Consider the following 243,793-nt stretch of genomic DNA (forward strand, 5'->3'; position numbering starts at 1 on the left):
TCGTAGATAGCGGCTTTACTCTTGATTGAAGTCAAAAGAAAGACCATACAAGTGGGGTGTATGAAATAAGAGGGCACACTCTTAGCCTGGCCGGCTCATTAGTTAAGTTCCAACTGACCATAAATGAAGAAAGTACCACCAGAATTCTAAATTTTCAATATGTATTAGGATTCTCCAGAGAAACAGAAAAATACATATATGTATGTATGTATATATATGTAAATATATATGATATGGCTCATATGATTATAGAATATAAGGAAACAATGGCCTATAAGGAAAAGTTAATATGCACCCACTGTAGATAATCCATATTCATTCACTCATGTAGTAACTTTATTCATTGAACACTTACCATACGCAAGACAAACATGGCAGTGAATAAGACAAGAGGATGCTGCACTCATCAAAATTCTATTAAAAAGCATATATTAAAAGTGCAATAGCTAGCATTCCTTTGCTACTGATTGTGTCAGAGCCTATGCTAAATGTTTTATTCACATGCATGTCTCATTTATTCCCCAAAATCTAAATTAAACTTCATATTTTAAAAGTTATACATGGGCTTCCCTGGTGGCGCAAGTGGTTGAGAGTCCGCCTGCCGATGCAGGGGACATGGGTTCGTGCCCCGGTCTGGGAGGATCCCACATGCCGCGGAGCGGCTGGGCCCGTGAGCCGTGGCCGCTGAGCCTGTGCGTCCGGAGCCTGTGCTCCGCAACGGGAGAGGCCACAACAGTGAGAGGCCCGCATACCACCAAAAAAAAAAAAAAAAAAAAAAAAAAAGTTATACATGAGGAAAATGTGGTAGGCTAAATAATAGCTTTCTAAATACGTCTATGTCCTAATTCAGAGAACCTGTGAATATGTTGATTTACATGATTTACGAGGGACCCTGATGACATGATTAAATTAAGGATTGTGGGTTCTGGATTCCAGGTGGGTGAACTTAATCATAAAGATCCTTATAAGAGAGAGGTAGGCAGATCAGAGTCATTAACAGATGTGAAGACAGAAGCAGAGGTTGGAGTGATTGAAGAAGGGGCCATCAGCCAAGAAATACAGGCCACTTTTAGAAGATGAAAAAGGCAAGGAAGGGTCTCAGGGGTTTTGCAGGCTGGTGTGGAGAAGTGCCCTTCCGTGGGGCTTTTCTGCCCCTCGACAGGCTTTTGGAGTTGGAGTCACAGGAGCCAATAACTCATCACGCCAGCACTTTGGAGGTTGCTGCTCTGCCGGGGACTCTGAGGAATGCTTCATCTCCCGAGCACTCAGAGTTGAGCAGGCCAATTTGGTTTTGATGCTGTGCCAGAAATCTTCTGACAATGAGCTATTGGAACTTGGAGAAAAGGAATTGTGTGCAGTACCACAGGCATTTTCTGGTAGACAACAGTCTGTTTCATGAGACTCAGTCAGGTTAATCAATCCAATTTAAGGGAAATCTGAGCATCTTCCCAGTCTGGGTGAATTCTGATCAGATAGCTTATTCCAGTTTCCTCTGAATAATTGGTTGTAGGCAGAGACAGATGACGGGGAAATCACTTGAGACAGAAGGGGAACATCTGAGGCTATCAGAGAAGGGTGAAACAGCTGGTCTGTAGCAGACAGGACAGAGTGAGACCTACACAGATGGTCCATGCCACAGCCGTGCACGCCCCAGACTGGGACGTGTGTGCCGGTGCACATGGGAGCTGAGAGCTGGAATGTGGGGATTGGAGAGCAAACCCGGGGGGAGGACTGCTGTTGGCTGCAAGGAGACAGCCTGAGGGGTTGAGAGGGAGGAAATCTGCAACCAGGAATGCTTGTGGAGGAAACCCATACTGCCACAGAAGCAAGGCACCACTGTTGAGTGATGTGCAGGGGGTGGAGCCACCATTGCAGCCTCTCTCCCCCCATGCACCGGCCCTTGTTTCACCAGGCACTAGGAAAAGCCCACAACAATACTGGCTTTCACACGCCTACCACCAGGCGCTAAAAAAAGCCCCCACCAAGGCTGGTCTTCTTGCACCCGCCTCCAGGCACTAGGAAAAGCTCCCACCAGGGCTGGATCTCTTGCATCTGTGGCCACCAGCTTTCCTGTGCACCTGTCGCCACCAGGGCCCCCATGACACAAGCAGCCATGCCACCTCTGTGCCTGTCCTCACAGGGGCACACCCGAGTGCTCCAGGGCAGCTTCAGGAGCAGACTCCTGTGGGTGGCCCACACTCAGAGGTGGGGCTAAAACCACAGCTGAGCTGCAGTGCAAGGTGACTAAGGAAGATGAACAAAAATCTTTCCATGCAGCTGCACAAACAACAGATTAAATTCCTACGATCATCTTGGTAAATCCTGCATTTATGGAATATCTAAATGGACAGCAAGTGTTCCCCAAAAGAAACTGGTCTAGCTCTAGCAGCTGTGGACTTTGGGGACTAGTACACGCAGGAGTTGGGCCAGGTCAGAGTCTGAGCTGCCCCCACAGAGGGACCAGAGACCTACCTAGAGGTTTTGGAGGGCCTTCTGGGGAGGCAGAGGTTGGCTGTGACTCATGGCGGGGGCAAGGACACTGACAGCTGAGACTCCAGGAAAATGTAATCATTACTATTTTTTAATGTTTTGTTTTATTCTGTTATTGTTTATTATCATTATTTGTTTTTATTTTTATTTAGTTTTTTCATTTTTAATATTTTTTATTTTTTTATATTTCTATTTCTACATTACTTTTTTGTTCTGTGTTTTTTCCTTGTTTTTTTTTCTTTGTTCTATTTTGTTTTTATCTTTTATCCTTTGTTCTATTTGTTCTTTTTTATCTTTTTAAATCATTTTGGTGGCTTTGTTTTGTTTTCTTTGCTTTTTTCCTTCAGTTTGCATTCTGCTTTAATTTTATTTTTTGTTTTTGTTAGTGTTGTTTTTAATTGTTTGATTTCATTTTAGGATTCTTTTCTTTGGTTGTTCTCTTGTTTTTTGTCTTCTCTGTTTTTGTTTTTGTTATTTTGTATGTGTGTGTTTTTGTTGTGGGTTTTTTTGGTTTCATTTGTTTGGTTTTGCTTTTAGCATTTGTCTGGGCTTTTGTATGTTCATTTGTTTTGTTTGCTTGTTTTTAATTGTTGCTGTTGCTGTCTGCTTGCTTTTGTCTTTGCCATTTCTCTTGGATTTTGTATGTCTGTCTGTTTTCATTTGTTTTCTTCCCGCCCTTTCCTTTTCTTTTTTCCCCCCCTTTTCTGCTGAGCTGTGTGGCTTGCAGTGTCTTGGTTCCTAGGCCGGGGATCAGGCCTGAGGCTCTGGGGTGGGAGAACTGAGTCCAGAACCTGGAACACCAGAGAATTCCTGGCCCCAGGGAATAATAATTGGGTGACAGCTCTCCCGGAGGTCTCCATCTCAACTCCAAGACCTGGCTCCACCCAACTACCTGCAGGCTCCAGTGCTAAACGTCCCATGCCAAACAATAAGCAAAACAGGAACACAAATCCACCTATCAGCAGACAGGCTGCCTAAAATCGTACTAAGCCCACAGACACCCCAAAACACTCCACCAGATGCAGCCCTGCCCATCAGAGGGAAAAGATCCAGCTCCACCCACAAGAACACAGGCACCAGTCCCTTCCACCAGGAAGCCTACACAACCCACTGAACCAACCTTACCACTGGGGGCAGACACAAAAACAACAGGAACTATGAACCTTCAGCCTGCAAAAAGGAGACCCCAAACACAGTAAGTTAAGCAAAATGAGAAGACAGAGAAACACACAGCAGATGAAGGAGCAAGGTAAAAACCCACCAGACCAAACAAATGAAGAGGAAATAGGCAGTGTACCTGAAAAAGAATTCAGAGTAATGATGGTAAGGATGATCGGGAATCTTAGAAACAGAATGGAGAAAATACAAGAAATGTTAACAAGGACCTAGAAGAACTAACGAGCAAACTATGATGAACAACCCAATAAATGAAATTAAAACTTCTCTAGAAGGAATCAATAGTAGAATAACTCAGGCAGAAACAGATAAGTGACCTGGAAGATAAAATAGTGGAAATAACTACTGCAGAGCAGAATAAAGAAAAAAGAATGAAAAGAATTGAGGACAGTCTCAGAGACTTCTGGGACAACATTAAATGCACCAACATTCAAATTATAGGGGTCCCAGAAGAAGAGGAGACAAAGAAAGGGACTGAGAAAATATTTGAAGAGATTATAGTTAAAAACTTCCCTAGTATGGGAAAGGAAATAGTCAATCAAGTCCAGGAAGTGCAGAGAGTCCCATACAGGATAAATCAAAGGAGAAACACACCAAGACACATATTAATCAAACTATCAAAAATTAAATACAAAGAAAAAATATTAAAAGCAGCAAGGGAAAAACAACAAATAATTAACAAGGGAATCCCCATAAGGTTAGCAGCTGATCTTTCAGCAGAAACTCTACAGGCCAGAAGGGAGTGGCAGGATATATAAAAAGTGATGAAAGGGAAAAACCTACAACCAAGATTACTCTACCCAGCAAGGATCTCACTCAGATTTGAAAGAGAAATCAAAATCTTTCTCAGACAAGCAAAAGCTAAGACAATTCAGCACCACCAGACCAACTTTGCAACAAATGCTAAAAGAACGTCTCTAGGCAGGAAACACAGAGAAGAAAAAGACCTACATAAACAAACCCAAAACAATTAATAAAATGGCAGTAGGAACATACATATTGATGTATGCTCAATTAAATGCTCATTAAATGCTCCAACTAAAAGACACAGACTGGCCGAATGGATACAAAAACAAGACCGGTATATATGTTGTCTACAAGAGACCCACTTCAGACCTAGGGACACATACAGACTGAAAGTGAGGGGATGGAAAAAGATTTTCCATGCAAATGAGGATCAAAAGAAAGCTAGAGTAGCAATTCTAAAAGTAGCAGACTTTAGAATAAAGACTGTCACAAGAGACAAGGAGGGACACTGCATAAGATCAAGAGATCAATGCAAGAAGAAGATATAACAATTGTAAATATTTATGCACCCAACATAGGAGCACCACAACACATAAAGCAAATGCTAACAGCCATAAAAGGGGAAATCAACAGTAACACAATAATGTTGGGGGACTTTAACCCTCCACTTACACCAAAGGATAGGTCATCCAGACAGAAAATTAATTAGGAAACACAAGCCTCAAATGACACATTAGACCAGATAGACTTAATTGATACTTATAGGACATTCCATCCAAAAACAACAGAATACACATTCTACTCAAGTGCTCATGGAACATCCTCCAGGATAGATCACATCTTGGGTCACAAATCAAGCCTCAGAAAATTTAAGAAAATTGAAATCATATCAAGCATTTTTTCTGACCACAACGGAATGAGATTAGAAATCAATTACAGGAAAAAATAACTGTAAGAAACACAAACACATGGAGGCTAAACAGTATGCTACTAAATAACCAAGAGATCACTGAAGAAATCAAAGGAGAAATAAAAAAATACCTAGAAACAAATGACACCAAAAACCTATGGAATGCAGCAAAAGCAGTTCTAAGAGGGAAGTTTACAGCAATACAATCCTACCTCAAGAAACAAGAAAAATCTAAAATAAACAACCTAACCTTACACCTAAAGCAACTAGAGAAAGAAGAACAAACAAAACCCAAAGTTGATAGAAGGAAAGAACTCATAAAGATCAGAGCCGAAATAAATGAAATAGAAAAAACAAACAAAAAACAATAGAAAAGATCAATAAGGCTAAAATCTGGTTCTTTGAGAAGATAAACAAAACTTATAAACCTTTAACCAGATTCATCAAGGAAAAAAGGGAGAGGAGAGGACTCAAATCAATAAAATTAGAAATGAAAAAGGAGAAGTTACAATTGACACCTCAAAAATACAAAGGATCCTAATAGACTACTACAAGCATCTGTATGCCAATGAAATGGACAACCTGGAAGAAATGGACCAATTCTTAGAAACATACAACCTTCCAGAACTGAACCAGGAAGAAATAGAAAGTATGAACAGACCAATCACAAGCAATGAAATTGCAACTGTGATTAAAAATCTTCCAGCGAACAAAAGTCCAAGACCAGATGGCTTCACAGGCGAATTCTATCAAATATTCAGAGAAGAGCTAACACCTATCCGTCTCAAACTCTTCCAAAAAATTGCAGAGGGAGGAACACTCCCAAACTCATTCTACAAGACCACTATCACCCTGATACCAAAATCAGAAAAAGGTATCAGAAAAACAGAAAATTATAGGCCAATATTACTGATAAACATAGATGTAAAAATCCTAAACAAAATACTAAAAACAGAATCCAACAGCATATCCAAAGGATCATACACCATGATCAAGTGGGGCTTATCCCAGGGATGCAAAGATTCTTCAATATCAATAAATCAATGTGATACACCGTGTAAACAAACTGAAGAATAAAAACCATATGATCATCTCAACTGATGCAGAAAAAGCTTTTGACAAAATTCAACACCCATTTATGATAAAAACTCTCCAGAAAGTGCACACAGAGGGAACCTACCTCAACATAATAATGGTCATATATGACAAGCCCACAGCAAACATTATTCTCAATGGTAAAAAACTGAAAACATTTCCTCTAAAATCAGGAATAAGACAATGGTGCCCATTCTTGCCTCTATTATTCAACATAGTATAGGAAGTCCTAGCTATGACAATCAGAGAAAAAAAAGAAATGAATCCAAATAAGAAAAGAAGAAGTAAAACTATCACTGTTTGCAGATGACATGATACTGTACATGGAGAATCATAAAGATGCCACCAGAAAACTACTAGAGCTAATCAATTAATTAGTAAACTCACAGGATAAAAAATTAATGCACAGAAATCTCTTGCATTCCTATACACACTAACAACAAATGATCAGAATAAGAAATTAAGGAAACAACCCCATTTACCACTGCAACAAAAAGAATAAAATATCTAGGAATAAACCTACCTAAGAAGGGAAAAGACCTGTACTTTGAAAACTATAAGATACTGATGAAAGAAATCAAAGACGACACAAACAGATGAAAAGATATACCATATTCTTGGATTGGAAGAATCAATATTGTGAAAATGACTCTAATACTCAAAGCAATCTACAGATTCAATGGAATCCCTATCAATTTACCAATGGTGTTTTTCATAGAACTAGAACAAAAAATGTTACAATCTGTATGGAAACACAAAAGACCTCAAATAGCAAAAGGAATGTTGAGAAAAAAAAAAAATGGAGCTGGAAGAATCAGACTCCCTGACTTCAGACTTTACTACTGGGCTACAGTAATCAAGACAGTATGGTACTTGCACAAACAGAGAAATATAGATCAATGGAACAGAATAGAAAGCCCAGAGATAAACCCACGCACCTATCGTCAACTAATCTATGACAAAGGAGGCAAGAATATGCAATGGGGAAAAGACAGCCTCTTCAATAAGTGGTGCTGGGAAAACTGGACAGCTACATGTAAAAGAATGAAATTAGAACACTCCCTAACACCATATGGAAAAATAAACTCAAAATGGATTAAAGGCCTAAATATAAGGCCAGACACTGTAAAACTCTTAGAGGAAAACACAGGCAGAACACTCTGCCATAAATCACAGCAAGACCTTTTTTGACCCACCTCCTAGAGTAATGATAATAAAAACAAAAATAAACAAATGGGACCTAATGAAACTTAAAAGCTTTTGCACAGCAAAGTAAATCGTAACAAGATGAAAAGACAACTCTCAGAATGGTGGAAATATTTATAAATGAAGCAACTAACAAAGGATTAATCTCCTAAATGTACAAACAGCTTGTGCAACTCAAAATCAAAAAAACAAACAACCCAATCAAAAAATGTGCAGAGGGCTTCCCTGGTGGCGCAGTGGTTGAGAGTCCGCCTGCCGATGCAGGGGACACGGGTTTGTGCCCCGGTCTGAGAGCATCCCACATGCCGCGGAGCGGCTGGGCCCATGGGCCATGGCCGCTGAGCCTGTGCGTCCGGAGCCTGTGCTCCACAGCGGAAGAGGCCACAACAGTGAGAGGCCCGCATACCGCAAAAAAAAAAAAAAAAAAAAATGTGCAGAAGACCTAAATAGACATTTCTCCAAAGAAGACATACAGATGGCCAACAAACACATGAAAAAAATGCTCAACATCACTAATTATTAGAGAAATGCAAATCAAAACTACAATGAGATACCACCTCACACTGGTCAGAATGGCCATCATCACAAAATCTACAAACAATGCTGGAGAGGGTGTGGAGAAAAGGGAACCCTCTTGCACTGTTGGTGGGAATGTAAATTGATACAGCCACTGTGGAGAAGAGTATGGAGGTTCCTTAAAAAAGTAAAAATAGAACTACCATATGACCCAGCAATCCCACTACTGGGCATATACCCAGAGAAAACCATAATTCAAAAAGATACATGCACCCCAATGTTCATTGCAGCACTATTTATAACAGCCAGGATATGGAAACAACCTAAATGTCTACCAGCAGAGGAATGGATAAAGAAGATGTGGTACATATATACAGTGGAATATTAATCAGCCATAAAAAGGAATGAAATTAGGTCATTTATAGAGACATGGGTGGACCTAGAGACTGTCATACAGAGTGAAGTAAGTCAGAAATAGAAAAACAAATATCATATGTTAACGCATATCTGAGGAATCTGAACAAATTGGTATAGATGATCTTATTTCCAAAGCAGAAATAGAGGCACAGACATAGAGAACAAACGTGTGGATACCAAGGGGGAAAGGTGGGGGTGGGATGAATTGGGAGATTTGAATTGACATATATACATTATTGATACTATGTATAAAATAAATAACTAATGAGAACCTACTGTATAGCACAGGGAACTCTACTCAGTGCTCTGTGGTGACCTAAATGAGAAGGAAATCCAAAAGAGAGGGACTATATCAATACGTATAGCAGATTCACTTTGCTGTACAGTGGAAACTAACACAACATTGTAAAGCAACTACACTCCAACAAAAAAGTAAAAAAAATAAATAAAAAGGCAAGGAAACAGATTCTTCCCTAGAGGCTCTAGAAGGAACACAGGCCTTCCAACACCTTTGACTTTAGCCCAGTGAAACTTATTTCAGACTCCTAATTTCCAGAACTGTAAGGTAATAAATTTCTGTTGTTCTAAGCCACTAAATTTGTGGCAATTTCTTATACCAGCAGTAAGAAGCTAATATAGAAAGACAGCATTTTCAGAAGGTGGGTGCAGTAAACCACTGGCTCTCAATTAGGGCTCTACCTTCCAGTGACTGATTTATGAAATCTGATATGGGAGCAGGCTATTTTTTTTAATGTTCCTCATGAGTCTCTAGTAGTAATAGTCAACTCACAGTTGGATGAAAGCTTTTGGTAGATAAATGAGAGACCAGAACTCTCTCTCTTAAAATTTCACACAGGAGGCAGAACTTGCAGGCAGAAACTACATTTCATTGCATCATGGTGATTAGTTATAATTTTTTTAAGTTGTTAAATCCCTCTGCCGTTTGAAGTTGAGTATTGTAACTAAATATGTTGTGTATGAGGTCAAAATCAAAAAAAGTATAATCTTGTACTCACAGAAATTTTACTCATAAAAGTACAATTTTGTGAAGAGCATTTTACCTCTTCAAATAATTACCCTCTTCATAAATTACAGATGGAAGCACTTTGCCAATGTTCTTTAAGACTTTTCAGCAATTTACCTTCATACATGCCTAAAACTGTCATTTAAACTTTTTGTATATTTTTTGTTTGATATTTAATTATGAAAAAACAAAACTCCTTTCTGCATAGGTCCCTCTACACTCTACCTCTATATATCTCAAATGTATTCATCCTTTCCTTTTTAGCTCACTTACTTATTGGTATTCACTCATCAAATAGAATTAAGTGGTTTTTTTGTTTTTGTTGTTGTTGTTGTTGTTTTGCGATACGCAGGCCTCTCACTGCTGTGGCCTCTCCCGTTGCGGAGCACAGGCTCCGGACGCGCAGGCTCAGCGGCCATGGCCCACGGGCCCAGCCGCTCCGCGGCATGTGGGATCTTCCCGGACCAGGGCACGAACCCATGTCCCCTGCATCGGCAGGCGGACTCTCAACCACTGCGCCACCAGGGAAGCCCTAGAATTAAGTGTTTAGCATGTGCAAGACTCCCCTATACATTCCTTGTACTTGTGGAGACACACAGACAAGTAAGTTGTAGTCCCCACCATCAAGAAACTATTTCCTCTACTTTATGAGAAATTTGTAAGTACCTTTATAGCTGTGCCTTTTACATAAGATTATGGTTGTTTATGTCTATGTCTCTCCCATGACAGTGTGTTCTTGTAAGCAGTGAGCAGGTCATGTTCACCTTTGTGTCTGTGGAATTCAATAAATGTGTATTTACACTTAAAGGAGAATAAAGTAAACACACAGAAAATTCACTCTACAAATCAAATTTTTAAAATGAGAATATGGAAAATCGCATTCCTTTGGGAGTGTTTTACCAGATGGAGATGGCAGATATGGCAGAGTCAGTGCTATATGATCACCAATTATTTCTTTTTCCTCCTGAGCACAAAGGAAAAACATATTTTCCAGCCTCCTCAATCTAGCCAAGAAAGGCCACCTGGGATCGTGTGACTAGTTATGACCCATGGAACATGGGTCAAAAGAATGTTGGCTACTTCCAGCCCTGACCTCTAAAGTCAGTCTCCCTTTAGACTTTCCCCTAAAGTCTTTAGACTTTCCTATCTTTTCTTCTTTTTTGACAACCCTAGAGGCCGCAAGTCAAGGATATGAGTGTTATAAAATAAAAAAGTCTGGCTACCTAAAAATCTGCATGTAGTCAACCCCCTCTCCCACTACCAATTGCAAGAAGTGTGATAAAAGCAAACAATGAACTTTTATTGTATGAAGTCCCTAAAATGTTAGGGTTGTTTATTACAGCACTTATGCCCTGGCTAATACAGAAGAGGATGGCTTTCCAGGCAAAGAGGGCCACATGAACAAAAGCAGAAAGTCAGGAAAACACATAGAATGGATGGAAAACATAAGGGAGACAAGAATCAGAAATCAACCCTGATGAAAAACTGAGAGCCAGATGCCAGGAAAGCCTTGATTGATGAACTAATCTGAAGGAAAATGAAGAGCAATAATTTTCTAAAAGTGACACAATCAAAATATTTTTGAATATTTTAGGAATTTAATTTTAGTATATTAGGAAGTATAGCTTGGCAGAAATGTGATCTGGACAAAAATTTAAGTTCTTTTAATGGGATGAAATCCCAACGTAAGTTAGGTTATTGAAAAAAGATTTTTTTATCACTGACTCACGTAACTAAAAAGTCAGGCGTAGTTGAATCCAGAGGTTCAACTCAGGACTCAGGACTCAGTCACTCTCTCAGTTACTCAGCTTTCCCCTGTAATGGTTTTATTATCAAGCCATGGTGATCCCAAGCAATTCTGATCTTGCTTTCCATTAGCATCAAGCCCAGCAGAAAGAGATTCTTTCCCAACTCTCAGAATTGAGTTGATTTTCATAGGACACGATTAACATGTGCAGCTCTGAAATAATCACTCTGCTCAGGTCCAGGTCACATGCTCTTGGATGCAAGAGAATAGTAAACCTATTGTATTCATTACCCATTGCTGTAACAAACAACCACAGAGCTTCAAGGGCCTATAATGATAAGCATTTATTGCTCACAGGCCTGGGGTCTGCAGGGAGTTGGCTAGGAAGTCTCTAGTCCCTCTCATGGCTTTCCATGGAATGCAAAAGAGGAAAGCTTCTTGAGGCCTTGATTCACTATCACACAATTCTATTGGCCAAGGAAATTACATCAGTCAGGGAAATAAATTCCAACTTTAAAAGAGAAACCCCAAAGGTACATACTAAAGCGTGTGATGCAGAGAGGGATGAAGAAATGGGACCATTGATGCAAACAATCTACCACACCCATCAAAACTCCATGCGCAGAGTGGGAGAGGGATGTTTCTTCAAAGAAAACATACATCCTGTTAATGGAAAAAATGATGAATAGATTCTGGTTGGCAAAGTCAACAGATTGCTACTTCTAACAGACACATTGCAGTGGAAAACAGAGTGTCTAAAAATAGATGCGATATTAGTTTCGTAGGGCTACTGTAACAAATTACTATAAACTGGTTGGCTTCAAACAACAGAAATTTATTCTCTTACCGTTTTAGAGGCCAGAAGTCTGAAATCAAGGTGTCAGCAGGGCAATGCTCTCTTCAAAGGCTCTGGGGAGAATCCATTCTTTGCCTCTTCCAGTTTCTGGTGGTTCCTGGCATTTCTTGGCTTGGGACTGCAGAACTCCAATGTATGCTTCCGTCTTCTCATGGCTTTCTCGTCTGTATATCTTCTTTTCTTATACAGTAAGCCCCCTACATATGAACCTTCAAGTTGCAAACTTTCAAAGATGCAAACATGTGTTCTCATGTCCAATCACGTGTTATTTCACGTGTCTGGCCTGCATTGTCACACGCATGCATCCTCTACAAGTGGTTGTGCTTTTGTGTACTTTACAGTACTGTATAGTGTACAGTAATACAGTAACTTTATTTCAAGCCCAGTATGTCCGGAAGCAAGTGTAAAAGCAGTGGTGATGTAGCTGGTACTGCTAAGAAGTGCCAAGTGATAACAGTGGAAACAAAAGTGAAAATAATTGAGAGGGTGGAGCAAGGCGAAAAGATAGTAGACATCACTCATTCTTGTAACATGAATCGTTCAACCATTGGCACAATTCTAAAGAACAAGGACAAGATCATGGAACGTGTGAAGTCTGCTGTGCTGATGATTGTGATAATAATATCAAAGAAGCATGGAAAAGTGATGGAGGAGATGGAGAAACTTCTCAGTGTGCGGATGCAGGATCAACATCAGCGCTGAGTCCTGCTCAGCTTAATGCTGATGCAAAAGAAAGCTAAAAGCCTTTATGAAGACTTGAAGAAGAACCATAGTGAAGAATCAGAGGGCATATCTTTTAATGCCAGCCATGGCTGGTTTCATCATTTCAAGGCTAGAGCCAACCTTCATAGCATAAAGGTAAGTGGCGAGGCAGCAGATATGGTAGCTGCCTGGGAATTTCCTGAAATTCTTCGAGAAATTATTGATGAAGGCGCATATTTACCCAAGCAGGTTTTTAATGTGGATGAGACTGTACTGGAAGAGGATGCCAGACCAAAGTTACATCAGTAAGGAGGAAAAGTTGATGCCAGGCTATAAAGCAGCAAAGGATAGGCTAACTCTGTTGTTTCGTGGCAATGCTTCCAGCGATATGAACCTGAAGCCTCTCTTAGTTTATCATTCAGAGAACCCAAGAGCCCTTAAAAACATAGCCAACGGCTCCCTTCTTGTTGTGTGGAAGAGTAACCCTGAGTTACACAGGCCATTTTCCAGGACTGGTTTTTCACCACGTTATCCCATAGGTAGAGAAATACTGCTTGGAGAAGGACATCCCATTCAACAATCTTTTGTTGGTCAACAATGCTCCGGGCCACCCCCATTCATGGATGACTTTCATCCCAACGTCAAAGTAGTGCATCTGCCACTGAAGACTACGTCGCTCATCCAACCTATGGACCAGGGAGTTATAGCCACTTTCAAGAAATATTATTTACGTCACACTTTTCATCAGGCAGTAAAGGCGAGTGACGAATCAGGAACAACCTTGTGACAATTTTGGAAGGACTATAACATCTACAAGACCATAAAAAACATTGACTTTGCTTGCCGTGAGGTTATGGCCGTCACCACGAATGGGGTTTGGAAGAACCTTTGCCCACAGTTTGTTCATGATTTTCGTGGATTTGAGAAGGTGGATGAGGAGTCCAAAGGGGTCTTCAGCAACCGCGAGAAGCTGGAGCTAGATACGCAAGAGGACGACTTCATTGAACTCTTTGCTGTGCAACACAAGGAGCTTACTAACAAAGACCTGATGGAATTGGAGGCTCAGAGAAAGGACAAAGAGAGACAAGAGGAGGAAGAAATAACTGAAGAACAAAAGAGATTCACGACGCGGGAAATGGCAAGGGGATTTTCTTTATTTGAGGAGGCACTGTTAGTTTTTGAGGCACAGGACCCAAACATAGAACAGTACACGAAGTTCGCAGCAGCTGTTCAGAATGCAATCCAGTGCTACTGTGTCATCTATGATGAGAAAAAAAGGGCTACTACCCAGACGTCACTGGATCATTTTTTAAAGAGGGTAGATAGAATTGAATCCAGCAAGGAACCAGAACCGGTGTCATCAACGTGAGGTGTGAGTGAAATTGCAGCTTGCCCTCCATCTCATTGCTGATGAACCTTCAACTCTACCATCTCCCACCTCGTCTCCCTATTCCAGTCAGTAACTCTTCTTGCCTGTTCTCTCGATGCCAGCCCCTATATGCCAGCTAGTGTACTGTACTACTGTACTTTTCAAGGTACTGTATTGTGAGATTAAAAATGTTTTCTATATTCTTTGTGTTTGTTTTTATGTATTATTTGTGTGAAAAGTATTACAAACCTATTACAGTACAGTACTATATAGCCAATTGTGTTAGTTGGGTACCTAGGCTAACTTTGTTGGACTTACAAACAAATTGGACTTACAGACGTGCTCTCAGAATGGAGCTCGTTTGTATGTAGGGGACTTACTGTACAGACACCTTTTTGAAAAACGAAAACAAAAACAATGCTTTAGAGCAGTTTTTAGGCTCACACAAAACTGAGAGAAAGGTACAAAGAAAAGTACATATACCCACTGCCCCCACACATGCATACCCTCCTGCATTATCAACAACCTGCACCAAAGCAGTACCTTTGACAAACGCACATTGACACATAATTACCCAAAGTCCATAGTTTACATTAGGGTTCACTCTTTTTTTAAAAATTTTATTGGATTATAGTTGATTTACAATGTTGCATTAGTTTCAGGTGTACAGCAAAGTGATTCAGTTATACATATACATATACTCATTCTTTTTCAGATTCTTTTCTCATATAGGTTATCACAGAATACTGAGTAGAGTTCCCTGTCCTTGTTGGTTATCTGTCTTATGTATAGTAGTGTGTGTATGTTAATCCCAAGCTCCTGATTTATAGCCCCCCATGTTACCCCTTTGGTAACCATAAGTTTGTTTTTGATATCTGTAAGTCTGTTTCATAAATAAGTTCATTTGTATCATTTTTTAAAAATTAGATTCCACATATGAGTGATATCATATAATATTTGTCCTTCTCTGTCTGACTTCACTTAGTATGATAATCTTTAGGTCCATCCATGTTGCTGCAAATGGCATTATTTCATTCTTTTTTATGGCTGAGTAATATTCCATTGATTGTATATATATGTACTACATCTTCTTTATCCATTCCTCTGTTGATAGGCATTTAGCTTGCTTCTATGTCTTGGCTATTGTAAATAGTGCTGCAATGAACATTGGGGTGCATGTTTCTTTTCAAATTATGGTTTTCTCCAGATGTATGCCCAGGAGTGGGATTGCTGGATCATATGGTAGTTTATTTTTAGTTTTTTAAGGAACCTCCATACTCTTCTCCATAGTAGTTATACCACTTTACACTCTCACCAACAGTGTAGGAGGGTTCCCTTTTCTCCACACCCTCTCCAGCATTTACTGTTTGTAGATTTTTTGATGATGACCATTCAGACCGGTGTGAGGTGATACCTCATTGTAGTTTTGATTTGCATTTCTCTAATAATTAGTGATGTTGAGCATCTTTTCATGTACTTTTTGGCCATCTGTATGTGTTCTTTGGAAAAATGTCTATTTAGATCTTCTGCCCATATTTTGATTACGTTGTATGTTTTTTTATGACGTAGAGCTACGTGACCTGTTTGTATATTTTGGAGATTAATCTCTTGTTGGTCACTTTGTTTGCAAATATTTTCTCCCATTCTGTGGCTTGTCTTTTTGCTTTGTTTATGGTTTCCTTTTCTATGCAGAAGATTTTAAGTTTAATTAGGTCCCATTTCTTTATTTTTGTTTTTATTTTCATTACTCTAGGAGGTGGATTAAAAAAGATATTGCTGCAATTTATGTCAAAGAGTGTTCTGCCTGTGTTTCTTTCTGAGTTTTACAGTGTCCAGCCTTACATTTACATATTTGATCCATTTTGAGTTCATTTTTGTGTATGGTGTGGGAGAATGTTCTAATTTCACTCTTTTACATGTAGCTGTCCAGCTTTCCCAGCACCACTTATTAAAGAGACTGTCTTTTCTCCATTGTGTATTATTGCCTCCTTTGTCACAGATTAATTGACCATAGGTGCATGGGTTTATTTCTGGGCTTTCTATCCTGTTCCATTGATCTCTATTTCTGTTTTTGTGCCAGTACCATACTGTTTTGATTACTGTAGCTTTGTAGTATAGTCTGAAGTCAGGGAGTCTAATTCCTCCAGCTCCATTTTTCTTTCTCAGGATTGCTTTGGCTAGCGTTCACTCTTTAAAAAAAATAAATAAATAAAATAAATTGTTTATTTATTTGTTTACTTGGCTGCACTGGGTCGTAGTTGTGACATGCAGGATCTTCATTGCTGCATGCAGGATCTTCGCTGTGGCATGCGGGGTCTTTTTTTTAGTTGCGGCATGCGGGATCTTTAGTTGAAGCAAGTGGAATCATAGTTGTGGCAAGTGGGATCTAGTTCCCTGACCAGGGATCAAACCTGGGCCCCCTGCATTGGGAGCATGGACTCTTAACCTCTGGACCACCAGGGAAGTCCCTAGGGTTTGCGCTTGATGTTAAACATTCCATGGGTTTGGACAAATGTATAATGACATGTTCATCATTACAATATCATACAGAATATTTTCACTGTCCTAAATATCCTCTGTGCTCCACCTATTCATCTCTACTTCCTACCAATAATTACTTTTCTTGAGATCATATACTAGAAGAAAATTTTTTAAGGATAACATGAGCCAAGGGGTTTACAGACATTACACTTAGCTTCACAACAATCCTCTGCAGCATCCCTATTTCCCAGTAGAGAAATATGAGATCTGAGATAAGCAACTTGCCCAGGGTAGTACAAATAGTATTTGGTAGAGTAGATGGAGCCTGTTCACTCTTCTATAGCAGCTCTTTACTTAACATACTTTCTGTCTCTTTCTCCCCAAGTTCCTGCCTCTGTCTTACCCTCCCTACCCCTGCTTATCTTCTTTTCAAGATCAAAATTCAAAATAATTGGAACAGTGGATAATTAGCTCATGAACAGACACATGACTTATCTTCACTGTACTATCAGCACCTGACTTATGTTTATTTATCCATTGTCTGCTTCCACAGACAAGCTCCACAGGGTCAAAAAACACATTTTGTTCATTTTTGTCTCCCCACCTGGAAAAGTGTCTGGCATGTAGGCAAGTATAAGGCTTCCCCAAAATATCTGCTGAATAAATGAATGAATGGATAAACAGATGAATGGAACAGAAAGTCTAGAAATAGGTCCAGATATATTGGGTTGGCCAAAAGGTTCGTTCAGTTTTTTCCATAAGATGGCTCTAGTAGCATTTAGTTGTCTTTAACTTTATTCGAAACAATAGACTGTGACAGATTTCATATCAGTGTGCATTTAAAAAAAGACATCAAAATTGGTGAATTTTTTGCAGCCATTTTAATATTGAAGACGGAAGAAAAAAAGCAACATTTTCGGCATATTATGCTTTATTACTTCATGAAAGGTAAAAACACAACTGAAACGCAAAAACAAAATATTTGTGCAGTGTATGGAGAAGGTGCTGTGACTGATCGAACATGTCAAAAGTGGTTTGCGAAGTTTCGTGCTGGAGATTTCTCACTGGACTATGCTCCATGGTTGGGTAGACCAGTTGAAGTTGATAGCGATCAAATGGAGACATTAACTGAGAATAATCAACGTTATGCCACTTGGGAGATAGCCGACATACTCAAAACATCCAAATCAAGCGTTGAAAATCATTTGCACCAGCTTGGTTATGGTAATTACTCTGATGTTTGGATTCCACATAAGTTAAATGAAAAAAACCTTTTTGATCATATTTCTGCTTGTGATTCTCCACTGAAACATAATGAAAACATTCCATTTTTAAAACAAATTATGACGGGCAATGAAAATGTATTATGCCATTTATATATTGTATTATACTGCACAATAATATAGAACATGAGATCATGGGGCCAGTGAAATGAACCACCACCAACCACACCAAGGCTGGTCTTCATCCAAAGAAGGTGATGTGTGTACGGTGGGATTGGAAAGGAGTCATCTATAATGAGCTCCTCCCAGAAAAACAAACGATTAATTCCAACAAGTACTGCTCCTAATTAGACCAGTTCGACAAAAAGCGTCTGGAATTAGTCAACAAAAAATACATAATCTTCCATCAGGATAACACAAGACCGCGTGTTTCTCTGATGACCAGGCAAAAACTGCCACAGCTTGGCTGGGAAGTTCTGATTCATCCGCCGTATTCACCAGACATTGCACCTTCGATTTCCATTTATTTAGGTCTTTACAAAATTCTCTTAATGGAAAAAAATTTCAATTCCCTGGAAGACTGTAAAAGGCACCTGGAACAGTTCTTTGTTCAAAAAGATAAAAAGTTTTGGGAAGGTGGAATTATGAAGTTGCCTGAAAAATGGCAGAAAGTAGTGGAACAAAAGGGGGAATACGTTGTTCCGTAAGGTTCCTGGCGAAAATGAAAAATGTGTCATTTATTTTTACTTAAAAACAGAAGGCACGTTTTGGCCAATCCAGTAATACATAGGGGAATGCAAATGATAGAAGTGGCATTTTAAATCAGTAGAATAAATGGATTATTCAGTAAAATGTTGCTGGGAAAAATGGTTAGTCATCTGGAAAAAAAGATGTATCACTATACCAAAATAAGTTTCAGAGAGATCAAAGATTTATATATAAAAGATCAAAGAGAGATCAAAAATTTATATATAAAAAAATGAACGGAAACAAGCATCTGGACAGGCTGACGAGCTCCAAGACCGAGTAAGTCCAACAGTGTGCACTGGGCAAACCTCCCTTTTGAGCATGAAGTGCTATTTGGGCATTTTGCCAATTGGTTCTGAGGTAGGAGATAGATGGGCCCCTGGGCCGGACAGCTGGTGTTTGTCAAGTGGAGTAAAATTGAAGCTTTGTTCCCACTCCAAGGGCAAAGATAGTGACAGAAGCTTAGCTCTACTGAAGTAAAGAGATAAAATACCCTCTCCTGAGGTCAAGGAAAACTTCCCTGTCTGCACTTGCGTAGGAAGGCTCCTTGGGGGTCAAAGAGGGAGGGGGTGCCACCCCATAATAAGTGCGGACATACACCCACAGGCCTGGGCGGTGGGATCCATCTTAGCAAAAATTACGCACGCATGTTGGGGAGGGTCCTAGGACCAGTCAGGTGTGAAAACAGAAACAAGATAATGGCCAAAGGTAAACAAAAAGCCGGAGGGACTATCCTATATAAGGGATTCAAATCACCTCTTTACTGCGCTCCTCCTTATTAGGGGGGATGCCCATACCCCTTCTCTCTGGGTTTGTATTTCTGCCTTGCTTCTGTTTTAAATAAACTGTTTCTCTGTGTGCTCTCCCGTGTGTTGTGCCTGTTTTTTTTTTTACAGTGTTTGTCTCCTTGAAACATTCTTGCTTTCAAATGGGGGAAGAGCCAGGGCCACTTTGCTTCTAGCCTCTAGCCCCTGGTGGTCTAGTGGCTAGGATTCCTGGCTTTCATCAGGCTACCCAAGTTCAATTCCTAGGTAGGGAACTAAGATCTCTCTTCAGGACCACTCAACGGCTGTCTCTCCGAGATCAGTTCTGATGTGTGTCTGCCAGTTGCCGGCATCCAAAATAAAGCAAATTTTCCTTACCACCGACCTTGCCTCTCTATTGGCTTTTGAGCAGTAAACAGCTAGACCCCACTTTCGGTTACAAGAGGACACATACACTTCTAATGAGCTGTATACAAAATAGATATAAAAGACACAGCAACCCTAGAATATAAGTTTTATAATCCTCTTTACATTTAAGTGAGGATTTATTTTTAAAAATGTGTACAACTAATATTTTTATTATGAGTATGGCCTAGAGGAAAGCAAGTTAGAAGTAGGTCAGGTTCAAAGCCAGGTTTAAACAAATCCATTTTTAATCCTGACAATTAGATTTTCTATAAAAATTATGTTCGTTAAAATACTTAAATTGCTTTTTTTTTAAGAAAAATGTTATGAAACATAAAACATCAACTAGTTTTGAAACTATTGTCCTCTGTAAGGAAAAAAAAAATCAGACAAATTTAGAAAAACAAATTCCAGATTAAGTTTTCTTAATGTGTCAAGATATTCTTCAAATCAAATAGCAAATAATAAAATAATAGTTCCCAATCACTCAGTTTTTGCACATTTATAAACAAATACCTAGTGACTACAGTTAGAGAAGCTGGCATTTTCATCAGTAAATAACATTTATTAACACGTATCAGAGGAGAAGCATAGCAGTCCCTATCTTCAAACATTTACCCTCTAATTAAGAGGCATGGCATACACAGACAACAGTTGTTAAACACACAAGGTAGTATATCTTTGTATAATATAAAATAAGTACTATAAGAGTCAGAGAGGGAGTGCGAAATATGGTTAGAGGCTGTTTATCCCTTCACATACTCCAATGTGTTACTCCAAGGGTATTTATATTTCAGTTGGGGAACTAGGAGTAATTTATTTTCTTCTTTGAACTTGAAGGTTTTTTTAAAATGTGTTTTTTAAAAGTTGCTCTTCCTTTTTTGTATGATAGGGATATTTCTGGGAGTTCCCTGGTGGTCCAGTGGTTAGGGCTCTGTACTTTCACTGCCAAGGGCGCAGGTTCAATCGCTGGTCGGGGAACTAAGATCCTACAAGCAGGATCTTTTGGCCACGGCGTGGCCAAAAAAAAAAAAAAAATGGTGTGTGTGGGGGGGGATATTTCTCAATGATAACAATAATAATTACTATTTATTGAGCGCTTATTATAATCTTGTCATTGCTCTAACCATTTGACCCCCATTATCTGAAAAAATGCTCACAACAACGCCATGATATGAAACTTCTTCATTTACAGGTGAATAAATGGAGGTTCAGAGAGCTTATGTTGTAGCTATGAAGTCTGTACCTCCTAGTAGCTGGCCTGTTCCAATCAGTCTGTTGTGTACAAAGGGACCTTCAGAATATTCAGACGAGCCAGAGTAGTTTCCCAACATTTGGCAGATTCCAGCTGAGCCCCGCCCTTGCCTCACCTTCCCTTTTCTTTGTCTTTTAATTATGAGATAAGCTCTTAACTTTAGCTCACTTCTTGGCTCTATTTTCCTTAACTTTCCAGCTGTCTGACATATGACCCTGTGACACTGCCCTATTCATCATCATAGCTAGATGAATGTTAAAGCTTCCAGAGTTGGACAACTCTGTCCCTTCACGGTCTGGAATCATGTGTTCTCCTTTGAAGAATGAGTGCTCTGCCCTCACAAAGGCAAAGAAAGCTTAAAGTCAAACATTCACAGAGATTGCCTATACTAGACCAGAACATTTAGCCAGAATTAATACTTAATTTTAGAACCTGGACAAATAAACTCTTTTGCACCTTAGCTTATATTGGTATTAGTTTAAAAAATCCCTAGTGTTGATTACAAACTCCTTGGAATGAAGGACAAGCAAGGGCAACATTTTCTTAAAAGATATTAATCAAGTGTCTTTGCTTTCTCTAAAATGGGAAGAACACGCTACTGAAAGAAATGAACAGAGAAGAGAGTTAAAGCTAACACTGGGGCTTCCCTGGTGGCGCGGTGGTTGAGAGTCCACCTGCCGATGTAGGGGACACGGGTTCGTGCCCCGGTCCGGGAGGATCCCACATGCCGCGGAGCGGTTAGTCCCGTGAGCCATGGCCGCTGAGCCTGCGTGTCCGGAGCCTGTGCTCCGCAACGGGAGAGGCCACAACTATGAGAGGCCCGCGTACCGCAAAAAAAAAAAAAAAAAAAAAAAAAAAGCTAACACTGGTAACCCTTCCTAACCCTGGGGGAAAACCACAACACAAGGATGATCTGACGTGTCCAATAAAGATATTGGCATAAATATTGGGACCTAGAATGAGCAACTGCTGCAAATCCGTTTTTGAATAAATGACAGCTAACTAAGTCTGTAGGATGGGTCAGGTTCTATCGGTTTTATTTGTTTCCCTGGCAATTCGGGAAGCATATGGCCTCTCCTAAGAATTAAGGTAAGGAAAAATATTGAATGGTAGTAATGATGTTACTATATACTGGGCTCCTGCTGCTGCCAGGCTGGATGCTTTACATATTTTGCCTTGTTTTAGCCTCACAATAACCCTGTGAGGTAGATCCTGTTAATATCTCCATTTTACAAATAAGGGAACAGAGACATGGAGAGATTTAGTAACTCAGAGAGAGGTTTCCAACCTTGGTCTTGGTCTGTGGAATTCTATAGCCCTGTTTTTTCCACTATTCCCTAAAAATAAAGTGGGAAAAAGAAGTAAATCAGGTTGGTCACCCGAAGTGTCACTTCCCTCCCTGGAGCTGCTCCTACGTTTCTCATACTCTGTCTTGTATTTTAAATCAACTCATACAAGTCTCATTTTCATAACTATATTTCAATCCCTTTGAAGGTAGGGATTTTATCTTGTATGACATTGTATCCTCAATTTTAGGAGGAACTCAATAGGTATTTAAGAGATAAGAGAATGAATGAATGAATGAATGAATGAATTTCACTCTCCTAGGCTTTAAGAACAAAAGAGTACTTTTATCTCTTACCATATCAAATCTAAATTCCCTGGTGTAATTTTTTTTTGCCACTCTGTGTGACTTGTGGGATCTTAGTTCCCTGACCAGGGACTGAACCCTGGGCCTTGGCAGTGAAAGCATGGAGTCCTAACCACTGGACCGCCACGGAATTCCCTCCCTGGTTTGATATTTAATAATAATAAAAATATTGGCCAATAATAACTGAATAGTTCCTCATTTTGTTTTACGCTCTTCTAGATCCAAGTTCAAGATATATATGCATCAACTAGATAGGGCCCTGACTATTCTGGCCCTAATTGACCTTTCAGTTAATAATAGCATGCCTTGTAGAACTCTCAGGTAAAAGATGTGACTTATTCCTGCCAGGGAGATATAAATGGCTCAAAGAATTTGTGAAATTCTGGGTAATTTGCCTGAATTATCTTGGTAGTTTGTTTAACCTTTCATTTTAGCCCAGATCATTCTACATTCAGAAGCATATTGTTCTTATTTCACAAAAGGAAACATAGTAACTTTACAACAGACAAATCTGGTGGACACCATCTTAATGAAATTAAGAAATTAAAACTAAGGTGGTTAAATTTACCTCACCAAGAACAGGATAATCTAGCATGAAGGGCAGTCTGATGCGATGTACTGAGAGGGACATCATGTTACTGAAGTACCAATTCTCCTGTGAGCAAACCTCACAAAACCCAAACTAAGTTATTCCTACAAAATACCTGGCTTTTACTCCAAACAATGTCAACGCTACGAATGATAAAGTCAGAAGGAACTGTGCCAGGTTAAAGTATACTAGAGAGACATGGGAACAAAAATCCTAGACTGGATTTGTCAAAAGTTCAGAAACAGCCAAAGTAAAACCAGTTAATCACCAAAGCAGTAGTTAGTAAAAGTTTATTGTGCACATACCAAAAAGACAGTTCTCGAACCAGGAGCATTCCAACCAAAATGGGGTGTGTTGTTATAAGGCATCTCATATGGTTGTTACGGAATGTAAGTTTGTGTGCAGAGAAAGGTTTATTGTCCTGCTCGGTTTCACCATTCCTGCCCGCAGAGGCACTGCCATCACCTCAACCCCTGGGCCCCAGAAGCCGCTGAGGATGACTGCTATACTACTGCCACATAGGTCAGAGGCTGCACTGAAATCCTGGGCAACTTCACCAAGGCCAGCTTTGATGTCACCTCCAAGATCTACAGTTATCTCACCTCACCACCTCTAGAAAGAGATCCTGTTCTCCAAGTCTCCCTATCAGGAATTCACTGATGTTCTAGCAAAGTGCAGAGGACCCAGAGGACCCAGGCTCCAGCTGTGGCCACCACAGAGTATTTTTATATGAGAAAAGTCAAGTGAATTAAGCCTAATTTAAAAAAAAAATCACTGGTGAGACATGTTAAGAATACAGGACCCTGGACCTCATCATCAGATATTCTGATGCAACAAGTGGTGCTGCTGTAGTGATACTCAGACCACACTGAGGCACACTGAAGCAGTGTTGTATTATTATCCTCACTTTTCAGAGGCTCAGCAAGACCATGCAGAAAAGGGTCTCATGGCTCCATACTAGCAGGTTACTTGAGCAGCTAATTATCATGTTGAAAAACAAGTTTGGTCCCATGAAGCAAGTAAATACCCTGCCACAGACTGCTAATGGTTGAGGTGGCTTAAGAAGGCTGGCAAGTCCAGAATTCTAACAAGTCTACATGGAGTCCTGTGCTTCCCCGGCCAACTAATAGTATTCACATGCTTCTGTATGGAATTAAAACTTTCTTTTTTTTAAACTTCTTGATGCTGCGTTCAGTTAGTTCTTGATTTCTAACACAAGTGTCTCTTTCACTTGTACCATTTCAGTCCCTTGATAACTGGCCTCGACTCTTAGAATGGCCTTAATGTTTTGCTTTACCTCCTTAGAAATCCACTCTGCAAACTCTTTAGAGTTCAAAAACTTTCACAGATTTCCTATTACCAAAAAACCAAATCCATAAATTTCAAAAGCTCAGACTTCATTAAATTGAAATGTAGATTATTAAACAGTATTTGATGACTTGAGGTAAAAGGAAATGGCAAGACATGAATTCAGATAAAATACTATTGGAGAACTGAACTAAAGGTTTTTATTTGCATACTGAATATATTTTAATTTTTTCCAGGAAGTGGCTACTAATTTTTGCAAGAAAAAAATGATAACGCCACACTTCTTTAAAAGTAGTATTTGCATAGTCATATATATGAAGTAAATCAATCTCCAGTGTTAGAAAATAAACTTCATGGAACAGTATGGAGGTTCCTTTAAAAACTAAAAGTAGAACTGCCATATGATCCAGCAATCCCACTCCTAGGCATATACCCGGAGAAAATCATAATTAGAAGAGATTCGTGCACCCCAACGTTCATTGCAGCACTGTTTACAATAGCCAAGACATGGAAGCAACCTAAATGTCCATCGACAGAAGAATGGATAAAGATGATACAGTACATATATACAATAGAATATTACTCAGCCATAAAAAAGAATGAAATAATGCCATTTGCAGCAATATGGATGGACCTAGAGATTATCATACTAAGTGAAGTCAAAGACAAACATCATATGATATCACATATATGTGGAATCTAAAAAAACGGTACAAATGAACTTATTTACGAAAGAGGAATAGAGTCACAGATGTAGAAAACAAACTTACTGGGGGGAAAGGGGAGAGGAAGGATAAATTGGGAGATTGGGATTGACATATACACACTACTATATATAAAATAGATAACTAAAGAGAACCTGCTGTATAGCACAGGGAACTCTACTCAATACTCTGTAATTACCTATACGGGAAATGAATCTAAAAAAAGAATGGACATATATAACTGATTCACTTTGCTATACAGCAGAAACTAACACAACATTGTAAGTCAACTATACTCCAATACAATTTTTTTTAATGGAGTACAAGCTATACAACTTTTGAATTGGTATGTTTTTCACCTGAAACTAATATTGTAAACCAACTATACTTCAATTTAAAAAAATAAAGAACTCCCCCCACAAAAAAAGGAAAAGAAAAGAAAAGAAACTTCATTTAAGTTTGTGCGTTTGTGTTTGGGTCCGTTTTTGAGGCTCCATAGCTTAAACTCGTTCCTCGAATTGGTTCAGAATTCTGAAAAGAGCAGAGTTACCAGACCCTTATCACTCTGTCATGCAACAACCATTGCAACATCTCTGAGCGTTCCCAAGCAGCATGCCTTGCTCCTTTTCCATACCATATACAGAAAGGTATTCATCCCACAGGAAACATGCAGATCCTACCCAATCAGCGGGTGACAGAAGTCCGTTTGCTCTCTGGCCATAAAAACAGACAAGCAGGGTATATGCCCAGTAGTGGGATTGCTGGCTCGGATCAGCTCGCTGCTTTGTGACCACCTAGAGGGGTGGGATAGGGAGGGTGGGAGGGAGACGCAAGAGGGAGGGGATATGGGGATATATGTATATGTATGGCTGATTCACTTTGTTATAAAGCAGAAACTAACACACCACTGTAAAGTAGTTATACTCCAATAAAGATGTTAAAACAAACCACACAAGCAACCCACGCTCAGGGTCGGCTTTCCCTGGCTACCAGGAAGTCGGCCAGCTGTTCTTGCAGCGACGCTTCTCTTTAATAAACTCTATCTTCCTCACAAAAAAAAAGAAAAACAGAAAAAAAAAAAAAAAAAGAACAGCTTAGATATACAAAAACGCCGCAGGGAAAAGTTGAATCGTTTTGCATTTAGAATCTTTCCATTGGTAAGATTCTAGAGAGGGGCGTGTCCCAACGCTCGGCGACACGCCACCCGCCGGACCACAGGGGATCGCGGCTCCGGGCTCCGGAAGGGCGCCCAGGGTGCATCTACCAGAGCGGCTGCGCGACGTTTTTCCGGCGGGACTGCACGGAGGAAGGTTCTGGGGACAGTCCGCTGGCCCGGCGCCTGGCCTTGCGCGCTCGGAGTCACCGAGAAGACGAGTCCGTCGCCCCTGCCGCCCCTCGCTGTCCCAGCCATGGCCACACGCCTCCTCCGCAGGGCCCTACGCTTGTGGGGCGGCCGCTGTGCGCCGAGCGTGCCGCCGGCATCGAGGTGAGTGCCCGCCCCGCTTCAGCTGCGCCGGCCGGGAGGCTGCAGGGCAGGGCTGCGACACGCACACCGCTCCTGGGGGCTGGGAACCAGACGGCGCGCGCTCAAGCGGCCGGCTGCATCGGCCCCCGGGACTTGGGCTGAGCTGTTGGGGCGAGAGAGGGTGGGAGAAGGGGCTGGGCCTCGCCCCTTGGCTCCCAGAACCTGGGTCGGACCCACTGGCGCGAGCGCGTGGGCGCCGGCCTAGCAGCTTCAACTTGGTGACAGCCGAAGTCGGGGGGAGGGGGGGCGGGCGTCCCTAAATTCTCCCTCTCTGGCCCCAATCCAACCCGTCTGGTTCTGAGGCCTGTGGTCGGCACCGTGAGTCTGCATTTCGAAGAGTTCCTGCGAGGCGAGGGCGGGGAGTCACCCCTTGGCCACAGTTGCACGAGTTGGAGCTACGACCTTTGGCCCAGTTAGATCTGTGGCAAAAAGGCACCGCCCTATAGTGAACTTGGGAGCTGGTATTCCACCGCCTCCCAGATCTTGAGAAAAGCACTTGCAGCGACACTGACCTAGAGAAGTGCCATGGAGAAGACATCCTGGAACAGGAAAGACCTGGCGACGGCCCGTTAGACGATGAAATTAACTTGAGATTTAACAAATCCTTTAATTAAGTAAATGCAGAGGAATTAATGGAGAGAGTTTCTAAGTGGCTCAGTGACTATTAAGGTAGTGTTTATAAGATCAAAAGCTTCCTGTACCGTCTGACACCTCAAATACAGTCATTGGATAAACAAGCTGGAAGCACCGAGGATTCCCTATTTAATGAGAGTGACAGGATGGATAAATTAGCTCATGGCGGCCTTATGGTAACTCTAAGATGCTATGGGAGCAGGAAACAAAACTGCTGCTCGTGAGGAGGGCTGGGAAGGCTTCACCGAGGAGTGACTTTACATTCGGATACACATACTTTTCTAAGCTCTTCCCCGAACTTCATAAGACAGTGATGCTCAAACTTTTTAGTATCAGGACTCCTTTGTGCTGTTAAAATTAGAGGACCTCCAAGATCTTTTGTTTATGTGAGTTTTATTTATGGACATTGATGTCAATAGATATCTACAAAACTGGGAAATTTTACAAATATTTAGTTTACATAAAAGTAACTCATTACATGTTAACATAAATAACATCTTTATGAAAAATAACTTTTCCAAAAAAAAGTGAGATGAGTGACATTGTTTTACATTTTTGTAGATCCCTTAATGTCTGGCTTAATATTAGACAGTCTGATTTTCATACCTGCTTCTGCATTGTCAATTGTGATGTTATTTTGGTTGAAGTATAGGAAGAATATTGGAAAAAGGAGGACCTGAGGGACCCTCTGGATAGGTCAGAGACTCTAGTTTTATTATAACAGACTTCTTAAACTTTAATGTGCATATGAATCACTTAGGAATGTTATTAAAATACAGTCGACCCTCGAACAGCATGTATTTGAATCGCGAGGGTCCACTTACATGGGAATTTTTTTCCATCGTAAATACTACAGTACTACACAATCCATGGTTGGTTGAATCTGAGGATGCAGAACCGTGCTTTGGAGGAAGCACAAATATGGAGGGCTGACGGTGGGGTATCATGGATTTTCAACTGCATGGAGGTTGGGCGTCCCTAACCCCTGTGTGTTTCAAGTGTCAAATGTACAGACTGATTCATTTGGCCTGGGATGAGGCCCCAAATTGTGTATTTATAACCAGCTCCCTACCTGAAGGTGCTGGCAGAGACTGTCTCCCTTTTATAATGTAAATGAGGTTTTAAAAATAATGATAATAATAATAAGTAGAGCCTAGCCTGTTAGATGAGTAGCAGTTTAATGCTTTAGGAAAACAATGGACAATTTATTCAGTACAGATTTCCTGGTTTTTATGGGGAGAAAAAGGGCTGATTTATTTTGTACGGGTTCCTTAGTCTTGGCAAAAAATGGATATTCCAACAAACTTACTGCCAAGTGTTTTGATTTTCTTCTCTCTACATGTTCTCTCTTGAACACTTTTGACTGATCTGAAAATCTCTGTTCTTTCTGGCACTTCTTTCACTTTCCTTTGTCTTGGTGTGTTTTACTTAGAAATGTTCCAAAGATTAATGTTACATGGGATATAAAATTTTAAGATCCAGGCAGACTTGGATATAAGTTCCACTCTATTATTTACTAATTATGTTGACAAATGATTCAGTGTCTTAGAGCTCCAGTTCCCTAGTCTCAGCACATTTTTTTCCTTGAGGAAAAATCCCAAGTATGGACCAATGTGTGCATTATAAAGAAATTGGAACGAGTCATTTCAATATAGGATGAAGTAGATTTTAGTCTCTTTTACTGTAACATTACAGTGGTGTGCAAGACCCTTGCTCACTGTTGTATCCCAAGTTACCCGAATGGTTCCTAGTACATATTAGGCACTCAGAAAGTATTTGTTGGCTAAATGAATAAATAAGCTATTAAAAATGATGATTTGGCTGACAGAGTAGCAAACCAGAAAAACGTGAAGATAAAAGGCAGACCAGGTATAAAAAATGTAATATTAAAAGTTCTCAGCTAAAGGTTACCACTTAAAAGACATTTCAGATTGTATTAACAAATAAAACTCAACTAAAAGTTGTATATAAAAGATAAGTCTAAAGCAAAATGACACAAAATACATATTAAGTGTATTAATCAGCTCAGGCTTCCATACCCAAATACTATAGACTGGATGGTTTAACAACAGAAATCTATTCCTCATAATTCTAGCGGCTGGATAGTCCAAGATCAAGGTGCTGGCCACTTCATTTGGTGGTGAGAGCTCTCTTCCTGGCTTATAGATGGCCCCCTTCTCCCTATGTCCTCACTAGGCCTTTCCTTGTTGTGTGCACACAGAGCTATATCTCTCTCTTCCCCTTCTTATAATGTAAGCCAAGCCTCTTGGTTTAGGACTCCACACTTATGACCTCATTTAACTGTAATTACCTCCTCAAAGCCATATCTCCAAATACCATTACATTGGGAGTTTGAACTTCAACATGAATTGGGTTGGAGGAGGAGGCAGGCACAATTCAGTCCATTGCATTAAGGAAAAATATATAAACTGGAAAAAAATAGTACATTTCAGGGGAAAAAAGATTGAAATAGCCTAATTGCCAATAAACAAGACTGGGTCTTTTCTGGACTAAGAAGAAGAAGAGGAAGAGAAAGAAAAGGGAAGGAAAGGACAGGATAGGATCAGATCAGGTCAGGGTCCAACTAAGGAAGAGAGAAACCCAAAACAATATGATGCAAAACAGAAAAACATCTTTTGGCGATATTTATATATATGATAAAAAGTTTTTTTATATGTGAGCTTAAAAATGTACAAAGTGGTACACAGAGTTTCAAAATCTTTTCAGGCGTACCCCCGGCCGGGGCGGGGGGCGATCTGAAGACCATTGAACAAAAGGAACTACAGAGCAGTCTCTTTTTAAGCTTAATATGGGGGGTGGGGGGGTGCGGGGAGAGGGAAGGTCAGTTTCCAAAGATTTTGAATAATTCTGGACTAATCCCTACAGAGACTGGTGGGTACTTTGATTTTGCTTTACACCCAGATTGTAATGTGGCAATAAAAGTCAACACAGTTTGCATCCTATACACCTGCCATTTGAAATTGTATGATTCTGGATAAACTATTAATGGGGGGGTTACATTATTTTAAAAATTGTACATTACATGAAAACTTATCAGTATTATTCTATTGTACTATTTGAATTTTACATTATTTAATCGGCATCACCATACAGTACTATGCTATATTCTACTTCAGCTCAAACATGTGATTAGTTCTAGGCATGACATCCTCTTTAGGGATTTGGAAGTAAAGACTGAGTTGAATAAGGGTAAACTACTTCTTAGTCTCATCCAATCGAGAGAGATCCTAAAGTGCTGCTGCTCAAATTTGAACCAGTTTGTCAAATTGCAGACTCTTTCCTTCATGTTGTTCAGTGACTTTTAATTTGGATGCGAAGAGTAACAATTCACTTAATTTTCTTAATGTATGTATATTTTTAAGATGTTCTCATTCTGGAGGGGAGGAACGTCTAGAAACTCCTTCTGCTAAAAAATTAACAGATATAGGAATTAGAAGAATCTTCTCTTCAGAACATGACATTTTCCGGGAAAGTGTAAGGAAGTTTTTTCAAGAAGAAGTGATTCCTCATCACGCAGAGTAAGTCGCACATTTTCTTTGAAAGTAATGCATGTTAGAAGTCCAAGAAGGACCATTTCCTAGAATGCTCTTCGTTGTTGTCTAGAAAAAGTACTGTGTTCAGGGCTTTATTAACATTTTTACCACTCTTCAGTATAATACTGTAAGATTACGGGATTCTTAAACTAGTTCAAAGCTTCTTAAATGAGTTTTAAAATATACAATTAAAAAATATGTTGACCTAATCGACTGCCAGTTTTTTCTCCTGCAAAAAATGGGTTTATGGTCCACAACCATGGTGATCTATTGCAAGTCGCTGCTCAGCAAGGGAAGGAGAGCACTTTCATAGAGAGGAAAAGGAAGTTGGGAGGGCTAGAGTAAACAAAGAGTCCAGGGCTTTTCAATGACTGAGTCTTTCCTGGGAAAGAGGAATCTTTCTTTTACTTGTTGGGCCCTGCTATTGTCACAGGGTGTGAGAGCACCCCCTTTTTAATTACCTTAAATTAAGGGACCATTCCTGAACAAAATCATTCATATATTCAAAATGTGGCCATTTAAATAATATGAAAAACATTTTTCTGATTTTAAAATGTTTATTACTTGCAGATGGGAGAAAGCTGGAGAAGTGAGTAGGGAGCTTTGGGAAAAAGCTGGAAAACAAGGACTGCTTGGTGTCAATATTGCAGAGCGTCATGGTGGCATTGGGGGGGACTTGTACTCGTCAGCTGTTGTTTGGGAGGAGCAGTAAGTATGGAAGCATTTGAAGTTGAGTCTTGTTTCGTCAGTTCACTTTTCTGAGTGATGATTTTAAACTGTTTTCTAATCTTCTTATAAGATTGAAAATCGTCTTTTAAGTTGTTAAAATAGGTGCTTCATTTCTAATTGACCCATGTGTCTGTTTCATACATGAGAACAAAGGAAGATTTCAGTTGATAAATGGGCAAAAGATTGGAACCAGCAATTCATCAAAAAAGAAATGAAAATAGGTTTTTTAGATGAAAAAAGTTTATCCTTACTACCAATCAGATGCAAATTAAATTAATCTGGAGGTATAATTTTGAGTACAAAATTTAGTGAAAATGAAAAATCATAATAACCAGTGCTGACAAGGTTGCAGTGAAAGTGACGCATTCATATACTCTTGGTGATGTTATATATTGGAACAATAAATGCCTTGGAGATTAAAAGCATGGATACATAAAAAATGAAAGTATTTCTGCTCTTAAATATTGGGTTGGCCAAAAAGTTTGTTTGGTTTTTTTCCATAAGATGGCTCTAGTAGCACTTAGTTGTCTTCAACTTCATTCAAAACAATTTTGTTAGATTATATTGTGACAGCTGTCATATTAGCGTGCATTTAAAAAAAGACATTAAAATTGGTGAATTTTTGTGTAGCCATTTTAATATTGAAGGTGGAAGAAAAGAAGCAACATTTTTGGCATATTATGCTTTATTATTTCATGAAAGGTAGAAATGCAACTGAAGCACAAAAAAAAAGATTTGTGCAGTATATGGAGAAGGTGTTGTGACTGATTGAATGTGTCAAAAGTGGTTTGCAAAGTTTCGTACTGGAGATTTCTTGCTGGACGATGCTCTCCGGTTGGATACACCAGTTGAAGTTGATAGTGATCAAATTGAGACATTAGTTGAGAACAATCAATGTTATACCACCTGGGAGATAGCCGACATACTCAAAACATCCAAATCAAGGGTTGAAAATCATTTGCACCAGATAGCCTCATCCACCAGAGGGCAGACAGCAGAAGCAAGAAGAACTACAATCCTGCAGCCTGTGGATCAAAAACCACATTCACAGAAAGATAGACAAAATGAAAACGCAGAGGGCTATGTACCAGATGAAGGAACAAGATAAAACCCCAGAAAAACAACTAAATGAAGTGGAGATAGGCAACCTTCCAGAAAAAGAATTCAGAATAATGATAGTGAAGATGACCCAGGACCTCGGAAAACCAATGGAGGCAAAGATCGAGGAGATGCAAGAAATGTTTAACAAACACCTAGAAGAATTAAAGAACAAACAAACAGAGATGAACAATACAATAACTGAAATGAAAAATACACTAGAAGGAATCAATAGCAGAATAACTGAGGCAGAAGAATGGAAAAGTGACCTGGAAGAAAAAATAGTGGAATTCACTGCTGTGGAACAGAATAAAGAAAAAAGAATGAAAAGAAATGAAGAGAGCCTAAGAGACCTCTGGGACAACATTAAATGCAACAACATTTGCTTTATAGGGGTCCCAGAAGGACAAGAGAGAGAGAAAGGACCCGAGAAAATATTTCAAGAGATTATAGTTGAAAACTTCCCTAACATGGGAAAAGAAATAGCCATCCAAGTCCAGGAAGCGCAGAGAGTCCCACACAGGATAAACCCAAGGAGAAACATGCCGAGACACATAGTAATCAAATTGGCAAAAATTAAAGACAAAGAAAAATTATTGAAAGCAGCAAACGAAAAATGACAAATAACATACAAGGGAACTCCCATAAGGTTAACAGCTGATTTCTCAGCAGAAACTCTACAAGCCAGAAGGGAGTGGCATGATGTACTTAAAGTGATGAAAGGGAAGAAGCTACAACCAAGATTACTCTACCCAAGGAGTAATCTCATTAAGATTCGATGGAGAAATCAAAAGCTTTACAGACCAGCAAAAGCTAAAATAATTCAGCACCACCAAACCATCTCTACAACAAATGCTAAAAGAACTTCTCTGAGTGGGAAACACAAGAGAGGAAATGGACCTACAAAAACAAACCCCAAACAATTAAGAAAATGGTAATAGGAACATATACATATTGATAATTACCTTAAATGTGAATGGGTTAAATGCTCCAACCAAAAGACACAGGCTTACTGAATGGATACAAAAACAAGACCCACTTCAGACCTAGGGACACATACAGACTAAAAGTGAGGGGATGGAAAAAGGTATTCCATGCAAATGGAAATCAAAAGAAAGCTGGAGTAGCTATACTCATATCAGATGAAATAGACTTTAAAATAAAGACTATTACAGGGGACAAAGAAGGACACTACATAATGATCAAGGGATCAATCCAAGAAGAAGATATAACAGTTGTAAATATTTATGCACCCAACATAGGAGCACCTCAATACATAAGGCAACTGCTAAGAGCTCTAAAAGAGGATATTGACAGTAACACAATAATAGTGGGGGACTTTAACACCTCACTTACACCAATGAACAGATCATCCAAACAGAAAATTAATAAGGAAACACAAGCTGTAAATGACACAATAGACCAGATAGATTTAATTGATATTTATAGGATATTCCATCCAAAAACAGCAGGATTACACTTTCTTCTCAAGTGCGCATGGAACATTCTCCAGGATAGATCACATAGTGGGTCACAAATCAAGCCTCAGTAAATTTAAGAAAATTGAAATCATATCAAGCATCTTTTCTGGCCAAAATGCTATGAGATTGGAAATCAATTACAGGGGAAAAAACTTAAAAAACACAAACACATGGAGGCTAAACAATATATTAGTAAATAACCAGGAGATCACTGAAGAAATCAAAGAGGAAATGAAAAAATACCTAGAGACAAATGACAATGAAAACATGATGATCCAAAACCTATGGGACGCAGCAAAAGCAGTTCTAAGAGGGAAGTTTGTAGCTATACAAGCCTACCTCAAGAAACAAGAAAAATCTCAAATAAACTATCTAACCTTACAGCTAAAGGAACTAGAGAAAGAAGAACAAACAAAACAAAGTTAGCAGAAGGAAAGAAATCATAAAGATCAGAGCAGAAATAAATGAAATAGAAACAAAGAAAACAATAGCAAAGATCAATAAAACTAAAAGCTGGTTCTTTGAGAAGGTAAACAAAATTGATAAACTATTAACCAGACTCATCAAGAAAAAGAGGGAGAGGACTCAAATCAATAAAATTAGAAATGAAAAAGGAGAAGTTACAACAGACACCACAGAAATACAAAGCATCCTAAGAGATGCTTTGGCAACTCTGTGCCAATAAAATCGACAACCTGGAAGACATGGAAAATTCTTAGAAAGGTATAACCTTCCAAGACTGAACCAGGAAGAAATAGAAAATATGAACAGACCAATCACAAGTAATGAAATTGAAACTGTGATTAAAAATCTTCCAACAAACAAAAGTCCAGGACCAGATGGCTTCACAGGTGAATTCTATCAAACGTTTAGAGAAGAGCTAAGACCCATCCTTCTCAAACTCTTCCAAAAAATTGTAGAGGAAGGAAAACTCCCAAACTCATTCTATGAGGCCACCATCACCCTGATACCAAAACCAGACAAAGATACTACAAAAAAAAGAAAATTACAGACCAATATCACTGATGAATATAGATGCAAAACTCCTCAACAAAATACTAGCAAACAGAATCCAACAATACATTAAAAGGATCATACACCATGATCGAGTGGGATTTATCCCAGGGATGCAAGTATTCTTCAGTATACGCAAATCAATCTATGTGGTACACCATATTAACAAATAGAAGAAGAAAAATCATAAGATCATCTCAATAGATGCAGAAAAAGCTTTTGACAAAGTTCATCACTCATTTATGATAAAAACTCTCCAGAAAGTGGGCATAGAGGGAACCTACCTCAACATAATAAAGGCCATATATGACAAACCCACAGCAAACATCATTCTCAATGGTGAAAAACTGAAGGCATTTGCTCTAAGATCAGGAACAAGACAAGGATGTCCAGTCTCGCCACTATTATTCAACATAGTTTTGGAAGTCCTAGCCATGACAATCAGAGAAGAAAAAGAAATAAAAAGAATCCAAGTTGGAAAAGAAGAAGTAAAACTGTCACTGTTTGCAGATGTCATGATTCTATTCATGGAGAATCCAAAAGAGGCTGCCAGAAAACTACTAGAGCTAATCACTGAATTTGGTAAAGTAGCAGGATACAAAATTAATGCACAGAAATCTCCTGCATTCCTATACACTAATGATGAAACATCTGAAAGAGAAATTAAGGAAACACTTCCATATACCTTTGCAACAAGAAGAATAAAATACCTAGGAATAAACCTAACTAGGCAGACAAAAGACCTGTATGCAGAAAACTATAAAACACTGATGAAAGAAATTAAAGATGATACCAACCGATGGAGAGATATACCATGTTCTTAGATTGGAAGAATCAATATTGTGAAAATGACTATACTACCCAAAGCAATCTACAGATTCAATGCAATCCCTATCAAATTACCAATGGCATTTTTTACAGAACTAGAACAAAATATCTTAAAATTTGTATGGAGACACAAAAGACCCCGAATAGCCAAAGCAGCCTTTAGGGAACAAAACGGAGCTGTAGGAATCAGACTCCCTGACTTCAGACGATACTACAAAGCTACAGTAATCAAGACAATATGGTAGTGGCACAAAAACAGAAACACAGATCAATGGAACAAGATAGAAAGCCCAGAGATAAACCCCTGCACCTGTGGTCAACTATTTATGACAAAGGAGGCAAGGATATGAAATGGAGAAAAGACAGTCTCTTCAATAAGTGGTGTTGGGAAAACTGGGAAGTTACATGTAAAAGAGTGGAATTAGAACACCACACACAAAAATAAACTCAAAATGGATTAGAGACCTGAATGTAAGACCGGGCACTATAAAACTCTTAGAGGAAAACATAGGAAGAACACTCTTTGACATAAATCACAGCAAGATCTTTTTTGATACACCTCCTAGACTAATGGAAATAAAAACACAAATAAACAAATGGGACCTAATGAAACTTCAAAGCTTTTGCATAGCAAAGGAAACCATAAACAAGACGAAAAGACAACCCTCAGAATGGGAGAAAATATTTTCAAATGAATCATCGGACAAAGGATTAATCTCCAAAATATATAAACAGCTCATGCAGCTCAGTATTAAGAAAACAAACAACCCAATCCAAAAAATGGGCAGAAGACCTAAATAGACATTTGTCCAAAGAAGATGTACAGATTGCCAAGAAGTACATGAAAAGCTGCTCAACATCACTAATTATTAGAAAAATGCAAATCAAAACTACAGTGAGGTATCACCTCACACCAGTTAGAATGGGCATCATCAGAAAATCTACAAACAACAAATTCTGGACAGGGTGTGGAGAAAAGGGAACCGTCTTGCACTATTGGTGGGAATGTCAATTGATACAGCCACTATGGAGAACAGTATGGAGGTTCCTTAAAGAAGTAAAAATAGAATTACCATATGACCCAGCAATCCCACTACTGGGTGGTGGGATGAATTGGGCGATTGGGATTGACATGTATACACTGATGTGTATAAAATGGATAACTAATAAGAAAAAAAAATACATTAAAGCCGAGTGGAAATGTAAAGAAAATTCCTAGAAAAAAGAAAAAGCATTTGCACCAGCTTGCGTATGTTAATCACTTTGATGTCTGGGTTCCACGTAAGTTAAGCAAAAAAAACCTTCTTGACCATATTTCTTCATGTGATTCTCTACCTAGACGTAATGAAAACATCCGTTTTCAAAACAAATTGTGACGGGCGATGATAAGTGGACACTGTACAATAATGTGGAATGGAAGTGATCATGGGGCAAGCGAAATGAACCACCACGAACCACACCAAAGGCCAGTCTTCATCCAAGGAAGGTGATGTTGTGTATATGGTTGGATTGGAAGGGAGTCATCTATTATGAGCTCCTCCTGGAAAACCGAACGATTAATTCCAACAAGTACTGCTCCCAATTAGACCAACTGAAAGCAGCACTTGACAAAAAGTGTCTGGAATTAGTTAAGAGAAAACGCATAATCTTCCATCAGGATAACACAAGACCGCGTGTTTCTTTGATGACCAGGCAGAAACTTTTACAGCTTGGCTGGGAAGTTCTGATTCCTCCGCCGTATTCACCAGACATTGCACCTTCGATTTCCATTTATTTAGGTCTTTACAAAATTCTCTTAATGGAAAAAAATTTCGATTCCTTGGAAGACTGTAAAAGGCACCTGGAACAGTTCTTTGCTCAAAAAGATAAAAAGTTTTGGGAAGATGGAATTATGAAGTTGCCTGAAAAATGGCAGAAGGTAATGGAACAAAAGGGTGAATACGTTGTTCAATAGAGTTCATGGTGAAAATGAAAAATTTATCTTTTATTTTTACTTAAAAACCAAAGGAACCTTTTGGCAACCCAATATAAAAAATAATATCTATGTACAAACATCATTGCCATGTTAGATCATAATCCCCCAGGTTTGGAAGCAATCTAAATGTCCAGCAGTAGGACAATGAAAAAGTATATTGTAGTACATAAGCAGTTTGTAATATTTTGCAGCTATTTATTGTGATAAATTTTGTAAGTACAAAATTTATACCATGACTGCAGTTATATTAGAATACGTATATCCTTATGGCAAAGGTCATTTGCTAAAATGAAAATAGTTACTATGTTAGGGTAATACAGTTATAGGTGGTACATTTTTTAAAATGTTTTATCTTTTATTTCATTACATACGTGATCATTGAGCTCTGCTAGAGCACTGTTACTATGTTAGAGCCAGAAATTAAAAGGTTAGTAAAAAAAAAAAAAAGAGAGAAAACCTTCAGAAACTTCATAGGTTTGCGAGGAGACAATCTATTACCACATAATGTGATAGGACCTTTAGTACTTCGTTGTTGTTTTCTAATTGAGAAATCAAAGAACTAAAAAGAGAACAAAATAACTATGTTGTGCCTTAAACTGTCTTCTCTTTTTTCTTTCTAAGAGCATATTCGAATTGCACAGGCCCAGGTTTTAGTCTTCATTCGGATATTGTCATGCCCTATATTGCAAACTATGGCTCAGAAGAACAGATTAAGCACTTCATCCCCCAGATGACTGCAGGGAAATGTATTGGTGCCATAGCAATGACAGAGCCTGGGGCTGGAAGGTAAATCAACATTTGGTTGATTTTGAAATGCTGGAAGCAATGCCTTAACAGCAAATGTTTTCTCAGTACCTGCTTTATACAACACTCTGAGTGATATGCTAAGACAGATACAAAGATGAACACATTGTCATTTCCAACCTTAGGTAACTTCAAATTCCAGTAGGAAAATAAGGCCTTATCATATACAAATAACAACACAGCAGATTGTATTTTATGTTGTATGTGAGATATTAACATAGTGTGATGTAAATAAAATGTTAGAATATGTGTTGAATTGGGGGCATGTTGAATTTTAGATGTGGTGTGACATTTCACATGGAAATGTCCAGCAGGCTATTAAAAATATGGATTTGGAAGTCTGGATACAGGCTGGGGGTGGCAGTAGGATTTAAAACCATTCATAGATAAGAAAGAATTGAAGCAATGGAAATGAATAAATCATTTAGTCATTTGATGGTTACTTAATAAGTGCCTTCCGTGTGCCAGGTATACAGTGGTAATCAAACCAGATGTGGTCTGTGTGCTTGTTGAGGAGAAAGACAAGAAACACGTAAACAAATATATTTAAATTATGATAAGTACTATGAAGGAAACAAGGTGCTGTGTTAGAGACTCATGGTGCATGTGTGTTTGGTGGGGAAGGGAAAAACTCATATTTAGATATGAATGCTAGGGAAGACCTATAAAAAGTGGTTATATTTAAACTGAGATCTGACCATTGAGAAATTTGCAAGAGCAGCCAGGTGGTGGGACCTGATCCTCAAGGGGTAAAGTGAAAGGATGAAAAGGAGACCAAGAAGGAAACCTTGGGCATTGCATTCCATTTGGAACTGTACAGAAGATGTAGTGACAGAGACAGAAGGATTGAGTTTGAAGGAAATCTAGACAACTGCTATTTCATGAGCTTGAGGGGAAGTGAGTTTGAAAAGGCAGTAGGAGAGGAGTGAGAAGTTAGTAATGTCAAGGCCACAGAGACGTTGAGAATTGAGAAAGAGTCATGGCAGCCAGTGGTGATCTTTTGATTGTGATTTCAGGAGAGAGGAGAGGCAGAAGTTACTTTCGAAGGGAGTGAGATGGGTATTGAGAAAACAGAGGCAGAAAAGACAGACTGATTTTTTTTTTCAGAGTTGTGTGTTATATGGCGAAAGAAAGTGGAGAGAGGGGACAGTAATTTGACAAGCCAGCATGGCCAGGGAAATGGCTTATGTTGAAGAGAGCAGTGACTAACAGGCCAATGGGAAACAGGCAGTGCAGAGGAAGAACTTACAGATGTGGCAGAAGCAGTAATTGAAAATTCAAGACTTGTTTCTGCAAGATCAGGCCCCGATATTTAAAAATTTTTGTCAGTGCTGTTTATTTATTTATTTATATGGCTGCGATGAGGCATGCAGGATCTTAGTTCCCCGACCAGGAATCGAACCTGCACCCCCTGCAGTGGAAGTGCAGAGTCTTAACCACTGGACGGCCAGGGAAGTCCCAGTGCTGCTTATTTTGAAATGTCTTAGTATGCCATAGTGTTACTTGGCAATTTGCTTAAATTGTACTTATCTTTCCCAGATATAAATCTATAACTGAAGGCCAATATAGAAATTTAATTTTGCCAAGATAAAAGGTTTTGTTGGGAATTCCCAGTGGTTAGGACTCCGTGCTCTCACTGCCAGCGGCCTGGGTTCAACCCCTGGTCAGGGAACTAAGATCTCACAAGCTGCACGGTGAGGCCAAAAAAAAAAAAGTTGTGTTTACTTTTTTGCCTAAAAATGTGACCTGAAAGAAGTAGGAGTTTAATCGTCTTCCTTTGCTTTTAAGATAACTCTCTAAGATAACTGGCCTAATGACCAATATTCTGATTGCATCTTATTAGCTCACGATCAGTATGTTTTAGTTCCAACCCACTGTATGTCAGCTCTCACCTAGAGGCAAAAGTATCAGTGAGAGATCTTGATTTATCCCCAACTTAAACACATACCCACAAAGGCTTGCTTGATTTGTGTTTTCTTGAAAATTCTCTGTGCTTCTGTAACAAATTACACAAACTGGGTGGCTTAAAACAACAGAACTTTATTCTCTCATGGTTCTGAAGGCCGGAAGCCCAAACTTGGTATCAGTGGTCCCAAATCAAGGTATCAGCAACCCCAAATCAAGGTATGAGCAAGGCCACAGTCCCTCCAGAGGTTCTAGGGGAGAATCCATTCTTTGATTCTTCCATCTCCTGGGGGCTGCCGACATTCCTTGCTTTGTGGCATCATGACTCCAATCTCTGCCTCTGTGGCCATGTTGTAATGTCCCTCTTTAGTCTGTGTAATCTCCCTCTGCCTCTCTCTCACAAGGACACTTGTGATTGCATTTAGGACCCATCTAGATAATCCAAAATTATCTTCCCATCTCAAAGTCCTAAATGAATCACATCTGCAAGACCCTTTTTCCATATAAGGTAACATTTAACAGGTTCCAGAGGTTAGGACCTGCTATCTCTAAGGGTCATTATTTAGCATGATACAGAGAGTGATAAAGTGCCATGGGATATATAATATAAAGTCCATGTACAAAAAGGAGAATCAGAAAATTTTCACAAAATAAGTGATGTGGACTATTTAATATATGATGCTCTTCATTGTAGGATATCTTTGAAAATTGGAAGTGGAAACTACCTAAGTCTTCAACAATAGCAGATTGCTTTAAAAGATTCGTGATGAATCCAATGCATTTGGTTTCAGGTCCCTTCCCTGATCTTTGGTCATGATTGAGTTTGTCAATGTCCCCCTTAATTTCTAGTTTTAGAAATCATACTTCATTACTTTATAGTGTATAAGAGAAGGATATCAGATATCTACCCCCTTGAGTTCTAAGTGGTTGTATCACCATGGCATGAGGTCTAGAAAGGCATGAGGCAGTAGTCACAAATGGGGCAGTTCATGGGACCTATGGAAGCCCTGGGACATGTTTAATTTGGTTAATCTATTTAATTTAAAAACAAACCTTGAATCAACTTTAAAAGCCAGAAAAATGTACATAAACATCCATATTCCTGGATTTTCTTGAAAATTTGGAACATCTGACAATACTATGTTTTTCTTATTTCTGATTCCTTATTCCTGTTGGCTGGGACATAGCCCTTTAGATGGGATATGAGTTCTCCAGTCTTTTAGATGCACCACCACTTCCAGTTGTCTCCCTGAAACCATCTATTTTTGAATCCTACCTGCTGGATTTCCTACTGTAAAAAAATCTCTCTTAAATCTCTCTTAAAAGATAAATGAAGAAGGCTGTCAATGTTTCCAAAAAGTGAGACGGAATACTTACTTGTGGAAATAAAGAATATTCTTGTGTGTTTAAAAATATATATCATAACAATAATTCATATGATGAAATTCTGTGCCACTAATAAAAGTTTTCTTATAGACAAACATTAGATATTATTAAAAGATCAGGATCATATGTATGGTTCCAATTTTATAAAAATACATATATGTGTGTATCTGTTTCCATAGAAAAATACTGGAAGGTTGTATTTTTTAAATGTTTATTACAGAAGGTAAAATTTTTTTTTAATTTTTTCATTTTTCTCCTTTGTCTTGAATATTGCCTGTATTTTTCATATTTAAATTATGAATATTTGTTTAGTTTATATCTAGAAAAATAACCTATTCTACTTGTAGAGCAGGCTTGGTAGAGGACGTGGCATTTGAGACATAGCTGCTCCGTGGCTTGTGGGATCTTAGTTCCCTGACTAGAGATTGAACCTGGGCCCTCAGCAGTGAAAGCATGAAGTCCTAACCACTGGACCACCAGGGAATTTCTGACATAGTCTTTTAAATAGCTAAGCTTTTGAACAGTAGAGATAGGGGAAGGAACCAAAGTGAACAAAGGCAGGAAAGGTACATGGGCAAATAATCTGAGGTATATAGTAGGCATTGAAATGTCTTCTGAGTCCAGTTTGAGGGTCTTGGATGCTAGTTGGGCCTTGTTATGCTCTATAAAATCTGGTTAGTCTATGTAATCTCAATAAAATATTCATTTGTATAAATAGTTCAGCATATGTCAGACATGACTTTTCAGTGCATTTGTGTGAACGTTCCTAATATTAGTTAAATGTCAATTTTTATAATGGTGTAACCAGTTTGAATTATCACAATAGATACATACTTACATAACATTTGCATAGTTCATTTATTACCAATTAATGAATTTTTTATCCTCTCAATTATAGTGATTTGCAAGGAGTGAGAACAAATGCCAGAAAGGATGGAAGTGACTGGATTCTCAATGGAAGCAAGGTGTGTAAAGATGGGCTTCCATAGCCCTCCTCCCCGGAGTCATGCTGTGGGTAACAAGGCCTCAAAAACTACTCATCATTGAGTCTCTCAGATCTAAGGACTCACACAGGAATTGAGTTTACTTGAGTTGGCACAGGAATTGAACTGCTTTGTTTTGGAGACAGTAAGAATTGTACAACATTTATGTTATGTGAGATCTATTCCTCTTCTATGTTCCTTTTGCATGCCCCCTCACTAACATGAAAAACGTTTTAGCTTCCAAACAGCCCTTATCAAACCAGAAAAGGAAAAGGTGAGGTTCACATTGTCCAAATAGGGGACAAACAGTTAATAGTTAATGAATTTGATGTTGATAAGAAGTGGAAGAAAAGACTTATAAATAAATATCAAGAAGAGTTTCAAAAGATTTTAGGAAAGATATTTCTGATGGAATTTGAGAGCCCTTCAACGCTTCTGAGCCTCACATCAACCCACTGATAAGATTGGAGAGCACCTCTGATTAAGGTTACAGACAGGCTCAGAAGTAAATATATCCTTCAGAATCTAATATCACTGATGGCAGAGGTTTTTGTTTACCTAAAACTGTGTCTGGTATACACTCAGTAACTATTTGTTGTTGACTGAATATTAAGTGAAGAAAAGATATTCATTGTCTACACTAAGGAAATCTTGCTAAAAATGTTTCAAAGCCTGGTGAAGAGCTAATTTTTGTTTTTTTTCTTCAACGTTTAAAAAATATTTCTTATTAGTTTTAGACTAATACCTTTGCATTTGCAAAATCACAAACTTGAATGTTGTGACACTTAAATTGCTATGAAATTTTCTAAACAGTCACTTTCCGTACTTACATTGTTAAGGACTAATAACAGTTTGTGGACTGACAAACTGTTCATCAGTCTGATGAATACGTTTTGAGTAGCCCAGTTCTAAAGACCATTCCATTATCTAGTTTCATAGTTATTATACAGAAAAACAATGTCTGTGATGTCAAATAAATTTGGAAAACATGCTCTACTTCTCACTTTCTGAGAGGCTGATACGCATCATGAACTTCTAAGAGTTGGATATAGTATGTCATTTGCCCTAGGAAATTCTCTTTTTATAGACTTATCTTGAGTTACTGTTGTTTTTCAAATATTCTTTATGAAATATTCATCTACATTATTCATACTAAGGATTATAATAAAGCACTAACTGTGATATGTAGTCAATTAACTCTTTGCACACAGAAGGCTTGTTTTGACAGAAGAATAGGGTATTTGGTCAAAAGTGAAATGGGAACTACACTCTTCTATGACTCCAGCTTTCTAAGCAGGCCCAGTCTGCTCAATTAGACTCTTCAGTGGGAACCACCCAGGAAAGTACCTCTGATTTTCAAAAATTCTGTTAGGAAAAACAAAAACTTTAGAGGAAGCAAAAGTAAAAGAATGAGTGAGTAAATATACTACATCAATAAGATGATCTAATATGCACCCATTAAAGCATCAACACAAAATTTTTAGTGGTATAGGAAAATAATTATATTAAGTGAAAAGATGATACTAACATTTAAGTGAAGTATGCATATAAAATGTAAATATAGAATAATTTCAACTATATTAAAAGAAAAAACGACCAGAAAGGAAGTTCACAATGATATTTATATGATGGACTCATGGAAGATTTTTTTTTCCCTTTTTCTTTATAACACTTTTTCTTTATGTACTATCTACACAACATCTACAAAGAGCGTATGGCATAGGCATTCAATACCAAAAAATAAAATAAAAATTAAAAAAAATTGACCTCACTAGGGTTAATCTCAGCCCTATTAAAAGTTTTGACTGTCATAATTAGGAAAGAAATCAAGAAAGCCCTTTCTTACAAAAAGAATTCTCTTATAATTTTATTAGGAAAGAGGATCAGTCATGGTAGAAATACTCACATTAGATATTAGTAACATAAAGGTACTAATTCCTGGGTGCTCTGTGATTAAAAACAAACAAAAAAGCACTATTTCAGCAATTCAACTGTGGCAACTACACAAATGGTCATTATTATCTTAGACAGGAAATTGGGAGACCTGAACGGTTTTTGAGGAAGAGAGTGGTGTAATGGAGAAACACTGTAGAAAAAATTTTTACCATGACTTTTTTTTTTTTTTTTGGCCCGCTGTGTGGCATGCGGGATCTTAGTTCCCTGATCAGGGATCACACCTGTGCCCCTGAAGTGGAAGAGCAGAGTCCTAACCACTGGACCGCCAGGGATTTCCCTAGAATTATTTTTGAGGAATATATTTTTCTCATTTATTCAGCAAACATCCTTGAAGGCCTCCTATATGCCAAATACTATACTAAGCACTGAGGATAGATATATGAATAGGAAATAGTCCCCGCCCTCAAGGACCTCCTAGTACAGAGAGATGTTGAGAGTCTTTTATTATTGTGTCACTTACAACCGTACCATCATCATTGCCTTCATTTGCTGTCATGTAGATAACACTAACATCACTGGCCCACTTCCCATTATTTGTAAGAATCAGTGCTCTGGATTTTAGAGCATAAATCTTATTATAAAGGACATGGATGGTAGGTGATGAGAGTAACCAACACCATTTTATACCTGTACTATTTCAAAGGGACAGAGACAAAATTAGATCATTTGAATATAGCTTGGAAGATGCTAAGATGATGGTAAATTCAGGATGCTATGGGAACACTTAACCCAGCTTGGGGAATTTGGAAAGACGTTTTGTTTTTGTTTTTTTCAGCCACGCTGCGTGGCTTGCAGGATCTTAGTTCCCTGACCAGGGATTAACCTGCGCCCTCAGCAGTGAAAGCGTGGAGTCCTAACCACTGGACCGCCAGGGAATTCCCTGGGAAGACTTTTTGGAAGAGGTGATGTCTGAACTTTGTCCAGGTTGAGTAGGATTCATTGTAGCAGAGTTGGGAAAGAGGCCCCCAAGTAGAGGAAACAAGATTTCCAAAGACCCATAGATGAGGAAGAACTTAGAATATGGGGGACAGCAAGTAATGCAGTAGAGTTAATCTACAGAAAACAAGTGAGGGGAAAATTGGATAAGAGATAAGGCAGGAATGTAAGCTAGTGCCAATTTGTGATGAGTTTTATATGCCCTGCTAAGATTTATAATTTATCCTGAAGCTATGATGAGGTATTCAAAAATTTTCAGATGTGAAAGTAGTATGATTAGATTGCATTTTTGAAAGATCCCTCTGACATCATGAGGGATAATAGAGTTGCACAGAGACCAGTTGTAGGAACTTAACCAGGAAATGATGAGGCCCAAAATAAGGTAATGGCAATAGAAGTGAAAGGAAGTGAATGGATTTAAAAAGTGTTGAAATGGGTTAGAGAGAACTAGATGTCAAATTGAATACGAAGCAGGATAATAATGTGATTTACCGTTCACTGACACAGGGAAAATAGATTGATACTCAAGATTAAGTAGGGGTAGGGGTGATTAAAGAGGAGTAGGGTATTCCTTGAGTCATCAGGTGGAACTATCCAGAAGCAGGTGTGTATACAGGTCTGGAACCTAGCAAGAAATTTGGCTTAGATAAAGATTTGGAGTCATCAGCATATGGATAGCAACTAAAGCCATGGAAAGTGGCTGAGAGGACCCAGGAAAGATACAGAGTGAAAAGATAATTATTCATATTTGCTCTGTGTATATTTGTTTTCTGAATAAATATTATCTGATAAACTAATATCTCTGTTATTTTATCCCTTCTTAATCAGCATCTTCCTTATTTAGGCCATTTGGAAAGAGGTAGGCCATCCATCATGAAATCGAAACTATGCCTTTTCAAAAACGGATAAATCTGAAAGTACAAATACTTTAATAGTATCGTGCCATTCAAAGGAAATTCTGTTTTCTCACCTGAAACTTCTTTCTAAAATATGGTTTATCATTTTTATAGGCAATTTTGTTTTAATTGGAAAAGAACATAATAATGTTAATTATTGTTATTATTTACAATACTAATAGTGGGAAGAAAATGAATAGAGTTCATTCTTTGAAGCATTGGATAATTTCCCCCTACTCTTTACTAACCTCATGTATGAATAATCAACACTGCAGATATTCAGAGAGAGTACAGAGAGAGGTATGAAGCGTGTTTTGTCCGGTTTAGTCTTATTGAGTATACTTTCCCCTGATCATGACTTACACATGGACCTGAGTTATTGTGGAGCATCACAGTATACTTGGGGTTTTTCAGGTATTCATCACTAATGGGTGGCTAAGTGACGTTGTGATCGTAGTGGCAGTCACAAATCGTGACGCTCGCTCTCCTGCCCATGGCATTAGCCTTTTTCTGGTGGAAAATGGAATGAAAGGATTTGTCAAGGGACGAAAGCTACATAAAATGGGACTAAAAGCCCAGGTAAGTCATAATGTAAATTTGTTTTCATAATATAAATCATTTATAAAGATAAGTCATATTTATTATTTATAAATAATTGAGTTTACTCAATTATGCTTTATATATGGAACTACATATAGCACAATCATACCTTCCTTCCTATGCTGGATTCTTAAAATATGCTTTTCAGAAATGATTATGGAAATTTATTCCACTGTTTATGCAACTGTGGTCAGCAATTGAAGTGAATCAGGGTAGTTTGAAAATCTGCTTTAGAAAATTAACTGCATGATAATACCCTCTATTTTTGAAATTGAAGAAAATTATGAAATAAGAACAGAAAATATTTTTTCTACTATTTGGTAATTATTTGGTAATTTTTCATTACCAAAAAGAAAAACATCTTTTACTTGATATGCATTAGAAATCCTTTGTCCTCAGTACCTGCAGAATTGGACAGTATTAGAGCTAGAATGACAGTGTATTGCAGTGGGAAAGCCACTTTTGGAATCAGATAGACCTGGGTTTGAATCCCTGGTTTACCACTTACCAGTTGTGATCATTAACCACTCCAACTTGGCTTCCAGTTTGTTTTGTTTTTGTTTTTTCAATGGAAATAATAATCACCTCATCAGGTTATTGGGAGATTTCAGTGAGATAATTCTGTATTCAATTGTATGATCTCTTAGGATACTGCAGAATTATTCTTTGAAGATGTACGTTTGCCAGCACGTGCCCTACTTGGAGAAGAGAATAAAGGCTTCTATTACCTCATGCAAGAGCTTCCACAGGTCAGAAGTATTAAAGAGTCCGTCTTTTGATTAGATAATGGACTGAAATAGAATAATACAGAGCTATATAAATCCATGCATACAAAACTTGTGATATAGCCAGTCATTTGAGTATAACTTGAAGTTGTAAAAAAACATATATGACTTTTTTAGGCTGGACATGTGAATAACTGAACTCAGGGATATCCAATCAAAGCTTATAAGTGAATCAGGAAAATAAGATTTTCAGTTCTATGATTCCTTCTTGGAATGATTTTAGTGTCTTAACTACAAATCAAGAATTTTTAGCTCTTTGTAATGAAATATCAGCCAAAATATGTACCAGGCTTTTTTTCTGGGGGGGGGGGGTTGTTCTTTTTTAATAATACCTGGGAATCAAAGGAAGCTGTTAAGTTCAGACTAAAAAGTTTTAGCCACATAGGGTCAGCCCTCACTTCCGTGTTTTTTGGAGTGTCAGCATAAGAGGATGCACGTCTGGTGACAATCTCAGCATGCACTAAACATGAAATGGGACAAGGACTAGGGTCACTGGCACAGGATAGAATATGAAGATCACCAGCAAGATGGAATTAAACTGACTCTGGATGCTTTGCACTAATTCAACCTATGCCCTTTAAAAATGTTGATTTCCTCAGGTGTATCAGATGTGTGGTATGCAGAGATCAATAAATAAAAATCGACAACTTTGGAATTTCTCTTCCCATAGATGAGTCAAGAGAAGAGGAAAATAAATTACTTATATACCTATATAAAGACAGTCATTCATAAAAATACAATTTTTTTTAGAGACATACATGTGTCAAAATAGTCTTAGAAATCTCAGGGGGAGTCTTTTCTTATAAAGAGTTAAGAAATAATCTTTAGGAGTTTTATAAAGATTATGCAATTTATTTTCATTGAAATCATGTGAAAATCACTTGTGTAATTAGAATAATGTTCAAGACCTAATTTTGGGGTTCTAGGAAAGGCTACTGATTGCTGAGTTGGGAGTTTCAGCCAGTGAATTCATGTTTGAAGAAACCAGGAACTATGTTAAACAAAGAAAAGCTTTTGGGAAAACAATTGCACATATACAGGTAAGCTTGTCATTAGTATTAGATAGTATCAATTTACTCATCTGAAATGGGTCTAGGCTAAACATGAATATGGAGTAATTTTCATACAGGTGGTATCGACTGAAAAAATATGCACAACTTAAAAGTTGAGAATTATGTTTTATTTGGTGCACAACACTAAGCATGTAAGCACGAAATACAGCCTCTCAGATAGCTCTGAGGGACAGTTCCAAAGAGGTAAGGGAGGAGCCAGGGTATATAGGAGTCTTGCAACAGAAACCCGGTGGTCGGAACATCAAAAGATCACTGTTAATTAAAGAAAACCAGGCTTCTCAAAGTAATGAATTTATCACTTTTCTATGTATGGGAAGATCCAAGAGTCTGTGCTCATTGAAATTACTCCTCTGATATGCACCTTAACTATCTAGGGCCAGTATCCTGCTTTTCTCCATCCTGACTCCCCTCAGGGTGCACATTTGGGGGCTGCTGCAGTGGCTGCTGGCTTGATGACTGCAACATCCATTGTTTATCTATGTGGCAGGCAACATTTTTCTCCACGGTGACAATAGAATCCATGGAAGTGGATGAGATCACTTAGGGAGAGAGTAGAGATTAAGACAAAAAAGATCCTAGGACAGAGTCCTGAGAAAAAAATTCCAAGATTTAAAGGTAGAATAGGAAACTAAGAGCCTACAAAGAAAACTGAGACAGCTAGAAAGGAGAAAGCAAATTGGGCAAGTATTGTAGAAGCCAAGAGAAAAGAGGATTTCAAGTGGATGGAAGCTACTTAGAGGGAAAATGAGATGAAGGTCAAAGAGTGCCCATTGGACATAATGATATGGAGGTTATTTCATAAGAGCCATTAATGGACTGGTGTGGTGCCACACCCCAGTGAGTAGAGCAGTCAATGGAAATGAGGAAGTCAAGATACTGATGAGTGGCAACTCTTTCCTGAGTTTGGCTGTGAAGTAGCTGAGAGAAAGGATGGTAACTAGAAGGCATGAAGAGGAGGGTGAGGAGGGAGGGAGGGAGATATCTGCAGATCAAGTGAAATATTTGGAGATTATTAATTTTTGTTATTATTATTAGGATGAGAATGCTAGAGCATATTTTAATACCTAGACAAAGGATTTAGTAAAGAGGGAAAGATTGTAGGTATGGAGAGCATAATTAACTGCATATGATCTTTGAGACAGTGTGAAGGTGTGGATGCCAAAGTTTCAATACATGGAAGGATAGGCCTTCCCATCCTGACAGGAGAGGAGTTTCCCCCACTGAAACAGGAAGGAAGGAGAAAAGGATGAGCAAGGGTTCAGCTCCGTTGGTAGAAAATTGCAAAAGCTCTCTTCCAGAGACTTCCGTATCTTTCCTTATCAATAGGGAAGAAAAAGATGTGAGTGAATGGGGCATGGAGGGAAGGAAGGTTTTCTTCAGAGTGAGAGACTGAACTAACTAGAGACACTTACAGTAAGCTTCCTGGCAGTATTGAGGACCCAAATCAGGTTAGTGACCATGCACTTATAGCGGAACCTCCTGCTTTTTTGTGTATTAGCTTTACTAAAAGGGTTTTGCTCCCCAGGTTCAAGCACAGAGAAGGTGGATGATTGTGTTTCAACTTCCTGGGTTTTGCCAAGAAGTTTAAGTTATTTGCAGAAGAACTCAGTATATGGTAGCCATAATCACTAAAATATCAATCAAATTTTAGACCCTCTAGTCTCTCCTTCAAATGAAGGAACAGCTTTTAGGTAATGCAGTCATCAAAAAAACTGGAGTTGGAAGTCTAATTGAAAGTTTCTAAGTGGAATGTCTTGGCTGAAAGGTGTTGTGAAGGGAAAGGGAAAGCTGAAATACTTTGGTAACTTTTTAGGACAGCATTATAGAAGTTAAGTTCAGGTGTGGTTTAAATCCTAGTACAGCTACTTAAGTCTCTGTGGCCTATGCAAGTTGTATTATCTCTCTCAGAAGTACTTTCTTATTGTTAAGATGTGAGTAATATGAGTAGCTACCTCATAGAGTTGTTATGAAGATTAGGTGAGATAATACGCTTCTAATAAAGTGCTTAGAATATTGCCTGGCAAAGCGAGCTTTCATTAAAGTTAGCTATTACAGTTGACCCTTAAACAACACAGGTTTGAACTGCACAGGTCCATTTACATGTGGATTTTTTTCAATAAATACATTGGAAAAACTTTTGGAGATTTGTGGCAACTTAAAATGTGCAGACGAACTGTATAGCCTAGAAATATCGAAAAAATTAAGAATAGAGGTATGGCACGAATGCATAAAATATGTGTAGATACTAGTCCATTTTACCATTTACTACCATAAAATATACAGAAATTTATTGTGAAAAGTTAAATTTATCAAAACTTATGCACACAAACACTTATAAATCATATGCAGTACAACTGATTACACTAGGCTACCATAAAGCAATCATATTTCTGTTTCTTTGTTATCGATGCATGAATCTTCTTACCGATAAATAAATTACATTTCTTTTTCATGTAATTTTTTCATTTTGAGAAATGTTGATATACAAGATTTGTTTCACTGAGCAAGTATGTATTGATTGCCTTCTGAAGGTTGTGTGTTCAAATGTAATTTGATAGGCATGACTCTGGAAATACACATTATAACCTCCTAGCAACACAAAGAGAGTGATACTACTTGGTATCACTCTGACTTTCCCAGCTGTATCCGAAGTGGAGTTAATGTCATTTGCTTCTCAAAATGTTTATTAAAATACTCATGCCTTTAGCCCTATTCTGGATACTATAAAAAGTGAACCAAACAGACATATTTTTCCATCCCCTTGGTAATCTACACTTCCTGCGTTTATGAACTTCATATAAAATCACAACAAAAATGACTATAATATTACCGAGATTGCCTGTATAGCTCAGAACATTAAATGTTATTTGACATTTAACCATGAAACAAAACTAGAAAATCGGTATAATATTTACACATAGGAGAAAAAGTTTCTTCCAAAATATTTATTTATTTAATAATATATATGTGTATATATGTATTTTGATAGCAAAAAGAAAAGAAATATTCTTAATCCTTTTCAAAGCAAGTGCCGTTTTATTGCTGCCTTCTTTCAAAGGTAGTTTACTAAAATTTCACTAGGTGGCAGTAGCATTCTGCTTCCACACGTATCTATAGCATTGGCGGGAGCCGAATTGTTTTCCAAGTAAATATGTGGTTCTGAGATTTCTGAGATATTTCTTCTAATCTTCTTGTTTATATAAATAAGTATCTTTGAATAATATTTTCATATTCAATCTAGATATGTATTCAGAGAAGATGAATAACCAATAAGTGCTTATACTTCCTGTTACAGAGTTGGATATACAATGATTCCAGTATTAAATTGAAATAGGAGACCTTTAAATGTTATATATTATATTTGGCCAAATCTCATTTTTATGACCATATAACGATTCAGTTTCCTTTCTCTTTGATATTCTTGAATTTTGAGACTTTCTGACCACTTGGATGCGTTTCACGAAATTTTTTTTTTTAATTTTTTTTAGTAGATCTTGAATTTTTAACTTAATTGTGATGCTATTTATTTATTTATTTATTTATTTGTGGCTGCATTGGGTCTTCATTGCTGTGCGTGGGCTTTCTCTAGTTGTAGCGAGCGGGGGCTACTCTTCATTGCGGTGTGCGGGCTTCTCATGGTGGTGGCTTCTCTTACTTCGGAGCACGGACTCTAGGCACGCGGGCTTCAGCAGTTGCGGCTGGTGGGCTCTAGAGCGCAAGCTCAGTAGTTGTGGTGCGTGGGCTCTAGATCACAGGCTCAGTAGCTGTGGGCCATGGGCTTAGTTGCTCCGCGGCATGTGGGGTCTTCCCGGACAGGGGATCAAACCTGTGTCCCCTGTATTGGGAGGCAGATTCTTAACCACTGCGCCACCAGGGAAATCCCTAAAATTTACTTTCTTTTTAGAACGGAGACCTACCATACTTAAGTTGCGATAGTTACAGGATTTTCATGTTGTCTCACCCATACTCTCCATAGCTGCTGTCAAGTCTCACGATTTTCTATGGAATGGGCAATACAATAGTAAAATTCAGGTATTAACTAATGATAATGTCTGTCATTAATTGATGTTCCCTATATGCCAGGCACTGTGCCACATGGATTGTCTTTTTTTCTTTACAACTCCATATAATAAATATTATATTTATCCTTATTTTACAGTAAGGATATTGAGGCATGAAGAGGTTAAATAACATGCACAAGATTAAAAAAGTATTTGAACTCTGGAACCTACACCCTTAATGCATTCACTAGTTTTACTACCCAGAAATCTAAGGTAGATAGACTTTTTCTGTTCTCACCTCTTTCACCCATGGACAATGAAGTAAAAGTTCAGTGTTCTTTTCTAACACAAGCTTTAGTTATTTCTTGTGTGGTATGTGCTCTTGATTCTAAGGGGACAAAGTATTAGGAAAAAAATAGGAGAGGCAACAAATAACATTTCTTCTTTACATTTCTCCAAAAAGGGAATATTTCGTTCTTAGACCTTGAGTGTGGGGTTAATTAACTATAAAATCAGGTAGCAAACCTAAGTTGTTGTAGTTTATACTTGAGTTGTAATATATTAGAGTACACCTGATGGTGATGTTTAAATGGAATACTGGGCTCAATAACTTCTCCAAGGGGTCTTCCAATTCCATAATTCTATGATTCTAAGAACTGTGTTATTCAGACCTCTTAAAGAGATGCCATCTGATCCACTTTGCAACTTTAGGGAAACTTTTTTAAATAAAATGCTAGCTGCGGTATTATCTATGAGTGACTATTAATGAATGTTAAAAAATATTGCTGTGAGCATGCTGATCGTTCACCAAAAGCACCTGCTAATAATGTGTGGTACAGTTATTACCTACCATTCATTAGAGAACAGTTTCTGAAAGCATGATGCAGTGTTTTCAGTGAAGAGCAAAGACTAAATCTGTTTGGTAACACCCAACTCAATGCCAAGAGTATGTAACTATTTTATCTCTTATCCCCCCGAGAGTAACTTATACACTCTTGCTGGCATTAATTCTGTCAAACCTGTTGACCTGAATGCAGTGAAGCAAGAATTTTCTAAATGAGCCCATTCTGGTCTGAAATTTAACTTCAGCTTCTAGAAGCTCCTAGCATTTCCATAGAAACACCTCTCTTATGAGATAATTGGGCTTAGAGATCTTGAATCTCTCATATTGTAAATAGTAATTTCTCAAATGTGCCATCGCAGGGTGGGGAGGCGGTGTGCAATAGTATCTTGAGACTTGTCAGATTCCCCCTTATGTTCCAAATGAAGTGTCATGGGCAGTGTCATTGACCTACACCAAGCGTAAGCTAAGACCTCAGTTTCAGGGATTTTCATGGACTATGTAGTCATCTGTGTTCAATATATGGAAGGGTATTCCCCCGCTTTTTCATTTCCTGTTACATCTTCAGATTCTTCTGTGAGTACACTTGGATGTGTGGGGTGGGGGTGGGAAAATCTGTGCTGATTAAAGGTTAGAGATTTGGCCTCATTAAATAGAAATGGATAGAAAGGGAGGTAGAAAAAGTAAGAGAAAGTATGCGAGAGGAAGAAAGTTTTGGTAAACGTGGCATGTTCTAAATTAGAGGCCAGGATACAAGAGGTGGAAAAGTGTGGTGCCAGCCTCCCCACTGCTTGGCTTTAGAATCATTAGATGCCAGTCACATTGTCTATTTCTAGAACAGGATGGAGTAAGCCCAAGGGAAAGGCAGTCAGTTTGGGTTTTCCATCAGCGTAGTAGTTATGTTGATACACATATGAGTAGTCTGTCCCTCAGAGCTCCTTCTCCAGCTGACAACACCCTGGTCTTGCCTGGTCCTGGGTCTTATTATACTCCTTTTCTACCCTTTTCCAGAAATGGTATGAACCCAGACTGTCTCCACTACAATGATGCTTTTAAGGGTTTGGTTTTGTGGTTTGAGATTGCTGTAACAAGTAGCAAAGGCAGGTCAACATCCTCTGAATATCTGGTCCAGGAAGCCTTCTTTTGAGAATGCAATCATGGCTTTGGACTTGCCATTGTGTACGTTGGGTGCATTCATAATTTCTAGTTTGAGTTTCACTGTGCCACCAAGTTAGTGCCACTGTCATTAACTTCCATGCCTTTTATTAGCCACAGTGAAGGTCTCACTCATAAATTCCAAGCAGAATGATCAAAACTCTGTTCCTATCTGAATTTCCACAAGGAAGATAGAGCCAGCTGACCATAGCTGAGCCTTGAACTTGAGATCAACTAGAACGGGGTGTATTTTTGGAGGTTACCCAAAGTGGAAAGCCAGTAGTATTTCAAATTCAAGCCAGTTTCCCGAAGGTGGTTCAAGAGTTGGTGCCAAAGAGACCACATGAAAACTCAGAGTTCAAGGTGTGAGAGCCAAGAGTCAGGAATGCAAGAAAATTTGATTGAAGTTAGAGCAATCAAGAACAATTGAGGATGGTCTAGATAGAATGATTTCCAAGAATGCTATTGGTTGTCTGTGGCCAGCAGGAGGAGGTATATGTATATGTTATCGCTGACAATTCCAGACCATTCAGTTCAAGTTAGAGACTGTGCAAGCTATTGAAAGAGATAAGAGGGAGGGCAGGGAAAGGTGGAAGAGGTTGGGGGGTACTGGACTTTGATGTCATGAGTGTTCTAATTCTGTTATTCTCCCATTGAATTCTACAGATCTAGATTAAATACTTTGCAATATAAAATAATAATGTCTAATAAATATTTTTGATATTGTCCCTCCAGCTTGTTATTTTATTACTTTACTCCCAGACAAAAAAGCAGAAAATGTGTATACTTAATTTCATTAATAGAGAAAAATTCTTCATGGATTTAGATTCTGGACAAAAATAGGTGTTTTCAACAGCTGTACCTAAAGGACTGTACCTCAAGATGGTGTTCACCCATTAAAGTCATGCTGTTTTTTGAAAAGTTCCCTAGATGGTCTAAATTTTTTAACCTAAAACATGAAATGTTATTTATCTATTTATCTACTTTTGCATCTTATCTTTTAGTACAAGTTTTCTCAGCAATGAAATATAGTGGGTTTTTAATTTGAGCAGTTTAGTTAACATATGCCTCTTTTTGGAGGAAAAAAACAGTAATTCCACTTTTGTTTTGCTCTAAAGATATTTTACTGTATAATTTTTGATATGCTAAGTGACTCAAAATATGCTCTTCTCCTATGCTCATCTTTTCCTTTCATTTCCTTTAAACTCAAGACAGTGCAGCATAAGCTAGCAGAATTAAAAACACACATTTGTGTAACCAGAGCTTTTGTGGACAGCTGTCTCCAGCTGCATGAAACGAAACGTCTGGACTCTGCCACTGCTTCCATGGCGAAATATTGGTATGCGTGCTATGGTAATTAAAATGTGGTGTTTGCACAGATTGTTATGGAATTCTTCCAACTTGACACTCAGCCTTGAGGGTCTTAAAGGAAGAAGGCTATGTAAATGAAAACTAGCAATAAGAACCACCTTTTTAAAAAATGCTGAAGGGCCCCATTAAACATATAAATTTATAATGTGCTAAAACTTACTCAAGTTGGTTTTTAACTTTTAGCTTGCCATTGAAACTAAAATATTAAGAGACTAAAATAGGATGACTGATTAGTTCATTCAAATAGTAGTTTAATCTCAAATTATCTGAAGAGTGTCAGTATAGTGAGATCACAAAATTACAGTAATACTTAGAGTCCTGAGATAGAGTCCCAATTCTTTCATTAAATAACTGCAATTAAATTAAATTATTTCTGGGCCAACATTTTGATATCTGTGAAATGAGTAGATTGGGCAGAATTTTTCTATTTAAGATGTTTTCCATATCTAAGAAAAATTTCTGAAGATTTTGACCAATCAAAAGTTGTACATGCTCTATTAAGCAAAAGGAAAAAAAAATGTAGTATAGAATGACTTTCATTTGTATTAAAGATGATTAGCAATGGTATTAAAGATGTGTTAAGGAAAAAAGACCCCTATAAGGCTTTTGTGTATTTTAGGATTTAAGAACATAGTTTAAATCAAATTCTGGAAATGGGTTTTGTTTCCTCTTTTAAAAACAAACATTCTCACATCTCATTAGCCCAAAAATAACCTGGAAAAAATTCCTGTCATTATTCATTAACTTGTGTTCAGTCAGAAGTAGAACGGGGAAATATGCAGAATAGTGGTTTATGTAATGATTCCAAAATAATAAAGTTGCCAGGTTGAAAAGTCATGTGGAATTACTAGAAACTTGCACTTTTGTGGGAGACATTTTGCGTTTACATTTAGAGCAAGTTTTTTGACTAGTGGGAAAAAGAGTAAAAATATTTTAGATATTTTTGGTAAAAGAGATATTTGGATATCTGTTGGCCTTTTTGTTTTTTGAAAACACCAGGTTTATAGACATACTGGTGTTTCATATTGGAGCAGAGGGAGCAAGTAGTTTTAACCCAGCAAATATTTTACTAAGATACTCGCCAAATACAAAAATGTATAGAATTCCAAATATCATTGCCCCCTGAATCTTGTCTGTTAATCATCATATTGTTACTGTATTTCTCAGGAACATCCTGACCTGTCCTATGGCTTGAGTTAAAAATTAGTTTTTATAGGAAAATGTGTCTATGCTTACCTTTTCCTTATATTTCCCACTGTTGAAAGTAAGTTGAAGAGATTTTGAACTAACTTGTATTTTATGTTAAGATGAATAAAGTTCCTACCAGCCATCTCATGGATTTTAACAATAGTTAAAATTGTTGTGATAAGATCAGAAAAGGGTATTTCTCAAGCACCTCATGTTAATATACATATACTTCAGGAATAATAATTCCCAAATAATCTTTAATAAGTTTCCTATATGATAGTAGGTAGTTTAATAGAGGTCTGCCCTCTTAGGTTTTCACTTTTACTTTCAGTTTATTTCTGAAAAAAATTTTTTTTCAGTTACTAAAATTCAGAATTGCAACCTTTAGGTAGGAAGTGACACATTTGAAGAAAAAAACACATATTACACAAGGCAAAAGAAAATAGATGACTGTATAATTATTCAGTTAACTTAGATCACATAGAGAATCTGCATAAATTAGACCAAATTCAAGTTTTTACTATATTCTTTTCAGGCTTAAGGTAGCCAACAGCTAATAAATAGTCTAAGCTTTCTACATTTTGTTTCTAGACTTAACAAAAACCCAGCCAGAAGTATAATTGATGAAGAAAGTGTTTGTTATATGAAAATTCTCTTGAGATTTATTTCACGTGGAATTTATATCAATCTTCTCTGGTTGGCTAATATGCCTAATTTTAATTGTTTGATAAATGTAAGCATTTAAACAATCATAAATAATTTGTTTCCTGATTGTAAAACATCTCATGAAAACTCATTTCAAATGTTCCTTTTCTGCTTTTTATTTTGGTCATCTAGGGCATCTGATTTACAGAACAGTGTAGCTTATGACTGCGTGCAGCTGCATGGAGGCTGGGGATACATGTGGGAGTACCCAATTGCAAAGTGAGTATGCCTGTTGTGTTACACTCTTCTGGGTGGTGTGAAGAGAAAGGAAAATTTCTTTAACTGTCCTTTGTCCATTGAGTACAAAGGGAAAGGAGGTGCAAAATCTTTGTATTTTTCAGCTGACTATGGAGTGTGTTCAAGTAGGTAGAAACAGCTTCATGTTATCAGCTCACCACTAGGATTTTGTCATATTTTTAAAAAGTGAAGATGTACTGCATTATACAATATACTAAATATAAATAAATATAAATATATAACATACTAAAGCTTTATTTGAATCATTATACAGAGGGATTAATATCCCTTTTTTATTGTTGAATAATATTTTATTATAATTGATTATGGTTAATTATTCAGGTTTTTTCTAGTTTTTTACTGTGACAATGCCGCAATAAACGCCTTCATACATTTATCTTAGATACATGTGTGTTTGATTACAACAGGACAAAGTCCCAAAAGTAGTACTGCTAGTTCAAAAGTATGCATATTTTAAATTTTAATGCATTTCCAGATCATTTCCTCCAGTTTGAAGCAACTCGTACTCAAATGAACAAAGTCTAAGGATGACTTCTCCTCCTAAGCTATGAATGTTATTGCCCTTTAAACTTTAAGTGAATCTAATGGATAAAAAATAGGTTACTATTCTTCCTTTAATTTACATTGACTATTAATCATTTTATTTTGTTTTATTTTATTTCATTTTACTGTAGTAAGAGCACTTAACATGAGATCTACCCTCTTCACAAAATTTTAAGTGTTCCATACAGTATTGTTAACTGTAGGCACAGTGCTGTACAGTAGGTCTCTAGAACTTATTCATCTTGCTTAACTGAAACCTTGTGCCCATTGATTAGTAACTCCCCATTTCCCCCTTCCCTTAACCCCTGGCAGCCACCATTCCTCTTTGAGTCTATGAACTTGACTATTTTCGATACCTAATATAGGTGGGATCATGTAGTATTTGTCTTTCTGTGACTGGCTTTATTTCACTTAGAAGAATGTCCTCAAGGTTCATCTAGGTGGTAACATGTTGCAGAATTTCCTTCCGTTTAAGGTTGAATAGTATTCCATTATATGTTATACTACAGTTTCTTTATCCATTCATCTGTCCATGGACATACAGGTTGTTTCCACATCTCGGCTGTTGTGAGTAATATTGCATTGAACATGTGAGCGCTAGCATCACTTGGAGGTCTTGATTTCAATTATTTCAAATAAATACCTAGAAGTGGGATTTCTGGATCATATGGTAGTTTTATTTCATTTTCTGATGAATTTCCATACTATTTTTCGTAGCAGCTGAGATGCACCACTTTGCATTCCCTCTAACAGTGCGCCAGTATTGCAGTTTCTCCATATCCTCGACAACACTTGTCTTTAGGCTTGTTTGTTAATAGCCATCCTGACAGGTGTGAGATGATATCTCATTGTAGTTTTGATTTGCATTTCCCTGGTGATTAGTGACATTGAGCATTTTTTCATATACCTTTTGGTCATTTGTATGTCTTCTTTCAAATTATCACTTTTTTAAAACTAAAAAAAAAAAAATAGACATTATAGAAAAATTAACCTGCATATAAAAAGGATCTAAGTTGTCATGTCTTAAAATTTTTATTGTCTATTTTGCTCTAAAAATAAATCAAAAGTATTATTTTTTCTAAGTAGAATTTGTACTTCCTTCAACTTTAAAATAAATTAAATATAGCCTTTTTATTGTATTATATATGAATATTCTTGTTATCTTTCGAAGCAGTACCAGTTTGTCAGTAGGCAGCATCCTCTTCCATATTTCTTCCTCCATCTCCATAATTTCTTCTTTCCCTCCTTCCTATAGTCTTTTGCCTCAGTAATCTCTCCATGGCATTTCTCCTCCTCATAGCAGAAGGTATATTTTTCCTCTTACTTGGAAATATTTTCAGTTTATAAAATTTTCTCAGGGAAGTTTTTGCTATATAGAGAGAACTCCAATTTAGTTTTGAATCTGAGAATGAGAATGCTATGAGCTTCCAAAAACTTCTTATAATTTTAATCTAAATACAGAGTATCTAAAAGAGAAAAATTATCAAACTAGTATTGAAACTTACTTTCAAATTTATCATTTTGGCAAGCATAATTGAAAACATTTGCTTATAGTCCTTAATGAGGAAAATAAACATTTATTCAAGTTACATTAAAAACAGAAGCTCCAGAAGCTCCAGCATAGAGCTTCTGTTAGGTATAATTTACTAATTTTCTGTAGCCACTGGGAAGCTCAGAAAGCTTTAATCACAGGGTGTATATAATTTATAACTTTTTATAAAAACTCAGCAACAAGTAGGGTTTTTCCTTCCTTCAGAATGTAGGCATGAAGTAGCTAAATGATTTCCTTTTCTTTATCAGTCCTTGGACTTGGATTTTGGTATATCCTTCCAGAACTACTTCAAACAGGCCTTAATCAAAAGCAGATTTATTTTTTTTATCTTTGTATAGTCATGAAATCAAAGTAAACACTGAGTTATGCCAGCACAAATTAAATCATCTCTGGAATTTTTCCTGTGTGTTTTCATGTTTTATTCATAATATTAATCCACCTTATTGACAATATTCAAAATGCTAAGAAAGTAAAATAATAATGGGTGTTTATATTTTTCTACTTAACTGTGCTATTATAACTGCTGCAGGGTATGTAGACATGTCATGGATCAGTGCTTGTCTAGTTTGGTTCGGTTCCTAAGAAAGGCATGTTAGGTGAAGAGGAGTCAACCATCTACATGGTCCAAGATTAGAGCGTAGCATAAGTCTTGGTCTCTGTTTTCTCGGAGGCAATTCCATCAGGTCAATAGCAAGCAAAAATTGTAACTTGATGGCTTATTTGAAATCCCTAGTTTCAGTTTGAGAGACTTGACATTTCCTTTCAGGAATAATAATGCCCTTGGCCAGCTTGTTGGTTTGAAGACTGTATGAATTTTTAAACTAGACTGCTATTTCTCTCCCCAAAGACATAGGGAAGGAACTTTTCATAAGATAACGAGAGAAAGTAGTAGGATAATATCAAAAAAGCTAATTAGATACATTAGGCAGTATGTGGATGAAGTGTACAGACTTTGATGAGATAGAAAAAAAAAAATCATTCTAATTGTGTTTTTTTATCCTAAGATTAAGCTATGTGTGTGTTGCTGAGTCTTGGTTTCACAGATCAAAGAGGTGCTTTTTGCTTTTTGGTTTTGTTTTATTTATTTGTTTTCTGTTTGTTTAAAAATAACCAGTCTTAAGCATGTGAGTTTACTTCAGTCTTACTCATTAGGCTTGGGCCTATGACAAGTGAGGCTTAAGTTTTGCCATTTCAAGACCTGTCTGCAGTGTTAGGAAGAGCAGCCTGAGATAGCTTCATCACTGTGGGGTTAAACATTCCTTCTGCTGCCATTCTCTGTTAATATTAGTTGATGACTGAATTTAATTAGTAACCTATAAAAGGGCTACTGATCTCTGTCCATTACCTACTCCATTGGAACTTCTTTAATGTGAAAAAAAATATGCCCAACCTGATCCAAAAATGTCTAAAAGCATTGAGATTGCTGAAGTAGGCTGAAATGCCAGGTAAGTCCTCTAAATGAAAGTGCTAGATTTTGTGGGCAACAATGGAATCTGTTCAAAAGAAAAAATATATTTGAAAACACATATGTCTCTAGATTTCAAGTTTCATAAGAAAGCAGCTATTGAGACTCTAAAATTCCTTTGTAATACAAGAAGTCAAATCAATAAATATTTACTGAGCGCTCACTGTTTGTAAGGTTCCGTGGTGAACGTGGACAAGGAAAAGTTCAGAATTGGTCATGTTCCTAGAGAGCTTGCACATTTAATTTGTCTCAAATTAAAGTAAAAAAAATTTAATACTTGAAAAAAATGCCTTTGAATTTGTCTACTAGAAAAGTCCAAAACTCAGTAACTAATCTTACATTTCTGGGCCAATGAAAATGTTGAGATGTAATAAAAAAGATACTTGCCAAAGTGGCAGGATACTTACCTTTTCATTCCAGGCTGCCAATGATCTGTTATGTGACCATTAAATAGCAACCATTAATTAGTATATGTATTAACTTTTCAGCATCTCAGTTCCTTTACCTGCAAAACAATAATAATATTTATCCTCCCTAATTCCAGAGCTGAGAGGATAAAATGACATGAGAAAAGGTAAAACCAACTATATAGTGTTATGGTTGCTGTCATCATTACCAAAAGTGAATTCCTTCTTGTTTTTTTATGGCAGTATACTCAGCCACTCAGTATTTCAACCTCATACATTACTGGAGTGACTGTTAATCATTTCCAAAAAATAAGTTACTTGTTAACTTTGTGAAGTAATATTTTCTGAAGCATCAGTTTATACTGCCGATGGCAGCAGTAGTGATGGGAATCTAAAGGATGTTAGAAAATATGTACTTTCTTTTCTCTTTTGCTTTTTATAAAACCAGTAGATTTCAGCTTTTGGGGGGAAACATTAAAGGTAGCAAGATATTAAGACATTCCATCCATTTCTAAATTTACAATTGCCCTTTTTGGAATGTTATTATATGTGCTGAATTTTACAAAATTAAATCAAAAGAAACATACTTAGAAATGTTATTTTGAATTTGTAATCTCTTCAAGCAGGCTAAAACAAAACTATACAAATGATCAATATCTTAATAGAATTTTATAATTATACCAATCTAGGGTGGATGCCATACAGAAAAAAAAGTAATTTACAAAGAACTTTTATTGTTTGGATTTCATTAAATGAACACTTTAAAGCAATTAATAGTTACCTGGTAAGACAAAATTTATAATTTCTAATATCTTTTGTTTATTCATTCAATCGTCTTCTTATTTATCCAGAGCTTATGTGGATGCCCGAGTTCAGCCAATCTATGGTGGTACCAATGAAATAATGAAGGAGCTAATTGCAAGAGAGATCGTCAGTGACAAGTAGACATCTGCCCACATCCTGGAATCCTATTACAACTAATCTGGTTTTAAATCTACTCAAGATAAAATACAACCTGGAAAGGGAGGGAACACTAAACCTGTTTTTATATGTTCTTTCTACAGAGAAAGAAATCAAATACAAATACAAGATTAACACAGTGGGAGGAGAAATCTTTGAATCCAAATATCCTAAAGTTTTCTATTATAAAGGTTGGTAGAATCCTAAACCTTTCCAATTAAAAGGTTTAACTTTTAATTTTTTATATAGCTAAAAGGCAAAGATTTTCTGATTCTAGAAGCCTTAATGTTTCATTTATCCTTAAAATTCTAAGAGCATAGTCACTTAGATCTTTAAAATTGAGGCAGAAATAATTTTGTTATTATACTATAAAAATGGGATTAATAATATTTACAGCACATTGACTTTAAAAAGGAAAAATAAATATAATTTACAATGCAAAATATGTTTAGCTATCTCTTAGTCCAAATTCCCCCAAACAGTGGTTTCTACCACCCTATCCTAAACCTCTGTTTTTAAGTAATGAAACACTTTCTTCAAGCCAAAGCTTATGCCGAGTCCTTGTGAAATCGTGTTGTGTGAAGAGCTGCTCTGGTTGAAGCAGGAAGCCTTCCTACCTTATAGCCTTAGAATCACTAGACTCAGCGAAGCAAATCCCCACTAGAGAATGCCACTGGTTGCCTCAACCACTGACCCCTGGGCTTTCAACAGATTTCCATCCCAGTTTAATTTCTAGGAGAACACAGAATAATCCATCATCCTTTAGTTTCAAGATATTGGTGTATTTATAGGTATCAAAACAGTGACTTTTATTTTGGAGCAGTGTAATTTTTTAATTAATTTAACAGATTTACACTTTGTGTCGTCTATAAGCCAGGCTGTTAAAAATATGATGAGAAATATGATTTAAAAAATTGGCAAGATTCCTGCTAATAAGTGAATAAATAAGTTGTAATAAATAAGGTAAGAAGCAAGTAAATAAACAAAATAATTTCAAATAATGATAAAGGCAGTAAAGGAAATAAAGTAAGCATTTAAAGTAGGAAAGTGAGGAAATGACGTTCGGTTTGAGACTATTATCAAAAAATAAGCCATTGATTTGTAAACTGCTAGCATCATTTTAGTACTTATTTTTCTTTGCATATATTGCTGAGACAGTGAATAAAGTAGTTTTTAAATGGAAATAAATAGGTGTATTCTTGTTTAATTTAAAGAACCTAAACATTTTATTTGGTGGTGTGGGTATTAAGCATTGTTTTGTTTTGTTTTTTTGCGGTACGCGGGCCTCTCACTGTTGTGGCCTCTCCCGTTGCGGAGCACAGGCTCTGGACGCGCAGGCTCAGGGGCCATGGCTCACGGGCCCAGCCGCTCCGCGGCATGTGGAATCTTCCCAGACCGGGGCACGAACCCATGTCCCCTGCATCAGCAGGCAGACTCTCAACCACTGCGCCACCGGGGAATCCCCTAAGCATTGTTTTTTAATGCAGTCTTTACAACTGGGTAGAGCAGAGAGTAGAGAAAATACTTTGATACCATTCTATCCTAGTCTTATATACCTTCAATTTGCTCTTGAGTTGAAGTTTGTATGATTGCCAACTTGAGTCCTTGCTCAGTAAATACCACGCAAAATTGGTTAAAATAAATTCTTATTAGATATTACTGTATTTGCCACTTTCACCTCACTCCTACTACCAGGAAACAATAGAGAATTAGACCAACCGCTCCAGCCCCAGCCCCAGCCCCTTTCCCAGGCTTACAGGAAACTAGATTTTAGGAATTAAACATCTGTAGGATAAACAGTAAAGTAACATAGTAGGAAATGCCTGCTACGTAGAGGTGGACAAACCTAGGTTTGAATGATGACTCTACCATTTAGCAGCCATTGGACCTTGGGCAAATTATTTAACTTCTCAGGATTCTTTCAGGTGCAAATGACAAAGAAACCCAATTCAGACCATCCTAGGCAAAAACTTTGAGTGTGCTAGCCAAAATGAATTGTAGAGCAGCTCATACAATCTAAAGAACTGTAGGAACTCATGTCTCAAGGGCCTCATTGAGGTTCAGGACTGTCAGCACTTAACACTATATCTGTTTATTTCTACTTTTCTTTGCAAATTGGCCTAATGCACACTGCAGAGAAATTTCATCATAGGGCCTGTAAAAATGACCTTGGGCTGCTCCAGACCTACATCCTTCAGCACAATATCATTATAAGGTGGGGAAAGGTGCACTATAATTGACAGTCTCATCAGGAGCACACAGACTGGGGGAAGCAGTTCCTGAAGCAGAGAGTGGTATTATCAAAAGAAAGAGAACACAAAGTCTGCTGGGCAGCCCTTAATCACACTCACACACACGCACAGTTATTACGGTCCACTAGAACTAGGAATAGGTTCTTGTAATTTTTCTATATCAGAAAGTGAAAGGATTTCTAAGGTAGGATATTTTCTTGGAATGATCCCTGAGATCTGTTTTCTATCTCTTCTAAGCTAGTTGTTTATCTTGCAAATTCAGTCTTCTTTTGCACCCCCAAAAGAAGCAAGTGTTGTAGCATGAGCTTACAGCAAAAAGCAAAACAGGGAACTCAGAATGTGTTCCTTAACCTTCTATTTAGTTTTCATTTCTTAAATAGCTTATCTTCGTGTTTTGCTTGTACGGCTTTGATAGTTGTCCCCTAGGGAAGGAATTTATCATCTGTATCTCATGCAGTGCTAAGTGCTCAAGAAATGATAAATAATAATAATGCTCAAAGGAACAGACTGGACCAACACAGCAAGAAAGCCACACTGTGTAAATAATTAATGAGAATCAAAAACCTGAGTAATTTTGGATTTTGGCTGAGATTTTTAGAATGATAATTATTGCCTTAAAATTATTTTTGCCCTTTATTTCTTTGATGTTGTCATTGAAAATGACAATATATAGAAGAAGCTGTTTTGAATTGCTGTTTTAAAAATCTAACTGCAAATCTTTACTAATCTAGTAACTTTAGTAGTTTATTGCTCAAGGTATAAGATTTCTAGGAGACTGGCTTTTTTCATATGTCAGTATTATTTTTGGCACACACAGCATTTATTTATTTGGAGTCATTGGAAAGATTTGACATTGAGATAGAAGCCAACTGTAGGCCTATCATGTCTACTGCTTTATAATAAATGTTGAAAGGGAGTTTTACGCTATTTTTGAAATCTCATTATCATGAGAAACTTTGTTTTTTTTTTTTTTTTAGATGTTGGGGCTAGGAGTTTATTAATTAATTTACTTATTTTTGCTGTGCTGGGTCTTCATTGCTGTGCGAGGGCTTTCTCTAGTTGTGGCAAGCGGGAGCCACTCTTCATCGCAGTGCGCGGGCCTCTCACTATCGCGGCCTCTCTTGTGGTGGAGCACAGGCTCCAGACGCGCAGGCTCAGTGGTTGTGGCTTACAGGCCTAGTTGCTCCACGGCATGTGGGATCCTCCCAGACCCGGGCTCAAACCCGTGTCCCTTGCATTAGCAGGCAGATTCTCAACCACTGCGCCACCAGGGAAGCCCCATGAGAAACTTTTTAAAAAATTACAGAAAAATTCAAACACACTCAAAAGTAATGAAGATAGTGTAATGAGCCTCTAGCTTCAACATTTGCCAGTGATCTCCCTCACGTTTTTTTCTCAATAATTTTTTTTTTTTTTTTTTTTTGTGGTACGCAGGCCTCTCACTGTTGTGGCCTCTCCCGTTGCGGAGCACAGGCTCCGGACGCACAGGTTCAGCGGCCATGGCTCACGGGCCCAGCTGCTCCGCGGCTTGTGGGATCTTCCCGGACCGGGGCATGAACCCGTGTCCCCTGCGTGGGCAGGCCGACTCTCAACCACTGCACCACCAGGGAAGCCCCTTTTCTCAATAATTTTGAAGCAAATCCCAAACATGGTCCTATTTCATATATATATTTCAGAATATGTATCTAACTGATATATCTAAATGATGAAGTTTTTTTTTGTAACCATAAGGCCATTATCATAATTTTAAAACTTAAATTTAAAATATAGTTCCAAATTAACAGTAAAGTTTTCTCAGTTGCGTCAAGAATGCCTTTTGTAGTTGGTTTGTTCAAATCAGGATCTAAGCAAGGTCCACAAATTGCATTCTTTGGTATTGTCTTTTATATCTTTTACAACAGTCTTCCCTTCTCTCTTTTTCCTTCTCCCTTTCTTTTAAATTTTATTTTTTTAATGAACATACAGCAAATTTGCTTGTTTTGGGTATATATACATATGATAAAATTGCCTTTTTTAGTACTCTGAATTTTAGCACATATATAGATTAGCGCAACCACCACAATCAGGATACAGAACAGTTTCATTAACCCCCAAAACTACCTCATGCCCTTTATAGTCACATTATTTCTGCTTCTGTAACCACCGGCAACTACTGATATGTTCTCTGTCATTATATTTTTATCATTTTGGAACTCATATAAATGGAATCATAGTTTGTAACCTTTTAAGAACAGCTTTCTCTTAGCAAAATGCATTTAAGATTCATTCATGTTGTGTGAATTAATAGCTCATTCCTTTTTCAGTGCTAAATAGAGTCCAGTGTATGGGTGTACCACAGTTTATTCATTCACCTGCTTAAGGACATTTTGATTGCTGAGATTAAATACCCAGGCAAGGAATTTTGCAGTCATAAAGGTAAATGTATGTTTAACTTTATAAGAAACAGTCAAGCTGTCTTTCCAGAATTCCTGTGCCATTTTGCCTTCCCACCAGCAATATGAGTTCCAACTGTTCTGCATCTTCTCTAGCACTTGTGTTTTTTTATTTTAGCCATTCTAATGGATATGTAGTGGTACCTCATTGCAGTTTTAATTTGCATTTCCCTAATGTCTAATGATATTGAACAGCTTCTCATGTGATTATTTGCCCTTCACATATCGTCTTTGGTGAATTATCTGTTCAGATCTTTTGCCTATTTTTAGGTGGGTTGCTTGTTTTCTTAATATTGAGTTTTGAGAGTTCTTTATATATTTCAAACTGTCGAGCACAAGGCGTATTCAGGCTGACAGATTCAGCCAGTAAAGAAACAATGAGGCCTTTATAAACTCAGTTTTTTGCTTACATAAGGAGTGCAAAGATGAGTAGCCAAAGGTGCCAGCCCTCTGTGGCCTTTGCACAGGATGACACAAACAAAAGAGGCCAGATGACTGCAACGAGAATGATGGGATACTCCTGCTGAGGATTCCATTCCATGATACTGCTAATCAGTTTTATAGCTGCAGATTTGCCTTAAGGATGGTGAGGCAGAAAGCCTCATACCCCACCAGAACCTGAAAACAATGGGAAACTGCCTAATGACAGCCCCCTGGGTAGATAGGGAAGCGAGTGAGAAATAGCATTGTAGCAGCACCTCGTGGGTCTCCCATGCTCTTCTGTTCCAGGAGGGTCACAAGGCATTCTGTCATTCTGTCAAGATTCAGCCGCTGTCCAAGCCTTGCCTATGTGGCCTGTGTGGAAATATGCAAGGTCGTCAGGCTCTGGCTGTTCCCCTAGAGATACAAGTCCTTTCTCAGATATGTGATTTGTAAATATTTCCTCCCTATCTGTAGCTAGTTCCTTCATTCTTGTAACAGTGGGTTTCACAGAGCAAAAGTTTTTAATTTTGATGAATTTTGATTTATCAATTTTTTCTTTTATGGAGTACATTTTTGGTATATCTAGGAACTCTTGGCTCAAACTCAAATCATAAAGTTTTTCTCCTGTTTTCTTTTAGGAATCTTATATTTTGTGTTGTTCACTTAGCTCTGTGTTCCATTTAGTAATTTTTTTAGGGGTGAGATTTATGTCAAGGTGCATTTTTTTCTATTTTGCATATAGATGTATAGATGTCTAATTCTTCTTATAGTATTTGTTGAAAAGAGTATCTTTTTGCATTGAATTGCCTTTGTACTTTTGTCAAAAATCAATTGACCATATTGTGTGGATCTACTTCTGGACTCATTTCTGTTTCATTGTGTATCTTCCTCTTTATCTTAGTGACAGTAGCTTTATAGAAAGTTTTAAAATCAGATAATGGGATTCCTCTAACTTTATTCTTTTTCAAAATTGTTTTGGCCATTCTGATTTCTTTAGCTTTCCATGCAAGTTTTAAAATCAACTTATCTATATCTACAAAAAGAAAAAAAAAATCCTGCTGGGTTTTGATTGGAATTGCAGTAAATCTATAAATTTGGAGAGAATTGCTATTTTTGCTATGCCGAGTCTTCCAATCCTGGAATGGGAATGTCTGTTTATTTAGATCTTTGGTTTATTTCTTCAGTATTTTGTAGTCTTCAACATAGAGATCCTATATGTGTTTTGTTATATTTATAATTAAGTGTTTCACTTTGGGGGGGGCAGCTACTGCAAATTGTATTAATGCTTAATTCTGGTTTACAATTGTTTATTGTCCATATAATTTACTGTTCTTTGTTGACCTCCTTGAGTCCTATTGCCTACTAAACTCACTTATAAATTCTAGGAGTTTTTTTGTAGATTCCTTGGGATTTTCTACATAGACAATAATGTCATCCATGAATGTCATCCCTTCCTTCCTTCCTTCCTTCCTTCCTTTCTTTCTTTCTTTCTTTCTTTCTTTCTTTCTTTCTTTCTCTTTCTTTCTTTCTTTCTTTCTTTCTTTCTCTTCCTTCCTTCCTTCCTTCCTCCCTTTCTTCCTTTCTTTCTTTCTATCTTTCTCTTTCTTTCTTTCTTTCTTTCTTCCTTCCTTCCTTCCTTCCTTCCTTCCTTCCTCTCTTTCTCTCTTTCTTTCTTTCTTTCTCTCTTATTGTACTTACTAGGACTTCCACTACAGTGTTGCATAGGAATGATAAGAATGGACATGCTTGTTTGTTTCTGATCTTAGAAGGAAAATATTCAGGCTTTCACATTAAAAATGATTTCTTTAAAGTAGATTTTTAGTAGAAGATTAGATTAGATTGAAGAGATTCCATTCTGTTCCTAATTTGATGAGAGTTTTTATCATTAATTGATATTGAATTCTGTCAAATATTTTCTACATCAATCAATATGATCATGTGGGTTTTTTCTTTGGATTATTAATTTAGTGAATTACATTGATTGCATTTTGAATATTGATCCAACCTTGCATTCCTGGGATAAACCCCACTTGGTCATCATGTGTCCTAATTTTTACATATTACTTGGTTCCATTTGATATAGTTTATTGGGAATTTTTGCATCTATCTTCATAAGAGATATTTGCCTGTAATTTTCTTTTCTTGCACTGTCTCTGCCTGGTTTTGTTATCCTGGTAATGCTGACCTCATAATATGAGTTGGGGATTATTACTTTCTTTTTCCTCCATGCCATTGATTTGTTGGAAAAAACCTGGTCATTTATTTTATAGAATGTCCAGCATTATTGATCTGACTGATTTCTCATGGTGATTTCTAATTTAATCCTCTATTCCCTATGTTACCTGTAAACTGATAGTTAATGCTAGAGGCTTGATTACACTCAGGCTCAATATTTTTTGCCCTGAAAACTTAATATGCAGTGCTGTGAATATTCTATTGCATCACACCATGAGACATAATATCTAGTTGTCTCACTTTTAGACACACTGAGATTGATTAGTAGATTCAGACAGTATTAGTCTTATATCTTTGTAAAATTCCCTATCAACATTTTACCTAATGGTTTTAACATCCATTGATAGTTATTTACAAGATCTATTATTTAATTAGGAGTTGTAAAGGATGACTTTCTAATTTTCTAACTCCTTTTTGCATTTATCAACTTTCATGAAAAAGAACAATCATCAACTTTTTGAATAACTGGGTACTCTGGGAATCAGAAGAAGACACAGAAGTGCAAGAGGTTTGTTGAGAGGTAACATCTATCAAAGATGGACAGGGAAGGAAGTCATATTGGGCAGAGATAAATAAAGGAGTCTTAGGCCATGAAGCAGATGTGACAAAATCTTGTCCAATCCAAGGAGGAGATCTGGAGTAAAGGCTGCCCATTAGAGGAGTCCCACATTTGGCAGAAATGGTTAGTCCCTGGTTCTGCGCTGCTCAGTCATTGTCCAAGGACTGCCTGGGGAGGGGATGGCCTTGGCTCAAAAGCTAATGTGAATCCTAAAGGTACTAACAGCTGGAGGCAAGTCGTTTCCTGAAGGGAGATCTGGGTGTTGCACCTACATGACTGCCACACGCTGACATAGAATTTATAAATAAAAGGCAGACTAAATTCTTGATTTTTTTTCCTTTTATCAATTTTTAGAGTAATGCATAGGTGCCCTAAGAACTTCTGATGGTAGTGATTTTTTAGTATAAATAAGAACTCATGGATTTTGGAGATGTTGATACATTTTAATTATTACAGTCATTATTCTTTTGGGTACATAGATAGTTTCATCTTAGGCCAATAAGAATCTCTTCAAGTTTTTATATTTTTTTCCTTTTTATTATGAAAAATGTCAAACATACACAAAAGTACAGAGAATTGTATAATGAACCACAACGTATACATCACCGAGCTTTGACGATAATCAATTCATGACTAATCTTTAGTCATCTATATCCCTATATACCCTCTACTCTCATGGATTATTGTAAAACAAATGCCAGACGTCATGTAATCCTGAATCATTTCAACATGATGCCTTTTTTTTATGATAGTGTCCTTGGTCTCTGGCACAACAAAAATTTCCATACCCATTGTATACAATTTCTGCCCTAGAGTTGAAATCAGCCATTTTCTCAAAGATCCCTAGTTTATTTTAGTTGGATTTTTCTAATTTCAAGCTATTACCAAATTTATTTGTTTATTTTACATTCTGTTTCATGAAATTCCTCTTGAAATTATTTTGATTACTAAAAACTGTATTTCTTATTCAGTCTTTTTCTTAAATTTAAACTCACCAGAAGTTTATATTACTATATCCCAAGAGAAGTTATGTTCCATTTTACAGTAGAAAAGTATATAGATAGAATGTTTTCTGGTGTAAGAAACAGAAAACCTAAATCAAATGTGGCTTTAAAAATTGATGAAAGGGCTCACAAAACTAGAAACTCAGAGATAGGGCAGACTCAAAGCTGGTTGACTGCACAGCTTAGCTTTTCACTAAAGACCCACTTTACCAGTTTATTTTCATCTTTGTGTTCTGTCATTTAGAGTGTAGGGCTAATTTTAAAACTGGGTTCTCTGACGGTGATGGGATGGACTTTCTTATTCATATCTAGAGTGACAGAATGCACTCCTGCCCGGTATTTTGGGCATAAGAGCTGAAATTCACTCTCATGGGGTTCGTTAGTTAGTCCCATGCCCATCTCTGAACGAATGATTGTGCGAAAGGAAATGGAATGCCTTAATTGGCTTAAGGCAACTGGGGTCCACTTTGGGACATGGAGATAGGATTAGATTCACTCAAAGCACATGAGCTGGGTGGAGAGCTGCATAACAGCATGAAAAACAGGAAAAATGTTAGGAAAGGGAAATTGTGGAATAGAAACTAAATTAGGCAACTAACAAATACCTACTATAACAACTACAAACTAGACCTGGTTGTTAGGATCGGTGCCTGAAGACTGTCACATCTTTTGACATGACTTTTGTAGTAGAGTTTTAATATTAGGCCATGCACAGATCTCCTTTCTGGGCACGTGAGAAGTTTATATTTCCTTGTTCCCTTGTAATTGTGTGACTAGTCCTTGCCAATGGATTGTGGGTGGAAGTGTTGTACCCTGTGGCAGGAATTGTTAGAGGTGTTATGGGGGTAACATATGATCAAAGTATAGAATGTAGAGTCATCTTATGGAAGACAAGCACTCTGGAAGGTTACCTGGACCTGCAACAGACTTTGTGTGAGAAAGAAAGTTTTTTTTGTGTTAATTCACTGTAATTTGGGGGATTTTTTGTTACTGCATCATAACTTGACCCATCATGACTGATAAAACTTCCATACGTTCTTTACATGGTAAGTAATTGAGGAAATAGAACCGGTGTTACAATACATATGTAACACCTTCAGCGACCTCAAGAAATTGCCCTGATATGCATACTTCATATGAAATGAATCAGAATATTAGGACAGTTTTTCAATTGTAGTGAGTTCTGACCAGTATTTCTGGATATGCTTGTTTAGGGTAAAGACCTATAGGAGTAGTGTCTGAAAACAACACTTTTATCGTTTTACTTCCTTAATGCAAAACTCTTCAATGCTTCCACTATTACCTACAGAATAAACTTTACATTCCTTACTTAAATTTCCATATTTTGGTCCTAATCTACCTTTGTAGACTGTGCACCATTATTCTTTTTAATTTCATCAGTATGTTCAGCAATCGTAACACCCATGGGCACAGCCATAGTTCAAGAATCACTTTTATGGGTCTTTTTGTTTGACGCCCTACCCCAATACTGGGCTCCCCACCCCAACCAGTGTGCTACATGTAGCTGACTCTGATTTTAGACATTTTGCTGTGGAAACTGAAGACCATTGCCTAACATCTGTTTTCCCCTCCTCAATAATAATAATTCCTATATAGCAGAGGTGACAAGCTGTTCAAGTTTAGCTGTATTTCCTAGTCTTCCTTGCAACTAGATGTATGCACATAATCAAGTTGTAGACTTGTTGAGAGGGACATCAGGAGAGGTACCTTAAAGGCCCTGTTTGCCTAGTATCCCTTTCTTGCCTGCTACTTGGGAAGTGGATATGATGGCTGGAGTTCCAGTAGCCCTGTGGCAACATGAAGTCACTTTGAGAATGGAAGCCAGGGCTGAGAATGGCAGAAGAGAATAATAGGAAGGAGCCTGCATTCCTGGTTACCTTGTGGACCTGATATATCAACTCTGGCCTGTCTCTCAGTTTTTTTTTTTTAAACCACATTTCATTAACTCTTAAGATGCACCATTATCTATATATTATTAAGAAAAAAAACCCACTGCCAATCAAACTGATACAATGCTTTCTTATTGCATCCACACTGAGGTCACTCTGATTTCAGAAATGTTAAACTGTGAAAAAATGTGTCTTAGAATCAATAAAATATGTTATAGCGGAGAGTATTAACCCCTGTGTCTTTAAGCCATCATTATTTAGGGCTTTCAAATGCATTTCACACAGACTGTGCATCGTAACTGATGCAGACTAGTTTTTAATTTTTCTGCCTGTCTTCATTTTGGACTTAAAACTCCTTGAGATTTCTGAGTCACAGCCTTCCTCAAGGAGCCCTTGTTTTAAACATCAACTTCATTGAAGTATAATTCTCATACAATAACATGTAGCTGTTTTAAGTGTACATTTTGATGAGTTTTGGCAAATGCACGTACCCATTTGACTTCCACCATGATCAAGATAGAGAGTATTTCCATTACCCCATATACCCTTCCCCCTTAATTCCCCGTACTCCAAGCCTAAGCAATTGCTGATCTCCTTTCTGTCATTATGCATTAAATTTGTCTTTTGTAGAGTTTTATATAAATGGAATCACAAAATATTTCTTTTGTGTCTGGCTTCTTTCACTCAGCATACTGTTTGAGACTCAACTATGTTGTCCTATGTACCAACAGTTTGTTTCTTTTTATTGCTGAGTAGCATTCCATTATATGGATGTACCACAATTGGTTTTTCACCATTTAATGGATCTTGGGTTGTTTCCAGTTTGGGGCTATTGTGGATAAAGGTGCTATGCATATTTGTATACACAGGGAGTCATCTTTTGGTCCCTCTAAAGTCATGGGCCTGTTCTGACTACTCTTGTATCCTGCCCTTGTTCTAAGAATCCTATAGCTCTTGCTGTGTATCCCTACCTTTTGTTTGCTTGTCTGTTGATCCTGGCTAGTTAAAGCTAAATCTTTCCTGAATAGGAATTATCACCTTTAGCCCTGCTACTTTACCTATTCCACTTTTTAAACATGATTATAAAAAGAAAGAATTAAATATACTAGAATATGACAGGGGAGGACAGTTGCCCTGGGTATGGAAATATAGAGGAATAATAGTTCAGGCTTCCAAACTAGGTTTCTATTCTATGAGAGGTAGTGGGGAAAGAACTCTGGCTTTGGAGCCAGACAGGTCTGTTTTTCAAATCCCAAATTTGGCCATTTTTTAGTGTGAGAATCGATATATATTACTGTATCTAACCTCATTGAGTATTTTTTTTTCCCACCTGGAAAATGAATATAACACTCACTTTGCAGAATGTGAGAATTAAATGCATATATTCATTTAACAAATATGTGTTGAAAACCTACATCTGCCAGGTTCTGTCCTGGGCTCTGGGGATACAGCAATAAGCAAAACAGCAAAAGTGCCTGACCTCATGGAGCTTACATTCTACTTAGAAAGGCAAGACAACAAAAACAAAAGAATGAAAATCTGTGTTACATTAGATGGTCGTAAATCCCATAGAGAAAAACAGAGCAGAGAAGGGGGATAGAAAAGGCTGTAATTGCAACCTCTTCTTGGCTGTGAGCTACTTAAGACTAGGTATGATCTTTCTTCTGTATCACTAGCATTTATCATAATGTCAGCTGTATATTAAGTGCTGCACACGTTTCCTGAGTGAAAGGAGTGACTGAATAAAAACCAGTGTTGAGGACAGAGATTATCTCATGAAATCACTATAATACTGCTTACCTGGACACTTTTAAATGCTTCCAGATAGGTAATAATTCTGTCAGCAAGAATGGTGCCCTTCCCTTCTCCTTGTTCTTGCTGGTTCTGGAAGTCTCCTAGCCAGTGTTATATTTTTTCTTGGAAATCAGAATGCTTTGAATGTACCTTCTGAATAACAATATATCCTTGATGTTTAAAAATTAACTACATGCATTTTTCAGACTTTTGCTGAATGAATAATATAGAAAACAATTTGACAAAGTTCAGTATGTCAATTTTTCTATTAAGGAGCTTTGGTATTCTACAGTCTCTGGAAAACTGGCATGCATCTGCTATAAATATTAAAGTCATGCTTTAGAATAATATTCACTGTCAAGGGACAATGTCCTTAATATGTGGTTAAATGGGGTAAAAAAAATAGAGTATGCAGTGTCATCTCTTACACCTCTACTCAAACTCAAAGATACTATCTTCTGAACTATTGATGCCTTCCTTCTTTCACTGCCTAAAGTCCTTTAAATTACCCAGACCAAATACAAAATCTTTCTGTGAACTATCATAACACTTGCTTGACTTCTCAGATTGTTCATTAAAAAAAATATTTTAGTGCCTTATTCATTTTTGTATTTCTGACTGCAGGGATACGACAGCCCTTCCTTTGAATATCCAATAAATATTTGTTGATTTAATTATTTTCACAACACATCATTCACTTACAATTTTTATTCCAATGATGGTAAATCGATTTCTGAAACACTTCCCTTACCCCATATGAAGGTGCGATTATTGTTTTGAGCGATTCTTAAAAAGTATTATCTCCTATAAATGCAGCTTGTCATAAAAATCATTGCAGTTATGTCACAGTCTACTAAAAAGACCAAAAACAAGCCGGTTATTTTCCAATTCCAGTAATTTGCGTCATGTCTTATGTTTTGCTAAAACTCCAGTTCCTTGTTTTCCACGCCCCCCCCCCCGATCTTATCCTATTAATAAGGTAGAAATAAGGGCATTTGTCTTTGTGGATCTAAAATTTTAGTGCGCTTCATTCCCTAAATGATTCCATGTGTAAATTAGTTGCTTAGTAAAGCCTGTAATCCGTCTACAGCCTAAGGAGCTATATTTAGTGCTCAGTTATTTAAACACACACACACAAATTGCGTGGCTGGGTAAATGCCTAGGTGTAGTTTCGTGGTGAGCGGAGTGCTGGGCCAGGTGCAAAACTCCCAGCGATGTTTTTCTGTGTCCCTGGCCAACTATCTCCGCGTAAAACTCCATCAATTTATTTGACTGCGCTACTGCAGAACGGAGTTAACTCCAACGCCACTCAAAGCAGCTTTATACAGATTTTTTAAATGTTTGAGCTGACCCTTACTGATTTTTTTTTTTTTACTATAAAACGACTCAGCTAGATCCAAGGCAGATTTGCCATCCTCTTTCAGGGCCCCTCGGGGGTGGTACAGAATTACGACTTTGGATTTGAGCGCAGAGCCCAAAGAAATGCAAACGCACAGACACGTAGAGACTTGGCAACAGCGACAGAGCTTTGTTAAAACTTGCCCCTCCGGCGGCGGGGCGGGATGGTTTGGCCGCCAAGGAGCCGGCGCGGGCGGCAGAGCGTAAGGCAACCTGACTTTCCTCTCGCTTTGTTTTTGCTGTCAGGGTGGTACAGAAATAGCAAAGCAGGGGCGGGAAGTCGCCCGGGTGTGTGTGTTTTTCCCCGCTGGCACAGGGACCGCAGAAGGAGGAAGCAGGAGCAGCGCGGAACCCGCCCGCCCCTATGCAGCAGCGTTCAGGCGCCGACCTCCAGCCGCTTCCAGAACGCTCAATGCCGCTTCTGCGGGCCCCGCCCCCTGCCGGGGTTTCCCCGCCACCCTAGCTCATTTGCATGGCGCTGCCCCTCCCCCGCTGCCATTGGCCGGCGCCGCGGCCCGCCCACTGCCCCTCCATCACGGCAGGGTTCCGTCCCCCGAGCCGCCCGGAGCTGCGGGCAGCTGGCGGACTGTTAAACCGCGGCGGCGGCGGCGGCCGGGGCGGGAGCGGGACGCGCTCTGGATACGAGTCAGCGGCGCCCCGGGTTGGGGGAGGCGGGCGGGCAGCTAGAGATCACCTCAGCAAACCCCACCACAGCCGGACCGAAGGTGCGGCGGCGGAGGGGAGCCAGGGCGCCCCAGCAGGCGAGTGGCCGGCGTCTTAGCGGCGGGCTGAGCGGGGTGGGTCTCCTCAGCCGGGGACTGCGGCAGCGCGGGAGGGGAGAGCGAAGGAGACCGCTGGGTGGACTTGCGGGCCAGGCGACCGGTCGGCAGCCCTTTCTCTCACCCCGAATCCTCTGAGCTGTTGGATTCTACGTCCCGGCACCGGATTGCGCTCTACAGCAGGGGTCGGACCGCAGCCAAATTTAAACGGCTAAACCTAACAGCTTTGGCAGAAGCCGAGGGGAGGGACGGGGTGGAGGGAGGGGCGGGGGCGGATCTAAGCGCGGTCACGTGGGGCAGGGGAGGGGCTTGGCAAGCCTCCCTTTTGTTTTGGCTGGCGCGTGCGCAGAGGGCAGGACACGTGGTCTTTTGGGCCCGCCCCTTGCCTCGCTGGCCGCGCCTTGCTGGCTGTGGTTGTGGTGTCGGCTGTTTTGGGGAGGCTTTGAGGCGGGGTTGTTTGCGTTAGATGGGACCTTTGTTTTAGTTAATTATCTTCACTTTATTTCAGGCAGACGTTGATTTGGCCTTTAGAATTACGTGGGATGGAGGAGAATCTAGAGAATTGTTGAGGAATGGTGTTGCCACGTTTGTGCCGTTTCTCTGCGTGCCGAAGGGATTGATGTTGCCGGAAAATTTGAGGATACGTGGTGTTTGGTAGCAAGAAATACAAGACTATGTTCTGGTTATTAAAGAAACTACTGGAAAGGAAGAGGCTAGCTTTCCAGCCGAGAGGGAAGGCACTGGCTGGATCTTGTAATGTTTTCTTACTCCGAGAGAATTAGTATTTGGTTCGTTCGCTGCCCGCTCTGCTCCGGGCAGGACCCACTTGTCCCTTCCCCTCGGATCAGCGGTCTGCGGGGATTGATTTTTTTTTCTTTCTTTCTTTTTGAACTGTGGGGAGCACGTTACTTTTTGATAACCTAAACTTTAGTCAGCTGGGGAGATTTAAGAGGATTACTTTCTTCGTCTTTCCTTAACCAGTTTGCTTAACTTCGTGCTGAGTTTGGGTCAGTAGGATGTTATTTTAAATTTCGACCAGATGGGGCAGGTTTATCAGCAATAAAAGCTAAGTGAGATATTTACCAGTACTGCAGGCAAAACCGACAGTGTTTTAGACTAGGAAAAAGTGGCTCAAAAAATAATTAAACATTAGCGAAAAACCTGGTGTTCTGGAATGCGGATTGCTTGAGAAAGGCTTTGCAGTGAGTGGTCTCGGCTGTTTCCAATTCTCACTAGCTGTTCTCTTGGGCAGGTTACAACCTCTCCGATCTCAATCTGTTTCCTCTTGTAAATAGTTTCATAATGCTGTCCTTGCCTTAAGAGGTTGTTATGAGAATCACATGTTTTGTGTTAGTAAAAGTGATTTATAATCTTTACCAGCACTACAAATACAGAAATTGACAGGTAATACGGTTTTATAACAAAAGTCAGTTGTTTTTTTAAGCCAGCATGCTGGAAGAATATAAACGATGAATGAATCATGAAATAGGATATATTTGAATATCTTCAAAATCTGTTGTAACTATTATGTTTGATTCTCTGTCATTTTCCACTTTCTTAATCAGATCAATGTCAAGTTTGCTACCATTTCCTCATAGTTTTAATCTAGATAGATTATCGTTACTTCTCTTACCCAGCCCTTCTGGGTTAATTTTTTACATGAAATTTTTCTTAATCTAGGCCGATTTTGTCACTGATTTTTTTTTTTTTACATTTACTGTGTGTGTGTGATATATGCCTTTTCAAATAATAATTATTATTTTTAAATCTTATAATTTGGAAAATGAAGATGGGTGCAAATAAGAAAAACAAATAATTTGTATTTTTAACTATTTTCCTATGCGTATTTGTGTATTTTTCCTAAAAGTGGTATCATTTTAACTTTACCTCATAAACAGTCCCATGTCCTTAGTCATTGAAAAAATTATTTTTGGCAACTCGATGTTATATCATGTAACTTTCATATTTAAAATTTTTCCTGTTGGTAGATGTTTGAGTTGTTTCTAATGTTTTGCTGATGTAAATTTCACTACAGAAAATAGCCTTTTACATAAATCTTTGGAAAATTTTCCCCTAGATTTGTAAAAGAGGAATTACTGGGGGAGTGGGGGTGGGGTGTGTGTGTGTGTTTGTGTTTTAAGGCTCTTGCAACATCGCCAAATTACCTCCCAGAGTATTATATTGTTTAACACTCATCTAATGTCTGAGCATGCCTCACATTACATCTTTATTCATCATCTGGGATTAGCAATAAGACAAAAAAACCTTGCTTTCGTTAGCGTAAAATTTTTTTTTCACGTGTGTATGATACATGTGTTTTATTGTCTTAGAAGCTGCTTGAGGAAGATAAATATGTTTCATATTTGATGTGCTGCAAATCACATAGTGGGTGCTCAATAAATACTTGCAACTTGACTATTAATATTTATCTTTTTGACCTCTGAAAGGTCAGGAAATTATATCTTGCTTTTTTGTCTTACTCAATTTAGGAGTACATTGTTGGCAGTATACTATTATTGTTTGATTCATTACTTTGAGTACTTTTCCGTTCAGGTGGGGCCTCACTGATCTTAGCACAGTTGTCTTCTCGTGACTTCCCATTGTCCAACTGCTGCATTATCCAAGAACTCCATCCAGTTTTGATGCCATTTATCATAATAACTCGGATGAGTGAATAAAGGAAATAGTCTACCTTGTGTGGAATTCACTTACAAATTTCACTTTAATTGTTCCATATTCACTTGTAGCCTTTTCTGTGTTTGAAGGAAAAAAAGCCTACTGTCTAAAGTTACTTTGTTTCATTATTCAGATTGTTCTTGATAGCACAACTATTAATTACCTTTAACATCTTTTACTGCCTTTAACCTTATTCGTCATATGTAATTTTTACTTGTTCAGTTATTTATCACTCTTCCTGTCCTTTTACATTTGTCTGTGCTGTATTAATAGTTGAAGGAGGCCGAAAGCTGTCTCTGTCAGGTTTAGAAGATTGTTTACTGATTGGGTTCCTCAAGTTATAAACAGCAAAGAATGAGACTGCTTGCACCTGCAGTGTCAGCTAATAGGAAATTAGCAACCCGTTTACTGACTTTGGGCATATTGTCTATTATACCTCTATCGTTAAAGTCCTTACTATATCACAGGACTATAATGGAATACTGTACATAATGATGACACTCAGTCATCAATACAATCCTACATTACTTTCAGTATGTTTGATTTAGAAAGGCAAGGAAGGTGTATTCATTTCCAAAAAATTTACCTTTTTTTCCCTTTTAAATGTTCTGAAGAGATTGCACTGAACTGAGACTTTTGTTACTCTGTGTGGGATAAATAAACCAGCAAGTGTTAATAAAAACGGTAATATCGTACTTGCCTGTAGACAGTCTGTAATGAAAATCTGAAAACGATTCATAATGAAAGTTTTTAATACTTGGTAATATTTTTACGTTTTCAGGAACATTTTATTTCTATATGGATGTGACGGTTCTCTTGCAGAATTGGGAGAAAATGCAATCTTTTGTAATATTAAGGCTTTGTTAATATCTCTAATGAATTTTTAATTGTTTATTTCTAATCCTATAAGATCAAGAATCTTCAAGCATGTTGTTTAAAGTAATTAAAAAACTTTTTTTTCTTGGCAGTAGATCATTAATCAGTGTTTAACCACGTGAAATTAAGTTGGAGCCAAAATGTATATAACGAGCAAATGTGATAGTGCTAAATCTAAACGTAAATTTCTGGATCTAAGTTGATGTACACAGAAAAAAGTGACTCATTTATATTCCTATGAGTCATGCATTTATAACTGAATAGTAATAATTCCGCTTGAAGTTTGAAGTATGATCTGTTTGATGTGTTATGTGGCCACCCAAGTGGCTTTATCTTTAATTAAATTCCTTTAGTCTTCAAAGAGAATTCCTTTTTAGGCATAGTTTTCAAAGTGGAAGGAGTTCTAGCTATAAACATTATTGAAATAGAAAGTACTGAGCTAACTGTACCTTGGTCATGCCAATTACTACAGTGTTTTCTGCTGTAAATTGAGAATGCCCATTTGTGGCATAAAGAGATCTTGAAAACACAACAGTGTATTTAGTATCTTCCAGTAATTCCTATATTTTTGAGGAATAAAATTATACCAGTGTAAACTCTTTCTCATTACTTTTATTGACTTAATTGACTTAATTTAACTTTATGAGTTACAAATTAGAAACTTTTAGTCCCCTTATATTTCAGTAATGTTTGGAAGAGCTGCTCAAATTTTGCTAAAAGAATTTTTTTCCTGCTCCTTCTCTTGTTTTATAATGGATCAGCTATCTGAAACACATTAAAGTTGTAAGTGCAGAAATAATTTAATATTTATCTCTGCTTCAGGGTTCTCCCCTCTCTCAAAATGCTGTTGGTAGTCTTTTCACTTTCTTTTAACTTAAGGATGAATCTGCCTTCTTTATGATACTTTTATTCCTAGTTTATGTTACCGCATTGAAGAGAATTGGGATTATCCAGATTTCAATTGAAAGAGTAAATTTAATGTTCAGAGGGTAGATATTGATTTGATATTCCCCATGGACTATATGGAATATACATGTGTGTGCTAGAATGTAAGTCAGTCAAATCTGAAGTAGTATTTTAGGGGGTGGAAAATCAGATTTGGTTTTTAATTTTTAATGTTCATTCTCAGGAGGAAGAGTGGTTCTTATTTATAATTGTCTAGATTCTTAGTTTCAGCTCTGAGGATAGACTAGATTAGCTAACTTTTGATTTTCTTTAGACCGTATGCCAAAAATTATTTGGTATATGTGACCTGAATAGTAATTGTAAAGACCTGGTTACTAGTGTTGGGATCAATCCAATAATTATTGTTATAATTACCTCACTGTACATGCAGCTTTTGAGGGATGACATGATGGTATTTACTATATCTCATGATGTCCAAGGGACCAGATTGCATTTAATTAATGCTAAATTCATAAATACATATGATTTATAAACCTTAAAGATTAAGTCACTAATGGAAGCATTTTGGAGACAACAGGGCAAGGCTCCTTATTTTTAGTAAGGTAATATCAGAGCAACTAATTTCTTCCTTAATTCACAATGAATGTTCTTTGGATTAAATTGTAGACCCCAAATTAGAATTTGTAGTATAGACTTGACTTTACAATTCCCCCATTTTTCTGAATTTGATTTATAATAATGAAATTTAATATAGCCAAAAAGAAAAAAACTGTTTTGATTCTTTGTAGTTTTTAAATGTTTGTAATTTAAATGAATAAACTTTGGCTTGTGTTACTGAAATTTTCTCTCTGGTTGGTAGTGTTTTAAGATACTTCTAAGAAAATGTATATATATTGAAATCTGGAATTTTGCTATAGGGTTGTTTACTTGGTGGATTATCTGTAATAGTTTTACAATGGATTGTTTTGGGTTTTGGTGGTTGTTTTTTTTTCGGTTTTCTTTTTTTTTGGCCACCCCTAAAATTTCTGGGCTGTGGATGTGCTAAGGAATTATTAATTTATTTTTACTTAAATTGGAATGCAGGTTGAAAACTCTGTTGTACAACATGAAAGTGAAGTTCGTGCCCAGGAAATATAATTGATTTTTGGATTATCTAGAACTATTGCCTCTTAACAGATAATCAGAATAATCTGTCTGGTTGCTTTCTTTGAAAGGGTGATATGATTTCTTGCAGTTTTGCTTCTTAAATCCTGTTAGCTTACTATTTTAGTTTCTGTATGTTGTGGTTAAGGAAGTTTAGTTGTTTTTTTCTCAGTTTTATTCTTTCCAGTTTCTTTAAAGTCCTATATCATGGACTGACTAAATTCTTTTTACAGAAAGGACCTATTTTCCTTGAGTATCTTGGGAAAGATGATAGTGGTGCCGAGAGTAAATAGAATACAGTGTTTTAGCAGCTAGAAAGAAATTTCTTAGATTTAGGTAAGATCCAAACACTTTTTTTCGACCCAATATGTGCATAATTAGAAACCGAATAATTAGAAACCAGAATAATTGGAAACTGAATATTCATAAGAAGAACAAGATGCTTAGAAAACTGTTTGAGGATTTGCTTTTTTCACATTCTTTTTGTATAACCTAAGCATAGGTGTCTAAAAATACTAAACAGTATTTGGCTAAGAACTTTGGGACTGAAATATTTTAGTTAATGGTTGATTCCTGTTTACTTTAGGGGTACAGTATACTTTATACTGTCCAGTAGAGTAATCCTTAACCACATATGACTATTGAGCACTTGAAATGCAACTAGTCCAAATTGACTGTGCTAAATGTAGAATAAACACTTTATTTATTTATTTATTATTTTTTTGTGTGTGTGGTACGTGGGCCTCTCACTATTGTGGCCTCTCCCATTGCGGAGCACAGGCTCCGGACGCGCAGGCTCAGTGGCCATGGCTTACGGGCCCAGCCGCTCCGCGGCATGTGGGATCTTCCCGGACCGGGGCACGAACCTGTGTCCCCTGCATCGGCAGGCGGACTCTCAACCACTGTGCCACCAGGGAAGCCCATAAACACTGTATTTTGAGACTTTAGCACACATAAAATAAACATATCTCATAAAGATATTTTTATCCAATATTTTTATTGGAGTCATATTTTCTATATAATGGGTACAATGAAATTCAAATTTCATATGTTTCTTTTTACTTTTTAAAATATGTCTAGTAGCAAATTTAAAATTACATATTTAGCTCACCTCATATTTCTATTGGACAGCAATGTTCTATACTAATATTTCCTAGCCTTAAGACTCCTTTCACAATAAAATATGAATCCTTTTCCTTGAAATTTTTAAATGATTTTATTATTTTGGATGGTATTTATTGAGGAAATATTTATTAAGGGCCTACTATGTGCCCAACAGTATTTTAGGATACAGCAGTGAATGAAAACATTCAGATCCTGCCTTCATGCAGCTTTCATTCTAATGGGAAAAATGTATGATAAATAACTTTTAGTAGAAAAAAATTTAATGAACTATTATTTGTTCTAAGCATACTATTGGCTATTATATATAATTTCACGTAATATAATTTTAATACAGTACTTAATTTATTGAATGACATGTGCTATTTCATTTGGCATTTATCTTGCTTTGTGTTCTCTGCATTTCCTGGATCTGTGGCTTGACGTCTGACATTAATTTGAAGGAATTCTCAATCATTATTTCTTCAAATATTTCTTCTCTCTTCACCTTCAGTATTTGCATTACATGTATGTTAACACCTTTTGTAGTTGACCCACAATTCTTGGATATTCTGTTCCTTTTTTGTTTTTTTTTTTTCAGTCTCTTTCCTCTTTGCTTTTCATTTTGGAAGTTTCTATTGACATATCCTCAAGCTCAGAGATTCTTTTCTCAGCCATGTCCAGTCTACTAATGAGCCTATCAAAGGCATTCTCATTTCAGTTATGGTGTTATTGGTCTCCAGCATTTCTTCTTGATTCTTTCTTAGAATTCCCATGTATTTCCATATCTTTGCTTACATTATGCGTCTGTTATTGCATGTTGTCTACTTTTTCCATTAGAGCCCTTAGAAAATCATAATTTGTTTAAGTTCTTTTAAAGTCACAGTCTGATAATTCCAACATTCCTCTCATATCTGAATCTGGTTCTGATGCTTGCTCTGTCTCTTCAAACTGTTTTTTGTCTTTTAGTATGCCTTGTAATTTCCTTTTGAAAGAGGGGACATGATATACCTAGTAAAAGGAACTTTAGTAAATAGGTCTTTAGTAAGATGTGAGGTATAGAGGAAGCATTCTATAGTCTGGTGATTAAGTCTGTCTTTTAGGGAGGCTGTGCCCCAACTTCACAAATGCTTCACAGATTTTTCCACCTCTTAGGTGGGATAGGATGGCTACATGGGGCTGAGGTTAGGTATTTCCCTTCCCCCACATGGAAGGCTAGTAAAAGCAGGAGTGGGGTATTTCTTTACTTTTAAGAAAAAGCAAGACTCTTCAACAGATTTCTTAGAAAGTAATATATCATCTGTCACTTCTTTATCTTCATTTTATTTGACCTCACTATGGCATTTGATAGAGCTGCCCATGTCTTTTTAACATACTTTTGAACACTTTGGAATCTCAATTACCTACACTCTGGAATTTCCTTTTCTCTCACTAACTAGACTTTCTTTTTTCTTTCTTTCTTTTCCTTTTTTTTTGGGGGGGGGGGGTGGGTTTTTTTTTAACGTTTTAATGAATGGGAGTGTGCATTTAAAAAAATTATTTACTTTTTGGCCACACCGTGCAGCATGCAGGATCTTAGTTCCCTGACCAGGGATCAAACCTGTGCCCCCTGCATTGGGAGCTCAGAGTCTTAACCACTGGACTGCCAGGGAAGTCCCACTAACTGGACTTTCTAAGTCTCCTCTTAGGGCTCTTCCTCCTTTGTAACACCTCTTCCTTTGTTCAGATAAATGTGAGTGAACCCCCTGGCTTGATCCTGAGCTCCTTTCTCTCTCTGGCTCATTATGTCTAGACAAGTTTGTAATTTTTGTTCCACAAACACCCCTAATTTATTCCTGCTTTACAGATTTCTATTAATTGTCTTTTTTCCTTGGAAAGCTCTTACCCCAAACCTTGGTTAGCTTGTTATTGTCATTTCAAGTCTCAGAGCAGATGTCGCCAACACAGAAGTCTTCCTTCATCTACAAATCTAAATTAGCTCCTACTGCAGTGTAGTTATGCTCTATTACTTTACTTTGTTTATTTTTATAAAAACACTGTGAGAACCCTATTTACTTCTGATCTTTTTGTTTTCTTGTTTGTATATTCTCTATCTACCATTTGCTAGCTAGAATGTAGGCTCTGTGAGAATAGAAACCTTATTTGTCATGCTGTCTACAATCTTTCTGGTACCTAGGTTAGTGTCTCTTACATACTTCTCAATAAATATGTGTTAACTGAACTGTTGAATGTTTGATCTTAGATCAAATATATATTAAGTGGAGGTTAAAATCCAGCTTCTACCAAAAATAGACAAAACTACATTTATGACTTAATGTTGGCCATTTCTTCATTTTCTGCTTTTAAAAAGTCAACTGGTTAATTTCCATATTTTTTGGAAAATTTTTATTTGTTTTGTTTTTAAAAGATGAAATAGGTTTACAGCTGTCATTCACAAGTACTTCTCTATAACTCATTGTGGTATGGATAGATTTATACCCAAATGAAAACCAGATGGTCTTACTTGTGGTTAGTTATTCTCACTGTCTTAAGTTGGCTTCTGAAATACTGGAGATACCTTTTAGATGCTATAAAATAATTTTGATCATTAGTTATGGAACTAATGGAGATATCTTCAGGTGAATTTGCAGAATTATTTTATGCTCTCAAATCAGTATTCCTTATGCATTCTTCCTCTCACCAGTTGTCTATTACGTGTAAAAATGAAATAATATACCATTGAAAATAATTACAGTTTAAAACTGTATAATGGTCAAAACCATTATTCAGAGTTAACCTGAATGGTAAATTCAGTGACTTTCAGGAGTTTGCACGTCTGATTTCCACTAATTCCAAGACATATTATCTTCTGTATGTTTATGTCAAAGGCTCCTCAGTTGTTATGTTTTAAATAGTTGTTAAATGTTTATTTTATTGTTTATTTTAATTTTGAGGAAGTGCAAGTTAATCAATTTTTTTCTCTTATGAATGTTTTTTGTGTCATAGCTAAAAAAAAATCTTTGCCCAACCCAGTTTCACAAAGATCTCCTATTTTTTTCTAGACATTTTATGGTTTTAAGTTTTACATTTAGGTCTATGATCCATTCTGATGCATGTGACTATTTTTGTATAAGGTATGAGGTGTGGGTTAAGGCTCAGGATTTTGCATATGGATGCCTTATTGTTCCAGAATCATTTGTTTTTTAAAAAACTAAGTCTTTCTGCATTGAATTGCCATTACATCTTTGCCAAAAATCAATTGACCATAGATGTGTGGGTCTATTTCAGAGCTCTCTATTTATCTGTCTAATTATCTGTCCATTCTTTTGCCAATCTATGTTTATTTTGACTACTGTAAGTAGGTAGTATGAGTCCTTCAGCTTTGTTCTTTTTCTTGTTTGGGCTATTGTAGTTGCTTTCCCTATCCATACAAATTTATGAATCAGCTTGTTGATATTAGCAAAAATTCTGCCAAGATTTTGATTGGGATTGTGTTGAATCTATAGATCAGTTTAAGGAGAATTAACATTGTAACAATATTGAATAATTAATCCATGAACACAATGTGTCAGTCCATTTATTTAGATCTTACTTGATTGTTTTTCCTTGGTGGTTGTTTTTTTCAGTGTGTAGTTCCTGCACATTTTTTGTTTGATTTATACCTAAGTATTTCATATTTTTAAGCTATTGGAATTAATATTATTTTAAAAATTTCTATTTCTGTTTTTTTCATTTCCAGTATCTAGAAATATAAATGATTTTTGTATCTTGACCTTATTATGTCTGCTACCCTAGTAAACTCATTAGATCTAGGAGCTTTTTTTATAGATCCCTTGGGATTTTCTATGTAGAAAATCATGTCATCAATGAATAGACACGGTTTTACTTTTTATTTTCCAGATTTCTATGCATTTTGTTTCTTTTTTCTTCTTCTGTTCCACTGGCTAGGACCTCTAATGTGATGATAAATAGGAGTGATAAGAACAGACACCTTGCCTCATTCCCAGTCTTATAGTAAAAGCATTCAGTCTTTCATCATTAACCATGAAGCGGCCTCTAGGCTTCTGTGTAGATACTCTTTTTCGGGTTAAGCTATTTCCCTCCTTTTCCTAATTTACTGAGTTTTTTTTTTTTTCTAATTATGAACAGATACTGGATTTTGTCAGATGCTTTTTATTTGTTTTTTTTCTTTAGTCTTTTGATATGGTGAATTTCAATAATTAATTTTTTTAAAATGTTGAACCAGTCTTACATTCATGGAAGAAGGCATACTTGGTTGTGACTTATTATTCTTTTTATATATTGCTGTGTTTGTAACAGTTATTTTAAAAATAATAACTGAAATAGGTGTTGTTACTACTTAAATTCTGGAATACCTTTAAAAATCATAACTCTCTTCTCTGTTTATTAATTCAGCCAACAAATATCTGACAATTATTGTGTGCTAGACATTGTTTTAAGTGCTGCAGATTAGAATATTGAACAAAATTGAGTTCTGCCCTTAGACTATATTACTTTCTAGAATGTAATATAAAGTCAGGTTCTGACATTAGCACCCCGAGGAACAATAAAACGGTGTAGGGGAATGGAGAATCATGAAGTGAGGGGCTAAAGCTATTTTAAATAATTAATCAAGGCAGGACTCTCTGAGGAAGTGACTGTAGAGCAGAAACATGAATGAAGTGAGGGAGCTAGCTATCTTATTTGTGGAAAATTGTTCCAGCAAATATGAAGTCCTGAAGCAAAGACTTGTTTGGTGTGTTTCAAGAATAACACAGAGGCTAGTGTTTATGGAGTGCAGTAACCCATAGAGATAGTTACAGGAGGCTAAGTAGTCAGGGACTTGATAGTGTAGAACTTTGTAGGCCATGGTAAGAAAAACTTTGGATTTTAAGTATAATGGCAACCACTTATTTTTCAACAAATATTAATTCAGTATCTGCTATATGTTAGATACTTTTGCGTCTTGACAACATACTAGTTAACAAATAATGAAAAATCCAAGCAGTTGTAGATCTTAGAAATGTTAGTAATAAGTGTAGTTGTTTACGTTAATATGGAGGTAGTCAGAAGTGGTAGAGTTTAGAAGGATCAGTTAGTAAGCCTTGTTTATACACAGTGATTACATATTTAGGTATTTTAAAAAATTGGAGTAAATGGACTTGAGTTTTATGCTAAAACTATATGAACATAATTTAACCTTTTTTAATAATAGGAAATAGTTATTTTCCTGAGTTTCTTTTGGTTGCAAAGTAGAGAGACTTTCAGGCTAGGGTTTTTTAATAAGGATAGAGTCGGGAGTAGAATACAGAAGAACTTCATGGAAATCCTAGAATAGGAACTGTGATATGGCTGGGCCTTCCAGAGTCCAGGATCCCCAAATCTTTATATCCAAGTGTGTTAATTATCTATTGCTATGTAATACATTACTCCAAAATTTAAAACATTTATTTCACAGCTTCTGGGGGTCAGGAATTTAGGCATGGCTTAGCCGGGTGCCTCTGGCTCAAGGTTTCTCACAAGGCTGCAGTCAAAGTGTTGGTTGGAGCTGCAGGCATCTGAAGGCTTGACTGAGGAAGGATCTGCTTCTCAGATCATTCACATGGCTAGTTGGCCGGCTTTAGGTCATTAATGTCTGTTGGCTGAAGACAATAGTTCTTTGCCGTGAGGGTCTTCCCAGCTCACAACATGGCAGCTGGTGCTCCCGAATGAGAGGGGTGACAAGATGGAGGCCACAGTATCTTTGTAACCTAATGTTGAAAGTGGCATCCCATTATCTCTGCTGTATTCTGTTTGCTAGAAGCAAATCACTAAATCCAGTCCACACTGTAGAGGAGAGGATTACACAAAGGCATGAATACCAGGAGATGGGTATTATTAAGATCACTTTAGAAGCTGCCTATCATACCAAGTAAGCCCTAGAGATCTTACCAGAGTTTTTGTGTGTATGTTTTATTCTAGTTCTCTACCATAAAGGTTCCTTAGCCACTGTCAATGTCTACATTTCTTTCCCTTCTCTTTTTTCTACCAACTCCATTTCTTACCTCTTAATCTATGTATCTTTTTTCTGCTTCTTATTTTTAGTTTCTCCTTATCTTTAGTTTATCCAGGGCCTAAGATGAATTCCACTGCTTCTTCTTATTTCACCTTCTGCCCCTGCTGCTAGCCACTTTGATTATATCCTTAGCACCCTGTTCAAATTTTTGAAAGAGACAAGGTGGGTAAGGAGGAGATAGAGTATAATATCTTTTGAATATGATTACCTCAGAGAGAACTGTGATTAGGGCAGTTTCTCTCAGAGAGCAATGTAGTTATTTAAATACTATTGTAGATGTTCATAAATTAGAAGTTATAGGTCATTGAGTGATCAAGTGACAGACCGAGTCTTGAAAAAAAATTTCCCAATGCTAGCTTGTTTTATAATTATTTTTCTATTTCTCATTAAAGTAGAGTGCAAAATATACTTTTAAAAAGAAAACCCAATATTATGGTTATTTTTGTTTTCCTATTTGTTTTGGATTTAGAATAAATGAAAATCTGTTATATATAAGATTTATTATTTTTGAGGCACTATATAAAAGTGTATAAATTTTAAGACAGAAAATTATACAGAAATCTACATTTTTTTGGAGACATTATACAGTAAAATATAAAAAAGGCAAACATTTATTTTTATCACACAGGATTAACAACGATTAACATTTGCTCATATTTCATTTAATCTTTTTCCCCCAAGTAATAAAATATTGTAGTTAAAATTCAGCTCCTCTTAAAACACCACTCTTAGTTCTGTTTCATGGAACTTACCTGATGCAACTACTGTTACAACTTTGGTGGGTATTTTTCTGGTTCGTCTTTTATTCTTGTAAACACATAAACACACACATGTATATGTACATAAGTATGGTATGGTTTTGTGTTTGTGTTTTATTTATATGGTACCATACTATATATAATCTGCACCATTTCTTTTTTTTTTAAACTTTATTCTGTTTTTGAGGTTTGTCCATATTGATACATATAGATCTAGGTCATTTTTTTTAAACTGCTATTCTAGTATTCCATCATGTTTTAATATCCATTCTCTCACTGTTAGATGTCTAGGTTACTTTGAAAGAGTGTTTTGCTCATACAAACACTGATCTCTTGTGCACCTGTGACAAACACATTTTCCACATTATTGTCAAATTATAGAATCAATTTATAGTTGAAACAGATGTGAGAAATCTTATTTACCCATGTTCCCATGGTAAGTGATATTTTCAGACTTACCCTCTTTTCAGTTTGGTGATTAGAAAACTGGTCTCTTGCATTATTAATCTGCATTTCATTTATTACTGGTAAAGTTGAGTATATGTTTAATGACCATTTGGATGTCATCATCTCTGAAGTGTCCGACTGTTGTAACCTTTGCCCGTTTCTAGGAGTTCTTAATATATTCTGGATACTAATCCTTTGTCTATTGATATATGTTGCAGTTATCTTCTCCTAGTCTATCACTTGCTTTTAACCCTGTGTGTAGATTTTTATTTTAATTGCATAGAAGTTTTTGTGCCTTTTTTTCCTTTTGATCATTCTTATTAGTCTTTGCAAAGAATCAGCGTTAGGTTCTGTGTTTTTAAACAAGAATGAAGGGTGTAGAGTTACAGCTACCTCCTGGGGACATACAAGTATGGGAGTGTGGCCATTCAAATGGCTATTAACTGTCATGTGCATTGAAACAAAAATTATGGAGTGTCATAGTTCCAAAGTGCCTTCAAAAACTTTTAATTGTTAATGAAGAAAATTTTTTTCACTAACTCTTCAATCTTCATAATTTTTTCATCATAATTTTTAATAGTACTAGATTAACTTTTTTATGAGTCAGAATATATGGTTTTATACTTTTTTAATAAAATAAAATTTGTTTAATTATGGAATTAATCTTTAGTGTCATCTGTTACATTCCCCCCTATTTTTCAGGCAGGAGTAAGAGCTTCTATAATGATAATTGATGACTATCCATTTGTGAAAAGGAAAATAATGATTGAAGATGATTTTTCAGAAAAAAAATTTTTGCACATTGCAGGTTAGGCTAGTTTTTACTACCACATTATTTTTAGCACCTGTGAAATTGTATACTTTTTTTTTTTTTTTTTTGCTGTGCTGTGAGGCTTGTGGGATCTTAGTTCCCCGACCAGGGATTGAACCCTTACCCTGACAATTAAAGTGCAGAGTCCTAACCATTGGACCACCAGGGAATTCCCAATTATATACGTTTTTTGTAGTTCAGTTCACTTATATCTTATTACCTTATTTCCTACATTTTAGTTATTATTAATACTGTTCAGATTGTGAAGTTTAAATTGAGAAATGAAGGTTTTGAGCAATTTATTATACTTTATAAAAATAATACTTTTGGCTGAAAGTGTGGGATTGACTCACATTTTCAAGTATGAATCCCAGGTTGGATGTTTTTCTTTTAACTCTCACCAAACATTGTCCAAAAAATGGAATCCTGAGATGTAATTGCATTCCCAAATATTTGTCTAACTCTTAAATACTAGGCACTGTGCAACTTTCATTTGAGTTTTGGGTGTTAGGCCCACAGTCAGAATGGAGAATAGTCCTTATTGAATTCCTTATGAGCTAGCAAAGAGCAAAGATAATGTTAGGAGTTGGGAAATAGAGGAGGAATTTAGTTCCATTCACTTTTTAATCAGAGACATTGAAAGTGTTGCCCTTGGGGAAAGTATAAAACTTTTTTCTTGATATTTGATCATTTATTTTTACATTATTTTAGGTTTGCAGTAATTATCTGCAGGATTCGCCATGACCCCAGCTCTGAGGGAGGCAGCAACAAAGGGTATCTGCTTTTCATCTTTACCAAGTACCATGGAGTCGGACAAGATGCTATACATGGAAGGTCCAAGAACGGTAGATGAAAAGCTAAAAGGAGACACTTTCTCTCAGATGCTGGGATTTCCAACTCCTGAACCTACTCTTAGCACTAATTTTGTGAATTTAAAACATTTTGGCTCCTCTCAGTCTTCAAAACATTACCAGACTGTTCTTTTAATGAGTTCTAATGCTACATTAAATAAATACAGTGAGAATTATAAACAAAAGAAATTAGGGGAACCCCACTGCAATAAGCTGAAAAACATACTGTGTAATGGTAGCAACATTCAGCTCAGTAAAATCTGTCATTCTCATTCTGAAGAGTTCATCAAAAAGGAACCTCTGTCAGATACCAAAAGTCAGTGCATGACAGATGTACAAATTATTTTGGATTCAAATATAACCAAAGACACTAATGTAGATAAAGGACAACTGAAAAACTGTAAGTGGTACCAAAAGAATGCACTTTTGGATAAAGATAGTGACGCTGAGATTAAAAAGGGTTTATTGCACTGTGCTCAAAACAAAATTGGGCCTGACCACTCAAACGTGCCTATTAGTTCCTCAACTGCTGAAAAAGAGGAGGAAGTGAATGCTCGTTTACTTCATTGTGTAAGCAAACAGAAAATTTTACTTAGCCAAGCTAGAAGAACTCAGAAACATTTGCAGATGCTCCTGGCAAAGCATGTTGTTAAGCACTGTGGTCAGCAAATGAAATTTTCTATGGAACATCAACTCCCCAAAATGAAGATTTTTCATGAACCTACCACAATTTTGGATAACAGTTTACCTAAATGCACTGAAATTAAACCAGACATCAACTTATTGACTGCAGAGAATAAATTGTGGAATGATACAAAAAATGGCTTTGCACGGTGTACAGCTGCAGAAATGCAAAGATTTGCACTGTCTGCTACAGGGCTGTTGTCTCATGTTGAAGAGGGTCTGGATTCTGATGCAACTGATAGCAGCTCTGATGACGATTTGGATGAATATACCATTAGAAAAAATGTGTCAGTGTAAGTGCAAAATTATTATTAGACCTTTTACTGTTCTGTATATAGCAGCAATTTTGTCTTGATTTCAAGATGTGTTTAAAAGAAATAGATTTTCTAAAATCTTAATGCCATAATCTTTAAGTTATAAAACTTTGGTGAATTTTTAAAATGTTTCTTTTGTTAAAAATGACAGTCTGTTAATATATACATACTATTTAAAAATAAGTTACCCAACTGCTCTATCTAGGGAAAAAACCCAGATAGGAATAATGAAAAATAATTAGCTATAAATATGTATTTTTCCTGTTCTTGAATAGAATAGGCTGTGGACAGGGCTTAAAATTTTGCTTAAGTTATCTAGCCAAAATGTATAGCTAAAAAAATTTAAAGTCTGCGTAGGTAGCCCTCACTGGCTTCAGGAGTTTATCAGTTGGCAGTACATATAAATTGACCTGCTAGTTAGAAAATTTTTTTTTAACTATTTATATGCTCGTATTCACAGCTTTCAGCTCTGGTCTTTACCAATTTAGTCAATTTTTGCTAGATTAATATAACCAAAACAAAATTATAATGTCAGCTCTTAGATACCTATTGAATGCTTATTATGTGCTGGACCCTAGAGATTCAGTGATAGACAAAATATTCAGCCTCTACCCTCTTGGGAATCTGCTTCAAACAGAGATACCTAGATATTTTATAAAACGAAACAAAACAAAACAGAAGCACAGAGAAAAATAGTTTTACCTATCATACCATTTTAATACTCCAGAACAGTTCTGATAGAAGTTTCTGGGATGATGGAAATATTCTGTGTTATCCAGTAGGCACTAGTCTCATGTGGCTATTGAGCACTTGAAATGTGGCCAGTACAACTGAAGAACTGAATTTTTTTAAATTTATTTATTTATTTATTTATTTATTTATTTATGGCTGCGTTGGGTCTTCTTTGCTGCGCGCAGTCTTTCTCTAGTTGCGGCGAGCGGGGGCTACTCTTTCATTGCGGTGCACGGGCTTCTCATTGTGGTGGCTTCTCTTGTTGCAGAGCACAGGCTCTAGGCACGTGGGCTTCAGTAGTTGTGGCTCGCGGGCTCTAGAGCGCAGGCTCAGTAGTTGTGATGCATGGGCTCAGTTGCTCTGCGGCATGTGGGATCCTCCCGGACCAGGGCCTGAACCCATGTCCCCTACATTGGCAGGTGGATTCTTAACCACTGTACCACCAGGGAAGCCCAGAACTGAATTTTTAATTTTATTTAATTTGAATTAATTTTATTTTAAACAGCCAGCTAGAATATAGTTTCTAATCTAGCTTTCAGAGAATCTGTTAATGTCCCTAAATTGATGCAAAATACTGTGTATATATGTGGCATTTGGGGAGGAAGAAGTTCATCATTTTTATCAAATTCTCAAAGATAAGTGAGAATCATTATAGAATTAGAAGCGGAATACATTAATTTTTACTAATAAGTAGAAGGTCAGTATATTAATTTTTATAGTAAGGAGTAAAATGTAAAACAAAGTGAGCATTCCAGGCTTTTTGGTGTTCTGTTATCACTATATTTGAAATGGATTTGAATGAGAGCTAATAGTTATTGAGGACATATTTTTCTAACTGGCATTGTGCTATTTACTTTACATTTGATATATTATTTAATCCTTTCAACAACCATGGGAGGTAATTGTTGTTATCTTTATTTCGCTTAATAAGAAAAAGGCTCAGCATGGCTAAGTGACTTGCCTATGGTCAAAAAGCCAGATAAGTGGTGGAGCTAGGCTTCTTGCCCATGTATGTGAAACTTTAAACCTATGCACTTTCTGTTGGACCATCCAACTTTGTCAACATTATATCAATGATGCTTACACATTATTAAGCAAGTGTGTTCTATAAGAAGTCCAGAAATTTATCAGGTTTTCTATTTATAATGCTTTTGAAATAATTCAATTTAATAACATTTAGTAGGTAAATGCTGTAAATTATTTACATTTTGTTGTTGAGAAGAGCTAATGGGCAGGGTTTCTTTTTTTTTTTTTTTTTTTTTTTTTTTTTGCGGTACACGGGCCTCTCACTGCTGTGGCCTCTCCTGTTGTGGAGCACAGGTTCCGGACGCGCAGGCTCAGCGGCCATGGCTCGCGGGCCCAGCTGCTCTGCGGCATGTGGGATCTTCCCGGACTGGGGCACAAACCCGTGTCCCCTGCATCAGCAGGCGGACTCTCAACCACTGCGCCACCAAGGAAGCCCTAGGGCAGGGTTTTTTATTATTGAAATATAATTGATGCACAATGTTATGTTAGTTTTGGGTATGCTGTGTAGTGATTTGACATTTACATGCATTTTGAAGTAATCACCAATATAAGACTAGTAACCATCTGTCCCCATACAAAGTTATTACAGTATTATCAACCATATTCCTTATGCTGTATATTACATCTCCGTGCCTTATTTGTTTTATAAATGGAGGTATATACTTCTTTAATCCCCTTCACTTCTTTCCCCCACCACCCCACACCCTCCTCCTCTGGCAACCACCTTTTTACTTTCTGTATTTATTAGTCTGTTTTTGTTTTGTTCCGCTTGTCTTGTTTTTTAGGTTCCATATATGAGATCATATGGTATTCGTCTGACTTATTTCACATAGTATAATACCCTCTAGAGTCATCCATATTGTTGCAAATGGCAAGATTTCATTTTTTATGGCTGAATAATATTCCATTGTATGTATGTGTATATATATAAAAAAAACTTCTCCATTCACCTATGGATAGACACTTAGGTTGCTTCCGTGTCTTGGCTCTTGTAAATAATGCTGCAATGAACATGGGGGTGCACATATCTTTTCGAGTTAGTATTTTCATTTTCTTCGGATAAATACCAGGGAATGGATTGCTGGATCATAAGGTAGTTCTATCGTTAAATTTTTTGAGGAACCTCCATACTGTTTTCCATAGTGGCTGCACAAATTTACATTCCTAACATTAGAGCACAAGGGTCCTTTTTCTCTGCATCCTCATCAACACTTGTCATTTCTTGTCTTTTTGATAATAACTATTCTAATGGTGTGAGGTGATAGCTCATTGTGGTTTTGATTTGCAGTTCTCTGATGATTAGTGATGCTGAGCACTTTTTCATGTGCCTATTGGCTATCTGTATGTCTTTTTTGGAAAAATGTCTATTCAGGTCCTCTGCTCAGTTTTTTTGTTTTGTTTTTTTTTTTTTTTTTTTTGCGGTACGCGGGTCTCTCACTGTTGTGGCCTCTCCCGTTGCGGAGCACAGGCTCCGGACGCGCAGGCTCAGCGGCCATGGCTCACGGGCCCAGCCGCTCCGCGGCATGTGGGATCTTCTCGGACCGGGCCAACACCCGTGTCCCCTGATCGGCAGGTGGACTCTCAACCGCTGCGCCACCAGGGAAGCCCCACTCTGCTCAGTTTTTAATCAGGTTGTTTGTTTTTGATGTTGAGTTGTATGAGTTCTTTGTATATTTTGGATATTAACCCTTTATCAGATATATCATTTGCAAATATATTTTCCCATTTAGTATTCAGCCTTTTGATTTTTTGATAGCTTCCTTTGCTATGCAACTTAATTTTAAGCAACTTAAAGGCAAGTACTACTTTTTCTGTCATTGTATACCCAGTTCCTAGCACTGTCTGCTTTTTAGTGGTTGTTTGGTGTTGGTTGAGTGAATGAATGAATTTTTCTGTATTTGTATATGTAGCTGTAAAGGTACAAAAATCAAGGTTGGCAGTCTGTAAAATTTTCTCTTTCTATATGTTTTATTTTTTCTTTTTCCATTCTGCAGTATATCTTTACTTGATTTTTCCCTCCTTTCTTCCTTGGTCTCTTGTAACAAACTGGTCACAAAATGTATCTTATACATCTTAGAACCCGCATGAGTGTGTGTTGAATGAATGAATGAATAAAATATACCAAAATATGGACATTTGAAAGTCATTATTTTATTCTAATATTTAAAATTTTAATTTTGATAAGTAAAATTGATATGTGTATTATGCTTATCTTAAAAATCTTAGATTATATGATAACTAATGTCTTTTTTTTTTTTAATTTATAGCCCATATAAGAAAAACAAGTTCCTTCACTCCATCATTCTCATCAGGAAATTTACCTGTGAAGGAATATGATGGTTTTAAGAAATTGGAAAGTACTCACATTAGCCATTACCAGTTATTAAAATATATATTTATATGTAGACAGTAGATTAATTTATAATGACATTACTGATACACTTTAAAGATAACTTGTGGCTGAAAGACTAATGTGCATTAGGCACTTTTCTAAAAAGTCAATTTACTTTGCAAAGCAAAACAGGAGGACTTTATATTTTTTGTAGGTTTGAGATATAATCCTTATAATATGAATGGAAACTCCCCCCTCCATGTTCTGTCTCTTTGGTGAAGGAACACAAGTTATGGACATACTTGTGTTACAGTCGTGGCTTGCTCTGTGACTCTGAGCAATGGTTAGGTTATTCTTAACCCACTGAATCAGATTCCTCTTTTTTGGTCTACCTTAAAGAGTTCTGGAGATGATTAGATGAAATAATAAATATAAAGTACCTATGCCTAATAAGGCACTGAGTTGATAGCCAATAAAGAGTGCCTTATTAAGCAGTTTATGGTTGTGGAAGACTGGAGCTTAATATCCCATGGAAAACTTGGGGAGCCAGTGTAAAATACATGCCTGAGTTAACCATTTGAGAGGTGAAGAAGCTGGAGTATTTGTACATCAAATCCCGTCAGTTACTGGGTGAAGACTATTCCTGGTTTTACTAATTCCCTGGCAGTTCTGTTCTGCCACTTGAGTGACAAAGACCGCTTAAGCACCACCAACAAAAAGCCCTCAAAGAAATGCAGGTGCTGGCAGTTGGAAGTCAGGTCTGTGTCTGCTGAACTGGTATGTGTGAAGGGATGTGGGTGGGTTTGACACACTGTGTTACAATTATGTTACCTCTCATCTGGTGGTAAGGCATTAGAGTTCTAGCTTTTATTTATTTATTTTTCTTCTCTTCTGGGAAATGATGATTAGTTACTTTCTTCCAGGATGCATGTGGGAAAACTCATAGATTTTAACACAGACATATTCTGATCCTTCAATGTTGTAAGAAAAAGGAAGAAACATGGCTTCTTTTCTTATCTGAGGAAATCTGCCAGTATCTTCCAAATCACTCAACCATCTTGGGTGTTTGGAGAAAAATCTCTTCATTTTTCCATATTAGTTTCCATGTATTCAAATTTTCTTTTTAGTTTTTACTTCAGTATGTAAATTGGCTATCTTGATAAGGAAATTCTTTTAAACAAAATCAGATATTTACTAAGAAAGAAGGGAGAGTTGTTTAATTATAAGCTGTGAGGTGACTCTTTCTAGATTGAACGATGGGAAAGAGCTAAGTAAATAATTTCTTGCAGAGCTGCAGAAATGAATACTCAGTTTTCTGTATAAACACTTCCTATTTTGCCAGTAGAAAGAAAAAAACCAGGTGATGAATTTCCCTTTGAGAAATTTGATAAATAGGAGTATGAGCTCAGTGTGACATTCAGAGAGTAAAGAGACGAATAACATTATATTAATAAATTGCAAATGAGTACTTTTATACTTGTATAATATCAAGTTGACAAATTGTTTTGTATTTATCACCTTTTTTTTTTTTTGTGGTACGCGGGCCTCTCACTGTTGTGGCCTCTCCTGTTGTGGAGCACAGGCTCCGGACGTGCAGGCTCAGCGGCCATGGCTCACGGGCCCAGCTGCTCTGCGGCATGTGGGATCTTCCTGGACCAGGGCACGAACCCATGTCCCCTGCATCGGCAGGTGGACTCTCAACCACTGCGCCACCAGGGGAGCCCCTTAGTTTTTCTTTTACAGAAAGTCATATAGTTGGAATCATATAGTATGTAGCCTTTTCAGATTGGCTTCTTTACTTAGTACTATGCATTTAAGTTTTTCCCTTGTCTTTTCCTGGCTTGATAGCTCATTTCTTTCTAGCACTGAATAATATTCCATTGTCTGCCTATAACCACAGTTTATCCATTCACTTGTTGAAAGGTGTCTTGGTTGCTTCTAGGTTTTGGAAATTATGAATAAAGCGTTATAAATATCTGCATGCTGGTTTTTGTGTGGACATACATTTTCAATTCATTTGCGTAGATGCCAAGGAGTCCAATTGCTGGATTATATGGTAAGAGTATGTTTAGTTTTGTAAGAAACTGCCAAACTGTCTTCCAAAGTAGCTATACTATTTTGCATTCCAGCCAACAATGAATGACAGTTCTTATTGCTCCACATCTTTGCCAGCATTTGGTGTTGTCAGTGTTTCAGATTTTGGCTATTATAACAGATGTGTAGTGGTATCTTATTGTTGTTTTAATTTGCAATTCCCAAATGACATATGATGTTGAACATCTTTTCATATGCTTACTTGCCATATATATATATCTTCTTTGGTGAGGTGTCTGTTCAAGTCTTTCGCCAATTTTTTAATTGGGTTGAGTTTTAAGAGTTCTTTGTATATTTCAGATAATAGTCCTTTATTATATATATCTTTTGCAAGTGTTTTCTCCCAGCCTTTGGCTTGCCTTCTCATTCTCTTTCAAGTGTCTTTACAGAGGAGAAGTTTTTAATTTTAATGAAGTCTAGCTTATCAATTATTTCTTTCATGGATCATGCCTTTGTTTTGTCTAAAGTGTCATCACCATATGCAAGGTCACCTAGATTTTCTCCTATGTTATCTTTTTGGAATTTTATAGTTTTGCGTTTTACATTTAGTTCTATGATCTTTTTTTTTTGTGGTACGCGGGGCTCTCAACGCTGCGGCCTCTCCCATTGTGGAGCACAGGCCCCGGATGTGCAGGCCCAGCAGCCATGGCTCACGGGCCCAGCCGCTCCGTGGCCTGTGGGATCCTCCCGGACCGGGGCATGAACCCGTGTCCCCCGCACCAGCAGGCGGACTCTCAACCACTGCACCACCAGGGAAATCCCTATGATCATTTTTGAGTTAATTCTTGGAAAGAGTGTAAGGTCTATGTCTAGATTCTTTTTTTTTTTACATGTGGATGTCTAGTTTTTCCAACACTATATATTGAAAAGACTGCCTTTTCTCCACTGTATTGCTTTCACATCTTTGTCAAAAACCAGTTGACCATATTTTTGTGGATTTATTTGGGGGCTCTGTATCTGGTTCAGTTAATCTATTTGTCTGTTCTTTTGCCAATACCACATTGTCTTGATTACTGTAGCTTTATACTAAGTCTTGAATATGGATAGTGTCAATCCTCTGACTTTGCTGTTCTCCTTCAATATTGTGTTGGCTATCATGGGTCTTTTGCCTCTCCATATAAACTTTAGAATCATTTTGTTTATTTCCACAAAATAGTTTGCTGGCATTTTGATTGGCATTGCATTGAATCTATAGATCCAGTTGGGGAAAACTGGTATACTGACAATATTGAATCTTCCTATCCATGAACATGGAATTTCTCTCTAATTTTTTAGTTCTTCTTTGATATCTTTAATCATAGTTTTGTTGTTTTCCTCATATAGATCTTATACATATTTTGTAAGATTTATACCTAAGTATTTCATTTTGGGGGATGGTAATGTGCTTTTAATTCAAATTCTGCTTTTTTACTGCTGGTATATGAGAAAGCAGTTGACTTTTGTATATCAACTTTGTATCCTGCAACCTTGCTGTAATTGCTTATTAGTTGTAGGCTTTTTAAAAATGATTCTTTTGGATTCTTCCCATAGATAATCATGTCATCTGTGAACAGAGTTTTATTTCTTCCTTACAAACTTGTATATCTTTTATTTCCTTTTCTTGTCTTTTTGCTTTAGCTATGATTTCCAGTACAATGTTGAAAAGGAGAGATGACGGGATATCTTGTCTTGTTCCTGATCTTAGTGGGAAAGGTTCTACTCTCTTACAATTAAGTATGATATAGCTGTAAGTTTTTGGTAGATAATCTTTATCAGGTTGAGAAAATTCCCTCTTTTTCTAGTTTACTAAGAGTTTTCATTGTGTATGTTGTACTTTGTGAAATGCTATTTGTGCACCTATTGGTATGGTCATGTGATTGTTTTCTCTTTGATGTGATATGATGTAATGATGTGATATTGATATGATAATATGATGCCTGTTGATATGATAGATCACATTAATTGATTTTGAATGTTGAACCAGCTTTGCATACCTAGGATAAATCCCACTTGGTTATGGTATGTAAGTCTTTTTATACATTTTTAAATTCAATTTGCTAACATTTTGTGGTTCTTTGTGTCTATCTTCATGAGATTGTAGTTTTCTTGTAATAGCTTTATCTGGTTTTGGTATTAGGGTAATGCTGACCTCATAGGTGAGTTAGGAAGTAGTCCCTCTCCTTCTATCTTCTGAAAGAGATTCTAGAGAATTCGTAAAATTTCTTCTTTAAATTTTTGGTAGAATTTATCAGTGAACCCATTTGGGCCTGCTGCTTTCTGTTTTGGAAGGTTACTAATTATTGATTTAATTTCTTTAACAGATACAAGTCTATTCAGATTGTCTATTTCTTCTTGTTTGAGGTTTGGCAGATTGTACCTTTCAAGGAATTAGCCCATTTCCTCTACATTATCAAATTAGTGGACTTAGAGTTGTTCATGTTACTCCTTGATTATCCGTTTAGGGTTCATAGGATCTGTGGTGAAGTCTCCTCTTTCATTTCTGATATCGGTAATTTCTGTGATCTCTCTTTAATTCTGGTTATCCAGGACAAAGGCTTATTGACTTCACTGATCTTTTCAAAGAACCATTTTTTGGTTTTTTTGATTTTTCTCAGTTGATTTCGTGTTTTCAGTCTCATTGATTTCTGCTCAGATTTTTATTATTTCTTCTACTTACTTTGGATTTAACTTGCTCTTCTTTTTCTAGTTTCCTAAAGTGGAGCTTAGATGGTTGATTTTTAGATCTCTCTTATTTTCTAATGTATGAATTTAATGCTATAAATTATGTTTTTTCTCTTAGGCTTTTCCCTGTAAGCAGTGTTTCCACTGTATCCCACAAATTTTGAGACTTGTATTTGCATTTTCCTTTCATTCATAGTATTTTAAAATTTCTACTGAGATTTCTTCTTCACCCCATGTATTAATTAAAAGTGTGTTGTTTAATCTCCAAGTATTTGGGGATTTTCCAGTTAACCATTCTGTTAATGATTTCTAATTTAATTCTATTGTGGCCTGACAGCAGACATTATATAATTTCTGTTTTTTAAAACTTGTTGAAGTGTGTTTTATGGCCCAGAATATGGTCTGTTTTGGTGAATGTTTAATGTTAGCTTGAGAAAAATGTGTAATCTGCTGTTGTTGGATGAAGTAGGCTATAGGTGTCAATTATATCCAGCTGATTACTGGTGCTGTTGAGTTCATCTCTGTCTTTACTGATTTTCTGCCTGTTGGATCTGCACATTTCTGATAGAGGGAATGTTAAAGTCTCCGATGTAATAGTGGATTCATCTATTTCTTCTTGCAGTCATCTATCAATTTTGCCTTACATAGTTTGATGCTCTTTGTTAGATGCATACACATTAAGGATTGTTATCTTCTTGAAGTGTTGACCCTTTTATTATTATGTGATACCCCTCTTTATCAATGATAACTTTTCTTGCTGTGAAGTTTGGTCTGTCTGACATTAACATACCTACTCCCACTTTCTTTTGATTAGTGCTAGCATGGCCTAACTTTCTCTGTCTCTTCAGTTTAGTTTTTTTTTTTTCTTTTTTTTTTTATAGTATAGCAGTTATTTATTAGTGAGATAAATGGTTACAATTCTCCCTCTGGACCTGTTTAGCCTTGTACATAAAACAATTATTATTATTTTTAATTGAAGTATAGTTAATTTACAATGTTGTGTTACTTTCAAGTCTACAGCAAAGTGATTGAGTCATATATATATATATATATATATATATATGTATATATTAGATTATTTTCCATTATAGGTTATTACAAGATATTGAGTATAGTTCCCTGTGCTATACAGTAGGTCCTTGTTGTTTACCTATTTTGTATATAGTAGTGTGTATATGTTAATCCCAAACTCCTAATTTATCTCTCCCCCTCCCTTTTGGTAACCATAAAATTGTTTTCTGTGTCTGTGAGTCTATTTCTGTTTTGTAAATAAGTTCATTTGTATCATATTTTAAGATTCCACATATAAGTAATATTATATGATATTTGTCTTAACTCTTTCTGACTTACTTCACTTAATATGATAATCTCTAGATCCATTCATGTTGCTGCAAATGGCATTATTTTATTCTTTTTTTATGGCTGGGTAACATTCCATTGTGTATATATATACCATATCTTCTTTATCCATTCATCTGTTGATGTTGCTTCCATGTCTTGGCTATTGTAAATAGTGCTGCTATGAACACTGGGTGCATATATCTTTTCAAATTAAAGTTTTCTCTGGATATATGCCCAGGAGTGGGATTGCAGGATCATATGGTAACTCTATTTTTAGTTTTTTAAGGAACTTACATACTGTTCTCCGTAGTGACTGCACCAATTTACATTCCCACCAACACTATAGGAGAGTTCCTGTTTCTCCACACCCTCTCCAGGATTTACTATTCGTAGAGTTTTTAATGATGGCCATTCTGACTGATGTGAGGTGATACTTCATTGTAGTTTTGGTTTGCATTAATATAATAATTAGTGATATTGAGCATCTTTTTGTGTTCCTGTTAGCCATCTGTATGTCTTCTTTGGAGAAATGTCTATTTAGGTCTTCTGCCTACTTTTTGATTGGGTCGTTTGTTTTACTGACATTAAGCTGTATGAGCTGTTCGTATATTTTGGAAATTAATCCCTTGTTGGTAGCATTGTTTGCAAATATTTTCTCCCAGTCCGTAGGTTGTCTTTTTGTTTTGTTTATGGTTTCCTTTGGTATGCAAAAGCTTTCAAGTTTCATTAGGTCCCATTTGTTTATTTTGTTTCTATTTCCATTACTCTAGGAGACAGATTGAAAAATATATTGCTGTGATTTATGTCAAAGGGTGTTCTGCCTATATTTTCCTCTAAGAGTTTTATAGTATCTGGTCTTACATTTAGGTCTTTAATCCATTTTGAGTTTATTTTTGTATATGGTGTTAGAGAATTTTCTGATTTCATTCTTTTACGTGTAGCTGTCCAGTTTTCCCAGCATCACTTATTGAAGGGACTGTCTTTTCTCCATTGTATATTTTTGCCTCCTTTGTTATCGATTAATTGACCACAAGTGTGTGGGTTCATTTCTGTGCTTTCTATCCTGTTCCATTGATCTATGTGTCTGTTTTTGTGCCAGTACTATATTATTTTGATTAGCTTTGTAGTTTAGTCTGAAGTCAGGGTGCCTGGTTCCTTCAGCTCCATTCTTCTTTCTCAAGACAGTTTTGGCTATTTGGGGTCTTTGTGTTTCCATACAAATTTCTAAGTTTTTTGCTCTAGTTCTGTGAAAAGTGCCGTTGGTAATTTGCTAAGGATTGCATTGAATCTGTAGATTGTCTTGGGTAGTATGGTCATTTTAACAGTATTGATTCTTCCAATCCAAGAACATGGTATATCTTTCCATCTGTTTGTGTCATCTTCAATTTCTTTCATCAGAGTATTATGGTTGTTTCCTTACTTTCTCTTTTAGAGTATAAAAATGCAACAGATTTCTGTATATTAATTTTGTATCCTGCAGCTTTACCAGATTCATTGATGAGCTCTAGTAGTTTTCTGGTAGTGTCTTTAGAATTTTCTGTGTATAGCATCATGTCATCTGCAAACAGCGACAGTTTTATTTCTTCCTTTCCAATTTGGATTCCTTTCATTTCTTTTTCTTCTCTGATTACTGTGGCTAGGACTTCCAAAACTATGTTAAATACAAGTGGTGAGAGTGGGCAGTCTAGTCTTGTTCCTGATCTTAGAGGAAATGCTTTCAGTTTTTCATCATTGAGTATGATATTAGCTGTGGGTTTGTCATATATGGCCTTTCTTATGTTGAGGTCAGCTACCTCTTTGCCTGGTTACTGAAGAGTTTTTATCATAAATGTTGAATTTTGTCAAAAACTTTTTCTGCATCTATTGAAATGATCATATGGTTCTTATGCTTCAATTTGTTAATGTGGTATATCAGATTCAGTTATTTGCAGATATTGAAAAATCCTTGCATCACTGGGATCCCACTGGATTATGGTGTGTGATCCTTTTAATGTATTGTTGGATTCGGTTTGCTAGTATTTTGCTGAGGATTTTTCATCTATTTTTATCAGTGATATTGGCCTATAATTTTCTTTTTTTTTGATATCTTTGTCTAGGTTTAATGTCAGGGTGATAGTGGCCCAGGGTGATAGAGTGAGTTTGGAAGTGTTCCTTCCTTTGCATTTCAGGAATAGTTTGAGAATGATAGATGTTAAGTCTTCTCTAAATATTTGGTAGAATTCACCTGTGAAGCCATCTGTTCCTGGACTTTTGCTTGCTGGGAGTTTTTAATTACTGATTCAATTTCGTTACTGGTAGTTGGGCTGTTCATATTTTCTGTGTCTTTCTGGTTCAGTCTTGGGAGATTGTACCTTTCTAAGAATTTATCCATTTCTTCTAGGTTGTCCATTTTATTAGTGTATAGTTGTTTATTGTAGTATCTTATGATCTGATCTGTTTCTGTGGTGTCAGTTGTAACTTGTTCTTTTTTCATTTCTGATTTTTTTAATTTGGACCCTCTCTCTTTTTTTCCTGATGAGTCTGGTTAACAGTTTATCAATTTTGTTTATCTTTTCAAAGAACCAGCTTTTAGGTTCATTGATCTTTTCTGTTTTTTATTTTAGTATCTATTTCATTTATTTCTGCTCTGATCCTTATGATTTGTTCTACTAATTTTGCGTTTTGTTCTTCTTTCTCTGGTTGCTTTAGGCATAAGATTAGGTTGTTTATTTGAGATTTTTCTTGTTTCCTGAGGTACAGTTGTATTGCTATAAACTACCCTCTTAGAACTGCTTTTGCTGCATCCCATAGGTTTTAGATTGTCATATTTTCATTTGTCTCTAAGTATTTTTTGATTTCCTCTTTGATTTCTTCAATGATCCATTGATTGTTTAGTTAAACATATTGTTTAGCCTCCATGTGTTTGTGTTTTTTGCAGTTGTTTTTTTTCTTGTAGTTGATTACTAGCCTCATAGTGTTGTGGTCCAAAAAGATGTTTGATATGATTTCAGTTTTCTTAAATTTACCAAGGCTTGCTTTGTGGCCCAGGGTGTTATTTGTCCTGGAGAATGTTCCATGTGCACTTGAAAAGAATGTATATTCTGCTGCTCTCAGATGGAATGCTCTATAAATATCAATTAAGTCCATCTGGTCTTAATGGGTCATTTAAGGCTTGACTTTCCTTTTTGAGTTTCTGTGTGAATGATCTGTCCATTGATGTAAGTGGGGTGTTACTGTCACCACACTATTAATGTGTTACTATCAATTTCTCCTTTTATGTCTGTTAACATTTACCTTATCTATTGAGGTGCTCTTATGTTGGGTGCATATATATATTTCCAATTGTTATATCTTCTTCTTGGATTGATCCTTTGATCATTATGTAGTGTCCTTCTTTGTCTTGTGACAGTCTTTATTTTAAAGTCAACTTTTTATGACATAAGTATTGCTACTCTGGCTTTCCCTTGATTTCCAGTTGCATGGAATACCTTTTCCCATGCCCTCACTTTCATTATGTATGTGTCTCTAGATCTGAAGTGAGTCTCTTGTAGGCAGCAAATATATGGGCCTTGTTTTTGTATCCATTCAGCCAGTCTGTATCTTTTGGTTGGAGCATTTAGTCCATTTACATTTAAGGTAATTAATAATGTGTATGTTCCTATTCCCATTTTGTTAATTGTTTTGGATTTGTTTTTGTAGGTCTTTTCCCCCCCTTTCTTCTTTTACTCTCTTTTCTTGTGATTTGATGATTGTCTTTAGTGTTATGTTTGGATTCCTTTTTCTTTTTTGCGAGTATATCTGTTATAGATTTTGTTTTGTGGTTATCATGAGGTTTTTCTATAGGAGTGTGTATATATATATATATATATATATATATATATTTTTTTTTTTTTTTTTTTTTTTTTTTTTTTTGCGGTACGCAGGCCTCTCACTGTTGTGGCCTCTCCCATTGCGGATCACAGCTCCGGACACACAGGCTCAGCGGCCATGGCTCACGGGCCCAGCTACTCTGTGACATGTGGGATCTTCCCGGACTGGGGCATGAACCCGTGTCCCCTGCATCAGCAGGTGGATCTCAACCACTGTGCCACCAGGGAAGCCCACAGAGTGTATATTTTTATGTGCTTGTTTTAAGTTGCTGATCTCTTAATTTCAAACACATTTTAGATACCCTGCATTTGTGCTGTTCTCCCTTTATGATTATTGTTTTTGATATATTTTACATCTAATTGTTTTGTGTATCCCTTAACTGTTTATTGTGGATACAAATAATTTTACTACTTTTGTCTTTTAACTTCCCTACTAGCTTTGTGCATGGATTATTTCCTACCTTTATTCTATGTTGGTCTTTACCAGTGAGCTTTTCCAGTTTGTAATTTTCTTGTTTCTAGTTGTGACCTTTTCTTTTTTGCCTAGAGAAGTTCCTTTAGCATTTGCTGTAAAGTTGGTTTGGTGGTCCTGAATTCTTCTAGCTTTTGATTGTTTGTAAACCTTTTGATTTCTCCATCAAATCTGAATGAGAGTCTTGTTGGGTAGAGTATTTTTGGTTGTAGGTTTTTCTCTTTCATCACTTTAAGTATATCATGTCACTCCCTTCTGGCCTGCAGAGTTTCTGCTGAAAAATCAGCTGATAGCCTTATTGGAATTCCCTTGTGTGTTATTTGTTGCTTTTCCCTTGTTGCTTTTAATATCCTCTCTTTATCTTTAATTTTTGTCATTTTGATTACAATGTGTTGTGGTGTATTCCTCTGGGTTAATTCTGCATGGGACGCTGCACTTCCTAGACTTGGGTGATTGTTTCCATCCCCAGGATAGGGAAATTTACAGCTATTATCTCTTCAAATAGTTTCTGAGGCCCGTTCTCTTTCTCTTCACCTTCTAGGATCCCTATAATGCAAATATTAGCATGCTTCATGTTGTCTCAGAGGTCTCTTAAACTGTCCTCATTTCTTTCCATTCTTTTTTATTTCTATTCAACAGCAGTGATTTCCACTACTCTGTCTTCCATCTCACTGATCTGTCCTTCTGCCTCATTTAGTCTACTCTTGATTCCTTCTAGTGTATTTTTCATTTCAGTTATTCTTCAATTTTGTTGTTGTTGTTGTTGTTTGTTTTTTTGTGGCCACACTGTGCAGCATGCGGGAATCTTCATTCCCTGACCAGGGGTTGAACCCATGCCCTCTGCATTGGGAGCACACAGTCTTAACCACTGGACCACCAGGGAAGTCCTGTATTTTACAATTCTGTTTCGTTCTTTATATTTTCTAACTCTTTGTTAAAAACTTCTAATTTCTTGCTCTATGCATCCATTCTCCTCCCAAGTTCTTTGATCATATTTATGATCATTACTGTCAACTCTTTCTCAGGGAGACTGCCTATTTCCATGTCACTTTGTTCTTCTTTTGTGGTTTAATCTTATTCCTTTGTCTGAAACATATTACTCTGTCACCTAATTTTGTGTAAATTGCTATTTGTATTTTTATGTATGTGGTAGGTTGGTTACATTTCTTGACCATGGAGAAGAGGCCCTCTATAGGAAACATTCTATGCATCCCAGGAGTGCACTTCCCTCTCGACACCCAAGGTCCAGGAGCCAGCTGGTCCCAGGCTAGTGTCTGGCCTGCATTTGGGTGGAGCTGGGTTTTGGTCCTCTGGTGGGCAGGGCTGTATTTAGGGGCATACCTAGATGTGGCTGTGAGCTTAGGAAGTCTTTAGGTAGCCTGACTGCTGATTGGTGGGGCTGTGTTCCCACCCAGTTTGTTGTTTGGTCTGAGGCATCCCAGCACTGGAGCCTGCAGGCTGTTGGGTGGGGTCAGGTCTTGGTGCCAAAATGCCAGCCTCCTAGAGAGCTCACTTGCTGATGAATGCTCCATGATATATCCACCACCAGTGTCTATGACCCTGGAGTGGGCCACAGCCACCCCTTACCTCCCCAGGAGACCCTCCAAAACCAACAGGTAGGTCTGGCCCAGGGTCCCATCAAATTACTGCTTTTTCCCTTAGTCCTGGTGTGTGTGAGCTTTTGTGTGTGCCCTTTAAGAGTGAAGTCTTTATTCCCCCCAAGCCTGTGGAGCTCCTGCAATCAAGCCCACTGGCCTTCAAAACTAAATGCTCTGGGGGCTCCTCTTCCTGGTGCCAGGCCCCTAGATAGGGGGGACTCACATGGGGCTCAGAACTCTCCTGTGGGAGAACCTCTGTAATATAGTTATTCTCCAGTTTGTGGGTCACCCACCAGTGGTATGGGATTTGATGATATCACGAGTCTGCCCCTCCTATAAGTCTTGTTGTGTTTCCGTCTTTATGTCTTTAGTTGTAGAGGGTGGTTGTTCTGCAGATTGTTGTGATTTTGGTGTTCTCATGTTGTGATTTTGGTGTTCTCTTATCTCAGGAGATAAGCTTAAGGTCCTTCTACTTTGCCCTCTTACTTTTAACCTATATGTGTCTTTATATTTAAAGTGGGTTTCTTGTAGACAACATTTAGTTGGGTCTTGTGTTTTGATCCACTCTGACAATCTTTGTCTTTTAATGAGTGTATTTAGACCATTGATGTTTAAAATGATTATTGATGTAGTAGCTTAATATCTACCATATTTGTCACTGTTTTCTATTTGTTGCTCATGTTCTTTTCTCCCATTTTTGTCTTCCATATATTTTCTGGCTTTTGTAGTTTTTTGCGTTTTGCAATTTTAATTGAACATTTTATATAATTCTACTTTCTTTCCTGTCTTAGCATATCAGTTATACTTCTTATTTATTTTTTTTAGTTGTTACCCTAAAGTTTGCAATGTATTTTTATAGCTAATCCACCTTTACTTTCAAATAATACTATAACTCTTCCCAGTTACTGCAAGTACCTTATAATCACAAAAAATCCTGTTGTCTTTGTCCCTTGTATCACTCCTGTCGTTCATTGCATTTATACATATAAGCATATGTAGGCATTTATAAGCACACACACATGTGCATACCTAATTGGTTACATTGTTGCCGTTGTTATTTTGAACAAACAAATCCATTATCTGTTAGATCCATTAAGAATAAGAAAAATAGAACTTTTTTACCCTTAGTTATTCTCCAGTGTACTTCTTCTCTTTATGTATATCTAAGTTTCTGACTTAATTTTTCAGAGAAGGAAAATTGTTTTCTTTTAACATTTGGCATACAGGGGAATGATGCCAATAATATGTGGAATTCGGCTTGGATTCTTTTCCCCTAAACAAGTTCAAACCTGTTATTGTTTTGGAGAGATCAGGGGCAAGCTTTTTCACAACTAAAGAGAAAGCGTTAGTAGTATAAGAAAAATGCTGAATATTCTGTAAAAGTAACCTATAATACAATAAGGTGCTGGTTTATTGGCACCTTAACAATTTTAACAAAAAATTGCTGTATATTCTACTATATTAAAAGATCTGAGGAAGTTGCAAGTTTTGTTGAAGAAGTTGTAAAGATAGCCTTTATCAATTTCTTTTTAATACAAAGGAACTATCACCAGATGATATTTTTAATTTTTATTAAACTGGTCTCTATTAGAAGTGAATGTCTTCAAGGACCCACATCAAAGGAAAAAACGAGCTCCAGGAAATGAAGCTTTAAAGGATGGACTGACTTACTCTTAATACAAATGCCAGTAGAAACTCAACTGTACTCATATTTTTATACGGCTTGTTATTGTTTTGTTAGGACTCCATAGTCCTTAATTCCATAGATTTTGAGTCCTCTCACTCCAATTCTACTTTTTCCATAGGTTTAGCTCTTTTTATTTTACAGAACATGGAGTTATTTAGGAATGCATATATGCTGTTATAGCAGAAATGCCTGCACTCAATTCTGAGTTAGTGGTAGCCACCTTTTTGAGTAACAAGGGTAGTCTAATCCTCTTTTATCTCATTTATTTTCAGTGCTCATCATAGTGGCTGGCAGGGCTATCCCAAGCCCTTTTGTGTGCAGTAGAAAAAAATGCTCCTTCCTCTGAGTAGGTTTAGATTTTTAATTGCAGAGCTTGGAGTACAAAACTCTTGCTGAATTAGTCCTGCTTGCCCTTTCAGCCAGGCCTTTATGCAGTGTATAGTTTGGAAGCACTATAACATGTCCTGGCTTCCTGAACAAAAGAGTCATGCACACATATAAACACATGCATGTATACACACACACACACACACACACACACACACATACACACAGTGCTTGTTGAACTGATGATGTGCATGACTTCACACTGTTTTTTAGCAAATATATTTTGATTAGTTTAGAAATCATTTATTTCCTTTATTTGTATGTCCCTAATTGTTAATTTTGATGTTATGTGAGGATTTTAAAAATACAGGTAAGACAATTTAACAGACTATTAACTTTCAAAATTCTTTTCATACAAGAGAAAGGGGGGAGTGGTATTGATAGAATGTATAAATATTCCCCAGCCTCTCCATTTTTTCTTTCTCTCTTCCTTTCTTTGAAGGGAAGGGGGTGATAGATGGTAGGAGAGCAAGACCAAATATGCCAATCTAATGTATAAATTCTTTAAACTAATACAAAAAATTTCAGTTTAGTTAGATGACAAATTGGGTTTTGCCAGATTTCTAGGCAGAATTGCACAATATATTAAGATCGTGACTCAAAGCCACATTCAACAGGTGGAGTAAAAGTCCTCTCTTTCGGTTCCAGATGTGGTTCCTTATATGCGGTAACCTATAAACCCAGAGACAACTTTTCTAATGCTTTTACCTTGTTTCTTGTATGTATGTTGAAGTAGGGACAGGAAAGCTACAATAAAACTCCTACTGGAAAGAGAGAAGGATGGGATACACATGAAAGTTCCTGGTCCTTACAATAATTAATAAAACTTCTTGCTTTGGAAGTAGAGTAAGGTCTTGATAGGATCCTAATTCTGCTTTCTGAGAGAAGTTCCTTTGTCCTTTGTTTTCCATAGTCCCTGACTTTGCTTTTTTAGGAATTATTCCTTAATCGGAAATGGGTGTTGGAGAACATACCCTTATTTGAGGCTGCCCTGGATTCTCACCCTGTGTTCTGTCAGTGCAAACTTGGGCTCCCTGGGTAGAGCATGCTAGACTTGCGGTATTTTTTGCTAATAGAGTTGCCTCAAAAATGTAGGTTTCAATTCTGTTTGCCTCCAGTCAGCTATATGTGAAAATACCAGTACCAAAGATCTCACTTGCTCATAATTGCTAAGCCTACAAACTAGTTACTTTACTAGTTATTTTCCTCAGAGCATCCAACTCTCCCTTAACTTAATAACTGATACCTTGTGGCCACCTGAAACAGTACATTTGGGTAGGGGTTAATCTGACTTTTGCTCCTAGGCAGGCTCTCGTTATGTGGCTTAGAACTCTTAAGAGAAATTTTTGGAATACATTTTTGTGTGTTAGCTGTAGAGAAGCAACTGGCTTTTCTATTCCTTCAAGGTACCCTGTATTATTGGATTATCCATTAAGTTAGAAGTAGGCTATAGTCAGAGAGCCTTCCTAAGCAGAGTTGTATTCTTTTTTTTCTCTGCTTGTAAATGAACTAATTCTTGCCTAAATTCATTCATTTATCAGGCTTAAAACAACAAGTAGTAGTCAATTCATTACAACATTATGACTTTTTCTAGCTGCTTCTGCTAGAACTATAGTCTTGGTAGGCACTTGGTTTCTCTTTTAAATGGTCATATTTTGCTAGTATAGTATATATAGTATAGTGTAGTATAGAAAGGATCACCAACATATGTCTCTTTCCTATCTGCTTTCTGTCCTACCTCTAAGTTAATAGAAATGCTTTGGATTTATCTTATAACCCACTCTGTTGTTCCTAAGAATTTCTATAACATTTAGCATAAAGGCTAAGTTGTAAAAAAGAGACTTAAAACTATAGTGGCTCAAACATAAATTAACTGTTTTTCTTATAGAACAGTTGAAAGGTAGATAGATGTGTGATATAAGATGGATAAACAACTCTGCTTTCATGAAATAGTCCAGGAACACCCAAAAAAGGAATCCATGAAGCACTTTCAATTTTTGTTGTTGTTGTTGTTGTTAAGATTCTGGTCTTAAACTGCAACTGTAGTTTTTTTTTTAAAGGCAGTGAAATTTTGAATAGGAAATATTTGAAACAAAATAGAAACATTTTAGAGATATCACACACACACACAAACACATATAAAAGTTCTTTGATTTCTAACCATAATGGAGTGGAGTCACTGGTGCTGTTCTTTCTCTTTGGCTGTAAATATCTAGACAAAAATATATGAAACAGTCATTATTTTCAGAAAATGGCAGCAGAGGTCAGAGGTTCAGTGATTTCTGAGAAAAGAGAAACAGATGAAGTGAGCCCTGTGATTGCCCTGGTTTTCTGCCTGGAGGCACTTTCAGATATCTGGTGCAGGGAGAGGAAAGCCAAGTAGAGCACAATGGTCCTGCTTGATTGAAATAAAGATTAGATTGGGGGAGGATGAGATAGCTGGAATCGTTAGATCAGAATACTAAAGAGTAGGGACCTATGTATGCAAAGAAAGAGCATCATAAATCTTCATGTCGCCTTGAGACCTTTGTTAAATACTAAGCTCTGAGTGTGTAGGTGAAACTCCATAAGGGCACACAAAAAGTTATTAGGCAATGTAATCTGAACAACTTCCAATGCTCATACAAGGTTAAGAGATGTTTGAGTTCTGAATAAGCAGAGTGGAGAGACTTTGTTGAACATCTAGAGTATTCAGTAGAGACCCCAGATTGGTCACACCTCAAAGAGTAAGGCTGAGTCTGACTTGATGACTAATGGCTACTCTATACGTGCTCTAACAAATCTTAGAAGGAATCTGAAAAGAATGAAGTTGAACATTAAGTAATTTAATAACCTATTGAAACAAAATTTATCACTCTTTAAAGGAAGACCATAAAATCCAGAAATTCAACAATATCATATTCATAGTGTCCATAATAAGTGTGTGTGTGTTTACATACATACATACATATATGTATACATACACACAAACTACTAGACATACAAAGGAGGAGAAAAATCATCAATAGAAAAAGACAGGAATGACAGAGATGAGATTAGTTGGCAAAGACTTTAAAATATCTCAAATATAGTAAGTATGCTCAAGGACTTAAAAGGAAAAATCATAAAACTACAGATCTAAGAATCCCAATAAATCACAAGCAGGATTACAAACAAAACCACACCATGGTGTATTGTAGTCAAATCACCAAGTTCTAGTGATACAGAAAAAAATCTTAAAAGCATTAAGAGGAGGAAGAAAAATTTTTATATAGGGGAGCAAAGAAAAAAAATGACTGCTGACTTATCATCAGAAGGTAAGCAAACTAGAAAACAGTGGAATGATATATTTAAAGAGCTGAAAGGAAAAAAAAAATTAACCTAAAATTATTTTTAAAAACAAAAGCAAAATAATATTTCCAAATAAGCAAAGTGAGAAAATTTCCTGTCAGTATACCTATATTATAAGAAATCTTAAAATGATCTTCAGGCTGAAAGAAAATAATACTGAGTGAAAATTCAGTTCTGCACAACGGAAAGAAGAAGTAGTAGGAAATGGCAAATATTTATGTCTAAAAATATATGGAAATTAAACTCTACATTTCCAAGTAATGCTTAGATCAAAGAATAAATCACAAGAGAATCTATAAAGTGTTCTTAATGGAATGATAATGAAAATACAGCATATCAAATTTTGTGGGATGCAATGCTTACATGAAAATGTATGGTTATAAATGCTTATATTAGAAAAGAAGGAAGGTGTAAAGTTTATGGCATAAGCCTCCCTCTTAAGAAGCTGCAAAAAATGAGCAACTTAAATCCAAAGCAAGAAGGAAAAACTGATAAAAAGTGAAATCGATGAATATAAAACACAAAAGCAACAGAGAAAAATCAGTGAAACCAAAGCTGGTTCTTTGAAAAGATTAAGTTGATAAATATCCAGCTAGATCGATCAGGAAAAAAATTACCAATAACAGGGAAGAAAAGCATCACTGTAGATATTATAGGCATTAATAGAATAATCAGGGAATAGTATGAGCAATTTCATGCCAGTAAGTTCAATAACTTAGATGGACTAAGTGCTTGAAAGACACAAATTACCAAAACTGACAGAAGAAGAAATAGAAAACTTGAAAAACCTTATGTCAATTAGATAAATTAATAATTAAAAACTCCCTATAGGAAACTCCAAGCCAAGATGGCTTCACTGATTAATTTTATTGAAACTTAAGTAGTAAACAATTACAATCTTATACAAACTCCTTCAAAAAATAGAGGAGGGAACACTTCTTGACTCATTTTATGAGGTCAGCATTCGCTTGATTTTAAAATCAGATAAAGACATTACAGGAAAATAGATCAATATCTCTTTTGACTGTAGATGCAAAATATCCCTAATGAAATAGCAAACAGAATCTAGCAAAACATATTACAAAATGCATCATGACCAAAGGGGTTTATGCCAGAAAGCAAGGTTGATTTTAACATTTAAAACCAATCAAAGAAAAAAGGAGAAACAGCATATGATAATTTCCAGAGATACCAAAAATCTATTTGACAAAATTCGAACCTACTCATGATAAAAATTCACGACAAACCCAGAATAGACCGTAACTTCTTCAATCTGATGAAGGACATTTATAAAAAGTATACAGCTAACATTACATTTAACAATGAAAGACTGAATGCTTTCTCTGTAAGATTAGGAAGAAGGTAAGGATGTCCATTCACACAGCTTATAATTAATGTTATACTGGAATTCATAGCCAGTGCAGTAAGATAAGAAAAATAATAAAAGGAATCCAGATTAAAAATAAATCAAACTGCTTTATTTGCAGTTGACATGATAATATACCTAGAAAATCCTAAGGACTTTGCTATGAGGAAGATACTAAAACTCCTAAGTGAATTTAACAAGGTCAAAGTATATAAGGTCACCACATAAAAATCAACTGTATTTTTATATACTATCATCCAAACAATTTATGAATGCTATATACTAGCTTCCATAAACATGAAATACATAGAGATAAATTTTTTAAACTCTATAAAACATAGCTGAGAGAAATTACCAGTACATAAATACACAGAGAAATAATACCTTATACATTGATTAGGAGATTCAGTGTTGTGTTAATTCTCAACCAATAGATCCATGGATGCAATGAAATCCTTATCAAAATGCTGCTCTTTTTTTTTAAGAGATTGACAAGCTGATTCTCAAATTTAGAATTGTCAAAACAATATTGAGAAATAACAAAGTTGAAGAATTTACTGGATTTTAAGAATTACTCTAAACTACAATAATAGTGTCGTATTGGGTCATGGTGTTGACATAGGTAGGTAGATAGATGATAGACAGATATCCTAAGTGCTCTCTGTGTGTATGTAAGTGTATATACAACATGTAGTATTCATATAGATAGTCTTTTATCTATTCAAGGATAGTTTTGGTTTTTTTTTCTATTAAAGGATTATAGAATCTTTTCAACAAATGGTTCAGGAACTAGATATCCTATAGAAAATAATGAATCTGGACCCTTACCTGGACCAATACACAGTGCTTGACTTGAATTGGATTATAGATCTAAAAGTAAAAACACTAAAACTTTTTGATATTTTAGAAACATGAATAAATCTATGAATTCATGTTAAGCAAATATTTCTTAGCACATAAAAAGAACTATCTATAAAAGGGAGGTTTGAAAAATTGGGCTTCATCAAAATTAGAATCTTTTGCTGCTCAAAAGACACCTTTAGGAAAATGAAAGGCCAGCTACAGATTGGGAGCTATAAGTATTTCCAATACATACAGTCTGACAGTCTTATATGAACAGGAAGGTAGCCAATTAAATATGAGCAAAAGATTTAAAAAGACACTTCATTAAAGGAAGTCATAATCCCTTGGGAAGCATATGAAAACATGTTCCACATCAGGAATTGGAAAACTATGGCCCATGGACCAAATCTGGCCTATTGTCTGTTTTTGTAGACAAAGTTTTATTGAAACGTCATTACACCCATTCATTTATGACTGCTCTCATGCTATAACAGGAGAGTTGAGTAGTTATTAAAGAGACGCTGTGGCCACAAAACAAATATTTCCTGTCTGCCTCCTTACAGAAAAATTTGCTATCCCCTGGTCTAAAGGAATCAAATTCCAGGGAAGACTAAGCTCTTCCTAGGTGAGCAAACACCAGTGGAGAAGTTTGGCCTAATTTAATGTAATTTTCCCCAGGATAAAACTTATTTTTCTTGGAATTATAATTTTTTACAGTTGGATCTTATTTTTTAAATCATAGTTAATTCATTTTTATTACTAAGCTAACAAACTCTATTAAAGGCAAAATTATACAAGTTTTTCTTTAAGTTTTGGTAACTTAAGGTGTAATATTAGAAAGTTCTATCTTATTCTGAGGAACAAACTACACTTCAAAGTTAAAACAGTGATGTAGAGAGAACAAACAAAACAACAACAAGACAGTGATGTAGATTCATGATGTTGACCAGAAGTTAGTACGAAGAGAAATTGTGCTGAAAACCACTTGGTTTAAACAGCCTGTACTTATTTCCATCAGTAAGTTAAGTTGTGCCTGCAAACAAGTAAGGATGAGGATTGAAGGCATGTGCTGCCTTTCTGAGGACTGACTAGTCTCACTGCCCAGGTGGTATCCACTCATGGATGTATTTGCCCTGATCTTCACTAGAAGTAGGGGCTCCTATTTCCAGTGCAGATCAGGGCATGTGTTGGTCTTTGATCAGTTCAACACACTGCAGAGAGATGTAGGGAGTAAATCTTAGTGGCCTGGCAGGCCAGGCTTATATGCTAACTGAGGAGTCTAGACATTCTGGGTTTGCCTCACATTCTTATTAGTTTGTTGTTGCATCAGCTGTGTTCTGATTGGTTACACTCTAAGATATAAGCCATTACATCATTGGTTATATAAATTGTTTACATAAAACGTTTTGTGTTTGAGGTACAACAGGTGTCGATCTCCTTTGAATGAGCCATATACTTATCTGTAACATGTTTACAACCATAGTTAGTTTTTAGAAAGACATTTTTTCAAGCAAGAGAACATTTTTGATGGAAAAGATTGGTTACCATTTATAAGCATAGCAAACAGATTTTACTCCTGTTAAAATGTAGAATAAGGTATCCTTTACAGAAAATTCATTTCACTTATTACAAAGCCCCAGTATTATTTAGTTTACTTAAATTAAATCTGATATTACTACTTTTTCTATGTTAGGATAATTTAATGTCACATATGAACATAAAAATGATTTTTGTAAATTTAGTTTCAGTATCAGTATTTGTACTAGAAGTACAATAACATTAACTCCATAAACTTTTATTTTTCTCTATTTCCATGAGCTAATAATCAGTTTGACAACCCAGCAAAGTGGCATGTTATAGGGAAATTTTCTGACTGGGGCAAAATTTAATGAAACAATGTTTAAGGTCATCTTTGATTTCTGCATGCTTACTTCCACATCATACTTCTTCAAGTCCTATCTACTTTAAAATCAACCTTGAGTCCATCCTCTTATCTTCATCTCTTTATCTCCCACCCCATTTCCAGTCCAGGCCATTTTCATCTTTTATTCATTGTTTTAGTCACAGTAAGCTCTAGAGTAACACATTAACCTTCTAATCTCAGTAATTTTGCACAGCAAAGGTTTACTGTGGCTTACGTAAAGTCCAGTGTGGTTTGAGCTGTGATCCTCTTCCATCTTGTAGCTATAATATCTGCACAGTGGCTTTGAAGTTGGTCAGATGGACTAGAAATGACTTTATCACTTTTGCTCACAGCCTGTTGGTCAGAGCTAGTCACATGGCTCCAACTTAAGTGCAGTGAAGGCTGGGAAATGTAGGATAGCACATGAAATATTTAGAGATCACAATTATCTGTACCACATTTAGGTTATTATAGTTGCATCCTAATTGGTTTCCTTATTTACTCTTATGTTCCACTACAATGCTTTCTTTACCTAGTAGCTAGAGTGCTTGGAAAAAAAAAATTTTGTTACTATCTCGCCAATAACTTCCTTTTTGCATAAAATCCAACACTTTGCCCTCACCTGTGCAACTACTGCATGATATGGTCCTTGCCTTCTTCATTAATTTCATGATTGGCAGTTAGTATTGTTATAACTGTGAATAGTGTATTTTGAATAGGCATTTTAAATTTTGTCCATAGTTATGAAAATGTGATTTAAAATAGTGTCACATTTACAATATCACAATAATAACTATAAACTGAATAATAATACCAAGAGAAGTCCTAATTTATATGGCAGTCTCTGCAGTCACATTGTAGGTAATTAGAATCTGAAAAAAAAAAGCCTTTGAGAACATTGACATAAAATCTGTTATAATGAATAAATTCTGTGTAGTAGAGTTACAATAATTCTGTTTCTCTGACGACAAATGATCTCAGCATAAATGTTTTCTTTGGCTAAAGTTTATATGAAAGATATTTCATTATGGTTAAATGTGTAAAAATTAATAAAGTTTATTTTTTAGAGCAGTTTTAGGTTTACAACAAAATTGAGTGGAAAATACAGAGTTCCTATATGTCCCCTGTCCCTACACAGATATTACTTCCCCCACTATCAACATACTGCACAAAGGTAGTGAATTTGTAACAATCTATAAACCTACAGTGACACATCATTATCACTCAAAGTCCATAGTTTACATTAGGTAGGGTTCACTTTCAGCGTTGTGCATTCTATGAGTTTTGACAATAAATGCAATTTTTAGACAAGTTTTTCATGAAGTTTGTGTTTTGCCATTAAGTAGTTACTTCCCTTCAGTTGTACTTTCAATTTCTTCTGTTAGGCCTTCTTCAGTTTCTTCCTTGGCAGTATGAAGCTCCTAATTAATTATCCCAAACACCACACACACACAAACTCTCTCTCTGTCTCTCTCTGTCTCTCTCTCTCTCTCTCTGTCTCTCTCTCTCTCTCTCTCTGTGTGTGTGTGTGTGTGTGTGTGTCTGTCTCTCTCTCCCTCTCCTCCCCCCCCTCACTCTGATTGTTTTCTAGTTGGATTGGTTGAAATATTTTCTTAAGGTAATTAATTTGTAATCTCACAAACTGTGGATTAGAGCAGTGCCCTTGCCAAAAGATAGAGGAGCTAATTAAGGTTCAACCCTTATTTTCAAATGTGCATGAAAGAAAGCCTGTATATAAATTCTTTCTCATCTCTGAACTGTGAATCCTAGGAATAAAGTTTTTAACAAGCTGTTTATCTTAATAAACATCTCAGGATTTATATATTTGATATGTTTATTGAAATGTAGCAGAGCATTCATATTTTTGATAATTTTTGACATTAAAAAATTGATTCCTGTTCTAGCAAATGAAAATTACATTTAGTAAAATTGAGTACTCTATGGTTTGTTACATGGATTTAGATCTAGCACAGTTCAAATGACTTGTCTTATACTTGACATCTACTTACATATAAAAGGCTCATGTAACAGTTTTTACATGGTGTTAGTATTGTCATTCTTGTTTCTTTTCCTTTGCTGGCCTACTTCTGTTTCAGCCCTTGACCATTAATAAAGTATTAAATAGCAAGGAGATTATCCTACTACTGGGTACACAATATTGAATAAAAACAGGTGTTTGTGGGATAGAAAGATAAGGAAATCAAATCTTTGAGAAGTTGATATACCATTCTTCTTTCATATAATTAGATGTTTTATAAAGTAATTTGGGATTGTATGACAAGAGTCAAGGAAGCTATTAAGCAATCTCTGTGAAAACTTGATTGTCTTTGTGCTTTGACTAACTGTGTTTGTCTTGTTCACAGTAACTGTAGTACTGAATGGAAGTGGCTTGTAGACAGAGCAAGAGTTGGCAGCCGTTGGACGTGGCTTCAAGCCCAGATTTCAGAGCTAGAATACAAAATCCAACAACTAACGGATGTTCACAGGCAGATTCGTGCCTCCAAGGTATCGTGTGTGCTCTTCTATTTAAAAAAAATATTGTTAGTTTTAGTTTCTTCTCATCTCTCCACACAAAATAATTGTTATTAGGCTTTATAAAAATGTAGTTAATGTTAAGATTTCTGATATATTAATTCTGTAAGTTGAAACTATTTTTGTAACTTATCACAAACATTTTATCATATTGAGCAGTTAAGAATTTCTTCATTGGATTTCAGTTAATAGAAATGATAAACATTTTTTATAAACCTCTACTTTGTTGGAATTTATTTTAACATATGTGAGAAATTCTGAGTGTATCTTATTGGAATCTCTTTAGAGTTTTTTGTTGTTTTAAGAAAAATTATAAACACATAAAAATGTTCTAGAAAGCAATATAATGAATACCTGTGTACCCACCCTCAAATTTATCAAATATTAACTTTTTATTAATTTGGGTTTTGTTTTTAGAATAATAAAGCATTACCTTACAATTGAAGTACTTGTATAATCCTTCCTGATCCCATTCCCTTTCCCTATGCCACTGATACCAACATATTTTAAAAGATTTTAATTTTATATTGGTGTAAAGTTGACTAACAATGCTGTGTTAGTTTCAGGTGTATAACAAAGTGATTCAGTTATATATATATACATGTATCTATTCTTTTTCAAATTCATTTCCCGTTTAGGTTATTATAGAGTATTAAGTAGAGTTCCCTGTGCTATACAGTAGGTCCTTGTTGGTTATATATTTTAAATATAGCAGTGTGTACATGTCATTCCCAAACTCCCAATCTATTCCTCCCCCTCCCCCTTCCCCCCTGGTAACCATAAGTTTGCTCTCTAAGTCTGTTTCTGTTTTGTAAATAGGTTTATTTGTATCTTTTTTTTTTTTTTTTTTTAGATTCCTCATATAAGCGATATCATAGGATATTTGTCTTTCTCTGTCTGACTCACTTCACTTAGTATGGTAATCTCCAAGTCCATCCATGTTGCTGCAAATGACATTATTTCATTCTTTTTAATGGCTGAGTAATATTCCATCATATATATGTTCCACATCTTTATCCATTGCTCTGTTGGTGGACATTTTGGTTGCTTCCATGTCTTGACCATTGTAAACAGTGCTGCAATGAACACTGGGGTGCATGTGTACTTTTGGATTATGGTTTTCTCCAGATATATGCCCAGGAGTGCGATTGCTGGATCATATAGTAGTTTAGTTTTAGTTTTTTAAGAAACCTCCATGCTGTTCCGTGAAGTTTATGTTTGTTCTTATTGCCATTTTGTTGTTTTGGATTTGTTTTTGTAGGTGTTTTTCCTTCCCTTCAACTTTTTTTCTCTTCTCTTGTGATTTAATGACTGCCTTTAGTGTTGTGTTTGGATTCGTTTTTCTTTTTTCTGAGTGTATCTATTGTAGATTTTCAGTTTGCAATTCCCATGAGATTTTGATATAGCAATCTGTATATAACCAAGATTGTTTTAACTTGCTGGTCTTTTAATTTCAAATGCATTTCCAATATCCTGCATTTGTGCTCTCCTCTTACAGTTGCTGGTTTTGATTTGTGTGCAGGTAATTTCCCACCTTTACTGTATGTTTGCCTTTATCAGTGAGCTTTTCCATTCGTAATTTTCTTGTTCCTAGTTGCAGCCTTTTCTTTTCCACTTAGAGAAATTCCTTTAGCATTTGTTGCAAAGCTGATCTGGTGGTGCTGAATTCTCTTAGCTTTTGCTTATCTGTAAAGTTTTTGATTTCTCCACTGAATCTGAATGAGAGCCTTGCTGGGTAGAGTATTCTTGGTTGTAGGTTCTTCCCTTCATCACTTTAAATATATCATTCTACTCCCTTCTGGCCTGCAGAGTTTCTGCTGAGAAATCAGCTGATAACCTTATGGGAGTTTCCTTGTAAGTTATTTGTTGCTTTTCCCTTGTTGCTTTTAATATTTTTTCTTTGTCTTTAATTTTTGTCAGTTTGATTATTATGTGTATCAGCATTTTCCTCCTTGGGACTCTCTGTGCTTCCTGGACTTGGGTGACGCTTTCCTTTCCCATGTTAGGGAAGTCCTCTTTTCTTTTCACTCTTTTTTTCTTTATTCTGTTCTGCAGCTGTGATTTCCACCATTCTGTCTTCCAGTTCACTTATCTGCTCTTCCATCTCAGTTATTCTGCTATTGATTCCTTCTAGTGTATTTTTCATGTCATTTATTGTATTGTTCATCTCTGTTTGTTTGTTCTTTAGTTCTTCTAGGTCTTTGTTAAACATTTCTTGTATCTTCTCGATCTTTGCCTCCATCCTTTTTCCAAGATCCTGGATCGTCTTCATTATCATTATTCTGGACTTTTTTTCCAGAAGGTTGCTTATCTCCACTTCATTCAGTTGTTTTCTCTGGGGTTTTATGTTGTTCCTTCATCTGAGACATAATCCTCTGCCGTCACATTTTGTGTAACTTTCTGTGATTGCGGTTTCCATTCTTCAGGCTGCAGGTTTGTAGTTCTTGCTTCTGCTGCCTGCCCCCTGGTGGATGAGGCTGTCTAAGAAGCTTGTGTAGGCTTCCTGATGGGAGAGACTGGTAGCTGCCCACTGGTGGGTGGAGCTGGGTCTTGTCCCTCTGGTGGGCAGGGCTGTGTCAGGGGCTGTGTTTATTGGGCAGCTGTTTACCCAGGAAAACTTTAAACATCCTGTCTGCTGATGGGTGGAGCTGTGTTCCCCTCCTGTTGGTTGTTTGGTCTGAGGCATCCCAGAACTGGAGGTTCCAGGCTGTTGGGTGGGTCCTGGTCTTAGTGAGAAAATTGTGGCCTCCAGAAGGGCTCGTGCCAATGAGTACTCCCCAAAACTGCTGCCGCCAGCATCCTTATCACTGCAGTGAGCCACAGCTGCCCCCCACCTCTGCAGGAGACCCTCCAATACTAGCAGGTAAGTCTGGCCCAGTCTCTTATGAAGTCACTGCTTTTTTCCCCTGGGTCCTAGTGTGCTTGAGGCCCTGTGTGCACCCTCCAAGAGTAGAGTTTCTGTTTCCCCCAGTCCTGTGGCATTTCTATGATCAAACCCTGCTGGCATTCAAAGCCAGATTCTCTGGGGGATCCTCCTCCCATTGCCAGACCGCTAGGCTGGGGAGCTAGATGTGGGACTCAGAACTTTCACTCCTGTGGGAGAACTTCAGTGGTATAATTATTTTCCTATTTGTGGGTAGCCCACCTGGTGTGTATGGGATTTGATTTTATCATGATTGCTCCCCTCCTACTGTCTCCTTGTGCCTTCTTCTTTGTCTTTGGGTGTAGGGTATCTTTTTTGATAGGTTCCAGCATTTTTTTGTCAGTGGTTGTTCAGCAGTTAATTGTGATTTTGGTGTTTCCATAAGAAGGGGTGAGCTCAGATTGTTCTACTCAGCCATCTTGTCTTCTCCTCCTCCCTGACTCCAACATATATTGATAGGTACTATTTTTATGAATATTTATTGGTCCATAGGTATTTATCTGTATCTATAAATAAAATTTGTTTTTCATGCCTTTAAATTCTATATAAGTTATATTTATACTACAAACTCTTTTGCAACTTGCTTGTTTTTGCTCAGCATAATTTTTATACATATTTATACTTCCTGTATGGCATTTACTTGTACGAATGGAATGGAATTTTATAAATACAATGGATGTTTATCTCTTCTCCTATTTTCTATTAATAGACATGTACATTGTTTCAGTCTTTATGCCAGTAAAAACAATACATCAGTGACTGTCTTTCATGTGTTTTTTGGTGAACCTATGGAGAGCTTTTCTTGGGTATATGCCTAAAAGTGGAAATACTTGATCTTAGGCATGGCTGTATATGCTTTCCTATACCACTTATGTGATTGGGTAATCAATATTCCCACTGGCAGTGCGTGAGAGCTCCTGGTTTTCCACATCCTTGTGAACTTTTTGAATTTTTTGGTCTCTTAACTTTTGCAGTGTAATAAGAGTGAAATATTATTACTGTTTTAATTTAATTGTTCCCAAATATAATGAGATTGGGCCTCAGTGTAATTGACCATCAAATTTTGTTGTTTTATTTTTTAGATTGCACATATAAGTGATATCAAACAGTATTTGTCTTTCTCTGTGTGACTTATTTCACTTAGTCTAACATCCTCCAAGTCCATCCGTGTTTTTGCAAGTGGCAAAATTTTATTCTGTTTTATGGATAAGTAGTATTCCATTGTGTGTTTGTGTATGTATGTGTGTGTGTGTGTATCTCACATCTTCTTTATCCATTCATCTGCTGATGGACACTTAGTTTGCTTCCATTCTTGGCAATTGTAAACAATGCTGCTATGAACATTGGGGTGTATGTATCTTTTTGAATTAATTTTTTTTTCAGATATATATGCAGGAGTGGAATTCCTGGGTCATATGGTAGTTCTATTTTTAGTTTTTTGAGAAACCTTCATAATGTTTTCTACAGTGCCTGCACCAAAAATACGTACATATACATTCCCACCAAAAATGTACGAGGGTTCCCTTTTCTCCACATCCTTGCCAACATTTATTATTTGTGTTCTCTTTTTTTTTTTTTTTTTTTTGCAGTACGCGGGCCTCTCACTGTTGTGGCCTCTCCCACTGCGGAGCACAGGCTCCGGACGTGCAGGCTCAGTGGCCATGGCTTATGGGCCCAGCCGCTCCACGGCATGTGGGATCTTCCCAGACTGGGGCACGAACCCGCGTCTCTTGCATCGGCAGGCAGACTCTAAACCACTGCGCCACCAGGGAAGCCCTATTTGTGTTCTTTTTGATGATGGCCATTCAGACAGGTGTGAGGTGATATCTCATTGTGGTTTTAATTTACATTCTCTGATGATTAACTGTGTTGAACATTTCTTCATGTGCCTATTGGCCACATGTAAGTCTTCTTTGGAAAATTTTCTCTTTAGGTCTTCTGCCCATTTTTTGATTGGGTTGTTTGGGGTTTTTTGCTGTTGAGTTGTATGAGCTGTTTATAAATTTTGGATATTAACCCCTTACTGGTCATATCATTTGCAAATATTTTCTCCCATTCAGTCGGTTGTCTTTTCATTTTGTTGATGGTTTCCTTTGCTGTACAAAAGACTGTAAGTTTAATTAGGTCCTATTTGTTTATTTTTGCTTTTATTTCCTTTGCTTTTGGAGACAGATCCAAAAAAATATTGCTACAATTTATTTCAAAGGGTGTTTTGCCTATGTTTTCTTCTAGGAGTTTTATGGTTTCCAGTCTTACATTTAAGTCTTTAATCCATTTTGAGTTTATTTTTGTATATGATGTTAGAGAATTTTCTAATATCATTCTTTTACATGTAGCTGTCTAGTTTTCCCAGTACCACTTACTAAAGAGCCTGTCTTTTCTCCACCGTATATTTTTGCCTCCTTTTTTATAGATTAATTGACCATAACTGCATGTATTTATTTGTGGGCTCTCTATTCTATTCCATTGATCTATGTGTCTATTTTTGTGCCAGTACCATACTGTTTTGATTATTGTAGCTTTGTAGTATAGTCTGAAGTGAGGGAGTGTCATTAATCTAGCTCTGTTACTCTTTTTCAAGATTGTTTTGGCTATTTGGGGTCTTTTTTATTTCCATACAAATTTTAAAAGTTTTCATTCTAGTTCTGTGAAAAATGCCCTTGGTATTGTATTTCGATAGGGATTGCATTGAATCTGTAGATTGTCCTGGATAGTATGGTCATTTTAACAATATTAATTCTTCTTCTTTTCTTTTCTTTCTTTTTTTTTTTTTTTTTTTTTTTGGCTGCACTGCATGGCATGCAGGATCTTAGTTCCCTGACCAGGGATTGAACCTGTGTCGCCTGCAGTGGGAGTGCAGATTCTTAATCTTAACCACTGGACTGCCAGAGAAGTCCCAAAATATTAATTCTTCTAATCCATAAACACCATATATCTTTCCATCTGTTTGTATTGTCTTCAGTTTCTTTCATCAGCATCTTATACTTTTCCAAGTACACCTCTTTTAACTCCTTAGGTAAATATATTCCTAGGTATTTTATTCTTTTTGATGTGATTGTAATTGGGATTGTTTCCTTGATTTCTTTTTCTGCTAGTTTGTTGTTAGTCTATAGAAATGGAACAGGTTTCTGTATATTAATTTTGTATCCTGCAACTTTACTGAATTCATTGATGAGCTCTGGTAGTTTTTTCATGGTATCTATAGGATTTTCTTAGTATCATGTCAACTGCAAACAGTGATAGTTTTACGCTTTCTTTCCAGTTTGGATTCCTTTTATTTCTTTTTCTTTCCTGCTTGCTATGGCTAGGACTTCCATACCATGCTGAATAAAAGTGGCAAGAGTGGGTGTCTTTGTCTTGCTCCTGATCTTAGAGGAAATGCTTTCAGCTTTTTACCACTGAGTGTGATGGGTTTGTCATATATGGCCTTTATTATGTTCAGGTATGTTCCCTCTATGCCCACTTTCTAGAGAGTATCATAAATGGATGTTGAATTTTGTTAAAAGCTTCTTCTGCATCTATTGAGATGACATTTGGTTTTTATTCTTCAATTTGTTATTGTGGTGTATCACATTGATTGATTTGCATATGTTGAAAGTCCTTGCAAAAATCTTGAGAAAAATCACACTTGATCATGGTATATGATCCTTTTAATGTATCCTTGGAGTTGGTTTCCTAATATTTTGTTGAGGATTTTGGTATCTATGTTCATTAGTGATATTGGCCTGTAATTTTCTTTTCTGTGTGATATCTTTGTCTGGTTTTGGTATCAGGGTGATGCTGGCCTTGTAGAAAGAGTTTAAAAGTGTTCCTTTCTCTACAATTTTTTGGAATTGTTTGAGAAGAATAGATGTTAACTCTTTTGTAAATGTTTGGTTGAATTCAGCTGTAAAGCCATCTGGTCTTGGACTTTTGCTTGTTGGGCACTTTTTTCTTTTCTTTTTAATTACTGATTCAGTATCATTACTGGTTATTGGTCTGTTCATATTTTCTGTTTCTTCCTGGTTCAGTTTTGGGAGATTGTACCTTTCTAAGAAGTTTTTTCATTTCTTCTAGGTTGTCCACTATATTTGTATATAGTTGTTTATTGTAGTCTCTTACAATTGTTTGTGTTTATGTACTCTTGGTTGTAACTTCTCCTTTTTCATTTCTGATTTTCCTGATTTGGGCCCTCTTTTTTTCTTGATGAGTATGGTTAACAGTTTATCAATTTTATCTTTTCAAATAACCATCTCTTAGTTTCATTGATCTTTTCTATTTTTGTTTTTGTATATATTTCATTTATGTCTGCCCTGCTCTTTGTGATTTCTTTCCTTCTACTAAGTTTAGGTTTTCTTTATTCTTTTCTTAGCTCTTTCAGGTGTGAGGTTAGGTAGTTTATTGGAAATTTTTCTTGTTTCATTAGGTAAGCTTGTATAGCTATGAACTTGTCTCTTAGAACTGCTTTTGCTGCATCCCTTAGATTTTGGATCATTGTATTTTTATTTTCATTTGTCTCCAGGTATTTTTTGATTTCCTCTTTGATTTCTTCAGTGATCCAGTGGTTGGTTAGTATCCTATTGTTTAGCTTCCATGTGTTTGTGTGTTTTTTTCTTGTAATTGATTTCTAGTCTTATTGCATTGTGGTTGGGAAAGATGCTTCGTATGATTTCAATTTTGTTAAATTTACCACGGCTTGTTTTGTGGCCTAGCATGTTATCTATCCTGGAGAATGTTCCATGTGCACTTGAAAATAGTGTGTATTCTGTTGCTTTTGGATGGAATGTTCTGTCTGTCTATCTATCTATCTATCTATCTATCTATATTAAGTTTCTCTGGTCTAATATGTCATTTAAGACTAGTGTTTCCTTATTGATTTTCTGTCTTGATGATTCGTCCACTTATATAAGTGGGATGTTAAAGTGTCCTACTATTATTGTGTTACTGTTGAGGTCTCCCTTTATGTTTGTTAGTATTTGCTTTATGTATTTAGTGCTACTATTTTGGGTGCATATATATTTATAATTGTTATATCTTCTTCTTGGATTGATCCCTTGATCATTATGTAATGTCCTTCTTTGTCTCTTGTAACAGTCTTTATTTTAAAGTCGACTTTGTCTGATATAAGTATTCCTACCCCAGCTTTTTTTGATGTCCAGTTGTATAGAATAATTTTTTCTATGCCCTCACTTTCAGTATGTGTGTGTCTTTAGATCTGAAGTGAGTGTCTTTTAGACAGCATATATACAGGTCTTCTTTTTGTATCCATTCAGCCACTCTGTGTCTTTTAGTTGGCCTTATAACTCTTATTTTCAGCTCATATTTAAGTATTACTTTGAGTGCATAGCATGTATTTAATTCTCTCATTGTTCTGTTTTTAATATGTTTTAATTTCCAATGTGATTACCTTTTTAACCTGAGTTATTTAATAATACACCTTTATGTTCCTGAACTCATGAATCTTTTTTTTTTTTTTTTTTGGTATTTTGTCATTTAAGTGCATTGTAATCTGTGAACTGATTACCTTGTATGGATTTCATTCTTCATGACAAACTACTAATCAAATTTTGTAAATGCTCAATGTGTGGTAGAAATAATGTATATTCTTTATTTGTTGATTATAGAATTCTCTATTAAACTGGTTGACTTTGTTGTATACATCTGCTATATCTTCATATATCTAGATCTTTCAATTCGAATATATATATATTTGATATATATTTATTAATATTTGTCATCATTTTGAATTTTTCAGTTTCTCCTAGTAATTCTGTCAGTTTTTGCTTCTTACACTTTGAAATACTAATGCTATTTGGTAGATACAATTTTTTTTTTCTTCCAGGTGTTTGTTTTATAAGGTACATTTAGCTAGGTTTTTTTTTTTTTTTTTTTTTTTTTTTTTTTTGCGGTACGCAGGCCTCTCATTGTTGTGGCCTCTCCCTTTGTGGAGCACAGGCTCCAGACACACAGGCTCAGTGACCATGGCTCATAGGCCTAGCCGCTCCATCGTATGTGGGATCCTCCCGGACCAGGGCATGAACCCGTTTCCCCTGCATTGGCAGGCAGACTCTCAACCACTGCGCCACCAGGGAAGCCCTAGCTAGGTTTTTAAAATCCACTCTGAGTAGTTTTAATTTTCATTTTCTTTTATTTTCCTCTCTTTGTGTTTTGTTTTTCACTTGTCTTTCGTTGGATTGATGGAACTTGCTTTATTCCTTTCTTCTCTCTCTGCTCTTCTGAAAGCTATACATTATAGTCTTATTCTTTGTCATTACTCCTAGTTTGTAACATACTTCCTTAAGAGCAAATAATTCTCACAATGACTAAAAGTACTCAGTACTTTTATATGCTTTTTTCCTTAAGATATGGATCTTAATGCTATTTAACTATGCATTATATATATCTGCTTCAATCTAGTTACTTATTTTACAGTCAGTAATTAATTACATTTCTAACAGATTTCATTAAAATATGCTCACTGTTTTTTTGTATTCTGTATATAAAATTAGGTTACAGAGTAAGCTTCTGTAACAACATAACTCACAAATATAATGGCTTTATAAAGATACATAATGCTTCAAAAATAAAGAGTGAGTACATGCTGGTAGAGCACCTTGGTTGAACAGGGTCATTCAGGGACTCAGGTTCCTTCTGTCTTGCTTCTTTGACATACTCTCAGGTGTGTTGACTGCACTGTTGGACAGGGTTGTAGTCTTCTCATTTGTGCTCTCGGGAAGTGCGAAGAGAAGTGTGGTATAGTTTGTCTTTAAGTTGGATGTGACTTGGAAGTTGCACTACTTTGTTTCACACTCCGTTAGCCCAAACTTAGCCACATGAGTATAACATGAGTACTCTCCATGTGTAGGAGTGAAAGCTGAGTAATACTGTCTTTCACTGAGAAGTTGTATGCGTAGCTAAAACTGCGGTAGGGTTGGAGTCTTGAAAAGAAGAGGAAAATGGGTACTGGAAGAGTATGCAGTATCTGCTACTTTGTCTTTTCTCTCTTGGTTTGCTTCTTGCTGAAGTAAATTCGTTAGTACTTTTTGATATTAATCTCTGAACATTTAAACTCTCTTTGTATTTGTATGTCTCAAAATACTTTTATACTACCCTCACTCTTCAATGATATTTTAGGTTGATAGAGAATTCTGATTTGATAGTTATTTTCCCTTAGGCCTTTAAAGATAGTATTTCATTGTTTTCTTTATAATGATGAGCAGTTTACTATCAATGTAATTGTTTTTCCTATGTAAGTACTCTGTCCTTTCTAGCTGGTAACTTAAAATTTTTCTTGTTTATTTGATTTTCTACATTTTTTAAACTAACATGTGTTTAATTATGGATTTATCTTTCTTTATCTTGTTTTCAGAGTACACCTTTTTAACTGTACAATTTGCTGAATTTTGACAAATATATAGTTGTGTAAACATCACCGTGATCTCCCCCTCTTAATTATTGAACTGCTGTTTTCCAGGAAAGGACAAAAAGTGCTTATTTTATAGGGAATTTGACAAAAATAAGCTAACTTTCTCGCACATTGATTTGCAAGTTCTGTCAGATGCTCATGTTGAGATGGCCTGATAGAGTTAGAAATATGAGATTTGGAGAAGGCAGGTTTATAAGAAGATGTAGATGTAGAAATGGCAATTAAAGCTGTGCTATTATATTATAGCAATTTTTAAAATAAAATTTATTCATCTCTCTTTCCTTCCTTGTTTTCTACCTTTCCTCCTTCTTTCCTTCATTCTTTCCCTTCTTTCCTTTCACACACAGTTATTAGGTGCCTAATATGTGCTTAGGGTATACAGTGATGAATAAATCAACAGAGTTCTTATATTTTTAGGGTTTAGTCTAATGGGGGAAAAATTGAGCAAATGATTACAGAAATAAAAACTGTTTTATTTCCCAGCAGGGGAAATTTAACATGGAATTTTCCTAGCTTAAGCATATATTGTTTCCTCCAAATTATAGGCTGTTTACTTGGAACTTGAAGTATATTTTCCCATAGAAGTAACAATATAAAGAGTCTTATGCAATCCCATAAGTCCTATTTAATCTAAATATTGCTAAATATCTCTTTCTATCTTTTTTTGACTATCAATGCAATTTTTTATTGAAGTATAGTTGATTTTAGTATTGTGTTAGTTTCAGGTGTACAGCATAGTGATTTAGTATTTTTGCAGATTATATTCCATTACAGGTTATTACAAGATATTGGGTATAATTCCCTGTGTTATATAGTAAATCCTTGTTGCTTATCTATTTTATGTATAGTAGTTTGTATCTACTAATCCTATACCCCGAATCTGTCCCTCCCCACACCCTCTTCCCTGTGGTAACCATAGGTTTGTTTTCTATGTCTGTGAGTCTGTTTCTGTTTTGTATATACATTCATTTGTATTATTTTTTAGATTCTACATATAAGGGTTATCATATATATTTGTTTTTGACTTCACTAAGCATAATATTCTCTAGATTCATCTACATTTTTGCAAATGGCAATATTTCATTCTTTTTTATGGCTGAGTAGTATTCCATTGTGTATATATACATACATATATGTATATATACACTGCATCTTCTTTATTCAATCGTTTGTTGATGGGCTCTTGGGTTGCATCCATGTCTTGGCTATTGTAAATAATGCTTCTATGAACATTGGTGTGCATGTATCTTTTAAAATTAGTGGTTTTGCTTTTTATGGATATATACCCAGGAGTGTGATTGTTGGATCATATGGTAACTCTATTTTTAGTCTTTTAAGGAACCTCCATGCTGTTTTCCACAGTGGCTGCACCAATTTAGATTCCCACCAACAGTGTACCAGGGCTCCCTTTTTTCCACATTCTCTCCAACACTTATTTGTTATTTATAGGCTTTTTGATGGTAACCATTCTGACAGGTGTGAGGTCATATTTCATTGTGGTTTTGATTTTCATTTCTCTAATAATTAGTGATGTTGAGCATCTTTTCATGTGCCTGTTAGCAATCTTTATGTCTTCTTTGGGAAAATGTCTATTCAAGTCTTCTGCCAATTTTTTGATTGGATTATTTGTTTGATATTGAGCTTTATGAGCTGTGTGTGTGTGTGTGTGTGTGTGTGTGTGTGTGTGTGTATTTATACACACATATATATATTTTATTCAATATAGTTGATTTATAATGTGTTAGTTTCAGGTGTACAGCAAAGTGATTCAGTTATACATACATATATATCTAGTTTTTTCAGATTCTTTTTCTTTATAGGTTATTACAAAATATTCAGTATAGTTCCCTGTGCTATACAGTAGGTCCTTGTTGGTTATCTATTTTATATATAGTAATATGTATATGTTAATCCTAAACTCTTAATTTATCCATCCCCCTCTTTCACCTTTGGTAACCATAAGTTTGTTTTCTATGTCTGCGGGTCTGTTTCTGTTTTGTATATAAGTTCATTTGTATCATTTTAATGAATGATAATGAAAAAATGCCATTTGCAGCAACATGGATGAACCTAGAGATTCTCATACTAAGTGAAGTAAGCCAAATATCATATGATATCACTTATATGTGGAATCTAAAAACAAAAAAACTTCTACCTTTGTTTTTGTGAGACACTGTATTCTACATGGTGAAACTGTGGACATAATGGAGATAATATTATAAGGTTGATAGTGACTGGTCTGAAACGAAATAGCAGAGAAGGGAGGGAATTAGAGTCCTCAAACCATGTAGTTAGCCTAACCCCACCTAGGGTCTGCACATCCATAAAGATTAGTGAATTTTAAATTCTGTCTATCATGAGTTTATATTCTGGTAGGGGAGATAGAGCATGTAAATATCGTTGATTACAATATAATACAATATGTGGAATGACATGTGTTTTTAACAAGATATAGATGTGGCATAGAGAGAATATTTCACTCTGTCATTAGGGGTTTGCAGGTCAGAGAATACATCAGTAAAGAGGTGATGCCTCAGTATGACTTTGGAGGATAAATAATAGTTTGCTTAATGAACTTATGGAACTGGAAAAGGGATTCCTTAAATTTTGAAGGCATACAACATGATCTGTTTTAGGAATGACAAATTAGTATGTATTCAAAGGAGCAGAAACTTTGAGCTGTGCAGGGATGGGAGAGGAAGCTAGGAAGTCATGAATATTGTTTAATGCTTTGTAAAATTTTGTGGTGATGTCTGTAGGAAGGTGGATAGAAGCATAGATATAGAACCTTAGGCTTACCCATTCTGTCTGTTGGATTTGAGGCAACTGTGTTCAGGAATAGTTTCCTGATGGAAGTTTCCTATTCAGTTACTCTTTCTCCTTTTTAACTGTCTTCACCTGGGCCTTAAGTTGTAGTGATCTCCCAATCTTCTCAAGATCACCAGATAGTTTTCTTTGATGATTTTCTTTGAAAGATGTCACAAGTGTTTTTATAGCCAGTAGAGTTCTAAGAACAAATCAAGTTTAAAGCAATTTGGAAATTTCCAACAAAGTGGGTTCCTAGTTGAAATGATAACTAAGTTTTATATTTGAATCTAGGCAGTCTGGTTCATTTTGCTTTGACTTGAGAAGGGGTATTTTAATATTCTCTGTGTTCTAAGCAATGCTTTATACTTGTTTAAACATTTTTTGAAGTTTGATTATATGTCTATATAATATCTATTTGTAATAAATTATTTTAAGGAAATAAATCTTTCCAGCAATAATTTATGTAGCCTTACATTTTTTCTTTGTTCCGGCTAGATGTGATTCTGGCCCTTTGTTCCCTTAAGAGTCATATTATGTTTATTTTATGGAAGATATCATTATAATTATGCTATCAACATACAATATTTCTTTACTTTGATACCTTCTGCTTACCTTTCTTAGAAATTAATCAAGATGTTTAATTGCTTATTTATGTGCAGTTTAGTTGAGTTATTATTGTATTGAATAGGGGAAACAACACTTTTTTGCTCTAATACCTTCTTGAATTATTGTAATTAAAAAATTGAGAAGAGTGGTTTAATGCATTTTAAGTGAAACAGAACTTTTTATTTAATGTATCTTGAAAGGAAAAAAGAAACCTTTCCTCTCAGTTAAATTAGAGATAAAGAAAGGGGAAAGAAATTGAGATGCTCTTTTATAAATAGCCTTTTTAAATAAGTGCTACTTTTGTGTCTCTGGTCGGAAAACATACAGTGTTTTAGTAGTGTAAAATAAGGGACAAATGACCTAAAATGTGTCATTTGCCCCTTCTTTGACACACTCCAGGTAGTCTAAATTTTGCTTAAATTCTTAGAAGAAAGCAGGTATTAGCAACATCCCTTCCTTGTTCTTGCAACAGCTTTGTCAACACACTACAACTGCCATATTTCTCTTTTTCTCTGCTCCAGCTTTTACTGAGACAACAGCTTCTTCTCACTTTCAGAAAAAAATTTATAATAGTTTTTCTTAGTTGGAGAGGCTGGCTATCCTATATTAAATGATTTCCCCTTTAGATTTCTTTTGTTATCCTATAATAGGGTCTTCCACATCTTAAATTGTACATTTTGTTTGTTTTAAAGTTTTCATTTAAGTTTTTGCTTAAAATTAGTTTTGATGACTTTATATAAATAATAAATATGTTGCTGATGAAAGCGTGCACCTCAGATGAGACTTGAACCCATTGGCTGGGACTCAAACCCAGCCAGAGCCCAGACTGGGACTGGAACCCACGGGCTGGGACTCGAACCCAGCCAGAACCCAGATTAGGACTTGAACCCATGGGCTGGGACTCGAACCCAGCCAGAACCCAGATTAGGACTTGAACCCATGGGCTGGGACTCAAACCTGGCCAGAACCCAGATTGGGGCTTGAATCCACGATCTTTTAATTGACAGCACACTTGGTCTCAGGACTTAGTGAACCTCAGGTTCTTGATATCTCATTGCAGAAAGAATTCAGTGAGAGACAAAGTGATAGATAAGAAGTGGATTTATTTAGAGAGAAACACACTCCACAGACAGAGTGTGGGCCATCTCAGAAGGCAAGAGTCCCCAAAATACAGCGTGGTTAGTTTTTATGGGCTGGGTAATTTCATAGGCTAATGAGTGGGTGGATTATTCCAACTATTTCAGGGAAGGGGCGAAGATTTCCAGGAATAGGGCCACTGTCCCCTTTTTGACCTTTTATGGTTGGCCTCAAAACTGTCATGGCGCTGGTGGGTGTATCATTTAGCATGCTAATGTATTAAAAAGAGCTGTGATGAGGCTCAAGGTCCACTGGAAGTCGAGTATTCTACCATCTTGGACCTAGCTTGTTTTAACCAGTTTTTGTCATATCCTATGGCTATGTCATTCTTTTAAAGGTTGTGCCCTTCCCCCTTACCTCCTGTTTCACTGAGGCAATTGTTTATTTTTTCACACTATGTCATCTCTATGAGGACCCTGGGAGTGGAGGTGGAGACCTCTCTAGTGTTATTATTGGGAATAGTTGTCTTCTCTGAGCAGCTGATTTGTTTTCATCTTCATCTATGCTAAGGTTTTCACTTGTTTCAGTTAACACAACTCATCCTTCTAAAAAAAATTTATGTCTTTGTTATTTACCTTATTTTATCTATCATTAGACTACTTTCCTGATCTTTTAAAGAATTCAGATTAATTTAGTTATAATTAACAAACAAAACTGTAAAATATTCATCACGGTGACCCAACACATGTATATTCTTTTCCTGATTTTTAAGAAGAGGAATTATTTCTGCAGTGTCTCCAGAGGATTTAATCTTCTTCCCTTTGTTCTCTATTCTCGGTTATGGCAGAGAAAAATCATGGGCCATTCTTACATTGTGAGAGTTTTGTCCAGGGCAACAGTTTAAGAGAACAAAATAGGTTATGAAGTTGACTATGAGTGTCTCCCCTGTTGAATCTTTAAAATACTATTCTTCAATGAATTAACTATAGCAGGCCTCCTACTTATAAAAAGGTAGTATTCTTATACTACCTTTTTGAAATTCAGAATCAGTTTTTGCATAGAAACAATATTGTAAGTAGGGATTATGAAATCAGGGTAATTCACAGAAGCCTGGCCCATAATATAAACTGTAATCAAACCAAATAGAATTATAATTAATTTAATATAGTAAAAACTTATATTCTTTTGTATGTAGATACTTGTGAAAAACCTACTATAGACTTGTACAAATTTGGGGTAGACATTTCAGATACTTTCAAGAGCTTTTGGATTGATGATACTGTCTGTCAAGTCTAATTTAATTTTTAAAATATCAAGTGAAACAGAAACTTCTTTTAAATATATTCTTCAGATTTCTTGACAGCTGTATTTGTGCATTCTATGAAAACAGTCATTGAGATGGGATCAACAGTTGGGTCCTTTTATCTTTGTAAAAGTTAGTAGCGCTGTTACAAGTATAGGTAAAAAAGAAAATGTTACTTTTACCAAGCATCATTTGTAATATATTACTGTAAATAATAAAATGTATGTTTAATACAATATCTGAATATGTTAATTCTAAAGTGATATATTCTCTAAATTATAGTGTAAACTAAGACTACTTATATATAACATATAATCTATAGGTGGGTTTCCATCCTATGTAAAGTACTTATACATGATATAAGCTAGCCCACAGCAATTATTTAATTTGTCCCATCTTGAAATACTCTATGCTTATATTAATGTTTTAGTCTATTTTTCATTCCAAGAATATAATATTTTAGCCACATTAGGCATTTAATACCTTTCCAACTAGCCTGTAGGAACTTATTGACATTTTGCCCCCCAAAAAGTATGTATGTATGTATGTATATATATATATATATATATATATATATACACACATATATTTAATAATAATATGTATTATTCTTTGCAGGGGGAAGTGTAGTAAAAGGGGTAGGAAGGGAAGAAATTTTATGACGAGAACTGTGAAACCATTAAGAGCATATCTGTGTAATCCTTTTCCCCCTTTCTCTCCTGTCTTCATTACTTCTGAGGGATTAAGGGTGAGGACAGTTGGAGTGAAGAAGCTAGGGAATGTGGGGAAAGTTCAGCAAGCCAGTTGAGGAATGTGTATGTATGAATGTTAGGCAGGGAGTACAGAGGCAGCTAGATCCCTATTCATTTCTCCAGTTACTTACATTCCAGAAAATACTCCATCAAGGTTGAAAACCTGTGTCTTTATTAATAACTTGTCTGCTCTGTAAGCAATGAGAACTTTGGCCTAGAGAGTACTTTTTCTCAGTGGTGCAGTCCTGCCAACCCTGGCTGGCAGCAACAGGGCTGGAGTTCTTTAGAGTGCTCTGAAAGGAGTTAATATAAAGTTAGATTATTGTTTGGATGTTTGTAACTTTGATATTTTGATTTATGAAATTAGGAGTGCTTAAATACAGAACTCAAGTGGAAATGCTAGTGACCAAAATATCAGAAGGTTATATCTGAAAATGTTCTAAATTTTAGTCAGAAATGTTCATATTCTGCATATAAGCCTTTTACTTTATTCTAAATGTATCATGCTTTTAATGCTAATAACTAAAACCAATAAGAAAAAATAACTTCTTGTATGTAATTTATGACAATATTTTGCAAGCCTAACCCATCAAATATACGTTATTTTAGCCTCACATGTTTTAAATCAGTGACTTTTTTACAGTTAAACTGTACTTCCAAATGTCTATTTTCTGATTTCCAAGGAATAATAAAAAGCATGGTTCGAGAGCATTGTAATGTTAAAGTTGATCTAGCAGTCAATTTGTTTTCATTGCAACTCTTTAATTGCTATTTGTCTAGGGGATAGTGATCCTAGAAGAATGTCGACTTCCAAAAGACATTTTGAAAAAGCAAATCCAATTCGCAGACCAAGCTGTTTCATTAAACACTACAGGGAATGCCCAGATTCCTCAGGAGAGTCAAGATCCTTTACCAGAGCAAGATTTTGAAATGTCACCAAGTAGCCCAACACTACTTCTTCGCAATATAGAAAAACAGGTAATGTGAAGTAAGAGTAAAGTGTGAGTGGCATCAAAATGACTTTCAATTGATTTTATAAACTCTTCAAATAAACGTGTGTCTCTGCTTAAGATATTGGTTATTAAAGTTGGCCATTTGACATTAAATACAATTAAAATATTTAGTATATATAGTCTCTATTATAATATTGATATAATTAAAGTTATTTAAATATAATATGTGGGACTTCCCCAGTGACGCAGTGGTTGAGACTCCATGCTGCCAATGTTGGGGGCCTGGGTTTGATCCCTGGTCAGGGAACTAGATCCCACATGCATGCCACAACTGGGGAGCCCACGTGCCACAACTAAGGAGCCCGCCAGCTGCAGCTAAGACCCTACACAACCAAATAATAAATAAATTTTTAAAATATTAAAATAAATTAAATAAATAAATATAATATGTAAAGTGTTGGTACATAGCTATAGGGTGATAACTCATTTATACTAAGGTTGGAAAATCTTGTTTTCTAACAAAATAGCTTATCATTGGACTTTTCTCATGGGGAAAGAACAGTGGTACCACTTAATAGATCTGAATGGGGTGTTTGATTAATTTATTGATAGAAAGTTTTAGTGAAAGATAACATTAGAATATAGATTCTTTCATTAAAAAATGATCATGGAATTAGAGAGTCTAATAAACTCCTAATAAATTACTTTGACTCCAAAGCTTTTCCTGGTATTTAAATCCTCTTACGGATGACTCCAGAAGTTTAATTATTCTGTCCTATATTTATCCTTTGAAATCAAAACATTTTTTGCAAGATTAATATTTAAAATTTATTTCATGTTATTTATAAAACTGAAATGAAGAAGAGGTTACATATATAATAGCCAAAATATCAAATGTATAGAAATAGACAAGAAATATGAAGGTATTTTATAAAAAAATAAATATCAACTGCATTACATAAAATAAGAATAATTGAGTCATAACTTGTACTTGAATAGGAAAACACATCACTGCAAATCACAGTAAATTTATTAACCCAATGTGAACTTAATAAAAAAATAGCACTAAGACTTTTTTGAAAGCTGATTGTTGATACTAATATCTACAAAATAGTAAATGTGCAAAAACGTAGATACATTTAAAATACTGAATGTAATATAAATCAAATATTTTATTTGGTAAGCAGACTAATCAAAAAACTAAGGAAATAGAAAAAATATTAGCCATTTATTTTAATGTAGACTTTGGTGGCTCTTAAACAAACCTGGCTTTCTAAGAGTTTGTTAACTTGCAACCGGATTGAATCTGCCAGAATATACTCAGTTGGGACCACAGCTGCATGATTACATTATTCCAGTGGGTAATATGTATTCTCATCCCTGCCCACATTTAATTTTTCTGTTGTTGTTGTTGTAGTTGTTTTTTTTTTCTGACATACATTGTGAAATAATATAGTACCAGATTACTACTGTCTTAATCCTGGTAAGTCAGAATGTGGAGTAACTTCTCCCACCCCATATTTGTTAAGTTTGCAATTGCCTAGAGTTTTTCTTAATTTTCCAATTTCCAATGCATTGTCAAAATACTATTATGAATATTTTATAATTCAGAAAGTTATTTTGTAATTATCTGGTGTTAAACTGTAATGCACTTTACCATATAAGTGGTGTTTTAAATCAATACTGATTATATTCCTCTTCCCTCTTTTCTTCCCTCCCCTCATCCCTTAGGATCAGTACCTTTTCAGTTTGATCCTAGTTATTTCACACGAATAACGTGAGCAGTTGATCAGTAGACCTTTGACTCTTTTTACCTGTAGGTCACTACTTATCCTTTGGAAAGAGTTTTCTTGTATTTTTTTCCTTCTTTTTGTTTAATATTTATTTATTTTATTTATGTATTTAATTTATTTTTTTGGCTGTGTCGGGTCTTAGCTGCGGCTTGCAGGGTCTTCATTGAGGCACGCAGGATCTTTGGATGTGGCACGCAGTCTCTTCCTTGCGGTGCTCGGGCTTCTCTCTAGTTGTGGCATGCGGGTTTTTTTTTTTCTGTAGTTGCAGGGCATGGGCTCCAGGGTGCATGGGCTCTGTAGTTGTGGCCCGTGGGCTCCAGAGTGCATGGGCTCTGTAGCTTGTGGCAGGTGGGCTCTCTCGTTGAGGTATGCGAGCTCAGTAGTTGTAGCACGCGGGCTTAGTTACCCCCCAACATGTGGGATCTTAGTTCCCCCACCAGGGATCGAACCCGCTTCCCCTGCATTGTAAGGCAGATTCTTTACCACTGGACCGCCAGGGAAGTCCCTCTTGTATTTTTTCTTTCTCCTTGGTAGCACCAGTTTGTTTGGTTGGACCTGAGTTCACATCAGAACTGGCTAGTTTGCCGGGCCCAGGGCAAAATGAAATTATACAGCCCTTTGTTAAAAAGTTTTAAGTTTTAAGCCAGTGACAGCAGAACATTAACCAAACATGGGATCCTTCTGAGTGCAGCCCCATGTTACTGCACAGGTTGCTCACCTATGAAGGTGGCCTTGGGTATCATGTTCATTTTAAGTCCCATTGCTGACAGGAGTGTCAGAGGCTTTGGGAGGGAAAGGAACCAGGAGTTGTGAGAATACTAATGGCTCTAGACATGGAGAGGAAAAGGATGCAGAAAAGGGCAGCACCAATCACTTGTAGAGGTCATTTATAAATTACCTGTGAACAGGTAATGTGCTCTTGAAACACATGCTAATAATGTTTTTATAGGCCAATTAAAAATTAAGTTGTTTTCAAATACTCATTAAAGAAGACAGTCTAGGGGTGAGTAAATGGAAGAAGGGGTGGCAAGCCTGATATTACACATATTTTTTTTAAATATAATCTATTGGTATATAACTGTTTGCCTGCCGTAGTGGAACTTGAGTATAGATCAGGTAATCCTTTGACTTGATTAAATTTACTGTTAGAGGAATGTTTTGCTTACCAAACTTATTTATGTTCCTCAAAAACAACTAAAGAGTTGGCAGTTAAGATATAAAGGCACTATTGGGTTGTAGACTGATATGTGTTTTAAAAAATAACATTGATTCATAGTATTAATGCATACTTCCATTATTAGATAATATATTTTGTTCATAAATTGAAAGGTGACATTATTTTAGAACTTCAGATAATTTAAAATAAATTTCACACAGGTATATTTACATTAGAAACCTCATTATAAATAGCTAGTAAATGTTTTGACTTTTAAAGTTGATTTTTTTTTCAGAGTTCAAATTATGCCTCTCCTAATTTTACTTTTATATTCATTTTTACCGTGAATTTTCTATCCCAAATATGGACTCAAGTATATGAGGTTTTCTTGGGCAGGAGTGGGGTGGTTGTTAGGGTAAAGCTGGAGGTTGGTTGTGACGCTGTCACTCTGGACCAATTATTCACACATACTGATTAGCGACCTCCAACGGCTAAGAAGATTTTTAGATATTTTTGGAGGTGGAACAATGAGAAGAGTGTACTCTATAAATTTCTTTGTATGACCAAATTAATGAATACTTGATAGATTGATAAAGAGTGTATTGGTGATTTTGAAAACTAACTTTAATCTAAAAATGTGTAATAATTTAAAAAATAAAGTCATTAGATATGTATTATTTTTCAAGAAAATAAGTGGTGAAAACATTTCAGGGTCTTCTTCATGGAAGACTTTTTGAAGAGTTCAAATATTATATTTAGCTCTATCATATTCTCTAGTCTCATTTCTAATAGCATGTTATTTGTTTCATACAAATAGAGTTGCAAAATAATTATTCCATATGCCCTCGTATTTTAGAATAGAATATCCTTCAGTTAATAAAACAGTGAAATATGTCTATATATTTTTAAAATATAGTCACACTATACTAAGTAAGAAAACCAGATTTTAGAAAATTGATGCATCATAATTTACTTAAAAGGATGTGTGTGTGCATGTGTGCATACACTCATGCTCACATATATTCAAAATAAAAAGTTTCTTCTTGGGGTATGGATATATACCAAGATATTAGCAATGGTTTTCTCTGTGAAATATGATTACAGGTTATTTTCTTTTCATTTTTGAAACCTCTTCATACTTTCCCTTTTTTCTACAATGAACTACGATGGATTACATGTGTAATGAACAATGTTGTTATCCTTTTGTAGAAGTGTACTCTTTTCCATTGATGTGGTTTATGCTTATTATAATTGTTGTATGTGACTGTTTTGAGAATAATATAATATTTATTGTTTATTACAAATATCTTACATATAAGTTTGGGATAAGGGTCAATGAAAATTTGGGGTACCTGAAAAAACTGGTATATTCAAATTAGGAAAAATACTGAGAAGCAGTATGGTATAGGATTCAAGCCTAAGTTTGAATCCTAGCTCCATTTCTTACCAATTTTATAATCCATGATCGAGCTGCTTAATCTGTCTTTGCTTCAGCTTCCTCATCTGTAATTGATTTTAATAGTAGTAGTATCAGTAGTTCTAATATTATCTACTTTGCAAGTTGGTTGTAAAGATTAGAAATATTCTATGTTTAGTGCTTAGTATAGTACCTGGCACTTAATAAATTATAGCTATGAGTTTGTTATTATTAATTTGGCTGCATCAAAGAAAATATTTATGTAGATTCTATCAGCTGAGCTTAAATGTTATAGAGGATAGGATGAGTAGACAAAAGAACTGAAGCAAAAAATGATATGAAAAAAAGGGTACTTTAAAATGTAGATTTATTTATAATAATGGAAAAATCAGTAATGGTGTAAATTGTCTTTGTAGAGTAAAATATTTACTAAAACATAAACATTTACTTGTTTCATGAGAAGTTAAACTTTAATAGGCACTAAAGGTCTGAGATTTAGCCATATTCCTTGCTTAGCAGTAGTAAAAGATTTACTGTTTTCTTGCAGAGCGCACAGTTGACTGAGATCATCAGCAGTTTGATTGCCCCTCTCAACTTGTCCCCAATGTCATCACCCCTCTCCTCTAAATCCTGTAGCCGTAAATGTCTGGCTAATGGCATTTCCAGGAGGTAGGTGTCAGTGGGATAGTTTTGCTTCTAAATTTGGCTTTGCTTATTTTGTTTTTATTTTGTTTTGATCTTTTGAGTATTATAGCTTCTTTTTTCTTCTTAAGCATTATTAGAGTACAATCAATAAATCATGGATACATTTTTAGATAACATCAAACTTTTATAACTAAGGGAACTATAAACCTGAGAATGAGGGATAAAGCTTTCCAGGAAGTTTCTAAATTTTTATAATGTTTCTAAAAATGAAAAACAGTGATACCATTTGCTACAGAAATACTGCCATATTTAATATACCTTCCATTTTATACATTTTATAGTCTTCAGCTCCATACTGCCCTTGCAATACATTTTAAGAGTGAAAGACCCTACATATAGTTTGGGCATGGAAGATTGATTGGTAGATATCATCCATAAAATTCAGCTTAAGTTTTACTCATGTTGTAAATGAGTCATTTTGGTGGGTATTTTTTGTTTTGTTTTGTTTTTATTTTGGCCGCGCTGCACAGCATGTGGAATCTTAGTTCCCTGACCAGGGATCGAACCCGCACCCCCTACATTAGGAGCAGGGAGTCTCACTCACTGGACCGCTAGGAAAGTTCCCCTAAAATGAGTCATTTTGTATCTCAGCTTTTATAAGGTAAATTTTTTACTAAATGTAATTAATATAATAATTCCTATAATCCTTAGCAATTTATTATATCATGTTAGCAAAAAATATAGATATTATGAATCCTCTTTTGGGAACAACATTTTTCTTTATTTTGCTTACATTTCTCTTTGAATCTATCCTTTTAAAGATGCAGTTAGAATTTAAAAAGCTACTAGAATATTACTTTGTGTGTGCATCTAATTTTTTTTCCAAATAAAATTGCAGTGAGGGCTTCTTTGCTTTAAGTACCATAAAAGGACTAAGTGTAATTTAGTATCAGAAATATTTATATTAATAATTATATGATTTATTATTAAATTAAAAAATAAAACAAGAAAGGAAGATTCATACCATGGTAAAAATTATGTGAGTAGCTATCAGCTTCTTAATGAGACTAGTGGATATAAACTAAGTCTTAAAATAAAAATGCTGTTATTTTTATTTCTAATTTATTATTTTGAAAGTCTAATTTTTAATACTTTTACAGTTATGTTTGTACTGGGTCACGTTTACATTGTTCTATTATGGAAACAATTATTCTACTGGTTTTGCTTTATTTTTGTTAACTTTATATTCATTCCTTATAACACTGATGATTCACTTTGAAAGGAAAGATTCTCATATGTTATACAGGATAACTATAATATCTTCATTTATGAGAACATTTCCTCATTAAGAAAGTCATAATTACAAGTTGAGCCATTAAACACCATCAGATTGTGATTTTGGGCTAAGTCAATTTTAGGTAATATTTTATTTACCTAACTAGGCATTACACTATTATACATATACATGTGTGTGTGTGTGAGTGTGTGTGTGTGTGAGTGTGTGTGTGTGTGTACTAATTTTCATTTTAATGTACTTACCTATATTTTTGGTCATTTATTCACAAAGTATTTATTGCATAACTGTTTGCTGTATGCCATATAGTCAAAGTCCTAGGAATACAATGATGAAGACAAAGTCTCCACTTTTAAATAGCTTACAGTCTAGTAGATGAACCATGTCATTGTTTAAACTAACATATAATAATAATAGAAATGTGTGCAGTTGTTTGAATATTTGGTTTAAATAACTGTCATAGTTGAAAAACATACCTCATAAAGATATATAAATCCAAATGAGAGACCAGAACCAAGATGGTGGAGTAGAAGGACGTGCTCTCACTCCCTCTTGTGAGAACACCAGAATCACAACTAGCTGCTGGACAGTCATTGACAGGAAGACACTGGCACTCACCAAAAAAGATACCCCACATCCAAACACAAAGGAGAAGCCACAATGAGACGGTAGGAGGGGAACAATCACAGTAAAATCAAATCCCATAACTGGTGGGTGGGTGACTCACAGACTGGAGAACACTTATACCACAAAAGTGCACCCACTGGAGTGAAGGTTCTGAACCCCACGTCAGGCTTCCCAACCAGGGGTTCCAGCAACGGGAGGAGGAATTCCTAGAGAATCAGACTTCGAAGCCTAGTGGGATTTGATTGCAGGACTTCAACAGGACTGGGGGAAACAGAGACCCCACTCTTGGAGGGCACACAAAAAGTAGTGTGCGCATCAGGACCCAGAGGAAGGAGCAGTGACCCCAGGGGAGACTGAACCAGACCTACCTGCTAGTGTTGAAGGGTCTCCTGCAGAGGTGGGGGGTGGCTGTGGCTCACCGTGGGGACGACGACACTGGCAGCAGAAGATCTGGGAAGTACTCCTTGGCGTGAGCCCTCCCAGAGTCTGCCATTACCCCACCAAAGAGCCCAGATAGGCTCCAGTGTTGGGTTGCCTCAGGCCAAACAACCAACAGGGAGGAAACCCAGCCCCACCCATCAGCACTCAAGCGGATTAAAGTTTTACTGTGCTCTGCCCACCAGAGCAACAGCCAGCTTTACCCACCACCAGTCCCTCCCATCAGGAAACCTACACAAGCCTCTTAGATAGCCTCATCCACCAGAGGGCAGACAGCAGAAGCAAGAAGAACTACAATCCTGCAGCCTGTGGATCAAAAACCACATTCACAGAAAGATAGACAAGATGAAAAGGCAGAGGGCTATGTACCAGATGAAGGAACAAGATAAAACCCCAGAAAAACAACTAAATGAAGTGGAGATAAACAACCTCCCAGAAAAAGAATTCAGAATAATGATAGTGAAGATGATATAGGACCTTGGAAAACCAATGGAGGCAAAGATCGAGAAGATGCAAGAAATGTTTAGCAAACACCTAGAAGAATTAAAGAACAAACAAAGAGATGAACAATACAATAACTGAAATGAAAACTATGCTAGAAGGAATCAGTAGCAGAATAACTGAGGCAGAAGAACGGATAAGTGACCTGGAAGACAGAATGGTGGAATTCACTGCTGTGGAACAGAATAAAGAAAAAGGAATGAAAAGAAATGAAGACAGCCTAAGAGACCTCTGGGACAACATTAAACGCAACAACATTCACATTACAGGGGTCCCAGAAGGAGGAGAGAGAGGAAGGACCCAAGAAAATATTTGAAGAGATTATAGTTGAAAACTTCCCTAACATGGGAAAGGAAATACCCACCCAAGTACAGGAAGTGCAGCGAGTCCCATACAGGATAAACCCAAGGAGAAACAGGCAGAGACACATAGTAATCAAATTGGCAAAAATCAAAGACAAAGAAAAATTATTGAAAGCAGCAAGGGAAAAACGAGAAATACCATACAAGGGAACTCCCATAAGGTTAACAGCTGATTTCTCAGCAGAAACTTTACAACACAGTAGGGAGTTGCATGATATATTTAAAGTGATGAAAGAGAAGAAGCTAGAACCAAGATTACTCTACCCGGCAAGGATCTCATTCAGATTCGATGGAGAAATCAAAAGCTTTACAGACAAGAAAAAGCTAAGAGAATTCAGCACCACCAAACCACCAAACCCGTTCTACAATGAATGCTAAAAGAACTTCTCTAAGTGCAAAACACAAGAGAAGAAAAGGACCTACAAAAACAAACCCAAAACATTAAGGAAATGGTCATAGGAACATACATATAATTACCTTAAACGTGAATGGGTTAAATGCTCCAACCAAAAGACACAGGCTTGCTGAATGGATACAAAAACAAGACCCATATACATGCTGTCTACAGGATATCCACTTCAGACCTGCAGACACATACAGACTGAAAGTGAGGGGATGGAAAAAGATATTCCATGCAAGTGGAAATCAAAAGAAACCTGGAGTAGCAATACTCATATCTGATAAAATAGACTTTAAAATAAAGAATATTACAAGAGACAAGGAAGGACACTACATAATGATGAAAGGATCAATCCAAGAAGACGATATAACAATTATAAATATATATGCACCCAACATAGAAGCACGTTGATAAATAAGGCAACTACTAACAGCTCTAAAAGAGGAAATCGAAGGTAACACAATAATAGTGGGGGACTTTAACACCTCACTTACACCAATGGACAGATCATCCAAAATGAAAATAAATAAGGAAACAGAAGCTTTAAATGACACAATAGACCAGATAGATTTAGTTGATATTTATAGGACATTCCATCCAAAAACAGCAGTATTACACTTTCTTCTCAAGTGCGCACGGAACATTCTCCACGAATGTGATACAATGATACAATGATACAATGTGATCTCCACGATAGATCACATCTTGGGTCACAAATCAAGCCTCAGTAAATTTAAGAAAATTAGAATCATATCAAGCATCTTTTCTGACCAAAATGCTATGAGATTAGAAATCAGTTACAGGGGGAAAAACGTAAAAAACACAAACACGTGGAGGCTAAACAATACGTTACTAAATAACCAAAAGATCACTGAAGAAATCAAAGAGGAAATCAAAAAATACCTAGAGACAAATGACAATGAAAACACGACGATCCAAAACCTATGGGATGCAGCAAAAGCAGCTCTAAGAGGGAAGTTTGTAGCTATACAAGCCTACCTCAAGAAACGAGAAAAATCTCAAATAAACAATCTAACCTTACACCTAAAGGAACTAGAGAAAGAAGAACAAACAAAACCCAAAGTTAGCAGGAGGAAAGAAATCGCAAAGATCAGAGCAGAAATAAATGAAATAGAAACAAAGACAACAATAGCAAAGATCAACAAAACTAAAAGCTGGTTCTTTGAGAAGATAAACAAAATTGATAAACCATTAGCCAGACTCATCAAGAAAAAGAGGGAGAGGACTCAAATCAGTAAAATTAGAAATGAAAAAGGAGAAGTTACAACAGGCACCACAGAAATACAAAGCATCGTAAGAGACTACTACAAGCAACTCTATGCCAATAAAATGGACAACCTGGAAGAAATGGGCAAATTCTTAGAAAGGTATAACCTTCCAAGACTGAATCAGGAAGAAATAGAAAATATGAACAGACCAATCACAAGTAATGAAATTGAAACTGTGATTAAAAATCTTCCAACAAACAAAAGTCCAGGACGAGATGGCTTCATAGGTGAATTCTGTCAAACATTTAGAGAAGAGCTAAGACCCATCCTTCTCAAACTCTTCCAAAAAATTGTAGAGGAAGGAAAACTCCCAAACTCATTCTATGAGGCCACCATCACCCTGATACCAAAACCAGACAAAGATACAACAAAGAAAGAAAATTACACACCAATATCACTGATGAATATAGATGCAAAAATCCTCAACAAAATACTAGCAAACAGAATCCAACAACACATTGAAAGGATCATACACCATGTTCAAGTGGGTTTTATCCCAGGGATGCAAGGATTCTTCAATATACCCAAATCAATCAATGTGATACATCATATTAACAAATTGAAGAATAAAAAGCATATGATCATCTCAATAGATGCAGGAAAAGCTTTTGACAAAATGCAACACCCATTTATGATCAAAACTCTCTAGAAAGTGGGCATAGAACCTCAACATAATAAAGGCCATATATGACAAACCCACAGCAAACATCATTCTCAATGGTGAAAAACTAAAAGCATTTCCTCTAAGATCAGGAACAAACAAGAATGTCCACTCTCACCACTATTATTCAGCATAGTTTTGGAAGTCCTAGCCACGGCAATCAGAGAAGAAAAAGAAAAAGAAGGAATCCAAATTGGAAAAGAAGAAGTAAAACTGTCACTGTTTGCAGATACAGATACACTGTTTGCAGATACATAGAGAATCCTAAAAATGCCACCAGAAAACTACTAGAGCTAATCAGCGAATTTGGTAAAGTTGCAGGGTACAAAATTAATGCACAGAAATCTCTTGCATTCCTTTACACTTATGAAGAAAAATCTTAAAGGTAAATTAAGGAAACACTCCCATTTTCTACTGCAACAAAAAGAATAAAATACCTAGGAATAAACCTACCTAGGGAGACAAAAGACCTGTATGCAGAAAACTATAAGACACTGATGAAAGAAATTAAAGATGATACCAACAGATGAAGAGATATACCATGTTCTTTGATTGGAAGAATCAATATTGTGAAAATGACTCTACTACCCAAAGCAATCTACAGATTCAATGCAATCCCTATCAAATTACCAATGACATTTTTTACAGAACTAGAACAAAAAATCTTAAAATTTGTATGGAGACACAAAAGACCCCGAATAGCCAAAGCAGCCTTTAGGGAAAAATATGGAGCTGTAGGAATCAGACTCCCTGACTTCAGACGATACTACAAAGCTACAGTAATCAAGACAGTATGGTACTGGCACAAAAACAGAAACACAGATCAATGGAACAAGATAGAAAGCCCAGAATAAACCCATGCACCTATGGTCAACTAATCTGCGACAAAGGAGGCAAGGATATATAATGGGGAAAAGACAGTCTCTTCAATAAGTGGTGCTGGGAAAACTGGACAGCTACATGTAAAAGAATGAAATTGGAACTCTCCCTAACACCATACACAAAAATAAACTCAAAATGGATTCGAGACCTAAATGTAAGACCAAACACTATACAACTCTTAGAGGAAAACATAGGAGGAACACTCTTTGACATAAATCACAGCAAGATCTTCTTTGATCCACCTCCTAGAGTAATGGAAATTAAAAAGATAAGCAAATGGGACCTAATGAAACTTCAAAGCTTTTGCACAGGAAAGGAAACCATAAACAAGACAGAAAGAGAACCCTCAGAATGGCAGAAAATATTTGCAAACGAATCAACGGACAAAGGATTAATTTCCAAAATATATAAACAGCTCATGCAGCTCAATATTAAGGAAACAAGCAACCCAATACAAAAATGGGCAGAAGACCTAAATAGACATTTCTCCAAAGAAGACATACAGATTGACAAGAAGTCCATGAAAAGCTGTTCAACATCACTAATTATTAGAGCAATGCAAATCAAAACTTCAATGAGGCATCACCTCACACCAGTTAGGATGGGCATCATAAGAAAATCTATAAACAACAAATGCTGGAGAGGGTGTGGAGAAAAGGGAACCCTCTTGCACTGTTGGTAGGAATGTAAATTGATACAGCCACTATGGAGAACAGTATGGATGTTCCTTAAAAAACCAAAAATAGAATTACCATATGATCCAGCAATCCCACTACTGGGCATATTCCCAGAGAAAACTATAATTCAAAAAGACACATGCACCCCAGTGTTCATTGCAGCACTATTTGCAATAGCCAGGTCATGGAAGCAACCTAAATGCCCATCAGACGAATGGATAAAGACAGACACATGGCTAAAGAAGAAGTGTTAGATATATACAATGGAATATTACTCAGCCTTAAAAAGGAATGAAATTGGGTCATTTGTTGAGACGTGGATGGATCTAGAGACTGTTATACAGAGTGAAGTAAGTCAGAAAGAGATAAACAAATATCGTATCTTAACACATGTATGTGGAACCTAGAGAAATGGTACAGATGAACTGGTTTTCAGGGCAGAAGTTAAGACACAGATGTAGAGAACAAATGTATGGACACCAAGGGGGTAAAGCCGTGGGAGGGTGGGGTTGGTGGTGTGATGAATTGGGCGATTGGAATTGACATGTATATACTGATGTGTATAAAATTGATGACTAATAAGAACCTACTGTATTAAAAAAAATTAAATTAAATTAAAAAAATAATTCCAAATGAAAGAAATGTACCATTGGCTGTATTTACTAAATCATGATACTTTTTCAGTCCTATCTACTAATAATCAAAGGTTCTTGTTGAAATCAGCTAGTAACTGCCATCTTTCCTGATGTTAAGTAGTCGTTCGTACAAACTAATTTGGAAGTTTATAGCAGTTTTAAAACCTACTAAAATTCTTTGATAGATTTAAGAGCAAATAAAAATTCATCCTCCAGTTTTTTGAAGTGTGCTGACATATGTGTTTTAATTAATTTTATTCATTTCACTAATGTATTTATTTTTGACAACAGTCAAGATTTTTTCCAAATCCTTTGTACATAACATGAATTTTTTTCAAAAAGCACTTATTTTCACATTTGCTATCAAAATATAATATTTCCCTTGAAGGAAAGATTGTATTTATTTTCTAACATTTGCTAGAAAATGTAATACAGCTACCTTACATCAACTCGGAAGGGTGAGAAAATGTAGAATGTTAGAGTTTTTTAAATGTATAATTGATCTTTAAGTTTAATAAGTCTTGGTACCAGGTAATAAGCAAACTGTTATGTGTAACAAAAGATTTGGGGGATATTCCAGGTCTCATTAAAATTTTTGTAAAAAATTCTATTTATGATAATATATACCATAATATACAAATATATTTAACCAGGAACCTAGAAACTGGAATATATTACAGATAAGAGAGTAATAACACTGAAGGAAAAGTAGAAAATTTTGAAGATATGTGGTTGTTGTGTCCAATGTCAAAGAGAGGTACTAAAATATATCTCTTGGTTTTGTCAGTTATAAATTGAGACCTTAGCAAGAATGTGTAGTTGCATGACAGAGAGATGAGAGTGGGTTAAGGGAATGGGAGATGAAATAGAGAGGAGTCAAGATTATATTTTTAAGGCTGCTCACTGTAAAGGCTGTAATAAAATGTATGTACAACGTCAAGGAAGGTGTTTTTTGTTTTTAAGATGGAAGAAATGTAAGCATCTTTATTAAAATAAAGAGAAGGGAAAGAGCTAGAGATGGGAAATGTAGAGATACATACCACAAAATTATGGTGGGACCTTATGACAGGAGAAATCTACTTGTTCCTTGAAAGTGGAGTGAAAGAGATTAAAATGGATATAGATGCAGTTGTTTATAAAGTGACTATAGCTAAATTAAAAGTAGGAAAGGGGCTGAAGGAGTTTGGTAAAGGTTTGGATAGACATTGACAAGTAAAACACAGCCCTTTCCCTGTGTTTTCCTCTATTCCCTTCCTTATTCAGTAGCAGAGAAGCCTGCCCCTGAAGAAGGATGGTATGTGATTTCTAAGGGGTTTTTTTTTGTTTTTTTTTTTAGTATCTTAACTATATTGTGAAAAGTACATGATATTTGTAAAACTATTAAAGTATTATTTAATTGAATTTTTAATAAAATAAATGCATAGTAGTGAAATTCTATAAATTTAACAGATTATTCTACATTACTCATATTTAAGAATGTTACCATAGATTTTGAAAATTAATAGGATATATAATTTCACATTATAGTAATATATGAAAAAGTTTTGATTTAGGGATATCTGTATTGAAGCAGTGTGAAATTTATTTATTTATGAACCTTTTGACTCTGGGAGTAAAATGGCAAATGAGGCCTAGTTTTATTTCTTGTATCTTTCTGTTTTTTCCAATATTATTGTTATTTTTTTTCTTTACATATAGTTTTATATGAACGAAACATCTTTCAAACTTAAAGCTTTTCAGGAGTAAGGGCTTAGTCTAATGTTATTCAAGCTTGATACTTAACCACAAAGCACTTTCTGAAGATATCCTATTAAGCATATAAATAGTATTCATTGTATGCATTTAAGTAAACGTGAAGGTAAGAAAATTCATCATTTGAGAATTTTTAAAATTCAGGTAAAATGTACATACCATAAAATTTACCATTTTAACCATTTTTGAGTTTAGTGGCATTGGGTAATTCACATTTTTGTCAGTAGTTGCCATCCTCCATCTCCAGAACTTTTTTCATCTTCCTGAATTGAAACTTTATATCCATTACATAATAACTCCACATTCTTCCTTCTTCCCAGTTCTTAGCAACCACCATTCTACTTTATATCTCTACGAATTCGACTACTCTAGGTACCTCATATAAGTGAAATCATACAGTATTTATCCTTTTGTGACTGCCTTATTTCACTTAACATAAAGTTGTCAAGGTTCATCCATATTGTAGCTTGTGTCAACATTCCCTTTTTAAAGGAATAAAATTCTGTTTTATGTATAGACCTTTTTTTTAAACTTTAAATCAGTTTATTGACATAGTAACACAACACACTTGCCTCCCTGACCCCCCCATCCCCCTCACCCAATCTAGATCTCTCCCACTTCCTTCTCCCTTAGAACAAGCTGTTCAGTGAAAACAGAAAAGGGCAGACCACTTCTGCATCCCCAGTCCCATGCCTAAGCCCTGTGGAGCAGGTCTCAGGCACTACTCAGAACCTGTTAGGGAGGGAGGGGGAAAGTTAGCACTAGACTCAGCTAGGCAGAGGCATCCAATCCCCAAGAACAGATTCCCCCACAGCACCCAGGCCCTGAGTTGCTATTTTATTGGGACCAATTTTGTTTATCCATTGATCCTTGTATGAACATTTGGGTTGCTTCCTCCACCTTTTGGCTAGTGTGAATAATGCTTCTATGAACATGGGTATACAAATATTTGTTTGAGTTCCAGCTTTTTATTTTTTGGATATGTACCCAGAAGGGGAATTGGGGAATTGAATAAGAGTTTTTGTAATTGTTTACTTAGAAAATGAGAAATTATTGAATGTTGTTAATGATATTTCTAAGCCAAAATCTTAACAAAAGCAAGAACCCAGAAAAGTAAACAAAGCACAGCAATCTACTTTGTCTGAGGCCAAATTCCGTCAAAATTAAGTTGAGGTTTTGATAGCTTTCTGGGGAAAGAGAAAAATCAAAGCCAAATCCAGGAAAATCAAGTGAAGTTTTAATAGCTTATGGGGTTAGAAGATGATAAATCAAAGCCCATGGCTTTGCCTATAGTAGAGCGATAAAATGAAATCCTGCCTATATTTAGCTGAGATCACCTTCCTCCAGGAGCTACACCTTCACAGTAGATGTAAATAAGAAAGAAAACTGATTGCCTTTCCTGAACCCTCCTACACTGTTGGTGGGAATATAAATTGGTGCAGCCACTATGGAAAACAGTATGGAGTTTCCTTAAAAAACTAAAAATAGAGTTGCCATATAATCCAGCAATCCCACTCCTGGGCATATATCCAGAGAAAAACTCTAATCTGAAAAGATTCATGCACCCCAGCGTTCATAGCAGCACTATTTACAATACATGTAATACAAATACAAGCCAAAACATGGAAGCAACTTAAATGCCCATCAGTAGATGAATGCATATGTTTACAATAACCAGGACATGGAAGCAACCTAAGTGTCCACCAACAGATGAATGGATAAAGAAGTTGTGGCATGTGTGTACAATGGAATATTACTCAGCCATAAAAAGAAATGGAATTGAGTTATTTGTGGTGAGGTGGATGGACCTAGAGTCTGTCATACAGAGTGAAGAGTGTCAGAAAGACAAAAACAAATACCATCTGCTAACACATATATATGGAATCTAAAAAAAAAAAAAAAAAAATGGTCATGAAGAACCTAGGGGCAAGATGGGAATAAAGACACAGACCTACTAGAGAATGGACTTGAGGATATGGGGAGGGGGAAGGGTAAGCTGGGACAAAGTGAGAGAGTTGCATGGACATATATACACTAGCAAATGAAAATAGATAACTAGTGGGAAGCAGCCACATAGCACAGGGAGATCAGCTCGGTGCTTTGTGACCACCTAGAGGGGTGGGATAGGGAGGGTGGGAGGGAGGGAGACACAAAAGGGAAGAGATATGGGGACATATGTATATGTATAAGTGATTCACTTTGTTATAAAGCAGAAACTAACACACCATTGTAAAGCAATTATACTCCAATAGAGATGTTAAAAAAAATAGACGAATGGATAAAGAGGATGTTGTATGTATATATATATATACATATACATATACATACAGTGGAATGCTACTCAGCCATTAAAGAATGAAATAATGCTATTTATGGCAACATGGATGGACCTAGAGATTATTATACTAAGTGAAGTAAGTCAGACAGAAAGACAAATACCATATATCATCACTTTTATGTGGGATCTAAAATATGATACAAATGAACTTATTTACAAAACAGAAACAGACTCACAAACACAGAAAACAAACTTATGGTTACCAAAGGGGAAAGGGGTGGGAAAGAGCTAAATTAGGAATTGGGGATTAGTATATACAAACTACTATATATAAAATAGATAAACAACAAGATCCTACTGTATAGCCCAGGGAACTATATTCAATATCCTATAATAAACCATAATAGAAAAGAATATGGAAAAGAATATATATTCATATTCTTTTTCATATCCTTTGCTGTACACCAGCAACTGAAACAACCTTGTAAATCAACTATACTTCAATTAAAAAAAAAACTGTTTCCCTTTTCCCATTCCTGGGGCACCATGGGGAGAGTTGCCTTGGTGCTGAGCACAGCAGAAGATAAAATTAAAAAAGCAAACCTACTTTGAGATAGTGTGACCATGATGGGGACTTTGACATGGATTTTCAGTCCAAATTTGTATCAATGAGTCATCCAAGGAATGCCTAGTTTAAAATGGTTCTAGAATGGATGACACTACAATGGTTCTAGAATGGATGATGGCAGAGGCAAATGCAGATTCTCTCTAGAGGAAGGCACCTTCTTTCTTAGGCCCAGGAAATCCTCATGAATAATTTTTCAAGAGCAGTGATCAGCACACAGTCAAATATAATCAAACATGAGGACACAGGGCAAAGACAGTAAGAATAAGGAGAAAATAACAGCAAAAGCAGATCATAAAGTTTTCAGATATTCGAATTATCAAATGCTGATTATTTAAAAAACAGTGCTTATTCTGATTTTAGAAATAAAAGAGGCTTAAAAATACCTGCAGGGAAGAATCTATAAAAGTGACTAGCACATTTGAAAAAGGTCCAAAACTTCTGAAAAATGCTGAAATTAAAAACCAAGTGAGTTTGGCAGCACTGTGGACACAATTGGAGACAGAATTCATAATGTAAAAGATAGATTAGAAGAAAAGTTACAGAATGTAGGAAGAGAGACAAAACAATGGAAAATACAAGAGTCATTTAAAAATGTGGAGAACATGGACTTCCCTCGTGGTCCCGTGGTTAAGACTCCATGCTTCCACTGCAGGGGGCATGGGTTCAATTCCTGGTTGGGGAACTAAGATCCCACATGCCACCAGGTGTAGCCAATAAAAACAAAATATGGAGACTATATTGAGCAGGTCTAATATGAGACTTAATTAGCGGCCTGGAAGATGAGATAGAGACTGGAGCAGAAGCAATAGTTGAGGAGGTATTGGATGAAAAGTTACCTGATCTGACGAAAGACATCACATTCAGGAAGTCAAACACAGATTCCTGAGCAGGACAAATAAAAAGAAGTATACCCCTAGAAATAGAGAGGAAGTGTGTGGGGGGGGAAAGCAAAAACAGAAACAAATGGAATATCTAAAAGCAACAGTCGGGGCAGGAAAGGAGGAAGACATTACCTTAATTGAAGCCAGAGTTCAGCTGACAGCTGACTTCTCAAGAGTAATAATAGGAGCCAGAGTACAGTGAAATGATATCTTCATCGTGTTGAAAGAAAATAACTGTCTATCTAGAAATTCTATACTCAGAGAAAACATCTTTCAAGTCTGGCCTTGAAACACAATTGTTTTCAGACAAAGCAAAACTGAGAGTGTGTCACCAGTAGACTCTAATTAATGATAACCATAAAGGGAGTGTTTCAGGCAGTGGAAAGTGATGATCCTTTTGAGAGATGCAAGAAGGGATGAAGAACAAATAATATGGTAATAACTATATGGTTATATGTGAACAAACAGTAGAAAATATGTCTAGTAGGGTTAAAAAAATTCCATGGCAACAACAGCATATAGGCCAGGAGGAAGGTAAATGGATTTAAATTATTCTCAGGAGGCTGGTAAAAGTACAGAAGTTCCTTGACTTACAATGGTCAGACTTACAGTTTTTCAACTTTATGATGGTGCTAAAGTGATATGTATTCAGTAGAAACTGTATGTCAAATTTTGAATTTGGATCTTTTCCTGGTCTAGTGATATGTGGCATGATAATCTCTTGTGATGCTGGGCAGTGGCAACAAGCTGCAGCTCCCAGACAGCCACAAATCATGAGGGTAAACAGCCAATATACTTACTTTCTGCACCCATGCAACTATTCCATTTTTCACTTTCAGTATAGTATTCAATAAGTTACATGAGGTATTCAACATTTTATTATAAAATAGTCTTTGTGTTAGGTGATTTTACCTCACTGTAGGCTAATATCAGTATTCTGAGCATGTTTAAGGTAGTCTAGGCTAAGCTATGATGTTTGGGATTATATGCATTTTTGACTTAAAATATTTTCAATTTACAATGGGTTTATCAGGATGTAACCCCATCATAATTTGAGAAAGATCTGTACTGATTTAACTTTTGATGTTTCTACATTAAGTATGATGGAGAGGTCCACATGTGGCAGGGGTTTCTTAGGTGCTGATAATGTTCCTTTTCTTGACCTGAGTGGTAATTATGGGACAGTGGAGGAGTAGGTGAGGTATTGCTTCATATATACAAGTTACACATACCTTCTCAAAAGATAAATGTTTTATGTACTTAACTATAGGTATCTTATATTTTACAATAAAAAAGTTAAAATAAGGTAAAAATTGTACACTTCAAAAAGGATAAATAGAAAATACAATTTTTAGTACTACGTTGTTAAAATTATAACCATAAAATACCAAAATTTTAAGGTAGAAGTAGGAATGTGATATTTAATTTGTTGAAAGTGAAACAAAGAGAATTAAATCTCACTTCAATGTTACCTTAAAAGTTACTGGTAGAGACTGATCCAGTTATTGGTTTCATTATGGTATCTAAATATTGATATTCTCTTCTAAAAATTTTGTAAAGTCTTAACCAACATTTGACAGTCATTAAGTCTACACTGTAACCCAGCTTCTACAATTCTATCATCTTAAATGGCACATGTTTTATCTACTAAAATGTAGTATATCACCCATCAGGTCATCAACTAAGAGTTTTAAGTATGTCTTGCAGTAAACATACCAGCTACTGGGAGACAGTATATAATATATATTAAAATTGTGGATATATTTCTTTCAGATCCTTAGCAGGGTACTGGTCATTGATTTACAACTATTCTTACTCTTTTAAAGAAGTACTTCAAAGTGGCCAGAGTTACGATAAGTATTTGAGGGCATATGTAGAGCCTTACAGGCCAGCTATTACTGAAGACACCTGTCACATAGGTACTAGGAGTCACTGAGGTACCACCTATTTTTCCTTCATATCTCTTGGGAAGATAAAAAGTTGCTGACTTGTTTTTGGTCTACCTAATTTGTTTGGGACTCTGTAAACCCAGATAAACACACTGTTGGATTTTATTCTCATTACACTAAACATACCTTCTCAAAAGACCATCTTGGGCATTTAATCTCCTTCTTCCCCCCTAGAAGGTTTTAACTTTTGTTAATTCTTAATTATAGTCGGTTTTAATTTAGTGGTTTTTGGGTTACTTGAGATTTTGGAAGTATACCCTTTTTACATATACTTTTTGTTTTGACATTTTGTGACCTTGAGCAAGTCAGTTAATCTCTTTACATCTCACTTTTTTTTATCCTAAATTTACTGGAATACAAATATTTTGTAGTTTCTAATGCTAATATTCTTCAATTAAATGCTTATTTGTAAGGAATTCCATTTTTTCAAACAAATTAAAAATAAAAACAAAAAGGTCTCAATACAGCCTAAAATGTATATCTTTTTGTAACATCACTATTGTGCTTTGCTTTTGATGTTTTATGTTAGCTTAAATCTAGAGATTTAGTGAATAAAGCAAAATTACTATACTCAACATATCTTAGTAACTTTAAAGGATAATCTAGAAGTTATTATGCAAAGAAGTACCCAAGACAGTAGGAGAAATGATAATTCTATTCAAATGTTAAAAACTTTCATATAAGCCATTGGGAAGAATTGTTTAAGTAAAATTTATTACACATTGCCTTTCTTGGATGATACTGAACTTAATTCAGTTTTTCTTTGATAACTCAAGCTCATCACTATGACCACATCCTCAGAGGCTATTGAGATTAATAATTGTTTATCTATAAAAGAATTCACTTAATAGTCAACAAATACCTACTGAGTGATGGCAGTGTGCCAGGCTTTGGATTAGATTGGGATATGATGTTGAACAAAACCAGGTGTGATCTCTGACCTTATGGTGTAGAGTCTAATTGGGTAAAAATGACATCAACCGAATAATCACACAAATAAATGTGAAATTTAAAATCCTGATCAAATGCTATGAAGAAAACTCACTGCATTGTTAAAATCGTTTTGGAATCAGATGGGTCTGAGATCAGTCCTAACTCTGCAACTTGGTAGCATTGTGATTTTAGGTAACTTTCTAAATCACAGTTGAAATGAGAATAGTTTGCTTCCTGGGTTGTTGTGAGGATCAAATGAGATGACAAGTGTGATACAATTTTGTTATTATTTTTTACTTGTTTATTATCTGTGTCCTCCTGGATGAGAATGTAAACTCCATGAGAGTAGGAATTTTTTTGGTCTGTCTTATTAACTGCTATATTCCTAGCATCTAGATCAATGAGTCATAACATGGACACGAATAAATATTTTTTGAATGAATGGAATGACTTTTAAGATTTCTTTCAGGTAATCAGCATTCAAAACAAAAATATTTTGTATTTATTTGCTTTTTCTCTCCCATAGTCAGGTTGGTATTTCAGTTGTTGGTCTCATGGCTGTCTCCTGAAATTCTGCTTCCTCTCATCAAATTTAACTCTGGACTAGAAAATCAGATAACCAAAGTTAGAGTGGTAGAAGTACCTGTACTATAATAAGAGACATTCTGTAGTAAGAGAGAAGGCCTCGCTCTTAACAGTAACAGGAGTGAGCTTTCATACATGGACTTACTAAGATCTTTTTTGGTTATTTAAAAGGGTTTTGCAATTTCAGCTGTATTCTGTATATTTGGACTTACCAGATAAGTAAACTCATAAGTGCTTCTAATAAGGCATTCTCATTCTAGCTTTATATCACATTATATCATAAGTTTGGTATATAGTTAGGTTGGAAGAAATTTAAATTTTGAATTTTTAAAGTTTGGTTACCTATTCTATGTATTAATTTCTAGTGGACCATGTAGAACTTAATGCTTGATATAATTTTTAAAAAATATTTAAGGTAATTTTTATAATATCCTAATGATCTTTTTCTTTCAATGTCTAAAGTAAATTTGCTTGGTTAATTATTTTTCAGGGCAGCTGTTTTTTCCACTTTTTATTTATTGATTCCCAATCCCCATCTCTTATTTAATGGAAGTATCTCCCAGAACTCAGAATTGTTTTCTTAGCTTTATGAATCTTGGCAGCAGGGTTTAAGATGAGTCACCAGGAACTGAGCAGCTGAAAAGATTGAGTCTTCAAACAAATGAAGCATTACATTTTACCATCATAGAGATAGTTATTGGTTTTTAGATCTCATACTCTAAAATGAAGATAAAATGTTATAAATGCATCCTTATTTACCCCATGGGGTATTATCTCTGGGAAAGTGAATTTCTACTTGAAATAATGGCTAGATTTTTGTTGTTGTTTTTTTACTTTAATGAGTCCCAGAATATGATATGAAATTAAATTCCAATTAATCATTGTCATGCTACTTAATTCCACTAATGATAATTATCTCACGAAATGCAACGATTCTTTCTAATTGGGCATCACAATTGAAAAACTGCCGCTAAGCTGGTAAACTAATAACATATAAAGTAATTCTTTTACCCTCATAATATTTTCAATAGTCACTTCTCAGTTATGAGAAAACATTTTTAGCAGCAAATTCCAGGCTGAAGTTTTCAAAATAATTTTGGGTTTCTATGAGTGTCATTAACTATTGTATTAGCTAGATTTACAACATCAATAAGGAACTAAAACTTCTCCTCCTGTGTTTTTAAAATAATACCAGTAGGAATTATTTTCTTTTGTAAAAACTTTACTTTTCCCTTTTAACCTCTATTAATATAAGTCTGAAACTTAATGTTATAGGAAATGTTTAAATAAATTGTGATGCAACCACTGGAAGGCATATCATATAACTATTAAAAAATTATGTGTAGGGCTTCCCTGGTGGCGCAGTGGTTGAGAGTCCACCTGCCAATGCAGGGGACACGGGTTCGTGCCCCGGTCCGGGAAGATCTCACATGCCGCAGAGCGGCTAGGCCCGTGAGCCATGGCCGCCGAGCCTGCATGTCCAGAGCCTGTGCTCCGCAACAGGAGAGGCCACAACAGTGAGAGGCCCGCGTACCACAAAATAAAAAATTATGTGTATAGAAGGGATGTAGTCATATAGGAACATACTTCCTTTGGAATGTTAGGTGGAAAAATCAGGATGCCAAAATCATTGTACAGTATGATTTCATAGAAAAAAAAGATTTGAAGGATAAAATTTAAAGTTTTTATTAAAGCTATATTTGTGTTTAGATGATGAGATTTTGAAAAATATTTTAGCTTTTATTTTTTTCAACTTTTTTCTATTTGCAAATTTTCCTTTAAAATGAAAAATAATAATTAGTAAAATAGAAAGTCTCAATTTCAAACTGTATCTTATATGTCAGAAAAACAGCTCACAGATTATATTGAAGAATCTGAACTGTACTCCCAAACTATAGATTAGCTAGAAATGTTTGGCAAATTTTATGTCACAATACTCAGAACAATATAGCTATCATATTGGCTTCCTAGTCCCTTTGCCTTTATACTTTGTAATTTCAAGTCCCACTTGAAATTAAGAGCCAGAGATAAGAATAGCAAATAACACTGCAATAGTCGGTCTCTTTTTCTCTCAACCTTTATTATGAAAAGCTTTAACATATAGAAAGCATAGCAAAGTGAATCAACTTATTCCCAGCTTTAACAGTTGTCAAGATTTTGCTACTCATTTCAGCTATTTCCCTTCCTGACACATTTTTTTCCTATGCTTTTAAAAAATAAATTCTATTGATTGTTATTTTAACTGTAAATACTTCTGTATATTTCTCTGATAAGCTTTTTTTCAACATACCCACCATGTTATCATCTGCTTTTTTTTATTATTCTTATATTAGTCATAATTTATCACTATCATGAAATTCTCTATATTCATATTTTCCCAGTTGTCTCAAAATCATCTTTTTATGATTTTGTTAGAATAATTTGTTAGTCTAACAAATTTGTTTGTTAGGATAATTTGTTAGAATCAGGACCCAAACAAAATCCATATTACATTTGGTTGTTATGTTACATTTTAAAATGTAAATATTAGAAATTCCTAATGCCAAAAAAAAAAGACTGCAATTTTGGATGACATTTTTGTTTTCTTCTTATAAAATTATATAAGTTCATTGTATGAAAAGTTAAAAAGTCATAAAATACTAAGAAGAAAGTGGAAATCACTTATATTGCTCAGAGTATATTTCCTTCCTATCATTTTTTACATTATTTTCATAGTTGAGATCTATTGGAAGCCATTTTATATCTTATTTCAAAGTGTATCTGAAGCTTTCTATACTTAAATTTTTTTTTTCATTTTAATGGCTGCATTAAGATGTACCTTAATTTTTTAGAACAGGTAAGTACCTTAATTTTTTTTAGGGGACATATCTAATTTAGAATGCCATTTTACAGTGTACTCCAACACATTTTCTTGTTGCTATGGTTGAAGAGACTCGTATTTTTGAGTAAGGGGTCTAATTTTCCTAATTAATTCCTAGAGTAGGTGAAATGGGCTGGTCGATGCACTGTTTTCTCTATATGTAGCAGATAATGCCTGGATCTTGGTCCATTGGCCGTTTGAGAGAGATGTTTGTTTTGCCATGTGGAGGACAAGTAATGCCCCTAGTGGGCCATTTTAGTAAGTTTATATAAAGTCCAATTTTATATAATTTCTTTAAAATATCATTGAATATATCTGAGTATATGATGCATTAATTTCTCCAAACATTATCAAGGGAAAGAAAGGTATTAAATTCAACTATTGGCAGGACTTTGGGCATCAGGGAAAGTTTGGAAAAGGTTGCACCTACCTTAGCTGCTATAGGTTGAAGTCATCAAAGAACTCCAAAAGATCAAAGTAGACTTGAAATAGACATAACTTATGCAAAAATAGTGATTCTTAGGTGTGTACTTTTATGAATATATCCATTTCGTAGGGGTGTTATAACAAATCACCACTAAGTGTGTGGCTTGGTATAACAGATATTTATTCTTTCACAATTCTGGAGGCTAGATGTTTTTAAAATCAAGGTGTCAGGCAGGGCCATGCTCTCTCTGAAGGTTTCTGGGAAGAATCCATCCTTGCCTTTTCCTGGCTTCTGGCAGTTCCTGGCAGTCCTTGGCGTTTTTGGCTTCTCTCCTCTGTCTTCACATGGCATTATTCCCTGGGTGGATCTCTTCCTTAATTGTGTCTCTTCTTATAAGGACATCAGTGATTGGATATAGGACCTACCCTAATCCAGTATGACCTCATTTTACCTAATTACATCTGCAAAGACTGTATTTCCAAGTAAGGTCACAATCTGAGGTTCCTGGTGGATGTAAATATTGTGAGGACACTGTTCAGCCCAGTATAGCAGGTGTGGGTATTTGTGTATATGAGTAGATTGGGAACTGGGGGGCTATCGTAAGTTCTTAGATAATACACATTATAATTCTTTTCTCCATTGTTGATTTCTGCTTTTTCTTAAGTGTATTTAGTATAAGAATACATGAATGTGGGGGAAATGTTGAAAACAGTACTAAAACAGTAATTTAAAATTCTGTGTTGAATAATTGCTGCTGTTCCTTGAGATTAAAAGATAAAAACAATTTCATGAAGTCTTGTCTATTTATGGTTTTAGAATCCTAAATTTATAACCAGGACCCAAAGTTTCTTATTTACTAAAAGCATTTGAGCAGAGTGTTATAATGATTATTTCAGTCCTTCTAAGAAAATAATTTGGCTTAGGCCAAAGGTTATGAAATACTTGAATAAGTTACTAAAAATTTTAGACTATCTTTCACTGAGTTTATTAAAAAATAGATTGAAATTAGACTGTTCTTCCATATCCATCCACCATTATCACCACCCCCAAGATGACTCCAAGAAGTTAGCTAATATATGTCCCCATAAACCCATATCTTTAGATTGTTTTATTAATTTTGATGCAAGTACATAATGTTTGCAGGAATTGACTTTTGTAGGGATTTATAATAAAATATCAGTTAAAAGATTAATTGCCTCACTTCTGGGCCTTTGGTTTCTGTAGTAATCAGTATAGTAAAATTTTTATTTAAAAAATTCACTTGAAGTTTTCCATTTATACTCTGTAAAAGCAAATTGAATGCCTATTGTTATCCATAAATATCTTAACTGCTAAGATTTTCTAAGATTGTAATAGAAAACCAATTATATCAGAAAGTCATTAAGTAACTTAGAGAAATTTAACAATGTTAATAAAACATGAATTTATGACTTTTGGCTTATTTTCTTAGATAAAGCTCTCGGTCATTTTGCACTTTTTAAATTAGAAGAAAAATTTTAAACTTTATCCATGCCTTCTCTTTTACAAATCAAAACATCTTATAGCTCTCATCTGCTTATTATTCTCATAAATTTATAATGGGCATATATGATTATGAGATAAAATAAGGTACATCATATTTTACTATCAGAAACTAACTTTTTAAACCAAAGTTAGAGATTTAGAATGGAACTCAAGGCAGTGTAAATATGTAACTTATTTTTCTAAAAGGACTCTTGTAGCCTTCTGTTTAGAGCTTCTTTTGGATCTTAAACTAGAATGTTACATGTTTACTCATTCACTAAACTAATTATTTAGGTGTAGTATGTGGTGTTATACATGCACTGTGCAAAGCACTGAGCTGGAGTGGGTAAATCTGCAAATATATATGTTTATATTTCTCCGTTCATTCAATAAATATTGAGTATTTGCTGTATGCAAGGTACAATATCAGGAACTTCTTGATATAAAGTTAAACAAAACAGACACAGTCTTTGTAATACTTACAGTCTTAGAAAAGGAGAAAGACATTAATCAGATAATAATACAAATAAATGTAAACTTATCACCATGAAAAATACTATGAAGAAAAGGTGAATGGTACTATCAGAGCTCATAAGGGAATTTGACTTAGTCTTTGGAGGGGCTATGCAAGGGCTCAAAGACACCTGAGGAAATGACTTTTGAACTGAGATGATTATTGGAAATTATGTAATTGAAGGAGGATGTGAGAAAATTCCAGGAAGCAGAAATTATATATAATAGTGAGTAGTGAGTGCGAGTTATTTGAAATGAAAGGAGGCAGTGCAGCTGGAACACAGGGAACCAGACGGAGTGTGATGCACGATGCAGCAGGAGAGCCAGCGGCAGGGGCCAGACCAATTTACCTATACTGGTCTGGCCAGTAGTACATACTCAATTTTACTTATATGTAGTCACCAAATTCTATATTTTATTTTGGTTTCACCAACATAAGCCATTCAGGTACCTTTATTTCTTGTTTCTTATTACTATGTAAAGTTCTTGAATTACTTGCTTTATCTACAAGATAATAGAATATCTTATAGCAGCCGTAAATATTCAAAACCAATGATACTGCTATAGAAAAACCATGTCTTATGTTTACCATTAAACACTGATTCTACCTGAACAAAATAGCACATTTAGAATTCATATGTTGATTAGCAATAACATGTACAGCAGTTTCACTTGTTGATCTTAGAATGCTAAGTTGACTAGCTTTCGTCTTATATAAATAAGGTTGAAACTGGTATATTATAGTGCCCAAAAAGCCGAATATTTTATATATAATATACTGGTATAAATGAATTTAAATTTATGTGGTGACAGGCATTAACTTCCTCCTGATGTTTTGATGTTTTAAAATATTTAAATAAATGTTTAAAAATTAATATGAAGAATGATTATAAAATTATGCTTATTTCATGTGTAGTTTGTGTGATCTGTTTTAAAATTTTATAGTTTGTGGCTTCTGTGTCATCAGAAGTTTGAAAAGATTCTTAAAATGTAGTCGGATTGCATCTTTGTTTCAAAATTCACTGAAACGATATGTAATGCTTATGTAAGAGCAGCTAATGATGTAGTGATGAGATTTTAGCCCTTTAAAAACCTGTAATCCTGTATAATTTCACCCTTATTCAAAAAGAATTTGATGTAAGTAGTTTCAACACTGTAATATTCATGAATTATTGATTTACAGTGAAGGTTTACATTGTACTAGTGAACTCATGTAAGCATTTCTAACCTGTGGGATATTTGTTTTGCAGGAGAAAATAGAAATTCTGTATTCACAACTTGAAATGCAATTTCCCATTAATATTAATTCTTTCATCGATTGTTACCACAAAATTGGCTAAAATTAATACTCTTCTGTCATAATAGATCAAGGTGATTTACATTTAGTTTTCTTTGTCTTTTTTGTTTTTGTTTTATTCCCTCCACTCCCATTTATTTCATGGCATATCAGTGCTTCAGAGAATTTAGATGAGCTCTCTTCCTCCAGTAGCTGGTTACTTAACCAGAAGCACAGTAAGAAAAGGAGAAAAGACAGGACAAGATTGAAATCTCCATCCTTGACTATCATGAGCACAGCAGCTCGAACAAGGCCACTTCAGAGTTTCCACAAACGAAAACTCTACAGATTGAGCCCTACTTTTTATTGGACTCCGCAGGTAAGGTCGCCTTTGGCAAAACATGAACAAAGATTTTATTGTCAATATATTTCACAAGTTAGAGGATATGAACTGTACACAGTTGTTTAGAATAAGTGGGATTTAATAATTTTTAAACATAGCAGTGTATTCTGAAACTTCTCACATTTCCATTTTTTTAAATCACTATTATGCTTAAACGAGTTTGAAAGAAATGTACATATCAAGTTGATTTTAAAATTTTACTAGTAAGGGTAACAAGGAAAACACAAGTGTATTATATATTTACCTTTTGCTTAGTGAAGAAAAAAGTAACAATCTGCAGGGTTTTCAGTTATTTTGGAGGAAATGACATTGCTCTCCCTTTTATGTTTGGTATTTGTTAAACCTGGTGAGCACTCCTTTTTCATATAAGCAATGAAGTTTTAGATGACCATGCTTACCCTTTTTGCAAATAAAATATGCTTCATTAAAAGCGTCCATTTTGAAAAGCATATTTTTCATTTGTTAGCAACATGTTAGATATGCATCTTTCAGTGCATATCTAAATAAGCTGTGATGGAGAGCAAAATTATCTCTAGTTCTCATGGTATAATGTGCTTTTTTTCTCTTATATTTTTTATGTGCCAATATGAAATATTTATTGTGGGAATGAATAATAATGGTGATGATTTGGGAAAATCTGGGAAATGTTTGATCAAGTTCATTTATTTATGCCTTATTTTACTATATATATATTAGCATCTTTATTGGAGTATAATTGCTTTACAATGTTGTGTTAGTTTCTGCTTTATAACAAAGTGAATCAGTTATACATATACATATGTTCCCATATCTCTTCCCTCTTGCATCTCCCTCCCTCCCACCCTCCCTATCCCACCCCTCTAGGTGGTCACAAACCACCTAGCTGATCTCCCTGTGCTATGCAGCTACTTCCCACTAGCTATCTATTTTAAATAATATGTCAAAGGAAAGAAATTATCCTTGATTTAATATTGTTTTTGATTATTACTACATTAACTATTTTTAAATATATTTCTATAAAAAAATCAAGATGCTTTGTTTCATTAGGAACCAATTTCAAATTTGGTTTTATAGGATCCTTTTATAAATAGGAACATGAATTCTGACAAATTAATTTTTATTAATAGATTGATTTTTGCCATTTAGTAGTTCAGGTATTAGTAGTATGCTTTCCCAACTTGAAATTTTTAAGAAAATTTTATTTCAGAATTTAAAGAAATTTTACATATTTAATAAACCTAATAGGAAAATATTTTATTTAAAGTTTTTATATATGAAATTATATTTTATTTAATAATTTTTATTTAAAGTTACTACAAGCAATAGAGAAATAATATATTTGAAAATGATTTCGTAATTTCATAGTTATAAATAGAATTGTCTATCAAAAATATCTCACATTTGAATATGCCTTAATATTCTGACTGGAAGGAATCTATCTGAATAATTTAGGGGATTTGCTCAATATTACTAAAGTACTGCATATGCCTTGATAATATAAAGATTGGCCTGGAAAAGTGTGAACAAATTTAAAACTTCCAGCAAACAAAGGAAGAAACACGTCTAACATTGTTACTAGTAGACCATATAATTTACCATATTCCAGTCATAATGCTAAGCATTTTCAGTACGTTATTTTATTTAGTCCTCAAACATAAAGCTATGAGGCATTATCAATCCCACCTTTAGATGCAGAAATTGAAGTTTAGGGAGATTAAGTAACTTTCCCGAGGTCATACAGCTAGTAAACAATAAGTCTGATTCCGAAGCCATGTTCTTATCCATTAGTACATTGATAACAACAAAAATAAACCAAATCTTTTTTTAATCAATATTTTCTATTGAAGTTGATCTACAGTATTGTGTTAATTTCTGCTGTACAGTGAAGTTATTCAGATATATATATATATATACACATTCTTTTTTTAATATTCTTTTCCATTATGGTTGTCATAGGATATTAAATATAGTTCTCTGTGCTATATACTAGGACCTTGTTGTTTATCCGTTCTCTGCATAAAAGCTTACATCTGCTAACCCCAACCTCCCACTCCATCCCTGCCCCAACCCCCTCCCCCTTGGCAACCACCAGTCTGTTCTCTATGTCCATGATTCCATTTCTGTTTTCATGGATAGGTTCATCTGTGTCATATTTTAGATTCCACATATAAGTGATATCATATGGTATTTGTCTTTCTCTTTCTGACTTACTTCACTTAGTATGATTATCTCTAGTTGCATCCATGTTGCTGCAAATGGCATTATTTCATTCTTTTTTATGTATGAGTAGTATTCCATTGTATATATGTACCACATCTTCTTTATCCATTCATCTGTTGACAGATATTTAGGCTGTTTCCGTGTCTTGGCTATTGTGAATAGCGCTGCTGTGAACACAAGGGTGCATGTGTCTTTTTGAATTATAGTTTTGTCTGAATATATGCCCATGAGTGGGATTGCTGGATCATCTGGTAATTCTATTTTTAGTTTTCTGAGGAATCTCCATACTGTTTTCCACAGTGGCTAAACCAAATCTTTTATGTGCTTGAAATCAGTAAAGACTGTATATTTGGGAATTGGGGAAGGAGCTTTATCTGGTTAGAGGCATTTAGAAATGCACCATAAAAGATGGGTTTGGAAAGATAAACAGAATATTGAAAGGGTTTAGGGGAGATTAAGAAAAGCACTTTAGTAATTGTAACAGAGGTGGGAAAAAATGATGGAGAACAGCAAATGACCCCACCCCCAACTTATCCCCCAAATTTCCAGGGTAATAGTTATTTACCTTTCTAAATTTAATAAATGTCATTTCTCTCAGGAAGCCTTCCTTGATATTCCCACTATGGGGTATATAATGATGTAGCACCCTGTGTTATAATAATAATCCATTATTTTATAATAATGTTCCATTTATTTTTCTGTCTTCTCATTACATTGTAAGTTTTTTGAGAACAGGAACTGTGTATTTCTGAACCTACAGGGTCTTGAACAGTAACTGTCCAATAGTATATGCTCAATAAATAATTAATATGTGAAAGAATTATTGTAGTGGAATGTAGAAAGATATTTAAAAGGCAATGGAGAGTGAGAATTTGTGTGTGTGTGTGTGTGTGTGTGTGTGTGTGTGTGTGTTTCCTTGATTAGCTTTGTGAAAGGGTCTAGAACAGTAATGTCTAATAGAACTTTCTGTAATGACGAAAATGCTCTATAAATATCTGTGCTGTCCAATATGGTAGCTACTAAATACATGTGTAACTATTGACCACGTGAAATGTGACTAGTGCAGCTGAGGAACTGAATTTTTATTTTTATTAATTTTGATTTAAATGGCCACATTTGGATAATGGCTACCAAATTGGATATGACAAGACTAGACTCAAACTTACCATGATAGCAGTGAGAACATGTGGCACTCATTCTGTTTTCTAATACTATTCCTTACTGAAAGGAAATATAGATCTTTGGAGAAGTGTCTGATCTCCAGGGTTGGGGAAGAGGGGCTATAAAATGGGCCTGGGACGTCTTATTGTTACCAGAAGGCAAGGAAGTGTTTAAAAAAAATGATGGGGGAATGTCAAAAAAAAAAAAAAAAAAACCCAAGAGCTTGTTTGGAGAGGCTTCCACTGGCCAAATCTGGGGCTCTTTGAGCATTGAAATAGCTAAGGACAGTAATTAACCCAGTGAAAATATAGGTAGCCATGAGTGTATCCTGATGAGAGAGAGAGAGAGAGATTAAAAGGGGAAAGGGAAGACTTTTGCATAGAGTAGGATACTGATTAATAAATGTGGAGTGAGCAGTCAAATTAGAGAATCATTGCAATAATCATAGTAAAGATTGACTGGGTAAGAAGCATCAATGCATGAAAAGTCTGGGGTCAGGATTGGGGAAAAGTTTGATGAGGAGCAGGATATTGATATTGTCTTAACTATATGGTAGAGAACCAGACAGTAACCTTGCCTGAGTGATCAAAACTAACGTAGCCTATGTCTGTTCAGAGAAGGGAACAGCCGAGAACAGTGACCTCCAGGTCCCAGGGTCCCTGTGGCACAGGCCATGCTGTGCAGGGGCTGGAGGAGAGGCCCTAGTTGTGTGGGTTTGCCCCGGACTCAGCAGGAGGTAGGAGAGGTGAGCGCCAAACAGGCTGGGCTGGAGCAGCGGAAGGACAGGGGAGGAGCCAGCACTCCTGAGACCCACCAAGGCCTTGAATGACACTGATGTGAGAAACACAGCAACCAAAGACAGTGTGTGGACTTGGTTTGGGTCTTGATTTGAACAAGAACCCTGAAAAGACATTTTTGAGATCATTGGGAAAAATTGACCACAGCTGATGATTAGATAATGTTCAGGAATAATTGATAATTTTAATGGTGTGATAATGATATTGTGGTTATGTGAGGAAAAGGCCTTATTTTTAAGAGATACATTCAGTAGTGAAATGGGTAACAGGACAATGTTAAGAATTTGCTTGAAAATATCAGAGCAAAGCAATGAAGTGAAGGAAAGAAAGGGAGAAGAGGATGGATGAAGTGAGAGCAGTAAAAGGTTAATTTGGAGAGGTAGGTACATAAGGGATCACTATATTATTCTCCCTGCTTTTGCGTATGTTTAAAAACTTGAACAGTAAAAATAAAAAAAACTAATGTAGCCTATTAGAAAGATATAATATCACTATGTAGTATTCTGACCAGACATACATAACCTGAATTTAACCATGAGGAGACATCAGACAAAGCCAAAATCAGAAACATGCTATTAAGAAATGAAAACTGGCCTGTATACTTAAAAAAAAAAAAAAAAAAAAAAAAAAAGCCAATGTAATAAAAGCCAAGAAAGCCTGAGGAACTGCTTCAGATTGAAAGATAGACTAAGATATATGACAACTGAATGAATATATGATCCAGATCACTGTTCTTTTGGAGGGAAAATATGGGGACAATTGACAAAACTGTACTATTGATGCTAGATTATATTAAAATATTGTGTCAATGTTGAATTTCCTGAATGTGATATTTTGCAGTTATGTAAGAAAATATACTTATTCTAGGAAATACACATTGAAATATTAAGGGATAAAATGGCTAAGGCATCCATTTTATGTAAGAAACTAACTCCTATGCATCTAGAATGGTACTAGCTATGTAACATCCTTGGCAGAATTTAGAAAATAATTATTTAAATCATTTTCTATAGTGTTTAACTCTCTAGGGTACTGGTTGAGAGCAGCTTATATAAGGGCAATGGAGAGAGGTGGCAGTCTTCCGCTACTAGGTAGCATATAGTATATATAGTTGGCCGATCAATATTCTCACTGCAATAACTACATGTATAAGTTACCAAAAAAAATCATCATACTATTAAAGACATTAGGGGGATTCTGGTTTCAGCTCCAACATGTAAAGAGCTTGGAAGTTGTCACAACTGTCCTTACCGCGAGAAAAAGGTGAACAAACTGAAAATCATTGCCTTTTCATGAACCCATCAGATAATTGAGGTTGCAGAGCAAACCGCCAACCCAAAATATGGAGAGACAGGCAAATCCAAAGAGTTACAGCCAAGATCTGCTTACCTGGAGCAGAAACTATAGCAATCATAAACTAACTGGTAGGAGCACTTAAATGGTAATTTTGTTGAATTGCTTGAGGCTGAGTGTGGACTAGTCTGAGAGTGAAAAACTCCTGGGGACTACAGCCTAAGGGAACCCCACACCTCACACTTCCATGGACTTTACCTTTAGGCACCCAACTAAGTTCTCAGAATGAAGAGCCAAAAAGGATCCCTAGTGGCTCTGGAATGGAAGGGAAGGGTAACCTTTATGAAATAAGCCTAGAGCATTATCCATTACAAGGTTTACTCTTCAGGGAAAAAAAACTTTACCAGAGCCTTATTCCATCTGAGAGAAGAGCATTTCTCCCACTCCTGCCCTCTGTAGCCTTTCTGTCTCACCTAAGAGAGAATGGGGGTGGAAAATAAGAAACACTTGTTAAAGTCACAGACCAGGGACACAGACCCACCAAAAGACTGAGATTTAATTGTAAGATTATAGTAAGTTATGCTACTGTAGTAGATATGCTTTCTCTCCCCCATTCTTTACCATAACACCAACAGAACCCCAGTATAGTAACAGTGGGTTACAGCTGCAAAATATATAGTCCCTCTGAGGAGAACTATTTAACAGGGGAGACAAAAACAAGGACACTGGAGGAGTTCGAGGCCTCTGGCACCTACAACTATAACTGGTATTAAACGCAGTCCCACTCAGACTCTTAGATTAACGTAACATCTCACAATAAAGGCCTGTTTACCTCAGATCCTATGACATTATGTTCAGCTTTCAACAAAAAATTACAGGTCATGATAGGGAAAAAAAAAAACTCTGAAAATACAAAGAATTCATCAGAACCAGGCTCAAATATGACAAAGGTATTGGAATTCTCTTAAATAACTAATATGTTAAAGTCTTTAATGGGTAAAGTAGGAAACATGCAAGAACAGATAGTTAATGTAAGCAGAGAGATGGAAACTCTTAAGGAGAATCAAAAGTAAATGCTAGAAACAAAAAAAACTGTAACCTAAATGAAGCATGCTTTTCATGGGCTCATCAGTAGATTGGACATGGCTGAAGAAACAATCAGCAAGCTTATATAGGTCAATAGAAACTTCACAAACTGAAATGCAAAAAGAAGAGGGAGTGAATAACACAGAACAGCACATCCAAGAATTTGGGGGCAATTTCAGGTTGTGTTTCAGATAAGTGATTGGAATACCAAGAAGAGAAAGAGAACAGAGCAAAAACAAATATTTGAAGTAATAATACATGAGAATTTTCCAAAGTTAATGACAAGCACCAAACCACACATTCACGAAACTGAAGCAGGAGAACATCAAGCAGGATAAATACCAAAAAATAAATACTTAGGCATAATATTCAAAATGCAGAAGACCAAAGAAACAGAAAATCTTGAAAAATAGCAGAGAGAAAAACAGCTGTAGGAGAACAAGGATAAGAATTACAGCTAACTTCTCAGAAACCATGCAAGCAAAAAGAGTGGAATGAAATATTCAAAGTATTGAAAGAAAAAAAAAAGCAAACAACTATACTGGGCAAAATATTTACACCCCCCCCCCCAAAAAAAAGGTTATGTCCATGGTCTAACTCCTGGTACTTATGAATGTGACTGTTCTGAGTTGAATTGTGTTCCCAAGAACTCATAGGTTGAAGTCCTAATCCCTAGTACTTTAGAATGTGAGCTTATTTGGATATAAGTTTGATGCAGATGTAATTAGTTAAAATGTGATTAGGGTAGACCCTAACCCAGTATGGATGGTGTCCTTATAAAAAGGGAAATTTGAACATACATACAGAATGAATGCCACGTGAAGATGACCCAATATGGCTGGTGTCCTTATAAAAAGGGAAATTTGAACACAGATGCATACATGCAGAGTGAATGCTATGTGAAGATGAAGATTGAGATCAGACTTATACTTTTACAGACCAAGGAACATCAAAAAATTGGCAGCAAAAACAGAAGCTGGACAGAGGGATGGAATAAGTTCTTCCTCACAGTCTTTAAAAGAAACCAATCTTGCTGAAACATTGATCTGACCTCTAGCCTCCAAAACTGTGAAAGAGTAAATTTCTGTTGTTTAAACCCTCAGTTGTGGTACTTAGTTGTGATAGACCTAGCAAACTAATACAGTGACCTTATTTGGAAATAGTCTTTGCAGATATAATTAAGTTGAGGATCTGGAGGTAAGATGATTTGGGGGTTAGGATAGGCCCTAAATCCTGTGACTGGTCCGCTTATAGGAGAATGGAGAGAGAGATCTGAGACACAGAGATACAGCAAAGAAGACTTTGTGAAGATGGAAGCAGAGAGTACACTTATGCTACTACAAGCCAGGGAACATCAGGAGCCATCAGAAGCGGAAAGATGCAAGGAACTGTTCTCCCCTAGAGCCTTCAAAGGAAGCTCAGCCCTACTAACACCTCAGTTTTGGACTTTGGTTCTCCAGAACTATGAGAAAATTAATTTCTGTGATTTTAAGCCACCTAATTTATGGCAGTTTGTTATGGCAGCCCTAGGAAACTAATACAGACTTTGGTACCAGGAAGTAGGATACTGTTTTAATAGATACTTAAAATTGTGGCAGTGATTTGAGTTGGCTAATTGGGTACAGTCTGGAAGAATTTTGAGGTGTGTGATAAAAAAAAAAGCCTAAATTCCAATGAAAGCTAAAAAGGAAGTGAGGAGGATATAAGACAAAGGTGATATCACCTTAGAGAATAGATATATTGTCAAGAACAGGATGTTACTAGAAAGAAATATGAACATCTAAGGTGATTCTGGTAAGATTTCAGAAGGAAATATTAAAAACTGGAAGAAAAGTGATCTTTATTATAAAGTGGAAGAAAAGTTGGCTGAATAATATTCTACTGCTGAGTGGAAAATAGAACTTGTAAGCATTGAACTCTTGGATATGTAGCTGAGCAGATTAACAAGCAAAGTGTGGAATTTCGGTCTGGTTTCTCCTTACTGTTTATTTTTTTATTTTATTTTTTTAAAACATCTTTATTGGAGTATAATTGTTTTACAATGGTGTGTTACTTTCTGCTTTATAACAAAGTGAATCAGCTATACATATACATATATTCCCATATCTCCTCCCTCTTGTGTCTCCCACCATCCCTATCCCACCCCTCCAGGTGGTCACAAAGCACCGAATGGATCTCCCTGTGCTATGTGGCTTCTTCCCACTAGCTATTTTACAGTTGGTAGTGTGTATATGTCCATGCCACTCTCTCGCTTTGTCACAGCTTACCCTTTCCCCTCCCCATATCCTCAAGTCCATTCTCTATGTCTGCATCTTTATTTCTGTCCTGCCCTTAGGTTTTCCAGAACCATTATTATTATTTTTTTTTAGATTCCATACATATGTGTTAGCATACGGTTTTTGTTTTTCTCTTTCTGACTTAACTTCACTCTGTATGACAGACTCTGGGTCCATCCGCCTGACTACAAATAACTCAATTTCGTTTCTTTTTATGGCTGAGTAATATTCCATTGTATATATGTGCCACATCTTCTTTATCCATTTATCTGTTGATGCACACTTAGGTTGCTTCCATGTCCTGGCTATTGTAAATAGAGCTGCAATGAACATTGTGGTACATGACTCCTTTTGAATTATGGTTTTCTCAGGGTGCATGCCCAGTAGTCGGATTGCTGGGTCATATGGTAGTTCTATTTTTAGTTTTTTAAGGAACCTCCATACTGTTCTCCACAGTGACTGTATCAGTTTACATTCCCACCAGCAGTGCAAGAGGGGTCCCTTTTCTCCACACCCTCTCCAGCATTTATTGTTTGTAGATTGTTTGACAATGGCCGTTCTGACTGGTGTGCGGTGATACCTCATTGTAGTTTTGATTTGCATTTCTCTAATGATTAGAGATGCCGAGCATCCTTTCATGTATTTGTTGGCAAACTGTATATCTTCTTTGGAGAAGTGTCTATTTAGGTCTTCTGCCCATTTTTGGATTGGGTTGTTTGTTTTTTGATATCGAGCTGCATGAGCTGCTTATAAATTTGGGGGATTAATCCTTTGTCAGTTGCTTCATTTACAAATATTTTCTTCCATTCTGAGGGTTGTTTTTTCGTCTTGCTTATGGTTTCCTTTGCTATCCAAAAGCTTTTAAGTTTCATTAGGTCCCATTTGTTTATTTTTGTTTTTATTTCCATTTGTCTAGAAGGTGGGTCAAAAAGGATCTTGCTGTGATTTATGTCATAGAGTGTTCTGCCTATGTTTTCCTCTAAGAATTTTATAGTGTCTAGCCTTACATTTAGGTCTTTAATCCATTTTGAGCTTATTTTTGAGTATGGTGTTAGGGAATGTCCTAATTTCATTCTTTTACATGTAGCTGTCCAGTTTTCCCAACACCACTTATTGAAGACGCTGTCTTTTCTCCATTGTATATTCTTGCATCATTTATCAAAAATAAGATAAACATGTGCATGGGTTTATCTCTGGGCTTTCTATACTGTTCCATTGATCTCTATTTCTGTTTTTGTGCCAGTACCATATTGTCTTGATTACTGTAGCTTTGTAGTGTAGTCTGAAGTCAGGAAGCCTGATTCCTCCAGCTCTGTTTTTCTTTCTCAAGATTGCATGGGCTATTTTGGGTCTTTTGTGTTTCCATACAAATTGTGAAGTTTTTTGTTCTAGTTCTGTGAAAAATACCAGTGGTAGTATGATAGGGATTGCATTGAATCTGTAGATTGCTTTGGGTAGTGTAATCATTTTCACAATGTTGATTCTTCCAATCCAGGAACATGGTATATCTCTCGATCTGTTTGTATCATCTTTAATTTCTTCCATCAGTGTCTTATAGTTTTCTGCATACAGGTCTTTTGTGTCTCCTTAGGTAAGTTTATTCCTATCATTTTTCTGCAGTGGTAAATGGGAGTGTTTCCTTAATTTCTCTTTCAGATTTTTCATCATTAGTGTATAGGAATGCAAGAGACTTCTGTGCATTAATTTTGTATCCTGCAACTTTACCAAATTCATTGATTAGCTCTAGCAGTTTTCTGGTAGAGTCTTTAGGATTCTCTACGTATAGTATCTTGTTATCTGCAGACAGTGACAGCATTACTTCTTCTTTCCCGATTTGGATTCCTTTCATTTCTTTTTCTTCTCTGATTGCTGTGGCTAAAACTTCCAAAACTATGTTGAATAATAGTGGTGAGAGTGAACAACCTTGTCTCGTTTCTGATCTTAGTGGAAATGGTTTCAGTTTTTCACCATTGAGAACGATGTTGGCTGTGGGTTTGTCATATATGGCCTTTATTATGTTGAGGTAAGTTTTATCTATGCCTACTTTCTGGAGGTTCTTTTCATAAATGGGTGTTGAATTTTGTTGAAAGCTTTTTCTGCATCTATTGAGATGATCATATGTTTTTTCTCCTTCAATTTATTAATATGGTGAATCACATTGATTTGCATATATTGAAGAATCCTTGCATTCCTGGGATAAACCCCACTTGATCATGGTCTATGATCCTTTTAATGTGCTGTTGGATTCTATTGCTAGTATTTTGTTGAGTATTTTTGCATCTATGTTCATCAGTAATATTGGCCTGTAGTTTTCTTTCTTTGTGACATCTTTGTCTGGTTTTGGTATCAGGGTGATGGTGGCCTCATAGAATGACTTTGGGAGTGTTCCTCCCTCTGCTGTATTTTGGAACAGTTTGAAAAGGATAGGTGTTAGCTCTTCTGTAAATGTTTGATAGAATTCACCTGACAAGCCATCTGGTCCTGGGCTTTTGTTTGTTGGAAGATTTTTAATCAGAGTCTCAATTTCGGTGCTTGTGATTGGTCTGTTTATATTTTCTATTTCTTCCTGTTCAATCTCAGAAGGTTGTGCTTTTCTAAAAATTTGTCCATTTCTTCCAGGTTGTCCATTTTATTGGCATATAATTGCTTGTAGTAATCTCTCATGATCCTTTGTATTTCTGCAGTCTCAGTTGTTACTTCTCCTTTTTGCATTTCTAATTCTGCTGATTTGAGTCTTCTCCCTTTTTTCTTGATGAGTCTGGCTTATGGTTTACCAACTTTGTTTATCTTCTCAAAGAACCAGCTTTTAGATTTGTTGATCTTTGCTATTGTTTCCTTCATTTCTTTTTCATTTATTTCTGATCTGATCTTTATGATTTCTTTCCTTCTGCTAACTTTGGGTTTTTTTTTTTTTTTTGTTCTTCTTTCTCTACTTGCTTTAGGTGTAAGGTTAGGTTGTTTATTTGAGATGTTTCTTGATGTAGGTTTGTATTGCTATAAACTTCCCTCTTAGAATTGCTTTTGCTGCATCCCATAGGTTTTGGGTCGTCCTGTTTTCATTGTCTTTTGTTTCTAGGTTATTTTTTATTTCCTCTTTGATTTGTTCAGTGATCTTTTCTTTATTAAGTTGTGTATTGTTTAGCCTCCATGTGTTTGTATTTTTTACAGTTTTTTTCCTGTAATTGATATCTAATCTCACAGTGTTCTAATCAGAAAAGATACTTGATACTATTTCAAGGTCTTAGATTTACCGAGGCTTGATTTGTGACCCAAGATATGATCTCTCCTGGAGAATGTTTCATGAGCACTTGAGAACAAAGTGTATTCTTTTGTTTTTGGATGGAATATCCTGTACATTTCGATTAAGTCTATCTTGTTTAATGTATTATTTAAAGCTTGTGTTTCCTTATTTATTTTCATTTTGGATGATATGTCTGTTGGTGAAAGTGGGGTGTTAAAGTCCCCTACTGTGATTGTGTTACTGTCGATTTCCCCTTTTATAGCTGTTAGCATTTGCCTCATTTATTTAGGTGTTCCTATGTTGGATGCATAAATATTTACAGTTGTTATGTCTTCTTCTTGGATCAATCCCTTGATCATTATGTAGTGTCCTTCTTTGTCTCTTGTAGTAGTCTTTATTTTAAAGTGTATTTTGTCTGATATGAGAATTGCTACTCCAGCTTTCTTTTGATTTCAATTTGCATGGAATACCTTTTTCCATCCCCTCACTTTCATTCTGTATGTGTCCCTAGGCCTGAGTGAGAGGAAATAACAGTGGGGAATGAGTATTAAAAGGGAATATAAAACATAATAGTATTTCCTTGTGGTCTGTATCACAATTTTTTATCCATTCATCAGCTCTTAGACACTTGGGCTATTTCTGGTTTTGGCTACTATTAATAAAGCTGCTATAAACACACAACTTTTGTGTCATTGTTTTTGGATAGTGTCATTTTACATTACTACCAACAATGTATGCGAATTCCAGTTGTTCCCCATTCTTGCTATAACAATATTATCAGTCCTTTTAATTTTAGCTATTCCACTGAGTGTGTGGTGGTATCCTAAGTAAATGATGCCTACTTTGGATTTAATTTGCCTCCCTCTCTTTTTTTATCTTCTTAAGGTAGAAATTTAAAAAATCGATTTTCACTCTTCTAATATAACCATGGAAGCTATAATTTTCCTTTTGAGCACTGTTTAACATCCCACAGATTTTAACATATTGTGTTTTCAGTTCAGAATATTTTCTGATTTGTCATATGATTTCTTCCTTGACCCTGGGTGATTTAGAATTATGTTTAATTTCCAAATATATGGGGATATTCCAAATATCACTCTAATTTCTAATTTAATTCCATTGTGATTATTAAACATACTTTGTATGATTTTAGTCCTTTCAATTTATTGAGATTTGTTTTATGGCCCATCATATAGTCTGTCTAGATGCATACTTGAAAAGAGTGTATATTTTCCTATTTTTTTGATGAGGTTTTCTATAAGTGTTTTTTAGTTTCATTTGGTTGATAATACTGATCGTCTTTTATATCCTTATTGATTTCCATCCTACTTGTGTTAAAATCTCTGTAGGTGTGGATTTTTCCATTTCTCTTTATATGTATTTCAGTATTTGCTTCATGTATTTTGAAGTTTGGTTAGTACCTGCATAGATGTTTAGTTTTCTTTTTATATCTTTATGACTTGACCCTTTTATCATTATAATATGTTGGTTCCTATCCCTGAAATCTACTTTCACTCATGCTAATATATCTACTCCAGCAATTTAGTGATTAGTGCTTAGGTGGTATATCTGCTTTCATACTTTTATTTGTATCTTATCTATGATTTTATATTTAGTGGTTTACTTGTAGACATTATATATTTAGATCTTACTTTTTTATTCAGTCTGAAAGTTTCTGATTTTTAATTGGAGTATTTAGACCATTTATATTTAATGTGATTATGATATAATTAGGGATTTTTTTCCACTTTTTGTCTAGTTTATTTCACTTACCATAATGTCTTCAAGGTTCATAGTCTTGTAGCATGTATCAGAATTTCATTCCTTTTTAATGCTGAATAATAATACATTGTTTTTATATGTCACAGTTTATTTATTCCATTGTTGATGGACATGGGGTTTTTTGACCTTTTGGCTATTGTGTGCTTATTTAGTATATGAATATCTGTTTTTGTCTCTGTTCTCAGTTCTTTGGGGGCATAAACATAGAAGTGGAATTGCTGGATCACATAGTAATTCTATGTTTAATTTTTTGAGGAACCATCATACTGTTTTATACAGTGGCTGCACCATTTTACATTCCTACCAGTAATGTACAATGGTTCTAATTTCTCCTTATCCTCTCCAACACTTGTTATTTTCTGTTTTTTTTTTAACTTTTTATTTGATATTATAGTATAGTTGATTAACAATGTTTAGGTGATATTTCAGGTGTACAGTAAAGTGATTCAGTTATACATATACATGTATCTATTCTTTTTCAAATTCTTTTCCCATTTAGGTTGTTACATAATATTGAGTAGAGTTCCCTGTGCTATACAGTAGGTCTTTGTTGGTTATCCATTTTAAATATAGCAGTGTGTACATGTCAATCCCAAACTCCCTAACTATCCCTTCCCCCCATCCTCCCCCCCGCCCAGTAACCATTAGTTCGTTCTCTAGGTCTGTGAGTCTGTTTCTGTTTTGTAACTAAGTTCATTTGTATCATTTCTTTTTAGATTCTGCATGTAAGCGATATCATACAATATTTCTCTTTCTCTGTCTGACTTCACTCAGTATGACAATCTCTAGGTCCATCCATGTTGCTGCAAATGGTGTTATTTCATTCTTTTTAATGGCTGAGTAATATTCCATTGTATATATGTACTACATCTTCTTTATCCATTCCTCTGTTGATGGACATTGACATTGCTTCTGTGTCTTGGCTATTGTAAATAGTGCTGCAATGAACATTGGGGTGCATGTATCCTTTCAGACCATGTTTTTCTCCAGATATATGCTCAGGAGTGGGATTGCAGGATCATATGGTAGCTCTGTTTTTAGTTTTTTAAGAAACCTCCCTATGTCCTCCATAGTGGCTGTACCAATTTACATTCCCACCAACAGCATAGGAGGGTTTCCTTCTCTCCACACCCTCTTCAGCATTTATTTTGTGGATTTTTTTGATGATAGCCATTTTGACTGGTGTGAGATGATATTTCATTGCAGTTTTGATTTGCATTTATCTAATAATCAACAATGTTGAACATCTTTTCATGGGCCTCTTGGCCATTTGTATGTTTTCTTTGGAGAAATGTATATTTAGGTCTTCTGCCCATTTTTTGATTGGATTGTTTGTTTTGATGATATTAAGCTGCATGAGCTGTTTGTAAATTTTGGAGATTAATCCCTTGTCGGTCACATCATTTGCAAATATTTTCTCCCAATCTGTGGGTTGTCTTTTCATTTTGTTTATGGTTTCCTTTGCTGTGCAACAGCTTTTTTTTTTTTTTTTTGTGATACGCAGGCCTCTCACTGTTGTGGCCTCTCCCATTGCGGAGCACAGGCTCCAGACGCGCAGGCTCAGCGGCCATGGCTCACAGGCCTAGCCTCCCCGCGGCACGTGGGATCTTTCCGGACCGGGGCACGAACCCGTGTTCCCTGCATCGGCAGGCAGACTCTCAACCACTGCGCCACCAGGGAAGCCCAACAGTTTTTGAGTTTAATTAGGTTGCATTTGTTTATTTTTGTTTTTATTTCCATTACTCTAGGAGGTGGGTCAAAAAGGATCTTTCTGTGATTTATGTCATGGAGTGTTCTGCCTATATTTCCTCTAAGAGTTTCATAGTGTCTGGTCTCACATTTAGGTCTTTAATACATTTTGAGTTTATTTTTGTGTATGGTGTTAGGGAGTGTTCTAATTTCATTCTTTTACATGTAGCTGTCCAGTTTTCCCAGCACCACTTATTGAAGAGGCTGTCTTTTCTCCACTGTATATTCTTGCCTCCTTTATCAAAGATCAGGTGACCATATGTGCGTGGGTTTATCTCTGGGCTTTCTATCCTGTTCCATTGATCTCTATTTCTGTTTTTGTGCCAGTACCATACTGTCTTGATTACTGTGGCTTTGTAGTATAGTCTGAAGTCAGGGAGCCTGATTCCTCCAGCTTCATTTTTCTTTCTCAATATTGCTTTGGCTATTTGGGGTCTTTTGTGTTTCCATACAAATTGTGAGATTTTTTGTTCTAATTCTGTGAAAAATGCCAGTGGTAGTTTGATAGGGATTGCATTGAATCTGTAGATTGCTTTGGGTAGTAGAGTCATTTTCACAATGTTGATTATTCCAATCCAAAAACATGACATATCTAATGCTTTCGTTGACTTTTGCTGAATTGCATCACCAGCCAACCTATGCTTGCAATTCCATCATGATTTGGGAGTATCAGACTCAGAGTTCCTATAATTGACTCTAGAGGCTGCCATGAGAGTCCCTGCCCCCACCAGGACCTGTACCACAACTTCTTTATCCATTCGTCTGTCAATGGGTATTTAGGTTGCTTCCATGACCTGGCTATTGTAAATAGTGCTGCAATGAACATTGGGGTGCAAGGGTGTTTTTGAATTATGGTTTTCTCTGGGTATATGCCCAGTAGTGGGATTGCTGGATCACATGGTAATTCTATTTTTAGTTTTTTAAGGAACCTCCATACTGTTCTCCATAGTGGGTGTATCAATTGACATTCCCGCCAACAGTGCAAGAGGGTTCCCTTTTTTCCACATCCTCTCCAGCATTTGTTGTTTATAGATTTTCTGATGATGCCCATTGTAATGGGTGTGAGGTGATACCTCATTGTAGTTTTGATTTGCATTTCTCTGATAATTAGTGATGTTGAGCAGCTTTTCATGTGCTTCTTGGCCATCTGTATGTTTTCTTTGGAGAAATGCCTATTTAGGTCTTCTGCCCATTTTTGGATTGGGTTGTTTGGTTTTTTAATATTGAGCTGCATATGCTGTTTATATATTTTGGAGATTAATGCTTTGTCCATTGATTTGTTTGCAAATATTTTAATATTTTTTCTTTGTCTTTAATTTTTGTCAATTTGATTACTCTGTCATGGCATGTTCCTCCTTGGCTCAACCTACCTGGCAGTCTGTGCTTCCTGGACTTGGGTGACTCTTTCCTTTCCCATGTTAGGCAAGTTTTCAGCTATTATGTCTTCAAATATTTTCTCAGGTCCTTTCTCTCTCTCTTCTCCTTCTGGGGCCTCTATAATGTGAATGTTGGTGCATTTAATGTTGTCCCAGTGGTCTCTTAGACTGTCTTCATTTATTTCCATTCTTTTTTCTTTATTCTGTTCTCCAGCAGCGATTTCCACCACTCTGTTATCCAGGTCACTTATCCATTCTTCTGCTTCAGTTATTCTGCTATTGTTACCTTCTAGTGTATTTTTCATGTAAGTTATTGTATTGTTCATCTCTGTTTGTTTGTTCTTTAGTTCTTCTAGGTCTTTGTTAAACATTTCTTGCATCTTCTTGATTCTTGCCTCCATTCTTTTTCTGAGATCCTGGATTATCTTCACTATCATTATTCTGAATTTTTTTCCAGAAGGTTTCCTATCTCCACTTCACTTAGTTGTTTTTCTGGGGTTTTATGTTGTTCCTTCATCTGGGACATAATCCTCTGCCATTTCATCTTGTCTAACTTTCTGTGATAGTGGTTTTCATTCTGCAGGCTGTAAGATTGTAGTTCTTCTTGCATCTGCTGTCTTCCCTCTCTTGGATGAGACTATCTAAGAGGCTTGTGCAAGCTTCCTGATACGAGGGACTGGTAGTAGGTAGAGCTAGGTCTTGTCCCTCTGGTGGGCAGGGCCATGCTCAGTAAAACTTTAATCCACTTGTCTTGTCTGCTGATGGATGGGGCTGTGTTCTCTCCCTGTTGGTTGTTTGGCCTGAGCCTACAGCACTGGAACCTACAGGCTGTTTGGTGGGGTTAATGGTGGCCGCTGGAAGGGCTTACACTAATTAGTACTTCCCAGAACTGCTGCTGCCAGTGTCTTTGTCCCCACAGTGAGCCACAGCCACCCCCCACCTCTGCAGGGGGCCCTCCCATACTAGCAGGTAGGTCTGGCCCAGTCTCTTATGGGGTCACTGGTTTCTTCCCCTGGGTCCTGGTACACACAAGATTTTGTGTGTGGCCTCCAAGAGTGGAGTTTCTGTTTCTCCCAGACCTGTGGAAGTCCTGCAATCAAATTCCACTGGACTTCATAGCCAGATTCTCTGTGGTCTCCTTGTCCCATTGCTGGACCCCCAGGTTCAGAAGCCTGATGTGGGGTTCAGAACTTTCACTCCAGTGGGGGAGCTTCTGTGGTATAATTGTTTTCCAGTTTGTGGGTCACCCACCTGGAGAGTATGAGATTTGATTTTATTGCAATTGCATCCCTCCTACTCTCTCTTTGTGGCTTCTCCTTTGTCTTTGGATGTAGGGTATCTTTTTTGGTATGTTCCAGAGGTTTTTTTTAATGGTTGTTCAGCAGTTAGTTGTGATTCCAGTGTTCTTGTAAAAAGGGGTAAACACACATCCTTCTACTCTGCCATTTTGAGCTAATCCCCTATAGTTAGGTTTAAATCTATCATTTTGATTTTGTTATTTGTTTTTTTATTTCTCTCATATATTATTTGTTCTTTTTTTCCTGCCTTTTTTCTTTCCCTTGAAATTAAATTACCTTAGACTGGCCTTTGTTGTTTCATTCTATGCATGTGTAGATTGTTATTTGACAAAAGAATGAAATGTGCCCTATGGAATTTCTGGAGCCCTTTCTCTGAGAAGCTTCCTTTTTTTATGGCAGTCTCCTCTATAAGTTGTAGCCATCTTTTTCTCCCCAAAGTTTAACATCTGTATCTTAAAATCTTCTAGACTGACACACTCTTCTTGGACCCCCATCCTTGTGCAAAAAGCTGGTAGATTTATCGGATCTCATTTGTTTTTCTTCTCTCAGGGATAAGTCATGTGCTACCTGTTGTCCAAGTTCTGAAAACAGTTGTTTGATAAAAGTCCCATAGGTGTACTTCTTTTTTTTAATTAAAGTATAGTTGATTTTCAATATTATATTAGTTTCTGATGTATGAGATAGTTATTCAATATTTTTATAGATTATACTCCATTCAAAATTATTACAAGATAATGGCTATATTTCTCTGTACTGTACATTATATCATTGTTGCTTATTTATTCTATACATAGTAGTTTGTCTCTTAATCCCATACCCCTATCTCCCCCCTACTTCCTTCCCTCTCCCCACTGGTAACCACTAGTGGAATTGCTGGATCATATGGTAGTTGTATCTTTAGTTTTTTGAAGAAACACCATACCATTTTCCATAGTGGCTGTACCAGTTTACAGTCCCACCAACAGTGTGCAAGTGTTCCATTTCTTCCACATCCTCACCAACATTTGTTATTTGTAGACTCTTTGATAATAGCCTTTCTGACAGGTGTGAGGGGATATCTCATTGTAGTTTTGATTTGCATTTCTCTGATGATTAGTGATGTTGAGCATTTTTTCATGTGCCTATTGGCCATCTGTGTGTCTTCTTTGGAAAAATGTCTATTTAGGTCTTCTGCCCATATTTTGATTGGGTTGTTTATTTTTTTGCTGTTGCATTGTATGAGTGGTTTATAAATTTTGGATATTAACCCCTTATCAGTCATATCATTTGCAAATATTTTCTCCTATTCACTGGTAGGTTGTCTTTTCATTTTGTCAGTGGTTTCCTTTGCTGTGCAAAAGCTTTTAAGTTTAATTAGGTCCCATTTGTTTATTACTTCATGGACAGAAATGGAATTGCCTTTTCTACTTTCAAAACTGATTTCTTAATAACATATCCCATTTAGCTATTGCTTAATCTCTTCTCCACAACAAATTTGAAAGTGTCTGTATTTATCTCTGTTACATGTTGGGTTCCCTGAGAAGCACTGCAATGTCATAATGTTATTTTACTCTTCACCCTGCTGTAGTATGATGTCCAACAAAAGCATTTTATTGAAACAGTTTTTTAAAGGTCAAAGTGACTTTTTAATTACGTCACTTAGCCAGATCCAATGCTGAACTTTTGATTCCAGTAATATGGTGGGATAATTATCTTAGGAAAGCTTCTGGATACAAAGTATTAGAATGTAAAGTATCAAATTTTTTTTGAATTTTAGATAACTTTATTATCATTTGTTAAAGTATGCAAGACATTTTCATATAAAGTAAAAATATATTGCTTATGAAAAAGTGAACAAGTTAATGAAAGGTATCGACTACATCATGAATTGAAAAAATGCTACACAAATTTATTTTCTTTGTTGTAAATGATACAATGTATATTATGACTACTCCTTTAACCAATTTTAATGGAAAAATTCATTGCTGCTATAAAACTATAGAAAAAGGGTTACCTCACTTTTGCTGGGCTCTTAGAGAATCTAAAAGTTTATTTTAAAAACCATCTTTTCCCATTTTGAAATTACATTTGAGGAAGTTGCTTTAAACTTTTTGCTAAGCTTAGTGAAATTAAATTCACAATTAATTTGGTCTTTTGAATTAAGTTTGCTCATTATTCCTTCCTTCTTTCAACAAATAATTTCCGAACGTTTACTGTGTGTAAAGGTACTCTGTTAAGGGCTGTGAAGGAGGCAGAGGTGATTATGTCATAAGAATATTTTTTACAGTGAATGCCTAACCTGGCTCAAAAAGTGGAAATCCTCAGAATTAAAAAGGAAGGAAAGAAAGGAGAAAGAGAAGTAGAAATTTTTGTTTAATAGTCTTGATAGAGACTGGAGGCAAAGCCTAGAATCCAGGAGGTGTGAGGAGACATATTAAAAGATCCTGCATAAAGCCAAGAGCCTTCAATGCTACTCACTTTGTGAGTGCATGAACTGGAACTCAGACCTGCTGAACAGCAATGTAAAGAACTTGCCTTTCTTTGCCTTGGGCTCTGGCTGAAAAATGGAAAATAGATTTTCTGCATAGAATTTGTAATGACACGTCAGGCCTTTTACATCTTTAAAGTCTGAAATCATTCTACCTAAGAGGTTTACTTGAAAAGACAAGAATTGTGGGCTTCCCTGATGGTGCAGTGGTTAAGAGTCTGCCAACCAATGCGGGGGCCACGGGTTCGAGCCCTGGCCCAGGAAGATTCCCACATGCTGCAGAGTGGCTGAACCCATGTGCCACAGCTACTGAGCCTGCCCTTTAGAGCCTGCGAGCCACAACTACTGAGCCCACGTGCCACAACTACTGAAGCTCATGCTCCTGGAGCCCGTGCTCCACAACAGGAGAGGCCACAACAATGAGAAGCCCATGTACCGCAACAAAGAGTAGCCCCTGCTTGCAGCACCTAGAGAAAGCCCATGCGCAGCAATGAAGACCCAACACAGCCAGAAATAAACAACAAACAAATTAATTAATTAAAAAAAAGACAAGAATTGCATTTTAAAATGGTTAGCTGTTCCAGATGGCTGGAAGAAATAAATGTATATCCTTTCTAGGGGAATGAACTCTCAATAGTTTCCCCTAGGATTCCCCTGAATAAAATTCCAATAAATGTGAATTCCTAATTTTAAAAAAATATAAAATCAGACACAGCAACAAAGCAACATCAAGAAAGTAAGCAAAAACAAACTCCCACCCTGAATAAAATTCCAGGATTCCCCTGAATAAAATTCCAATAAATGTGAATTCCTAATTTAAAAAAAAAATAAAATCAGACACAGCAACAAAGCAACATCAAGAAAGTCAGCAAAAACAAACTCCCACCCCCCCACACACACACATCCTTACAAAAATAACTTCAGCTACTGCAGTTATCATATACAGAATGCAAAATTAAGTAAGTTTATATGTTTAAGGAAAATAAATCAGAAAATTAGTAATATGATTAAGAAATAGGTAGATAAAACTAAAGAGAGAATTGGCGGTTAGAAAATAGATCTCAATGAAATTATATAAAATGAAATACAGAGAGAAAAAAGAATTGTAAGATATGAAGAGAAATGAACAAATATAAAGGTTAGAGGAGAAGATGTAGCATATGTCTTCAGAGAGGGAAACACCTAGGATAGCTGGCTCCTGCAACCACTTTTGCCCTGGAGCTTTGGCAGAAATTTTCAAATTTGGTTCAGATGCTAATAGATGATAGGTATGGGGGATGCTGTTGGGTGTGTTTTGGGAGACCTGAAGCACATGGCCATTTTTCACTTCAGAACATTTTTGACCAATGTTTTCCTCATAACATTTGCTAAATACCTGGGCTGCAGAGAACAGGAGGCTTAAAAAAAACATCAATGACAAAAACCCCTTTAAAGCAGTGTGGCACTCCTCAGTATACTCTTAAGATTTTTTTTTCTTAAGGTCTGAATGATCAGGGGAAATTCTGTAAAATACACCAAACACTTAGCTGAAAACCTTGAAGGGCCAGGAACAAATCAGATATAGAAAACCATAGTAGGGCAGTAACCCAAGCTTAACTGAGTGCACTCCCTGAATAGATGAAAGGAGAGAAACCTGCTGTTTATCTGCTTAGCAGTAGGGAAAGAGAACCCTCTATGGAGAAAGATTACATCATTTGGAGTCTTTATGATTTTTTAAAAAATACGATCTGGCATTCAATCAAAAATTACTAGGCATCCCAAAAGACAGGACCATATGACCAGCCTTCAAGAGAGAAAAACAGACAATAGTGACAAACCATCAAGTGATTCTGATAATTGGATTTAATAGCCAAGATCTTTAAAATGGCTGTGATTAATATGTTGAAAAAATAGAGAACAAGTGGAAAAAGACAGATTATTTTACCAGATATTTGGAATCTATTTTTTAAAAATAGAGTCATATGAACATTCTCAAACTCAAAATATAACATGTGAAATTAATACTTTACCAGATGATGAGTTTAACTACAAATTAGATGGAGCATAAGATATGATTAATGAACTAAAAGACTTATTAATATAAAATACTCAAATAGAAGCACAGAGATAAAACAGAATTTTAAAAATACAGAAACAGAATTAGAGAACTGTAAATCAGTGAAAAAAATTAACCATGTATGTTATTAGACTCTAGAAGAAAGGAGAGAGAATAGGACAGAAATAACATTTGAACAGATAATAATAGAGAGTATTTCCTAAACTAAAACAGGACATCAACCCATAGATTCAAGAAATTCTGTGAACCTCAAAAATAACAAATACATAGAAATTACATCAAGACGTATTATAGCAAGCCTGCTAAAAAGTGAAGACAGAAAATATTAAAAGCAGTCAGGGTAAAAAAAGACACATTACCTTCAAATGAGGGCAACCATAAGACTTAACTACTCAATAGAAACAATGGAAGCCAGATAAAAATGCAAATATTCTTAAAATGCTGAAAGAAAAAAAAATGCTAGAATTCTATATCCACAAAAATATCCTTCAAAAATGATGATATACAAAGGTTTCAGATAAATAAAAATGGAAAGAATTTGTTGACAGCAAATCTACACATAATAATAGCAAAGGGAGAAGGAACATGATCCCAGATGGAAACAGAATTGTAGAAAGAAGCTAAGAACAATGGAAAAGATAAATATATGGGTAATTTAAATGTTGATGATGAAAATAATAACAGTAATATAATGTAGAGCTTTATATATGGGATTAAAATGCCTTACAACAATAACAAAGAAAGAGGAGAGTAAATGGAGTTAAAGTCTTCTAATGTCCCATTGTTTTCAGGGAAGTGGTAAAAAGAATAATTTGTTTTATACTCTAAAAGCCATAATTTAAGGATTCATTGTAATCTCTAGGAAAACCACTAAAAGAAAAGAAAAGAATGTATAAGTTTAAGTTAACTGAGGGGAAAAATATGACAAAATATTTTATCTATCCTAATAAACAATAGGAATCAGTGAAACATAGAAACATACATATGCAATGAATTTCCATATATAGATACAATATAGAAAATAAATCTAGTTGCTGGTTCTTTGCAAAGAAATTGATAAACCCCTAGCATTTTCCTCAAGAAGAATCGAAGGTTGCTTTGACATTTAAAAATTTGTTAATGTAATAACCACATAATTAGATTAAAGAAGAAAAGCCAAGTAATCATTTCAATAGGTTCACAAAAAGTGTATGATTAAGTTCAACATTAATATACTTAAAAGAATATTTTTGGCAAAGTAGGCATACATTCTGATAAAGAATATACCGAAAAAACTACAATCATTCTTAACCCTTATTATTCTTAATTATAAAAAATTAAAAGCATTTCCTTTATAATGAGGGACAAAACAATATGTCCTTTGGTCATTTCTGTTCATTATTGAACTGGTGAGACTATCTAGCATGGTTGGAACCTTATAAATAATAATAAATAAAGGTTTTAGGACTGAATGAAAGAAACTAAACTGTCATGACTTTTAGATAATATGTTTGGTTAATAGAAAGCTAAAAGAAACAACAAGTAATATTATTTGAATAAGAAAGTTTAGCAGAGTTGTGGGACATGTTCAGTATATGTCAATTGTATTTTTCAATTCCTTTTACATGAAACAATAAATATGATGGTACCTAGGAATACATCTAACAAAATGTGTAAAGACTTTTAGAGAAGAAATTTACAAAGTTTTATTGAAAGAAATTAAAGACCTAAATAAATGAAGAGATACACCATATTCATGGATGGATGACCTTTAATCATAATACCAAAATTTTTAAAATCTCAAAAATCTTCCAATTGATTTACAAATTCAGTGTATTTTTAAACAAAATTCTACAGGTTTTTAATGGAAATTAAGCTATTTTAAAAAATTATTCAGAAGATGGAGTACAGCCTTTAAAAACTGTGAACCACTAGGTTGTATTTCTGAAACTTATATAATATTATAAATCAATTATACCTCAATAAAAAAATATATACAGAGGAGTGAAAAACAAGAATAACAGCCAAGACACCCCTGAGGAACAAGGTGGAGAAACTTACACTATCAAATGTCAAGATTTGGGCTTCCCTGGTGGCGCAGTGGTTGGGAGTCCGCCTGCTGATGCAGGTGACACGGATTTGTGCCCGGTCCGGGAAGATCCCACATGCCGCGGAGCGGCTAGGCCCGTGAGCCATGGCCGCTGGGCCTGCGCGTCCGGAGCCTGTGCTCCGCAGCGGGAGAGGCCGCAACAGTGAGAGGCCCGCGTACCGCAAAAAAAAAAAAAAGTGTCAAGATTTATTTAAAAGATGCAATAATTAAGGCATTGGTTATTAGCACAGGCACAAATGGTAGAGTGTTAGAAATCCCTGAAACAGTCCCAGACATGTATGGAATGTGGTATATAACAGGCAGCTTTGTAGATTGGTTGGGAGAGGATGAACTAACTGTTTAGTAAAAGACGTTAAGTCAATTGGTGATCCATTTAGATGAAAAAAAAAAATGAGTTTGGATCCCTATCTCACATCTTGCACAAAGAAATCAATTTTAAACAAAGACCTAACTGCAAAAGGCAAAACAATAAAACTCTTATTAAAAAAAAACTGGAAGAATATCTTTATGACTTAAAGGTAGGGTTTCCTCATCAAGATTCAAAAGATTTCCTCATCAAGATACAAAGAAGTGCAAACTATATATAAAGGAAACATTTAAGTTAAGAATGTCTGTTGATCAAAAGACACAAAAAAAGTGCAAAGAGAAGCTCAGACAGGGAGCAATACATAGAACCTACAAAGGATTTGTAACTTTCAAGAGTGTATAAAGAGAACTTAAAAAATCAATAAGAAAAAGACATCTGAATAGAAAAATCATCAAAACATGTATTCCCCAAAAGAAGGAAAATTGGCCAATTATAGGTATGAAAATGAGGTCAACTTAAACAGTAAACAGAGCAATACAAATTTCAACCATGAGATATTTGTATGGTCTCAAATTGGCAAAAATAAGAATTCCGACAGTACCCTTGTTGGTATGAATCTGAAGCAGTGAGAACTAAAATCTGCTCTGTTGGAGTGTAAATTAGTTGTAACTACTTGGTAATACAATATTTTATCTAGTGAAGTTGAGTATGTGTGTTCAGGCGTTTGTATAACCCAGCAATTCCATTTCTAGCAGTGTACTCTAGAGAATCTTACACCCATGTGCCAGGAGACAAATGTAATAATATCCATACTATCATTGTTCATAATGGTAAAACACTAGAAACAATCTAGGTATTTAATATACAGTAGAATGATTAATTGCATGCACATAATGTTGAGTAATAAAGCAGGAAAATACATCTAGCATTATTCTGTGTATTTACATTTTTAAAGCATAGGAATTTAAATAGTAAATTATATAGGATTACATATACTTTTGTAGAAAAACTATAAAGAAAAAAACAAGGAAATGATAAAATTAAAATTCAGGATAGCAGTTACTCCTGGAAATGTGAGAGAAAAATATGACTGAGGAGGCACATTGTATTAGTTAAGGTATAGGTTTAGCTGCATTTGACAGAAATCCCAAATAGTGATGTAAACAAGATGTAAGTTTATTTCTTTGTTTTGAAACAGATTGAAAATATTCTAGGCATGACAACCATGCTCTACATGGTTATCTAGGAACCAGGCTCCTGCTGCCTTTTTGTTTAATCTTTTGAGCATTACCCTCACTCACAAGATTATGGTGGCTCACCATCACAGGTGGAAGTATGGAGGGCTAAGTGACCTTCTTAAGGTCAGTTTCTAAATGTTGCACACATGACTTCTCATGGTGTTCTGGCTAGAATTTAGTAATTTTCAGATGCAAGGAAGCTTGAGAAATGTGCCCAGCTGAAAATCAGGAGTTTTAGAACAGGGAGGAGAACACAGATATTGGAAAGAAAGTAGCAATCTCTGCCACAGGCTCATGGGGCCGGGATAGCAAGAGAAGTCATCAAAGTATTGGTATTGTTCTGTTTCTTAAAGTAGGATGGTGAGTATAGGTGCTTTTTAAACATTATTTTATACCTTCCTTATAAATTATATACTCTTGTATATATGAAATGTTTCATTATTAAAGTTACATGTAATGGATACTTTTCAGGCTTTACTTTGCTTGAATCTTATGCAGCATATGGTATTGTTGATCACACCCTCTAGACATTTGAATTTTTATTGGCAAGAATCTCCAGATTTTTCTCTTATTTCTCCATCCATTCCTTTTCAGCCTCCTGGGCTTCACTTTCTCTGAAGGGGAAAAAAGGCCTTTTCCTAGATGCCCCTCACTTGTCTCCATATTTATTTAGGATAGTTTCAAATTGGCTAATGGGTTTCCTGGATTTGGAAAAATTGCAAGAGAAAACTAATTATATGGTAAATATTCAGATTTTATCAACTTTTATTCATAATGTTCTAGCCATACATGAAAAAAGAGAGGTTAGCACATTTTCTTTGTAATTTTATATAATTGTTCCTTATATCTTTTTGAACTACATCACAAAAGAACAAATAATTCTAGAGTGAGTCAAAAGTACCAGTGCATCTTGTAAAGGTAAGAAACAGCAACTGTTCCCATAGATATATACATATAACATTATTAGAATAAATCTTGGAAATAACTCACATCTTTATAATCACATACCACATGTTATATCTTCTTATAAAAATCATCAATTTACTTGACTACCCGGCATAATGACTGCATTTCCTAGCCTTCCTTGCAGCTGGGTATGACTAGCTGACATAAGTCTTGGCCAATGGAATATAAAAAGAAGTCATTACATGATAAATTTTAGCATATATTAACAGGGACTATTTTTTCCCCAATGAAATAGTCTCAGGCACACATGTATTTGAAAAGTTCTATTCACCTAAATTTGTTAAAAGCAAATGAGATAAAATTCATTTGGTCAGCATTCAAGTTTCAACCATACGTTAAGGACTGTGTCAGGTTCTGGGAATACAGGATTGAACAAATTATAGTCCAACCTTCAAGGAACTCACGGTCCAGAGGAAATCTAGTTAAATGCTATGGCAGATGTGGCCATGACCAAGGTGCTGGGGAAACACAGAAAATGCCAGTTAGCCAGGAAACTCAAACTCAAGAAAGTGATAAACTTAATGTAAGTTTAAAAAATAGCATCCAAAATTCTCAGTTATTATAAGTATTTTAAATATAATTTCCATTAAAAAAATGAGTCCTAATGTTATTGTAGTAGGTGGAGGTAAGAATGACAGAAGGAACACAGGTGAACTCCATTAACTTTTAAAATATTTTCTCTATTTTATAGATTTTTTACATTGGTTGTGTACTAATCTTATAGCCAGAAAAAAATAATTTTAAAATCCAACATTTAAACAGAATATGTATTTTTTAAATGTAGCAACATAATGTTTTGATTTAGCAACATGGTTTTCATGAGATTTCTGATTGAAATCTTTATCTTAAACTCATGTAACATATTGCATATTTTATTTTATTATTTTTTATTTTATTTTATTATTTTTTTTTTGCGGTATGCGGGCCTCTCACTGTTGTGGCCTCTCCTGTTGCGGAGCACAGGCTCCGGACGCGCAGGCTCAGCGGCCATGGCTCACGGGCCTAGCCGCTCCGCGGCATGTGGGATCTTCCCGGACCGGGGCACGAACCCGTGTCCCCTGCATCGGCAGGTGGACTCTCAACCACTGCGCCACCAGGGAAGCCCCATATTGCATATTTTATACATATCTTTTTTAATATTTTCAATTCAATTTTACTTAATGTAAATATGTAATACATATGTCTTCATAGTACTTCGCTGTTATTGCAGTGTAGATATTGTCTCACATTATAATTTAAGGCAGACTCTAGTTTCACTCATTGGTTATAACAGATTAGAAGGAGGAAAACAGTACAGTTGACCCTGGAACAAGGTGAGGGTTAGGGGCGTCAACCCCAACTCAGTAAAAAATCTATGTATAACTTTACAGTCAGTTGGCCTTCCTCCCTGTCTGTGGTTCAGCATCCGAGGATTCGGCCAACCACAGATCATGTAATACTCTAGTGCCTATTTAGTGAAAGAAACCCGCTTATAAGTGGACCTGCACAGTTCAAACCTCTGTTTAAGGGTCAACTGTATGCACAGTTCTTAATCATAACATAGTACCCGCTCACTGTCATATTTTTCACTAATCTGGAGTGTAACCATTTTCTTGTGACCTAAAGTTGTTCAAACTCATTTCTCTTTTTTATGATTTCTTAAGATGGGAGAAAGACCCATTTTCACAGACTTTACTCTTCATTTTGAAGGACTGAAAAGGGACTTGTCAAATCTCATCACACTCATGGCCTTCTATATCTTTGCTTCTATCACTTAGTCTAGGTCATTGTAAAGCACTCTCCCCAAGGTGATTTAGTGATCCAGGACTTATTGCTGGTGTCATTCAGATATTGTACTATAACTGTTATATTCTCTCTGATTAGCTTTTCAACAAAAATGAACTCTTTATTTTTTTTTCCTTGCAGACTTTGCCTTCAAAAGAAACAAGGTTTTTAAATACTACACAAATGCCTTGCCTGCAATCATCTTCAATTTGGAGCAGCTGTGAACACAATTCAAAGTCTCAAATATTAACAGAACATGTATCAGAGTTAGATTCTTCTTTCCATTCCGTTCTATCATTGCCATCAGGTAAGATTCCTTTTAAAAAATTTCTAAGTAACTGACTTTTTTATGGTGAAATCTAATCCTGTAAATACAAGGAATCTGATAAACTTTTATCAGTTGTCACTGGATATTACAGCTAAACAGTTTTCATAGAGAAATTAATCTAGTCACATGCTGAATTAATGTTCTATCTTTCGGTTGATTTTTTTTTTTTTTTTTTTTTTTTTTTTTGCGGTACGCGGGCCTCTCACTGTTGTGGCCTCTCCCGTTGCGGAGCACAGGCTCCGGACGCGCAGGCTCAGCGGCCATGGCTCACGGGCCTAGCTGCTCCGCGGCTTGTGGGATCTTCCCGGACTGGGGCACGAACCCGTGTCCCCTGCATCGGCAGGCGGACTCTCAACCACTGCACCACCAGGGAAGCCCTAGGTTGATTTTTTAATTCCTTGGAAACCATTTTGACTTACTTTGGGAAATTTTTAGCTTTTGATCTCCTTTTGATGTTAAATTTTTAGCATGTTATTGATAACATGGCTGTGCTGTTGAAATGTTTCTCAGTAAGTCAGAGTTCGTTTTCTAATGTGTTGTTTTGCATGGAGTTTTCCCTGCCATGTAGTATTCCTCCATCTATAATCAGCATTGAATTTCTCTGAGAGAAGAAAATTGTCCATCTTTAGACATAGTCAACTTCTGAACCTCAAAAATACCTGTAATATACAACCGAGCAGATGAGGCATTGCATCCCTATATCCCTAAGATGGCTTTAAGTTTCTTTCCAGTTCTGTCTTCTGTTCGAATGTTTCCAATCTTACCTACATTGGAACTGAAGTAAATATTTAGGGTAAAAAAGCAAACATTCTTCACACTGGTTATCTCAGGTTCCTCTCTTTATGGGAAGATATCTCAAATGGGCTTTTGTTTCCTTTTCAGCCTTTGGTTCTAATCATCCAGGGACTGCTCCTCTTTGTAAAGCACTATTTCTTGTACCTATTCCTGCCCTGAATGTTAGTTTGGTTTTTACCAGTATTACAGTGGTTTCTTAGCTACACACCATACTTTGAAGTAAGTTCCTGGTAGGAACTATTTTACTCCATCCTTGAGGAAACCTTAATAATAGAAAGAAAAAATAATATATATAACAATAACACAGCTAACATTTGGTCTTAGCATACACTGGGTCCTATAAGCACATTCATTTTCTTGTTTGATGCTTGCAGCAACCCCATGAGGATAGATATTATTGTCCTCTTTATCTTACATATAAGAACATTGAGGCTTAGAGATGTTCAATTACTCATCCATAGTACACAGCTAGTAAATGATGGAGACAGGAGTTGATCTGAGGTGGTCATTCTCCAGAGCCACACTCCTAACCATACTCTTTACTGCCTTTCTGTTTTCTTATTAGTAAATTTGTTTCTCTGATAACAAAAACCTAAGAGCTGGCATAAATAATCTTTCGTCCTACTATGTCACATCTAATAAGTTAAGATTAGCTTCCTTACCTACTACTTAGGGTTATCCATTTCTTCTTGTGTTCATTTAATAAAAATCTGAATACCTGCTGTATACTAGGTATTAAGTAGGTGGTAGGAGTATAAATACAAATAAATCCCTCAAGGTACTTGCATTCTAGTTTGACAACTGAAATATAAACTAATAAGTGTAATAAAGTGTTATGAAATTTTAATAAAAAGCCCACAGGTCACAGTGTGGGTTCTAAGGAAGGTATATGGGTAGACCAAGCACCTTCCCTAGTTATGTCATGTTTTCCCACAACTCAAGAACAACAGTGGTAGAATAGGTGATACTCCATATAAAAGTTAAGTGATATTTCATTGGAAAAACTTATGTTTTGATAATGGGAAATATCAGAATCCTGAAATGTTTAAGTAGCATATTTAATTTGTATTCTTATTTTCATTTTGTCATATAGTTTTATTATGGTCATAGTATAGTGATAGCATTGAAATCCACCTTACATCTGACCCTTGGGAGAGTCTCCAAGTGATATTTATGAACCCATTTTTTTGTGTAGAAAAATTTTTCCACACTTGAGTATGGATCTGCCATTAAAATACACCTTTTGATGGAGAAATACTTGTTTAAAATTGAGACCCTTCCTGGGTCTATCCTGATTTGTGCATTCATAATTAGTTTTCTTAAAAATGAATACCTTCTTTCTGTAGCAAAACTTTGAATAAATCAGCTGCTTTATAAAATATTTCTTTATGTTTCTTAGGAAAAAGTTTAGGTGTCTGTTGAATGCTTTTTAAAATGATTGTTTTTGCATTCTTGACTGAAGAAAATACCCTTTAGTTAATAAATGTGAAGCACATCTATTTTATTTATTTAGCTCCTCTTTTGGTTGTGAATATGGAATATAAACATAGTGAATTGAACGACTCTCCTAAGTCTCTGTTTAAAAGAAGAGAACTAGTTTGTCAATATGTTTTGATCTTTGTAAAAGTAGATTTCATTTTGTGATTCATAATACTAGTAAACTAAGGGAATGTGAAACAGCATTTTCATAAAAGGTTGCATCTGAATTATAGTGGTTTTCCCTCAAGTAATTAAAATCATGTAATTATGTCTTTTGGAAACTTTATTTCAAATGCAGAGTTTGTAGGGATGGGGTGGAATGGATTTAGAGTCAGGCAGGTTTGGCTCTATATTTTATTAAAGACCTTTGTTTCATCTGCAAATAGTATTTAATATTTATATTTGTTCATCTTAGTTTATGAAATTGTTCATTGTTAGTGTTGTTTATTTTACATATAATCAGTAATTTCCAAAATACTGCTAACAACACGCTTGGAAAGAATAGTTTGCCACTTCTAATAGTTATGACTTTTCAAGCTTTGGCTTATTTTTCTAAGTCTTAATATTGGAGTCTGTAAAGAGTGATTTCACTGAAAACACTTTTTTTGCTTTATTTTTCTAGATGTGCCTCTTCATTTTCACCTTGAAACATTGTTAAAAAAGACTGAAATAAAAGGAGATCTTTCTGAAAATAAATTTGTAGGAGACTGTATCATATCTCCATCACCTGGTATGTCATTTACAAATCTTGGTACTTTATATACCTTTTACATCTTTCGTATACTTATTACTTTTGCTAAGGAAGTAAAATTTAACAAAGGAATGAATGTAAATCCTTAATTTTTAATATTCACTTTTCACAAATCACACACATACAAATAGAAAATACACAGGAGTAATCCTAACAGGATACTTATTGAATGAGAATTATGAAATATAATTGATAAATATAAAAGGAAATTTAAATAAACATGGGGGTACAGCACTGCTGGATGGTAAGAATAATTAGGATATCAGTTCTGACTTTTGATTTATGTTTAATGCAACGTTCAATATAACTTGAAGTTCTAAAAGAATTTGGTTAACATAAAATAGTTGTAAAGCCCATTGGGAAGAATTAATGGGAAAATGGAAAAGGAATTGCTGGAAAAAATATTGAATCTAGCCCAACCACATATGGAAACATGACAAAAATCTATAATCATTAGCATAGATTCTATTTTGCTTACATTTAGGAAAGTAGATCCATGAAACAGACTACATAGCTTCTTCTTTATTATATAAAGGAAGAACTGTAAATCAATAAGAAAGTGGAGAATGAACAGTAATGTTAGTCTTTTGGGGGGAAAGTTTGTTTATACACTCATTTCATATCATGTATCAGAATAAATTCTACTTGCTTCCAAGAATTTTAAATAAAACACTAAAATTACAAAATAAAACTTGAAAAATTATAATGAAACTCTGAATGGGGGGTGGAGACATTGTCTATGCTGGGAATAAATCATAAAAAGAAAGAAAATACATCAGCGTATTTTCACTATCTACAAAGCTAAAATCTCAACATCAAAATGTCACACAAGATAAATTATTTCCAGATGAAATCATCATCTCCCTCAAAAACTCAAGAATCAACTGAATGCCTGTTAGAATTAGAGTTCTGAAAGGTAGCAGATTTTTAAATAAACTTATAAAATTAAGTAGCCTTTACAAATACCAGTAATAACTTATTAGAATTTGTAAAAGAATAAACTATCCTAGACATATTGACAATGAAAATATAAAATATTTAGGATTAAACCTAACAAGGAATTACATGAAGAAAACTTCAAAAGTTTACAGAGGAACATGAGTATATGCTTATATGGAGAGAAATACCCTGTTCCTCTCAGAATATGGTAGCTTAAGATGTCATTTTTTCCAAATTAACTTATAATGTAATTCTTTTTTCAAAATTTTATTTATTTATTTATTTTTATACAGCAGGTTCTTATTAGTTATCTATTTTATACATATTAGTGTATAAATGTCAATTCCAATCTCCCAATCATCACACCACACCACCCCCCAACTTTCCCCCCTTGATGTCCATACATTTGTTCTCTACATCTGTGTCTCTATTTCTGCCTTGCAACCTGGTTCATCTGTACCATTTTTCTAGATTCCACATATATGCGTTAATATACGATATTTGTTTTTCTCTTTCTGACTTACTTCACTCTCTATGACAGTCTCTAGGTCCATCCACGTCTCTATAAATGACCCAATTTCGTTCCTTTTTATGGCTGAGTAATATTCCATTGTATATATGTACCACATCTTCTTTATCCATTCATCTGTCGATGGGCATTTAGGTTGCTTCCATGACCTGGCTATTGTAAATAGTGCTGCAATGAACATTGGGGTGCCTGTGTCTTTTTGAATTATGGTTTTCTCAGGGTGTATACCTAGTACTTAAAATGTAATTTCTTTTAACATCTTTATTGGACTATTATTGCTTTACATTATTGTATTAGTTGCTGCTGTTTAACAAAGTGAATCAGCTATACGTATACATATATCCCCATATCTCCTCCCTCTTGCGTCTCCCTCCCAACCTCCCTATCCCACCCCTCCAGGTGGTCACAATGCACTGAGCTGATCTCCCTGTGCTATGTGGCTGCTTCCCACTAGCTATATGTTTTACATTTGGTAGTGTGTATATATATATCAGTGCCACTCTCTCACTTCGTCTCAGCTTACCCTTCCCCCTCCCCATGTCCTCAAGTCCATTTGCTACGTCTGCATCTTTATACCTGTCCTGCCCCTAGGTTCTTCAGAACCCTTTTTTTTTTTTTTAGATTCCATATATATGTGTTAGCATATGGTATTTGTTTTTCTCTTTCTGACTTACTTCTCTGTATGACAGTCTCTAGGTCCATCCACCTCACTACAAATAACTCAATTTCGTTTCTTTTTATGTTTGAGTGATATTCCATTGAGTATATGTGCCATGTCTTCTTTATCCATTCATCTATTGATGGACACTTAGGTTGCTTCCATGTCCTGGCTATTGTAAATAGTGCTGCAATGAACATTGTGGTACATGTCTCTTTTTGAATTATGGTTTTCTCAGAGTATATGCCCAGTAGTGGGATTGCTGGGTCATATGGTAGTTCTTTTTTTTAGTTTTTTAAGGAACCTCCATACTGTTCTCCATAGTGGCTGTATCAATTTACATTCCCAGCAACAGTGCAAGAGGGTTCCCTTTTCTCCACATCCTCTCCAGCATTTATTGTTTCTAGATTTTTTGATGATGGCCATTCTGACCCGTGTGAGGTGATACCTCATTGTAGTTTTGATTTGCATTTCTTTAGTGATGTTGAGCATCCTTTCATGTGTTTGTTGGCAATCTGTATATCTTCTTTGGAGAACTTATAATGTAATTCTAATCAGAATCCCAGAATCATTCTTCTTTTGGAACAAAGTTATTCTGAAGTTTATCTCAGAATGAAAATGTTGAATAGTCAATAAAACTTTTAAAAGATCAATAAGGAGGTGTCAGATATCGAAATATAAAGGTATAATCATTAAAACATTGTGATGCCCATGGAAGCCAAGGGAACTAAATAAAAAAAGCCTAGAGACAAACCCAAGGATTCATTATACGATAAGAGTGATATTTCCTATTAGTGTGGAAAAGATAGCCTAGCCAATAAACAATTCTTATGAAGCATTCCTTATATGCCAGTACAGTACTAGTTGAAAGGCTTTGTATGTGTAAATTGTTTTAATCTGTACAACCCTGTAAGGTAGGTATTATGATTATTTTCTCCTTGACTAGCTTTTCCCAAATCACAGTTGAGTAGTAGTAGAGGCAGGATTCAAATCCAAACAGTCTCTCTCAGAGTTAATGCTTTAAACAACTAAGTTTTTCCTGTAATCAGTGGCATTAAGTAATGACTTTTTGGAAAAATAAAATGAGATCTGTATCTCATACAGCACATTAAAATAAATTTAAGACGGATGAACATAAATACATTCCAGATAGATTAAAGAGGTAAATGTTAAAAATGGTATCTTAAAAGAATTAGGAGAAAAACTAGGTGTAGTAAATGATAATAAAGAAAATGGTAACAGTCGCTAACATGTAATTGAACACTTATGTGCCAGTCACTGTGCTAAATGTTTCTCCTTTTTCCAGTTACATTAATATTAGACATTTTAATTATCAGTTCTGGCAAGACTGTGTAGTAAAAACAGGACCCTAAAATATTTCAGGTGCAATTAATTGATACAGGCCTTTTGGGAAGTACTGTGAAATGCATTACAAGGCCTTTAAACTACGTATTTTTTTATAAGCTCATTGAGGAAAAAAAAAAAAACTTGTGTACTTGTTCACAATAAATGTTTGCTAAACTGTTAACTCTGTACTCTGATCCAGCAGATCCATTTCCAAGAACCTAGTCTAATCCTAAATATGAAACCACCTTTATTCACAAATATATTTATCTTAACATTATTTGTGGTAATGAAAAATTAAAGACAACTTGAAGAGAACAGTAGGAATGTGGTTAACTATCTATCACAGTGGAATATACAGCCTTTTAAAGGATCATAAAAGTTCATCTAAGGATGGAAACATTTATCAAAGAATGTTAAGTGATATTAAAGGACAAATGTTTTACTTCTATGGATGGTACAATTATAACCATGTAAAAATGTTTATACTTGTATCAGCCAAATGCAATGTACGGGCCTCTTGGGGATCCTGATTTGAACAACTCAGCTGTACACACACACACACACACACACACAATTTTTGAGACAGAGAAATTTGAACATGGACTGGCTGTTGCATATTAATTATTGTGTTAGATGTAATAATGCATGTGCTTACATAAATACACATTTTATCTGTTAGTTTATTAGAGATTCAATCTGACACATAATGTAGATAAGATATGATGTCTGGGATGTGCTTTAAAATATTACAGCAAAAAAAAACTTGTGGGAGAGAGAACAAGATTGGTCACGAGCATTCGTGATGCTGAATGATAGGTACAGGGGAGTTCATTATTCCATTTTCCATTTGTGTTTCTTGAAATTTTTCCACAGTCAAAAGTTAGAGAAAGGAAAAAAAGCACTAAGGCAAGAAAAAATTGCCTATGCTTGGAAAAAACACTAAAGAAATACAGGAAAATATAGCTTATGTTTACTTTTCATGATTTAATTCTACTTGGAAGTTACCCTGAGACTAAAATTTTTTTACTTAAAAAATGTGTTCATGAAGATGATTATTTTAAGAATGTCCATAATACAAATAATATCATGATGATAACAAGTAGCTCCAACAGCTAGGGAATAGCTGTTAAATGATACTGTCTCTAATCAGGAATATTAGGTGACCATCTGAAAACATAACAATGATGAGTGAGTTACCAGATTTAAAAAAAGTTATACATATATCCAAATAAAATCATTACATTTGAAATATTAATATGAAATATATGTATATGACTGAAAGGGAATATGCAAAAACAAAGGTAATTATATTTCTTCTAATGTTGCTCTATTATTTATCTGACTTTAAAAAATGGGGCAGTGTACAGGAGTTCCCTGGTGGGCTAGTGGTTATGATTCCAGTCTTTCACTGCCGTGGCCTGGGTTCAATCCCTGGTCAGGGAACTGAGATCCCACAAGCTGCGCAACCAAAAAAAAAAAAAAAAGGGCAGTGTAAATGTTAGGCTCAAAATTATTAGTGATGTATCAATAATGTAATGACATGTTAGTAATGGGAAATTAAAAGCTAGGAAATGGAAGACATTTGAATTGAATGCTACAGTAACATTAGGCACATCAATGAAGTATTTTTTTGTATACCAATCTCTCCTCCCCTATTTTCTTCATTCCCTACCACTCTCAATCCAAATAATTATTAATTAGGTTTCATCCCATATCCGTCTTAAACAGCTGGCCATTAATTTTTCTTTTCTACAGAATTAAGTAAAACTAGAGTCCAACATTTATTGAGTAACTACTCTGTGCCACGTAGACAATTAAGTGCTAAAAAATCAAAGGCGAGTCACAGGAAATTAAAGAAATTATAATGTGATGGGGAAGCAGACACACAAATGACTATTAAATGATGTTAAGGGTACAGACATGATAAAAAATATTCTTAAAAAGGGGGGAGGTGAGTGTATAACTCTGCCTAGCAGAAGGTAGAGGAAGAGGAAGAGAAGTTAAAGGTTATGGGAAAAGGGCAAAAAAGGAACTTCAGAAAGATGGTGATGCCAAGTATAGCTTTAAATACTTAACTGGAATTTAGAGGAAGAGTCAAATTTTCCAAATCATTGTTTCTCAAGTTTTAATGTGCAGATTACTTTGGTGATGTGGTTAGAATGCAGATTGATTCAGAAAGTTTGGAATGGGGTCTGAGATTCTATATTTCTAATAAGATCCCTGGTGGTTCAAATACTGTTGGCCCATATTAAGTAACAAGCTTTTAAAATGGAAAAAATCACATAACTTTTCATGGAGCCATGAAACACTGTGATGTGTTCAAGTATATACAAATAGCCTGGTATTCCTGTAGGGCAAATTGTGTGAAAGTAAATAGATGTTTTTGTGCTTTACCTCAGAGCTTGGATTTATCCTATACTCTCCTTTAGAGTTAGCAATTATGACAGAACTGCTGACTTCAGGTAACAAGAAAGTAGGGAAAAGACAAACTGAAGAATTGATTAGTTGCCAATTGTGAGGAGATACCAAAGCCAACTTAAGGGCCTATACTCATCAAAATATTCAAAGTCATGAAAGACAAGATAATGGAATTATTTCAGATACAAGAAAACTTTAAAGAGACCTGCCAACTGAACGGAGAGTGATCAGGATTTTCTGTAAAGAACATTATAGGACTAATTGGTGAAATTTGAATGAACTCTATAGTTAGCTAATAGTTAATTATTAACTTCTTGGTTTTGATAGTTGTGTTCCTATGTAAGCGAATGCCCTTGTTTTTGAAAAATACATATTGACATATTTAGAGTAGAGAAGCATCATGTCAGTATTTCATTGGCATTCAGAAAGATGAAGCCAGTGTGGTAAAATGTTAACATTTGGGGGATCTGAGTAAAAAATATATGGGACTTCTTTGTATTACTCCAAGTTTTCTATAAGTCTGAAATTATGTCAAAATAAAGTTTTATTTTTCAGAGTGCACAGAGAGGAACAATAGCACCACAACCCACGCAAGTCAGAACCCTAAGGCTCAGCCTTCTTCACCCACGCTTCCTCGTATCTAAACCCCATTATCAGTGTGACCTTATGCTTCAAACCGGCTTCTCTATATTTCTACCAATTTCAGTCTAACTTAATGATCCCTTATCTATACTCCTGAAATAGCCTAATCAAGTTTTATTTCCCTTCAATCCCTGCAGCAATTTATATTTTCAAAAAGTAAATCTAATTATGTCACACCTGCTTCCCATCCCCATCCTTTAAAATATTTGACAGAGGGAATATTCTTTAATAGAGTATCCCTAAAGCCCTACTTACATAGGCTGTTTCCTACCTGTTCGTGGTTTTCACCATGCTTCCTTACTCTAAGGTACCTGGCGGCTGTTCACTTGCCAAATTTTTCCTGTTCCCTGGTGCCTTGGGCCTTTCTACCATTCTCTCTTCCTTGCCCTTATTATCCAGCAGCTGTTTCTGTTCGTATTTTGTAATCTAACACTTTATCTGGGAAGCCTTTGCTAGAGCTCTCTTACTAGTTATACTCGGTATCTCCTATCAATAGTACTTCTGTTTTCTACCACACATTACTTGCAGTTTTTGAGAATGCGTATAAACTACATCAGGGGCATGGTCCATGCCTGTTCTTGCTCACCACTGTCCCCCCAAGGTATAACACAGTGCCTGGCATGTAACTGGCTCTCTATAAAGTTATCAAATGTATAAATGAAAGGGAAGGCAGGAGACAGGAGAGATGCTGGGCCAAGATATATCTTTTTGTTTTTTGTTTTTCTCGGTACGCGGGCCTCTCACTGTTGTGGCCTCTCCCGTTGCGGAGCACAGGCTCCGGACGCACAGGCTCAGCGGCCATGGCTCACGGGCCCAGCCGCTCCGCGGCATGTGGGATCTTCCCGGACCGGGGCACGAACCCGTGTCCCCTGCATCAGCAGGCGGACTCTCAACCACTGTGCCACCAGGGAAGCCCCAAGATGTATCTTAAAATGAAATTTAGGAGATTTGGGTAAGTGAGCACTGAAAGACTAGGAGGGTTATCATCAGGACAGGTGAAGAGAAGGTGTGAGTTACACTCTGAATTGCCACGCATCAAGAGTCCACTACAACCTTACAAGACACCAAAGAGTAAAAGGGGGAAAGTGTAAAGAAAACTTTTGAGTAAAATTAAATAAAAAGCATCACTTTAGTGAAGGTTAAGGTTTCTGATGTGCTTTTACAAGACTAGGGGTGGTGGTGAGACTCCTTTTAGAAGAGATGCGTTGAAATTTGCCTGGAATTTTCTTTAAAATACTCTAGAAAACGAGTGGACACTACTGGAACACCAACACATGCCAGGTATATATATTTTAAAACCTAACAATTCTAGCTACCCCTTTGTGGGAATGAGTTTAGAATTGTCTGACATCTTATTTTACTATTTAACATCTTTCTCTGCTTTCTTTATCTTGGGTGGCAAGAAATCTTGAGGGCTACCTTAGAATTCTGTTTACTGTTTTTCATGAGGGCTTTAAAAAGTCGCCATTGTTTTTTCCTGCATCTGCTTTTCCTTTTTTCTTTTTAAATCTTTATTGGAGTATAATTGCTTTACAATGGTGTGTTAGTTTCTGCTTCATAACAAAGTGAATCAGTTATACATATACATATGTTCCCATATCTCTTCCCTCTTGCGTCTCCCTCCCTCCCACCCTCCCTATCCCACCCCTCCAGGCGGTCACAAAGCACCGAGCTGATCTCCCTGTGCTATGCAGCTGCTTCCCACTAGCTATCTACCTTACGTTTGGTAGTGTATATATGTTCATGCCTCTCGCTTTGTCACAGCTTACCCTTCCCGCTCCCCATATCCTCAAGTCCATTCTCTAGTAGGTCTGTGTCTTTATTCCTGTCTTACCACTAGGTTCTTCATGACATTTTTTTTCCCTTAAATTCCATATGTATATGTGTTAGCATACAGTATTTGTCTTTCTCTTTCTGAGTTACTTCACCCTGTATGACAGACTCTAGGTCTACCCACCTCATTACAAATAGCTCAATTTCGTTTCTTTTTATGGCTGAGTAATATTCCATTGTATATATGTGCCACATCTTCTTTATCCATTCATCCGATGATGGACACTTAGGTTGCTTCCATCTCTGGGCTATTGTAAATACAGCTGCAATGAACATTTTAGTACATGACTCTTTTTGAATTATGGTTTTCTCAGGGTATATGCCCAGTAGTGGGATTGCTGGGTCATATAGTAGTTCTATTTGTAGTTTTTTAAGGAACCTCCATACTGTTCTCCATAGTGGCTGTACCAATTCACATTCCCACCAGCAGTGCACACCCTCTCCAGCATTTATTGTTTCTAGATTTTTTGATGATGGCCATTCTGACTGGTTTGAGATGATATCTCATTGTAGTTTTGATTTGCATTTCTCTAATGATTAATGATGTTGAGCATTCTTTCATGTGTTTGTTGGCAGTCTGTATATCTTCTTTGGAGAAATGTCTATTTAGGTCTTCTGCCCATTTTTGGATTGGGTTGTTTTATTGTTATTGAGCTGCATGAGTGGCTTATAAATTTTGGAGATTAATCCTTTGTCAGTTGCTTCATTTGCAAATATTTTCTCCCATTCTGAGGGTTGTCTTTTGGTCTTTATGGTTTCCTTTGCTGTGCAAAAGCTTTTAAGTTTCATTAGGTCCCATTTGTTTATTTTTGTTTTTATTTCCATTTCTCTAGGAAGTGGGTCAAAAAGGATCTTGCTGTGATTTATATCAGTGTTCTGCCTATGTTTTCCTCTAAGAGTTTGATAGTTTCTGGCCTTACATTTAGGTCTTTAATCCATTTTGAGCTTATTTTTGTGTATGGTGTTAGGGAGTGATCTAATCTCATACTTTTACATGTACCTGCCCAGTTTTCCCAGCACCACTTTTTGAAGAGGCTCTCCACTGTACATTCCTACCTCCTTTATCAAAGATAAGGTACCATATGTGCATGGGTTTATCTCTGGGCTTTCTATCCTGTTCCACTGATCTTTCTGTTTTTGTGCCAGTACCATACTGTCTTGATTACTGTAGCTTTGTAGTATAGTCTGAAGTCAGGGAGCCTGATTCCTCCAGCTGTTTTTCGTTCTCAAGATTGCTTTGGCTATTCGGGGTCTTTTGTGTTTCCATACAAATTGTGAAGTTTTTTGTTCTAGATCTGTGAAAAATGCCAGTGGTAGTTTGATAGGGATTGCATTGAATCTGTTGATTGCTTTGGGTAGTAGAGTCATTTTCACAATGTTGATTCTTCCAGTCCAAGAACATGGTATATCTCTCCATCTATTTGTATCATCTTTAATTTCTTTCATCAGTGTCTTATAATTTTCTGCATACAGGTCTTTTGTCTCAGGTAGGTTTAGTCCTACATATTTTACTCTTTTTGTTGCAATGGTAAATGGGAGTGTTTTCTTGATTTCACTTTCAGATTTTTCATCATTAGTGTATAGGAATGCAAGAGATTTCTGTGCATTAATTTTGTATCCTGCTACTTTACCAAATTCATTGATGAGCTCTAGTAGTTTTCTGGTAGCATCTTTAGGATTTCTATGTGTAGTATCATGTCATCTGCAAACAGTGACAGCTTTACTTCTTTTCCAATTTGGATTCCTTTTATTTCCTTTTCTTCTCTGATTGCTGTGGCTAAAACTTCCAAAGCTATGTTGAATTAGAGTGGTGAGAGTGGGCAACCTTGTCTTGTTCCTGATCTTAGTGGAAATGCTTTCAGTTTTTCACCACTGAGGATGTTGGCTGTGGGTTTGTGCTTTTGCTTTCTGGCAATCTGATTCTTGACTTTTAGATATGACCATTCTGTTATTCAGGGCAGTGAGCAATGATTTTGTTTCACAATTTCAACAAGTATACTTCCCATTTCTGAGGCCTCTTGGCCTTTTGCCTTTCTCTTGGCAATATTAGTTATTTTGAAGACCTGTAAATCTGTATTCTGTGAACCCATTAACTATTTCTAGAGATGGTTCTTCCATTTGTTGTTTGTACCTTTTCTTTGTTTTACGCTACTGGTATTCAGATTTTTGGAGTCTTGTGTTCTCATCTTTAAAGTTGATATTCACTGTTACAACTTCTGCCACTGCTTTTTATGGGATCCTTCTCATGGAAGAGGTAGAAATTTGCACTCTATACTGTTTTCAGAGGCAGTTATGGATGAGCAGGACATGTTTCAAACAAAGTGGGGCACCGGGCGTTGCCTTATCTACCCACCAATCCATTTCTCTACTGAAGCCTCAAGGACCCTGGTGGAGGTGTTGGCAGGCTGGCAAGTGTAGTCATTCTATTAGTTACTGCAGGTAATTCTTTCTTTCCTCCAGGTCTGGAGCGCCTTTGATTTTGATCACATTTTTGTGGCAGTACTTTCCCATGTGCTTTTGCAGTTTGCTTCTCAAATTTCGTAAGATATTAGGCTTTCAGATATTGCTCACAAATTCCACTCTACTTAAAATTCCTTTTTTTTTGCATGCTAACATGGATGTAAATGTGCCGATCTGTGCATCTATGTATAAAAATTTTGTCTATCATTTTTAGGGTGCTTTGCCATCTTGAAATCTGAGTCCCAGTCACTGTTGGTAGACCATACTCTTTTTTCTCAGTGTTGGTGAGAATTTGGCACTTAGGCCTTCATATTTTTTCCCTATCCTTTCCACATCTCCAAACATTTCAAAAAAAGAAGCCAATTTAGTTATTTATCCAGTACTGGAAATATGGGGTTCAGACAGAACAACAGTCATGGTGAAACTAACATTTATTGCATACTTATGCCAGATATCCTTCTAATGACTATTACAGGAATTTGTTTAATCCTCACAATCCCACAATAGCTGCTATTATCCCTATTTCACAGATAAGGCAACTGAGGCACAGAGATATTAAGTGACTTAAAGTTTTTAAAAAATTCATTGCTTTAAAAAGTGAAAGAATGGTGCTAGGCACTGTCAGGAGATTGATGAAATCTGGTTATTGCTCTCAAGAGATCCCAGTCTGTTGTATTCTATAATCTTACTTAGTCCTGAGTTGTTCCCAGATTTAAGGTAAGCAGGAACTAACTTAAGGATTCAGATCATATTCAGCCAAGATTTACAGATCTGAACAAATCTTCTCTGTAAAATTCTGTAATTTAGAAGACTGTGAGAACAGATCAACTTTCCTCTTCATCCTCTTCACATAATGGAGCAACTATAGGAAATTGAGCACTTCCTGAAGATGTTTTTAATGAATCTTACTTTGGTTATTTTCAGCTTAGGAGTATTTCATCTTCGTATGTAAGTATTTACTTCATTATATATAATTTTGAACTGGTATATTAATATTCTGCAATGTTACAAAGTAAAAAGAGGTTAACATGCTCATTATATTTGTGTTAAGGAACTATAACTTCACATTTTTCTCTCCTTTTCAGTACATAATACTTCTCTGAATCAATGGAGAAATGGATATTCTCCTATATGCAAGCCTCAAATGAGGTCAGAATCTTCTGCACAGCTGTTACAGGGAAGAAAGAAAAGACACTTGAGTGAAACAGCATTAGGTAGGTTAAAATGAGGACAGGAGCACTAGTACTAAAAACTGAAAATAAAAAATTCTGATTTCCAAAGAACCTCTGCCTCATGGGAGTTATAATCTAGAACAGTCACTAATTACACAAAACATCCATGGTTCTATGAACATTAAACAGCATATTCATGTAGTCAATTCAGAATTATTTGTGGACTGGAAATCCATCCACTTTGTGAGTTAAGGATTTCCTTCCTATGTTTCCTAACTAGAGTTATCTTCTACCTGTGTTTCCTAACTAGAGTTATCTTCTACTAACTGTCCTCCTGGACAGTACTTAGTCTCCAACATTGTGTTCTGGACTCAAAATATGTCAGTACAAGGTTGCCTTTTAGATATTTATTACCATTTCTGGTACCTATTGTGGAGATGTTGATTTCCCTGAAGCTTCCTCGGAATTTTGATAAACTGGGTGAGACTCATCTAAGGTATAACTCAACCGCCTGACTGAATTCCCCTTAGGAACGTACAGTTCCAAGATGAATAGAGATACCTCTGAAACTAGAACCCTGCTAGTAATACAAAATGGGTTTGTTATGGGGATTTGGGACAAGATAGTTTCAACAGTTATTGCAAATAATTATAAAAAATAAAACAACTGGAAAGGTGCGTATTAAATAACAAATTATCTGTATACCCTATTGGTTCTTATTCATTGTTCCAGTGGATCTAACGCTATATACATTAGTCAAGTATGTCCGAGGTATAGTATGTCAATACACCCAATAAATTAGAAACTATTTACATCCAAGATGTACTTAACTGTAATTATACACGGCGGCTTTAACATATTTATCAGTATGGCTTCTAGAAATCCCACCATAACAGACCAAAGTCACTACCTAATATCACACTACCTGATCAACTAGTGTGGAATGAAATTAAACTCCCACCCACATTCAGGGATATCATTATGCTTTTTTGGTGCCTTAACCTTAAAATAACCAACAGTCATCTAGCTTTTGAGGAACTTTCATACATCTTTGCCAAAATATAGGAAAACCTGTATCTCTTAATATAAAGATGCATTATGAAAAAATACACATTACCTAAGATGTAGACTGTTTTACTTGAATTGATAGATCTAACTTTTAGCTAGATGGGAACATAGGAATAGAATGAGTAAAATGCTGTACTACAAAGAAGTAACTAGACAGCTCTCTAGACAACCATTTTCAAGATATGGATACGATTTGAAGAAACAACTAGCCAGAAAGGACATTTTTAAACAACTGGAATAATATAAATATGAACTGTGTATTAAATTTTACATTACACAGGAAAATATTTTTCAAGATCTGTACTAAAGTAAAATAAAGAAGGGCAGTAAGAAAATAAACATATACCACTAAATAGACACAAAACAAATGGAGAAAAGGAACGTGGAAGAGACAGAAAATAACGAAGTTGGAAGTAAACTTAACTTTGTTATCAATATTCTGAGAGAAAAGAGAAATTTTATTCCTGAAATAGGATGTTATAATAGGAGAAACATTTTCAGAAATCAGTAGTCAGAAGATCAAGTTAAGGAAATCTCCCAAAAAGTAGGAAACGATATGAAAAAATCAGAGAATAGACAAGAAAATTAAGAGGTAAGTCTTAGAAGTTCAACCTCTGAATAAGTTACAGAAAACATGAACAGAGTAAAGGGAGATTAATAAAGAAGGATATGCTGGATAAAAACTGTCAATACCCCAGAAAATGGAAATTGTGGCAGGATTGTGGCTAAGATTTTTATAAAATTTCCTTAATTTTTTTCATTTTTGATACATGAATTAAAAAAAATAAAATCTAAACAGATCAAGAAACACATGTTACCAAACTAGGAAAACAGAAATTCTAATACCTACCAGTTACATTTAATGTATGACATTCTCAATGGTTCTTTCCATGGCAGGAGAAAGAACTAGATTTGAAGAATTTGCTATTCAACGCACAGAACCAGGATCCCAGAGCAATTTTACTGCAGTTACTAATGTCAATGTTATATCAAGAACCCAGAATTCATCATCACAAGTAGGTTTTTGTACAGTGAACTTTTTAAAGTAGCTTTATGACTTTTAAACCTGGCAGATCTGGTGGGGGGAGGGGAACTTGTTATAGATATTTTGTTAATCTATAACAGCCTTATTTACTAGCACATAATTAGCATATTCAGAATTATTTTACTAAGACGCAATAAATTTGATTAAACTTTTTTTTAACTAGGGAGGTAATTGTACATTAGTCCTTGGTTATGGCTTTTTTCATATGCTAAAAACTTTAAACTTTATCATAACCATCCCTACTTCTTGACATGATGCTAAGTATAATCTTGCTAATAAGAATCCAGCAGTGTTCTTACTTTGTTCTGTTTCATTACCTGGTAGGGAGTAGAGGTTAGAACGTGGGAGGATTTAGAGAAAACAGCATGAAGCTCAGGGACCCAGGAACACATAAATGAAGATTGTAAAAACGATCTTTATTAAAAGGCTCACCAAACATTTCATAGCCTTTCCTAATAAAAAATGAGTTTGTTAAAAGATCATTTCACTGACATTTAGGGTGCTTTATGGTACAATCTTCTGATGTTTTGTATTTTAAGGCATTCGTATTTTTAATGGTCTTAAAAATAGGCCTGAATGTGTCCACACACAAATGTATTGGTTCATAGAAGATACATATGCTTTCTTGTTTTTCTTAACATTTTATACTCAGATTTCATAACAATGTATAAAACTTAAAGGCACTGCCATGTTATATTTATATAACTCGTAAAAGGAGAGTATCATTACAAGTAACCAAATACTATTGTAAAACTACTACAATCCTGTCTTGCAGAATACAGCACGACGACGATTGCGAAGTGAGAGCTCTTATGATATAGATAATATTGTGATTCCCATGTCATTAGTGGCCCCAGCTAAATTAGAGAAACTCCAATATAAGGAAATAGTTACTCCAAGGTATGTATACTTACATTATTTAGTTTTCCTTCTTTTTTTGAATAAACTTAAATTTTCAGTAAAGTTAAAATTTTATTTAATGAAAGGAAGATGCTCCTTTCTGCCTTCCTCCCACTTATATGGTTACATGGAGGGAAAATGGTGAAAGAAACTTTGACATTACTCATGCTGAAAAGAAGTGCCATACAGTAGCACTACTTTCTCAGGTTTTATTAAGAAATGGAAATTCCTAATACTTCAGCACTTTTAGAGTTTTTTCATTCAATATTTAGTTTCCTATTGTATATATGGTACTAAAAGGTACTTTAAGGATGTAAATAATTACACTAACAGATAATCCTTGCTCCTTAAAATGGAGATACGCACAAGGCTGCAGAGATCAAAGAAAGCAACTACCTTTGCATAGAGTATTCGCAGTGTAAGATGCTAACACCTGTGACAACCTGTGCAAGGCTAAGCCAGAGACTGAGGTTTTGTGAAGGGTGATACAGGAAATAAAGGCTCAAAAAGTTGTCACGAGATTGTGGATGTCCTTGAATGCCACACACAGATCTGTTTCCTGCTGGCAGCAAACTGTCCATTTTTTTAGCCATGATGAAAGAGGTTTAAGATTATTAATCTGGCACCAAGAAGTAGAAATAGAAAAGGATGGAAACAGAGACAAGAGCTGGTTGACAATTACAGTAATTCCTACCCATCTCTATTCTAACTAATTTGATTCTTTTATTCATAATTGCTTTGAGGCACTGAGAGAACTCTTAATACTCTAGGAGGTATTATGAGAATTTCTGCAGAGAATTTGTTGACATATTCTACATTAAGTAAAAAAATAACATTTGTGGTTAGATGTTCTATAGCAACAATGTTTTCAATTTACACTGGTAGGCTGGAGCCGGCTGGCTGACCTTGTTTAGCCCGTAGGGATTCTGTGATGTGGCTGTTAAAAACTCACAAGAGGCCATGATGGGAGTCTTCACACAAAGAAATTGGCAAATGCTAAAAATCAGAGCTTTTTTTCCTCTATTTTCTGAGCCAGTTTGTCAGCATACCACTAACTTATTTCAAAATTAGTACATTCGTAGGTATAAAACGCAACTATGTATAAGAGACTGTTTATTGTAAGGCCAAAAGTAAAGCCTCATCTCCTGTCCTCTTCTCATAATACAAATACGTTGTCTCTTTTAAAAGATAAAGTACTAAGATACAACCATTTGAATTATGGAAATCCCAAAGAAAGAAAACGCTACTATAATAGCTGTGCTTACAGAATAAAATTGCTACATTTAGGTAGATTAACAAAAGCTGTTTGAAATTCGTTTGTATCTTCAACAGCTGGAGGATGGTTGTTCTTCAGCCTCTGGATGAATATAATTTGGGTGAAGAAGAGGTAAGCTGCCTTTCACTTACTGCACTTAATATGTTATGAAGCCTGCTTAATTTTTTTTCCCCATGTGCTTAATTTGGTATTTGAGGAACATACACTGATTTTATAAATTTTCAAAACTTATGAAAAGAAAGTTCCCCTTTAAGGATATTAATTTGATTTGGAAGTGTTTTGTGCAAATTTGGCTACAAAGACAAAATATATAAAGAATAAAGAAAAGCAAAAACAAAACATACCATTTCCTTACATGAGTCATTGAAATACTGAATTTATGTGAATATATTCAATTCCCAGTATTGGTCATATTTTTCTGCATGGTATTTAGTTTAACAGTCAAGCCTACAATTCCACATGCAAAATCTTGTGAACAATTGCTTTTGAATTTGGAAAATTTTGGATTTTAGAAAGTACTGTGGTACATATATCATGTAATACATACAGGGAGTCTAGGACAGTGCTCATAATCAAATATTAATGTTTCTATAGTGAAATATTAATAGAAAGTAGAATAGCCCCACATCATTTCGGATAAGATTGTGTCACCAAATGAATTATGAAAACTTGTTTTTTCAGATTTTTGGAATTACAGGAAAGGGACTGTGGACCTGTATGGATAAAACTTATAGTAAGACAAGAAAAATTAAAGGGAAAGATACTATATAACCAAACTAATTCAAAGTGATAGTCTGAAGAAGCAGGTATTATATAAAAGACATTGTTTCCATTACAGTCTTTCTGTGCCAACTGATCGTGTTTTTCCAACTACCAAAATTTACTTTTTAATGCCCTTCCCTCTTTTAATGCACCCTTCTCTAGTTCAGAATGACCCTAGCCAGAAACACAACCGAAGTCTTAGAACTCCAGATAAGTAACTCATTAAACTAATTCTCATTTACCTCAGTTTTACTTTCTTTGATATTAATATGTTCCACGAACAGTATACTCCGTAAGGGGCAATCAATACAAGGTTTTGGATGAATAAAGCATTAAGGATATTTTATGTAAGTGGAAAGCACTGTGAACCTATATGTACTCAAGGTACTATAAGTATTCTAGGTAAATCTTCAAACATGACCCAACAGTAAAAAAGTTTTAAACTCCCTCTTTTTAGGAATGAACCTCCTCTCATAACATTTGTTCTCTGACTTAGACTGCATTTATTTTAGAGTTTTCTTCCTATTGTTCTCTTGATGAGGAACTCTGACACCTGTTCTCATATTTCAAAATGTTTCTGATAAAAGCAAAACTTTTCATTTCTAATTCCAGATAGAAGACCTCTCTGATGCAGTCTTCTCCCTAAGACACAAAAAATATGAAGAGAAAGAGCAAGCCAGATGGTCACTATGGGAGCAAAGCAAGTGGCACAGAAGAAACAGCAGGCAGGTGTTGTAAATTTAAACCCCCAAACCATGGAATCCATGTGAAATCTCCAGTAATTCTGCATAATAACGAGGGAGACCACTGAAAACGAAGAAAACATACTATATAACATCTGCTGTTTGTGCCCTAGAAGTGAAACACTGCTTATACTGAGTTTACATTAAAAATATATTCAGGCTAATTACATAATGATGAAAGGAGTTTTATATTTTACTCCACTCAATTTCTCATGCTAATTGTCAGCCTCAGTAATAGATTTAACTGAGCAAACAATATGAAAACTTCTCCATAAATAGGTCATTTCAGTGTACTGTAATGGTGGACCTAACACTAGGGATTAGAATCTGGGTAATCTGTAACAAAGCCACTTCAGAAATGTTTTTCTTAAAAAGAAACAAACCAAAAAAAACCCTCAAGAAACCTATCCAGGGTAAAAAAGCAAATCGCCTAATACTTGGAACATGACTTTGAGGGAAGGGGGGATAAATCCTAACAACATAATCAGTAGTCATGTATTTGAGAAAATCCCTGGTATTTTATATTTAACTGGACTATTTTTTAATATAGCCAAAACTCAAAATGCAAGATCATGTTGAAATGTGATAGTCACTTTAGTGTGGAGCATCTCTCATTTATTATTTGTAAAACACATTTCTCTGTTTAGGTCTCAAGATACCCAGATTTGTTGTAGAGCCTTATTCTAAGAGTTATCCTAACATACACGAGATTCTGTTCTCAACTTTCTCCACATTCCAGAGATACAGTTTTCCAAAAGTACAGAGGAAAATGTGAATCGAATCCTTCATGGACGACATTACGATAACCATAGATACTCTGGGAACTCAGACTGTAAGAGTCAAGTAACTTGTCTTTTCCTGTTTTCTGGAAAAAAAACAAACAAACAAAAAACCCCAAACTGTAACAAAACAAAACCACTATAATAATTTGGCAAAAGATTTCATAAAATACTATTCAAGTCTTTGAGATGTGAGGATAACATCAGGAAGATCAGCAGATGAATTTTTTAAAATCTTTTGGGCAGAGCTGTTTGTTTAAAGAAAAGCTACCAAGTTCAACTGACTTTATGAACGATACCTTAGGTTGTTCATACAATGTTAAGACATCAACAAATAATTAAATATTTTCTTGCTAGAGCTTACAGTAAAAATGTTGAAGGACAAGACTTGCTTTTGAAAGAATACCCTAACGACTTCAGTGGTGGGCAGCACAGCGCTGCTGAGAGTCCCGCCGGGCCTCCAGAGAGCCAGGACCCCAGTGCACACGCCTCACCTTCAGTAAGTCAGAGTCAAGAGATCAAGGTAGGAGTGTTATACATAACTAGTTAAACATCCTTTCAATTGACTTTTAAAAACTTGTTTATAGAATTCCTTGTTGATAATTAAGGAGTCATCATTACGTAACAAATTCAGTATGACAGCCCAGTACAGAATGCTGGGTGTAGGAATCAGAGGCTCTGTGTTCCAGCGTTCTAGTTCCATCACTAACTACAGACACTTCCCTGACTCTTTATGTAACACGTCAGTACCTAATTCCACCTGTTCACTTATGTGTTAGAAAATCGGAATTCTATCAAAGTTTCATTACAAACCAAATCGGATTAAACAGAATGACACCTGGCACATAGTAAATGTTAGATATTTCTCTTCCCCTTATAAAAGATTTTTACTTGTCTCCCCATTTGTCCAGTTTTAACCCCAATGGGAGTGTTTTCTAACACTCTGCATCTATAAAGTTCTTGTACTTTTCTTCATCAGTAGGTGTTGGAAAAGAACCACATCTAGAATCAATCAAGAGTAGCGACAATAGAAATTAATAGGCAAGTCATAGAAAGCACAGGGAAAGAAAAGTCAATAGGGGTCTGTAATAATGATGGGATGAAAATGGAGATACTGAGGAAGACGATCCAAACACTTTTAAAGGGCCTTCCCTAAAGTGCTCCTAGGCTGAAAATGAAGACCAGTGCCCTAATAGCAGCGTTTACCTCTCCGTGGAAGAGGCAAAGTGAAAAAAAAATAATTCCCAAAGGTCCCTAAGTAATCCTCAGTACGTTCCATTTTGAGTTGCTAGATACTCAGGACCAAATGAGAATTTGTACTTTTATCTGCTAAAGAACAGAACAATGGTTATTACAAAACTGAGAGCTACAGATTGAGACATGAACTTAAACAAATTAGTTGAAACTTAACTGAAAACGTTTTCTCTTTCAGCCTTTGGGGTGGGAACGACGGGCTTTTCCGCTGAAAGATGAAGACATAGCAGCCTTATTATGCCAAGATGAAAAAAATGATCAGATTGAATCAAGTCCAGCTTTCCATGGTGAAGTCTTCTGTACCAGTGCACAAGAGAATGGCCACCATCCACAAAGGCAGGCGGACGAAATGGAGGAACACACACAAAACCCTTGGTCTAGGACTTACTCAACTCACGTTAAGAAAAATCAGTGACAGGGAACAGGTTAAGAAAATGATGTAACTGAATGGGAAAACAGGAGAAAAAATAAGCCCTGTTCCCCCACCCCCTGCACAGTCACAATTCCAGAGTAACAGCATGTAGTGCAGGTGCATGTATTAATCTTTTGTGCTGTTTATGAAACAGGCAAGTTACGTCTCCTTTTCCTTCCTGAACCACAGGAGTAACTAGCTTTTCACCTACAGACAAGTGCTAGTCATTTGTGTTTGATGCAGATCACAAGCACCAGAAAATTAACCGCTGCAATTTGATGTCAAATCACATTACTGGGTAAATAATAATTTTTAAACAACTTATACCCACACCCACATATACCTATTCATCAAATGACAGCTCTTCTTTTTCTATACACGTGGTTATTCTTTAAATTGCCTCAGAAATATATTAAGAATATAAAACACGTGTATAGAGTATACATGCATACATAATACACACATGTAAGTAGTTTTAAAAAACACTGCAAGTGACCACTCCACTTGAAAATGCACGTATGAACTACCCCATGAAATATCAGCTGAACCATAAATAAAGAGATTTCCAATGGTGTTGAACATCTATAAGCCTTGACTATGGAGAAGGAATTTTTTTAAAAAAACACGTTTAACCGATAGAAGTTATTTATGGAAATTTCTATACCAGAAAACACAATACTCCTTCATTTTAAATCACTAATATCTGTTGGGTTAAACACAGGTTATTTTCTATTCACGCCTAACAGAATAAGAAAAGCAAAGTAGTTAAATATTGTTGTATTTTAAAACTACCACACCTTTTAAAACTCAACTTGAGTTTTATCTATTTTATGTATCTCGTGAAGAGAAAACACCCAACTTAAAATGAGCAACAGACAGGAAATTCCTGTTAGTATATTATTGTACTTTTAGTTATTTTGGTCATTCCCTACCATTCCTTACTCTATTCAAATAAGCATCTATCCTAGAGTGAGAAATAAAATTTTTAAAAGGTTAATGCTTCAATATTGGATACTGGAGTGTACATTAAGTAAAATTCCTTTTGACACTATTATATCATTTTGTTATATGTAAAAACTGAGGACAATTTATATGAATCACTTTTTCTCATGTAAAAAAGGTTATTCAAGTTGTAGTACCCATATAACTGACAATCCTAGCCAACTGGCCTAATCTGGGGGATCTGACACTAAGTTTTTGTTAGGGATTAGAAATTGTACTAGTCCCTTTAAAGAAGAAGAAGAAAAAAATTTCCAGTTCAATGCTGACGAATTTTTGCTTGTAGTTTTACCGTACATTTATATTTTAAAAAAGAAAACAAAATCCAGAACAAACCCAAGTTGTCCAGGCAAATAAACTCAGATTTTTTTTGTCATGACTGATATTATAATCTTCTATGTAAGTTTTTTTAATTAAAGTTATTTCTATATGCCTTGTGTTGTCTGATTTGATTAAATGTCACCTATGTGTGTGGCACAAGCCTTTCCTAAGCCCAAATAAAGAAAAACAGTAAGAAATAAATTTTTACCTTGTAACACAGAAGAAACCAGGCAAGCTCTATTCTATGCTTAAGTGTTAACATTCTTATTTTCCAAACTTTATTTCTCAAAACTCACTCAGAGTAGCCTGAAAAAAATTTAATGACACTGGTCCTGTTATTTCTTGCCATGTGTATTACACAGCAAGAGTATTTACAAGAACGAAGTAGCTAATATGTATCTATTGTCAACATGTAATTTGGGACACGATCATAAACATTTAGTTTACGGATTAACTCTGTACCTTGCCATATATTAGCCTACCTGGTCTTTCTTTCTTGGATTAATAAAATATATATCCTTGGAGTCAAAATCCATAGTTGCAGAATATTCTCAGCCATCTGGTTTTGCTACAGGGTAAAGCTAGACTGGAAATAAGAGAACGTTAAGTAAAAGAAGCTTCCTTTGCTTATCCACCTCCCAAGGGCTCCATCTGTAAAAAGAGTACAGACCAGAAATCCTATTCTTTACTGGATCCTTCCTTTCCATGGTACCAGCCTGTTGAGCTTTATTTAGTATCTTCATTTTTTAAATGGGGACAAACATACCTGTCTTACCATTCATAGGACTGATCTGTGGGTTTAATGAGATATCATCACCATACTTTATAATCTACAAAGCATACATTTATATAGTGATAGCTACTTTGTATTGAGCATCCTCAAATTCTACTACCCTGCAATTCTAGGAATAGTAGTGGAAGCTTTACGTATATAATTAATAGTATCTCTTAATCCTAAACACAACCCCCCCACTGTTGTTATGATTACATTCAATATATAAATCAGTTAATAATCAGCTCAAAGAGGTTGGCTGGATTGGTCTGCTAAGGTCAAACAAATAGAAAGGGGAAGAGAGTCAGGATTCAACTTAATATTACTTCCAAATAGAGGCCTTCCTTTCCTTTTAGCATAGAGCTAGGAAAACATTTTACGGCCTTCAGAACAGCGGGTGTGATTAAGAAAAAGGGGAAATGGGGTTGGTGGAGGGTGGGTAGGGGGTGGGGGAAGAACCACTGAATAACCTGCCGCTATAGCAAAATTAACAAAGAAAACACCCTGATAAAACTTGTGCTTGCGTTTTACAACAGACCACCTGAAAATCCCTGGACTTCATAATACACTCGGGTTTTTTTATGTATCAAATATAAGGTGCAAAGTAAAAAATACATGTTTTCGAAGCTAGAAGAGCCATCCATCCCAGCCACATCCAAACTTAGTTATCACGCAAATACACAAATCAAGAATGACACGAAACCGGAAAAACAGGACTTGCTTTGCTTTCAGAAAAGCCAAGAAGCAAAGAAAACTCTTTTTAGAAATACAGAAAAAAATTTTTTTTCATAGTAGCTAATATGCCTTCCTTAGGCATTAAGACACATTTCTGTTCATAACCTTGATACAGCCATATTTTTACTCTTTATAAAAATCAAGTCTCCCAGTAAAAATGGTATTTTACCACACTAATCTTTAAATTTCATCACTGAAAACGTAATACACACCAATTTCTAACCTCTTGGAACATTCTGCAAAATGGATTTTAGTCACTGGAACGAATAATTGCTCGGAAAAGCAGCACTGCCTCAACTGTGGTATGATTTGGTAGTCAATATTCTTGTTTTCCAATAAAAAAGGAGATCTCATAAGCAGAAACCCTGGACTCCTTGTGGTTTCATCGATCAAGAGAACGTTTCTGAGCAGCTTCTGAGCAAACATTTCTTAACAGGTTGATCACAGATCTGGGGTCTTCACTCCTCATAATGGCACTGCCAGACACAATCATGTTAGCTCCTGCCTGGAAGAAGTAAACACTTAAGGTTATGCCTCAAAGGAAGATGCAGAAAAACCTAAAACAATTCCTGGACTAGAGTTTCTTCTACCCTTGCAGCTGGCAGTCAGCACTTTAATTGTAAAAAAAGTCACTTCAAGATGAACATACTTAAGCAGCTAGTTCAATGAAAAAAGAAAATGCTTAAATGAGGATGTGAAATTATTTTTAAATGTGTCTAAGAAATCACTGACTTTTTGGTAACCCCCTCTAAATAAACTACACTGCATCTTTTCTAATAAACCTTTAATCCTTAAATCTATTAAGGTCTTCCCCTGTATACCAATTCCCCCCACAGCTCCTAAAAATCAACCTTTTCATCTCTGAATTATGTATAAGAATTGGTAGGTAGTCTAAAAGGACAATTATTGCTAAAATGTGAAAGAATCCATAAAACAGGGCAACATTAAGTTATTTCTCATTGTGAGGCCAGAAGGAATGGAACTTCTTATATATGCTTCACTGCCTTCCAGAATGCTTTTGAGGTGGCTTAAAAAAGATTTTCAAGATGTTTTTCAATATGAAAGCAAAGAAGTCAGAGTAAAACCAAGTAAGATGAGTCCAAATTTATCTCTGAGATTCCTAGGATTTGACTCAAGGAGGGAAATCCAATCTATTATGTGATTCGGTGCTAAAAGAAAGGGAGGACTGTTGGGGGGAACCACTGAAGCTAAGGAAAATGTCTCCAATTAGAGACACTCACCCTATGATACAGCACACTATATCTCTAACAACGTTCCTCATAAAAAAAGAAAAAAATACTAGTTTTATAGGGTTACAACCTAACATGCCTCGTAATGTAAGCAAGAACAGCACCAATGACAAAGCACAGTTCAGTAAAAAAGAATTCCACAAGGGGTCAAAGGATACATGCTCACTAATCATCTGGCCAGCACCTCCTCCATATTGACCACAGTCAAGCTTTTGATAAGTATCAAGCAGGAAAGTGTGGCATTTATACAAAACACTGAAAGTGCAGATTAGACCATGCTGTTTAATAAAAGCAGGTCACATAAACTTTAATCACCTGTAATGCTACAGGGAGGGCTGGTATCCTTTTATGAAGTTCAGGAGCCTAACTCAGCCTAGCTAGCCACTTGGAAAAAAAAAAAGTCATCCCACTTCTACAGAGGGACAGATTTAGTAGCTTGCAAGGGACAAATCAGTAGCTAATACACCTAAGTTCTACAGAATAACACTCTTTTTCCCCTTTACAAGCAGGTATGTTTTCTTTCCCTATTTTGGAAAACTGTCTCAAAGGCCCTGGAACTTTTCAATGATATTCCACAGGCTGGCATTCAGCTTATTCCTTTCCAAAGAATTTTTTTCATTACTGAGATAACCAGGACTTACTATTTAATGATTATGTGGTTTCAGAATATTCACTTATCGCTCTTTATTTTCCTGGTTTTACATTTAAACAAAAAAATACTTTTCTCGGGCTCCCCTGGTGGCGCAGTGGTTGAGAGTCCGCCTGCCGATGCAGGGGACACGGGTTCGTGCCCCGGTCCGGGAGGATCCCACATGCCGCGGAGCGGCTGGGCCCGTGAGCCATGGCCGCTGAGCCTGCGCGTCCGGAGCCTGTGCTCCGCAACGGGAGAGGCCGCAACAGTGAGAGGCCCGCGTACCACAAAAAAAAAAAAATACTTTTCTAAGAAAGAAAGCCTGTTTAGGAAGTCTCTTTGGCAGACAAGACCTGTCCTGTCATTACATCTGATAGGAAACTGGGCTAGGTTGCAGTCAAGCAGTCTCACCTCTGCGCATTTATGGATGGTGTCAGGACCTACTCCACCATCAACCTCAATGTCCAAAGACGGGAACTGGGTCCTCAACCAGTGAACCTAGTTATACACAAGGAAATAAGTGACTAAGTGGATAGGTAGAGGGAAAAACACCAAATAAAAAATCACTGATATTAGCCACTAAAATATGACTCCAAATGTCTCAGACAATAACTTTATATCAATACAAATTATGATTGGGGAAAACCAGCTTTTAATGTACTGTAACAAACTAAGTTTTATAAAAGCAAGCTTTGTTCTGTTTGGCAAATGGCATTCAATTTGTCATGGCTTTGCAGAAAATATACTTCACAGAAACAAGACAAAGACAAAACCCTCAATATTCAATGAAAACTCCCAAGAGATCTCAAGGTTACAGAGATAACGGTTTTGAAAAAAATTTTCAAGACTAAGATGTAGTATCTTTTATGATCTGCAAACCTAAATCTCTTGGGGCATTTCTCATACTGTATTCCAATGATATATAGGCATCCTCATCTCCCCACCTTCAGAACAGTACAGGTCTAAACATACAAGTAGCCCAATAAATGCTTACTGAATGAACTTACAGAATAAAAGCCTTACCCCAGAACCAAATACTTCTTTTACCTTTGGCATCATATCTTCCATGAATTTCTGCCCTCCAAACCCAGGTTCCACTGTCATAACCAAGGCCATATCTATCTGATTAGCCCATGGTGCCAAATACTCAACTGTAGTTCCCGGTTTGATAGCAAGGCCAACCTGTAACAGAGACAAATTTGCTATATCACATCAATAATTATTTCCGTATTACATTACTGTTGCATATCAGGCCCAGTAGAAAGGTCTATTCTTAAAGTATAGAATACATACATAAATGGAATACATAAACTGTTCAGACTGTAATTACTTTTTTTAAAAAAAAGTCAACAAGACTGTCAAAAGTAAATGTTTCTAAAAGGTGGAAACTTTCAGAAAACATTAGTGGAATGTATCAATCTTAACTGACAAACAAGTTATACTTAAACTCTATCTTCAAACCTGACGAATAGCTGCCTAAGTCCAGTCTTCTCCACCTATCATTTCAGGTCTTCCACCAAATCTTCCCAACTCTGAGAATAAATAGTATAAAACATTACCATCGGGCTTCCCTGGCGGCGCAGTAGTTAAGAATCCACCTGCCAATGCAGGGGACACAGGTTTGAGCCCTGGTCCGGGATGATCCCACATGCCTCGGAGCAACCAAGCCCGTGCACCACAACTACTGAGCCTGCACCCTAGAGCCCGCGAGCTACAATGACTGAGCCCGCGTGCCTGTGTTCCGCAACAACAGAAGCCACAGCAACGAGAAGCCCACGCACCGCAATGAAGAGTAGCCCCTGCTCGCCGCAAGTAGAGAAAGCCCACGCACAGCAACGAAGACCCAACACGGGTAAAAAGAAATAAATTTATTGTAAAAAAAAAAAAAAAAAAAAAAAATTACCATCACTGTTGAGCTCTCACCTTCATTCCATTCTCTCGAATGTCTTTGATCAAAGCCCCCGGGTTCTCAGTAGCCTCGAGATGAAAAGTATATTGATTGGCTCCTGCTACAGCCATTGGTTTTACCCACTGTTCCGGCCTGGACACCATCATGTGCATGTCTGGAAAGAAAAGACGTATCCCCTAAGTATTACTATAAGGAAAATAGCTGGCTCATATTATTGAAGCCAGCCTGGAGTTTTTGCTATTTCAGATATGAACTCTTCTGGCATCATGATAATTGTTAAATATACAGAAGTTACACTTCTGTAGAGATAACCTCCCTTCATCCTGAAGATAAGGCTTTGGTTAAACTCATTTACCAAAAAAAACCCCATTTTTCCACAAAAAGCCTATGGCGCTGTTTATGAAAATAACCAGATACCAGGAAACCTAGGTCCAGGGCCAGGAAATCCCATTCTAAAAAACTTAAAGAAGTCATGTTATCTATGTGGACTGGCTTCCTCATTTATAAAATAAGAAAGCTAAATTAAGTGATTCTCCCCACCAATATTTTATTGAGCACTTGCCACACCATTAACTTTTCTAGTCCGCAGGGGTACAGCAAAAAACAGACAAAAATCTCTGCTGTCACAGGGATTACATTCTTAGTGGGAGAGAGAAATTAAAGGAGTGAAGACAATACACACTAGGTTGGTAGTAAATAAGGCCAGTGTGGCTGGAGCCGGGGGCGCACTGGGGAGAGAAGATGAGGTCAGAGAAGCACCGGCTGAGAGGACAGAGCTCTGCAGCCCACCAGGTTTTATCCTGAACGATGCGGAACAAACACTACAGGATTTTGAGTCAAGTAACAAGATCCGACTAAGAAGGCCAAGGTAAAAAAACCAGCAATTGAGGATGGTGAGCAATGGTAGGGATTCTGGGTATGTTCGGGAGGCAGGGACAACAGGGGCTGCTGTGGATCAGAAGTGCAGAGTGAAAGTGTCCATTGATAGATGAATGGATAAAGAAGATGTGGCACATATATACAATGGAATATAACTCCGCCATAAAAAGAAACGAAACTGAGATATTTGTAGTGAGGTGGATGGACCTAGAGTGAAGTAAGTCAGAAAGAGAAAAACAAATACCGTATGCTAACACATATATACAGAATCTAAAAAAAAAACCAAAAAGGTTCTGAAGAACCTAGGGGAAGGACAGGAATAAAGACACAGACGTAGAGAATGGACTTGAGGACATGAGGAGGGGGAAGGGTAAGCTGGGACAAAGTGAGAGAATGGCATGGACTTACATATACACTACCAAATGTAAAATAGATAGCTAGTGGGAAGCAGCCGCATAGCACAGGGAGATCAGCTCGGTGCTTTGTGACCACCTAGAAGGGTGGGGTAGGGAGGGTGGGAGGGAGACGCAAGAGGGAGGGAATACGGGGATATATGTATGCATATGGCTGATTCACTTTGTCATAAAGCAGAAACTACTAACACACCATTGTAAAGCAATTACTCTCCAATAAAGATGTTTAAAAAAAAAAAAAAAAAAAAGAAGTGCAGAGTGAGAGGAGAGTCAGATGGTGCAAGGATTTGGCCTGAGGAGCTAGAAGAGAACTGCCGTCAACCGAGAGGCAGACAACTGCAAGAAAGGGAACAGACTGAGAGGGAAGAGCACGTTAACCTGAGAAGCCTGCCACGTGTCCTGATCCTAAAGCTCAAACCCTGTGAGGATATGTTTGGGAAGAAATGAGCATGGCCTTCTTAAAGACCTTGACTTAAAACATAATAGCATTTCATGAGAAGGAGAGGGCAGCTTAAACGAAGTGAAAACAAGAAATAACGCTGGGAAGAAGAAACAGTAAACACTCCTGCGCCAGAGAGATGGCAGTGAGAGTTTTGAGCTTTTTGTTTTGTTAGAGGGAGCACACTGCTGATACAGCAAAGCTATATTAAAGAAAAAAGTTCTAGTATTCCAGAACTCAGTAACTAAGATTATAAAATGCAACAAGGCTTTGAAAAATGTCAGGAAAACAGAGTACACAGCCTGATTAATGAAGCCAAGACTAGCATTTATATTTCTAAACTAATAAAAGTAACAAAAATAGAACATATTTTAATAGGCAAACTCTTGCTTTTAAAAGATAAACTCAATTTGGTGTTTTTTCCCCTTCGTATTATAAACAAGAAAAAAAAATTCCATCTGGTTTAAAAGATCAAGTTTACTCTTTCCTAAGATACCAGACTGCTAAGTCATCCCTGTTCAATCTCTAGCATGCAGTCACTACTAGCAACCCTCACTGGACATCCTCTAGTATTTGGGGAATTGATGGCTCAGCTAATCTGCCTATAATTAAGATACAGTTCTCACATGTTCTATTATCAGACTCCCTCTGCACTCTTAAAAATTACTGAAGCCCTCCCCCCCAAAATATTGTTGATGTGGGTTATATTTATCAATATTTAATGTATTAGAAATGCAAACTAAAAACATTTTAGTGTCTACTTATTAATTCATTAAAAAATAATAATGATAATAAAAATAAATCCATTACACATTAATGTAAGAGTGGCACCGTTTTACATTTTTGCGAGTCGCTAATGTCTGCCTTAAGAGAAGACATCTGTATTCTCACACCTGCTCTGCATTCAATCTCCTGCAATCTGTTGTTTTATATGAAGGGAAAAAAGTGCATAGAAAAGGAAGGAGTACCTACATCCACAGCCTTTTCACTCAAGTGTGGATATTCTATTTCTACCTCAAAACTCAACAAGTGGTACTTTTTTTAGAAAGGTTAGTGGCAACGTGGAATCCATAAACCCCACCAGTGACCTTTTCGTACTTTGTTACATTCAAACCCATTAGTCTACATTTTGAATGGCTCTTTTAAGTACTATTGGTTCACTGAGTTACACAGATCTTCCAAATAGTGACACATTTCATTATATACTATCCAAACCCCGCATTTGTTAATGATATTACAGATCTGGTCAGAAAAGCTGTGAGTCCTGGGAAGCTATCAAGCTCAGAGAGGCAGATATAAGTTTTCTAAAATTCCAACTTTCTCTTGCAAACTCTAACTTTATCGGTGGCAATGAAAATTGATGAGCCGCTTTCCTTGAAGTGACAGGTTCACTTAGTTAATTTTAAAGAAAATGTCAGTAAAATATCCAAGTCTGATAACCACAGTTCATCTGTCAGTTGTTCTTTCAAGGGAAAATGGTATTCATGACTAGCACTTTCAGTTCACAGCTTAAAACAATGGCACAAGTGGTTTTCTTCGAGGAAACTATCATCCTCCAGGATTTAAGAGAAGTGCTTTATATGTATTTTCCACTTTGTCACACAAAACGCTAATGAGACATGCACTCAAGGATCAAGATTTACTAAATCAATCACTTGTACTAATTCATCAAGGATACTTGTTACAGAGGATACTATGAATGTATGGCAAATAAGAATATCGCGACTACCTGTATAGTTCAGTATCACTGCCTTGTCTCAGGCCAAGGCATCAGCAGACTAATTCACCACTGCTTTTGCACCATCAGCATAAATAATGGCAAATAGTATCAGTACAAGTAATTTACAAATAAAACTACAAATAGTTTTGATGCCATGGACCATCTGAAAAGGACTCCCACGGGTCCTCAGACCATACTTGAAGACCACTGATTTAGCTAAGAACAAAAACGACTTTTCCCTACCACTTTACTTCTTAGATGGTAAATTCTACTCAATACTGAGATTGAAGAGTTAAAAGCTTTAGCAGTTATACATACAACTTGGGATCTAACTCCTAGGATACAGCATGTATCAATTATCCAACAACCAGTATCCAACAAACAAAAACTTATAATATAAAAAACAAAGGTCACAAAACCCAAACACTAAAGTATATTAAGTCCATTCATCTTTACTTGAGATTCACCTCTGGAAAGACTGATTAGCAAGTTTATCAGCAAAGAACAAACTAAAAACAGAAAGGAAAAGCAGACTGTGTGGGGTGGTGGCAGTTGAGTTGGTAAGAGAAGAGGCACAGATAGAGATAGGAGGGGAGTCAAACAGCAGTGAGAAGAAACACTTGGAGACAACTAAAAGGGAGAGAAACGGGAAAATACATACATATTTTCAATCCACGCAAAGCCACAGTAGGGAATTCTGTGGCCACTGTACAAGCCGGGGAAGGTGGGGGGACCAAGAATGCTACTTATTTCATCCAACTCTGACAATCATAAGAACGAATTTACCCTGGAAAATTCATTCTCCAAAATGTAGTTAAAAAAAAAAAAGTTCAGATAATCAAGAGGATTATATTCCATTATTTGGAAATTTCTAAATAGTGAACATGTTGGTGGAACATTGTTTCCCTCATGCCACATAAATTAGGTGATAATGTACATTTCCTTTGGTACATTCCAAGCGGATGGAGCCTACAGAGAGGCTCTAACAGCCTCCTGCGATGCTTGCAGTGTTCCACAACTGCACTGGACGGTACAGTAGTCACAAGCCACACGTGGCTACTGAGAACTTGCAATGTGGTTAATGCCACTAAGAAACTAGTTTTAATTTTATTTAATTTTAACTACTTTAAATAGCTACATGTGGCTAGTGGCTACATACCTTCATAAAACTGGCCCACAGGGACTTTCCTGGTGGCGCAGTGGTTAAGAATCCGCCTGCCAATCGAACCAGGGACACGGGTTGGATCCCTGGTCTGGGAAGATACCACATGCCAAGGAGCAACTAAGCCCACGGGCCACACCTACTAAGCCTACGTTCTAGAGCCTGTGAGCCCCAACTACTGAGCCTGTGTGCCACAACTACTGAAGCCTGCATGCCTAAAGCCCGTACTCCGCAACAAGAGAAGCCACCACAATGAGAAGCCCGCGCACCACAACGAAGAGTAGCCCCTGCTTACTGCAACTACAGAAAGTCCGCGCAGCAACAGAGACCCAATGCAGCCAAAAAAATAAAATAAAATAAATTTATAAAAACAATTTTTTTAACTAGCCCACAATATTTCAATTAAAAAATCTAAGTTTTGGGCTTCCCTGGTGGCGCAGTGGTTGAGAGCCCACCTGCCGATGCAGGGGACGCGGTTTCGTGCCCCGGTCCGGTAAGATCCCACATGCCGCGGAGCAGCTGGGCCCGTGAGCCATGGCCGCTGAGCCTGCACGTCCGGAGCCTGTGCTCCGCAACAGGAGAGGCCACGGCCGTGAGAGGCTTGCGTACCACAAAAAAAAAAAAAAGAAAAAAAAAATCTAAGTTTTACTAAATTTATGTAATGAGTTATATAAAAACACATATTTACAAGAACTCACCAAATGTCTTATTACCAGAGACCTGGCAAGTGAGTCACTGCTAACTTAGTTTAAAACAGCAGCAGCAACAAGGATATGTGGACTGAATCTATATTCCATAAAAAGTAACTTCTAGGTCACTGGTCTTAAAAATCCTTAATTCACATTATCCTACAATATTGGAGTGGAGCATACATAGACCCCACTTGTAGAAAGCTCCATTTCCATGAATTGGCTTCAAATACAGACCATAAGTCAATCAATTCATAAATTCATTTAACAATTACATTGAGCCCCAGCTGTGTCTATGTTAAGCTCTAGGAAAACTGCAAAAAACTAAGTCGATGAAATCTTGCCCTTAAGGCGTTTAGAGTTTGATAAAAGTAATCTCAGATTGAAAGAAATTCTAAGAAGAAAATCAACAAGGTGATGTAACGGGAAAAGGTTAATTTAAGACAGGGCTCTCTGAAGAAACAACAAAGGATGTGAGGAGGAAAGATGAGGCAGCACTGGTCAAGAGAACACAGCTTTCTAGGCAAAGAGATTAGCCAAAGTGCCCAGGCCCTGAAGCAGGTAAGAGTTAGGCTTCTTACAGGCAGTCAATGAAACCCCAGCACAGGGAGGAGGGAAAAGGGTACAAGATGAAACTGGAGGTTGAGAAATCAACCAGCTACTTTCCCTTTACTTGAGCAACACATCCAGCTTCAGACGGTGTAACACCCACTTACCAAAGAAAGGGTCCTGGCCTAGCTGCTTTCGGAGGCTTTCTACCACAGGGTGACCAAAGGTGATGTTGGGAACAAAATGCCTACAAGACAAACAAAATCTTGCTCTGAAAATGTTTTCGATTCAGTTTCTGTATTTTTCTCAGTATGTATTCTGATGGGAGTAGAGGAGACTATCTGTGATCGCAATTATTTTTCAATAACATCATCAGTATTAAACAACACTAAAAATATCTGTATAATTTCAGTTTTACAGAGCAGTTATCTCCTTGATATTTCAGCAAATCATAATAATGTCACATGATTTACTCTATTTAACTCTGTAATTCAAAATCCCTGACAAGTAGAAACGGAAGGATGACAAAACCAAAACCCCAGAAGTTATATGACTTGCCCAAGTCACACACTAGTTAGGAAGTTCAGGACTCTGATTACAGGTCTCTCAAATCAACCTATCACAGGCTGCCTGTGGCTACTTCTAATCCACCTCTATCACAGGGCACAAAATGACAGTTTATCGAAACTTTCTTAAAGATTATCAATAAAGACACTTAATGTTGGCTTCCCTGGTGGTGCAATGGTTGGGAGTCCGCCTGCCGACGCAGGGGACACGGGTTCGTGCCCCAGTCCGGGAAGATCCCACATGCTGCCGAGCGGCTGGCCGCTGAGCCTGCGCGTCCGGAGCCTGTGCTCCGCAACGGGGGAGGCCACAACAGTGAGAGGCCCGCATACCGCAAAAAACAAAAGACACTTAATGCATACTAATAACCGCCACTTACTGAGAGTTTACAACATACCAGATGTTGTACCTTAATTCATTTCATCTTCACAACAGCCCTATGAAGTAGAGGCTGTTACTATTCCCATTTGAAGAGCACAGGATACATAACTTCCTTAAGTCATCCAGTTAATAATTTGTTGGGGCAGGATTCAAATTAAGCCTTCTGATATCAGACCCAAAGCAGTTCACCATTATCCTACTCTGGTTAGTCCTTTTGTTCTATCGCCAGCTCACTTCAATATTTAAAGAAACCTCCTCTATGTACGCCCCGGGCTGACTGCTTCAGAGACTACTGTATTTCATAAAGGAATACGTGAGTGTTCCTGCTCACCCCAGAAAAGTTTACAATCTCATGGGTAAGAGATGGCTAATGGCTCACCAGAATTCATGACTGCCTGTTACAGCACAGCTGTTGGTAGGAAGCCAGCTCAGCCGAGGACCACACTTCCCAACTCCCTTCACATCTAGTGGCCCATGTGACTAGTTCTCACCAATGGACTGTGAGCTTAAGTGATGGCGTCACTGCAGAGCCCAGGAGGTTGAGCAGTATTCCTGTTCTGCTCTCACTTTATCCTTCTGCCAGTAAAGAGGCCCTTAAGGAATGGCAGAGCCACAGGATGGAAGGGGACTAGGTCTCTCAATTTCTGCATGGACAGACATTTCACACCAGACTATTACATGAATGAGAAACTCTATAACATTAAGCCACTGAAATCTGGGCTTTCTCTGTTAAAGTAGTAGGCATTACCCTGTATGAGGACTGTTACACAATAACAAGTAGGCAATATTAAGGCAAAATAGTTCCAGAGGCAAGTAGAATAGCACTTTTTAGAAAGGGGTAAGATCGTGAGACTTACAGAACAAATAGAATTTGTAAAAATGGGGAAGGAAATGAAGCAAAGGCAGAAATAACTAAGTTAAGTTCAAAGAAGGGGGAGATGGTAATGCCCACCCTGGCTAGTATGAAAAACGCAGGAGGCAGACTGTGTCACATTAAGTGCACCAGATGCCAGGCTCACTGTTTTGACTTTATCCTGATCAAGTGAGATTTTAAAAGAGAGACACAAATGAAAAATAAGATGGAAACAATACAGCAGGCAGACAGACTGGTCAGTAAGTTGGAAGAAGGGAGGCAAGAGGTGCTGCTAAATGGCAAGAAACAGTAGGAATGGAAACAAGGACAGCAGGTGATAGGATCTCCTAAGTGATAAGATGCGGGGGAGGGGGAAGGTTGAAGAGAGAGAATAAACCACATCCAAAAGTCTTGAGCTTAAGATGACAGGCAGGCAGAAGGAGTGTTAATAAAAAATTAAAACACATACAGGCCAAGCACCATTCCAATAAACCATTCCAATATATTAACTCATTAAAACCTCACAACAGGGACTTCCCAGGCAATCCAGTGGTTAACACTCCGCGCGTCCAATGCAAAGGATGCGGGTTTGATCCCTGGTCAGGGAACTAAGATCCTCCTACGTGCTGCGCAGCCAAAAACCAAAACCAACCAACCAACCAAGGCTCTCAACAATTCAGTGAGACAGGTGCCACTATTACCTGTATTTTACAGATGAGAAAATAAGAGGCCCCACAGCTCACACAACCAATAAGCACTGGAGGCAGGAGTTAAACACAGGCAATCTAGCTCCAAAGTTCAGGCTCTTAACTGCCAGGCTTGTCTGCTCCTCCACTGAAGCTAATAACTAACAGAAGAAGAAAGTCCAAGGGAGGAGCAGAGCCTTAAGACAGAGAGGTCAGGACACACCTGAGAGGGATGGGTACGGTGGATGGGTACAGACACTTTTACTCTCCAGCACCCTGGTCCTTGGAGGTTGGATTTCTAGTATTTTGGAAATCATTCTACCATTCGTCTAAGAGCAGTAACTGCCAGGGTTATGGATAAGATGCTTTTTATATTTACTTAGAACTCGGAGGTAAGAGTCACATAAGCAGGCAGCAAGGACTGCTGAATACTACACAAATCTGAGATTGAAAGATCTGCATTTCATTCACTGTTTTTTCTGTCTGCCCTCAGAAGTATTTTTGATGTCTCAACCTTAGGCTTAGTTTATCACGAAAATAAACACAATAACCACATCTTGAGAAAATATGAGAATAAAACAAATACACTTTTACTTCACTGGGAAACAGAAGCTATAACGCCATTTTGGAGTAAAGACTGCCAAAATTAAAATGCAATTAAAAAGTGTCCTTTTCTCCCAAAGAACTTATGAGATTAAGCTATAATTGCTTAGAATATTGGAATAAGGGATACGATTATTTTGATCCCCCATCACATGGATAATTTTCACAAAAAGCAAACCTTTACCAGATCTCCCAACAAGGCAAAGAGGAGGATCAAGGTTGATATAAAATTCAGCAACACTGTAACCAAACAACACTTCCTGTGAACAAGGAATCACACCTATGCCTACGGTGGGGGGTAGGCTGGCAGGTAACATGGAGGAGTGAGACAGCAGATGGAGACGGGAAAAATGAAGAACATCTGGCCCGGCTAATGGTGGCCTTGTGACACTGTGGGCCCAGTACTGAAGTCAGTCAGGTCTAGTAGTATCGTGAAATCTCCCTGTTCCTAATTTAGAAATTGAATATCTGCTCAGTTCCTACACTTACGACCAACACATTTCCAGTCACTGTCCTGTCATGACACATTTATATTTACATGCTTTCCAATTTTCTTTTCCAGAAAATCCACTTGTCCTTTATTTCAAATATCCAACCATACTAGTGCTCCACCCACCAGTGTTTCCAGAACTTGTTCCTGAATTTCAAAATGAAGATGTTCAGTTTTAATCAGAAGTGTGGGCTTCAAGGGAAGAGAGGGGACTAGAAAACAAGGGCATGCAAGCTCAGTGTAATGTTGGAGATTTTTCAGGGGACCAGGAAAAGAAGCATGGAGGCACTACCTGGAGGGAAGGTAAACTGGGGCTGGCTGCCTTGGGAAAGGGAGTCCACAGCCCCTCTTTCATACCCTGGGCCTAGGAGGCACTGCAGCTCAGCCAGGCTCTGCCTCTTCGGTGGGACACTGGGAAGGGGCTGAACCTCCTCGATCTGGTTTCCTCCTTTGCAAAAGGGGAATAAAAATAGCTCTTAGCTCAGAAAGTTGTGAAGCTTAACAGAGAAAGGGTTTTTAAAATGGTGTATGCAGAATTTAGTTTTTGCAAACCATGGATGTTTCCTGGTAAAGGGGGGAAATGAGTCAATAAAAAAATACTTTATCTTAATAAGCTCAGGGTCTGCCATAGGGCTGGGAGGGGCAAAAAAGATTCCTTAGAGATCCCTCCCTTATGATAAAGCCATTCATCCAACCAATTATAATTAAGCTTGCCATGGTGCTTTTCCTGCAGAGAATACAGAGGTAAGCCAAAGAAACAGTCTCTGCTTTCAGGGAGCTTCCGGTGCAGCAGGAGAGATATGAAATAAATATCAAAAAATATAGTTGTTCTTTGAAAACAGAGAATATCTTAATCATTCTCTGTAAGCCTAATACCCACAGAAGACAGTTTCAGAGACACAACAAGCTGCAGCATGCAAATCCTGGCTCCGCCATTTCTTAGCTACGAGGTGACTTTAATCTCTGTCGATGCCGAGATATCGCACCAAGCTCACACCAAGCTCACAGTGTTGTGTGAAATAATTCACAAAAAGTATCAGACCAGAAATAGTCAAGTGCCTGTAAATATTACCTATTGCTGTTGTCACTGATATTCTGATTGGTAAACTGGAACAAATTATTTTCTCCATTCGCTCAAACATTGGACAAGACTTATTTACAACCAAGCTGCTCTCTGTGACAAACACACTACACACATATACTCGTAGTCTGTTCTGTCCTGAGACCCTCAAGTGTCTCAGAAAACAAAATTTTGTCTCATTTTGTGTCTCAGACACAAAAATGTAGCTACCCATCTGTGAGGTACACACTCCAGTAATATTACCTGTGAAAGTTCAGGGCTTTCAAGCAAAGGTATCAAAAAAATATACAGAAGTAGAAATATATGTGATACCAAACTAAAAATCAAGGTTTTGTAAGAGGTAATATTTACTAATCTTCTTTGCCATTATCAGTTAGGCACGGTGTTGAGGTAACTGAGTGGAATACAAAAGAGAAACAGCAGATTAAACCAGACAGAACAAAGAAGACAAAGCTGTCATAAGAGGAGTGACATTAAAAAGACAAGGAAGTGACTGGTCATCTTTCGTAAAAAACATGAATTTGCAGATGTGCATGAGAGTACACAGAGATTTTACTATTTCCAATAAACTTACTTTTCTACCCCAAGCCAAGGTAATGGCTGTTTTGATCTTATGGCCTGTGATCAGTGGGGCTCAGAGAACCACTTGGCAAACCCAAGATCCAAGTTGCAACTCTGTCACAATGTGTGTAACGTTGAGAGAGTCTTAACTGTTTTCTCTATGATTTTTCCTCATTTTATAACCAACTTAAGAAACTAGCATCATTCTGATTTCAAACAATATTGATTATGGGCTGTAACTACAGTGCTTAAAAGTTACTTACAAAAAACTGACCTCCCTGAAGAGCAGGGTGCCTGAAGAGAAAATAGACAGGAAAATCATAATTTGAACAATGATACAACAACTAACAATTACAGAGAATTTACTATATGCCAGGCACTGTAAACTACGTGTATGAGGTCATTTCATCTTCCAAAGATGCCGAAGCGGTGGTGTTATTACTCCCATTTTTCACATCATGAAACTGAAGCTCAATGAGGTTAAATGGCTTGTCCCAAGTAACCCAGCAAGTGGCAGAAGTCGGGCGTTCTCACTCGAGGTGCCAAACTCGTCATCCTTACACAAGTCTTTCTCCCCAGCTTTGCCACTAACTAGCTATATGAGCTTGGGCAAGTCATGCCTATCCCCTTGGGCCTCAGTTTCTCCCAACTGAAAATGAGACGGATCCTAGAGATTTAAGGTCGCTTCCAGGCGCTAAGTGCTAGAAGACCACACGTTACGTGGGGGGAGGGGACATGGTTGAGGTTTGGGACGCGGTCGCAGCCCAGGATGCCGACTCAGGTCCCCTCCAAGCAGGGCCTCCAGGGCTCCCACCGCAGGCTCCTTCTCAGTACCGCGTTCAGAGCGAGGCGCTCCGCGGTACAGGGACGCCGTGCACCCAACAGGCACTCAATAAAGGTGCGCCTATCCCGCCCCGCGCGGCAACCCAGACCCAAGCCCCGCGGAGAGTTACCCGTCCATTACATCCAGGTGCAGATAATCGGCCCCAGAGTCCAGCATCCGAAGGCACTCCGCCCCTAAACTGGCCAGGTCGCTGTTGAGGATGGACGGGCCAATCTTGCAGCCAGACGCCATGGTGCTAGTTCTCTAAAGCAAGTTACCCAGAGAGATCCCCGGCAAGACGAAGGCGTCGCGCCCCGATTGGCCGCACAGTTTTGGCCCCGCCTCTTCCCAGTAGAGTCTTCCGGACTCCACCGGCCGCAGCTGCCTTGAGGGGGGAAGTCCCGCCTCCCCTAGCGGGAGGGGTGCCACTCTAAGGGCTTAGGGGCGGGGCCTCGCGGTGAGGCACCTTCCTCCTTCCTCTGACCTTTGTTTTTAAAACAAGCGTTTCAGGTCTCCCAGTCTTCTGAGGAGTTCCTTAATCTTTTCTAGTTTTACTTCCCCTGCAGTTCCCTCTCAGCTCTTGCCCTCTTATCACTTTTTTGTTTCTCCATCGTTTGCATATGCGTTCCTTTCCTCTCCGTCCCTGTACTTGTCCAAGAACAAAAAAAACCCTTCTTCCTATTTCTCTTTGAATCCTCCTCAAGAGCAGTGCGAGTCTGATTTGGGGCAGAATCCTGGCTCTACCAGATGCTAGCTGGGTGACCTGGCAAGTCACTTCTCCCTGCCTCCAATTTTCTCATCTATTAAGACAGTGCGCAAGATTTGTGAATCCAGGTCTGTGCCCAGGACCGGATGCCTGGTGCTCAGTATAAAATGGTGGTGGTTATTATTATTACTCTCCTCTGCTTCTGGCCCTCATCCTTCTTACCTTCTTTCACAGGAATGCTTATTGACAAATTGCAATACATTTATTTACTGTTCAGGCAAAATCCAGAACAGAGTAAGTGTGGCTATTTCTTTGCCAAATGTGTCTAGGATCATTGGGTGGGGAAAATAACTGTAGTAAAACTGTAAGCAGATGAGGTGGGGGAGGAGGGGTCTCTGGAAAAAGAAAACCAGACATGGCTTTTTTGACATAAGAGAAGGCATTTTGGGCCTAAGCTATTTTGTCATCTAAGCCTGGCCCTTGAACAGGTCTCAGTAATTATTTTTTTTTTTTTTTTTACAGTTCACAATGATCAATATTCACTTCTTTATTTTCATTTAAAAATTAAAATTTCAAAGGATTGAGAATTCTAAGTAATATATATGGTTAAAGGTACCAGATATAATAACAGAAATACACTATGTATTGGGGTAAGAAAAGGTATAAGCTATGGAGATATCTTTGTTAAGGAAAGAAGAAAGTGATTTTGTCCTAAAGGTCTTTTTTTTTTTTTGAAGTATAGTTGACTTACAATGTTGTGTTACTTCCTGGTGTACAGCAAAGTGATTCAGTTTTTTATATATATATATATATATATATATATAGTTATATAGTTATATATTCGGGTGTATATATACATATATGCATTCTTTTTCAGATTCTTTTGTGTAGTAATTAATGATCTTAAGGGGACAAAGAATGCAGAAACAAATGCCTGTTATCAGGCAAGAGAAGTAACAATAGCAAAGATAGTGTATCAGTTGTAAATTCAACCAGTTCTTTTCAATGGAAATGATTAGCCTAAAGCCTCAACCACCAGATTAACAGGAGTTTAAGAGAGGATATGTTGACCTTTTCTGACCCTCATGACTTCAATCCACTAAATCTTGGACTCTGTCCACAGCCCAAGCCCCTTCATCAATACGCATGTACCCTTAGCATAAAACTTACCCAATTTTGCTGTTGGGAAGACACTGCTTTGGGAGAGATCCCCCGTGTTCTCCTTTCTTGCTGCAAGTAATAGGTCCTTCTCCTGATCTTTGGCTTGGTTGTGTCTTTTGGCTCGACTCCCACCAAGAGGGGAACACAGTTTTTCAGGTAACAAATTCATGGGAGAGGAAAGAAAAAAAAAAAAAAAAGGATTTAGCAAGGGCAAGGATAGAGCACTTTGTATAAAAGAACTGGTGGTAAACGTGTATCCCATAGTGGTTCTGGCCACATTCAGCGCATAACCTGGTCCTTAACATTCCTCCCGGAAAATCTACCAGTCATTCCAGATGGTCATACCTGGGCAGAGAAGTCACACTGGGGAACTTGTCTCCCAATATGCCCATTCTGCTTTATTTTGAAAGTTAGGGATGGAAAGCATGAGGAGAATGGAGCTCATTTGGAATAGGAGGAAGGAATTGGAGGTGTCCAATTGAAGGGTGACCTCAGGCCGGACTATGTTGTGGAGAGATATCAAGGCGAGCTCCAGGGATCCAAAACAAAAGCACACCCCAG

At 36.4% G+C, this 243,793-nt stretch overlaps 3 protein-coding genes across 19 annotated transcripts; 2 read left to right on the forward strand and 1 right to left on the reverse strand.

Annotated features, from left to right (window-relative positions):
- The first annotated feature begins 26,591 nt into the window (after positions 1–26,591).
- Positions 26,592–65,177, forward strand: ACADL (acyl-CoA dehydrogenase long chain). 2 transcript variants are annotated; one of them, XM_019938989.3, is made up of 11 exons: positions 26,594–26,868; positions 30,924–31,079; positions 31,665–31,802; positions 38,841–39,005; positions 43,213–43,279; positions 47,500–47,664; positions 48,333–48,434; positions 49,397–49,510; positions 56,752–56,879; positions 58,937–59,023; positions 63,881–65,177. In XM_019938989.3, exons 1-11 carry the CDS (start codon positions 26,792–26,794, stop codon positions 63,972–63,974), a joined length of 1,293 nt encoding a protein of 430 aa, XP_019794548.1. In that variant the 5' UTR covers positions 26,594–26,791; the 3' UTR covers positions 63,975–65,177. The 2 variants fall into 2 exon arrangements, with proteins under 2 accessions (XP_019794549.1, XP_019794548.1); XM_019938990.3 differs by lacking the exon at positions 49,397–49,510 and having other exon boundaries at positions 26,592–26,868.
- Positions 65,178–78,603: 13,426 nt separating this feature from the next.
- Positions 78,604–224,284, forward strand: KANSL1L (KAT8 regulatory NSL complex subunit 1 like). Of its 10 annotated transcripts, none has more exons than XM_019938994.3 (15): positions 78,604–78,757; positions 94,239–95,355; positions 123,360–123,501; positions 141,183–141,380; positions 146,269–146,390; positions 169,892–170,096; positions 199,407–199,572; positions 202,490–202,597; positions 214,530–214,658; positions 216,582–216,700; positions 217,505–217,629; positions 218,962–219,016; positions 220,280–220,392; positions 221,547–221,712; positions 222,622–224,284. In XM_019938994.3, the coding sequence occupies exons 2-15, from the start codon at positions 94,268–94,270 to the stop codon at positions 222,856–222,858; spliced, it is 2,973 nt and encodes a 990-aa protein (XP_019794553.1). In that variant the 5' UTR covers positions 78,604–78,757; positions 94,239–94,267; the 3' UTR covers positions 222,859–224,284. The 10 variants fall into 10 exon arrangements, with proteins under 10 accessions (XP_019794553.1, XP_073663407.1, XP_019794551.1 ...); XM_073807306.1 differs by having other exon boundaries at positions 78,608–78,721; XM_019938992.3 differs by lacking the exon at positions 78,604–78,757 and adding an exon at positions 79,208–80,179.
- A 1,365-nt stretch (positions 224,285–225,649) lies between these two features.
- Positions 225,650–241,652, reverse strand: RPE (ribulose-5-phosphate-3-epimerase). 7 transcript variants are annotated; one of them, XM_019939004.3, is made up of 7 exons: positions 241,507–241,651; positions 240,817–240,836; positions 235,491–235,570; positions 229,487–229,626; positions 228,587–228,745; positions 227,975–228,061; positions 225,650–226,187 (listed from the first exon to the last, which is right to left on the reverse strand). In XM_019939004.3, exons 1-7 carry the CDS (start codon positions 241,615–241,617, stop codon positions 226,065–226,067), a joined length of 720 nt encoding a protein of 239 aa, XP_019794563.1. In that variant the 5' UTR covers positions 241,618–241,651; the 3' UTR covers positions 225,650–226,064. The 7 variants fall into 7 exon arrangements, with proteins under 7 accessions (XP_019794563.1, XP_019794565.1, XP_019794570.1 ...); XM_019939006.3 differs by having other exon boundaries at positions 228,611–228,745; positions 241,507–241,647; XM_019939011.3 differs by having other exon boundaries at positions 240,806–240,836; positions 241,507–241,607.
- Positions 241,653–243,793: the final 2,141 nt, after the last annotated feature.

The sequence above is a fragment of the Tursiops truncatus genome, chromosome 7, assembly GCF_011762595.2.
Source record: "Tursiops truncatus isolate mTurTru1 chromosome 7, mTurTru1.mat.Y, whole genome shotgun sequence".
NCBI lineage: Eukaryota > Metazoa > Chordata > Mammalia > Artiodactyla > Delphinidae > Tursiops > Tursiops truncatus.

What these genes read in the sequence shown, in the direction of transcription:
- ACADL (XM_019938989.3), top strand. Translation starts at nt 26,792, where the DNA reads ATGGCCACACGCCTCCTCCGCAGGGCCCTACGCTTGTGGGGCGGCCGC. An exon ending in AGCGTGCCGCCGGCATCGAG is followed by an intron (nt 26,869 to 30,923) that starts GTGAGTGCCCGC and finishes TATATTTTTAAG; the next exon opens with ATGTTCTCATTCTGGAGGGG. An exon ending in TCATGCAAGAGCTTCCACAG is followed by an intron (nt 48,435 to 49,396) that starts GTCAGAAGTATT and finishes TTGGGGTTCTAG; the next exon opens with GAAAGGCTACTGATTGCTGA.
- KANSL1L (XM_019938994.3), top strand. Translation starts at nt 94,268, where the DNA reads ATGACCCCAGCTCTGAGGGAGGCAGCAACAAAGGGTATCTGCTTTTCA. An exon ending in GGCAGATTCGTGCCTCCAAG is followed by an intron (nt 123,502 to 141,182) that starts GTATCGTGTGTG and finishes CTATTTGTCTAG; the next exon opens with GGGATAGTGATCCTAGAAGA. An exon ending in ATAATTTGGGTGAAGAAGAG is followed by an intron (nt 219,017 to 220,279) that starts GTAAGCTGCCTT and finishes TTCTAATTCCAG; the next exon opens with ATAGAAGACCTCTCTGATGC.
- RPE (XM_019939004.3), bottom strand. Translation starts at nt 241,617, where the DNA reads ATGGCGTCTGGCTGCAAGATTGGCCCGTCCATCCTCAACAGCGACCTG. An exon ending in TTCGAGAGAATGGAATGAAG is followed by an intron (nt 228,746 to 229,486) that starts GTGAGAGCTCAA and finishes TCTCTGTTACAG; the next exon opens with GTTGGCCTTGCTATCAAACC. An exon ending in AAGAAGTATTTGGTTCTGGG is followed by an intron (nt 228,062 to 228,586) that starts GTAAGGCTTTTA and finishes GTGTATAACTAG; the next exon opens with GTTCACTGGTTGAGGACCCA.